Source organism: Carcharodon carcharias, chromosome 4 (genome assembly GCF_017639515.1).
Source record: "Carcharodon carcharias isolate sCarCar2 chromosome 4, sCarCar2.pri, whole genome shotgun sequence".
In the NCBI taxonomy this organism is placed as follows: domain Eukaryota; kingdom Metazoa; phylum Chordata; class Chondrichthyes; order Lamniformes; family Lamnidae; genus Carcharodon; species Carcharodon carcharias.
Window position 1 is genome coordinate 10,089,392 of NC_054470.1, and position 288,358 is coordinate 10,377,749.

The 288,358-nt window shown below is 43.4% G+C and overlaps 2 protein-coding genes and 1 pseudogene across 2 annotated transcripts; all 3 read left to right on the forward strand.

Annotated features, from left to right (window-relative positions):
- The first annotated feature begins 40,724 nt into the window (after positions 1-40,724).
- On the forward strand, positions 40,725-200,243 carry hsd17b4 (hydroxysteroid (17-beta) dehydrogenase 4). The gene is made up of 24 exons (XM_041186366.1): positions 40,725-40,840; positions 44,674-44,727; positions 46,610-46,717; positions 54,904-54,963; positions 56,107-56,128; positions 57,121-57,167; positions 57,813-57,897; positions 58,033-58,220; positions 60,398-60,489; positions 60,603-60,627; positions 85,052-85,180; positions 113,944-114,053; positions 116,413-116,646; positions 125,661-125,712; positions 137,452-137,523; positions 138,134-138,237; positions 141,612-141,677; positions 146,811-146,880; positions 163,897-164,003; positions 164,679-164,765; positions 175,430-175,519; positions 183,657-183,795; positions 194,551-194,678; positions 199,408-200,243. The coding sequence occupies exons 1-24, from the start codon at positions 40,768-40,770 to the stop codon at positions 199,495-199,497; spliced, it is 2,232 nt and encodes a 743-aa protein (XP_041042300.1). The 5' UTR covers positions 40,725-40,767; the 3' UTR covers positions 199,498-200,243.
- Positions 104,847-104,947, forward strand: LOC121277524 (annotated as a pseudogene).
- A 14,327-nt stretch (positions 200,244-214,570) lies between the features above and the next one.
- On the forward strand, positions 214,571-215,332 carry LOC121276713 (putative nuclease HARBI1). Its single transcript, XM_041185262.1, has one exon. It carries the CDS (start codon positions 214,571-214,573, stop codon positions 215,330-215,332), a length of 762 nt encoding a protein of 253 aa, XP_041041196.1.
- Positions 215,333-288,358: the final 73,026 nt, after the last annotated feature.

A 288,358-nucleotide genomic window follows, 5' to 3' on the forward strand; every position in this document is an offset into this window, starting at 1 on the left:
TATACAGATGCTGCGTGACCTGAAACACTCTCCGATTCTCTCTACACATATGCTGCCTGACCTGAAACACTCTCTGATTGTCTCTATATAGCTGCTGCCTGACCTGAAACATTCTCCGATGCTCTCTACACAAATGCTGTCTGACCTGAAACACTGTCTGGTTCCCCCTACACAGATGCTGCCTGACCTGAAACACTCTGTGATTCTCTCTATTCAGATGCTGCCTGACCTGAAACACTCCCTGATTCTGTCTACACAGATGCTGACCTGACCTGAAACACTCTCTGATTCTCTCTACAAAGATGCTGTCTGTTCTGAAACACTCTCTGATTCCCTCTATACAGATGCCGCCTAACCTGAAACATTCTCTGATTCTCTCTACACAGATGCTGTCTGACCTGAAACACTCTGATTCTCTCTACACAGATGCTCTCTGACCTGAAACACTCTCTGATTCTCTCTACACAGATACAGCCTGACTTGAAACACACTCTGATTCTCTCTATACAGATGCTGCCTGACCTGAAACACTCTGATTCTCTCTACACAGATGCTGCCTGACCTGAAACACACTCTGATTCTCTCTATACAGATGCTGCCTGACCTGAAGCACTCTCTGATTCTCTCTACACAGATGCTGCCTGACCTGAAACACTAACTGATTCTCTCTATACAGATGGTGCCTGACCTGAAACACTCTCTGATTTTCTCTACACAGATGCTGTCTGACCTGAAACACTCTCTGATTCTCTCTACACAGATGCTGAACTGACCTGAAACACTCCCTGATTCTCTCTATACAGATGCTGCCTAACCTGAAACACTCTCTGATTCTCTCTACACAGATGAAGCCTGACCTGAAACATTCTCTGATTCTCTCTACACAGCTGCTGCCTGACCTGAAACACTCTCTGATTCTCTCTATACAGATGCAGCCTGAGCTGAAACACTCTCTGATTCTCTCTATACAGATGCTGCCTGAACTGAAACACTCTCTGATTCTCTCTACACAGATGCTCTCTGAATTGAAACACTCTCTGATTCCCTCTATACAGATGCTGCGTGACCTGAAACACTCTCCGATTCTCTCTACACATATGCTGCCAGACCTGAAACACTCTCTGATTCTCTCTATATAGCTGCTGCCTGACCTGAAACATTCTCCGATGCTCTCTACACAAATGCTGTCTGACCTGAAACACTGTCTGGTTCCCCCTACACAGATGCTGCCTGACCTGAAACACTCTGTGATTCTCTCTATACAGATGCTGCCTGACCTGAAACACTCCCTGATTCTGTCTACACAGATGCTGACCTGACCTGAAACACTCTCTGATTCTCTCTACAAAGATGCTGTCTGTTCTGAAACACTCTCTGATTCCCTCTATACAGATGCCGCCTAACCTGAAACATTCTCTGATTCTCTCTACACAGATGCTGTCTGACCTGAAACACTCTGATTCTCTCTACACAGATGCTCTCTGACCTGAAACACTCTCTGATTCTCTCTACACAGATACAGCCTGACTTGAAACACACTCTGATTCTCTCTATACAGATGCTGCCTGACCTGAAACACTCTGATTCTCTCTACACAGATGCTGCCTGACCTGAAACACACTCTGATTCTCTCTATACAGATGCTGCCTGACCTGAAGCACTCTCTGATTCTCTCTACACAGATGCTGCCTGACCTGAAACACTCACTGATTCTCTCTATACAGATGGTGCCTGACCTGAAACACTCTCTGATTTTCTCTACACAGATGCTGTCTGACCTGAAACACTCTCTGATTCTCTCTACACAGATGCTGAACTGACCTGAAACACTCCCTGATTCTCTCTATACAGATGCTGCCTAACCTGAAACACTCTCTGATTCTCTCTACACAGATGAAGCCTGACCTGAAACATTCTCTGATTCTCTCTACACAGCTGCTGCCTGACCTGAAACACTCTCTGATTCTCTCTATACAGATGCAGCCTGAGCTGAAACACTCTCTGATTCTCTCTATACAGATGCTGCCTGACCTGAAACACTCTCTGATTCTCTCTACACAGATGCTCTCTGAATTGAAACACTCTCTGATTCCCTCTATACAGATGCTGCGTGACCTGAAACACTCTCCGATTCTCTCTACACATATGCTGCCAGACCTGAAACACTCTCTGATTCTCTCTATATAGCTGCTGCCTGACCTGAAACATTCTCCGATGCTCTCTACACAAATGCTGTCTGACCTGAAACACTGTCTGGTTCCCCCTACACAGATGCTGCCTGACCTGAAACACTCTGTGATTCTCTCTATACAGATGCTGCCTGACCTGAAACACTCCCTGATTCTGTCTACACAGATGCTGACCTGACCTGAAACACTCTCTGATTCTCTCTACAAAGATGCTGTCTGTTCTGAAACACTCTCTGATTCTCTCTATACAGATGCTGTCTGACGTGAAACACTCTCTGATTCTCTCTACACAGATGCTGTCTGACCTGAAACACTCTGATTCTCTCTACACAGATGTTGCCTGACCTGAAACACACTCTGAATCTCTCTATACAGATGGTGCCTGACCTGAAACACTCTCTGATTCTCTCTGTACAGATGAAGCCTGACCTGAAACATTCTCTGATTCTCTCTACACAGCTGCTGCCTGACCTGAAACACTCTCTGATTCTCTCTATACAGATGCTGCCTGAGCTGAAACGCTCTCTGATTCTCTCTATACATATGCTGCCTGACCTGAAACACTCTCTGATTCTCTCTACACAGATGCTCTCTGACCTGAAACACTCACTGATTCCCTCTATACAGATGCTGCGTGACCTGAAACACTCTCCGATTCTCTCTACACATATGCTGCCTGACCTGAAACACTCTCTGATTGTCTCTATATAGCTGCTGCCTGACCTGAAACATTCTCCGATGCTCTCTACACAAATGCTGTCTGACCTGAAACACTGTCTGGTTCCCCCTACACAGATGCTGCCTGACCTGAAACACTCTGTGATTCTCTCTATTCAGATGCTGCCTGACCTGAAACACTCCCTGATTCTGTCTACACAGATGCTGACCTGACCTGAAACACTCTCTGATTCTCTCTACAAAGATGCTGTCTGTTCTGAAACACTCTCTGATTCCCTCTATACAGATGCCGCCTAACCTGAAACATTCTCTGATTCTCTCTACACAGATGCTGTCTGACCTGAAACACTCTGATTCTCTCTACACAGATGCTCTCTGACCTGAAACACTCTCTGATTCTCTCTACACAGATACAGCCTGACTTGAAACACACTCTGATTCTCTCTATACAGATGCTGCCTGACCTGAAACACTCTGATTCTCTCTACACAGATGCTGCCTGACCTGAAACACACTCTGATTCTCTCTATACAGATGCTGCCTGACCTGAAGCACTCTCTGATTCTCTCTACACAGATGCTGCCTGACCTGAAACACTAACTGATTCTCTCTATACAGATGGTGCCTGACCTGAAACACTCTCTGATTTTCTCTACACAGATGCTGTCTGACCTGAAACACTCTCTGATTCTCTCTACACAGATGCTGAACTGACCTGAAACACTCCCTGATTCTCTCTATACACATGCTGCCTAACCTGAAACACTCTCTGATTCTCTCTACACAGATGAAGCCTGACCTGAAACATTCTCTGATTCTCTCTACACAGCTGCTGCCTGACCTGAAACACTCTCTGATTCTCTCTATACAGATGCAGCCTGAGCTGAAACACTCTCTGATTCTCTCTATACAGATGCTGCCTGAACTGAAACACTCTCTGATTCTCTCTACACAGATGCTCTCTGAATTGAAACACTCTCTGATTCCCTCTATACAGATGCTGCGTGACCTGAAACACTCTCCGATTCTCTCTACACATATGCTGCCAGACCTGAAACACTCTCTGATTCTCTCTATATAGCTGCTGCCTGACCTGAAACATTCTCCGATGCTCTCTACACAAATGCTGTCTGACCTGAAACACTGTCTGGTTCCCCCTACACAGATGCTGCCTGACCTGAAACACTCTGTGATTCTCTCTATACAGATGCTGCCTGACCTGAAACACTCCCTGATTCTGTCTACACAGATGCTGACCTGACCTGAAACACTCTCTGATTCTCTCTACAAAGATGCTGTCTGTTCTGAAACACTCTCTGATTCTCTCTATACAGATGCTGTCTGACGTGAAACACTCTCTGATTCTCTCTACACAGATGCTGTCTGACCTGAAACACTCTGATTCTCTCTACACAGATGTTGCCTGACCTGAAACACACTCTGAATCTCTCTATACAGATGCTGCCTGACCTGAAACACTCTCTGATTCTCTCTATACAGATGCTGCCTGACCTGAAACACTCTCTGATTCTCTCTACACAGATGCTGCCTGACCTGAAACACTCTCTGATTCCCTCTATACAGATGCTGCGTGACCTGAAACACTCTCTGATTCTCTCTACACATATGCTGCCAGACCTGAAACACTCTCTGATTCTCTCTATATAGCTGCTGCCTGACCTGAAACATTCTCCGATGCTCTCTACACAAATGCTGTCTGACCTGAAACACTGTCTGGTTCCCCCTACACAGATGCTGCCTGACCTGAAACACTCTGTGATTCTCTCTATTCAGATGCTGCCTGACCTGAAACACTCCCTGATTCTGTCTTCACAGATGCTGACCTGACCTGAAACACTCTCTGATTCTCTCTACAAAGATGCTGTCTGTTCTGAAACACTCTCTGATTCCCTCTATACAGATGCCGCCTAACCTGAAACATTCTCTGATTCTCTCTACACAGATGCTGTCTGACCTGAAACACTCTGATTCTCTCTACACAGATGTTGCCTGACCTGAAACACTCTCTGATTCTCTCTACACAGATGCTACCTGACCTGAAACACTCTCTGATTCTCTCTATACAGATGCTGCCTGACCTGAAGCACTCTCTGATTCTCTCTACACAGATGCTGCCTGAACTGAAACACTAACTGATTCTCTCTATACAGATGGTGCCTGACCTGAAACACTCTCTGATTCTCTCTACACAGATGCTCTCTGAACTGAAACACTCTCTGATTCCCTCTATACAGATGCTGCATGACCTGAAACACTCTCCGATTCTCTCTACACTTATGCTGCCTGACCTGAAACACTCTCTGATTCTCACTATATAGCTGCTGCCTGACCTGAAACATTCTCCGATGCTCTCTACACAAATGCTGTCTGACCTGAAACACTGTCTGGTTCCCCCTACACAGATGCTGCCTGACCTGAAACACTCTCTGATTCTCTCTACACAGATGCTGTCTGATCTGAAACACTCTCTGATTCTCTCTACACAGATGCTGTCTGACCTGAAACACTCTGATTCTCTCTACACGGATGCTGCCTGACCTGAAACACACTCTGATTCTCTCAATACAGATGGTGCCTGACCTGAAACACTCTCTGATTCTCTCTATACAGATGCTGCCTGACCTAAAGCACTCCCTGATTCTCTCTATACAGATGCTGCCTGACCTGAAACACTCTCTGATTCTCTCTATACAGATGCTGCCTGACCTGAAACACTCTCTGATTCTCTCTACACAGATGCTGCCTGACCTGAAACACTCTCTGATTCTCTCTATACAGATGCTGCCTGACCTGAAACACTCTCTGATTCTCTCTATACAGATGCTGCCTGACCTGAAACACTCTCTGATTCTCTCTACACAGATGCTGCCTGACCTGAAACACTCTCTGATTCTCTCTACACAGATGCTGCCTGACCTGAAACACTCTCTGATTCTCTCTATACAGATGCTGCCTGACCTGAAACACTCTCTGATTCTCTCTATACAGATGCTGCCTGACCTGAAACACTCTCTGATTCTCTCTATACAGATGCTGCCTGACCTGAAACACTCTCTGATTCTCTCTACACAGATGCTGCCTGACCTGAAACACTCTCTGATTCTCTCTACACAGATGCTGCCTGACCTGAAACACTCTCTGATTCTCTCTACACAGATGGTGCCTGACCTGAAACACTCTCTGATTTTCTCCACACAGATGCTGTCTGACCTGAAACACTCTCTGATTCTCTCTATATAGATGCTGCCTAACCTGAAACACTCTCTGATTCTCTCTGTACAGATGCGGCCTGACCTGAAACATTCTCTGATTCTCTCTTCACAGCTGCTGCCTGAGCTGAAACACTCTCTGATTCTCTCTATACAGATGCTGCCTGACCTGAAACACTCTCTGATTATTTCTACAAAGATGCTGCCTGACCTGAAACACTCTCTGATTCTCTCTATACAGATGCTGTCTGACCTGAAACACTCTCTGATTCTGTCTAAACAGATGCTGTCTGACCTGAAACACTCTCTGATTCTCTCATTACAGATGCTGCTTGACCTGAAACACTCTCTGATTCTCTCTACACAGATGCTGTCTGACCTGAAACACTCTCTGATTCTCTCTATACAGATGCTGTCTGACCTGAAACACTCTCTGATTCTCTCTACACAGATGCTGCCTGACCTGAAACACTCTCTGATTCTCTCTACACAGATGCTGTCTGACCTGAAACACTCTCTGATTCACTCTACACAGATGCTGCCTGACCTGAAACACACTCTGATTCTCTCTATACAGATGCTGCCTGACCTGAAACACTCTGATTCTCTCTACACAGATGCTGCCTGACCTGAAACACACTCTGATTCTCTCTATACAGATGCTGCCTGACCTGAAACACTCTCTGATTCTCTCTATACAGATGCTGCCTGACCTGAAACACTCTCTGATTCTCTCTACACAGATGCTGCCTGACCTGAAACACTCTCTGATTCTCTCGACACAGATGATGCCTGACCTGAAACACTCTCTGATTCTCTCTACACAGATGCTGAACTGACCTGAAACACTCCCTGATTCTCTCTATACAGATGCTGCCTGAGCTGAAACGCTCTCTGATTCTCTCTATACAGATGCTGCCTGACCTGAAACACTCTCTGATTCTCTCTACACAGATGCTGCCTGAGCTGAAACACTCTCTGATTCTCTCTATACAGATGCTGCCTGACCTGAAACACTCTCTGATTCTCTCTACACAGATGCTGCCTGACCTGAAACACTCTCTGATTCTCTCTACACAGATGCTGCCTGACCTGAAACACTCTCTGATTCTCTCTACACAGATGCTGCCTGACCTGAAACACTCTCTGATTCTCTCTATACAGATGCTGCCTGACCTGAAACACTCTCTGATTCTCTCTACACAGCTGCTGCCTGACCTGAAACACTCTCTGATTCTCTCTATACAGATGCAGCCTGAGCTGAAACACTCTCTGATTCTCTCTATACAGATGCTGCCTGACCTGAAACACTCTCTGATTCTCTCTACACAGATGCTCTCTGACCTGAAACACTCTCTGATTCCCTCTATACAGATGCTGCGTGACCTGAAACACTCTCCGATTCTCTCTACACATATGCTGCCTGACCTGAAACACTCTCTGATTCTCTCTATATAGCTGCTGCCTGACCTGAAACATTCTCCGATGCTCTCTACACAAATGCTGTCTGACCTGAAACACTGTCTGGTTCCCCCTACACAGATGCTGCCTGACCTGAAACACTCTGTGATTCTCTCTATACAGATGCTGCCTGACCTGAAACACTCCCTGATTCTGTCTACACAGATGCTGACCTGACCTGAAACACTCTCTGATTCTCTCTACAAAGATGCTGTCTGTTCTGAAACACTCTCTGATTCTCTCTATACAGATGCTGTCTGACGTGAAACACTCTCTGATTCTCTCTACACAGATGCTGTCTGACCTGAAACACTCTGATTCTCTCTACACAGATGTTGCCTGACCTGAAACACACTCTGAATCTCTCTATACAGATGCTGCCTGACCTGAAACACTCTCTGATTCTCTCTGTACAGATGAAGCCTGACCTGAAACATTCTCTGATTCTCTCTACACAGCTGCTGCCTGACCTGAAACACTCTCTGATTCTCTCTATACAGATGCTGCCTGAGCTGAAACGCTCTCTGATTCTCTCTATACAGATGCTGCCTGACCTGAAACACTCTCTGATTCTCTCTACACAGATGCTCTCTGACCTGAAACACTCTCTGATTCCCTCTATACAGATGCTGCGTGACCTGAAACACTCTCCGATTCTCTCTACACATATGCTGCCTGACCTGAAACACTCTCTGATTGTCTCTATATAGCTGCTGCCTGACCTGAAACATTCTCCGATGCTCTCTACACAAATGCTGTCTGACCTGAAACACTGTCTGGTTCCCCCTACACAGATGCTGCCTGACCTGAAACACTCTGTGATTCTCTCTATTCAGATGCTGCCTGACCTGAAACACTCCCTGATTCTGTCTACACAGATGCTGACCTGACCTGAAACACTCTCTGATTCTCTCTACAAAGATGCTGTCTGTTCTGAAACACTCTCTGATTCCCTCTATACAGATGCCGCCTAACCTGAAACATTCTCTGATTCTCTCTACACAGATGCTGTCTGACCTGAAACACTCTGATTCTCTCTACACAGATGCTCTCTGACCTGAAACACTCTCTGATTCTCTCTACACAGATACAGCCTGACTTGAAACACACTCTGATTCTCTCTATACAGATGCTGCCTGACCTGAAACACTCTGATTCTCTCTACACAGATGCTGCCTGACCTGAAACACACTCTGATTCTCTCTATACAGATGCTGCCTGACCTGAAGCACTCTCTGATTCTCTCTACACAGATGCTGCCTGACCTGAAACACTAACTGATTCTCTCTATACAGATGGTGCCTGACCTGAAACACTCTCTGATTTTCTCTACACAGATGCTGTCTGACCTGAAACACTCTCTGATTCTCTCTACACAGATGCTGAACTGACCTGAAACACTCCCTGATTCTCTCTATACAGATGCTGCCTAACCTGAAACACTCTCTGATTCTCTCTACACAGATGAAGCCTGACCTGAAACATTCTCTGATTCTCTCTACACAGCTGCTGCCTGACCTGAAACACTCTCTGATTCTCTCTATACAGATGCAGCCTGAGCTGAAACACTCTCTGATTCTCTCTATACAGATGCTGCCTGAACTGAAACACTCTCTGATTCTCTCTACACAGATGCTGTCTGACCTGAAACACTCTCTGATTCCCTCTATACAGATGCTGCGTGACCTGAAACACTCTCCGATTCTCTCTACACATATGCTGCCAGACCTGAAACACTCTCTGATTCTCTCTATATAGCTGCTGCCTGACCTGAAACATTCTCCGATGCTCTCTACACAAATGCTGTCTGACCTGAAACACTGTCTGGTTCCCCCTACACAGATGCTGCCTGACCTGAAACACTCTGTGATTCTCTCTATACAGATGCTGCCTGACCTGAAACACTCCCTGATTCTGTCTACACAGATGCTGACCTGACCTGAAACACTCTCTGATTCTCTCTACAAAGATGCTGTCTGTTCTGAAACACTCTCTGATTCTCTCTATACAGATGCTGCCTGACCTGAAACACTCTCTGATTCTCTCTACACAGATGCTGTCTGACCTGAAACACTCTCTGATTCTCTCTACACAGATGCTGACTGACCTGAAACACTCCCTGATTCTCTCTATACAGATGCTGCCTAACCTGAAACACTCTCTGATTCTCTCTACACAGATGAAGCCTGACCTGAAACATTCTCTGATTCTCTCTACACAGCTGCTGCCTGACCTGAAACACTCTCTGATTCTCTCTATACAGATGCTGCCTGAGCTGAAACACTCTCTGATTCTCTCTATACAGATGCTGCCTGACCTGAAACACTCTCTGATTCTCTCTACACAGATGCTCTCTGACCTGAAACACTCTCTGATTCCCTCTATACAGATGCTGCGTGACCTGAAACACTCTCCGATTCTCTCTACACATATGCTGCCTGACCTGAAACACTCTCTGATTCTCTCTATATAGCTGCTGCCTGACCTGAAACATTCTCCGATGCTCTCTACACAAATGCTGTCTGACCTGAAACACTGTCTGGTTCCCCCTACACAGATGCTGCCTGACCTGAAACACTCTGTGATCCTCTCTATACAGATGCTGCCTGACCTGAAACACTCCCTGATTCTGTCTACACAGATGCTGACCTGACCTGAAACACTCTCTGATTCTCTCTACAAAGATGCTGTCTGTTCTGAAACACTCTCTGATTCTCTCTATACAGATGCCTGCCTGACCTGAAACACTCTCTGATTCTCTCTACACAGATGCTGTCTGACCTGAAACACTCTGATTCTCTCTACACAGATGTTGCCTGACCTGAAACACTCTCTGATTCTCTCTACACAGATGCTGCCTGACCTGAAACACTCTCTGATTCTCTCTATACAGATGCTGCCTGACCTGAAACACTCTCTGATTCTCTCTACACAGATGCTGCCTGACCTGAAACACTCTCTGATTCTCTCTATACAGATGCTGCCTGACCTGAAACACTCTCTGATTCTCTCTACACAGATGCTCTCTGAACTGAAACACTCTCTGATTCCCTCTATACAGATGCTGCATGACCTGAAACACTCTCCGATTCTCTCTACACATATGCTGCCTGACCTGAAACACTCTCTGATTCTCACTATATAGCTGCTGCCTGACCTGAAACATTCTCCGATGCTCTCTACACAAATGCTGTCTGACCTGAAACACTGTCTGGTTCCCCCTACACAGATGCTGCCTGACCTGAAACACTCTCTGATTCTCTCTACACAGATGCTGTCTGATCTGAAACACTCTCTGATTCTCTCTACACAGATGCTGTCTGACCTGAAACACTCTGATTCTCTCTACACGGATGCTGCCTGACCTGAAACACTCTCTGATTCTCTCTACACAGATGCTGCCTGACCTGAAACACTCTCTGATTCTCTCTATACAGATGCTGCCTAACCTGAAACACTCTCTGATTCTCTCTACACAGATGAAGCCTGACCTGAAACATTCTCTGATTCTCTCTACACAGCTGCTGCCTGACCTGAAACACTCTCTGATTCTCTCTATACAGATGCTGCCTGAGCTGAAACACTCTCTGATTCTCTCTATACAGATGCTGCCTGACCTGAAACACTCTCTGATTCTCTCTACACAGATGCTCTCTGACCTGAAACACTCTCTGATTCCCTCTATACAGATGCTGCGTGACCTGAAACACTCTCCGATTCTCTCTACACATATGCTGCCTGACCTGAAACACTCTCTGATTCTCTCTATATAGCTGCTGCCTGACCTGAAACATTCTCCGATGCTCTCTACACAAATGCTGTCTGACCTGAAACACTGTCTGGTTCCCCCTACACAGATGCTGCCTGACCTGAAACACTCTGTGATTCTCTCTATACAGATGCTGCCTGACCTGAAACACTCCCTGATTCTGTCTACACAGATGCTGACCTGACCTGAAACACTCTCTGATTCTCTCTACAAAGATGCTGTCTGTTCTGAAACACTCTCTGATTCTCTCTATACAGATGCTGCCTGACCTGAAACACTCTCTGATTCTCTCTACACAGATGCTGTCTGACCTGAAACACTCTGATTCTCTCTACACAGATGCTGCCTGACCTGAAACACTCTCTGATTCTCTCTACACAGATGCTGCCTGACCTGAAACACTCTCTGATTCTCTCTATACAGATGCTGCCTGACCTGAAACACTCTCTGATTCTCTCTACACAGATGCTGCCTGACCTGAAACACTCTCTGATTCTCTCTATACAGATGCTGCCTGACCTGAAACACTCTCTGATTCTCTCTATACAGATGCAGCCTGAGCTGAAACACTCTCTGATTCTCTCTATACAGATGCTGCCTGACCTGAAACACTCTCTGATTCTCTCTACACAGATGCTGCCTGACCTGAAACACTCTCTGATTCTCTCTATACAGATGCTGCCTGACCTGAAACACTCTCTGATTCTCTCTATACAGATGCTGCCTGACCTGAAACACTGTCTGGTTCCCCCTACACAGATGCTGCCTGACCTGAAACACTCTCTGATTCTCTCTACACAGATGCTGTCTGATCTGAAACACTCTCTGATTCTCTCTACACAGATGCTGTCTGACCTGAAACACTCTGATTCTCTCTACACGGATGCTGCCTGACCTGAAACACACTCTGATTCTCTCAATACAGATGGTGCCTGACCTGAAACACTCTCTGATTCTCTCTATACAGATGCTGCCTGACCTAAAGCACTCCCTGATTCTCTCTATACAGATGCTGCCTGACCGGAAACACTCTTTGATTCTGTCTAAACAGATGCTGTCTGACCTGAAACACTCTCTGGTTCTCTCTTTACAGATGCTGCTTGACCTGAAACACTCACCAATTCTCTCTACACAGATGCTGTCTGACCTGAAACATTCTCTGATACTCTCTATATAGACGCTGTCTGACCTGAACCAATGTCTGATTCACTCAACACAGATGCTGCCTGATCTGAAACACTCTCTGATTCTCTCTACACAGATGCTCTCTGACCTGAAACACTCTCTGATTCACTCTACACAGATACTGCCTGACTTGAAACACACTCTGATTCTCTCTATACAGATGCTGCCTGACCTGAAACACTCTGATTCTCTCTACACAGATGCTGCCTGACCTGAAACACACTCTGATTCTCTCTATACAGATGCTGCCTGACCTGAAACACTAACTGATTCTCTCTATACAGATGGTGCCTGACCTGAAACAGTCTCTGATTCTCTCAACACAGGTCCTGCATGAAATGAAAAACTCTCAGATTCTCTATACGCAGATGATGCCTGACCTGAAATACTCTCTGATTCTCTCTACACAGATGCTGAACTGACCTGAAACACTCCCTGATTCTCTCTATATAGATGCTGCCTAACCTGAAACACTCTCTGATTCTCTCTGTACAGATGCGGCCTGACCTGAAACATTCTCTGATTCTCTCTTCACAGCTGCTGCCTGACCTGAAGCACTCTCTGATTCTCTCTATACAGATGCTGCCTGAGCTGAAACACTCTCTGATTCTCTCTATACAGATGCTGCCTGACCTGAAACACTCTCTGATTCTCTCTACACAGATGCTCTCTGACCTGAAACACTCTCTGATTCTCTCTACACAGATGCTGTCTGACCTGAAACACTCTCTGATTCTCTCTATACAGATGCTGCCTGACCTGAAACACTCTCTGATTCTCTCTACACAGCTGCTGCCTGACCTGAAACACTCTCTGATTCTCTCTATACAGATGCAGCCTGAGCTGAAACACTCTCTGATTCTCTCTATACAGATGCTGCCTGAACTGAAACACTCTCTGATTCTCTCTACACAGATGCTCTCTGAATTGAAACACTCTCTGATTCCCTCTATACAGATGCTGCGTGACCTGAAACACTCTCCGATTCTCTCTACACATATGCTGCCAGACCTGAAACACTCTCTGATTCTCTCTATATAGCTGCTGCCTGACCTGAAACATTCTCCGATGCTCTCTACACAAATGCTGTCTGACCTGAAACACTGTCTGGTTACCCCTACACAGATGCTGCCTGACCTGAAACACTCTGTGATTCTCTCTATACAGATGCTGCCTGACCTGAAACACTCCCTGATTCTGTCTACACAGATGCTGACCTGACCTGAAACACTCTCTGATTCTCTCTACAAAGATGCTGTCTGTTCTGAAACACTCTCTGATTCTCTCTATACAGATGCTGTCTGACGTGAAACACTCTCTGATTCTCTCTACACAGATGCTGTCTGACCTGAAACACTCTGATTCTCTCTACACAGATGTTGCCTGACCTGAAACACACTCTGAATCTCTCTATACAGATGCTGCCTGACCTGAAACACTCTCTGATTCTCTCTGTACAGATGAAGCCTGACCTGAAACATTCTCTGATTCTCTCTACACAGCTGCTGCCTGACCTGAAACACTCTCTGATTCTCTCTATACAGATGCTGCCTGAGCTGAAACGCTCTCTGATTCTCTCTATACATATGATGCCTGACCTGAAACACTCTCTGATTCTCTCTACACAGATGCTCTCTGACCTGAAACACTCTCTGATTCCCTCTATACAGATGCTGCGTGACCTGAAACACTCTCCGATTCTCTCTACACATATGCTGCCTGACCTGAAACACTCTCTGATTGTCTCTATATAGCTGCTGCCTGACCTGAAACATTCTCCGATGCTCTCTACACAAATGCTGTCTGACCTGAAACACTGTCTGGTTCCCCCTACACAGATGCTGCCTGACCTGAAACACTCTGTGATTCTCTCTATTCAGATGCTGCCTGACCTGAAACACTCCCTGATTCTGTCTACACAGATGCTGACCTGACCTGAAACACTCTCTGATTCTCTCTACAAAGATGCTGTCTGTTCTGAAACACTCTCTGATTCCCTCTATACAGATGCCGCCTAACCTGAAACATTCTCTGATTCTCTCTACACAGATGCTGTCTGACCTGAAACACTCTGATTCTCTCTACACAGATGCTCTCTGACCTGAAACACTCTCTGATTCTCTCTACACAGATACAGCCTGACTTGAAACACACTCTGATTCTCTCTATACAGATGCTGCCTGACCTGAAACACTCTGATTCTCTCTACACAGATGCTGCCTGACCTGAAACACACTCTGATTCTCTCTATACAGATGCTGCCTGACCTGAAGCACTCTCTGATTCTCTCTACACAGATGCTGCCTGACCTGAAACACTAACTGATTCTCTCTATACAGATGGTGCCTGACCTGAAACACTCTCTGATTTTCTCTACACAGATGCTGTCTGACCTGAAACACTCTCTGATTCTCTCTACACAGATGCTGAACTGACCTGAAACACTCCCTGATTCTCTCTATACACATGCTGCCTAACCTGAAACACTCTCTGATTCTCTCTACACAGATGAAGCCTGACCTGAAACATTCTCTGATTCTCTCTACACAGCTGCTGCCTGACCTGAAACACTCTCTGATTCTCTCTATACAGATGCAGCCTGAGCTGAAACACTCTCTGATTCTCTCTATACAGATGCTGCCTGAACTGAAACACTCTCTGATTCTCTCTACACAGATGCTCTCTGAATTGAAACACTCTCTGATTCCCTCTATACAGATGCTGCGTGACCTGAAACACTCTCCGATTCTCTCTACACATATGCTGCCAGACCTGAAACACTCTCTGATTCTCTCTATATAGCTGCTGCCTGACCTGAAACATTCTCCGATGCTCTCTACACAAATGCTGTCTGACCTGAAACACTGTCTGGTTCCCCCTACACAGATGCTGCCTGACCTGAAACACTCTGTGATTCTCTCTATACAGATGCTGCCTGACCTGAAACACTCCCTGATTCTGTCTACACAGATGCTGACCTGACCTGAAACACTCTCTGATTCTCTCTACAAAGATGCTGTCTGTTCTGAAACAATCTCTGATTCTCTCTATACAGATGCTGTCTGACGTGAAACACTCTCTGATTCTCTCTACACAGATGCTGTCAGACCTGAAACACTCTGATTCTCTCTACACAGATGTTGCCTGACCTGAAACACACTCTGAATCTCTCTATACAGATGGTGCCTGACCTGAAACACTCTCTGATTCTCTCTGTACAGATGAAGCCTGACCTGAAACATTCTCTGATTCTCTCTACACAGCTGCTGCCTGACCTGAAACACTCTCTGATTCTCTCTATACAGATGCTGCCTGAGCTGAAACGCTATCTGATTCTCTCTATACATATGCTGCCTGACCTGAAACACTCTCTGATTCTCTCTACACAGATGCTCTCTGACCTGAAACACTCTCTGATTCCCTCTATACAGATGCTGCGTGAATTGAAACACTCTCCGATTCTCTCTACACATATGCTGCCTGACCTGAAACACTCTCTGATTGTCTCTATATAGCTGCTGCCTGACCTGAAACATTCTCCGATGCTCTCTACACAAATGCTGTCTGACCTGAAACACTGTCTGGTTCCCCCTACACAGATGCTGCCTGACCTGAAACACTCTGTGATTCTCTCTATTCAGATGCTGCCTGACCTGAAACACTCCCTGATTCTGTCTACACAGATGCTGACCTGACCTGAAACACTCTCTGATTCTCTCTACAAAGATGCTGTCTGTTCTGAAACACTCTCTGATTCCCTCTATACAGATGCCGCCTAACCTGAAACATTCTCTGATTCTCTCTACACAGATGCTGTCTGACCTGAAACACTCTGATTCTCTCTACACAGATGTTGCCTGACCTGAAACACTCTCTGATTCTCTCTACACAGATGCTACCTGACCTGAAACACTCTCTGATTCTCTCTATACAGATGCTGCCTGACCTGAAGCACTCTCTGATTCTCTCTACACAGATGCTGCCTGAACTGAAACACTAACTGATTCTCTCTATACAGATGGTGCCTGACCTGAAACACTCTCTGATTCTCTCTACACAGATGCTCTCTGAACTGAAACACTCTCTGATTCCCTCTATACAGATGCTGCATGACCTGAAACACTCTCCGATTCTCTCTACACTTATGCTGCCAGACCTGAAACACTCTCTGATTCTCACTATATAGCTGCTGCCTGACCTGAAACATTCTCCGATGCTCTCTACACAAATGCTGTCTGACCTGAAACACTGTCTGGTTCCCCCTACACAGATGCTGCCTGACCTGAAACACTCTCTGATTCTCTCTACACAGATGCTGTCTGATCTGAAACACTCTCTGATTCTCTCTACACAGATGCTGTCTGACCTGAAACACTCTGATTCTCTCTACACGGATGCTGCCTGACCTGAAACATTCTCTGATTCTCTCTACACAGCTGCTGCCTGACCTGAAACACTCTCTGATTCTCTCTATACAGATGCTACCTAACCTGAAACACTCTCTGATTCTCTCTACACAGATGAAGCCTGACCTGAAACATTCTCTGATTCTCTCTACACAGCTGCTGCCTGACCTGAAACACTCTCTGATTCTCTCTATACAGATGCTGCCTGAGCTGAAACGCTCTCTGATTCTCTCTATACAGATGCTGCCTGACCTGAAACACTCTCTGATTCTCTCTACACAGATGCTCTCTGACCTGAAACACTCTCTGATTCCCTCTATACAGATGCTGTGTGACCTGAAACACTCTCCGATTCTCTCTACACATATGCTGCCTGACCTGAAACACTCTCTGATTGTCTCTATATAGCTGCTGCCTGACCTGAAACATTCTCCGATGCTCTCTACACAAATGCTGTCTGACCTGACACACTGTCTGGTTCCCCCTACACAGATGCTGCCTGACCTGAAACACTCTGTGATTCTCTCTATTCAGATGCTGCCTGACCTGAAACACTCCCTGATTCTGTCTACACAGATGCTGACCTGACCTGAAACACTCTCTGATTCTCTCTACAAAGATGCTGTCTGTTCTGAAACACTCTCTGATTCCCTCTATACAGATGCCGCCTAACCTGAAACATTCTCTGATTCTCTCTACACAGATGCTGTCTGACCTGAAACACTCTGATTCTCTCTACACAGATGTTGCCTGACATGAAACACTCTCTGATTCTCTCTACACATGCTACCTGACCTGAAACATTCTCTGATTCTCTCTATACAGATGCTGCCTGACCTGAAGCACTCTCTGATTCTCTCTACACAGATGCTGCCTGAACTGAAACACTAACTGATTCTCTCTATACAGATGGTGCCTGACCTGAAACACTCTCTGATTCTCTCTACACAGATGCTCTCTGAACTGAAACACTCTCTGATTCCCTCTATACAGATGCTGCATGACCTGAAACACTCTCCGATTCTCTCTACACTTATGCTGCCTGACCTGAAACACTCTCTGATTCTCACTATATAGCTGCTGCCTGACCTGAAACATTCTCCGATGCTCTCTACACAAATGCTGTCTGACCTGAAACACTGTCTGGTTCCCCCTACACAGATGCTGCCTGACCTGAAACACTCTCTGATTCTCTCTACACAGATGCTGTCTGATCTGAAACACTCTCTGATTCTCTCTACACAGATGCTGTCTGACCTGAAACACTCTGATTCTCTCTACACGGATGCTGCCTGACCTGAAACACACTCTGATTCTCTCAATACAGATGGTGCCTGACCTGAAACACTCTCTGATTCTCTCTATACAGATGCTGCCTGACCTAAAGCACTCTCTGATTCTCTCTATACAGATGCTGCCTGACCGGAAACACTCTCTGATTCTCTCTACACAGATGCTGTCTGTTCTGAAACACTCTCTGATTCTCTCTATACAGATGCTGTCTGACCTGAAACACTCTCTGATTCTGTCTAAACAGATGCTGTCTGACCTGAAACACTCTCTGGTTCTCTCTTTACAGATGCTGCTTGACCTGAAACACTCACCAATTCTCTCTACACAGATGCTGTCTGACCTGAAACACTCTCTGATTCACTCTACACAGATACTGCCTGACTTGAAACACACTCTGATTCTCTCTATACAGATGCTGCCTGACCTGAAACACTCTGATTCTCTCTACACAGATGCTGCCTGACCTGAAACACACTCTGATACTCTCTATACAGATGCTGCCTGACCTGAAACACTAACTGATTCTCTCTATACAGATGGTGCCTGACCTGAAACAGTCTCTGATTCTCTCTACACAGGTCCTGCATGAAATGAAAAACTCTCAGATTCTCTCTACGCAGATGATGCCTGACCTGATATACTCTCTGATTCTCTCTACACAGATGCTGAACTGACCTGAAACACTCCCTGATTCTCTCTATATAGATGCTGCCTAACCTGAAACACTCTCTGATTCTCACTTCACAGCTTCTGCCTGACCTGAAGCACTCTCTGATTCTCTCTATACAGATGCTGCCTGAGCTGAAACACTCTCTGATTCTCTCTATACAGATGCTGCCTGACCTGAAACACTCTCTGATTATTTCTACAAAGATGCTGCCTGACCTGAAACACTCTCTGATTCTCTCTACACAGATGCTCTCTGACCTGAAACACTCTCTGATTCTCTCTACACAGATACAGCCTGACTTGAAACACACTCTGATTCTCTCTACACAGATGCTGCCTGACCTGAAACACACTCTGATTCTCTCTATACAGATGCTGCCTGACCTGAAGCACTCTCTGATTCTCTCTACACAGATGCTGCCTGACCTGAAACACTAACTGATTCTCTCTATACAGATGGTGCCTGACCTGAAACACTCTCTGATTTTCTCTACACAGATGCTGTCTGACCTGAAACAATCTGATTCTCTCTGCACAGATGCTGAACTGACCTGAAACACTCCCTGATTCTCTCTATACAGATGCTGCCTAACCTGAAACACTCTCTGATTCTCTCTACACAGATGAAGCCTGACCTGAAACATTCTCTGATTCTCTCTACACAGCTGCTGCCTGACCTGAAACACTCTCTGATTCTCTCTATACATATGCTGCCAGACCTGAAACACTCTCTGATTCTCTCTATATAGCTGCTGCCTGACCTGAAACATTCTCCGATGCTCTCTACACAAATGCTGTCTGACCTGAAACAATGTCTGGTTCCCCCTACACAGATGCTGCCTGACCTGAAACACTCTGTGATTCTCTCTATACAGATGCTGCCTGACCTGAAACACTCCCTGATTCTGTCTGCACAGATGCTGACCTGACCTGAAACACTCTCTGATTCTCTCTACAAAGATGCTGTCTGTTCTGAAACACTCTCTGATTCTCTCTATACAGATGCTGTCTGACCTGAAACACTCTCTGATTCTCTCTACACAGATGCTACCTGACCTGAAACACTCTCTGATTCTCTCTATACAGATGCTGCCTGACCTGAAGCACTCTCTGATTCTCTCTACACAGATGCTGCCTGAACTGAAACACTAACTGATTCTCTCTATACAGATGGTGCCTGACCTGAAACACTCTCTGATTCTCTCTACACAGATGCTCTCTGAACTGAAACACTCTCTGATTCCCTCTATACAGATGCTGCATGACCTGAAACACTCTCCGATTCTCTCTACACTTATGCTGCCAGACCTGAAACACTCTCTGATTCTCACTATATAGCTGCTGCCTGACCTGAAACATTCTCCGATGCTCTCTACACAAATGCTGTCTGACCTGAAACACTGTCTGGTTCCCCCTACACAGATGCTGCCTGACCTGAAACACTCTCTGATTCTCTCTACACAGATGCTGTCTGATCTGAAACACTCTCTGATTCTCTCTACACAGATGCTGTCTGACCTGAAACACTCTGATTCTCTCTACACGGATGCTGCCTGACCTGAAACATTCTCTGATTCTCTCTACACAGCTGCTGCCTGACCTGAAACACTCTCTGATTCTCTCTATACAGATGCTACCTAACCTGAAACACTCTCTGATTCTCTCTACACAGATGAAGCCTGACCTGAAACATTCTCTGATTCTCTCTACACAGCTGCTGCCTGACCTGAAACACTCTCTGATTCTCTCTATACAGATGCTGCCTGAGCTGAAACGCTCTCTGATTCTCTCTATACAGATGCTGCCTGACCTGAAACACTCTCTGATTCTCTCTACACAGATGCTCTCTGACCTGAAACACTCTCTGATTCCCTCTATACAGATGCTGTGTGACCTGAAACACTCTCCGATTCTCTCTACACATATGCTGCCTGACCTGAAACACTCTCTGATTGTCTCTATATAGCTGCTGCCTGACCTGAAACATTCTCCGATGCTCTCTACACAAATGCTGTCTGACCTGACACACTGTCTGGTTCCCCCTACACAGATGCTGCCTGACCTGAAACACTCTGTGATTCTCTCTATTCAGATGCTGCCTGACCTGAAACACTCCCTGATTCTGTCTACACAGATGCTGACCTGACCTGAAACACTCTCTGATTCTCTCTACAAAGATGCTGTCTGTTCTGAAACACTCTCTGATTCCCTCTATACAGATGCCGCCTAACCTGAAACATTCTCTGATTCTCTCTACACAGATGCTGTCTGACCTGAAACACTCTGATTCTCTCTACACAGATGTTGCCTGACATGAAACACTCTCTGATTCTCTCTACACATGCTACCTGACCTGAAACATTCTCTGATTCTCTCTATACAGATGCTGCCTGACCTGAAGCACTCTCTGATTCTCTCTACACAGATGCTGCCTGAACTGAAACACTAACTGATTCTCTCTATACAGATGGTGCCTGACCTGAAACACTCTCTGATTCTCTCTACACAGATGCTCTCTGAACTGAAACACTCTCTGATTCACTCTATACAGATGCTGCATGACCTGAAACACTCTCCGATTCTCTCTACACTTATGCTGCCTGACCTGAAACACTCTCTGATTCTCACTATATAGCTGCTGCCTGACCTGAAACATTCTCCGATGCTCTCTACACAAATGCTGTCTGACCTGAAACACTGTCTGGTTCCCCCTACACAGATGCTGCCTGACCTGAAACACTCTCTGATTCTCTCTACACAGATGCTGTCTGATCTGAAACACTCTCTGATTCTCTCTACACAGATGCTGTCTGACCTGAAACACTCTGATTCTCTCTAAACGGATGCTGCCTGACCTGAAAAACACTCTGATTCTCTCAATACAGATGGTGCCTGACCTGAAACACTCTCTGATTCTCTCTATACAGATGCTGCCTGACCTAAAGCACTCTCTGATTCTCTCTATACAGATGCTGCCTGACCGGAAACACTCTCTGATTCTCTCTACACAGATGCTGTCTGTTCTGAAACACTCTCTGATTCTCTCTATACAGATGCTGTCTGACCTGAAACACTCTCTGATTCTGTCTAAACAGATGCTGTCTGACCTGAAACACTCTCTGGTTCTCTCTTTACAGATGCTGCTTGACCTGAAACACTCACCAATTCTCTCTACACAGATGCTGTCTGACCTGAAACACTCTCTGATTCACTCTACACAGATACTGCCTGACTTGAAACACACTCTGATTCTCTCTATACAGATGCTGCCTGACCTGAAACACTCTGATTCTCTCTACACAGATGCTGCCTGACCTGAAACACACTCTGATTCTCTCTATACAGATGCTGCCTGACCTGAAACACTAACTGATTCTCTCTATACAGATGGTGCCTGACCTGAAACAGTCTCTGATTCTCTCTACACAGGTCCTGCATGAAATGAAAAACTCTCAGATTCTCTCTACGCAGATGATGCCTGACCTGAAATACTCTCTGATTCTCTCTACACAGATGCTGAACTGACCTGAAACACTCCCTGATTCTCTCTATATAGATGCTGCCTAACCTGAAACACTCTCTGATTCTCTCTTCACAGCTTCTGCCTGACCTGAAGCACTCTCTGATTCTCTCTATACAGATGCTGCCTGAGCTGAAACACTCTCTGATTCTCTCTATACAGATGCTGCCTGACCTGAAACACTCTCTGATTATTTCTACAAAGATGCTGCCTGACCTGAAACACTCTCTGATTCTCTCTACACAGATGCTCTCTGACCTGAAACACTCTCTGATTCTCTCTACACAGATACAGCCTGACTTGAAACACACTCTGATTCTCTCTACACAGATGCTGCCTGACCTGAAACACACTCTGATTCTCTCTATACAGATGCTGCCTGACCTGAAGCACTCTCTGATTCTCTCTACACAGATGCTGCCTGACCTGAAACACTAACTGATTCTCTCTATACAGATGGTGCCTGACCTGAAACACTCTCTGATTTTCTCTACACAGATGCTGTCTGACCTGAAACAATCTGATTCTCTCTGCACAGATGCTGAACTGACCTGAAACACTCCCTGATTCTCTCTATACAGATGCTGCCTAACCTGAAACACTCTCTGATTCTCTCTACACAGATGAAGCCTGACCTGAAACAGTCTCTGATTCTCTCTACACAGCTGCTGCCTGACCTGAAACACTCTCTGATTCTCTCTATACATATGCTGCCAGACCTGAAACACTCTCTGATTCTCTCTATATAGCTGCTGCCTGACCTGAAACATTCTCCGATGCTCTCTACACAAATGCTGTCTGACCTGAAACAATGTCTGGTTCCCCCTACACAGATGCTGCCTGACCTGAAACACTCTGTGATTCTCTCTATACAGATGCTGCCTGACCTGAAACACTCCCTGATTCTGTCTGCACAGATGCTGACCTGACCTGAAACACTCTCTGATTCTCTCTACAAAGATGCTGTCTGTTCTGAAACACTCTCTGATTCTCTCTATACAGATGCTGTCTGACGTGAAACACTCCCTGATTCTCTCTACACAGATGCTGTCTGACCTGAAACACTCTGATTCTCTCTACACAGATGTTGCCTGACCTGAAACACACTCTGAATCTCTCTATACAGATGGTGCCTGACCTGAAACACTCTCTGATTCTCTCTACACAGATGCTGCCTGACCTGAAACATTCTCTGATTCTCTCGACACAGATGATGCCTGACCTGAAACACTCTCTGATTCTCTCTACACAGGTGCTGAACTGACCTGAAACACTCCCTGATTCTCTCTATACAGATGCTGCCTAACCTGAAACACTCTCTGATTCTCTCTACACAGATGAAGCCTGACCTGAAACATTCTCTGATTCTCTCTACACAGCTGCTGCCTGACCTGAAACACTCTCTGATTCTCTCTATACAGATGCTGCCTGAGCTGAAACGCTATCTGATTCTCTCTATACAGATGCTGCCTGACCTGAAACACTCTCTGATTCTATCTACACAGATGCTCTCTGACCTGAAACACTCTCTGATTCCCTCTATACAGATGCTGCGTGACCTGAAACACTCTCTGATTCTCTCTACACATATGCTGCCTGACCTGAAACACTCTCTGATTGTCTCTATATAGCTGCTGCCTGACCTGAAACATTCTCCGATGCTCTCTACACAAATGCTGTCTGACCTGAAACACTGTCTGGTTCCCCCTACACAGATGCTGCCTGACCTGAAACACTCTGTGATTCTCTCTATACAGATGCTGCCTGACCTGAAACACTCCCTGATTCTGTCTACACAGATGCTGACCTGACCTGAAACACTCTCTGATTCTCTCTACAAAGATGCTGTCTGTTCTGAAACACTCTCTGATTCTCTCTATACAGATGCTGTCTGACGTGAAACACTCCCTGATTCTCTCTACACAGATGCTGTCTGACCTGAAATACTCTGATTCTCTCTACACAGATGTTGCCTGACCTGAAACACACTCTGAATCTCTCTATACAGATGGTGCCTGACCTGAAACACTCTCTGATTCTCTCTACACAGATGCTGAACTGACCTGAAACACTCCCTGATTCTCTCTATACAGATGCTGCCTAACCTGAAACACTCTCTGATTCTCTCTGTACAGATGAAGCCTGACCTGAAACATTCTCTGATTCTCTCTACACAGCTGCTGCCTGACCTGAAACACTCTCTGATTCTCTCTACACAGATGTTGCCTGACCTGAAACACACTCTGAATCTCTCTATACAGATGGTGCCTGACCTGAAACACTCTCTGATTTTCTCTACACAGATGCTGCCTGACCTGAAACACTCTCTGATTCTCTCTACACAGATGCTGTCTGATCTGAAACACTATCTGATTCCCTCTAGACAGATGCCGCCTGACCTGAAACATTCTCTGATTCTCTCTATACAGCTGCTGCCTGACCTGAAACACTCTCTGATTCTCTCTATACAGATGCTGCCTGACCTAAAGCACTCTCTGATTCTCTCTATACAGATGCTGCCTGACCGGAAACACTCCCTAATTTTCTCTACACTGATGCTGCCTGACATGAAACGCACTCTGATTCTCTCTACACAGATGCTACCTGACCTGAAACACTCTCTGATTCTCTCTATACAGATGCTGCCTGACCTGAAGCACTCTCTGATTCTCTCTACACAGATGCTGCCTGACCTGAAACACTAACTGATTCTCTCTATACAGATGGTGCCTGACCTGAAACACTCTCTGATTCTCTCTACAAGATGCTCTCTGAACTGAAACACTCTCTGATTCTCACTATATAGCTGCTGCCTGACCTGAAACATTCTCCGATGCTCTCTACACAAATGCTGTCTGAACTGAAACACTGTCTGGTTCCCCCTACACAGATGCTGCCTGACCTGAAACACTCTCTGATTCTCTCTACACAGATGCTGTCTGATCTGAAACACTCTCTGATTCTCTCTACACAGATGCTGTCTGACCTGAAACACTCTGATTCTCTCTACACGGATGTTGCCTGACCTGAAACACACTCTGATTCTCTCAATACAGATGGTGCCTGACCTGAAACACTCTCTGATTCTCTCTATACAGATGCTGCCTGACCTAAAGCACTCTCTGATTCTCTCTATACAGATGCTGCCTGACCGGAAACACTCTCTGATTCTCTCTACACAGATGCTGTCTGTTCTGAAACACTCTCTGATTCTCTCTATACAGATGCTGTCTGACCTGAAACACTCTCTGATTCTGTCTAAACAGATGCTGTCTGACCTGAAACACTCTCTGGTTCTCTCTTTACAGATGCTGCTTGACCTGAAACACTCACCAATTCTCTCTACACAGATGCTGTCTGACCTGAAACATTCTCGGATACTCTCTATATAGACGCTGTCTGACCTGAAACAATCTCTGATTCACTCAACACAGATGCTGCCTGACCTGAAACACTCTCTGATTCTCTCTACACAGATGCTGTCTGACCTGAAACAATCTCTGATTCACTCTACACAGATACTGCCTGACTTGAAACACACTCTGATTCTCTCTATACAGATGCTGCCTGACCTGAAACACTCTGATTCTCTCTACACAGATGCTGCCTGACCTGAAACACACTCTGATTCTCTCTATACAGATGCTGCCTGACCTGAAACACTAACTGATTCTCTCTATACAGATGGTGCCTGACCTGAAACAGTCTCTGATTCTCTCTACACAGGTCCTGCATGAAATGAAAAACTCTCAGATTCTCTCTACGCAGATGATGCCTGACCTGATATACTCTCTGATTCTCTCTACACAGATGCTGAACTGACCTGAAACACTCCCTGATTCTCTCTATATAGATGCTGCCTAACCTGAAACACTCTCTGATTCTCTCTGTACAGATGCGGCCTGACCTGAAACATTCTCTGATTCTCTCTTCACAGCTTCTGCCTGACCTGAAGCACTCTCTGATTCTCTCTATACAGATGCTGCCTGAGCTGAAACACTCTCTGATTCTCTCTATACAGATGCTGCCTGACCTGAAACACTCTCTGATTATTTCTACAAAGATGCTGCCTGACCTGAAACACTCTCTGATTCTCTCTACACAGATACAGCCTGACTTGAAACACACTCTGATTCTCACTACACAGATGCTGCCTGACCTGAAACACACTCTGATTCTCTCTATACAGATGCTGCCTGACCTGAAGCACTCTCTGATTCTCTCTACACAGATGCTGACTGACCTGAAACACTAACTGATTCTCTCTATACAGATGCTGCCTGACCTGAAACATTCTCTGATTCTCTCTACACAGCTGCTGCCTGACCTGAAACACTCTCTGATTCTCTCTATACTTATGCTGCCAGACCTGAAACACTCTCTGATTCTCTCTATATAGCTGCTGCCTGACCTGAAACATTCTCCGATGCTCTCTACACAAATGCTGTCTGACCTGAAACACTGTCTGGTTCCCCCTACACAGATGCTGCCTGACCTGAAACACTCTGTGATCCTCTCTATACAGATGCTGCCTGACCTGAAACACTCCCTGATTTTCTCTACACTGATGCTGCCTGACATGAAACGCACTCTGATTCTCTCTACACAGATGCTACCTGACCTGAAACACTCTCTGATTCTCTCTATACAGATGCTGCCTGACCTGAAGCACTCTCTGATTCTCTCTACACAGATGCTGCCTGACCTGAAACACTAACTGATTCTCTCTATACAGATGGTGCCTGACCTGAAACACTCTCTGATTCTCTCTACACAGATGCTCTCTGAACTGAAACACTCTCTGATTCCCTCTATACAGATGCTGCATGACCTGAAACACTCTCTGATTCTCTCTACACTTATGCTGCCTGACCTGAAACACTCTCTGATTCTCACTATATAGCTGCTGCCTGACCTGAAACATTCTCAGATGCTCTCTACACAAATGCTGTCTGACCTGAAACACTGTCTGGTTCCCCCTACACAGATGCTGCCTGACCTGAAACACTCTCTGATTCTCTCTACACAGATGCTGTCTGATCTGAAACACTCTCTGATTCTCTCTACACGGATGCTGCCTGACCTGAAACACACTCTGATTCTCTCAATACAGATGGTGCCTGACCTGAAACACTCTCTGATTCTCTCTATACAGATGCTGCCTGACCTAAAGCACTCTCTGATTCTCTCTATACAGATGCTGCCTGACCGGAAACACTCTCTGATTCTCTCTACACAGATGCTGTCTGTTCTGAAACACTCTCTGATTCTCTCTATACAGATGTTGTCTGACCTGAAACACTCTCTGATTCTGTCTAAACAGATGCTGTCTGACCTGAAACACTCTCTGGTTCTCTCTTTACAGATGCTGATTGACCTGAAACACTCACCAATTCTCTCTACACAGATGCTGTCTGACCTGAAACATTCTCTGATACTCTCTATATAGACGCTGTCTGACCTGAAACAATCTCTGATTCACTCAACACAGATGCTGCCTGACCTGAAACACTCTCTGATTCTCTCTACACAGATGCTGTCTGACCTGAAACACTCTCTGATTCACTCTACACAGACACTGCCTGACTTGAAACACACTCTGATTCTCTCTATACAGATGCTGCCTGACCTGAAACACTCTGATTCTCTCTACACAGATGCTGCCTGACCTGAAACACACTCTGATTCTCTCTATACAGATGCTGCCTGACCTGAAACACTAACTGATTCTCTCTGTACAGATGGAGCCTGACCTGATATACTCTCTGATTCTCTCTACACAGATGCTGAACTGACCTGAAACACTCCCTGATTCTCTCTATATAGATGCTGCCTAACCTGAAACACTCTCTGATTCTCTCTGTACAGATGCGGCCTGACCTGAAACATTCTCTGATTCTCTCTTCACAGCTGCTGCCTGACCTGAAGCACTCTCTGATTCTCTCTATACAGATGCTGCCTGAGCTGAAACACTCTCTGATTCTCTCTATACAGATGCTGCCTGACCTGAAACACTCTCTGATTATTTCTACAAAGATGCTGCCTGACCTGAAACATTCTCTGATTCTCTCTACACAGATACAGCCTGACTTGAAACACACTCTGATTCTCACTACACAGATGCTGCCTGACCTGAAACACACTCTGATTCTCTCTATACAGATGCTGCCTGACCTGAAGCACTCTCTGATTCTCTCTACACAGATGCTGCCTGACCTGAAACACTAACTGATTCTCTCTATACAGATGGTGCCTGACCTGAAACATTCTCTGATTCTCTCTACACAGCTGCTGCCTGACCTGAAACACTCTCTGATTCTCTCTATACATATGCTGCCAGACCTGAAACACTCTCTGATTCTCTCTATATAGCTGCTGCCTGACCTGAAACATTCTCCGATGCTCTCTACACAAATGCTGTCTGACCTGAAACACTGTCTGGTTCCCCCTACACAGATGCTGCCTGACCTGAAACACTCTGTGATTCTCTCTATACAGATGCTGCCTGACCTGAAACACTCCCTGATTCTGTCTACACAGATGCTGACCTGACCTGAAACACTCTCTGATTCTCTCTACAAAGATGCTGTCTGTTCTGAAACACTCTCTGATTCTCTCTATACAGATGCTGTCTGACGTGAAACACTCCCTGATTCTCTCTACACAGATGCTGTCTGACCTGAAACACTCTGATTCTCTCTACACAGATGTTGCCTGACCTGAAACACACTCTGAATCTCTCTATACAGATGGTGCCTGACCTGAAACACTCTCTGATTCTCTCTACACAGATGCTGCCTGACCTGAAACATTCTCTGATTCTCTCGACACAGATGATGCCTGACCTGAAACACTCTCTGATTCTCTCTACACAGATGCTGAACTGACCTGAAACACTCCCTGATTCTCTCTATACAGATGCTGCCTAACCTGAAACACTCTCTTATTCTCTCTGTACAGATGAAGCCTGACCTGAAACATTCTCTGATTCTCTCTACACAGCTGCTGCCTGACCTGAAACACTCTCTGATTCTCTCTATACAGATGCTGCCTGAGCTGAAACGCTATCTGATTCTCTCTATACAGATGCTGCCTGACCTGAAACACTCTCTGATTCTATCTACACAGATGCTCTCTGACCTGAAACACTCTCTGATTCCCTCTATACAGATGCTGCGTGACCTGAAACACTCTCCGATTCTCTCTACACATATGCTGCCTGACCTGAAACACTCTCTGATTGTCTCTATATAGCTGCTGTCTGACCTGAAACATTCTCCGATGCTCTCTACACAAATGCTGTCTGACCTGAAACACTGTCTGGTTCCCCCTACACAGATGCTGCCTGACCTGAAACACTCTGTGATTCTCTCTATACAGATGCTGCCTGACCTGAAACACTCCCTGATTCTGTCTACACAGATGCTGACCTGACCTGAAACACTCTCTGATTCTCTCTACAAAGATGCTGTCTGTTCTGAAACACTCTCTGATTCTCTCTATACAGATGCTGTCTGACGTGAAACACTCCCTGATTCTCTCTACACAGATGCTGTCTGACCTGAAACACTCTGATTCTCTCTACACAGATGTTGCCTGACCTGAAACACACTCTGAATCTCTCTATACAGATGGTGCCTGACCTGAAACACTCTCTGATTCTCTCTACACAGAAGCTGCCTGACCTGAAACATTCTCTGATTCTCTCTATACAGATGCTGCCTGAGCTGAAACGCTATCTGATTCTCTCTATACAGATGCTGCCTGACCTGAAACACTCTCTGATTCTATCTACACAGATGCTCTCTGACCTGAAACACTCTCTGATTCCCTCTATACAGATGCTGCGTGACCTGAAACACTCTCCGATTCTCTCTACACATATGCTGCCTGACCTGAAACACTCTCTGATTGTCTCTATATAGCTGCTGCCTGACCTGAAACATTCTCCGATGCTCTCTACACAAATGCTGTCTGACCTGAAACACTCTGATTCTCTCTACACAGATGTTGCCTGACCTGAAACACACTCTGAATCTCTCTATACAGATGGTGCCTGACCTGAAACACTCTCTGATTTTCTCTACACAGATGCTGCCTGACCTGAAACACTCTCTGATTCTCTCTACACAGATGCTGTCTGATCTGAAACACTATCTGATTCCCTCTATACAGATGCCGCCTGACCTGAAACATTCTCTGATTCTCACTATACAGCTGCTGCCTGACCTGAAACACTCTCTGATTCTCTCTATACAGATGCTGCCTGACCTAAAGCACTCTCTGATTCTCTCTATACAGATGCTGCCTGACCGGAAACACTCCCTAATTTTCTCTACACTGATGCTGCCTGACATGAAACGCACTCTGATTCTCTCTATACAGATGGCGCCTGACCTGAAACATTCTCTGATTCTCTCTATACAGCTGCTGCCTGACCTGAAACACTCTCTGATTCTCTCTATACAGATGCTGCCTGATCTGAAACACTCTTTGATTGTCTCTATACAGATGCTGCCTGACCTGAAACACTCTCTGATTCTCTCTACACAGATGCTACCTGACCTGAAACGCTCTCTGATTCTCTCTATACAGATGCTGCCTGACCTGAAGCACTCTCTGATTCTCTCTACACAGATGCTGCCTGACCTGAAACACTAACTGATTCTCTCTATACAGATGGTGCCTGACCTGAAACACTCTCTGATTCTCTCTACACAGATGCTCTCTGAACTGAAACACTCTCTGATTCCCTCTATACAGATGCTGCATGACCTGAAACACTCTCCGATTCTCTCTACACTTATGCTGACTGACCTGAAACACTCTCTGATTCTCACTATATAGCTGCTGCCTGACCTGAAACATTCTCCGATGCTCTCTACACAAATGCTGTCTGACCTGAAACACTGTCTGGTTCCCCCTGCACAGATGCTGCCTGACCTGAAACACTCTCTGATTCTCTCTACACAGATGCTGTCTGATCTGAAACACTCTCTGATTCTCTCTACACAGATGCTGTCTGACCTGAAACACTCTGATTCTCTCTACACGGATGCTGCCTGACCTGAAACACACTCTGATTCTCTCAATACAGATGGTGCCTGACCTGAAACACTCTCTGATTCTCTCTATACAGATGCTGCCTGACCGGAAACACTCTCTGATTCTCTCTACACAGATGCTGTCTGTTCTGAAACACTCTCTGATTCTCTCTATACAGATGCTGTCTGACCTGAAACACTCTCTGATTCTGTCTAAACAGATGCTGTCTGACCTGAAACACTCTCTGGTTCTCTCTTTACAGATGCTGCTTGACCTGAAACACTCACCAATTCTCTCTACACAGATGCTGTCTGACCTGAAACATTCTCTGATACTCTCTATATAGACGCTGTCTGACCTGAAACAATCTCTGATTCACTCAACACAGATGCTGCCTGACCTGAAACACTCTCTTATTCTCTCTACACAGATGCTGTCTGACCTGAAACACTCTCTGATTCACTCTACACAGATACTGCCTGACTTGAAACACACTCTGATTCTCTCTATACAGATGCTGCCTGACCTGAAACACTCTGATTCTCTCTACACAGATGCTGCCTGACCTGAAACACACTCTGATTCTCTCTATACAGATGCTGCCTGACCTGAAACACTAACTGATTCTCTCTATACAGATGGTGCCTGACCTGAAACACTCTCTGATTCTCTCTACACAGGTCCTGCATGAAATGAAAAACTCTCAGATTCTCTCTACGCAGATGATGCCTGACCTGATATACTCTCTGATTCTCTCTACACAGATGCTGAACTGACCTGAAACACTCCCTGATTCTCTCTATATAGATGCTGACTAACCTGAAACACTCTCTGATTCTCTCTGTACAGATGCGGCCTGACCTGAAACATTCTCTGATTCTCTCTTCACAGCTTCTGCCTGACCTGAAGCACTCTCTGATTCTCTCTATACAGATGCTGCCTGAGCTGAAACACTCTCTGATTCTCTCTATACAGATGCTGCCTGACCTGAAACACTCTCTGATTATTTCTACAAAGATGCTGCCTGACCTGAAACACTCTCTGATTCTCTCTACACAGATGCTCTCTGACCTGAAACACTCTCTGATTCTCTCTACACAGATCCAGCCTGACTTGACACACACTCTGATTCTCTCTACACAGATGCTGCCTGACCTGAAACACACTCTGATTCTCTCTATACAGATGCTGCCTGACCTGAAGCACTCTCTGATTCTCTCTACACAGATGCTGCCTGACCTGAAACACTAACTGATTCTCTCTATACAGATGGTGCCTGACCTGAAACATTCTCTGATTCTCTCTACACAGCTGCTGCCTGACCTGAAACACTCTCTGATTCTCTCTATACATATGCTGCCAGACCTGAAACACTCTCTGATTCTCTCTATATAGCTGCTGCCTGACCTGAAACATTCTCCGATGCTCTCTACACAAATGCTTTCTGACCTGAAACACTGTCTGGTTCCCCCTACACAGATGCTGCCTGACCTGAAACACTCTGTGATTCTCTCTATACAGATGCTGCCTGACGTGAAACACTCCCTGATTCTGTCTACACAGATGCTGACCTGACCTGAAACACTCTCTGATTCTCTCTACAAAGATGCTGTCTGTTCTGAAACACTCTCTGATTCTCTCTATACAGATGCTGTCTGACGTGAAACACTCCCTGATTCTCTCTACACAGATGCTGTCTGACCTGAAACACTCTGATTCTCTCTACACAGATGTTGCCTGACCTGAAACACACTCTGAATCTCTCTATACAGATGGTGCCTGACCTGAAACACTCTCTGATTCTCTCTACACAGATGCTGCCTGACCTGAAACATTCTCTGATTCTCTCGACACAGATGATGCCTGACCTGAAACACTCTCTGATTCTCTCTACACAGATGCTGAACTGACCTGAAACACTCCCTGATTCTCTCTATACAGATGCTGCCTAACCTGAAACACTCTCTGATTCTCTCTGTACAGATGAAGCCTGACCTGAAACATTCTCTGATTCTCTCTACACAGCTGCTGCCTGACCTGAAACACTCTCTGATTCTCTCTATACAGATGCTGCCTGAGCTGAAACGCTATCTGATTCTCTCTATACAGATGCTGCCTGACCTGAAACACTCTCTGATTCTATCTACACAGATGCTCTCTGACCTGAAACACTCTCTGATTCCCTCTATACAGATGCTGCGTGACCTGAAACACTCTCTGATTCTCTCTACACATATGCTGCCTGACCTGAAACACTCTCTGATTGTCTCTATATAGCTGCTGCCTGACCTGAAACATTCTCCGATGCTCTCTACACAAATGCTGTCTGACCTGAAACACTGTCTAGTTCCCCCTACACAGATGCTGCCTGACCTGAAACACTCTGTGATTCTCTCTATACAGATGCTGCCTGACCTGAAACACTCCCTGATTCTGTCTACACAGATGCTGACCTGACCTGAAACACTCTCTGATTCTCTCTACAAAGATGCTGTCTGTTCTGAAACACTCTCTGATTCTCTCTACACAGATGCTGCCTGACCTGAAACATTCTCTGATTCTCTCGACACAGATGATGCCTGACCTGAAACACTCTGATTCTCTCTACACAGATGCTGAACTGACCTGAAACACTCCCTGATTCTCTCTATACTGATGCTGCCTAACCTGAAACACTCTCTGATTCTCTCTACACAGATGAAGCCTGACCTGAAACATTCTCTGATTCTCTCTACACAGCTGCTGCCTGACCTGAAACACTCTCTGATTCTCTCTATACAGATGCTGCCTGAGCTGAAACGCTATCTGATTCTCTCTATACAGATGCTGCCTGACCTGAAACACTCTCTGATTCTATCTACACAGATGCTCTCTGACCTGAAACACTCTCTGATTCCCTCCATACAGATGCTGCGTGACCTGAAACACTCTCCGATTCTCTCTACACATATGCTGCCTGACCTGAAACACTCTCTGATTGTCTCTATATAGCTGCTGCCTGACCTGAAACATTCCCCGATGCTCTCTACACAAATGCTGTTTGACCTGAAACACTGTCTGGTTCCCCCTACACAGATGCTGCCTGACCTGAAACACTGTGATTCTCTCTATACAGATGCTGCCTGACCTGAAACACTCCCTGATTCTGTCTACACAGATGCTGACCTGACCTGAAACACTCTCTGATTCTCTCTACAAAGATGCTGTCTGTTCTGAAACACTCTCTGATTCTCTCTATACAGATGCTGTCTGACGTGAAACACTCTCTGATTCTCTCTACACAGATGCTGTCTGACCTGAAACACTCTGATTCTCTCTACACAGATGTTGCCTGACCTGAAACACACTCTGAATCTCTCTATACAGATGGTGCCTGACCTGAAACACTCTCTGATTTTCTCTACACAGATGCTGCCTGACCTGAAACACTCTCTGATTCTCTCTACACAGATGCTGTCTGATCTGAAACACTATCTGATTCCCTCTATACAGATGCCGCCTGACCTGAAACATTCTCTGATTCTCTCTATACAGCTGCTGCCTGACCTGAAACACTCTCTGATTCTCTCTATACAGATGCTGCCTGACCTAAAGCACTCTCTGATTCTCTCTACACAGATGCTGCCTGACCGGAAACACTCCCTGATTTTCTCTACACTGATGCTGCCTGACATGAAACGCACTCTGATTCTCTCTATACAGATGGCGCCTGACCTGAAACATTCTCTGATTCTCTCTATACAGCTGCTGCCTGACCTGAAACACTCTCTGATTCTCTCTATACAGATGCTGCCTGATCTGAAACACTCTTTGATTGTCTCTATACAGATGCTGCCTGACCTGAAACACTCTCTGATTCTCTCTACACAGATGCTGAACTGACCTGAAACACTCTCTGATTCTCTCTATACAGATGCTGCCTGACCTGAAACACTCTCTGATTCTCTCTGCACAGATGCTCTCTGAACTGAAACACTCTCTGATTCCCTCTATACAGATGCTGCATGACCTGAAACACCCTCCGATTCTCTCTACACATATGCTGCCTGACCTGAAACACTCTCTGATTCTCACTATATAGCTGCTGCCTGACCTGAAACATTCTCCGATGCTCTCTACACAAATGCTGTCTGACCTGAAACACTGTCTGGTTCCCCCTACACAGATGCTGCCTGACCTGAAACACTCTCTGATTCTGTCTAAACAGATGCTGTCTGACCTGAAACACTCTCTGATTCTATCTTTACAGATGCTGCTTGACCTGAAACACTCACCAATTCTTTCTACACAGATGCTACCTGACCTGAAACACTCTCTGATTCTCTCTACACAGATGCTGTCTGATCTGAAACACTCTCTGATTCTCTCTACACAGATGCTGTCTGACCTGAAACACTCTGATTCTCTCTATACGGATGCTGCCTGACCTGAAACACACTCTGATTCTCTCAATACAGATGGTGCCTGACCTGAAACACTCTCTGATTCTCTCTATACAGATGCTGCCTGACCTAAAGCACTCTCTGATTCTCTCTATACAGATGCTGCCTGACCGGAAACACTCTCTGATTCTCTCTACACAGATGCTGTCTGTTCTGAAACACTCTCTGATTCTCTCTATACAGATGCTGTCTGACCTGAAACACTCTCTGATTCTGTCTAAACAGATGCTGTCTGACCTGAAACACTCTCTGATTCACTCTGCACAGATACTGCCTGACTTGAAACACACTCTGATTCTCTCTATACAGATGCTGCCTGACTTGAAACACTCTGATTCTCTCTACACAGTTGCTGCCTGACCTGAAACACACTCTGATTCTCTCTATACAGATGCTGCCTGACCTGAAACACTAACTGATTCTCTCTATACAGATGGTGCCTGACCTGAAACACTCTCTGATTCTCTCTACACAGGTCCTGCATGAAATGAAAAACTCTCAGATTCTCTCTATGCAGATGATGCCTGACCTGAAATACTCTCTGATTCTCTCTACACAGATGCTGATCTGACCTGAAACACTCCCTGATTCTCTCTATATAGATGCTGCCTAACCTGAAACACTCTCTGATTCTCTCTGTACAGATGCTGTCTGACCTGAAACACTCCCTCATTCTCTCTATACAGATGCTGCTTGACCTGAAACACTCACCGATTCTCTCTACACAAATGCTGTCTAACCTGAAACACTCTCTGAATCTCTCTATACAGATGCTGCATGACCTGAAACATTCTCTGATTCTCTCGATATAGCTGCTGCCTGACCTGAAATACTCTGATTCTCTCTACGCAAATGCTGCCTGACCTGAAACACTTTCTAATTCTTTCTACACTGATGCTTCCTGACCTGAAACACTCATCGATTCTCTCTATATAGACGCTGCCTGATCTGAAACACTCTGTGATTCTCTCTATACAGATGCTGCATGACCTGAAACACTCTCTGATTCTCTCTATACGGATGCTGTCTGACGTGAAACACTCTCTGATTCTATCTTTACAGATGCTGCTTGACCTGAAACACTCACCAATTCTCTCTACACAGATGCTACCTGACCTGAAACACTCTCTGATTCTCTCTACACAGATGCTGTCTGATCTGAAACACTCTCTGATTCTCTCTACACAGATGCTGTCTGACCTGAAACACTCTGATTCTCTCCACACAGATGATGGCTGACCTGAAACACACTCTGATTATCTCTATACAGATGCTGCGTGACCTGAAACACTCTCTTATTCTCTCTACACAAGTGCTGACCTGACCTGAAACACTCTCTGATTCTCTCTATACAGATGCTGTCTGACTTGAAACACTCTCTGATTCTCTCTACACAGATGCTGTCTGACCTGAAACACTCTCTGATTCTCTGCATACAGATGCTGCTTGACCTGAATTACTCACCGATTCTCTCTACACAAATGCTGTCTGACCTGAAACACTCTCTGAATCTCTCTATACAGATGCTGCGTGACCTGAAACACTCACCGATTCTCTCTACACAAATGCTGTCTGACCTGAAACACTCTCTGAATTTCTTTATACAGATGCTGCGTGACCTGAAACACTCTCTGATTCTCTCTATACAGATGCTGCCTGACCTGAAACACTCTCTGATTCTCTCTACACAGATGCTGTCTGACCTGAAACACTCCCTGATTCTCTCTATACAGATGCTGCTTGACCTGAAACACTCTCTGATTCTCTCTATACAGATGCTGCCTGACCTGAAACACTCTCTGATTCTCTCTACACAGATGCTCTCTGAACTGAAACACTCTCTGCTTCCCTCTATACAGATGCTGCATGACCTGAAACACTCTCCGATTCTCTCTACACTTATGCTGCCTGACCTGAAACACTCTCTGATTCTCACGATATAGCTGCTGCCTGACCTGAAACACTCTCTGATTCTCTCTACACAGATGCTCTCTGAACTGAAACACTCTCTGATTCCCTCTATACAGATGCTGCATGACCTGAAACACTCTCCGATTCTCTCTACACATATGCTGCCTGACCTGAAACACTCTCTGATTCTCACTATATAGCTGCTGCCTGACCTGAAACATTCTCCGATGCTCTCTACACAAATGCTGTCTGACCTGAAACACTGTCTGGTTCCCCCTACACAGATGCTGCCTGACCTGAAACACTCTCTGATTCTGTCTAAACAGATGCTGTCTGACCTGAAACACTCTCTGATTCTATCTTTACAGATGCTGCTTGACCTGAAACACTCACCAATTCTCTCTACACAGATGCTACCTGACCTGAAACACTCTCTGATTCTCTCTACACAGATGCTGTCTGATCTGAAACACTCTCTGATTCTCTCTACACAGATGCTGTCTGACCTGAAACACTCTGATTCTCTCTACACGGATGCTGCCTGACCTGAAACACACTCTGATTCTCTCAATACAGATGGTGCCTGACCTGAAACACTCTCTGATTCTCTCTATACAGATGCTGCCTGACCTAAAGCACTCTCTGATTCTCTCTATACAGATGCTGCCTGACCGGAAACACTCTCTGATTCTCTCTACACAGATGCTGTCTGTTCTGAAACACTCTCTGATTCTCTCTATACAGATGCTGTCTGACCTGAAACACTCTCTGATTCTGTCTAAACAGATGCTGTCTGACCTGAAACACTCTCTGATTCACTCTGCACAGATACTGCCTGACTTGAAACACACTCTGATTCTCTCTATACAGATGCTGCCTGACCTGAAACACTCTGATTCTCTCTACACAGTTGCTGCCTGACCTGAAACACACTCTGATTCTCTCTATACAGATGCTGCCTGACCTGAAACACTAACTGATTCTCTCTACACAGATGCTGTCTGACCTGAAACACTCATCGATTCTCTCTATATAGATGTTGCCTGACCTGAAACACACTCTGATTATCTCTATACAGATGGTGCCTGACCTGAAACACTTTCTGATTCTCTCTACACAGATGCTGCCTGACCTGAAACACTCTCTGATTCTCTCTGGACAGATGCTGTCTGACCTGAAACGCTCTCTGATTGCCTCTATACAGATGCTGCTTGACCTGAAACACTCACCGATACTCTCTACACAAATGCTGCCTGATCTGAAACACTCTGTGATTCTCTCTATACAGATGCTGCGTGACCTGAAACACTCTCTTATTCTCTCTACACAAGTGCTGACCTGACCTGAAACACTCTCTGATTCTCTCTACACAGATGCTGTCTGTTCTGAAACTCTCTCTGATTCTCTCTATACAGATGCTGTCTGACTTGAAACACTCTCTGATTCTCTCTACACAGATGCTGTCTGACCTGAAACACTCTCTGATTCTCTCCATACAGATGCTGCTTGACCTGAAACACTCACCGATTCTCTCTACACAAATGCTGTCTGACCTGAAACACTCTCTGAATCTCTCTATACAGATGCTGCGTGACCTGAAACACTCACCGATTCTCTCTACACAAATGCTGTCTGACCTGAAACACTCTCTGAATTTCTTTATACAGATGCTGCGTGACCTGAAACGCTCTCTGATTCTCTCTATACAGATGCTGCCTGACCTGAAACACTCTCTGATTCTCTCTACACAGATGCTGTCTGACCTGAAACACTCCCTGATTCTCTCTATACAGATGCTGCTTGACCTGAAACACTCACCGATACTCTCTACACAAATTCTGCCTGATCTGAAACACTCTGTGATTCTCTCTATACAGATGCTGCGTGACCTGTAACACTCTCTTATTCTCGCTACACAAGTGCTGACCTGACCTGAAACACTCTCTGATTCTCTCTACACAGATGCTGTCTGTTCTGAAACTCTCTCTGATTCTCTCTTTACAGATGCTGTCTGACCTGAAACACTCTCTGATTCTCTCTACACAGATGCTGTCTGACCTGAAACACTCTCTGATTCTCTCTATACAGATTCTTCTTGACCTGAAATACTCACCGATTCTCTCTACACAAATGATGTCTGACCTGAAACACTCTCTGAATCTCTCTATACAGATGCTGCGTGACCTGAAGCACTCACCGATTCTCTCTACACAAATGCTGTCTGACCTGAAACACTCTCTGAATCTCTCTATACAGATGCTGCGTGACCTGAAACACTCTCTGATTCTCTCTACACAGATGCTGTCGGACCTGAAACACTCTCTGATTCTCTCTACACAGATGCTGTCTGACCTGAAACACTCCCTGATTTTCTCTATACAGATGATGCTTGACCTGAAACACTCACCGATTCTCTCTACACAAATGCTGCCTGATCTGAAACACTCTGTGATTCTCTCTATTCTGATGCTGCCTGACCTGAAACACTCTCTTATTCTCTCTACACAAGTGCTGACCTGACCTGAAACACTCTCTGATTCTCTCTATACAGATGCTGTCTGACCTGAAACACACTCTGATTCTCTCTATACAGATGCTGCCTGACCTGAAACACTCACTGATTCTCTCTACACAAATGCTGTTTGACCTGAAACACTCTCTGAATCTCTCTATACAGATGCTGCCTGACCTGAAACACACTCTGATTCTCTCTATACAGATGCTGCCTGACGTGAAACACTCTCTGATTCTCTCTACACAGATGCTGCCTGACCTGAAACACTCTCTGATTCCCTCTGTACAGATGCTGCCTGACCTTGTTGAACCTTCCCTCATTCTCAGCGGGTCTCGCCGGACTACATTTCCCAGGGCGCCTTGCGAGCCGGCAACGCCGCCCCCCCCCCCCCCCCCCCCCCCCCCCAGCTTCCACGCCTGCGCACTCGGTTTTTCCCTGTCGGACGGCCGGAGACATGTCGGCCTCGGGAGCTGCTCTTCCTCTGCGCTTCGATGGCAAAGTGGCCCTGGTGACCGGGGCCGGGGGAGGTCGGTGACTGGCGCTGTGTTTTTGCCTGCGGTCCCTGTGTGTTCATTGGGCCTGAGTTGAGCGCGCCTGGACCGACTGGCGGGTTTTAATGGAATCCCGCCTCAGGCCGCGGATGGGGCTGGTGGCTGCGGCTTTCGGCCTTTGCCTCATTTTGGCCGCCTCTCAGTGGGTTCGTCTTTAGCCTTCGGAAGATGACGTTACAGGGATAATACTTTTTTTAACATCAACACAACGTTGCCGGGATAATAATTTTTATTCCTGTTTCATCCCCGCCCTTGCTGTGGTTCGAAATGTGACTCTTATTTCCTTCGAAACCCCCATGTCGACCGCTGACCCCCGCGTCAGCCAGGAAACTTGAGCTTTTGATATTTGCCCTGGATGCACGCGCCACCCCGAAAGCTTTTCATGCGTCGGAATCAGCCTCGAGCGTTTGTTTCCCTTAAATTCCCACCGCCTTTGCGCCCGTTTGTCATTTGGGTTTCAGGAGTCCCCGGCGAGGGAGGGGAAGGTGTCAAAGAGACTCAGCTCACCGACTTTATATCGCTTACTTTATATCTCAGATCTGAAACATAGTCCGCTGGCAGTGCAATCTTCCCCCCCCCCCCCCCCCCCCCCCATTGAATTTTGTTTTAAGCACCTTTGGATGAACAGGTTTCTCCTCTTTCTCCACCCCATCCCACCCCAACCCCAACCCCAAATGTATAAATTGCACAACACCCGAGACTAGTGAGGAAATTTCGAGGAATGCAGACACACAAGAACAACTTTTGCAAATGGTCAACAGACAGCCACAATTATTTGGGCACATGCTTAAAGAAAGGGTAGCACAGCAAGAGGGAGAGAAAGGAGGAAATACACACTTTAAGAAGCAGAAGGGTTGTAAAGATTTGAGAACAGCGCAAGGATGTTGACAGCTGTTTAGGACCATGAAAGTTGGAGAGCCATGATCGCCGATGTTGTAAAACATGGCAAGAAGATTCCGTGTATTTGTGCTTTGCAGATCATGCAGGTTTTGTTTTACAGGGGAAAAAAGGAACAGGATTAGGCCATTTACCCCTCAAGCCTATTCTGTCATCCAGTTAGATGTTGATCTGTACTTTAACTCCCTTTGCATGCCTAGGTTCTATACCCCTTAATACCCTTAACTATCAAAAATCTTTTGATCTCTATTTTGAAATTTTCAGTTAACCTAGTCATAACAGCTGAGAGAGAGAATTCCAGGTTTGCACCACCTGTGCTTGAGGAAGTGTGACCTGACATCACCTCAGAAATTGCCTGGGCTCTAATTTTATGCCTCCTTGTTTCAGACTCCCTCACCAGAGAAAAAACTTTTGATCTTTTGTATCAAGTTCTTTAATCATCTTAAATATCTCAATTGTATTGCCTGTTAACCTTCTATACCAGAGTGAATACATGCCTAATCTATGCAATTTGCCTTATAATTATTCCATTATTCCAGTGAATCTGTGCATTACGCCCTCTAAGGCCAACATATGTCCTTCATAAGCTCTGGTGCTCAGAACTGAACTCCAGTACTGCAGCTGCAGATGAACCAAAACTTCATTGATCTGTACCAAAACTGCCACCCTTAATTCCTACTCCCTTGAGCTAAAGGCTAACACTCCAATTGTCCTTTGCATGTTTTTTTCTGCCTGTCCACTAGTTTTCAGTGATTTCTATAAATGGACAGAAATCCTCCACAGTTTCTGTATTTTGATCTATCTTTCTTAGATCCAGAATGGATGACTAGACTTTTATGCCTGTGGGTGGCCTGGCAGGTGGTAGTGGGGATGTAAAACTGAGTGGCATGGCAGCAGGCACATGCATGTCACTTACCTGCATCCACTGGTATTTTACTAATGGTGGGGAAGTGTTGGACGGTTTGCCCTTGGGTCAATTGAGGCTCTAAATGGCCAATTAATGGCTCCTTCCCCTGCTGCTGGCAGTTTACTAGTGATGGTGAATGTCCATTTCATGTGGCAAGGTCACGAGATGAGCTCTGGCAGCCTGACAATGGGCTGTGGGGATCCCTCCCTGTGCTCAATGGAGGCCCCTCTACCAGTGGCTGCCAGTGTCCCACCATCGCTTGTTCCTTTGCTCTCCCAATGGCATCCCCTTACTCCTCTCGCCAGGGTCTGTCAGACTGGCATTCACCTTGTTATCTGGATCCAGTGATGTTCTTTCTTGGGTATTGCCTGCAGTGGTCAGCGCACTTGATGGTGCTGCTTGGAGTGCAGAACTGTTGGCTTTTTTTGGCCAGCAGCTCTTGGAGTGTGGGACTTCCTTCCAGATGGTAGTGGAAGTCTCCCTCTGAGCCAGTTAATGGCTGTAAAATCAGCTCTGCTTTTCCCAGCCATGCAGTTGAGGGCTTCTCCCCTACTTTTCAGCCGGGAGCAGGGCCACTGCCTCCATGTCAAATTCCTGCTAATGACCCGACATTGATTTCCATCTGCTACTTTTGCCCACTCGGTTAATCTGTTAATATTTCTTTGTGACTTTGTGCTTCCACCTGCACTATTTACTGTGCCAGCGAACAGTACCATTAGCAAAGGTTGATATTTGGCTCTCTATTCCTTTATTTAAGCCATTGACTGCTCAGATATAATGCCAGGTTTTTGTTAATGGGTATTTAGTTTTTCTTCTTTTAATTTTTGCTTAAAATTGACAGTATTTTGATGTAAAATGCAATCATGTTGTACAAGAAATGCTGTCCTTAGTTTTGGTGTAAGTTATATAATATGACAAATAATTTGTCGAAGAAAAGGCAAATACATTTCCCTTTTAGTATTGATTATTCGCTGGAGCTATTTTCTACATCAGAATAAATTATTACAGTGTATATCTGTGTTGCTTACTTTTTTTTCCTTTTACCATCAATTTTGTTTCCCCACTGCTCTTCTCAAATCATTGACAGTTCGATAGGTGGTGGAGCAGTCCTCTTGCTCCTTTCCCAAGGTGTTGATAGATGTTAGATGGACATGATAAAAGCTGATCCCGCCTTGCCCAACATGCACTCAGGCTCTTACAGCAGACCGTATAATAACGATCATCATTGGGAACCTGTCTTATTCCCCCCGTCAGTTGTGCAGTTCCACTGTTGTCCTGGCTGAAATCAGCACAGTCAGTTTATATTTAGATTGATTAGGGGTCCATTCTGGTTTGAGCCATTAGAAGGATTTTGCTGCTTGCTTTCAACAAATTCTCTTAATATTTTCTTAACTTGAGAATTTCCAAAATATATGACTGTTCATCAGCATTCTACACAGTACAGTGCTTCCCAAACTAATATATTTTTACTAAACAGTTTATGTAAACTGGCCCACGATTAAATTTTGTACACATCAAGTATATTTTGGCACTTTGATATTGATGAATCGTATTGCAGACTAGCAGTGACGTGAATGACAAATTAATCTATTTTGCTCATTGTTGCCTGAGATTGTCATGTTGGGGAACACTGCTCATTTTTAAATAATATCAAGAGATCTTTCAGTTAGCTGAAATTACTGGATCAGGCATACTTCAGTTTTAACATTTCATCTGAAGGACTGTACTCCATTGGACTGCTTCATTATGCTTGTGTAACTGCTCATTAGCCAGTTACTTTTTTTATTCTAAAAATATTAAATTACATATTGTGAAAATACTACAATAGAGCCAAAATTTGGAAAAATACTGCCCAGAAACATACAACATGCTGTTTGTACTGCATCATATTTATATTCAATTTTGCTCAAGTGTATAATGGAGGACAATAAGTGCATGTTTTTAAGTTATAAAGCTGTGCATTTTTTACTTCTGGATTTATCAAAGTACTTTTTTTTTTAAACAGGTTTGGGAAGAACATATGCCTTGTTGTTTGCAGAAAGAGGAGCTGCTGTGGTTGGTAAGTGCTGTTTGAATGCCAAACCCTTATTAAGCCACTACGTATGTTTTCTTAAGTATAGTTTTTGAATTTTTCCCCTAATTTCACCCTATGTCTTTTGAAAGTCAGACTTGCTATACTGTGTTCAATGGGCACTGGCAGCCACTGGTATCTTAAGCGACCATTCTTCATGTGTAATCCTCGATAGCAAGTGATGGTTGACCATTTGACGATGGAGGACATCAAAACTGCCTAATCCTGTTGGTGATTCCTACATCCACCCACATGTACTTGTCATAGCCATTGGATTGTGATCTGGAATGGAAAGCGTGGCTGACTTTCTCCCCTGGGGCCTAAGGCACTGAAGCCAACTGTAAAGCCCAAGCCAATTGCTTGGCTGAGATCTTTTAACTTGGCCCATACCAAGAATTGAACCTTGGACCTCTTGGTCTCAATGCCTTAAGCCATACTCTCGAGGATGTACAGTTCAGATTTCTGTTTAACTGTACCATTTTTGCAGGTAAGTAGAGTACTGGTGAATTGGATGAATACTTTGCATTGAGTTTAGGGAATTCTACTAAGGGTTGTATTTACTTCCATTTATTACTTTTAGTACAGACGTGTGAAATAGGAGCAACTTTAGCATTACATTAAATATTAGCAGATAATGTGGTAATGTAACTTTAATTTTATAAGTAATAGATGAATTATTTATGACACCCCATCTGAAATGCATTTGTTTGCTGCATGTCCATCATCTTTCCTAGATGAAAGGTTGCTGGAACCATTTTTGCAATGTTGACTATCTAACAAAAGGGACTTGCACAGCAATAGATGGTATGTTTGCAGTTATACCACAAATTTCGCATTGCAGTTTCCAATTTTTAACCATTTTGAGGTGTTGTTTAATACAAATACAATTTAATACAATCAGATACAATAATATCCTTTATCTCAAGGGGTTGGAAGGAAGGAAGTGATGCTTAGTTTTAAAGAACCTGGGTCAGGCTGCATTCAATTTTGGACTACATCCTCAGGAAGGGTAAATTGAGTGGGGGAACATTGCAGATTTACCCGACTGATGTCAAAGCATAACAGGTTAAATTATAAGAGCAGCTTACATAAACTTGATATGCATTCCCTTGATTTTAGAAGATTGAGTGATGATCAAATCAATGTGCTTAAAATGTTAAAGGGATTTGACAGCATAGGTACAGGGGCTATTTAAAAGTGGGCGGTGGGTGGCCCAACTTTTGCAACAAAAACTGTGGCATGCCTTCCGAACTAACCTCTCTGAGCTCTGATGGAATGAAGTGCCTAATTGGCAGCGGGAACTCTGCCACTGCAGCACCCGGTTCCGCTGGGGACATTAAATCATGGAATCTTCTAGTGCGGAGAGGATATCCTGCCTCTAAAAGCTGCTGGCCAGTCAGAGGCTGGTAGCTTTCTGGTACCAGCAGTGGCCACTTTTGGCAGTGCCACCAGGAGTGGTGGCCATTGCTGGTATTGAAACGGGTCCTATGCAGAGGATCTCTGATGGATCTCCACCCCGCACGCTCCTGCCTGAATGCATGGCTATTTAAGGTGGAAATTGGAAAAAGTTTCTTCATGGCAAAGGTAGTAGAAATCTGGAATTAAATCATCCAGAAGGTGACAGTGCTAGGTAAATTTAAACTTTCAATGCTGAGTTAGAATTTTTTTTTGGTTGAGGGTATCATGGGATATGGAGCAAAGATGGGTGAATGGAGTTGAGTTAGAAATCAGCCATGACAACATTGAACTGCGGAGGGTCAAAAGGCTGTGTTGGCTACTTCTGTTTCAATGTCCTAACCCAGAATTACATGTGTCATGGAAATAAAATATTGCTTGACTACAACATTACATCTCTAATTTCTTGTCACAGTAAATGACCTTGGAGGTAGCATCAAAGGAGAAGGCAAAAGCTCGTCTGCTGCAGATAGAGTGGTGGAAGAGATAAGGGCAAGAGGAGGCAAAGCTGTGCCTAACTATGGTATTGTACTTAACTTTATATTCACCTCTTTCCTCTACCCATCTCAATTTAGAAATGTGTCATGTCATCTGTTGTGTTTCCAGGCTTAGTTGTCCTCCCTTTTTGGTTTCCTTTTAAAAGTCTCATGACCTTCTAGTTTCTAAAAGACCTTAATAGTAGCTTCTCTAGTTTAATTGAGCAGTTTTTTTGGCTCACCAAAATGTTTTATCACCACACGATAAATTATAGAACTTGTAAATGCTCTGCAGTAGTCACAGCATTTATGAAACTAGACTTGGAACCTTGACTGAAAGATCATTTCATGCTCTTTTTAACAATAGATTATTGAGAGCTGCACTGTCACAGCTATAATTTTATGGTGATTACTCTTTATTCTTTATCTTCTGGCAGATTTAAAAAAAAAAGCTCCATTCTATTTGTTGCAGTTTGCTGCAAGCGAAAAGTCAATCTCAGTTTTAGCAATTAATAAGTAAATTCAGGTAACCTCGAATACAAAAATAGTGAAGCTGTCATATATAGTTCAGTTGTACTTATTTGCATAAGAGGATGAAGGACAGTTTTTGCCTTTTTTAAAAAAAAAAAGAAAAAAGTTCAACTTTTAAAAAAAACTCTAAACAATTTCTTTCTACCACAATCCTTCTGTCAAGTATTGTAAAACTGTATCTTATGACATTGCTTTTGGATGGGGGAGCTGTGGTCTCGCAAAGGGCAGGGTAAATGCCAGTTGCTGGGATGACACCTGATCCTTCTGTCAGGGCTAATTACCATTGAAGAATCGTGCACTGGCTAAGTGACAGTGCACACACTATTGGAGAAGGGAAGAGGAAGTTTGGCTACTGCTTGGGCTTTAAAGGCTGTGGCAACATTGATAGGCAGGTAAAATGGAGGACCTGTGGAAGAATCAGGCTCCTGTCATGTTAGCTTCTGTTGAATAGTGGCAAGTTTTTACATTAAGCCTGCCAGATACCATTTTGCACGTTCAGAGTCATAGAGTTATACAGTGCAGAAACAGGCCCTTGGGGTCCATACCAGCCGTCAAGCACCTATCTGTTCTAATCCCATTTTCCAGCACTTAGCCCATAGCCCTGTGTGCTATGGCGTTTTAAATGCTCATTTAAATACTTAAATGCTGTGAGGGTTCCTGTTTCTACCAGTGCCTCAGGCAGTGTTCCAGATTCCAACCACCTTCTGGGTGAAAAAAGTTTTCCTCAAATCTCCTCTAAGCCTCCTACCCCTTACCTTAAATCTATGCCCCCTGGTTATTGACACCTCCGCTAAGGGGAAAAGTTTCTTCCTATCTACCCTATCTATGCCCCTCATAATTTTATATACCTCTATCAGGTCCCCCCCACCCCCCTCAGCCTTCTCTGCTCTAAGGAAAACAACCCTTGCCCATCCAGTCTCTCTTCATTGCTGAAACACTCCAGCCCAGGCAACATCATGGCGAATTTCCCTTGCACCCTCTCCAGTGCAATCACATCCTTCCTATAGTGTGGCGACCAGAACTGCACACAGTACTCCAGCTGTGGCCTGGCTAGCGTTTTATACAGCTCCAGCATAACCTCCCTGCTCTTATATTCTATGCCTCGGCTAATAAAGGCAAGTATCCCATATGCCACCTTAACCACCTTATCTATCTGTGCTGCTGCCTTCAGGGATCTATGGACATGTACACCAAGCTCCCTCTAATCCTCTGTACTCCCTAGGGTCCTACCATTCATTTTGTATTCCCTTGCTTTGTTAGTCCTCCCAAAATGCCTCACATTTCTCAGGATTAAATTCCATTTGCCACTGCTCTGCCCAACTTACCAGCCAATCTATATCGTCCTATATCTCTCCATCAATTTTATTTGAAGTTCCTGTCCCCTGTTTTTGCCCTCCCTATCATGGTTCAGATGGCAAATGCACCTAAGCAATCTGCCAAGGAGGGAGTAGGTGTCAGTTGGTCCCAGTGGTGCCATCAAGCAGGAGGAAGCTCAGGAGAGAAACTGCTTGCGATTGGAGGAGCAGTGAGCTGAGAGAAGGTAAGTGGCAGCGTAACAGCCTGAGCACTGGAGCGGTGATGATGAGAGAGGCTGCTGAGTATGGGGGAGAGAGGCTGCAAGGGTGGGGAAAGGATGTGGGGACTGGAGAGAATGTGCAAGCTGGAGAGGCCATGAGGCAGCAGAGGTTCCGAAGGTGAGACGGGCTGCAAAGGTGGGGGGGGAAGGCGGGCCTGCAGAGGGTGGGAACAGAGGCGCCATGATGTGGGGGCAGCTCAGGGACCCCAAAAAGGGGTGGGGGCGTCACAGGGGCCCTCTGGAGGGGTGGTGGAGGGTGTGAGGAACAGGGGCCCCATGAATAGAGGTGCGGGGAAGAGACAGGGGCCCTGTGATGGGGGCGGGGGTATTGGGGCCCAGCGAAGGGAGGGGTGGGGGGAAAAGTCAGGGCCCCTGCGAAGGGGGTGGGGGGACTGGAGCCCTGAGAAGGAGGGTGCAGAGTGGGGGAGTGCAACTGCAAGGGACAGGGATGGGAAGAGGGCCTGCGAGGGTGAAGGAACAGTTATAACAATGCCAACAAAGGAATACCCAGCTAACTGGGAGTCAGGAGTTTTGAAGTTATTGAGGTAATAAATTCCTTGCATATGAATGTGTGGACTCTCCAGCTTAAGGCAGCGTGAGTACAAGAGCTACAGTATGGGGGAAAAATGTCAGAGATGCTATTGTAATAAGCACTGTTAATTGGATAATTTATTACTGAACAGTAGTAGAAAGATATGCATTCATGTATAATTACATCTCAAAGCGTTTCATATTGTGAATTGCTTGAGCTGCAGTGACTGTGTTAGAGTCTAATATGCAGCCATTTTGCATATATTAAGATCCCAAACAGTAATGAATGACTTGCATTTTTTTAGTGCTTTTCATGACCTTAGGACATCCAAAAATGCTTTACAGTCAATGAAATACTTCAGAAGTGTCGTCACTGCCTGTAATGAGGTAAATGATCAATTAGTTTAGGGGAACCGAGGGAGCATAATCTAAAAGTTAGAATCAGGTCTTTCATGAGTGACATTAGGAAAATCCTCTGCACACACAGGTTGGTGAACGTTTGGAACTCTCCTGCAAACAGAAAATGATGCTAAAAGCAAAATACCGAGGATGCTGGAAATCTGAAACAAAAACAAAAAATGCTGGAAAATGATGCTAGATCAATATCAACTTTTTTTTTATTTTTTCATGGGATTTGGGTTTCACTGGCTGGGCATTTATTGCTCATCCCTAGTTGCCCTTGAGAAGGTGGTGGTGAGCTGCTCTCTTGAACTGCTGCAGTCCATGTGGTGTAGGTACAACCACAGCACTGTTAGGAAGGGAATTCCAGGATTTTGACCAAGCTACAGTGAAGGAACAGCGATATATTTCCAAGTCAGGATGGTGAGTGACTTAGAGGGAAACTTCCAGGTGGTGGTGTTCCCATGTATCTGCTGCCCTTGTCCTTCTAGATGGTACTAGTCTTGGGTTTGGAAGGTGCTGTTGAAGGAGCGAGCCTTGGTGAATTCCTGCAGTGCATCTTGTAGATGGTGCACGCTGCTGCTACTGTGTGTCGGTAGTGAAGGGAATGCGTGTTTGTGAATATGTTGCCAATCAAGCAGGCTGCTTTGTCCTGGATAGTGTCGAGCTTCTTGAGTGCTGTGGGAGCTGCACTCATCTAGGCAAGCGGGGAGTATTCCATCACACTCCTGACTTGTGCTTTGTTGATGGTGGACAGGCTTTGTGGAGTCAGGAGGTGGATTACTCGTTGCAAGATTCCTAGCCTCTGACCTGCTCTTGTAGCCATAGTATTTATATGGCTAATCCAGTTCAGTTTCTGGTCAATGGTAACCCCCAGGATGTTGATAGTGGGTGATTCAGTGATGCTAATGCCATTGAATGTGAAGGGACAATGGTTAGATTCTCTCTTGTTGGAAATGGTCATTGCCTGGCACTTGTGTGGTGCAAATGTTACTTACCACTTGTCAGCCCAAGCCTGAATATTGTCCAGGTCTTGCTGCATTTTGACATGAACTGCTTCAGTATCTGACGAGTCGTGAATGGTGCTGAACAATGTGCAATCATCAGCGAACATCCCCACTTCTAACCTTATGATGGAAGGAAGGTCATTGATGAAGCAGCTGAAGATGGTTGGGCTGAGGTTAATGCTAGATCAACTATTTAATTTAAGTCTGAGATTGAGATCTAAGATGCAGTAGAAAGGCTAGTAACTGCTTAGTTAAAATCTTTTAGCTTTGTGCTTATGCGATGAAAACACATTAGCTGTGACCTTACCAGTCCAGGGAAAGCGTGTTTCGGTTGATGGCTTTTTGTGTGTGTCAGTTATTTTAAAAAGAACTTGTTGCTAGTTTACCCCTGTTGTTTTCTTGTGCCAATTTAAATTCTGAGGTATCTAGAAAATTAATGCTTTCCTTGTGTGTTCTGGCTTTAAGTTTAATGGAGGGGTGATTGATTACTCAAGACACTGATGAATTCTTGTAAATTTGCTTCTGTGTGAGTCCAAGTACCCATATGTCAACACAAATACAGAAGATAACGTTGCGACATGATTACATCACCTAACAAAGGAGTTAATGAGAATGGAAAAGGAACCCTGAAAACCAAAAAAAAAATTCTCAAAAAGCAAAAAGTAGCCCTTGAAAAGATCTCAAGAGCTCTTGAAAATGTTATGATGCTCGACCTGACTTCCAAGTTTTTTGGTACAATTCCATTTGGCACCAGTAACTTTTTTTGTGTAAAATAGACAAAGTTTGAAATTCCAGGTACTTAGAGAACAAAGCTGCAAGATTCCACAGTTTTTGAACAAACAAAATAAACTTTACTATACAAGGTCAGAAAAATAGAACAATTTACAATATCTTTCTTATGCAGTTAGGTTCAGGATTCACACGAGGTAATTGGGAATTAACAGGCAAACTATGGTCTAACACCCGTGCTACACATTAAATAGCAGATGCGACCAAGACAGATCCCACAGACTTTTCAGCAACACACCCAGATGTCAATGTTCACTGAGTTACACAATCTCCTCAAAACTCTGCCTCCCTTGTGAGGGATTGCATGTTTTCACTCTTTTTTGAAGATCTAACTTTGGAGTTCTCTCCAAAGGTTGCTGCAACTCAGATTTCCTCAATGATTGCTCATTTCCTAGGATTTCAATCTCACTTCCTAAGACTATGTTCCACTAGATTGCTGAGTCTACACTCCAGCACCAACTCCGAGGCTCAACTTCAGCTCTTCAGGTACGCCGAGCAGAACTGCTCCAACAGCCTGCAGCACAGAGTCACCAAAATTCCACTACCTTCTCCAGGGCTTCTGAGCCGTCACTACTTGGAGCCTGTCAATCGCACACCGTTATTGCTTGGAACCTACTTTTTGCTCCTCTCCTCAGTGGTTTCTCTCCCCAGTGGTTCTTACCAGTGGTCTCCTTCCTGTGGCTCCTCCTCTGTCCCTGTGACCTCACCATATCCCCTGCCCCGGGACTCCTCTCGTAATGGCAGCCAAAATTTTGGGTTCTATGATCAGGTTTTTGTGCTGTTTTTTTCCCCCCATGCGGGCACATGTCCCTGACCCAAAGCTTCCTCAACTCTGAACGGTGTGTGCGCACAGTCTGCTCCCGATTCACACATGCAGAAAAGTGATACGGGTGACAGGCTCCAAGTAGTGGGGGTTCAGGAGAAGCCTTGGAGAGCTGAAAAGGCAGCAGAATTTTGGTGACTGTGCTGCAGGCCATTGGGGCAAAGATAACCCTTTAGAGCAGTTTTCTTCGGCGTAGTTGAAGAGCTCCCGATTCACAAATGCACAGAAATTCCAGGGGCATATGGGGACTTGGAAATCGGGTGAGTCTGGATTCTTAACAGAAAAAAAGTAAAATTTTGACCGCTGCCCTAAACGGAGCATATACCCAGTGATGTTACGGAAAACCTGTGCACTGAGATTTCTGAAATTCATTTACATCTGAACTAGCACTGCTGTATCCCTTTGAAGTGCAGTCACCATACAGAACGTTCAGGAGCAATATTATAGAGACTGATAGTGGGGCAACCCAAGTTAGAACACGGTACTCTAACCAAGATTGGCACTCAATTTTCTTTCTATTGCTTGCTTGCCACTTACTATTCAGGTGCTAAATCATTGCATTTTGCTCATCCTATAACCTAGGAACACCTCTCCCTTCCCAACTCAGCATCATTGCGAATCATCTATCCCTTCTGCATTTCAGACTTGGTCTGTCCTTTTACTGAGCAGCTTAATTGGACCACCTTTTAAATAATGTGAGATATGAATTTATAATAGACAGCTGGCAGGAATTTCAGCCTAAATACACAAGAAGTAAGTTTGGTAGATGGTAAAAACTAAAATAGTTTTATGGAAAATGCATTTTTTGTGGCTTAGTGTGAGGTAATATTTTTTGAGATGAAGCATACTTTTAATGGAAAGCTGCTGAAGGGTACAGATGAATTATCTAGAGGTTCAAAAATATAATTTCCTAAAAAGTAAGTTCAGATAGATAAAGCTAATAGAATTTTCAGTTTTTGGGTAGGGGGCGTAAGGTATAAGAACAAGGAGATAATGATGAATTTATGTAAGCAGTTAGGATAGTGGTTAGAGTACTGTGTACAGTTTTGAGTGCCCCATTATAGCAAGGGTATTAAAGCCATAGGCAATGTACAGGGTATATTCACCAAGATACCATGGATGGGAAAATATAGTTGAGAGATTTGGGATATTGGGACTTTCTCCACTCAACAGAGAAAACTGAGAGATTTAGGACATTTCATAAAATCATGAAAATTTTTTGATAGATGTATGGGAATGTTTCCTCTGGTTGGGCTGTCTGTAACAATGAGTAATTGATTTGAATCTATTACCAAGAGGGAGAGATATTTTTAGAAATTCCCAGTCCATGAGCTGTTGGTGAATGGGATGCTTTGCCACATGAAGTGCATCTTGTAAGGAAAAGTGGAATAATGTTTGAAACCAAGGCAGGTGCAGTGATGTGGGCTAAGAGCAGGTGGTGGGATTAGCTTAGGGTTGTTTTAGCAAAGAAACAACTCAGCCAGGGGAGGCGGTGGCATAGTGGTAAAACTCTGAAGAAGAGTTAAATGGACTCGAAACGTTAACTCTGTTTCTTTTTTCGCAGATGCTACCAGACCTACTGAGTTTTTCCTGCATTTTCTGTTTTTATTATTAATGCCCTGAGGACAGTGATTCAAATCCCACCACAGTGGAATTTAAATTCAGTTAATTAATAAAAATCTTGAGGTAAAAATTACTCTCCATAATGGTGCTATGAAACTACCATTGATTGTCGTAAAAACTGATCTGGTTCATTAATATCCTTTAGGGAAGGAAATACCATCCTTATATGGTCTGGCCTACGTGTGACTCTAGACCCACAGCATGATGGATGACTCCTAACTGCTCTTAAGTAGGGATTGGAAACAAATGCTGTCCTTGCCAGTGATGTCCATATCCCATGAACGAATTAACCAGACTTGCTGACTGTCCAATGGCTCCTTTTGAGTTGGAAACTGCTGCTGTAATGGATAAAACTTGTCCTGCAATTTTTACTGTGCTTCACTCACCACCAGATGTCAGTGCAGTACTGTAAATGCTGCTCCCTTTTGAGCTTTTGTGTATTAATAATTCAACATAAATAAGGTTTCAGTTCCTAATGTCTCTTGTGTGCTTACATGCATATAGGGATTCAGAAAGTGCACTGAATGGGACCTGTAGAAAGACCCTGGAATTGGTTAAAATGATTTTGTGTGGTTTATTGCAGAGGAGTTCATAAGTTAAAAATTCTACTGGTTCGATCAAATATTTCAGTTAGCAATTGGATAAGTTAAAACTCAAATCCGTTTCTGGCATTATGTAATTAACTACAATAAAATATTGAAATGGGAACTTGGAAATGAGGATTTTTTTAGTTAAGCAATTGACATTGGATGATGACGGTAATCTAAATGAACTGAGATTTATTCAGTGTTGCTTTAGCATGATTTTGATTAGGCTTTTAATCAATAATTGGTCAATAATGAAATCATTTGAGAGCTCTTGTTTGTTCAAGAGCTAATACTTTAGGAATTCTTTGTGTGTCTTATGTGTGTCTTATGTTGAGCAGCTCTTGATATTTAAAATTGTGATTTGCAGATTCTGTTGAACAAGGTGAAAAAATTGTTCAGACTGCTTTGGATGCCTATGGAAGGATAGGTAAGTGGTGATCCATTTGACAGATATGTTAAAAGACCTGTACAGGATGGACGGGCCATGTCTCAATAAGTCTGGCACAAACGCCCTTGCAGAGATGTTAACTAGTGTTGTGGGTCGGGTTTAAACTAATTTGGCAGGTAAGCTGCACCAGGGTGAAGCGCTCCAGAGGAGATAAAAAGATCCACAAGAATGGGAGAGAGAAATAGCAAATAAAATAAAGCAGTTCAGAAATGGGAGGGATCCAAAGGGGGAAATACAAGGCAGACTAAGACGGGGCATTAGAGCACAAGTACAAAAATGCCAGAGTGTATTAAATTAGGTTAGTGAGTTGCAGGCGCAGGTAGCCATGTGGGATTATGATAAAGTGCCAATAGCAGAGATTTGACTGAAATAAGAGGAGGAATGGCACTTAATATTCCTGAATACAATGTATGCAAAGATGCAGGAACTTTAGCGTAGTAATAATGGGGGAACTTCAGTTATTTTCCTAGTCTGAATTAGGATAACTTAAAAAGTGCAAAGAAGGAGTGTAATTTCTGAAATATGTGCAAGAGAACTTTCTTGTTCAGTACGTTTCCAGCCCAATGAGCAAGGAAGCAGTGCTGTATCCAGTTCAGGGGAATGCGTTGGGGCAAATGGAGTATGTTTCCACGGGAGAGCATTTGGAAAATGGTGATCGTAATATCGTAAGGCTTAAGAGTAGTTTTGGAAAAGGGTCAGAAGAAAATGAATGTGAAAATATTCAACTGGATGAGGGATATTAGCGAGTTGAAAAGCGATCTGGCCGAAGAGCAATTGTAATCAAAGTTTGGCAGATAAAATAGGAAATGAGCAATAGGAGACTATCAAAGTGGAGATAGTTTAGGTGGAGACTGAGGGAAATGAAGTGCATGTAAAGCTAGAGCTCCCTGGATGGTTGAAGTTTAAGAAATTAAAATGAAACAGGAAGCTTATGTTAAATGTCAGATTCATAACTCTGAGGAAAGCCTAGCTGATTACGCAAGTATGGAGGAGAATTGAAAAAGGGAATAAGTGAGGAAAGACAATGTATGTTGGTAGATTAGTAGATCGCCTCTCATTCTTCTAAACTCGAGGGAATATAAACCTTGGCTACTCAATTTTTACTCATTTTTTTTCTTTCAGATATTGTTATTAACAATGCTGGGTGAGTACAATATTTAATCTATTTTAAAAGATATTTAATATGTCCTCATTCTTTAAGAGACCAGAGGGGCTATTTTGGTGAAAGGGTGAAAATAGGAATTGAGTTTGATTCGCAACTCATCCACAAACATTCACTCCCTCCACCACCGATGCACAGTAGCAGCAGTGTGTACCATCTACAAGATGCACTGTAGGAACTCACCAAGGCTCCATTACAGCAGCTTCCAAACCCACGAGCATTACCACCTAGAAGTACAAGGGCAGCAGATAGATGGGAACACCATCGTTTAACTATGTTGTTTCCTCTACCCTTTCATCTATTGGCTGCCTCCTTGACTGAAAAGACCAACAATTCCAGTCTTAAACTTCTGATACAGGGAACCTGAAAGTTCCCCTCCAAGTCATTCACCATCCTGACTTGGAAATATATCGCCATTGCTTCACTGTTACTGGGTCAAAATCCTGGTACTCCCTTCCTAACAGCACTGTGGGTGTACCTACACCACATGGACTGCAGCGGTTCAAGAAGGCAGCTCAGCACCATCTTCTCAAGAACAACTAGGGATGGGCAATAAATGTTGGTCCAGCCAGTGAAGTCCACATCCCATGAAAAAAAAACTAGCCACAGAAATGCTGTGCAGTTGGCTTAATGAGCACTAGCTAAAGTTTAAGTGGCAATCTGTTAGTTAATGTTCTTCATATGACCATTTTGAGTGCAAGTTTGAACTCCTTTGCCAAGATTGCCTCTTGTGTTAAATCCAGGTGTATCTTGACCACCTTGGAGGTACTTTAGTGCCTAAAGTATTGTGGGGGTGGGGGTGGTGGGGTGCTGGGTTGGGCCTGGATTTGGTTTCCTTGTTCTATACTATTCTAGTAACTCTCATCAAGTTAATTACTTTCATAGATAGTTGGTAACCTCTTCACAATATTATACAGCCTCTATTTCCATATAATTGTGATTCACTGTTATTGTAAGTATCTTAATCTTTTCAGGATTTTAAGAGATCGTTCCTTTGCAAGAACAAGTGACTTGGATTGGGGTGAGCATCTGCACAGCTGAGAGCTTCATTTTGAGTTAAATGCGTAATTATATATGCTCTGCATCAGCAAAATGACCATTTAATTAGCCCAACTGAGAACTGAGTTTGTTACACAGTCATGCTATTGTCATATGGATCATTTGGGGTTATTGTGGGATCTGCATATAAAATATTCACTTCTCTCTAGATATTAAGTACATCGTACTTAATCAGATATTCTATGAACTTGAAGTTATTGTTGTAACTGGTTAAGCATATGTGACAAATTTATTGTCATGAACGTAAGGCTAGTTAACTGTATGGAATTGGTTAGAAATATTGTGTATTGTCTCAGAATTTTAGGTTCCATTTTTAATTTTGGCCAAGATGTACTCTTAATAAGACACAAATAGAGGCCATTTAACATATGCTAATTAATCTATCTAGGGAGGTCGTACAGCCGCTCCCCTACCCCTTCATTGCTTTAACTTCTTATTTCTTACATAGTTTGAGCTTTCACACCCAGTGATCTGTTTTAAAGTTCATTCGAAGGGTTAATCACTTACATAATTTGATTATGAATTAGCTCCACTATTTTGGCTATGTGTATCATTTATTCCATGTTTATTACTGAGCTGGCCATTTAAAAAAAATATTTTTCTTAAGATTTAATTCAGAGAGTTCATTTGAGGGGCTCATTCAAAGTCACAAGAGCTGCATGGAACCACATGAGGAATCAAAAGTATGGCAGGTAAAAACATAAAATCTTGGTCCTTCCTAGACTTGTTGGTTGCTCTTATTTTGTTGCACTATAGACATGGTTCATGCCTTGCTACAAAACCTCACCATTTGATGTGATAAAATAAATTTGTCATTTTTTTCTCAGAATTATTATGACTGCATCATCTTCTGGAATATATGGTAATTTTGGACAAGCAAATTATAGTGCTGCAAAACTTGGACTACTGGGTCTTTCGAATACACTAGCAATTGAAGGTCAAAAATATAACATCCAGTGTAACACTATTGCACCAACAGCTGATTCCAGATTGACCCAGACTGTTCTGCCCCAAGGTAGGTAACATAAGGATACAGTAATGCCCTTATAATTCATCCTTTGTAAGGACTATGTTTCATTAATAACTTCCTTTAGAATATTGTTCTAGTGGCTTGTAAAGCTTCCTTCTTTCACTAATCACTTTTACAGGAATGTTTTCTGGCATTGAGAAAAACATGCTATTTGAAAAGAATAAGGATTCCTTACTCTGCATCCAGCTTGCACTCTGCAACCTGGGAATGCTTGAAACTAAGAAAGATAAGCTAAAGTATTGAAGTTCTTCCATTCCTCAGCACTGCTGAACACAAAATTTCATCTAAGAAAGAAACAATAGAAGTTTTTTTTAGATTCTAATATATACATGTTTATGTAAATATATATATATATCTCCTCTATTACATCTCTATATTGATCTAAATATCTAAATCTTTTGTTTGTTTTGTTGTTTATATGCACCAGTCTGTGTCACCGTATCTGATATCCATATATCTATTTATAGTTCCATTTAAATACCTAAATTACTAAGAATTTAAACAAAATGCAAAACAAATGTAATAGGAGCAGGGGTCAGCCATTTGGCCTTTTGAGCCATTCAGTTTGATCATAACCGAACTACCTAAACTCCATCTTCCCGCACTTTCACCACAACCTTTGTTTCCATTAGTATCCAAAAATCTAATGACCTTTGTCTTGAATGTACTTAATGTCTATTCGTCCATGGCTTTCTTGGCTTGTGAATTCCAAAGATTCACATTCTTTGAGTGAAGAAATTGCTTTTCACTCGAGTCCTAAGTGACCCATTCCTTATTCCGAGATTGCAGTGGAGGTTGTCCCGTTGTCATCACACTTCATCCCACCAGTCCCTGCATTCAAAGGATCATCTTCCGCCATTTCCACCAACCCTAGCATGATGCCACCACCAAACACATCTTCCCCTCACTCTCCACCGCTGACACACTGCCCCCACCCCCCCCCCCCCCCCCCCCCCCACCTCCCTATGGTCAGCATTCCATAGGGACTGTTCCCTCCGTGACACCTTGGTCCATTCCTCCATCACCCCCAACTCCTCATCCCCCTTCCCACAGCACCTTGCAATGTAATCACAGAAGGTGCAATGCCTGCCCCTTTACCTCCTCCCTCCTCACTGTCCAAAGTCCCAAACACTCCTTTCAAGTGAGGCAACATTTCACGTGCATCTCCTTCAATTGGGTCTACTGTATTCACCACTCCCATTGCAGCCTCTACATTGGGGAGACTAAACGCAGACTGGGTGACTGCTTTGTGGAACACTTACTCTCTGTCCACAAGCATGACCCAGACTTCTCTGTTGCTTGCCATTTCAACTCACCATCTTGTTCTCATGCCCACATGTCTGCTCTTGGCCTGCTGCAATGTTCCAGTGAAGCCCAATGTAAACTGGAGGAACAGCACCTCATCTTCGGATTAGGCACTTGGCCTTCTGGACTTAACGTTGAGTTCAACAACTTCAGACCACGAGCTCTCTTCCACATCTTGACCCCCTTTTTATTCAATTTCTTTTCCCCCATCACCACCCCTCCCCTCGTAACTACAGGGCCATCTGTCACTTGTTCTTATGTTTTGCTTTCACCGAGCACTGACCCTTATTCTGCTATTAACATATTCTGTTATCTTACCTTTATGCCACTATAAGCACCTTCTTTAGTCTTTAGCACTACCATTAACACCCCTTTTACCTTGTGTCCATGACACCTTAGTCAAATCTCTCCTCAGCTCCCACCTATCCCTGACCTTCTGTTTTGCTCCATCTTCTCCACTCCCTCTTAAACAGTATAAAATCCATCACGTTTCTACCTCTCTTTAGCTCTGAAGAAGAGTCATACAGATTCAAAGCATTAACTCTGTTCCTCTCTCCACAGATGTTGCCAGACCTGAGTTTTTCCAGCATTTTCTGTTTTTATTTAAATGATAAAGTTCCTTTCATTTTGGTTTGGTCAACTGCAAGGAACAGTTGCGGCCAAAAGCCACATCCTATTTGTGCTCCTCGCCAGTGGAGTGGGGCTCTGGGAACCATGGGGCCATTGAATGACATTTTTTTATGTTGAAGATATTTCAAGTTATCGGTATTGTTCTGGTATCCTGATGTTTAACAAAACAGCTTTTGCGGTTGCATGTGTAAGTCGATTTGACGTGTAGTCTCTTTGCTTCAACCTAGAATTATTGGATGCTTTGAAACCTGAGTTTGTGGCTCCCTTGGTGGTTTGGTTATGTCACGAAAGTTGCCAAGAGAATGGCAGTTTATTTGACGTAAGATATTCACCTCAATTTACATATTTTGATTTATCTTTGTTTTCTTTTTTGCACTGGAATGCGCAGGGGGATTGCTGAATTTTGTATTTCTGTTTCTTCCTTTCATTTAGGTCGGGGCTGGCTGGATTGGCAAATGTAAGTGCTGATTTGTACTAAAAGGTTATATGTAATATCCTTCCTGCTGTAGCTAGGTTATATGCAGTTCATTTATGCATTGCGCAAAACTAGCTTCTAATATGAACTGAGAATGAAAGATGATTTACAAACTAAAGACCAAAGAACAAAAAAGGTATTCTTTAACTTGTGATATATTTCATGCTTTCAGTTTAAACTGCGCATTTCTTATAGCTATAGCAGCAGATTTTTAAAATATTTTTCAAATACGGAGTTCCCTTTTTAGCGAGTTTTAATTTAGAAAGATTACTTTTATGTTGTACCATTCTCTTGTTAGGCTATTTATGCACATATTGGAATTTTGCTTTATATTAAAGATTTATTATCCATTATTATTAACATTGTTTGGTAAGTGTTAAGTTGACTTGGTGACAAACTTTATTGCATGTTAATTCTTGCAGTGCCATATTCCACAGGAGTCCTTTACTCGATGTTTTGTGTGAAGCTTTTTAATAAACAAAGGTCAGCTGAGTATAGGTTGGAATGTCCCCTCCCACCATCGGCGGAATTTGTGGTGGGTGGGGGCAGACAATACAGCGGGAAGTGGAAAATTGGTTTTCCGATGGTGGGAAATGGCAGTGATAACTTGCGGCCCCAACTGTCATGGCGGGCCACCATTCCTGCCAAAGGTTGTTGGGAAGCCATTTTGCATTTCGTTGTTGTGATTCAAATTAACACCTGACCGAACTGATTTTACAGCCCCCCCACCCCCCCGTCACTCACTCCACCACTTTGTGCTTCTCCTCCCCTTTGCGTGCTCCATAGCACCACCCCCTCCAAACTCAGTTGCTGCTCACTGTCCGCCTGCTGCTCCATGCATCCAAGCCGCTCTAGCTGAACATCCTGGTAGGTCCCAGCGTGTGGAAGCCACGTTGGCCTGGTCACACCCTGGACCGGCATGAAATTCAGCACAAAGTGGTAGAGCGGGTGAGGAGGCCAGAAGTGGGGGTGGGGGGAGCAGAAGTATGAAGCCTTGTGAGGTTCTTGGGTGCGGTGGGGGAATGGACTGGGGAGAGTTGCAAGGGTTGTGGAGGCAGCAGGGAACTGAGAGTGGGGGTTGGGTGGGGAAGGAGACTGTGAGCCCAGTGGTGGGGCTGGGGCGGGGGGAGGTTCAGAGGGAGGGGTTGATGGTATTGATCGTGGAATCCTGGGGTCAAACTGAGGGTATTGGTGTTGGGAGGGAACAGTCACAGTTAAAAGGAGCAGTGGGATGCAGTAGGGTGGGAGGATGAGGATCCGTTGGTGGTGGGTGGAGGGCCGGTCAGGGTTGTTGGAGGAGACTTTGAAGTGGATGCGGATCTTAGGTGCAGGCAAGACAAGGGTGGGCATCTCGACCATGATTGGGGTGGGCCTGTCAGGGAGGGAGGACTTATCAGGGAGGGAGGGCATGTCCACGTTCATAGTGAGGGGCTGAAGGGTTATGTGGGGCCGGGGGGGGGGGGGGGGGGTTAGGGTTCAAGGGTTACAGACAGTAGGCAGGGTAATTGTGACACCGGGAATGGGGGAAGGGTGTGGGTCACGGGTGGAGGATAGAAGTGTTTGAGTAGGCCTGGAACGAAATGCGCACCGTTGCTATGTCCAGCTCACTAAATGCTGGATGGGAGGAGAATCATTGGATGGGTGGAGCTGTAGGTCAGCTGAACTGGATAACTGAATGGGAATCCCAAAATTTATCCCTGACAAGGGAATGGTGTTTAATTGGAATAAGCTGTGAAGGGCAAGGGAACAGTGTGCGTGGGTGGCTTCTTGCACATGCCTCGCAAGGGCCCTGGCAAAGATCAATGGCTCCGTGTGTAGCCATAAGTCAGGAGGACATAGCCGCTGCCAGGGTTGGCAACCTCGAACTTGGAGGTGCGCACAGGCATTAATACTTACAGAAGCAATAAAAACTGAGGAGACCTCCGTAAAGTGCAACTATACATATATTTGTAAGTGTGCAGCAACAATGAACAATAATTGTGCACCCATGCCACCAGAGTGAACTCAGAATTTCTTAATTTTCTGTTGCCTACCACTGCGTCTAAGTACTTCAGCAACATTTGCAGCAGGGGTGGAGGCAGTGTGCTGACCACTATGCCCTCTTGGCTCTGATGAATTTGGCGAGCATCCTCTAGAGGCTCAAGGATTGGAGGGCCCCGGCTTCCTTTGGGTTTCCCGCTGTGGGGCAGGCGCACTCTCAGCGGTCCCAGAGGCTGGAGCTGATGGGGTCATAGTCAGAGGAGATTTGGAATGCCTGGACAGCCTTGGACAGTCCTGAGTGGAGGTCCCAGGGGTGTTCACCTGATGCTCATCCTCCCTTTGGGTGCCCAAGGGCCCTTCCCTGATTCCTTGAGGGAAAGGGGCATCTGGAGGGAGGGGTAGGCACTGCAAAAGTTCACCTACGGCCACAGTGATGGAGTTCAAGTTTGTGCGCATTTGTCGTCGAAACTGGGCGTTTGCTGGACCAGGTTCTCCATGGCATCTGCTATCCTCCCCACGGAGACCTTAATGTGCACACTTGTCGGTGCCAGTCCATCAGAGAGCAGGCGGATGGACTCCTCTGGCTCTCATGCTCCACTGTTGAGGGCCTCCGACACCTCTGCCTGATGTTTCCCTGCCTCTCGCTGCATCTTCAGCATCTTGCCCAGGACCGCTCCCAGAGGCTCATCATCTGACTTAGACCTAGCAAGAGCCTCTTCCCCACCAGCCCTCTAAGTGCCGTTGACCTTGGCTTTCCCTGCTCCCTTCTGCTGCGGACACGCGTCCATTCGGTAACCACCAGGGGGAGGCTCAGCCTTAGCTAGATCTAATACCCACCGAGGCGTGTCTCTTAGCTGGTGGAGGGTGCAGGTGAGTGTTGTGATGGTTCTTCCGGTGAGAATTGGTCATCATCCTCCTCACTCCTCTGCAGGCTGGAGCTGCTGCTGGGCTCGGTTTTGGGGTCTGGCCTCACTCTCTTCCTACTGGCACCAGTAATGGAAAGAGGAGAGAATGAGGGACTGGATGTGCTGCCTCCTACGTTGTACTGAGCATCAACCTTGGGTTTCTATGTGCATATATTAAGAATGCTTTCTCATTGGCTGGCTGGGGGAGGCCGGCCTTGCCGTCACCACAGGAACGGTCACTGTTGTCCCCTGCCAGCTCGGCAGCCCGCACTTCATACCCCTGAGGGTGAGATTGGGCATGCCTCCAACCCCTTCTCTCGCGCCTGTTGTGCGCTAACTTGTCCTGCATAAGGAAAAAAGATGTTTTGTGAGCGCTTGTAATGCGGGTGACGTTCGCATGCTGCCAGTCTTCACCAGCTCATTGACAACTTTGTGCCATATGAAAAAATGCACTGTTACTAATCCCCAAGGGCACCTCAAAAGCACTCTCCAGAGCCATGAGCTCCACCAGCTAGAAGAATAAAGACAACAGAGGCATGGTAGTAGCAGATTCTGCATTGCCTTCTATGTCAATGCCTCCCCCATACCAAGTAATTGAGTCTTCGATGTGGCTTGGTCAGCCACCCACAGTCGCCTCCCTACCTGCAGACTACATTGACTGCAGTGGAGCTATGAGGCAGCACCACAGCACCTTGTCAGAGGCTTTTATGCACAAATGGTGGCCTTGCCACTGTGGCCCTGTCATGGTTTTCATTCGGTGAGGTGAGTATGGGCAGTAGAGCGTTCGTTTACCTTGGCAGTACGGATGACATAATTTAGCCTTTCCCTGCACTGAAGGGTGGTCCTCCTGCGTGTGGAGTTGGCACTCGCCACCCTGGGTACTGCTTCCCAAGCAGGCGTAGTGAGATGGATGGGTCCCCCTCCTCCCATCCCCCGAATAAAGGATGTTTCTCCTATCCTCCACTGGATTCAAAAGTATGTCCAGCGATGCATCGCTGAACTTTGGGGCCGTCGCTGGTTGACTCCTGTCTGCCATGTCCTGCTCCGAAGACCAGCAAGCAAGGTCACCAATCCAACATGGGAGGTGGTGGCACCAGTGGTCAGCGCCAATGCCTGGCAAAAAAGGACAGCTATCCAGCGCTGAAAGAGGTTGAATGATCTCCTTCATTCTGCCAGGGTAAGTCACTCATCTCATCACTCTCAACTCTCAAGCCCATCACACATCCACAGAGTTTGCATTCACTGTCAGTTCAAGGGACATCACCATTCACTCTCTAGCATAAACCTTCACCTGCCCAGTGGATCATGTCTTCATCCCGTCCATGGCACCACTCACCACCCACAGATGCCAGGCATCCTTCTCATTTGACCTGGCTGGTGCCCTGCTTACACTCTCCATCTGTCTTCATGCAGGGTAAGCTGGCAGACAACAAAAGAGAGAGGTTGCAGACTGGTAGAGGAATGCCCGACAGTAATGTCCTCACTGACTTTGAAACAGAGTCATCCAGCTGACTGGTGAAAATCTGGACCGTTCCTATGCTGGCGGTGCTTAACCAAATGAGGAACCAGCAGTGCAACATCCATCAAATAACTATGCTGTGAGTGAGTTCTCCTGTTCCGCAGTCACCTGCTATGTACTAATTATCTCTGTTTGCTTTCACAAGCATGTCTGGGAGACAGCCAAGGGGGCCCACGAACCAAGTCCCTGATTCAAGCCCAAAGACAGCTTGAAAGAAGAACCTAATTGAAGAGCTGTCACAGTGCTCACCCATACCCTCCACCAGTGCAGAAACACACACCTCGGTGGGACTTATCTCGAGTAGCCTCGGGGTCACGATCTGGTGAGCATATCACACTGTCTGATCCACAGCAGGTGGAGGCAAGGACTTCCCAGGTTTCCAGCACTTGGAGGACTGCTGGAAGCCAGAAATCTCCTAGTCAGATGAGGAGCCTCTGGACTCGGTCATACCTTAGTTGCTGGAGCTGCAAAGGCAAGCACGGGAATATCAGGAAAGGATGTTCGCTGCATGCCTCAGGTTGTAAGGCATGATGTAGGAGTCCATCTGCCTTCAGTCTAAGGTGATAGCACTGGCATGCCAATGAACCGAGGTCAACAGTGGTAAGGTGGTGGCCCACATGGAGACCTTGGTCCAAGACATCGGTCCTCCACTGCTTCCAACAGTGTCAATGTGAGAGGTGTGCCGGGCAACTCGATTTTACTCTTCTCCTCAAGGAGTCAGCCAGGGGCCATCGGGCAGTCATAGGGAGGAGAGCCAGCAGTTCGACCCCCCTGGAGTCATCCACCTTGGTGACTCCAAGAATGTCTGGCCGATCCAAATCTCCTTTCTGTGACCCCAGAAGCTCTAGCTCAACAGGCCGAGGAGGATGCAGCTGGCCCATAGGACACCCAAAGCAGGCCCAGCCTTCAGTTCTCGGCCCTCCAAAGGATGCCTGCCAGGGTCATCACAGATCGGGTGTAGCAGTCAGCAGGCTGCCTCCTCCTCCACTGTGAATGTCAGGGAAGCACCAAGACCTAGCGGCAGGGTTAGGAAGGTTAAGATGATGTAATTGTGCAGCCTGAGCACTGGTGTTAATCATTGCACATAATGTTCAATATTGTAAATAAACTCTCAAGAATGTGTCCTTTCCTATGGTTTTTATTATGATGAGCAGTGTTCGTGGCATACAAATGTGAAACCTTGGTTCCTACACAAGATATAGACAGGTGTCTCACTCCAGGGCACCTCTCCTGTGCAGTGTGTAACCTTCAGACCAATGTGATGGTCTATCTTCACACTCACTGGACACATTACTGATGCCTGCACCTCGTTGGTGCTTGTCATTGCTGCCAGAATGTCATGGGCAGACGTCACAGAGATCCGTCCTTCTCTCTGTGTGCTCTTAGCACCTTTAAAGTGGGGCTGGCCCCCATTTCTTCAACACTTGTGACCGATGGCACTGTTCGAAAGGATACAGGTGCTGAAGGCTGACAAAGGATCAGGTGCATTTAAAGTTTCACGGCTGCCTCTCCATGATATGACCCTGATCACAGAGCACAAACAACCTGCTTTTGGCCAGACAAGAGCCAGATATTCACAGAGGCTATGTGAAGATCTATGGAGTGTCTACACTGCATGTCATAATCATCCTCCAGGGATCTGGCGACTGTTATGGCCTCTGCTACACCTCCATGACATGAGCCAGAGCACCAAGTGTATGTGCGTTGGCATCAGCACACAGGAGTCAAATGTTCACAAATGCAAGGTGAGGATGTCAGGACTGTCCTCTCTGCATCTTGTCATTATCCTCCACGAATCTTGCGGTGATGAGGGCCTCCCGAGCGCGCCTGCCTCATTTGGCCAGTATGATAGCCTCGTTGCCGGCATCCTCGCCTTCGAGGACCTCGTCATTATCATTGCCTTCGATGTCCTCCTTATGGAGGGGATGTACAGCTTTCACATCTCCTCGTCAGCCAGATCCTCTCTCATTGCAGTGCCAGGTTGTGGAGTGTGCAGCAAGCTACGATGTTGCGCGACACCCTCATTGGACACCCTCCTCTGGACCTGTCGAGGCACTGGAACCTCATTTTCAAATGCCTATCGTTTGTTCCATCAAAGACCAGGTCGTGCGGCATGAGCGTCATTATACTGTTATTCTGCTGCAGTCTGAGGCCACCACACGGGCATCATCGGCCATGTCCTCTGTGGATAGCCCTTGTACCCGAGGAACTAACCCTGCAATTTCTTTGGACCCTGGGAGATGTCAGGGATCTGAGAACTGCTAACGGTGTAGTAGTCATGGACGCTCCCTGGGAGTCATGCACAGACTGTAGAATGTGTTTGTGGTGGTCACACACCAGCTGAACATTCAGCGAGTGGAAGCCCTTGCAGTTGATGTAGTTGACTGCTTGTTGCCATAGTGATCTAAGTGCCAGGTGAGTGCAGATGATGGCACCCTGAACCTGTGGAAAACCAGGGATCGGTGCAAATCCAGCGTTCTTGCTTCCTGGCTTTCATGATCCTGGGCGAAATGCACGAAGTTCTGTGCTTTTGCGCACATGGTATTCGTGATCTCTTGTGCATGGAGGCTTGAGAGATCCCACACAGGGCATCTGTGGAGACCTGGAAGGAACCACAAGCATAAAAATTGAACACAGTGATCACTTTCACGGCCACTGGCAGTGGATACCCTCCATGTCCCTGTGGCGCCAAATTCTGCAGCAGGTGGCATATGTGACCAACCAGTTCCTTAGATACGAGCTGTTTTCGGTGACACTGGTTCTCAGTCATCTGCAGGAAAGACAAACGCCATCTATAGACCCTGGGTCTAGTGAGGCGCCAATGAGCAATGGCCCTCTGTGGATCTTCAGCTGTGTGCGCAGCAGGCCCTGCCGCACCATCATCTTGAGGGGGGTGCTCCCCGTTTTGCTGCACCAGATGCCTCTGCTGTCCTCCTCCTCCTCCTCCTCCTCCTCTTCCTCCTATAAGCCATGAAGCATACCACTAAATTACCAGGCTCCATGATCCCGATGTTCTCCTCCTGCAGGATCAAAGATGGAGACGTGTGGATTTGCATAGGTGACCTAAAAACCCCTTGGTTCAGCCTGAAGCTTCTTGTATGCAGGAGTGCTGGCCACCACTTGGGTGGCCAGTGTGTAGTGCACCTCATGGTTGTCCAAAACTCCACCCACCTCCATCCCACTCCACTTGACTGGTTGACAGCAGTTTCTGCCATTGGACTGCATGCTGTGCTCTCAGCTCAGGCGTGGGCATTCTCCTAACCCGTACTGCAAGCCTGTGCTGTTAGCTTGAACAATGACGGGTACTGGTCCACACCTTAATAAAGACATTGCAAGGGGCTATGAGCACTTCCACCAGTGACCACGCCATGGCCACCTTTCGCAAGGGTGTTCTTCAACTTGCGCAGTCAGCCAATTGCTCTGCTGTCCTCCTAAAATATTGATTTGCGGTCTTCATATGAGGGGTGAAAAGTTCTGGGGCATTTGGTGGCATTTTTATGCTTTTGTGTTGCTTAAATAGGCAGAAAAGCTTCAGAGGCCCAATTCCAAACATGTCAATTGAGCTACAGCTGAACAGACTCAGCTGCGGAAAAATGCTCACTTTTCACAAGCTTTTCCAAGTGCATGGCTACATCCTTCACCCCCCTCCCCCCAACACCCCAGCCTGTATTTGACTACTTCCTTTAGTCTGTGCTGCCTCAAATTTCCCACTCTCCCACTGTTCCCACTCACTTGCCCATCCCACTCTCTCTCTCCTTTCTCTCCTTTCCCACTCGCATTCTCTCTCTCCTTCCCCACACTCTCTCTTCCACCTTTCCCACTCGCTCCCTCCGTTCCCGCGCTCCCTCCGTTCCCTCGCTCCCTCCGTTCCCGCGCTCCGTCCGTTCCCGCGCTCCGTCCGTTCCCTCGCTCCCTCCGTTCCCGCGCTCCCTCCGTTCCCGCGCTCCCTCCGTTCCCGCGCTCCCTCCGTTCCCGCGCTCCGTCCGTTCCCGCGCTCCCGCCGTTCCCGCGCTCCGTCCGTTCCCGCGCTCCGTCCGTTCCCGCGCTCCGTCCGTTCCCGCGCTCCCGCCGTTCCCGCGCTCCCTCCGTTCCCGCGCTCCCTCCGTTCCCGCGCTCCCTCCGTTCCCGCGCTCCGTCCGTTCCCGCGCTCCCTCCGTTCCCGCGCTCCCTCCGTTCCCGCGCTCCGTCCGTTCCCGCGCTCCCTCCGTTCCCGCGCTCCCTCCGTTCCCGCGCTCCGTCCGTTCCCGCGCTCCCGCCGTTCCCGCGCTCCCTCCGTTCCCGCGCTCCGTCCGTTCCCGCGCTCCATCCGTTCCCGCGCTCCGTCCGTTCCCGCGCTCCCTCCGTTCCCGCGCTCCCTCCGTTCCCGCGCTCCGTCCGTTCCCGCGCTCCCTCCGTTCCCGCGCTCCCTCCGTTCCCGCGCTCCGTCCGTTCCCGCGCTCCCTCCGTTCCCGCGCTCCCTCCGTTCCCGCGCTCCGTCCGTTCCCGCGCTCCCTCCGTTCCCGCGCTCCCTCCGTTCCCGCGCTCCCTCTCTCACTCTCTCTCTCTCTCTCTCTCTCTCTCTCTCTCCTCCCACCGTTCCCGCTCTCCCTCGCTCTCTCTCTCTCTCTCTCTCCTCCCACCGTTCCCGCTCTCCCTCTCTCTCTCTCTCTCTCTCTCTCCTCCCACCGTTCCCGCTCTCCCCCCCTCTCTCTCTCTCCTCCCACCGTTCCCGCTCTCCCTCTCTCACTCTCTCTCTCTCTCTCTCTCTCTCTCTCTCCTCCCACCGTTCCCGCTCTCCCTCGCTCTCTCTCTCTCTCTCTCTCCTCCCACCGTTCCCGCTCTCCCTCTCTCTCTCTCTCTCTCTCTCTCCTCCCACCGTTCCCGCTCTCCCCCCTCTCTCTCTCTCCTCCCACCGTTCCCGCTCTCCCTCTCTCACTCTCTCTCTCTCTCTCTCTCTCTCTCTCTCTCCTCCCACCGTTCCCGCTCTCCCTCGCTCTCTCTCTCTCTCTCTCTCCTCCCACCGTTCCCGCTCTCTCTATCCTCCCACCGTTCCCGCTCTCTCTATCCTCCCACCGCTCCCACTCTCTCCCTCCCTCGCTCTCTCCCTCCCTCCGCCTGCTCTCTCCCTCCCTCCCCCCCGCTCGCACTCTCCCTCCCTCACCCCCCGCTCGTTCTCTCCCTCACCCCCTGCTCGCTGTCTCCCTCCCTCACCCCCTGTTCGCTCTCTCCCTACTTACCCCCTGCTCACTCTCTCCCTCCCTCCCCCCGCTCGCTCACTCCCTCCCTCCCCCTGCTCGCTCTCTCCCTCCCTCCCTCCCCCCTGCTCGCTCTCTTCCTCCCTGCCTCCCCCCTGCTTGCTCTCTCCCTCCCTCCGCTCGCTCTATCTTTCCCCTTCCCCCACTCTCCTGCCCCTCTCCCCTCTCTCTCTCTCTCCCCCTCTCCTGCCCTTCCGCTCTTTTTCCCCTGTCCCCCCTCTCTTTCTTTCTCTCTCTCTCTCTCTCTCCTGCCCCCCTCTCTCTCTCCTCTGCGCCCAGTCTCTCTCTCGACTTTTCCCTTTCTCTTGCTCCCCTTTTCCTCCTTCCTCCCTCTCCTTTCCCTCCATCCCCCCTGCCAACCCCTCTCTCTCTCTCTCTCTCTCCTTTCCCACCCTATGTTCCCCATCCTCCTCATCCTCATCCCACCCCTGCACAGGTCAGTGGCTCAGTTACCTGAGGCTCTGGCCAACTCTAAGTCTGAGGCTGCACCTGCGCCCGGAACCTGGACTGCTTTCTGACGGTCTGCAGGGGGCTTAGCCCTTCATCTGGGCCATGGATGGAGGCAGGGTGGGGGTGTGCGTGAACACGGATGGAGCTGGGGTTGATGTGGATGGAGCTTGTTGGCTCTGCTCCCTCCATGCAACCCCCACTCCTCCATCCTGGGTCACTTACTTCTCCACCTGATTAGTGGCCAGCAACTCCCTGTCCCTGCCCTGCACTCTTCTGGATATCGGACCTCGCTGTCTCCCCGCAGCCTCAGCTTCTAGTAGTGGCTCCGGCATCAGAATATGATGGTGGCTGGCTCAGAGTTAATCATGCGGTGGGGCAGCAGAATGCAGTTCACGTAAAACCAAAAATGACGACGCAGATCGGAAAAAATGAACAGTTTTAAAACGACTTAAAGTGAGGACTTAACTGTATACTCCTTATTTCTATCCTGGGGTGAGGAGAGCATAGAGGTCGAGCAAGCCAGGACTTTGGTGTATGGTTATGCTTGAGAAGGAAAGGAAATTGGGTCCAGGAGAGCAAATGTCTTAGTCATAATTAATTTCACATAAAGTTTCCAATTACTCACGTTGTTGAAAATAGAAACATATTTGAGGTTTTTCCTTTCTTCTCATTTTGGAGAGATTTTTATTAAGAAAGGTAGTGGTGCATGACCTAGCTGCACAGGTGAATTAAAAAAATTGTAGAAACAAAATTAAATGTTCACCGTTATGAAGTATTTAAGTTCAAGTGGAGGGTTTAAAAATTTTGAACTAAGAATGATTATGTTCTACCCAACAAATTGCTAGTATATCTGCATATTTGAAGACAGTGCAAGTAAAAGTAACTAATGACTTGAATTTATTTAATGCTCTAAATGACAAAATTTTACAAGGCGGACTTTGAGACACTTTAAAGTTGTTTTTTAAGGGGGAGAAGATTGCAGGGAATGGAAGCTAGCTGGGGTTGATCAGGAAATAGGCTTGTTTTGACCCTAATGGCATTCTATTGTTCCTGTGCTTACCTTTAAGCTTAAATTTTATTATATATAATTAAACTGCCATTTAGTTTTTGTTGTTCGATTGTGTTATTTAAGCTGTAGGCCTTTTGTTTTGGGGGACTTAATTAACCGAATATAGACTAGTGTAAAGGGCAGTGAGCGGCAAGAGTTCCTCAAATGTGTTCAGATGAATTTTCTATGGTATGTTTTAGGAGGTCCAGGAGGTACTGCTAGACATGCTTCTTGGGAATGAGGTGGGCCAAATGGGTCAAGATTTTTTAAATATTTATTTATTCATGCGATGTGGGCATTACTGGCTAGACCAGCATTTATTGCCCATCCCTATTTGCCCCTGAGGTGGTGATGAGCTACCTTCTTGAACTGCTGCAGTCCATCTTTGTAGGAACACCCACTGTGCTGTTAGGAAGGGAGTTCCAGGATTTTGATCCAGCCACAGTGTCAGTAGGGGAACATTTAGGGGATAGTGATCATTGTGTCATAACGTTTAGGTTGACTATGGAAAAAGGACAAGACAATCCAGAGTAAGAATAATTAACTGGGGCAAAGCCAAGTTCAGTGTGGTAAGAATGTATCTGACCCAGGTGAAGGTGGACAGGCAAAACTGTAACAATAATGGATTGCCTTTAAGAAGAGAGAGTTCGGACACAGTCAAGGTGTATTCCCAAGAGGGGGAAAGGTAGAACAAACAAATCCTGAGCTCCCCAGATGAAAAAAGAGTTAGAAATTAAGATGAAGAAGAAAAAGTGTGCTCATGAAAGATGTTAAGTATATAATACAACTGAGAACCAGGCTGAATATACAAGGTTTAGAGAGGAAATGTAAAATCAAATAAGAGAAGCAACGAGAGAGTAGGAGAAGAAGCTGGCAGCTAACATAAAAGGGAATCCAAAATCTTCTGTAGGCAAATAAATAGTAAAGGGAGGGGGGGAGACTGGGTTAAAAGGAGGAGTGAAGCCGATTAGGGACCAAAAAGGGGATTTACGGATGGAAGCAGGGCATGGCTGAGGTATTAAATGAATACTTTGCACCTATCTTTACCAAGGAAGAGGCTATGCAGCTCATAGTGACAGAGGAGGTAGTTCAGACACTTGAATGGCTTAAGATTGACGAGGAGGTATTGGATAGGCTGTCTATACTTAAAGTTGGTAAGGCACAGGGACCAGATGAGATGCATCTAAGGATACTGAGGGAAGTGAGTGAAAATTGCAGAGCCACTGGCAATAATTTGCCAATCTTCCTTAGATTCAGGGATCGTGCCAGAGGACTGGAGAATTGTAAATGTTACACAATTGTTCAAAAAGGATGCACATATAAGCCCTGCATCTACAGGCCAGTCAGTTTCACTTTAACGGTTGGGAATTTCTACATTCAAATTTCATGCAGAGAAGTGTGAAGTGATTCAATTTGGCAAGAAGAATGTGGAAGGACCATATACAATGAAGGGTAGAATCCTAAAGGGGGTGCAGGAGTGGAGGGGCCCTGGGTGTCAATGCATATAAATCACTGAAAGTGACAAGTTGAGAGAGTGGTTACTTACATCATCCTAGGCTTTACCAATAGGAGTATAGAGTCCAAATGCAAGGAAGTTCTGTTGAACTTGTATAAAATATTGGTTTGGCCTCAATGGGGTATTGCGTCTAGTTCTGGACACCGCATTTTAGGAAGGATATGAAGGCATTAGAAGGGGTGCAGAAAAGATTCACAAGAATAGTTCCAGGGACGAAGAACTTGAGTTACATAGAAACATACATAGAAAATAGGAGCAGGAGTAGGCCATTCAGCCCTTTGAGCCTGCTCCACCATTCATTATGATCATGGCTGATCATCCAACTCAATAGCCTCTGTTCCCACTTTCCCCCCATATCCTTTGATCCCTTTCACCCCAAAGAGCGATATCCAACTCCTTCTTGAAAGCAGACAATGTTTTAGCCTCAACTACTTTCTGTGGTAGCGAATTCCACAGGCTCACCACTCTCTGAGTGAAGAAATTTCTCCGCTTCTCAGTCCTAAATGGTCTACCCCGTATCCTCAGACTGTGACCCCTGGTTCTGGACTCCCCCACCATCAGGAACATCCTTCCTGCATCGACCCTGTCTACTCCTGTTAGAATTTTATAGGTTTCTATGAGATCCCCCCTCATTCTTTTGAACTCCAGTGAATATAATCCTAACTGACTCAATCTCTCCTCATACATCAGTCCTGCCGTCCCAGGAATCAGTCTGGTAAACCTTTGCTACACTCCCTTTATAGCAAGAACATCCTTCCTCAGATAAGGAGACCAAAACTGCACACAATATTCCAGGTGTGGTCTCACTAAGGCCCTGTACAATTGCATCAAGACGTCCCTGTTCCTGTAGTCGGATCCTCTGGCTATGAATGCCAACATACTATTTGCCTTCTTTACTGCCTGCTGCACCTGCATGCTTACCTTCAGCGACTAGTGTACGAGGACACCCAGGTCTCGTTGCACATTCCCCTCTCTCAATTTATAGCCATTCAGATAATAATCTGCCTTCCTATTTTTGCTAGCAAAGTGGATAACTCACATTTCACAGAATCACAGAATCACACGGTGCAGAAGAGTCCCTTCGGCCCATCGGGTCTGCACCGACACGTGAGAAACACCTGACCTACCTACCTAATCCCATTCACCAGTGCTTGGCCCATAGCCTTGAATGTTAAGACGTGTCAAGTGCTCATCCAGGTACTTTTTAAAGGATGTGAGGTAACCCGCCTCCATCACCCTCCTAGGCAGCGCATTCCAGACCGTCACCACCCTCTGAGTAAAAATGTTTTTCCTCACATCTCCCCTAAGCCTCCTGCCCCTCACCTTGAACTTATGCCCTCTCGTTACTGACCCTTCAACTAAGGGGAACAGCTGCTCCCTATCCACCCTCTCCATGCCCCTCATAATCTTGTACACCTTGATCGGGTCGCTCCTCAGTCTTCTCTGCTCTAACGAAAACAACCCAAGTCTATCCAACCTCTCTTCATAACTTAAATGTTTCATCCCAGGCAACATTCTGGTGAATCTCCTCTGCACTCCCTCCAGTGCAATCACATCCATCCTATAATGTGGTGACCAGCACTGCACACACTACTCCAGCTGTGGCCTCACCAAGGTTCTATACAACTCCAACATGACCTCCCTACCTTTGTAATCTATAACTCGATTGATAAAGGCAAGTGTCCCATATGCCTTTTTCACCACCCCACTAACATGCCCCTCTGCCTTCAGAGATCACCACCCCACTAACATGCCCCTCTGCCTTCAGGGATCTATGGACACACACGCCAAGGTCCCTTTGTTCCTCAGAACTTCCTAGTGTCATGCCGTTCATTGAATACTTCTTTGTCAAATGACTCCTTCCAAAGTGTATCACCTCACACTTTTCTGGGTTAAATTCCATCTGCCACTCATCTGCCCATTTGACCATCCCGTCTATATCATCCTGTAGCCCAAGACATTCAACCTCACTGTCAACCACCCGGCCAATCTTTGTGTCATCCGCAAACTTACTAATCCTACCCCCCACATAGTCATCTATGTCGTTTATATAAATGACGATTAATAGGGGACCCAATACAGATCCCTGAAAGCATCCTTCTGGATTCACCCTCTGTCTCCTACAACTAAGCCAATTTTGAATCCACCTTATCAAATTACCCTGTATCCCATGTGCATTTGCCTTCTTTATAAGTCTCCCATGTGGGAGCCTGTCAAAGGCTTTGCTGAAATCCATATAAACTACATCAACTGCACTACCCTCATCTACACACCTGGTCACCTCCTCAAAAAATTCAATCAAATTTGTTTGGCATGACCTCCCTCTGACAAAGCCATGCTGACTCTAGAATCTTCCCCACTACCGATGTCAGGCTGACTGGTCGGTAATTCCGTTTTCTCTCTACCTCGCTTTTTAAATAGTGGAGTTACATTAGCTACCCTCCAATCTGTAGGAACTGTTCCAGAGTCTATAGAATCCCGGAAGATGACCACCAATGCATTCACTATTTCTAGGGCCACTTCCTTAAGTACTCTGGGATGTAGATTATCAGGCCCTGGAGATTTATTGGCCTTCAATCCCATCAGTTTCCCCAACACCATTTCCCTACTAATACTGATTTCTTTCAGTTCCTCCCTCTCACTAAACCCTGTGTTCCCCAACATTTCTGGCATGTTATTTGTGTCCTCCTTTGTGAAGACAGAACCAAAGTATGTATTTAGCTGGTCAGCCATTTCTTTGTTCCCCATCATAAATTCCCCTGTTTCTGACTGTAAGGGACCTACATTTGCCTTCACCAATCTTTTTCTCTTCACATACCTATAGAAACTTATACAGTCGGCTTTTATGTTCCCCACAAGCTTACTCTCATATTCTATTTTCCCTTTCTTAATCAATCCCATGGTCCTCCTTTGCTGAATTCTAAATTGCTCCCAATCCTCAGGTCTGTTGTTTTTTCTGGCCAATATGTATGCTTCTTCCTTGGATCTAATACTATCTCTAATTTCCCTGTAAGCCATGGTTTGGCCACCTTTCCTGTTTTACTTTTGTGCCAGACAGGAATAAACAATTGTTGCTGTGCACCCATGCACTCTTTGAATGTTTGCCATTGCTTATCCACCGTCATCCCTTTAAGTAACGTTTCCCAATCCATCATAGCCAACTCGCGCCTCTTACCATCGTATTTTCCTTTATTAAGATTCAGGACCCTAGTATCAGAATCAAATATGTGACTCCCCATCTTGATGAAGAATTCTTCCATATTATGGTCGCTCATCCCCAAGGGGCCTTGCACAACTAGATTGCCAATTATTCCTTTCTCATTACACAATACCCAGTCTAGGATAGTCTGTTCTCCAGTTGGTTCCTCAATGTATTGCTTCAGAAAACCATCCCATATACACTCCAGGAATTCCTCCTCTACAGTATTGTTACTAATTTGATTTGCTCAATCTATATGCAGATTAAAGTCACCCATTATTACAGATGTTCCTTTATTGCATGCATCTCTAATTTTCTGTTTAATGCCATTCCCAATATTACCACTACAGTTTGGGGGTCTATATACAACCCCCACTAACATTTTTTGCCCCTTAGTGTTTCTCAGCTCTTCCCATACAGATTCCATATCGTCGGAGCTAATATCTTTCCTCATTTTTGTGTTAATTTCCTCTTTAAGCAGCAATACAGCTCTCGCCTTTTCCTTTTTGTCTGTTCTTCCTAAATACTGAATACCCCTGGATATTCAGTTCCCATCCCTGGTCACCTTGCAGTCACGTCTCCATAATCCCGACTGTATCATGCCTGCTTAAATCTATTTGCACGGTTAATTCATCCACATTATTGCGAACGCTCCTCGCATTAAGGCACAAAGACTTAAGGTTTGCCTTTTTAACATTACTTGTCCCGTTCCCACTATTTTTCACTGAGGCCCTGTTTGATTCTTGCCCCTGATTTCTCTGCCTATCACTTTTCTTATTCCCCTTTTTGTCTTTTGTTCTTGTCCTTGGTTCCTCTTCCTCTGACTCCTTGCATAGGTTCCCATCCCCCTGCCATTTTAGTTTAAACCCTCCCCAACCACTCTAGCAAATATTCCCACTAGGACATCAGTCCCGGTCCTGCCCAGGTATAGCCTGTCCAGTTTGTACAGGCCCCACCTCCCCCAGAACTGGTCCCAATGTCCCAGGAATCTGAAACCCTCCCCCTCACACCATCTCTTCAGCCACGTATTCATCCGATGTATCCTGCTATTTCTACTCTGACTAGCACGTGGCACTGGTAGCAATCCTGAGATCCCTACTTTTGAAGCTCTACTTTTCAACTTACTTCCTAGCTCCCTATAGTCTGCTTTTAGGACCTCATCCTTTTTTTTAACCTATGTCTTTTGTACCAATGCGTACCACGACCATTGGCTGTTCACTCTCCTTCTTTAGAATGTCCTGTAGCCGCCCTGAGACATCCTTGACCTTAGCACCAGAGAGGCAACATACCATCCTGGAGTCTCGTTTGCAGCTGCAGAAATGCCTACCTATTCCCCTTACAGTTGAATCCCCTATAACTATTGCATTCCCACACTTTTTATCCTCCCCTGTGCGGCAAAGCCAACCATGGCGCAACGAATTTGGCTGTTGCTGCTTTCCCCTGAGAGACCATTCCCCCCAACAGTATTCAGAGCGGTATATCTGTTTTGTAGGGGAATAGCCACAGGAGATTCCTGCACTGCCTGCCTAGTCCTCTTGCTCTGCTTAGTGGTCACCCATTCCCTTCCTGCCTGTGGACTCTTAGCCTGCGGTGTGACCACCTCTCGCTACGTGCTATCCATGATACTCTCCGCCTCGCGAATGCTCCACAGTGTCCCCAACTGCTGCTGCAGCTCTGAATCCCAGGTTCCCAGGAGCTGCAGCTGGAGACACTTCCGCACACATGCTGGTTCTGGGCACTGGAAATGTTCCCGGCTTCCCACATAGAGCAGGAGAAGCACACCATGGCTTTGAGCTCTCCTGCCATGACTCACCCCTTTAAATTAAATTAAACCTTTTGGAAGATACTTAATATCAAATAATATCAATTACTCTAGGGCCCTTCTTCCCTGCTCCTCGTTGTTACAGAATATAGCCCTTACAAACGATGAACCACAAAATAAGACCGTAAAATCTATAAGCGATAAAAGGAGTAAATACTTACCCGACCGTACTTACGGTACTCAAAGGGTCACCTTGTTCCCTCCTCACTGTACTCCCTTAGTCACCTCTGCTCTCCCAGCTCATTTTCAACTCCTGACTCCTCTTGTGCTCCTTTTCAACTCCTGACTCCTCTCATGCATCTCTTCCATAGATTGGAGAAGTTGGGACTGTTTTTCTTGGTGAATGTTGATAGGATGTTTGATAGAAGTATTCAAAATCATTGAGGGGTCTGGACAGAGTAGATAGGAAGAAACTGTTCCCATTGGTGGAAGGATCGTGAATCAGAGGGCACCGATTTAAGGTAATTGCAATATTGCAATTGCAATGACGACATGAGGAATAACTTTATAAAGCAACAAGTGGTGAGGATCTGGAGTGCAATGCCTGAGAGTTTTGTGAAGGCAGGTTTAATTGACTGATTCAAGATGAAATTGGAGCACTATCTGAAAAGGAAGAATCTGCTGGTCTGCAGGGTGAAGGTGGGATAGTGACATTAGATATGTTGCCCCTTCAGAGAGTCAGCACAGACCACAAGTGACCAATAGCCGCCTTTCATGTTGTAACCTTTCTATGATTCTATGACACATCTATATGTACTATTTTCATGACACAGAACAAACAACTGAACAGCTGTTGCCATAGTAAAAGATTGCAAAGAAAAGCTTAAAAGTGCAATTTTTAAAATGATGCTGGAAAACCTGCATTTCAGCATGAGGAAATTTCCAAACGCAACATTTTTATTGTGTTAGTTGAATTTTGAGGGAGCTAACATGATCTTTTCACCATGTTCTTTAAGGTGTGACGCTTCCCTTTTGTTTCTCCATTTATTAAATCTGTACTATAATGTCATCCTTTTCCTCTTTCTCAAAAAGACTTTGGCATTTTCTCCAATGTAATTATGTTTGCTACTAAGATTGACAGTCCTGCTCAGGTGGGACTCACTTTCCATGTTGCTTTACATAGTTTAAATTCATTGTAGTCACCATCTGTTCATCAGTTTTTATTTGTTTGCACATCTGAACCATCACATATGGAAATACTGCCACTAGGAAATGAGAATACATAAAAATAAAACCTTGAACATGTCTCTTAGCAGTGATCTTTGAATAATTGCAACCTCTTGGTGTTTCCTGAAAGTATTAAACATTAAGACATCAGCATCCATGTTTAAGGCCTGTAAAGGTTTCTTTTCTTTAAAGGTTCTGATACTGATCTAATGAGGGCATACTATTCTTCAACAAAGGATATATCGTTTTATTCTATTTTTTCTTTGTAAGCGCTCCCCTGGAGTGTCTGTACAGCTGGTAGGGTAGATGGACATCTGGCTAACAATAATGATGTACTTCATTGGCCTTTAGAAAGTGTGTGGCATTTGTCCAATGAAACAATGACAAAATTATATATATGCAATGTGTGTATACAATATATATCTGAATTTTTTATATATGAACTACACATACTAAATATAGCCATATGCATTCCTACATAGGTTACTTATGTGTGTGTGTATGTATTGTGTGTGTCTCAAGTTTACAGTTGTCTTGAAGCTACCTCTTGGTACGGTAGGTCAAGATTTTTGCAATACCTTGTAGCATCCATTTTATATGCTAGATGGCATTCACCACGATTTATCTAGTGCAGTAGGTGAGGAATGACAATAGGTGCAACTGTATTTTCAGACTATTAAGTCAAATCAGCATTAAAAGCTGGAGTGTTCTAACATTTAATGTATTTTCTGATGAAGTGCCTTGACAGGTGAACATCTTAACAGCATGGGTAAGAAGAGCTAACTTGTTCTTGATAGTAAATTACTATTCTCTTAGGATTTGGCATGCTATTAATCAGTCGCTGAAAGGTGTGAATGCTAAACAGACATTTACAAAAGACCAGAATAGCATCTGCTTCACACACATTTTTAGTTGCTGAGCATATTTTGGGTTTAGAAGCTGAAGGCAGAAAATATATGTACATTTATTTTTCGATGAATGTTTGATATTTTATCATTTTTTTTAAATAAAAGAAACAGCATAACCTAAACCTCTTAATACAGTTTTTTTTGATAACTGATATCTATTAGCAGATTAGGGTTGATATGTTACCTTGTTTTCCCCCTCCCCCGCCATGTAGTATGTTTGCAGTATGTATGAACATTTTGACCATGATTGAGGCAATCCAAATCAATCGGAACGATAATTTTAAGTTACACCCTAAGAAATAAAGTATCAAGATCATGAAAGATCAGCTAAAGTTCACATTCGGATTCTGTCTGAACAATCTGCTGATTTTAAACTTGCAGGCATTGCTTTAACAAAAGTGCTGGTTTATGTGCCTCATCTTTTTCTGATAGCAGGATTTCTGCCTTAAAATAAGAATTTTAAAATGAACTATTTGAATCCAGCTTTTTATGGAACTGCAGGAGCCTGAATATTTATTTGAAAGAAATATATCAATTTGGGAAGAAATCTTGCCTGAAAAGTAAGTTGAGAATTTTTTGAATAGACAAGGCCGTGTCACACAAGATCTGTGGCTTTCAAGATCTCTCATTCAGAATTGATAGGGTTAATATTATGTCTCCCCTCATGTTACCCCCCGCCCCCCACCGTCAAGGATTACAGTGCTACTGAATGGTGATGGCCTTTTTCTCCCCCACAGCACATTTTCTGACAACAATAACGTATTGTACAATTTTTGAAATTTTTCAGTTTTCTTGACTGTTCATGGAATAGAAAATTATATATTTTAGGGGTTCAAAATGACTTGATCACAAGATTTGAGTAATTAAATGTTGGATAAATAATGACACTGAATTCAAAATAGCATATTCAAACCACTCCCTGCACAGTGTACTGCCTTATTTGCCTTTTCTATTCAAATAGTGATTGGACCTAGGTACTGGTGTTTACTCAGATGGTCACTGTAAGGTCCAAAAATTATGAAATGTATTATGTGATAATGTTTAATAACTCCAGATACTTAGCTATCATTAGGACAATCCTAATTTTGATTATTTCCTTTGAAATTATACTGAATTTCTTTTGAGATTTAAGTAGAATGCTGTGTCTCTTTGTTCATTCAGTGTGCACTTTCATAAAAGGATGTCAATGAGACTAGCCTTATGATCCTGGGTGCATTTCAGCCTCAAATATTCTTGGAACCTACTCATCTGTACTGTTTCGAAGCAACTGTGGTCCTGCTGAGATGTAATCATTGTCAGAACTGCAAAACCTGTTACCATTGCCTGACACAGGCAGGCTGCCAACCATGCCACCTTATCACAAGCAGTTTGCAATCCAGCAGGCATCTTGTCAGCTTTTTGCATACCTGTTCCCCATAAGCAGTCAGGGATCTTGGCAGCCATAAGCAAGTTGTCTTTCAGTATGATGCAGGTGTTTTGATAACTTATTTTCTTGGAAATGATGCTTAATGTTAATTTATTCTTAAAAGCTTCACCAGAAATGTTCACTGTCAAAATTGGTCAATGATGTTGAGTTTTCTTGGTGAACAAGTTTGTGATACATTGACAATTGTGGCAATAGCCTCAAAAAATGGATGAATAAATACTAGAATATCAGCGGAGTGATGCTTAACCATGCAAGATACATTAATGCATTTGGCTGCAGATGAGCATATGCCTAATATTTAGCACAGGCTTGAGGGGCTACTCCTGTTCCCTATTCACCTATGGCAACCTTGGAGATTTGAGGTTTTATTTGTTTTGGATTTTGGTGCTCACTATCAGCCCTCTTAGTCCTAATTCTATCTTTTTCAACTGTGATTTCATACCGCTATAATATCTATCAGTTAAAAACCCCACCTTCATTATTTATAGTAGAATCTAGGGGTGGAATTTTATGGCCCTTCCCACCGATAGGATTTTCTGATCCCACCAAAATCAGTGGACTTTTGAACGACTCGTCCCATGCTGCAGTGGGGCCCTAAAATTCAGCCCTAGGTTTTTTACAGTTGTATTAGTCCCATGGGTAATTAAATTTCACTTCAATTTTTTTGGTCTGCGTTTTTTAAGGTGCACAAATGTTGTCTTTAACTCTTAAAGAGGCATTAATTGTTCTTTTTAACAGTAGTTTACATTTGGCTGATCGTTGTGTTTTTGAAAAAAGGAAAGTAAACATATGTAGTTTTCTGTCTTAGTGCACAAGTGTGTCTCAAATACTGAAAGATTCTCCAAATAAGGTTGAGAGGAGAGGGGACAATGAGGAGTGTGGAAGCTCCAGATTGGGTGCTCAGTCTTCATGTACCAGTTTCACTGGTCTGGGAAACTGCAGTTTTTTTTTTGAAAGAAGTGTACAGTTGAGTAAGAAAGAAAGCAAGAACTTGCATTTATAACACATCCTTCGTATGTCCCAAAGCGTCTTGAGTTCAGTGAATTACTTCTGAAGTCATTGTTTTATCAGCAAATGAGATATCCAATTTTTATTTAGCATGAACTCACAAACAGCAAATGAGATGACTGATCACCTTAATGCTGTTGGGATAAAATGTTGGCAAGCATACCCAGACATCCTGCTTATTTTTTGAATACTGTTATGAGTTCCTTTGCGCCCGTCCCAGCAGACAGATGGGACCTTGGTTTAACATCAACCCTAACAATGCAACATTCCTTCAATACAAAATTGAAATGCCGGCCCAGATTAAGTGCTGAAATCTTGGTGTAGGGTTTGATGCTACAGCCTGCTGATTCTAAGGCAAGGATGCTACCAACTGAGCCAAGTTAGCCCTTTAATTGGAGTGGAGACAGTGATTCTTTTTGTGAGAAGTGATGTGGGATAATTTACAAGTCCATATGACTTCTTCAGAGTCTTGAAATGTTAACCCTGTTTCTGTCTCTACAGATGCTGCCAGACCTGCTGAGTTGTAGCATTTTTTGGTTTTATATCAGATTTCCAGCATCTGCAATATTTTGCTTTTATCTTGGGAATAATTTATGTAGAATTATCATGACCCAGATCCCTTTAACTCTGAGCAATTATGTTTTCAGTGGAATTTATTTATTTATTCACAAAACTTAATAAAATACATTGATGTATTCAATATAAAACAAGTGGCATAGTTCAATCCTCAGATCAGCATTAACCTGAAGGCTCAGATTATTTAGAATTTCAATTTAACAATTTTATATATTCTTTTTAAGTAGTGCAAATGTTTGTTCAAATACTGCTGCTGAGAAATGTCCAGAAATGGAAACCTCTCTGAGTAAATGATCTTAATTTTCAAAAGCTGAACAGAAGCTTAAATAATTTTTTATTTGTGTAAATGTGAGCCATAGAAAAAATTAGCATTGTAACTGCTGTGAGTCAACCATAAGATGTAGGAGCAGAAGTAGGCCATTCAGCCCATCGAGTTTGCTCTGCTGTTCAATGAGATCATGGCTGATCTGATAATCCTCAACTTAATTTTCCTGCCTTTTCCCCATAACCCTTGATTCCCTTACTGATTAAAAATCTGTCTATCTCAGCCTTGAATACACTTAATGACCCAGCTTCTACAGCCCTCTGCAATAAAGAATTCCACAGGTTAAGTACCCTCTGAGAGAAAAAATCCCTCTTCATCTCTGTTTTAAATGGGTGACCCCTTACTCTGAGATTTTGCCCTCTGGTCCTAGACTCTCCCACAAGGGGAAGCAACTTCTCAGCATCTACCCTGTCAAGCCCCCTAAGAATTTTGTATGTTTCAGTAAGGTCGCTCCTCATTCTTCTAAACTCCAATGAGTACAGGCTCAACCTCTCCTCATAAGAAGATCCCTCTATACCCGGAATCAACCTAGCGAACCTCCTCTGGACTGCCTCCATTGTCAATATATTTTTCCTTGGATAAGGGGACCAAAATTGTTCACAGTATTGTAGGTGTGGTGTAACCAGTGCCTTGTATAGCTTTAGCAAGACTTCCCTACCTTTATACTCCATTCCCTTTGAAATAAGGGCCAACATTCCATTTGCCTTCCCATTACCTGTTGAACTTGTATGTTAGATTTATGGGATTCATGCACGAAGACTCCCAAGTCCCTCTGTGCTGTAGCTTTTTGCAGTCTTTCTCCATGTAAATAATATTCAGCTCCTCCATTCTTCCTGCCAAAATGCATCACCTCACATTTTCCCACACTATATTCCATCTGCCATTTTTCTACTCACTCACTTAACTTGCCTATATCCCTGTGTAGACTCCTTGTGTCACCCTCACCACTTGCCTTCCCACCTATTTTTCTTTCATCCGCAAATTTGGCGACAGTACATTCACTTCCCTCATCTAAGTCAGGTATGATTTCCCCTTCATGAAGCCATGCTGATTCTACTTGAATGGATTATGTAAGTCACTCGCCAACCTGACTTGGAAATATATCGATGTTCCTTCATTGTCGCTGAGCCAAAATCATGGAACTCCCTTTCTAACAGCACTGTGGGTGCACCTACACCACATGGACTACAGTGGTGCAAGAAGGCAGCTCACCACCACATTTTCAAGGGCAACTAGGGATGGGCAATAAATTCTGGCCACATCCCGTGAATGAATAATAAAAAAATCCACAACTGTGTAACTTATTTTTTTCTCTCTCATTAGTGCGTTGGGAACGAACATTGGGTGCTACTGTAAGGCAAAAGGATCAGCAAATGACGCCTGAGGCGGTGCGTGATAATTGGGAACGAATTTGTAATTTTGAGAACGCTACTAAACCCAAAAGCAGTAAAGGTAATTTTTGTTGGGAATTTTTGCAGTGGTTCATGTAAGCTTGAGTCAGCCATTATTTAACATTTTGTCCAGTGTTTTAGCACTTATTGAAAATGAGTGTATCGAGACAGAAAAAGAAATGTTGTTATAATTAACACAAAAATCTTAGACTAAGATATGACAGAGTGGGTTGTGCGTCTGGACTGCAGGCTGCAGGGATTTGTGGACAGCGAAACTGTCCAGAAGGAGCATATCGGCAGTAGATGACTCTGCGACAGAGAGATTTGCGATAGTGGCATTGAGCTGGAGTGAAAGTTAGAGACATTCTGACACATAAGGGAGGGTGAGAAGTATCAGGACAGATTGCTCCAGACATTGACCACTTCTCATAGAGAGGTGCAGGATAACAATGAGGTTGATGTGACTAAATAATGTACACAGAAAGGGGAATCAAAGTAAAATGGAGAATGATGATCAACAGAAATTGACCCTATCCAACAGGTACAGTGTACTTGCTATGTGTGTGTGTTAGAATAAGGAATGTTGGGAGGGCAGATGAAAAGCATTAGGCTGTCCAAAGTGGGGAGGAAGAGGAGGGGAAAGGTAATGTTGGCAGTTGTATGGAAATTCAGTAATTAGGGGGATGGATAGCATCCTTTGTTAGCAGTATTGAGAGTCCCACATGATATGTTGCCGACCTGGTGCCAGAGTGAGAGAAATCTCCAGCTATCTTGCAACGGTATTGGGGAGGGATGGAATGGATCAAGTCATTGCGATCCATGTTGGAAGCAACGATATAAGGAAGAATAGGCAAGATGCCCTGTTGGAGAATACCAGGAACTTGGAGTTCAATTAAACAATGTTCCTTCTAAACCACGTGATCACACAGCTACCCAAGTCAGCTCCTTTTGTGCATGGTGGTGCAAATAAATTTGAAAGGGCTGTGCACTTAAACAAATCACCTGCACAGGCTAAAAACAATTACAGGCTAAAAACAATTACACTTGAATATCCTTTATCCCAACATCCAAAAACTAAACTTTTCTTTTTGAATGGACCCTAATGTGAGCCAACATGAACCTCACCAAACTTTTGCGCGGGAAGTTTGTGACCTGAACTGATATGAACCTCGTTGACTGGGCCTGACCTTCAGCTTAGGAAGTCTAGTTGTTTGGCTGCCCTGTTTACAGTCACGTGCCTCTTGCCTTACCTTGTGATTTTTGTGGTTATTTAATGTTTTTGTGCTTTTAATCCACCGTGAACATGTCAAAAAGACCATCAGATACCCTTTTGGAAAACAGTGAGAAAAGGAAAAGGAAGCAAAGGGAAACTGTTTATGATGTGCAAGTGTGTAATATATCATTATCATTGCCATAAAACATACAGTAGCAGCCCATGGTTGTCTGGCTGGCCGTGTGGTTTTGGTGGCGTGCTGATTGGTCCTGCCAAGATGTGTTCGTTTACATCAGGTGTTCAAATGGTGTGTGGAGTGAATTTCCTCCTAACGACTTTGCAGTTAGTTTATACATTAATAACGCAATGTAATGTTATATTACAGGTATAATAAGCCTTAATAGGGTGTCTGAGAGTTGGCAAATGGAGGAACAACCTTATATTTGTAGACTATCGCTAGCCTAGGCTTAAGCTATTCTAATGTAAGTAGGCCTAGGCCTATTGTGTATATACGGTAGCTATATCATATCTGAAAACCGAACGTTTCTGAATCTGGAAGTGCAGTCGGCCTCAAGGGTTTCAGATAAAGGATACCGACCTGTAAAGGGTACTTTGATTGTAACCTACAATAACCAAGCCACATAAGACCGTAAGACATAGGAGCAGAAATAGGCCATTTTGCCCATCGAGTCTGTTCTGCCATTCAATGAGGTCATGGCTGATCTGATGATCCTCAACTCCACTTTCCTGCCTTTTCCCCATAACCCTTGATTCCCTTACTGATTAAAAATCTGTCTGTCTCAGCCTTGAATATACTTAACAATCCAGCCTCTACAGCCCTCTGTGCTAAAGAATTCCACAGATTGACTACCCTCTGAGAGAAGAAATTCCTCCTCATCTCTGTCTTAAATGGGTGACCCCTTACCCTGAGATTATGGTCTCTGGTTCTATACTCTCCCACAAGGGGAAACAGACTTTCAGCGTCTACCCTGTCAAGCCTCCTAAGAATCATATATGTTTCAATAGGGTATTTTTATTCATTCACGGGACATGGGCTTTGCTGGCTGGACCAGCATTTATTGTCTATCCCTTGTTGCCCTTGAGAAGGTGGTGGTGAGCTCCCTTCTTGAACCACCGCAGTCCGCAAGGTGTAGGTACACCCTCAGTGCTGTTAAGAAGGTAGTTCCATGATTTTGACCCAGTGACAGTGAAGGAACAGTGATATATTTCCAAGTCAGGATAGTGAGTGTCTTGGAGGAGAACTTCCAGGTGGTGGTGTTCCCATTTGTCTGCTGCCCTTGTCCTTCTAGATGGTAGTGATTGTGGGTTTGGAAGGTGTTGTAGACGGAGCCTTGGTGAATTCCTTTCATTCTTCTAAACTCTAACAAGTACAGTCCTCATAAGAAAATCCTTCTCTATTCTTCCTGCCAAAATGCACAACCTCACATTTTCCAAGATTATATTCCACCTGCTACATTTTTACTCACTCACTTAACCTGCCTATATCCCTCTGTAGACTTTGTGTCATCCTCATCACTTGCCTTCCCACCTATTTTTGTGTAATCTGCAAATTTGGCGATAGTACATTCACTTCGCTCATCTAAGTCATTAATATATATTGTAAATAATTGAGGCCCCAGTACTGATCCCTGTGGCACCCCTCTAATTACAGGTTGCCACCCTGAAAATGTCTCCCTTATCCTGACTCTCTGTCTCCTATTAGTTAGCCAACTCTCCATCCATGCTAATATACTACCCCCAACACCATGGGCTCTTATCTTATTAAGTAGCCTTATGTGTGGTACCTCATTGAATGCCTTTTGGAAATCCAAATATATTACATCTACTGGTTACTCTTTATCTATCCTGCTTGTTACCATCTCAAAGAATTCTAATAAATTTGTCAGGCATGATTTCCCCTTCATGAAGCCATGCTGTCTCTGCTTGATTATATTATGCATTTCTAAATGCTCTGCTATTACAGCCTTTATAATAGACTCCAACATTTTCCCAATGACGGATGTTAAGCTAACTGGCCTAAGGTTACCTGTTTTTTGCTTCCCTCCCTTTTTGAATAAGGACGTTACATTGGCAGTTTTCCAATCTTTTGAGACTGTTCCAGCGTCTAAGGATTCTTGGCGATTACTACAGGTGTAGCTACTTCCTTTAATATCCTAGAATGCAGCCCATCAGGCCCTGGGGACTTATCAGCCTTTAGCCCCCTTAGTTTCCTTGGTACTTTTTCTCTAGTGATAGTTATTGTATTTATTTCCTCCCCCTCTTTTGTCCCTTGATTATTTAGTATTTTTGGAGTGCTATTATTGTCTTCTACCGCGAAGACTGATGCACAGTATTTATTCAACTCCTCTGCCATTTCCTGGTTCCCCATTATCATTTCCGCAGCTTCATTCTCTAAGGAGCCTATGTTCACTTTGGCCTCTCTCTTCCTTTTTATATATTTAAAGAAGCTTTTACTGTCCATTTTTATATTACTTGCTATTTTACTCTCAAAGCTTATTTTCTCCCTCTTTATTATTTTTGGTCATCTTTTGTTGTTTTTTAAAACTTTCCCAATTCTCTGGGTTACCACTAATCTTTGCCACATTATATGTTTTTTTCTTTCAATTTGATACTATCCTTAACTTCCTTGGTTAATCATGGTTGGTTTACCCCTAGCTAGAATCCTTCTTCCTCACTGGGATTTATATGCAAATTAATATAGGGATATGCAGATTAGGGAAGTGAATACATGGTTAAAGGAATGTTGTGGCAAAGAGGAGTTCCATATCATTGACACAGGCACTAATACTGGAACGAAAAGAACTACATTGTTGGACTGGATGCCGCATTAACCAGGATGGAACCAAGGTCCTAGTGAAAAGAATAAATAGGGCAGTCACAATGACTTTAAACTAGCAAATGTGGTAGGGATGATAGAGGGTTCGGGGAGAAGGCAGTTTAAATAATAGTTTGAAAACAGAAAGAGAATAGAGTAACAATCACAAATTGCTTTAAGAACTACAGGTAGAGGAAACACTGATGTAAAATAATTAAACCAAGAAAGAGAAATAAGAAACATGTAAGTAAAACCTTAGAGCAGAATGACATGTTAGAGTCTGTGGTGTAAATAAGCATTCTTTAAATAATTGCAGAATATAAGAAACAAATTGAATGAACTGCAGGTGCACGTTCAACTTGGAGGGTATGACATGGTAGCCATTACTGAGAGATGGCTGCAAGATGGTCAGGACTGGGAACTAAATATACCAGGTTGTAATGTCTATTGGAAAGATGAGGAAAATGGTAGCAGGGGCGGACAGCCAGAGTGATTAAGCATGAATTCAGTATATGAGGACAGAATGAGAGGTATGCAGTGGAAACTTTTTATGGGTAGAATTAAGAAATAGGAAAAGATTTAAGACTAGTAGGAGTCATGTAAAGGTCACTTGGTGACATTTGCGAAGTGGTAATTTGTATAAATGCAGAGATTAAACACATATATAGCAAAGGCAGAGTGATTTCATAGAGATTTGGCGAGCAGACCGATGCATGTCAGAATGGTAGTTAATTTCCTGAGTGTATTTAAGATAGCTTTCTGCAATAATATGTCCTGAAAGCAACAAGGGGGCAGACCATATTAGACTTACTAATGAATAATGAGCTAGATTTAATTACCAGCCTAACAGCACAAGTATTTATCTAATAGTGATCACAATATGATTGAATTCAACACAGTATTTGAAAGAAAAAATGCAAAATAGCTACTAAAATTCTAGATTTAGATAACGTTGATTTCAATACAATAAGTCAGACGTTGTCCATAGTAAGTTGAACAGATCTGTCTGTGTTAATAAGAAAAGATTGGTAGAGGTGTTCAATAAAGACTTTAATGTGACACAGAACTAGTTTATGCTGCAAGGGGCGAAAAATTCTAATTGCCAAAATATACACCCATGGACTACAGCAAAAAATTGAGGGACAACTTAAAATTAAAAGATACAACATACAAAATGGGAAAAAAAACATAACCTGACAAATGGAAGAGAAGTAAAAAATGAGAAGGGTAACAAAAAAGGGTATAAAAAGGGAGTATGAGCAGAAACTTGTAAGGACTATCAAAATCAACGCAAGTTTTTTACAGTTGCATTAGGAAAAAGAGGATGGCCCAGGAGCAATGTGGCCTCCTTGAATATTGTTAACGATGATGTTGTAAATTAAGGAAATATCAATATTTGCAGGTAGAGGTAGAGGTTACTGTGCTGAACATCCCAAGGAAAATAATATAAAATAAACACAAAATGCTCAAAAATCTGAGGTTTGGCAGCATCTGTTGAGAGAGAAACAGAGTTAATGTTTTGAGTCTAATATGACTTTCCTTCAGAACTAGAGAGAGGCAGACATGTGATGGGTTTTATGCTATTAAAAAAGGTGGGAGGGGCAGGTGGAGCAAAATAGCAAGTCATGGATAGATTAGAGGGTGGGGGAGATTAAATAACAAATATGTTATGGAACAGAAGACAAAGGGTGTGGTAATGATGATATTAAAATCTAAAGCTTTGGTCCGGAGTAGGTATCAATAGCAGAGTATTCTCAGAGTAATAACTTAGCTGATGGGATAGATATCCAAGTTTGTTGATAACCCAGAGACTGTGACATTGTAAGCGGTGTACATGGAAGCTTTAAAATTACAAAATTATTAATGGATTAAGTGAATGGAGAAAACTGTGGCAAATTAATTCCACTGTAGCCAAATGTGAGGTAATCAATTATGGACCTAAAATGGATTAATCAGAGAATTTTTGAAGTTAAGACCATAAGACGTAGGAGCAGAAATAGGTCATTCGGCCCATTGAGTCTGCTCTGCCATTCAATGAGATCATGGCTGATCTGATAATGCTCAACTCCACTTTCCTGCCTTTTCCCCATAACCCTTGATCCCCTTACTGATTAAAAATCTGTCTATCTCAGCCTTGAATATACTTAACGACCCAGCCTCTACAGTAAAGGTAAAGAATTCCACAGATTAACTACTCCCTGAGAAAAGAAATTCCTCCTCATCTCTGTTTTAAATGGGTGACCCCTTACTCTGAGGTTATGCCCTCTGGTCCTAGACTCTCTCACAGGGGAAAGAACCTCTCAGTATCTACTCCATCAAGCCCCCCTAAGAATCTTATACGTTTCAATAAGGTCGCCTCTCATTCTTCTAAACTCCAATGAGTGCAGGCCCAACCTACTCAACCTCTCCTCAAAAGAAAACCCTGCCATACCCGGGATCAACCTAGTGAACCTTCTCTGGAATGCCTCCATTGCCATTATATCTTTGCTTGGATAAGGGGACCAAAACTGTTCACAGTATTGTAGGTGTGGTCTAACTAGTGCCTTGTACAGCTTTAGCAAGACTTCCCTATTTTTATACTCCATTCCCTTTGAAATAAAGGCCAACATTCCATTTGCCTTACATATTGCTAAACTTGTGTGAAAAACTAGAAACATTGGCGGTCCAACGAGACTTGTGGGTCCCGACATAAAGGTCATTAAAATGTCATGAACAGATATAGAATATAATCAAAAAGGCTACTATGCATCACTAGAATATAAGGTCTAGGGTGTGGTGGGGGGAGGCGGTAGAAGTTTTGCAAGAGACTATACAAAGCCCAGATTAAGCTGTACCTGGAGTACTGTGAGCAGTTCTGGTCATCATTCCTTAGGAAGAATATATTGACCTGGAGGGAGTATAGCATAAATGTACCAGTTTAAGTTATGAGAAGAGATTACACAAACTAGGAATATGTTCTCTGGAGTTTAGAAGATTAAAGAAAGTGACATGATAAAAATTTTCAAGATATTAGGAGGAACAGATAGAGAGGAACTATTTCTGCTGGGCTGGGACTGGGGGCAGAGAATAAAAATTAGAGCCAAACCTTGTGCAGTGAAATTAGGGAAACTTCAAAACATGAAGGGTGGTAGAAATTTGGGACTCTCTTCTGCAAAAGGTAATTGATGTTAGGTCACTTATGAATTTTAAATCTAAAATTGATGGATTAGGTCACAGATCAGGCATGGCCTCATTAAACAGCAGAACGGGCTCGATGGGCTAAATGGCGCCCTCCTGCATCTGTGTGTCTAGGGAACTTGTTGACCCATACTTTTTGGAAGTTACTGTAGGAAACATTTGTACAACACAGAAGAAGGCCATTTTGTCCATTGTGCATGTGTCAACCTTTGAAAGGCTCCAGAACAGGTGAGGGGATCATCATGCATGACTAACCTGTGCCCTTTTGTTCTGATGCAGGCAGTATGCAAACTTGGTGGTGCCTGCTAATTTATGCGATAGTCACATTAAGCTCAGCATTGTATGTGCTGCTGAGTGGCTAGTGCCTCAGTAGAGGACCTAAGTCCATGTGAGGCCAGCACCACTTAAAAGTCATTTGGAATCTCTTAAAAGAGGAGGTGCATTTTGGTTGCATAGGTATGGGAAGTGGCTGGATAAGACATTCTGAGTGGGGAAAAGAGTAAAAATGGCTCAGTAGGGCAGAAGTTATGTTCCAAGATGCTGATGCAGCAGTGGAGTCCTTGGTGTATGAGGTGGACAGGAGGAGAGAGGTTCTCTGCCCACTGTGCGCCTTCCAGACAAACACTAAGATGGCAGTGAAAGCTAATAGTCAGGAATTGGGGCACCCCAATTCCTGATTCTGGGTCCCTTGATTGGGCAGTAAGTGCTTTTGCAGTACGCATCCCCCCACCTCTGGAAAATTTGTTGGCAAACCAAATAGGATTGCTGGGAAGCACGGGAGACCTATGAGAGTTTGGGGGCATCACTAAGCCACCAGCAAGTGCTGATGGATTCAGGGATAATCACCTTTAAGTGGCTCAATAATGAACCTAATTAGCCAATGGACGGGTTCCTTGCGTTGACCCATTCCCGTGGCCTCCTCGCGATTATGTGGGCCTGCTCCTAACCTAGCCTACTCTGGTGGATTCCAATAAATACAGGCAACTCCCTCTTTCAGAACGAGGTGGCACATAAGCGCAGACAGCAACACCTAACTGGAAGGGCAGTCATGGTTCCATGTCCTTCCCATGGAGGAGACTGTGTTTGCAGTGATTGGTATGACCACAACTGAGGCAATTTCCAGTGGCAAGGCTAAAACTATTTAAGATTTTTTTTATTCTTTCACAGGATGTGGGTGTCACTAGCTAGGCCAGCATTAATTGCCCATCTCTAATTACCCTTGAGAAGTTGGTAGAGAGCCACCTTCATGAACTGCTGCAGTTCATGTGGTGTAGGTGCACACAGAGTGCTTTTAGGAAGGTGTTCCAGGATTTTGACGCAGCAACAGTGAAGGAAGTTCCGATCAGGATGGTGTGTGGCTTGGAGGGGAATTGGAGGTAGCGGTGTTCCCATGCGTCTGCTGCCCTTGTCCTTCTAGGTGGGAGAGGTCGCAGGTTTGGAAGGTGACTTGGCCTTGGTGAGTTGCTGCACTGAGTCTTGTAGATGGAGCACACTGTTGCCACTGTGCATCGATGATGGAGGGAGTGAATGTTGAAGGTGATGGATGGGGTGCCAATCAAGCGGGCTGTTTTGTCCTGGATGGTGTCGAGCTTGAGTGTTGTCGGAGCTTCAAACATCCAGACCTGTGGAGAGTATGCCATCATACTCCTGACTTGTGCCTTATCGGCGGTAGATAGGTTTATGGGAGTTAGGAGGTAGATTACCCACTGCAGAATTCCAAGCCTCTGACCTGCTTTGTAGCCACAGTACTTATATGGCTGGTCCAGTTCAGTTTCTTGTCAATGTTAACCACCCCAGGATGTTGATAGAGGGGTATTTAGCGATGGTAATGCCATTGAATGTCAAAGAGAGATGGTTAAATTCTCTTTCATTGGAGATGGTTGTTGCCTGGCATGTATGTGGAGTAAATAATACTTGCCACTTATCAGCCCAAGTCTGAATGTTGTCCTGCTGCATATGGATGCGGACTGCTTCAGTAACCGGGACGTGTGTGGAGATCCAGTTAGCAACCAATATCACGAATGGTGCTGAACGTTATGCAATCATCAGCGAACATTCCCACTTCTGACCTTATGGTCAAAAGGTCATTGATGAAGCAGCTGAAGAATGTTGGGCCTAGGACACTGCCCTCATGAGCACCTGAAGCAATGTACTGTGACTGAACCATCTTCCTTTGTGCTAGTTATGATTCCAATCAGTTAAGAGTTTTACCCCCAGTTCCATTTACTTCAGTTTTGCTAGGAATCCTTGATGCCACACTGGGTGAAATGCTGCCTTGATGTCAAGGGCAGTCACTTTCCCCTCACCTCTGGAGTTCAGCTTTTTTGTCAATGTTTGAACCAAGGCTGTAATGAGGTCAGGAGCTGAGTGACCCTGGTGGAACCCAAACTGAGCGAGTTATTGCTGAGTAAGTGTCGCTTGATAGCACAATCAACATCACAATCAACATCACCTTGTTGATGACCGCCAGTGGACTGATGGGATGGGAATTGGCCAGGTTGGATTTGTCCTGCTTTTTGTGGACAGCACCTACCAGGGCAATTTTCTACATTGCTGGGTAGATGCCAGTGTTGTTGCTGTACTGGACCAGCTTGGCTAGGGATGTGGCTAGTTCTGAATCTCCAGTCTTCAGTATTATTGCTGAATGTTTACAGTGCCCGTAGCCTTTGCATCATCCACTTCAGTTTCTTAATATCATGCGGAGTGAATCCAATTGGTTGAAGACTGACATCTGTGATGTTGGGGACCTCATAATGAGGCTGAGATGGCTCATCCAGTCAGCACTTTTGACTGAAGATAGTTGTAGATGCTTCAGCTATGTCTTTTGTACTGATGTATTGGGCTCCCCATCATTGAGGATGGGGATATTTGTAGAGCCATTTGTGGAATGGTGTATTCCTACCTAATCCACCTCCTCATCCAACTTCCCCCTTGTCCCACAGTCTCTTCTGATTTATAAGCCTGCAGCTGGTGTAAGGATGCACTTCTGGTTCTTCCTCACTCCCCTCACTACCACCATATCCTTGTGCTTTTCTCCTTTCAGATTCCAAAGAACTGCCAGCTGGCTGGTGTTATGATCCTTGACCAGACCCCAGGAGACCCAATTAGGGGCCAATAACATTTTGTTTAAAGTAGATAAAGTTTGAGATTCAAGATGCCTACGAAGGGAATAAAGTCCTAAGATTCTATGAGTTTTAAGCAAACAAGAATGAACTTTACTGTACAAGTTCAGAAGGATAAAGCAATTTACAAATATTTTACTTATGCATTAAAATTCAGGGTAAGTATCAGGTACATGTGAATTAACAAATGAACTGCGGTCGAACATACCACATTACACAGTAAATGACCATACATCAGGTGGTTTACACAAAATAAGCAACTAAATCTGCTTCCATGAATTTCTCAACAACCCACCCAGACACTTGTCACACTGTGAGCCAACCAATCTCACTGAAACTTTGTCTTTTTCATGAGGGTTTGCAGTCTCCACGTTTGAAGATCCTGCCTTGGAACTCTATCCAAACGTTGCTCCTACTCAGACAGCTTTAACAATGGCCCACTTCACAGGGTTTCTATCTTGCCTCCTGAGATTCCTGAGTAAACTGAAACACTAGCTTACAAGCACACTTCCTGATCTATAGCCATACCAGGCAGAATTCCACTGCTCCAGATGGGTAACTTTGCCCCAGTGGCCCTGTTTACTTAAAGCCTGCTCTCCACATCCCTTTCTCTACTTTTTTACCTCAACTTACCTGGGTCCTCTGCTTGTCCCTCTCTATGGCACTTGTTGACTGGCAGGCTCCCTGAAACTGTCTCAAGAAGAGCTGTTCACTCACCCTTGAACTGACCTGGTGACCTACCAAACTCCCAGAAGGCCCCACCCTTGTTACTTGGCAGGAACCAATGTAACAAGCTTTGGGGCATCTTCTACCTTAAATGTTGCAATACCCACTGACTGCTAATTTAGCACCCAGGGACGGTCAGTGGGAGCATGAAGCCCAAAAGGAGAAAGAAACTGACATACTATCATTGATCTTGAACATGCAGCCACCAGCTCATATACTGGGCCTGCACGTAACTTAGAGGATAGCATAAAGGTGGGATCAGCATCTGAATCATTGGGCTTGAGTAACCTGCAGATGCCAGCTCCCCAGAGGGTGAAGCCACACTTGAGTTCCGCTGCAGAGAACTCCGATGAGGCCTTCGATCAGGTGGTGTACACAAAATAAGCAATTGGTATGCTTGGTGCATTGGCAAGCCTGCCAGGAAGCCTTCAGTCATTGTCAAGAAGCATGGAGAACCTAGCCACTTGACGTCTGAGTGCTATGGTTGAAGCTCAGACAGAGGTCATGCACAGCTTGTTGCCATGCAAGCTCAGCTTCCTGCTGCGCAGGCTCTGGATACCAATGTTAAAAGGGACTTTCAAGATGTCACAGCAGTCCATCCTCCCAGCAGGTTGTTGAGGCGCAGCCCCAGGGGACATGGTCGTGGTTCTGTGGAGCAGAAACTTGATCTCCTCTCCTACCACTGCCACCCTGCCAGTGCTTTTGCTGTTACTTGTCAAACAGTCAGCCCTGACTGCTACCCCCTGTGCTGCAGTCTGAAGCCAGGCGTTGTAGTGCCAGAGCTGCTCAAGGACATCTTAAAAAGATGCCGTCTCCCTCCCTGAAAGGCTACTACCACGGGGGTAGCACTATGTAGGAACATAAGGCCAGGTAGAGGCAGCTGCAAGATAGCACGAAGAAAATACCCAAAGTTGATTATTTGATTTTTACATGGAATATTGGATGGTCTGTTTGATGAAGTTGGTTTGGAATGATTGTTATCTGGCTTTAATTTCAGCATTGTGACGAAGAAGAAGCTGTGTTGGTCAGTGACGGAGAAAAGGAAAGCGGTGCGGCTTTTGTAGCATAGAGAATTGTGTTCACTGTACTGTATCTGAATGAGGTGATCATGGGCAGCCAGGCTGGAAAGGGGATGTATTGGATTCCTCATATTTGTCCTTGTGATGTAAAACTAAAGCGTATGGCTGGAATTTTCCCTGTCATCAGCAGCAGGGTTCATGATGGGCAGGGGTGAAGAATATGACAGGAGGGAAAAAATCGGTCCCAACAGTTGTGGCGGGATAATGGCACGTCGCCATTCTCACAGAAGGTCATCGGGAACTGGATTTGCATATGAATAATATTGTTTAAATCAGCAACTGACCGGAATGTTCCCTACCTGCGAGAATTTGCGCCGGTCCATTTCAAGACTGGACCAACATGGCAAGAGTGCAATTACATGAGAAGCTGCAGCCTGGAGCACCAGAGGATCACACAACCCCAGTTATGGACTGCACCGAGGAGGCAACTGGGGTGGGGGGAGCCAGGAAGCTTTGAATGGGTGGGGAGGCGGGGTGGTGTTGGAATGTTCAGAGAGGGGTCAATGCTGTCATTGCTGGAATCTTGGGTGGGGGCGGGGGGGCATGTGGTGGTGAGGCAAACTGAGGGTACTAGCGTTGAGAGGGCACTATGACTGAGAGGGGGTGGTGGGATGCAGTAGGATGGCTGGAGTCTGGGCAGTCATTGGAGAGGATATGAAATTTAACAGATTTTGGGATTGAGCAGGAGCAGGGTGGGCTGTTGGGACTGTTGACAGGTGTGGGCTTATTGGGGATGGAAGGCATTTGAAGGGTGATGGTGGTGGGCTCTAGAGTGTTGGAGGGAGATTTAAGGATGTCTGATGGGAGGGTGAAGGTAACACTGGGGATTGGGGCGGGGGGGAGGGGGGTGCGATGGTGATGGGGTGGGTTACAGGAGGAGGGTAGAAGATGTTGGAAATGGTTTGGAAGGTGACGCAGACCATCCTGAGGCAAAGGCAGATCAGGGTGTCGATGCCCTCCAAATCCAACAGGAAAACTTCTAGGTGGGAGGAGGGTCATTGGTTGGCTGGAGCTGAAGGTCAGCTCAACTGGACAGTAATCTATCCTGACAAGGCAAAGGTCTCTCTATAGGGTCAAGAGGGCCTTGGAGGGAAGAGTTATAGAGGGAGGCTTCTCTCACATGGTTCGCATGAGCCTTGACAAAGAGTGATGTCTCCATGTGCAGGCATTATTCAGGGGGACATAAACCCAATCTTGGTAACACCCCCCCCCCCGACACACACAGCAGAATGGGGTGGGGGTGAGGTGAGAGTGCGCACAGCCAATAACACAAGCAGCAGCAAGAAAAACCCAGGAAACCTCAATGAAGTGCAATGATTCAAAACTTTACAAAGGTGTGTAAACTATATAAAATGATTACACACCATGCCATTTGTATGAATTTAATACTGCATAATTTTTCTTACCCTACCACGACATCTGGGTGCTTCTTGAACACCTGCAGTAGAGGTGGAGGCTGCCTGCTGACCTCTATGCCCTATTGTCTTTGATGACTTTGGTGGGCATCTTCCGGAAGGCCCCAGCCTTCTTTGGGTCTCCTGCTCTCTCAGCGGCCTCCGAGGCTGGAGCTGGTGTGGTCACAGGCAGCAGGAACTCAGAACACATAAAGACCCTTGGAGAGCCCTGGGTTGAAGACTCAGGGGTCTCTGCCTGACGCTCCTTCTCTCTTTGGGTGCCCGAAGGTCACGCCTTGACTCATTGAGGAGAAGGGGCACCTGGAGAGAAGTCGAGGTGCCCTGTCCCACTCTCGCATAGCCACTGCAAAAGCTCACCCATGGCTACAGCAATGGAGTCCAGGCCTGAGTGCATCTCTGGCAGAAACTGGACTTTCTGTTAGGCTAGGTTCTCCATGGTGCCTGCAATCCTCCCCATGGAGACTTTGATGTGCTTACATGTTGGTGCCACTATATCAGAGAAAAATGCAGGCAGACTCCTCTGCCTCGCGTGCCTCTCCTTTAATGGCCTCTGACACCTCTGCCTGACGCTCCCCTGTGTCTCGATGACACTCAAGTAACTTCTCCACGACCACTCCTAGAGGCTCATCGTTTGATTCAGACTTAGCAGGGGCCTCTTCTCCAGCAGTGCTCCGAATGCTGGAGACCTTGGATGTCTCTGCCTCCTCCTGCTGTGGACACATGTTTGCGAGGTGACTACCAGAGTGAGAGCCCAAGCCTAAACTAGATATGAGCCACCAAGGTATGTGTCTCTGGGCTGCTGGAGGGTGCGGGTGAATGCTATGACAGCTGTACAGGGGAGAAGTTGTCCTCTTTCGAAGTCTGCTGCAAGCTGAGGCTGAGTTCAGATGCGGGGGCTGGCCTCCTCCTCTTCCTGCTGTCACCTGGAATGGAGAGAGGAGAGAATGAGTGATTGCCTAGGCTGCCTCCTACGTTGCACAGAGCTTCCCTCTCAGGTTCTGATTTGCAGCGATTAAGCATGCTTCCTCATTGGATTCTTGGGGGAGGCTGAGCTCGCCCTCAACACAGGCATGGTCATGGTCCTCCCCTGTCAGCTCGCAGCCTGCTGCTCAAATTGTGTGAGGGGCTGGATCTCAGGTACACCCCCTCCCGTCTTCTCCCCCTCTCACCTGTTATGCGCTGTCTTCTCCTGTGTAAAGAAAGATAGATTGTGAGCACTTCTGTGATGCAGGAACGGGTCATGTGCTGCTAATTCTGTGGCGAATAAGTGACCTTCTGACTTCACAAAGCCTGTCCACCATCTACAAGTTGCCCTCTACTCCAACCACACCACCCCCCACTCCCTGACCATCCCACCAATACTCTACAATGGCTGTGCCTTCAGTGTGGCTGGGTCAGCAACCCCCAGTTGCCTCCCTACCAGCAGACCACATGGACTGCAGTGGGGTGACGTGGCAGCACCCCAGCAACTCCTGAAGGGCTTCTGGCGATGGCCAGCACAGATGCTGGCCTTGCCATTGACAAATGACAGATGTCCCATGACAGATTCATAAAATGGTGAGTATAGAGAGTAGAGGGTTCGCTTACCCTGATGGCATGGATTAAATTATTCACGTGCTTCCTGCGCTGCAGGGTGCTCCTCCTTTGCACCCCTCTGGCACTGACCACCATGATGACCTCCTCCTAGGCCAGTGTGGTGAGTCATGTGGACCTCCTGCTCCTAACCCTTGGAAAGAGGATGACCCTCCTGTCCTCCATGGCCTGGAGGAGAGTCTCCAGGGACGCATCACTGAACCATGGGGCCATGCTGCTTTCTGGAAGCCAACATGGTGCCCTGAAATAAAAACAAAAAACTGCGGATGCTGGAAATCCAAAACAAGAACAAAATTACCTGGAAAAACTCAGCAGGTCTGGCAGCATCGGCGGAGAAGAAAAGAGTTGATGTTTCATTCGAGTCCTCATGACCCTTCAACAGAACTCAAAGTCCTGGTGAGCTGAATCACTGGTTGTCAGGCTGCCTTTTAAATATGGTGCCCAGACACCATGGTGGGGCGTGTGACCTCCTGTCCGCCCCACCATATGATATAATGTAATCCTACTGGCTGCATTATTAATCTGGCGAGCAGCGTACGATTTGATGTGCTCACCCACCCTGCTCTCCAGTGGAAGTTCTTCTGACTTCCCACTCCCACCAATGGACTTAGGCTCGGAGAGGAAAACTCCACTCTACGAATTTGAATAATCCATATTATCATTTTTGTTAGGTGTTGTGTGTACCTTATTTTAAGCAGCAGTCTTCGCACTTAAGCTCAGAAAATTTAGAGGAGGGAGGGATGAGAATCCTCTCTAGGTTAAAAGAGCGCTGAGAATAGTGATCCTTTGGCCTGGTGTCCATTTATTTCTGATTGCACCTGTGAAACGACTTGTTACTTTCATCTACATTATAAATGCTATTTAAATGCAAGTTGTGATTTTTACCTCTTGTATTTTGTGTTCGTTGATGTACTTGGTGATTAAACCAAAGCCAGGGCTCCTTGGACTTTGAGGAAGATAGAGAATATGATGTAACAAAAAAAAGGTGCATGAGGCATTTCAGGTGAATTTTTCAAGCAAGAACCAAGTCAAATGCAATAAGTTGAGAGGGAAAGTGAAGAGGACTCTATATTTCTTGCACATCTCTTTGATTTTCCTGCAGATTTGCTCTTCTCTCTCACTATTTGGAGGCCAGTAGAAAAGCCCTTGTAGCATTTGCTTTTCAACTCTAACCAAGTGGATTCTGTCTTTGCTCCCTCAAGAACATTCTCTCTTTCCAACACTAGTGTCTTCTGCAATTAGTACTTCCATCTCACCTCCCTTTTCTTTCTTCCCTATGCTTAAATATTAAGCACCAAGTCCTCACCATATTTAAGCCACATCCGTTGTTATTGTCACTACGTAATGTTCCCGCACGGCAGTTTGTGTTTCTATCTCACCAACCTTATTCACCATATGCACGAATGTAAACCTGCTTCTGTATTCCTGGTAGTCCTTAGTCTGCTTCTATATAATACATTACCTTCCTCACTAGTACTATCCAACACACTCGTTCCTTTGTGCACCTTACTTCTTTTTTCTACTTCTATATTCTGGTACCCAGACCCCTGCCTATTTACATTAAACCCTCCCCTACTACGCTCATGAACCTCCCTGCAGCGACACAGGTCCTAGTCCAGTCCTGTTGCGGTGTAACCTGTCGCTATTGAATAGGTGTCTCCTGCCCTAGAACTGGTTCCAGTGCCCCAAGAATCTGAAATCCTCCCTCCTGCACTTTGCCTCAAGTCACACATTGATCCTGCCGATCTTCCTATTTCTACTCTCGCTGGTGAGTGGCACTGAGTAATCCAGAGATGACTACCTTTGAGGTCTTGCTTTTATTAACTTTCTCCCTAGCTCCTGAAAGTCTGTCCATAGGACCTCAATACCTGCTCTATCTTGTTGGTTCTGATGTGTACCACAACTTTTGCCTCTTTCATTTCCCCCTGCAGAATATTTTGTACCCTCTCTGTAATGTCCTTTACCCTGACACCACGGAGGCAGCACACGCTGCGGGACTCATGGTGATGATTACAGAAATCTATATATATCTCCTTAATTATGGGTACTCCTATAATAATTTTATTTCTACGCTTTGCTGTTCCCCCTCCAGTGCTGACCCTTGCCCACTCGTGCCATGGCCTTGCCTGCACTCCTTCAAGATGTTGTCACTCCCAGAAGTGTCCATTGTTGAGTAATGGTTTGAGAGTGGCACACACCCCAAAGACTCCGGCCCCTCATGCCTCTTCCTGTTCCAGGTGGCCACCCATATACTATCCTGAAAACACACTGCCCATCTCCCGGAACAATCTAGGAGACTCTCAGCTTCCTTCTTGCTCCGCAGTGACACCAACTGATCTTCAAAGCTCGGAAATCATGAGATTGAGCTTGAGCTCAAGCAGTCGGAGACACTTCCTACGCACGTGGCCTCACAAGATTCATAAAATATAGTATCCTGAAGTTCCCAGGTGGCATGGGAATTGCAAGAAACAGGTCTCAGCTACCTATCCATAAGCTTAAAATAAACCCTATTTTTTAGAATCTAGCTGGTACCTTGTTTAAACTATTAATTTTAATTAATGCCCTTAGCCCTCAACTTTCAGGTCTCCTGCTCCCTCTCTTGGACCATTTTTTTTTTAAAGTGCCAGAACAGCACCTGTTCCCGCACTGTGCAGAATTCCCTCACTTGCCAAATTCTTCCATTTAGCACTCTGTAGAAGAGGCACTGCATAGAACTGGACTCAACTAAATTTTACAGCTTGGATTGGCCCCTGCAGCAAGTATCACTCACTCACCTGCTAACCTTGCCCCTCCTTCCAACTTTCCATTGCTCTAAATCCTAGCTTTTTGTACATTCCCCTGACACCCCACCTCCATCCAACCCCAGTTGTGGAGCTCTGAAATGGTACTAGCCTCTAGCATTGCAGTGGCAATGTATGGTGAGATACTGATTAGTTGCATTAACCATATTAACTGCTGTAGCTGCAGAGTATGGAGAGAGATTGGGAAGTGTTGATTTCCAAAGGGACCTGGGTGCCCTTGTTCATAAGTCACTGAAAGCTAACGTGCAGGTGCAGCAATTAGGAAGGCAAATGGTAAGTTGGCATTTATTGCAAGAGGATTTGAATACAGGAGTAAAGATATCTTGTTTCAGTTGTATAGAACCTTGATTAGACCACTTCTGGAGTATTGTGTATAGTTTTGGTCCCCTTACCTAAGGAAGGATATACTTACCATAGAGAGAGTGCAGCAGAGGTTCACCAAACCAATTTCTGGGATGGTGGGACTGTCCTATGAGGGGACTGGGTCTTTCTAGAATTTGGAAGAATGAGAGGTGATCTCACTGAAACTTTAGAAATTCTTACAGGGCTAGATAAAAAAAAGGATGTTCCTCCTGGCTGGAGGGGGTTGGGGGGTGGTGGGGAGGTGGTCTAGACCAAGGGACAGCCTCAGAATAAGGGGAAAGCCATTTAGGACTGAGATGATGAGGAACTTCTTCACTCAGGGTAGTGGATCTTTAGAATTCTCTACCCCAGAGTGCTGTGGAAGCTAAGTCATTGAGTATGTTCAAGACAGAGGGAATAGATTTCTAGACACGAAAGACATCAAAGGATATGGGGATAGCACGGGAAAATGGCATTGAGGTAAGTGATCAGCCATGATTCAGTAGAATGGTGGAATGGTGGGACTGAATGGCCTATTCCTGCTCCTATATTTCTCCACCTGATTGACTTCCCGCAGAGGGTGGCTCTATTACCAGGATTATGCCATAAACATTTAAGAGGACGATTTCTGGGTAATATGCTACTGTAACTTTGGTGCCATGTCTGGTGAAATGGCGTAAATAACCGTTTTCAGTTGCTTATGCTTCTCCTTTGTGGCTGCCTCTGAAGTTTTAGCAGAAGGTCAGGAGAAACCCATGGGAATTCTTCCCACCCCAGCCATAAAGGTATATTGAGGAAAATTGGACTGATTCTGGAAAGGTTTATACTGATAAATAGAAGTACAGTTCGGGTTGTACTAAATCTACCAGAGAAGCCAATACTTCTGAACCTAAATTCCAAAGTTATGCTTGAATTTTATCATTAATTTTCTTGTATAATTAATATCTCTCCAACTTCACCCACTCTTGACTTTCCCTTTATGTTTATGTTTTATGATTGTTAAGACCATACCAGCTACATGTAAGGCATCTGCTTTTAGTAGGATAATTGATTTTTTTGTATTATATTTCAATGGGCTGCCATGATTTAGCAGAATAATAATGAGTCCTTTAGTAATGTGTGATCAATAAAATTCCATGGGACTGATTTGTTCTCTTGTGTTGTTCAGCAAATGCCGAATCAATCCTCTTTCAAGTAGAGGTGTGTAAGACATTAATGGGCTTAAATAGTGGCTAAACTTTTTAAATCCTTTCTGTTCAGTGCACGTAGTAGTTTGATTTCTGCTAACATAAGTGTGAAATATGTCAGGTAGAATTGGTTAATCAGTTGTTGAAAGTCATCAACTTGAAGATAAAAGACAGTGGAGAGAAAGCAATGCAGTGAGATTAATTCTAGATTGCTCTAGTATAGAGTAGCATAGCACAATGGTTTGTATTTTGTAATGCAAGTCGAATGATACAGAGAAAATTAGCATGGCCCTTGCACAAGGATGACATGCAAATTCGTGAAGCATTCAAAAAAAAACAAACAATGGTACACTTCACAAAGTACTTAATTAGCTGTAATATGCTTTGGGACATCCTGAGTTGTGAATAACTCATAACTGATTAGTGATATCATTATGTTGTTTGGTTTGGCATCCTTCCATTTGTGAGAAATTATGGGAATCTTCTTGGAACTTTGATGAGGTCAGGTGAGATTATCTGCACTTGTTTTGAAGGCTGAACAAGCTGATTCTGGAAAGGTAAAGTCTGCCACAAGTGCCACACATGAAGTTGTTCCTTGCCGGTGGTGCGGGATGATCTCTGCTGATGCCTTGTTTTCAGGCTGGTGTCTGCATTGGAGCTTCTGAAATGATATGTCATGCTGCTGGCAAACTCCTGTCTATAGCTGGCAGCACCATTTGCATCAGTCATCAGCTGAAGATTCCCACTTGTTGTGATTGATGTTGACGGACTTCCATGTCTCTCTTGAGTCATCCTTGAATCGGAGCTTTGGGCGCCCAGCTGACCTCTTGATATGGGCTACCTTCCCATGCAGAATAACCTTGGTGATGCGGTCATCTTCCACCCTGTGCATGTGCCTAAGCCAGCATGGCTGCCCTTGCATGATTAGTGCTCACATTCTTGGCATGTTTACCCCAGAGAGGACTGATTCACTGGTGCCTTTATTTTTCCATGTGATGCCAAGGATGTGTTGTAAATACTAAGTTTATGAGCTTTGTTCTTGGTAGATGTAAGTTGTCCAGCCTTCGCTCCTGTATAAGAGTGTGCTAAGGATGCAAGTGTTATAGATAAGTAGTTTGGTACTTTGAGTCAGTTTGCTGTTTTTCTATACCCGTTTTGTTAATTGGCTGACATTGGTGGCTGCCTTTCCAATGGGTGTGCTGAGCTCTTCATCAAAAGACAGGTTATCTGGCACGAGAGATGTAAGGAAGCAGAATTTGCTGACTGCTTTCAGTAGTGTCTTGATGACTTTAATATCAATGGTGGGGGAGACCAGCATACCGGTGCGAAAGTCAAGGCTGAAGCACTTGCAACCATATTTAGCCAGAAGTGCTGAGTGGATGATACATCACAGTGTCCTCCTGAGGTCCCCAGCATGACAGATGCTAGTCTTCAGCCAATTTGATTCACTCCATGTGATATTAAGAAATGGCTGAAGGCACTGGATATTGCAAAGGCCATGGGCCTTGACAACATACCAGCAATAGTACTGAAGACTTGTGCTCTTGAACTAGCCTTGCCCCTAGCCAAGCTGTTCCAGTACACCTATAACATTGGCACCTACCCAGCAATATGGAAACTTGCCCAAGTATGTCCTGTCCACAATAAGCTGGTTAAATCCAACCCAACCAATTATTGCCCCATCACTGTGCTCTCAATCATCAGCAAAGTGTTGGAAGGGGTCGTTGATGGTGCTATCAAGTAGCATTTACTCAGCAATAACCTGCTTGCTGACACTCAGTTTGGGTTCTGCCAGGTCCACTCAACTCCTGACCTCATTACAGCCTTGGTCCAAACATGAGCCAAAGAGCCGAACTCAAGGTGAGGTGAGTGTGACTGCCTTTGACATCAAGGCAGCATTTGACTGAGTGTGGCATCAAGGAGCCCGAGCAAAATTGGAGTCAGTGGGAATTGAGGGAAAACCCTCCACTGGTTGGAGTCATACCTAGCACAAAGGAAGATGGTTGTGATTGTTGGATGTCAATCATCTCAGTCCCAGGACATCACTGTAGGAGTTCCTCAGGCTAATGTCCTAGCCCCAACCATCTTCAGCTGTTTCATCAATTACCTTCTCTCCATCATAATGTCAGAAGTGGGGATGTTCACTGATGATTGCACAATGTTCAGCACTATTACGTGTCCTCAGATACTGAAACAATCAGTGTCCACATGCAGCAAGAACTGGCCAACATTCAGGCTTGGGCTGATGTGTGCCACAAATTGGCACCTGAGTACCATGGCCATTTCTAACAAGAGAGAATCTAATCATCTCCCCTTGACATTCAGTGGCATTACTACGATTGAGTCCCCCACTTTCAACATTCTGGGAGTCACCATTGAACAGAAACTGAACTGGACCACTCACATATATACTGTGGCTACAGCAGCAGGGCAGAGGCTGGAAATTCTTAGACGAGTAATTCGCCTCCTGACTTTCCAAAGCCTGTGCCCAAGGTGCAAGTCAGAAATGTGATGGAATACTCTCCACTCGCTTGGATGGGTGCTGCTCTAATAACACCGAGAAAGCTCGACACCATCCAGGGATTGACTGGCACTCCCTCCACCACTGATGCATAGTAACATCTACAAGATGCAGTGCAACAACTCATGAAGGCTCCTTTGATAGCACCTTCCAAACCTGTGAACTCTATCACCTCAAAAGGCAAGGGCAGCAGATGCTTGCGAACCACCTACAGGTTCCCCTCCAAGCTACTCACCATCCTGACTTGGAATTATGGACCGTTCCTTCAGTGTCGCTGGGTTAAAATCATGGAATTCCCTCCCTAACAGCACTGTGGGTGTACCTCCACTACATGGACTGCAGTGGTTCAAGAAACTGGCTCACTACCGCCCTCTCAAGGGCAATTAGGAGTAGGCAATAGTTGCTGGCCTAGTCAGTGACACCCACACCTCGTGAAGAAATTTAAAAAAGTCAAGTCTCAAAGTAACAAAAACATGGAAGATGCGACTTCAGTGTTACATCAGAGGTGGACTTAAGAGGAAGAATGACCGGATAGGCAAGGGAAGGGAGGGAAACAGACAAGGCGGCTGATTGAATGGTCTAAATCTTAAGTGACATAGAAGCCCATAAGCTCCTCTCACTTGTTGGAGGTGAGGTTAAAGGAGATTGGGGGTGACAAGTTTATGAAGATGGTTTGCAGTACACAAGACAGCTACCTTTGCATTCCAGGATGATCCTGGAAGTGAGCAGTTTTGACAGAAGGGAGAAACACCCAATCACACTTCTCCAGTTTAATTTGGTGATGAAAGGAAATGACAGACAATTAACCATTCAAGGCTGCATCCTTTGGACTCAAGGGAGCTGAGCTGAGGGCTGTATCAGGAGGAATAGCCAGAGTGAGCAGTGGTTTTATCAGGGGCTAAGATGTCATTACCAGAGGTGAGGTGTTGTTGAGAAATTGATAGCTGCAGAAATATTGTGGATGGAGTTTCAGAAGCTAGGCAAGTGGAATTTTGGAAGTGCTGTTCCAAGTGAATTTGAAGGGAATATTTTCCAGGAGAGGGCATGGAACAAAGCTGGGTTGGGGTTGGGATAGGGCAGGGAGATGTGGGTAGAGAGCAATACAAGCAATTGATCAGAGCTGGCTTTATCTGTGGTTGGCACATTGGTGGTAAAAAGGCCCCATGATTGCAAGATTGATGGAGTGGCATGAAGAGATTTTGGTGGCTTGAATTAAAGGAGAGATTAAAGGTGGATGGGAGGACAGTGAACTCAAAGAGCTTGTTAATTGAGAAGGAAGTTGAAATCATTGAGGATGAGAAGTTATTTGGTGCAGAGGCTGAGCGAGAAAAGCAGTTCAGACATCTGTGAGAAAATGTTTATGGTACATGGGAGGGTGGTAGTGAGTGAGAATTTTAAATGAAAGTGGAGAAGGGTAAAAAATAAAAGCAAAAAATGCTGGAATCTCCGGCACCTCTGGAGATAGGAACAGAGTTAACATTTCAAGTTGTCACCTTAAACCAAAACTAGGGAAAATTAGGTAGATGAAATAACGGAAATTCTGTGATAGGGCAGACAATGTGGTAGGTTGACAATAGGAGACATGAATGACTAAAGAGTTGGTGGGACAGAGCCAAAGGGAGTAGTAAAGGAACAAGTAAAGAAATAAAAGATGGGTCTAGGGGAGGTGTGAATGACAGAAAAATGAACATTTACTGTCCGAAAGCAAAAACAAGATCAAGACCAACACATGCAAAGAAAAGAAAACAAAATGGGGAGGCAGTGATTAGGGTTTGAAATTGTTAATTGAACTCAATGTCCAGAAGGCCACCTAATCGAAAACTGAGGTGCTGTTCCTTGAAATTGCATTGATCTTGATTGGAACTGCTTTGGCCAAGGACAGAGATGTCAGTGTGAGAGCAAGGTGGAAAATTAAAATGCCCCCCCCCCCCCCCCCCCCCCCATAACCCTTGACTCCATTGCAGATTAAAAACCTGTCTAACTCAGCCTTGAATACATTCAATGTCCCGGACCTCACTGCTCTCTGGGGAAGAAATTCCAAAGGCCATTGACCCTCTGAGAGAATAAATTCCCCCTTATCTCCATCTTAAAAGGGAGACCCCTTATTTTGAAACTGTGTCTGAGCAACGGAGTCACCAGGGGCTTCGTAGAGCAGACCATCGGCGTGATGAAGCAATGCAGTGATGTCTGAACTGCTTGGAAGAAGCCCAGTAAATGCTGGAGCAGGTGTCCAAGTTTTTGGTGTTCTGCTACAGCCTTGGATGGTGAGGCGGTAAGAGGACAGGTGTTACATCTCTTGCACTTGTATGAAAAGGTGCCGTGGGAAGGATATGTGGCATTGGGGATGATTCAGGAGTAGACCAAGGTGTCATGGAGGAAATGTTCAAAGGAGGGGAAAAAGTGGTTGGTGGTGGCATCACGCTGGGTGTGGTAGAAATAGCAGAAGGTGATGTGTTGAATATGGAGGCTGATGGGGGTGGAAGGTGAGGACAAGGGTAATCCTATAATTATTCTGGGAGGGAGGGGAAGGGGTGAGAGCAGAAATGAGGGAAATGGGTCGGACCCAGTCAAGAGCCCTCTCAATAACATTGGGAGGAAACCTTCAGTTGAGGAAAGAGAAAGACATATCAGAAGTGCTTTTGGAGAAGGGTAGAACAGGGTGAGATGCTCAATGGAGGAGAAAGTGCCATTTGAGTGGGGAGATGGGCCATGGTGCGATTTGCTGCTAAAAGCCACATTTCCACCGTGATGGTTTGGATGGGGCAAGTAGTGGCAGATATAGCCTACAGGGAGAGACTTCAGTTTGGGTGGAGGCATCATCACCTCTCAGCCAGGTTTCTGTCAAGGCCATGATGTTGATGCAGCCGTTCATGATTAGTTCTTGGATGGCAAGGACCTTACCAAAAATGAATGGGATTCTGGAATGAAATATGGAGAGGGACAGTATGGGTGAGTTGGATGGGATGTGCTTGATGGGAAGGTTGATTGGAGAGTCAAATGGGGAACTTGGGGTTTCTGCTTGCAAGGAGGTAGCGATGGGCCCTTTGGAGTATTCTGAAAGAAACACAGGTAAGCTTTTGTCTTGTTTAAGAGGGAATCGAGCCTGGGACAATGGCAGAAAAGGAGGAGGGTTGAAGGGTGCTGTTATTACTTGGAGCACTGGTTTGGGAGGGCAGACTACCAGAGAGGGGAGAAATGACGGGAGGTGTGATGACAGAAGAGGGTTCCAAAAGGGATGAAGAGAAAAGGAGTTAAAAAAAAATGTGGAACTAAAAGCATTGGGTTTTGGTCTGGAGTGACGGCCAAACCCTGAACCTGAATGAGCACAGAAAACTGAAAATATGTCGTCCCGATTACATAGCAGTTAACACTTTCAATAACTTGGCAGCCACCTATCTTAAAAGGCCACCATTGATGAGGAAATCCAACACTAGATCAGCTGCCCCAGCTCAGCCCTCTACAAACTACGGCAGTAGGTATTTGATAACAAAGACATTTGCAAGTAACATAAGTCCAAATGTACAGAGCTGTTGTCGTCACCACATCCCTATACTGCAGTGAGACCTGGACTGTGTATCAGCAACACATAAGAATGATAGAGAAATTCCATCAACAATGCCTCTGCTGCATCCTCCTGAATCAGTGGGAGGACTGTTAGGCAAAACTCCTGCAAAATGAACTTCAGTGGACTAGATGCTATGTCTGGATGGATGAAAGGCATCTCCCCTGCCAGGTCCTGTTTTCTTAACTTTCAAATGGCCAATGTTCCAGGGGAGGTCAAAGAAAGCGCTTCAAAGATACTGAAGCTCTCCTTGAAGCATGACAACATTGACATTCATGACTGAGGAGCTTGAAATCAGTCATTCAAAATGGTGACAACTTGTGCATCACACTTAAGTTTAAAGGGTAAAGTCACACTGATGAGAGTATTTCAGTGGGAATGAAGATCAGTTTAACACTTCAACTAAAATTGAGTTTTATTCTCAACCTCTGAATTGACATTCAGTCTGTGGATTAGCTGAGGGACTTGTTTACAATAAACTGGAACAGATCAACTAAATTCATCTCTCTCCCTTTCTCAGGTAAGGTATATCCAAAAGTAGTGCAAATCATCAGATTCATATTTGTTTGATTGGAGTGTTAGTTTCTGCTATTCATTGGAATTATTATCATGGGTATAGAACAATTGATGTAAATCTAATGATGAGATAATTCATAATTGGTATTAATACAAATTAATATCTTGACCTTTTCCTGAGTTGTGAGTTGAACATTGTGAAGGAAAGAAATGTGTTTGCTGTTAAATTTCAATATGGCCTTTATCGATTAGTCTGAGCACTGATGGGAATCCAGAAGATGTATCATTTTGAAACCTATGCTGACCTTGTGGAATAAATATAATAATGCTTCTTTAGTAACAGTTCCTTATGATCTTGTCAATGCAGTTAATATTGTGGATCTAAGAAATGCCACACATTCTTATCGAGTGCCTGGAAGGGACCAGTGGTAGCAGTTGCTATGTTGACTGCTACGAATAGTGCTGTAGTAATGGGTGGTGTATCTCGAGTTTGTGTCATCGTGTGACAACTATTTGATTTAGGGGTTGCCAACTCTGGCTGGTCATATTCAGGAGATGTCAGTGAAATGATGTCACTAAAGGATTTCTGAGTGAAATTGGGATTACTTTAAAGCAAAAGTTTTTTTGAAAGCAATTTAGCAGATCATTGTGGGCTTGAGATTTTGCCTTATTTATTTTAATTGCCTAATGATTCAGTGCCACCTTCTGAGCTGGAGCGGGAGGGTTCCAGACTCTCTTCCCCAGGTTCATCAGCTGCAGCTCCGCAGTGGTGGGCGATGACGCCCGGCCATGGAACGGGGCTCACTCTTGGCCACTGCCCAGGAAGGGAAGAGCTGGCGCTGTTGACACCCGGTATCTTGGATCTGGCTTTCTCCCTGTTCTACAGCAACCTGTTGGTTGGTGCTTCTGGGATGGTTCCCTCCCAGCATCTCCACTCCTGTGTGGGACTCCAGCTCAGCATCCATGCCGGTCAAGATCCTGATGAAAGCCATCATGGCCCTGATGTGTCAGGTAGCAATAAGGGTGATTACATGTCTGCAGTCAGTAACTTCTCCACTTATTCCTTCTGCGTGTGTGCATATGGCAATAAGTAGGTACAAACTACATTCTACTCACTCTCCCTTTCTCTTGCTGCTGCGCTCAGCCAAGTTCACTCATTAATATCTTGGAAGTTCAAGAGCACTGCTTGGACTTCTCTCTGCACTTGTCCATCACTGTTAACAGATACTGAAGTTAATCAGACTGATAGTCTACTTCTGGATTTAAACATTTTATTGCCCATTAAAAGGTGCAACCCATCCCTTTTTGAGGGGCTGTTATTACCTTTTTTGATTTAAGAGCATGGTGGCATCAAGTGTGACCCAGCAGACTGAAGCTCAAAGTAGGTCATCATACTTCAGTGAAATTCAAACCCCAACCAATCCCATCACAGCCCATCAAAGGTCCCAGCCAATTGGGGTCCTCCTGGCTTTTTACCATTTTAAGATTTTAATATGATTGGGTGGAGCTGCGCCGGATCCAGCTGTGGATCAAAAGTACAAATGATGAGACTGATTTCCTTAAGACAGCTTTTTAAAATCTCCCAGAATGCTTTCTTTGGCCACTGGGAGATTGATGCTGATTCCAGGAGACCCCTGGCCATTCCAGGAGGTTTGGCAACCCTAATTGGGATACAATATCTGGTGAGGGAGAATTGCTGTTCAGGAAAAGGTACCTTGTTTGTTCTTGCCCAGTACATCTTGCTCTAATCTAAATGTTTCCTTAGTTCAAATGTTTGTGTGATGCACAGAAGCAGATTGCAGTGATCATTTTGCTCATAAATCATCTTTGAACTTTTGTTTATATTTCTTTGGATGCAGGAAGTTTATAGGGAAGTTGAATTTGTTGCTCATCTCTAGCTAACTTTGCAAAAAAATGCACATCACAACATTATATTTCACTTAATTTATATTTTTAAGATGAATGAAATGTATCCAGTCTACTTTTGCCAATAATAATTCTCTGAAGGCACATCAAGCAACCTGGAGCTCCTATTTGATTGCAAGTTGATTTGGATCCTGTTTTTTCATCCACCCAATGGAACTCTTTTTAAACAAAATTATAGACTTTCTTTATCTGAAGACTCCCCATAACTTATGGATTTTGCTTGTCTCTTGACCGACTCGAAGTTAAAATAACTGTTAAAGTAAAGGTGTGTCAACACGCATTGTTCTGCTAGAAGGTGTGCATTTGCAGCCAAGAGCAGAAAAGTGTTACTTTGTCTCTGGTAACGATGCATTCAATGATAAATGAACTGAGAAGCTACCCTACAAAAGATAAGACAAGAAAAAGACATACTGGTGTCAGTAATAGCCTAACTCTAACTGCACTGTCTTATCAAAATATTACATAGAATTTACAGCACAGAATCTTATGTTTCCACCAAACTGACCTGTGCTGGCAATTGTGGTCTATACTAGCTTCCACCCACCCATTTTCACCTAACTCTATCACTGTATCCTTGTATTACTTTTCTGTTATGCCTTTGGGTAAAGAGGTTTCTCCTGAATTCCATATTGGATTTATTGGTGACTATATTTATGTACCTTAGTTTTAGTCTCCCCACTAATGGAAATGCATATAGTTCCAAGAGGTTTCAGAGCTTATAAGTATGCTATATATTGTAAATGGTGAATTTCAATTGGCTAATTATTGTGAGTTCAAGACTGACTGCACTCTTATGTTTTTATTACAGAAGCAATTAGCACTCTTTATGAAGTACTGAACAAATTAGATGAGAAACAAGGAGTGTCGATGAACCCTACTAGTGGCTCAATACAAACCAGCACTTCAAGCATCGATCCAGTAAGTGTCATGTTGTGATACAATGCACCAATGTAACTTGTGCCACATAAAGTAACTTTTTTAGTTATTTGTTATTTTGGTAGTATAAAGTAACTTTGCAAATTGAATACTTATTCTCAAATATGATCTTCTCATTATTTTTGAAAGTTTATCCTTAAGGGCTTTTCTGCAGTTTGATGGTTAGCCTAGATGGTTTATCCAGTTGGATCTTTTGACAATCTACTGCTAAGGGAGCATATTTTTTCCATTAATACTGATTCCAGTACCAATATCTAATTTTAGGTGTTGCTTCAGACTTGAGCTCAACACTTCTATTTCCATCCCCCCCACCTTCCTTTCAGGCCTTTCTTTCGCCTCTAACCCAACATCTCAAAATTTGAAGCTTTTATCCTTGTGTTTAATACCTCCCTAGTATTCAGCCATAGCAGCATTCACTCTACAATTGTCGCTTTCGGTTCACCATTCTTAACTGTATCCTCTAGTGCGTATCCATCCCTTTGGCCATACATGCCCTATGTTCTGGAATTCCTCCATCTTAAGGTCAGAAATGGGGTTGATAATTGCACAGTGTTCAGTTCTATTCGCAATTTCTCAGATATGAAGCATGCTATTCTAACATGCAACAAGACTGAACACCATCCAGGCTTGGGGATAAATGCCAAGTAAAATTTGTGCCATACAAATGCCGGACAATGACTATCTCTAACAAGATGGTGTCTAACCACCTGCCCATGATATTCATTGGCATTATCATTGTTCAATACCCACCGTCAATATTATGGAGTTTCATTTATCAAAAACTTAACCAGACCAACCACATAAATACTACAAGAGCAGGCTGGGTATTCTGCAGCGAGTGACTCACCTGAATCCCCAAAGCCTTGCCACCATATAAAACGGATAGATCAGCAATGTGATGGAATGCTCTCCATATGCCTAGATGAGTGCAATTCCGACATTCAAGACAAAGCAGTCTGCTTGATTGACAACCCATTCACCACCTTAAACGTTCACTCACTCGACCAAAGGCACAACATGGTGGCAGTGTGCAACCTGTTGTCAATCTGCCAACAGCAGCTTCTTCCAAACTTGTGATCTTTACCACCTGGAAGGACAGTGGCAGTAGGTGCATGTGAAAACTGCCATCTCCAAGTTCCTCTACCACTCTCAGTCTCCTGGCTTGGAAATATATTGCCGTTCCTTTATTGCTGTTAGGTCAAAATCCTAGAATTCCCTATTTAATAGCAATGTGGGAGTATCTGCACTACATGAACTGCAGTGGTTCAAGAAAGTGGCTCCCCACCATCCTTGTGAGGGTGGCAAGGGATGGAAGATAAATAATGTCTGCGTCAATGATTCTTGCCTCCTGTGAGTGAATAAGTTTTTAAAAAAAAATTCCCCTCTGAGCACCCCCCACTCTGATCTTCTTTCAAGGATTCGTGACCAAGCATTTGGTCACCCTTGCAAATATCTCTTCCTTTTGTTTGGCATCCATTTTATTCCCTTGTATCTCTGAAGTGTCTTGGAACATTTCCTGTGTTAAAGGCACTCCATGAATAGTTTTGTAGTACTACATCAGTAGATGATATTCAGATCTAGCAACCCCTAAATGGACTTAATGGCTGGAATTTTTCATGGAAGCTGTGGTCCCTCCACTGGCTGAAAAGTCTGAGGTGAGAACACCACCTCTGCTCTGGGAAACCACGATTGGATTTTACAGTCATCAGGCAATTAATGAGGTTGCAGCTTTCACCCCCGTGTAGGAGGATGTCCCGCTTCCAAGAGATGCGGACCATATGACCATATATGGTCAGAAGCTCTTGAGTCCCAGCAGCGACACCCTTAGTGCAGACAAGTGGGAACTGCCGTTTGCATTGGGGGTGGAGCTGGGGGTGCCATGAGAGTGCCACATTTGAGTGCTGCCCTGGTTTACCGTGCAGCCTCACCATGTGGCATGAGCTCTCCCTACAGCTGATAAAGTACTAATGGCAGCAGGAGGAGGCCCATAAATGGCCATTAATTGCCCCACTTGGCCCACTGGCAGACTGCATGACACTTACCCGGCCACTGAAGTTCCAGTGGAGGTGGGTAAGTGACAGGCATGGTGTTCCCCGCCATGCCAATGCAATTTACACCCCTCTCCCCTAATCCTCCTGGGATTGTGGGGAGCCCCAGGTAGGGGTTGTGTAAAATTTTGACCAATGAGCTGCCCGGTATAGCTACAGGTTTTTCCTTTAAGTTTTGTAAGGGACTACTTTGAGTCTACAGTCTTCCCCACTTCTAGAATGACTTAAAATTCACCTTTTAGGTTTGTGATACTCAAGTGATATTTTTGGTTTCATTTGTTTTTTGATTACAGGCTGAAGCTATAGGTAAAAAAATTCCCTTGACTGAATACACCTACACCAATCTGCAGCCTATTCTCTATGCACTGGGAGTTGGCATGACAACAAAGGATCCAGATCACTTGAAATTTCTTTTTGAAGGAAATGAAGAGTTCTCCTGTTTGCCTACTTTTGGGGTAATTCCTGCCCAAGATGCGATGAATGGTGCCCTTGCATCGATTCCTGGACTCAACATTGACTTCACAAAGGCAAGTTCTCAAAAGAATGAGATATATGAATTTGTACAAATTCTACCACTAACATCCTCAGTGTCTGATACCTTCTCATAAACCTCAATTTAGAAATCTTAATTGTGAACTAATCTTTTTGACACTTGATTCTCCTTTAACCTTGAAATCATGGAATTCCTGCAGGTGTGCAATTCCATGCTGGTAATTTAATGGGGCTGCAGTGTATAAAGATTCCCTACTAACCCAGCACCTAGTTGAAAAAGAGAATATAGTGTCTGTTATGAGCAGGGGCACAGTTGTTTAATTAATAGTTCTTCTACCAGCAAATGCTGCATCTAACATCATCAAGATGGGTTCAATCACATGCATTTTTTTTTGGCTTAGATCACAGATGAAAAGTTATTTTTTGTTCGTGGGACTGTTTTATATGAATTTGATGCCCAATGTCTGATATTGTGAATCCATTTTTCTTGACCATTTCCTAGATTTTGGGAGGACCGAAAGTTTTATTGTCACTTATAGTGGACAGCATTTAGCAGGATGTCATGGACCCTGGACACCCCCCCCCCCACCCCCCCCGCTACAAAAAACTGCGGGGAGCTTTGCCCACGATCCTGGTTTTTGCCCTGTTAATTACTTTAAGATAAGAAGATACTCACTCCTACCATGGGGGAAAGTCCCACCTCAGAAAGCTGCTGGCGGAAAGCAACTTTCCACAGGTTGGCAGCTGTGTAGCCCCAGTAGCACCAGGCAGGGAGAGGTGGCCACTGCTGGGATTACAGCCAGTCCTGATGAAGAGTCGGCCAGGCTTAGAGGTAAGTCTGGCATATCTCTGAGGCCTGGCTGGCAGGCCCTGATAAGGTGTGTTGGGGGGCCAGCTTAAACAAGCTGGCAGGGGAGAGCTATGATCTTGGGCGGTTTGGAGGGGGGTGGTGGGTGGGATGGAAAAGGGAAGGTACCTCTGATGTGCTCAGGAGACCCTCAAAGGAAGGCCCCTCCCTTGTCTGACACTTGCCCGTGCATCTAAAGCTGCTGGGCTTCCTGCATGGCTTGGGCCTCTACCCACTGTGGGTGAAATACCAGTGGGCACGGGATGAGGCCCTTAAATCGCCATTAATTGGCCACTTAAGGGCCTCAATAGGTCCAAGGGTAGGTGGGCTGCCTGACACCTTCCCTGTGCCTCATTAAATTTCAGTCAGATCGGGGCGGGTGGGTAGGTGACGGGAAAGCCACCAAATGGATCTTACGAGCCTGTAAGCCTTCAAATCCACTGGTGAGGGAGGGTAAAATCCAGTCCCATATATATTTTCCAGATGGTAGGGTGCAGGAGTAAGATTTCCGATCTCAGACTAAGCCTAACCTATGGCACCCAGTGTTGAGGTATACCTGAAAGATTTGATATTAAATAGCTGGGGTTCAGGAACAAAGTTGCCGGATGACTTTAGGAAGTGCACGTGCGCTACATATAGGCTATGTAATAGTAAATGAAAATTCAGTCTATGGTGCAAGACTTCAGTAACTTTTATTTTTGTTGTTGGTTAACACCACTGCACCAACTACTGACAAAAGCATTATAAATTGATTCTGCGATTCAGAATCACTGCGCCTCTTCTGTGAGATCTTATAGCCCTTACAATTAGGAGTTTACCTTTATCGTCCAATACTTAGTCATTGCATGTGTGACTAAAAAAACCATAATAAAATAACCTGTTATATGAACTGGATGCTGTAATCTTGCAAGCACCTTGATGTGTGATTCCCCAGTGTTTTGAAAGGAAGGCTGATGAACATTTTAATGAGACAAGGTCAAAAACAGCTCATTGAACTGATTTATTTTGCAAATAATAAGCGAATCACAATAACGATTATAGCAAGTTATAATTTAGAAACATGAAAAAAAAAACAAGAATAAAACCATCTGATGCATCAACCTTATCCCATCTGACATGGTGCAACCTAAATTCCAAGGAATACAGCCCTAGTTTGCATAACCTCTTATGATTCACCTCTTGGCATCCAGGTATAATTATAAATGTAAGCTGCATTCCCACCAAGACCAATGTATTTTTCCTAAGGTATACTTCTGCCACCTTGTATTCTAGGCCTCTAAATATGAAGGTCAGCATTTGATTAATGATTGATGTAGATGGACCCTAAGTAACGTTCCCTTTGAAATTTAGTTATTGTGTGCGCCATTCTTTTTTCAGTGCATGGTTCCTTTAAATGTATTTGCGCGCTCATGCACATACTATTCCTCAGAACAGTTCCTATGCAATACCTTTCAGGCTGCTGCACAGCTTAGCAGGAGCATTGCCCCTCAGTCTCTCTGGACCACCACTGCTTTTAGCTTTTCACTCTTTAGAAAATACTCTGACCTGTCATCTTTGGTCCATTGTGGATGATCTCATACTTATCTACATTGAATTCCATTTGCCACAGTTTTCCCCATTTGCTTAATTTATTAATACGCCTTTCTTTATGGGTTCATGTGATTTGAGCGCCACTGACAAGGCCAGCATTTGTTGCCGTTCCTACTATTAATTGTAGTTTAATGCATCTATTTACACTATTTATAATGTTGCCTATCTTTGTGTCATCGGCAATTTTGGATTGTATCCGTTCATCTAATTTGTCAATAAATACGGTAAACAGTTGCAACACTGTGCCATAAGAGTGATTGCATTTTGGTCTTCAGATATTTTTGGTTTTCGGATCTACCATATATAGGGTAGGCCTAGGCCTACTTCCAAAGCCTAAGCCTAGGTGGGCTATAGTCTACAAATACTAGGTTGTTCCTCCGTTTGTCGTTCCTCACACACCCTACTTCTTACCTGTTAACACTTATTACACCTGTAATGTAACATTACATTACTGTATTAACGTACAAATGAACTGCATAGCCGTTCAAAAAAATGCTTGGTTTTTGGGCATGTTCGGTTTTCGGATGTACAGATAAAGGATATTTGACTGTAACTGTTTCAGCTTCCTCCCTCCCATACACAGCTTTGAACTAGTTGTATTATGGTCACTATTAGGTAAGTTTCCATGCACCATTAAGTTATTAACTAAAGAACAGTTAATCCAAACTCAGCTGCCTTTCTGTTATGTGCTCTGCTGGCATACAGCTATGCTCGACTCACCACGGTATGGGTAGAATTTCTCTTGCCTCTCACGTGTGGCAGAGCATGCAACCAGAATAACCATGCATTATGGAGGAAATGTACTTGCAAGAGTTGTTCCAGCTGGAACAGGAAGAAAGGTTTAAATGTGGGCAAGGTTCACATTTACATCTTCTGCTTGGGGATTAACCAAGGCCTGGACTCTGAGATCAAATAGTTAGAGGAGGAGGTGTTTGAACTGAAATAAAGTGATGGGAAGGGGACATGCTTTTAAATTGTGCAAAAGTAGGAATAAGTTAAATGTTAGCAGATTCTTCATCCCAGAGGGAAGTGAACCTCTAGAAATGTGTTGCTGGTTCATTTCTTGGACTGGTTTCAATCATTTGAAGGGGATGAAGAGGAATTTTCTGGAGCTTTTTCACCTCTTGGTCCTTTATTTATTACCCTCTCCAAGGAGATTATATGGCTTTGCCAGAGGTTGAGGGAAGGGCATACAAACATGTGAATTAAGAGCAGGAGTGTGATGACTGTCAGTTTAAGATCAGTTTGACTGAGTAGGGGTCATGTGATTAATTCAACCAATGTGTAGCTAGCGCTGGGGAATAAATTCTAGGGGAGAAGTTTCTTAGAAAGTGTATGAGGGGCTGGCTAGAAACAAGTAGCCACAGAAGCTCTCGTGTAAATAAAATTTGTTTTGTTTAACTAAGAAGCCTCCCTGAGCGTGTTTCTATATTTGGCGACAAGGAAAAACTATCCTGGCGCTGTCTCCTGCCTGCATTTGTGAGCATTGTGTTTAATCGACGACTGTGAATAGGAAATTATATTACTCACTGAGATGCCTCTTTTCAGCCGGATAGACCCGTTCAACGACTCTGCAGAGGAATGGGGCCAATTGGATTCTACTGTCAGGCAAATGAAATAAGGGGCAAGGGGAAGCGTAAGGCGATCCTCCTGAGCATTTGTGGAATTCAGACTTACAGTCTGATCTACAGCCTTACCGCTCCAAGCGCACGTGATTCCAGATCAGTCAGAGAGTTAGTGGATCTACTTAAGGGTAATTTTCAACCGAGTCATAATGTATCATTTTAAGTTTAATTCAGTTGTGAGAGCCCGGGGGAATCGACTGTGATGTATATTGCAAAACTCAAACAATTAACAGAGCATTGTAATTTTGGTACAACCCTAAGTAAAATGCTGCGGGATTGATTATTCTGTGGTATATGTAACGATACAACATCGACTGTTAGTAGAAGTTGATATCGAATTAAAACAGGGGATGGAGATTGCGCTCACAGTGGAAAGCACTGAAGCAGATGGATTGGAACTGCAGGGCGTGCAAAGTGGCGCCCTATACCAATTAGGGTGGGAACTAGCAGTCAGCCTTGGGGCCAAATTGGCCGAAGCTAGCGGCAAAAGGGAAGCAGTTCCAGTAAGCTAAGGAATTAAAAGATACAGTGGAGGCGGTAAGGCAATGATTCCTAAGGTCCAGTGTTATCGATGTGGGAGGCTGATTGCCATTATTATGGAAAAGAAGGAGGCAATGCAGGGCTAGGTCCAGGCTGCCAATCCAATAAGATGTTACAAGCACACAGTATAGAAGACCCTGGTACCAGTAAGTCTGATATTTACTCTTTTCAACCTCAAGAATGTTAAGCCAGACCCAATCATCGTAACACTCCGTGTAAATGGGAAACCTCTAAATATTGAAGTAGATACAGGTGCATCAGTCACTGTGATGGGTGAGCACACATTCCAGTATTTGAGAGGGGGTGCCCAGCCTTTAAATTGAGAGAGCACTTCAGCCAAGCTGAAAACATACACCAGAGAAGATGTAAAGGTGAGGGGTACCACCATTGTACCTGTAAGCTATGGACAGCAGTCTGCCCAGCTACCTAACATAGTAGCTTTGGATGAAGGACCAAGCCTTCTGGGCCATGACTGGTTCAAGAAATAAAGCTAAATTAGGCTGACATTTTCCAGGTGAGGACATGGGGGATTGTCAGAATCATTAAGAAAACATGACAGTGTCTCCGGGACGAGTTAGGCAAGATTAGGAGCTTACAAGCCAAAACCTATGTGGATCTGGAAACCACTTTACAGAGCTAGACTGGTACCATGTGCCCTGCTTGAGAAAGTGGATGCTGAACTAGAAGAGCTAGGTATAATCCAGCCCATTCAGTTTTTGGACTGGACTGCACCCATTGTCCCCGTCTTGAAGCCCGACAAGACTCTCTGCATTTGCAGTGATTACAAACAAACCGTCAATCAGGCCACAAAGCTGGCTGGGAACCAATCATATACCAAGCTGGACATGAGTCACGCGACCAACAAAGTTCCCAAGGATATGTCATCGTAAACACCCACAAAGGGCTTTTTCAGTACATATGCCTGCCTTTTGGTGCCTTGTCGGCATGTGCAATATTCCAAAGCACAATGGAGAGCCTACGACAGGGATTGCCACAAGTTGTGGTAAACCTTAACGATATACTCATCACTGGGGCCATGGAGGCTGAACATCTGGCACATTTAGAAGAGGTGCTAAAAAGATTTCAGGAGACTGGAGTCCACTTCCAGAAAGCAAAGTGCACTTTTCAAGCCAAAAATGTGACTTACCTGGGACACAGGATCAATGCTTAAGAGTTACACCCTGTCGAGGAGAAACGTAGGTCCATAAAAGAAGCGCCTTCCCCCACGAGCGTGTCTGAACTTAAATCGTTTCTAGGAATAGTCAACTATTATGGGTGGTTTTTGCCAAATTTATCTACTGTGCTGACCCCCTTACAAACCCTACCAAAGGAGCACCACCGCTGGTTTTGGGGAACTCCTCGGAAACGGCTTTCAACAATTGCTGCAGTTTTCAAGCCTACTTTCAAGCTGACCTATCAAAGGAACTAATACTGACATGTGCCGCCTTTCCATATGGCATTGGGGCAGTGTTGTCCCATGAGATGGCTGACGGCTTGGAAAGACCGATAGTATAGGTGTCAAGAACACAATCAGTAGCTGAAGGAGGCTATTCACAAATTGAAAAAGAGGGCCTAGCAATAGTTTTTGGCATCACCAGGTTCCATCAATATCTACATGAGAGACTTTTCACAATTGTTTCAAACCACAAGCTGCTGTTGGGCCTTTTTAAGGAGGCTATTCCACCAATAGCCTTTGTGAGGATTCAGAGGTGGTCATTGATCCTGGCCGCATATGAATACATCTTCAAACACCGACCAGGGATACATATTGCAAATGCAGATGCCCTGAGACGCCTGCCCTTAAGGGAAAGTATTACTTGTACACCTGTTCCTCAAGAAATTGTCTTGGCCTTAAACTTTTTGGATATGCTACGAGTCTTTACGAAACAAATCAAAACCTAGACCAGTCGGGATCTACTGTTACCCAAAGTGCTAGATAATATCTTTACGGGATGGGGAAATGGGGCAGTTTCAGAGGACATGAAACCCTACTCCATCTGTAAGCATGAACTTAGTTATCAAGATGGTATTGTGCTATGGGGAGTTGTCATTCCTGTGCTGGACAGGGAGTGACTCCTGATGGAACTACACGGTGGTCACCCTGGTATCTCGAAAATGAAAATGCTAGCCAGATGTTATGTATGGTGGCCTGGAATCGACACTGATATTGAAAACCTGGTAAGGCACTGCCAACAGTGCCAGTTGCAGCAAAATCTGCCAGCCACAGCTCACTACACACTTGGGAATGGCCTGGCCGGCCATGGGTCCGCACCCATGCCGATTATGTAGGACCATTTATGGGTATGATGTTTCTTCTTGTGATTGATGTGCACTCTTGAGTGGATAGAAATTTTTGAGGTGAAGACACCAACATCGATGGCGGCCATCAAAAAGCTGCGGCACTGTTTCGCAAGTCATGGTTTGCCTGAAGTAAATGTGTCCGATAATGGGGCAGTGTTCACGATTACGGAGTTTCAAACCTTCGCCACTCTCAATGGTATAAAGCACCACCCTACCATTCAGCTTCGAACGGCTTAGCTGAGAGAGCCGCCCAAAATTTAAAATCTGGCATGAAAACATCTGTCAGTTGGACCTTTAGCAACAAGAGTCTCTCATTTTCTGCTGAGTTACCATACCACCTCACATGCAACGACAGGTGTTCCTCCTGCTGAACTGTTAGTGAAATATCGCCTCAGGACAAAGTTATGTTTTGTGTTTCCAAATTTGCAAAGGAGGGTAGAGCCAAGTCAGTGCAACCAGAGGACAAGTCATGATATTCACAGGAGAGCTAGGAAGTTCTCGACTAATGAAAATGTGTACGTGAAAAGCTTCGGTAACAGTCCTAGGTGGATTCCTGGAAGGGTACTCTCTGAGACCAGACCTCTTTCATATCAAGTAAGGATCTGAAAAGAATCGACACCAGGGGCCCACGCCTTTTTATGTGCCCCTTTGCCCACAATTTAACCAGTGAGAATAGAGAATTGCATGATGATTCAAGATTCTACTAATTCTTGGGTAGCTAGCAGGCACCCTTCAGATGTCCAAAGTTAAGCTTTGTGACTAGACAGATTACTTGTCTGTAGAGTTCCAAAGGCCATTTCTGGAAAATCCTGGGGGCTACTCTGCCCAAATCCTGGGAAAATCACTTGTAACTGTTCCTCTTCTGGAACAATGCAGTCAGTGCCCAGTGAAGGAGCGGTCTGTAACTTGGGAAAAAACTTTCTCTGATATCCCTAAGCATGAACTACAAAACCCTCCATATGGTGTTGCTTGTCCGCTTTAGTTCAATGCTGGACGTGCCTAGTCTGCAACCACTGCTACTGTGGCAACGTCCATCAGGTCCAGGGCCTGATTCAGTGTTCCCAGACAGCTGCTCTTTTGAGTTCCTTCCTTTCGGAGGATGAATCAACAAGTCTTCTGTGGGCTTTCATGTTCAGCACACACTTCAATCACACCTCTGTACACTACTGCAAAGTATCTTCAATGCCATAGTGGCCTTTAGATAATTTTTAAATGTAACAATAGATGGGGCAGTCCAAATGGGAGATCAAGTCAGAAGGAGGGCAGTGGTCAGCAGTAGCCTATTTGGTTTTAATGAGAGGTCAAGAGGAAAACCCTCGCTTCCCCCTGCTCCACGTTCAGGTAAGTATGTTTCTAAACATTTGTTAAGGTCTTCATGGGGTCCTTTAAGGACTGTCTGTGTATCTGCACATGGACCTGAAATTTCTGAATATCGCATGCAATAGCTGCCTTGGTAAATTAGTATTGCAGAGGCGATATCATCCAGGTGTTATACCTCTTCATTGCTTATGCAAAGAAGGTAATGCCTGTTTCAGAAGTGAATCATGGACAGTGATTTTTATTTTTTGACCAAACTAACATGGTGGATGGTGTACTTATGGTTTATAATTAATGTTTGCTTCATCCCTGCCATGCTGGAGGCATAGACTGTTTAGCACTCACTAAAGAGGTACTGGAGCTTTGAATTTCTTGGAGAACTGTAGTTTTTACTACTATACATGTTGCGGCCATGTGGAACAGTCAGTCTGTGGCCAAAGGTAAAGGGAATTTCAGGACAAAATTGGCTAGTTTTATGGTAGAGGAATTAATTTGATACTTGTTCAAAGTGTACAGTATATCTTTAAACTTTAGAGCTGATAACTTAATCTTTTCTAGTCCTGTATATTCCTGTGTCCCTACATTTGTTTTTAAACACAGTATGTGATTAAGTTTTGTTTCTTATCCTAATTATTTTAGTGAGTTATTTGTGTTTAAAATAAATCTTGCTTTTCTAATTTTTAATATTTTGCTGAGTTTTAAAATACTGTGTAAACAGGACAATGACAAACTTTCATTTTTGCAATCATGTGAGAAAATAAAGGTTGTTCTTTTCTGGCTTCACCAAAGGATTCACAATTATGTGCTGAGCTTTCTGTACATCTTGCAGGTGCTACATGGTGAACAATATTTGAAGATGCACAAACCACTTCCAACTTCAGGTAACAATTTCAGAAAATTACCTCTTCTAAATTGCTGCACTTCATTGTTTATTCTTGTGCTTTTACCCTCAGAACTGTTCATTTCAGTGAAGGAAGAGAAGTAGTACAAGGGTTTTGATGAGAGCAGATAGAGAAAAACTGTTTCCATTGGCAGAAAGGTCAGCAACTAGAAGAAACAGATATAAGATAATTAGCAAAAGAACCAGAGGGGCAATGAGATTTCCTTTTTACACAGGTTATTAAAGATCTGGAATGATGATGGAAGCAGATTCAGTGGAAACTTTCGAAATGAAATTGGGTGTACTTGAAAATGAAAAATTTGCAGGGCTAATGGAAAAGAGCAGGAGAGTGAGACTAATTTGATAGCTCCTTCAAAGAGCTGGAACAACCAAAACGGGCTGAAAGGCTTCCTTGTGCTGTATCATTCTATGAAGTCAGTTTTTCCTACACTGATTTCCGTGAGTTCACAGTGTGTAAATCCTAATCAAGAATTCCTGCGGATTACACTCAAAAAACCTTATAGAGGTTAGTTTTGCCTTGAGGAAACTATTGAAGTCAAATGTTACTGGTAAGAATTTGATTACAGTAAATGGTAATGTAGCCCAGCAGTTGTGGTATATGACTTGAAACCTAAAGGTTGTAAATTTGAAACCATGGCAAATCGTGAAATGGATTTAATAAATCATTTATTTTGTTGCCCAGTAGCAGGAAAAATAGCCATGAAAGCTCCTGGATTGTTGTAAAACCTCAACTGTGCTTCAGGTTAGAGAGGCTACCAACTAGCCTGACCTAATAATGGCAGCCTTACTACAATAGCAACTACAACAACAACTTTTATAGTGCATTTAATGTAATGTAACGTCCAAGGCACTTCACAGGAGCACTATAAGACAAAGTAGGGCACTGAGCCACATGAGATATTAGGTCAGGTGACCAAAAGCTTGAACAAAGAGATAAAAACAAAAAAACTGCGGATGCTGGAAATTCAAAACAAAAGCAGAATTACCTGGAAAAACTCAGCAGGTCTGGCAGCATCGGCGGAGAAGAAAAGAGTTGACGTTTCGAATCCTCATGACCCTTCGACAGAACTTGAGTTCGAGTCCAAGAAAGAGTTGAAATATAAGCTGGTTTAAGGTGTTTGTCCCTACAACCACACCAACCCCCTCCACTTCTCTCTCTCTCTCTGTCTCTCTCCCCCCACCCCCCCCCCCCACACACACACCTTAAACCAGCTTATATTTCAACTCTTTCTTGGACTCGAACTCAAGTTTTGTCGAAGGGTCATGAGGACTCGAAACGTCAACTCTTTTCTTCTCCGCCGATGCTGCCAGACCTGCTTGAACAAAGAGGTAGGTTTTAAGAAGTGTCTTAAAGGAGGAAAGCGAGGTGGAGAAGCGGAGAGGTGTACAGTGGGAATTCCAGAGCTTGGGGCCTAGGCAGCTGAAGGCACAGGCACCAATAATGCAACAGTTATTTTTAGGAATGCACAAGAGGCCAGAATTAGAGAAGCGCAGATATTTTAGAGGTAAATAGGGCTGGAGGAGATTACGGAGAAAGGGAGCAGCAAAGCCATGGAGGGATTTGAAAACAAGGATACGAATTTTAAAATCAAGACATTGCTTGGCAAGGAGTCAATGCAGGTTAGCAAGCACAGGGTTAATAGGGGAACAGTATTTGCTGCAAGTTTGGATGACCCCAGGTTTACAGAGGGTAGAATGTGGAAGACCAGCCAGGGCTGCGGTGGAATAATGAAGTCTAGAGCTAACAAAGCATGGATAAGGGTTTCAGTAGCTGATAAGCTGAGACAGGGGCGGAGTCGAGAGATGTTATTGGGGTGGAAAAAGATGGTGTTAGAGGTGGAATGAATAAGAGATCGGAAGTGCATCTCAGGATCAAATGTGATAGCGAATTTGCGAACAGACTAGCTTAATTTGACTGTTGTCAGGGAGAAGGATGGAGCCAGTAGTCATGGACCGAAGTTTGGAACAGGGACCAAAACAACAGCCTCATTCTTCCCAGTACACTGTGTGGTTGATTCTTAATCAAGAACTAAGGATTGGCAGTAAATATTAGGAGTAATTGGGATATATTGTGCTCATTTTCTAGCTCTGCATTAAAATTGTGAATCACTTGCCAACTCCTGATTTGCTCCTCCAGCCACCCCACAAACTTAAACTCTTGGTTATGGCATCCTAGCCATCCAATTTTCCTCATCCCCTAGCGACTAACGAGCTGCCTTGGGACTGTGCATCTATAGCGTGCCAGAACTAGACCAAAGAGACTGTCGGACCACTTTACCATCAATCACTATGTGGCACCTGCTATAACAGCTTGCATCACAACTCGTGCACTCCTTAGTTTCTTGGCCATTGTCTTTCTGTATCCCAAGAAAAATTAAAAGAATTTTTTGAGTGAAATGGCAAATGTTATTCAAATGAAAGATTATTTTAAAGCATTGAAGCACCTTATATGATTGTAATTCTTTAGCAGATTTTAGTGAAAACAAAAACACACACTTTTGATAATTTGTAACTTGCCCTTTACCTTCAGTTCTCCTGTTCTTGACTGCTTTGATGCCAAGAAGGTAGATGCCTCCCAAGGCCTCGGAGTGCAGTCTGCTTTCTATAATGGTGACCAGGAAGTGTTGGGCACTGCTGATGTGTAACTTTCCTGATTTTTTTTTTTGTACATTTGCAGGGCGCAGTTTCTAACCATTTACCTACTTTCCAAGTTTAGATTAACAATTAAGTAAAGTGGATATTGAACCTACATCTATGCCCACCCTGTGGCACTGAGTTGTGGATCAGTGTCATTGCAGTATATAGAGACGAGAGTTTATTGACAATATGCATCCTGCAGTAGATGTGGTTGTGAGATTTAAGTTAATGTTCATCATTAATTAAGATGAAGGAAATAACTAGCATTTGTATAACACCTTGCATGACCTCAGGGCCTAGTACTTTAAAGCTAGTGAAATACTGCTGAAGTGTAGCCAGTGTTGTGATGGCGGAAATGTGACAGCCAGTTTACACACAGCAGGTTCCCACAAACAACAATGTGATAACCTGTTTTAGTGGGATATTCATGCAATACCTTGGGTTTTTTATCACCCACCTGAGCAGGGCTTGTTTTAATGTCTCCTCTGAAGGGCAGCATATCAGACAATGCAGAACCCCCTCAGTTCTGTAGTGTCAGCTTGGATTATATCCTCAAGCCTCAAAATGGGTTTGAATCCACAACTCTCTCACCTCAGTGGTGAAAGTGTTACCGCAGAGCGATAGCTGACTGTCTGTTAATGATCACTAATAGCAATGTTTGTTTGTAAATTGATGAGATTTAAATATATAACATATTATTGTTATTCCCCTCTGCAAAAATCACAAAATGAAAAACTGAAATATGAAATGCCCAAGGATCTAAATGTTTTGATTTATCCTGGAGAAAGCTTAAGTAAAAAAATATCTGCATTGAATGCTCTGAAGACTAATAGGCATGTAAATGGTTTAATGTAAAAATGTGGCTGAAAAGATGTATCCAGATGAAATGAAAAGGCACAGATCTCTTCATTCAGGAGAGCTGAAAGTTAGATTGTTTGGTAGATAGAGAGATGTAACTAAGGATTCATACCAATACCTTACCAGGAGCGCAATCTTGTATTATGTTTTTATGTATTGTTTCTTCTGGCTGGATTTTATGCTCCTTCACCAGTGTGTTTGAAGGCAGGGGGTGTTCATAAAATGCTGTGCATGGCCTTCCCACAGCCTCCTTGCCTGCCCTGATCTGCTTCCCATTTTATGGAGGGGCGGAGAAGGTGTCAAGCAGCCTGCCTGTCCTTGGACCTATTAAGGCCCTTAAGTGACCAATTAATGGCGACTTAAGTACCTTATCCCACCCTACTGCTATTTTACCCGCGGCAGGGGGAGGCCGATGTCATGTGGGAAACCTGGCAGCTTTTACTAGATGAGTTGGTGTTCGGCAAAGGGGGTGGACCTCATTTGGGGTTCCCCTATGCCCATCAGAGGCACCCACCCCGAGCACATACCCCTGCCCTCCCCAATCCCCTGGCCTCGCAAACCCAGACCCTCATGCTCCTCCCTGGGGCCTGCGCTGAAGTTGCCTGAAGTCCAGTGTTCATAACCACCTATTTCTGGGGGACTGACTGTGGTCCCAGTTGTAACCACTGCTCGAGGATGGCGCTACTGGGGCTACAGAACTGTTGGCTCATCGGATTGGCTGGCAACACTACAAGGCTGCTCCCATTGTTAAATGTCTGTGGGGTAACCGGCCTTTTGGTGGGCGGGTTCCTGACCAACTCTTTAGTCAGGTGTGGTGTGGATTATGGCACTCTGTAACATCCAGCTCTTTGTTTATATTCAGATCTTTTACCTGCTTAAAATAGAAATATCTAGTGCAGATGTTTCTGCTCAAGGGCACTTTGTTTACATTGTCAAAAGTGCTTTCTTATGATCTTCTGTTGCTGAATCAGCCTTACTAATGGTGCCCTCAATGCTTAATTGCCACTTAACAGATATACATGTATGAGTCGTTGCAAATATGACTGTAGAGCAACTGTGAGGGGGCGATATGCACCTTCACTGCCTGGGCTGTAGTCTGGCAGAATTGATCACTTGCCCATTGTAGAACCTATTCAGTTTTCTCTCGTTGACTCATGTTTCTGACTCTGATTTTCTCCGATGTCAGTAGAAGGTCTGTACAGGTCAAAAATGATGAAATCAGGGTCACTCAGCTCCTGACCTCATTACATCCTTGGTCCAAACATGGACAAAAGACCTGAACTCGAGGTGAGGTGAGGGTGACTGCCCTTGACATCAAAGCAGTATCTAACCGAGTGTGGCATCAAGGAGCCCCCGCAGAATTGGAGTCAATGGGAATCAGGGAGAAAGCTTTCTACTGGTTGCAGTCATACCTAGCACATAGGAAGATGGAACAAAAACAAAAAATGCTGGAAAAACTCAGCAGGTCTGACAGCATCTGCGGAGAGAAAGACAGAGTTTAACCCTGTCTTTCTCTCCACAAATGCTGTCAGACCTGCTGAGTTTTCCAGCATTTTTTGTTTTTGTTTCAGATTTCCAGCATCTGCAGTATTTTGCCTTTAACATAGGAAGATGGAGCCATCTTCAGCTATTTCATCAATTACCTTCCCTCCATCATAAGGTCAGAAGACGGGATGTTCACTGATGATTGCACAATGTTCAGCAACATTCACGATTCCTCAGATACTGAAGCAGTCTCCATTCATATGCACTAAGACGTGGGCAACATATAGGTTTGGGCTGATGAATGGCAAGTAACATTTGCACCACACAAGTGCCAGACAATGACTATCCCCAGCAAGAAAAAATCCAACCATCTCCCCTCGACATTCAATGGCATTGGCATTGCTGAATCCCCTACTATTAACTTCCTGGGGATCACCATTGACAAGAAACTAAACTGGACCAGCCATTTTAAATACAGAGATAAAAACAAAAAAACTGCGGATGCTGGAAATCCAAAAAAAAAACAGAATTACCTGGAAAAACTCAGCAGGTCTGGCAGCATCGGCGGAGAAGAAAAGAGTTGACGTTTCGAGTCCCCCATCCCCACCCCCTTTCTGTTTCCCCCTTCCTTTTTTTTTTCCAATAAATTAAAGATTTTCCTTTTCCCACCTATTTCCATTATTTAAAAAAAAATAAAAAAAAAACCCACTAGAGCTATACCTTGAGTGCCCTACCATCCATTCTTAATTAGCACATTCATTTAGATAATATCACCAACTTTAACTTTAACACCTATGTGTTCTATTGTACTATTGTCGTTGACATCTTTTGATGATCCGCTTCTATCGCTGCTTGTTTGTCCCTACAACCACACCCCCCCTCCACCTCTCTCTCTCTCTCTATCTCTCCGCCCCCCACACACACACCTTAAACCAGCTTATATTTCAACTCTTTCTTGGACTCGAACTCAAGTTCTGTCGAAGGGTCATGAGGACTCGAAACGTCAACTCTTCTTCTCCGCCGATGCTGCCAGACCTGCTGAGTTTTTCCAGGTAATTCTGTTTTTGTTTCAGCCATTTTAAATACTGTGGCTACAAGAAAAGGTCAGAGGCTGGGAATTCTGCAGAGAGTAACTCACCTTCTAACTCCCCAGAGCCTGTCCATCATCTACCATGCACAAATCAGGAGTGTGATGAAATACTCTCTACTTGTCTGGATGAGTGCAGCTCCAACAATACTCGAGAAGCTCAAAACCATCCAGGACAAAACAACCCATCTGGCACCCCATTCACCACCCTCAACATTCACTCCGTCCACCACTGACGCAAGAGCAGAGCGTACCATCTACAAGATGCACTGCAACAACTCACCAATTCTCCTTTGATAGCACCATCCAAACCTATGACCTCTACCACCTAAAAGGAAATGGGAAATCCACCGCCTGCAAATTCCCCTCCGAGCCTTATAGCATCCCGACTTGGAGCTATATTGCCGTTCCTTCGCTGTTGCTGGGTCAAAATCCTGGAACTCCTTTCCTAATAGCATTCTGGGTGTACTTACACCACACGGACTGCAATGGCTCATGAAGGCAGCTCACCACCACCTTCTCAAGGACAATTAGGAATGGGCAATAAATGCTGGCCCAGCCAGTGACACCCACATCCCATGAATGAATTTTTAAAAATCGCAGATGCAAAATGCAAGACCTGAGACAAATGGCTTTTTAAAAATGTGTTGTGGAGCTGGCTGTCAATTGTCAGTGGTACCACCAAAACCCTTCCAGGAGGGCATTACAAGCTCAGTTGGCAATGACATTACTTGCTTCACAAGATTTTTTTGTAATGGAGGAAACCCTGTTAAGTCATTTGAGTTTCTTCTGGTTCAGTCTGTGAATGAATTTAAGGTGATATGTTTTGGAAAAGGCAGATTTTTTATACCACCTTATTTGTGATGTATCTCACAAACAGATGTCTGAATCAACAACCTTCCCTTGTATTTTAAATAAAATTTAAAACATAGCAAACAACTGCTGTTTGAAAATAATTGGCTCAAAACGGATGTGTTTCGATAACCAGCAGCTCAGTTCAGATCACGCTGCAGTCTGGCTTCAAGCTTTGTGCTCGCAAGCAATTGTTATTTTAAACTGCAACATTTACCTCTTTTATCTACACTGCTACTTGAATGTTATTGTTGCTGCTGGTGGTAATGGATGAGGGAGCTGGAGGAAAAATTTGTACAATTAAAAGTAATGATAAAAATGAAACAAGTTATCCACCTTTTAGAAATTAAACTTTTAAAAGTTTGGTACAAATGAAGGCTTGCTTCACTACGCCCTCAGCTTATTGTCAGCAAAGCATTAAGCTTTGATAGGACTTGTAGGTAGGACTTTAAACTAAATTGTGGGGGTGAGGGTTCAATTGAAGGGAAGTTTAAAAAATCAAAAAGAAACGATGGAGCAGAGGTGCAGGGTAGTGAAGAGGCAAATGATAATCAAAGTGTGACAGGAAGGGGCAGAAGAGTGCAGCAGAAATCAGAACCAGAATGCGCAATAATGGTAAAAATTCAAAGCTCTTTACCGGAATGCATTTATCTGCAGCATTTGTAACACGATAGATGAGTTGACGGCATGTACAGAAATCAATGAATAACACTTGATGGCTATTACCGGGACGTGGTTGCATAGTGACCAAGACTGGGAACTCAACATTCAACGGTATTCAACGTTCTGGAAAAATAGGCAAAAAGGAAAAGGAGGTGGGGTGGCTTTGTTAATAAAGGAAAGTATCAGTGCCCTGGTGAGTAGTGATATAGGTGCAACAGATTGTGATGTGGAATCAGTTTGGGTGGAAATGATAAATAGCAAGGGGAAGAAGTCACTGATGGGAGTCATCTATAGGCCTCCAAGAGTTGCCTTACTATAGGACAAAGTATAAATCGGGAAATAATGGAAGCATATAAGAAGGGCGCTACAATTGTCATGAGTGATTTCAATCTGCATATTGACTGGACAAGTCAGATTAACAGGGGTAACATGGAAGATGAATTTGTAGAATGCATCAGGAATTGTTCTTAGAGAAACACATTGCAGAACCTACCTGAGAACAGGCCATTTTAGATCTAGTAATGTGTAATGAGATGGGATTAATTACAGATATCAGAGTTAAGGATCCTCTGGGGGGTAGCGATCACAACATGGTAGAATTTCATATTCAGTTTGAAGATGAGCAACCTGGATCTCAAATCAGTGTCCTCAACTTAAATAAGGGCAATTACAGAGGTATTAAGAAAGATTTGTCTAAAGCGGGCTGAGAAGATCAGTGGATGAGCAGTGGCAGACATTTAAGCAGATATTTCATAATGCTCGGCAAAAAATTATCCCGGTCAAAAAGAAGGACTCGATGAGAAGAATGAACCATCTAAGGTTAACAAAGGTGGTCAAGGAGAGCATCCAATCAAAAACTAAGGCATACAAAGCGGTGAAAACTAGTGGTGGGCCAGAGGATTGGGAATTTTTTTGGAACCAGCAGGGGTGACTTAAAAGCTAATAAAGGGGGGGGGGGGAAATGACAAAGTAAATTGGCAAGAAATATAAAAACATACAGCTAGAGCTTCTATGGGTATATGTAAAGAGAGTGGCTAAAGTGAGCGTGAGACCCTTGGAGGATGTGTCTGGAGAATTGATAATGGGGAACAGGGAAATGGCAGATAATTTAAACCAATATTTTGCATTGGTCTTCACGGTGGAGAACTTTATAAACACCCCAAAGATATCAGATAAGCTAGGAGCTAATGGGAGGAAAGATCTTGTAACAGTCTCTATCATGAGGGTCAAGAGGGCAAAGTATTTGGCCAACTAATGGAACTAAAGGCAGAAAAGTCACCAGGACCTGATGGCCTGCATCCAAGGGCTTTGAAGATAGTGGCTGCAGAGATAGTGGAGGCATTGGTTGAAATATTCCAGAACTCACTGGATTCTGGGAGGGTCCCAGCGGATTGGAAAACCTCCAATACGCCCCTGTTCAAGATGGGAGGGAGACAAAAAGCAGGAATGTCAACATAGTTTTGTGAAAAGGAAATCATGTTTGACAAACTTGCTATAGTTCTTTGAGGATATAACAGCAGAGTTGATAAAGGGGAACCGGTAGATGTAGTGTATTTGGATTTCCAGAAGGCGTTCAGTAAGGTGCCACATAAAAGGTTATTGCAAAAGGTATTGGGGGTAATGTATTAGCAGGGATTGAGAATTGGTTAACACACACAAGACAGAGTCGAGATTAAGGGTCTTTTTCAGGTTGGGAAGATGTAACTAGTGGAGTACCACAAGGATCAATCCTTGGGCCTCAATTATGTACTATCTATATTAATGACTTGGAGGAGGGGGCAGGTTGTAATGTATCCACATTTGCTGACGATACAAAAATAGGTGGGAGGGCATGTTGTGATGGGGACGTAAGGAATCTGCAAGGGGATATAGGCAGGTTGAGTGAATGGGCAAAAACTTGGCAGATGGAGTTTAATATAGGAAAGTGGGAGGTCATGCACCTTGGTCAGAAGAATCAAAAGGCAGACTATTATTTAAACAGAGAGAGACTCCAAAACAAGTGCAGTACAGAGGGATCTGGGTGTTCATGTGCATGAAACATAAAAAGTTAGCATGCAAATGCAGCAAGTAATTAAGAAGGCAAATGGAATTTTGGCCTGTGTTGCTAGGGGGTTGGAGTTTAAAAATAGGGAAGTCTTGTTACAACTGTACAGGGCACTGGTGAGGCCACACCTGGGGTACTGTATACAGTTTTGCTCCCTGTATTTAAGGAAGGATATACTGGCATTGGGTGCAGTTCAAAAGAGATTCACCAGGCTGATTCCTGGGTGAAGGGGTTGAATTATCAAAAACGGCTAAACAAGTTAGCTCTTTATTCATTAGAGTTTGGAAGAATGAGGGGTGATCTTATTAAAATGTACAAAATTCTGAGGGTGCTTGACAGGGTAGATATTAAGATGTTTCCATTAGTGGGGGGAATCTTGAACTAGGGGACGTAGTTACAGAATAAGGGGACACTCATTTAAAACTGAGTTGCGAAGGAATTTCTTCTCTCTGAGGGTAGCGAATGTTTGGAATTCTCTATTCCAGAGAGTTGTGGAGGCTAGATCACTGAAGTATTTAAAGAGAAGGTAGATAGATTTTTTAAATATCGGGGAGTTGAGGGCTATGAGGAATTGACATGAAAGAGGAGTTGAGACCTGGGGCAAATCAGCCATGATCTTATTGAATGGCAGGACAGGCTTGAGGGGCTAAATGGCCTACTCCTCCTATTTCTTATGTTCTTTTATTCTTATAAGACCAAGGTATCTCCAAGCAGCTATATGTCTCCTTCTCCGCCACAGAAGAGTGGAATCCTAGTGTACTCCTGAGTGTAGCCTTCTCACCTCAACTTATTGGAGATGGTGGCATAGTGGTAATGTCACTGGACTAGTAATCCAGAGGCCAGGCTAATGGTCTGGGGACATGGGTTCATAATCCCACCAAAGTAGCTGATGGAATTTAAATTCAATTAATTGACAAAATTCTGGAATTGATATTACTGATTATATCACCATCAGGATTATATCATTAACGTTGACCATGAATGAGCCCATCTAGTTCACTAATGTCCTTTAGGGAAGGAAACTACCATCTTTATCTGGGCTGGCCTACGTGTGATTCCAGACCCACAACAGTGTGGTTGACTCTTAACTGCTCTTGGCAATTAGGGATTGACAACAAATGCTAGTGACACCCACACCCCATGAACGAGTTGAAAAGAAATAACCCATCATCAAGACTACTTTCTTTCACGTTTACAACATTGCTTGCCTCTACCCATCTCCACAGATGAAAAGCTAATCCATGCTGTTACCAGCTAATGGCTGGTCTTCCCCAAGCTTATCAGTCCTTTTACTTACACCATCCATGAACTACGTACCTCACCTCATGTCTTCACTGACACCAAGTTCTGCATACTTACACTGTTGTTCTTATCAGACTTTCCTGATTTGCTGTGTACTCTAAAACTAAATGCATTAGTCTCACCCTTGCCTTCAGCTTCCTCTATTGCCCCTCCCCCAACCTGACCCTGCATTCACACCCTTCATTATCTCTTTAAGTCTTAATTCTCTGTGCATCCTCTTCCCCTCCAGCATTAGTGTACTTACTTGCCAGTCATTCTGTTTCATTATTGGTGTCATTCTTTCAGCCATCTTACCCCCCTCCCCTGGAATTCCCTACTTCCGAATCTTTGCCTTGTTGCTTCCCTTCCTGTTTTTCAGAAACCTTTCTGGTGTATTCATTTCTGACTGTGCTTTTGCCCCCTCCTGACCTTCCATTTCCCCGTTTCGTGTCCATTTCGCTACCTACACCTCACCTGACCCTGTAAATCACTGAAATGTAAATTTGTAAGAGTGCCGTAGCAATCAAAGTTGTTGCTGTTGTTTTATGTCAAATTTGATTAATGGTTTCAAAATATTACCACTTACAGGTGATTAAAACCAAAAGACATTTTTTTAATATGTTGCTTCGTTTAAACTAGGTAACACAAGAAAATGTATTGTTAATCTTGGTTAAGAAACATAATTATGAAAATATGTTAAATATTGGTTAGAAGTGTTTAGATTGCTAAGTTACATAAATTCTCATGTAAGGTGACACAAGAAACAAAAAAAGCTAATAATTTAAGAGTAATCATGTTCCTATATTTGTTAGGGACACTGAAGTCCAAGGGTACTATTGCTGATATTCTTGATAAAGGATCCGGTGCGGTTATACTTCTAGATGGTAAGTTTTAATGTCAAGTAAACTTCACTTTAGGTTTCACAGTGAATTTTTGATGGAATTATCTATTTGGAATAGCCTTATGCTCTTTCTCAGTCTTTGCCTCCTGGTTTCTTTCCTTCTCGTTTGCCTGCCATTACTCTGTTGAATCTGAGCAAAGCAACTTTTGCCCTATTGAGAAGGGCTGAATTTAAACGATTGACAGATCATTTGTTTGATTGCTTTCTGGTTTTCAAACCGTCCAAATGTAAAGTCCACTTAAAGTAAGGAGGATATTGGATGGAAATGGTAATGCTATTAAATGTTTCCTATTTAAACTCTATCAGTTTGCTCAGAAAGCATGCATATTAAAAACCTGCTCAGCCCTTCAACTTGAAAGTATAATCAAGTCATTGCAAGACAGAGGATTTTAGCCTCATACTCTCGAGACTTGGAGGCACATTGGGGGGGATGGTGACCATCGAGGAATATCCAACCAACTGACCAAATGGTAATTTTCTGAGTGCCTGAGTCATACAGTCATCCATCAAAGTTGAATTCTTATAAGATTTGTACAGATAAACTTTAGCTACACTGACTATATCTGTAACTAACTAGGTATGCTCCCTTCTAGTTCATACCTACAATGAAAAAGACTTGGTCTGCTATAACCAATTCTCTATATTTGTTGTGGGAGCTGGAGGCTTTGGTGGAAAAAGGACATCTGATAAAGTTAAGGTAAATGTCAACATACACATTCCTGAGGCATTTTTTCAGATTACTCATGTCATGTTCAATTTGGACCACTCAAGTCACAATATTGTAAATGATAGAAGGACACAATTATTTCATCTCCGAGCAAGATTAGAATGTTGTTTGGTTCAGAACTGGCTATTCCCTCAGAACATTGAATATTTATACCACAATTAATAAACTGAAAGGTTTTAAAATTTGTAATGGCTATTAAACTGCAATGTGTTACATTTTACTCACTGGATTTCTGGTAATATTCTACAGTATTGAGGTGTAATCAGTGCCCTTTTCTTCCCTTTACAGCATATTAGTCTAAAATAACATTTCTGTCCCACTTTCTGTGATTGTTGTTTATTACACATTCTCATGATCTAATGTCAAACTTCTGTGCACCGACAACATACAGCTCTACTCAGCAGTATGCCTCTCGACCCCTCTGCTGTCAGACTGCTTGTCCCAAGTCTGGATGTCACAATTTCCTCCAATTAAACATATTAGGAAGATCAAAGCCATTGCTTTTGGCCCCCACCACTCCTCCATTCCCTAGTTATCAATTTCATCCTCTTCTTGCCCTGTCTCATGCTGAACCAGAGTGTTTGCAACTTCAATGTCCTCTTTGTCCCTGAGCTGAGTTTCTGACCCCATATCTTGTTGAAATATCTCTGCCTCTGCCTTATCTGCTAAAGACCTTTTTTGTGCTTTTGTTACCTCCAGACTTGACTATTTCAGTATTCTGCTGGCTGACCTCCCTCCCGTTTTCCAATCTCCAAAAATTTAATATCATCCAGAACTCTGCTGTCCATATACTAGCTAACATCTATTCATCCATCACCTCTGTACCCTCAATCCATGATGCCTCAAATTCCTCTGTAGCCTTGATCCTCCCTATTTCTGTAAATTATTCCATCCCTACAATAACACAAATAACATCCCAGAAATTATTGTGAATCAAGAGTTGAAAGGGAGGGAGGAACTTAAAACAATTACAATCATCAGGGAAAGAATACTGAGTAAAAGGATCAAGAACGAGAGGGCACAGATTTAAAGTGATTTGCAAAAGAAGCAAATGTGACGTGAGAATAAACTTTTTCACATAACAAGTGGCTTGGGTCTGGAATGCACTGCCTGGAAGTGTGGTGGAGGCAGGTTCAATCGAGGCATTGAAGACGGCATTAGATGATTATTTGAATAGAAGCAATGTGCGAGGGTACGGGGCAAAAGCAAAGCAATGGCACTAGGTCATAATGCTCATTTGGAGAGCCGGTGCAGACACGATGGGCTGAAAGGCATCCTCCTATGCAATTAAAATTCTGTGATTCTGTGAGACATTTATTAGAACTAAAAGTTGACAAGTCCCTGGGTCCTGATGGACTTCATTCTAGAGTCCTTAAAAAAAAAAGTGGCTGCTGAGATAGTAGATGCATTGGCTTTAATTTTCCAAAATTCCCTAGATTCTGGAAAGCTCCCATCTGTTTGGAAAATATTGAATGTGACTCATCAGTTCAGGAAAGGAGGGAGACAGAAAGCAGGAAACAACGGGCCAGTTAGCTTAACAGTTGTCATAGGGAAATTGCTGGAACCTATTATTATGGAGGTTATAGCGGGGCCTTTAGAAAATCTTAATGCAATCAGGCAGAGTCAACATGGTTTTATGAATGGGAAGTAATGTCTGACTAATTTATTGAAGTTCTTTGAGGAAGTAACAATCAACATGGATAAAGGGGAACCTATGGATGTGCTGTACTTAGATTTCCAGAAGGCATTTGACAAGGTGCCACATCAAAGGTTACTATGCAAAATAAGAGCTCATGGCAGAGGGTTACACATTAGAATGGATAGAGGATTGGTTAGCCAACAGGAAACAGAGAGTAGGGAGAAATGGTTAATTTTTGGATTGGCATGATGTGACGAGTGGAGTGGAGTGCCACAGGGATCTGTGCCAGGCCACTTGGCCACAGTGACTTGGATGAAGGGAGTGAATGTATGGTTGCTAAATTTGTTGATGGCATAAATATAGATAGGAAAGTAAGTTGTGAAGAGGACATAAGGAAGCTGCAAAAGGACATAGGTTAATGAATGGACAAAAATTTGGCAGATGGAGTATAGTATGGGAAAATGTGAACTTGTCCACTTTGACAGGAGGAACAGAAAAGCAGCACATTATTTAAATGGAGAGAGGTTGCAGAACTCTGAGGTACAGAGGCATCTGAATCTCCTGGTGCATGAATCACAAAAAAGTTTGTATGCAGGTACAGCACGTGATTAGGAAGGCAAAAGGAATGTATTTGTTTATTGCAGGGCAATGGAATATAAAAGGCGGGACGTTTTGCTACAGTTGTACAGGGCATTCGTGAGACCACATCTGGAGTGCTCTGGACAGTATAAATGTATTAGAAACAGTTCAGAGAAGGTTCACTCGACTGATATATGGGATGGGGGTTATCTTATGAGGAAAGGTTGGACAAGCTGGGCCCGTATCATTTGGAGTTTAGAAGAATAAGGAGTGGTTTTAATGAAGCATATAAGATCCTGAGGGGGCTTGACAGGATGGATGCTGAAAGGATGTCTTCCCTTGTCGGAAAGACTACAACTAGGGGACACAGGTTAAAAATAAAGTGCCTCCCATTTAAGAGGGAGATGAGAAGAAATTTTTTTCTGAGCGTCATGAGTCTTTGGAACTAGAGTGATGGAGGCGGGGTCATTGAATATTTTTAAAGCTGGGTTAGATCCCTGACTAACAAGGGAATCAAAGGTTATTGAGGGTGGGTGGAATGTGGAAATGAGGCCACAATCAGGTCAGTCATGATCTTATTGAAAGGCGGAGTAGGCTTGAGGGGCCAGATGGCCTACTCCTAGTTCGTATGTCTGCATGTATGTGCAACAGCTTGAAAAGAGTTTGTATTTCTCCAGCTCTGACCTTTTGTCCATCCCCCACTTACTTTGCCATATCATTGAGGCCATGTCTTCAGCTGTCTAGGCTCCAAGCTTTAGAATTCCTTCCCTAAACCTTTCAACCTTTTGTGCTCCTCTTTTAGGATGTTCATAAAATCTTCTTTGAGCAAACCTTTGACCCTATGTCAATTTTTGTCTGATTTCATTCCTCTCCAACACATTGAAATGTTTTACTATGTTAAAGGCAAGAAACATGCATCATGTTATTATAAATAGAATATTCAGTGAAAACTTAGTGAATGTAGAATTTAATCCATCCGTGAGTAAAATCTATACATTGCATTCCTTGCACATACTTGTGAATTAATCATTCTTTCTTAGTGTGATAATTATGTATTTATTGGTTTGCTCTTGTGCATCCTCTGTGTATATATTGAGAGCATTAAGATAATTTTTGTTTTATCCAGGTTACTATGAATCCTCCCAACAGACCACCAGATGCCATTATGAGTGATATAACAAGTGTAGATCAGGTATACAGAGACTTGTAATGTGCTTGATTATTAAGTGCTTAATAATGTATGAGCTTGTGTGAGCTTTCACCAGAAAATTAACTTCGTGTGAACTTTAATAAAATTAATTAAAAATAGTAATTTATTTTTATGATGAACGCTGGAATGCATTCTGGTTCAAATATAAATTAAGTTTTTGAAATGCGGGTAAGGATTACCAGCCTATCATATTGTAGGGCACGAGATCTCTTGTTGGGAATTGTTTACAAATTTGGTGCAACAAATGCAGTATACACTATTTTCATTTCTAATAATATCATGCTGCAAAATGTTGACCAAGTATTTGCAGTTGTTGAGAGTTAAAATAAGTTTCTGAAAAATAGACCAAGAAATTATAAACTGGTTCTGTAATCTGGATATCATTAGACTTCCTTGGTTGGGAAAAAGAGGAATTAAGCAAAAAGCCTCAAGATAATTAACTGGCCTGAAGGAAATTCTCCCTGGTTTGCAATATGTGTACACTCTAATAACTCATTGTCTTTCCTCCACTTTTGTATATTGTGCTTGGAAAATGGGTTCGGATCGATGGAAAATTGATAAACGATTGATAAACCTAAAGTATTCCTGTGGTATGGTACTGATCATAGAATGAAAAGAGGAATTACAGGATTCATTGCTGAAACCAGAGGCATGCTGTCAAAGCTTTTCGTCCTGCACTCATCAGGATAGCTTGCTAGAATTTACCAACAGTAAAGTAGAGCAAACAGTTTATACTGCATGAGAAGAGGGTGCTGATTGGTTGGCAAGTGGACTCTGAATGGTGGAACCATTGTCATGGAGAATGCAGCTTGGAACAGTTAACTGCCCAGCAAGTTCAAATTCAAATCGGGCAGATCAACTCTGATTGGCCAAAGCATTGCTTTGGGGAATGAACCAGGGAATGACTGTTTAGTTGAAAAAGGCGCAAAGTGTGGACATGTTCTTTCTGTCTTCAAAGGACAGGGTCCTGTGTGCGAATATGGCTTCTAGCACACATAAGTGAGCTACAGGGTGAGTCCAACTGACATTTTTAAATTGGCTTTCAGTGTAATTGGCCTACACTAGCTAAACAATCCTGATTGTGCTAAGAATTAAACTGAAAACCAATTTAAGATTATCAGGCATGACTGTTTCGATCCAGCACACCTTGACCTTGTATTCATTAGTGACGCAAAATGTAAAGGAAGTAGAAGTTGGAGCATTCCTGGGGGACAGTATACATAGAAGGAAGCAATGTAAAATGATCTGGGAGTTAGAAAACCTCAAGTCTATGAACCAGGGTAAATCATTTTAAAAGGGCTAAATTTAGTGAAGTAAGTGAGCAACTAAAACAGTTGAATTGGAGGGATATTGTTCAACATTTCAGCAGAAGATATGTGAAACGTTTTAAAAGATTTTTAAAGATTTGTGTGCATTTCCTCAAAAGCTCACCTGATTGGCCCCATGGCTTTGATAAAAGATAAGTGAAAACCCCAGATAGTGGTGGAAAGCTACTGGTTTTTGTTAGTTTTCCACCTGCCTGCAGCATTATGGGGCACCACATCACTAAGTGCTAGACTTTACACAGCTTCCTGGCAGATAAATAACTCAAAGAATTTTAATTGCCTACTGGGAGTGCAGTGAAGGTTTACCAGACTGATTCCTGGGATGGCAGGACTGACATATGAGGAGAGATTGAGTGGGTTAGGATTATATTCACTGGAGTTCAGAAGAATGAGGGGGGATCTCATAGAAACCTATAAAATTCTAACAGGACTAGACAGGGTAGATACAGGAAGGATGTTCCCGATGGTGGAGGAGTCCAGAACCAGGGGTCACAGTCTGAGGAAACGGGGTAGACCATTTAGGACTGAGATGAGGAGAAATTTCTTCATCCAGAAAATAGTGAGCCTGTGGAATTCACTACCACAGAAAGTAGTTGAGGCTAAAACATTGTATGTTTTCAAGAAGGAGTTAGATCTATCTCTTGGGGTGAAAGGGATCAAAGGATAAGGGGAGAAAGCGGGAGCAGCTTATTGAATTGGATGATCAACCATGATAATGAATGGCAGAGCAGGCTCAAAGGGCCGAATAGCCTATTCCTGCTCCTGTTTTCTATTTTTCTATTTTCTATTTTCTCACGCGATCTTCCCCGAGAGGATATGGTTAAAATTGTTCCAGAGATTTCAGTTTATGCTCTAACCCTAGTAGAGAACCCCAGAAGAATCTCCTGACTGATGTTGAGTATATGGAATAAAAACCAGCAAGCTCAGGCTAAACAGATTAACACACACATGGAAAGTGATATTAAAAGGGAGCCAGAAGAAAGGGAAAACTGTAAAAAAAAAACATGCATTAAGAGACTTGAAACTGAGGATGAACATAAAATACTAAACATTCTGCATAAGTATTTGCTTCAAGTATTCACAAGGGAAGGCTTGAGCAATTTGCACTTTTCATGCAAAGATTTCCTAAATTAAATCAACAGATTGTGCCTGTTTTTTTGTACAACTATTTACATATTTATTTTAGAAACATCCTTCACACTTCTAGTGAGACGCAATCATACATAAAAATGTTGTCATTCCATTTTTGAACGAAAGAGGGAGTAAAAAGGCAGTTTTAACCTTTAAAAGTTTCCCACAACTGTTATATATAAAAACTGCTTTTGGATCTTTTATCAGTGAGAGGGTCTGCCTGAAAGCAATTAGCTTTTAAATAACTTGAGTAAGGCACAACCCTTGCACTTTGTGATTCCAAAAATACATGCCAATTCACATAGTTTCACATAAGCTGCAGATTCATACTTATGTATTGTATGCTATAATGACATGGTGTATTCTTTGTTTTACTGTAGACAGCACCACAGTAAACCTACTACTAATATCAGTAACGCCTTAGTTGTACAGCAGCCAATTCTGTAGATTGTCCATTCTAACTTGTTACGATCTGGTTAGGGACCAATAACTTTTTGTTTAAAGTAGATGAAGTTTGAAACCCCAGATACTTACTAAGAGAATAAAGCCACAAGATACCAGTTTTAAACAAATAAAATAAAGTTTACTATATAAAGTCAAAAAAGTAAAACAATTGACAATATCTATCTTATTCTCTAACCTTCAGAAATGACATGAGGTAAATATGAATTAACAGGCAAGCTGTGGTTGAACATCCCACGCTGCACATTAAATGGCAGATCCCAATGACCAAGACAGATCCCACTGATTTCTCAGCAGCCAACCAAGATGTCAGTGACCACTGAGAGTCACAATATCTCATTAAAGTTCTGTCTCCTTCACGAGGGATATCCACTCTTCACTTTCAAAGATCTAGCCTCTGAATTCCCTTAAAAGCCACTCTGACCCAGACTGCCTCAATGACTGCTCACCTCCCATTGGTTCAGTATGTTCTGAGACTGCGTTCCATGGGATTCACAAAGCCGGCAGCCTTCTGACTCTTTTGCAGACCACTAGCTTCAATAAGCTGGTACTGCCTAGACTCCTTGCTGCACCGAACGGCACCCAAGTCTTCTATGAGCTCTAATTGTTTGGCAAGGAACCAGTAACCTTCTGCCACCTCCTCAGCTCTCCAGGACTCCTCTGAGCCCTAACTGCCTGGAGCCTGCTAACAGCTCCCAGATTTCTCTTGTGAGCTGCCAAACTGCATTTCCATGTACATCAAACTTTGAATTTCATGTACATCAAACCTTAAATAATCTAATACAAAAGCAAAATACTGTGGATAATGGAAATCTGAAATAAAAATAGAAAATGCTAGAAATACTGAGCAGGTCTGGCACCATCTGTGGAGAGAGAAATGGTTGGTATCTCAGGTTAATCACCTTTCATTAGAAAAGGTTGAATAAAGTTTTTATTTTGATTCAACAATCCTCCTAAAATTCACTGAAGGTTGCTACACCAGAGGGCTGATTCTGCATGTACAGGTAAAAACACTCGCAGGAAATAATTTGCAGGAAATTGAGGGCGCACATCAAAAGATTTTCTTCCAATGAGAACTAACAGCTGGAAAATGATGGATTGTGAGCCTATGGGTTCCCAGGAAATATTTACTGCCTGCAGTCACATCTGCATTGGGTATGTGGAATCAGCCCAGAACTTTTCAGATTTCCTCCTTCAAAATCCTTAGTGGTAATGATCAATATGTGAATGACCTCTGTGCTACTTTTAATAATCTCAGTTTTGTAAATTGGACTAGTAGGAGGATTATTTTAAATAGTAGCAATTTGTAACATTTCATTGTTAAATTTGATAGTTAATTAAAATACATTTATTTCATAAACAGGTATGTGAACTTCACCGTTTATGATCAGTAAATTGTATTTATAAGGTAGAAAAATGTCAAAAGTTCTGAAAAAGAATTGATGAGAAATAAGGGAAAAACGTGATTTTAACTTGCTTTCACATTTTAACATAACTTTCATAGTAAAGTTTGAGAAGTTAATGGACATTTCAGGCACTTCAAACTGCTAGTAGATTTATCTAATTTTAGTGTTGAATTTAAAGAAAGTACTTGGATTGAAAATAAAGTGCTGACCATTGCCAGAATTCTAATTTTTGGGCTTCATGCGTGTAATGTAAAACATAAATATTATATAAATGTTACCAGGTTAAGCAGAGTTGCAAATGTAGTTGATTATAAAAAGTTTATTGAAAAGCTACATATATTAATACACAGGATAGAAAGAACATGTACATATATTGTTCCTGTTTCAGCTAAACAAAATAAGTGACAATCATTCGCTGATTCATTCTTCAGGGCAATGCCTTGACTAATCAAGGTCAAGCTGCCTGGTTTAAATTTCAAACAATGCTTGGCAGCTAACTTTCAGTCACCGTTAGTGGTGCATTCTCCATGGCGACGCCACTTGCCAAACAATCAGCTCTCTCTTCACATACAGTATAAATGTTGTCTTCTCCTTATATTGGTATTCTTGCGAGTGTCCTAATGAGCGCAAGATGAAAAGCTTGGACATGTCTCTTTTTTCAGCACTGTTCAATTCCTGTATCACCAAATGACTATTTGAAATGTTTTTATTGTGTACCTATATATGATCTACATTTATCAAAATGCACACTGTATTCTGTTAAAGTAAGTACATGATTCCCCATGTTACAGGCTGCTCTGTACCGACTGAATGGAGACTGGAACCCCTTGCATATTGATCCAAATTTTGCAGCTTTTGGAGGTAATTGGTATATTAAAATGGGGACTATTTTATTATTCGTGTATTGGGAGGTGGAGAATTATGATAAAAGTAAAATCATTAATAGGGTTCCTCAAATTGCTGTTCTTATTTGGTTGGCCTTATCTATCCCATCATTCTTTACCTACCAAGTAGTAGTCAAAAAACCTGCAATAGCTTGTGTTCCTGTTCTTGATATCCTCCAAGGAACAATCCTCAGCCCTTTCTGGTTTCTCATCTTTTTGCACCTGGGCGACATCATCTGGAAAGCAACAATGATTTCCATTGTACACAGATGTCACTCAGCTCTGCCTCAACACCACCTCTCCTGACTCTGCATTGTCTCTAAATTGTTTGGCTTCTTGCTAGACATCCAGTAATAGAGAGTTTAAGTAAGTTATATATATATTTGGGTGTGTTAAGAATAAGGTATAGCTTTAATGTTTAAGTTTGATTTGTATAACAGTATTTGTGTGTTAAGAAAATAAGTTGAATTTTAGTTTCACTTTACATGGGGCCTGCATTCTAATGAGATTTTTATGACTCTTGAAGGGAGTAAAGCAAACAACATAACGAAAAACTGCTGTTGCCTAGCAATGGGGATCCCACGAGGTATATCCCCCCCCCCCCCCCTCCCCCCCCGCACCCAATACATATACACACACACACACAGGAAAAAAGCAGTTTGAGTTCAGTTGAAAGCAGCTGCCAGAGAGAGACTGGAGCAGAGGGACAGGTAGCAAGTCCCAAACTGAAGTTGAAGTCAAGACTCCAGAGAAGCAGTCTACTGGGAGAGGGAACTGCAGAGAGTAGATTTCCTAAAAAGAACTGAAAGCTCCCAAATCCAAGGAGTGAGACAGAAACAGGAGAAAGTCCCAAGAAGACCTTCTGGTCAAAGGAAGGACAGGAACCTGGAAAAGGCCCTGTTAAGTGAAGTTAAGAATGAGGAGCCTGAAGATCCAAAGAGACAATTGAAGGTCTGTAACTCTTTGCTATGGGCATGTGAAGCTGTGGTGTACAGTTGATGGCTGAGTCAGTGAGAGAGAATGCATGGAAGAAAGCTTGAATGCATATGGTGATCCAGGGGGGAGGAACATCGGAAGGAGAGTTTGAAACTCTGGAGGTGAACCCTTGCAGAAGGCGTCTGAGGGAAAGCGTTGGTTTGGGAGAAGATTCCAAAGCGAGTTTTTTGAGTGGAGATTGGAAACCCTCGTGTGAAAGATGGAGTTCAGTGAGACCGGTTGACTCACGGTGTGACAGGTGTCTGGGGAGAGTTGATGAGAGATCTGTAGCATCTGTTTGGGGTGCATCTGTCACTTGGTTCCAGAGCGTGGTGTGCCTGACCATAAGTTGCCTACTGGTTTACATGGACTATGTATTTACTGTGAACATTAGAGTATGAGATGGGTTTTGTAACTTGTGTTATCCTTACAAATCTGTATATATTTGTAAAGGTAAAGTTGTAGGTGAAGGAGTATTGTAATAAAGCTCATCTTGTTCAACAAATGTTTTATTCTTTCATCAGCTGACTTCTGTGACTGTGCAGTAGCCACACTCCATGTTTCTAGCAAAATAAACGTTAGGATCTATCAAGCCAGGTTCCACCCTGGGTTCAGGCTTGTCCAGTAGTAATATCAGATGGGATTATAACATGAATGAGCAGAAATTTCCAATTAAATATTGGGAAGACCGAAGCCGCTGTCTTCAGTCTCTGCTACAAAACTCTGCCTTCTAGTCACCAACTCCATCCCTATTCTTGGCAACTGTCTGAGACTGAACCAGACTGTTCACAACCTTCAAGCCATATTTGAACCTGAGATGAGTTTCCAACCACACGTCCGCAGCATTGCTAAAAACACTTATTTCCACTTCTGTAAGATTGCACAACTCTGTCCCTACTTCAGCTCATCTACTGCTGAAACCCTCATCTATACTTTTGTTATCTCTACACTTGACTATTCCAGCGCACCCTTGGCTGGCCTCCCAAGTTTCTGCCTTGTGTAAATTTGAAGTAATTCAAAACTCTGTTGCTCTTGTCCTTAATTGCACCAATCATCTATCACCTCCGTGTTCACAGACTTATAGTGGCTCCCAGTTAAGTAGCGGCTCGACTTTAAAGTTCTCATCCTTGATTTCTTATCCCTCCTGGCTGGACCCCTGCTTATCTCTCTAATCCTTTCCAGCCCCACAGCCCTCCCAGTTAGCTGTGCTTTTCTAATTTTATCCTCTTGAGTATATCTGATTTTAATTGTTGCTCTATTGATGGTCATGCTTTCAGCTGCCAATGCCTTCTCTGATACTCCCAGCTTGAACCTCTTTGCCTGTCTACCTCTTTTTCTTCCTTTAAGGTGCTCCTTCAAATGTACACCTTTGATCCAAATCTTTGGTCATTTACTCTAATATCTCTTTATGTGGTTCAATGTTAAAATTTTCTCCTGTGAAGTGTCTTAGTATGTTTTGTTATGGAAAGGCACCATATAAATTAAAGGTGATAATCATCTCTGCATACGGGTGATGCTAGTAAGGATGTGTTTATTGCCCATCTCATTTGCAAAGAGAAGATGATGGTGGGCCTTCTTGAAACTCCTGCAGTCTCTTTCTTTATGGTAGTCCCACAATGTTAAGTAGGGAATTCTAAGATTCTAACCCTGTGTTATTGAAGGAATGGCGATGTATGTCCAAGTTAGGATGCTGTGTGACTTGGAAGGGAACTAGGGAATGATGTTTTGCTACTACTTCCTGCTGCAGGTTAATGTGGACTGCTTCATTAGTGGGGGAGTTTGTTAATAGAGTTGAACACTGGAATCATCCGTAAATAGCTGTTTTCCTGACCTTATGGTGAAGTGAAAGTTATTGATTTCAGTTTTGTGAGGGCTCCTTGGTGCTATGCTGAGATGAATGCTGCCATGATGTTAAGGGCAACCATTCTCACCTCTTCTCTTGAATTCAACTCCCACATCTTCCTGTGACTTAGCAAAACAAAAATCGAGATGAAATTGGAAGAATAAAAATGAACGTTATATGTTCTGGTAAAAATTAGATGCAAATTCAGTTTTTTACTTCTCTACCTTTCTTGCTGTCAAATAGCTAATGTTTAATGTGTTTTATTGAAAGCGGGTATTAAGAGAAAAGTGCGAAAAAAAACACTGAGCTAAATGTTTTATTTATATTATCTATTCATTTTATTTTTATAGTGAACAATTTTGTTAACAAAATAGGGAAGACATTCAGATGAGCAGGCATTTCCATTACACAAGAGAGGAATATGGTGGCTGATCATTCTACAGGCAGCCAACGATGTAAATAACAATTATTGTAATTAGCACTTGAGTAATTTTTTTGGTATGCTGGAGATGAGATAAAATAAAAAGTAAAGACCCCACTAGGTAGTTACCTCAAGTGTAGAAACAGGTGTACAGAATTAAATCCCATAATGCTTACAAAAAATGAAATTTCAGATTGAGGGTCCCAACATAATTGTCCTGTGGCAAGCTGTATACTTATTGTTAAAAGTTGGGATTCCTTTGTTGAGTAGGAGAAAATATAACTTTTTTTATTTAATGTGTTTATAGGGGCAATAGTTAGTATTGAAATTACTTTCTCTTCAACTTTGTAAGAACTATGGGGTAAAGTTCAAGTCTCCCACCTGTTTGAAGGCCATGTTGTGAGAAAATTGACTTCTGCATGTGCTTACTAACAGTGATTCTGTATCAGAAATAATCCAGTTTTTTTTTTGAGGATGTGTTGAGTGAATTTCAGAGCTGAAGGAAAATGTGCCAATGATAAGGCAAAGTGAGTGAGGATGTACTGGAGAATCGCTGTTCCTTCATTGTCACTGGACCAAAATCCTGGAGCTCCCTTCCTAACAGCACTGTGGGTGTACCTACACCACGTGGACTGCAGCGGTTCAAGAAGGCAGCTCACCACCATCTTCTCGAGGGCATCTAGGGATGGGCAATAAATGCTGGCGCCGCCATTGAAGCCCACACCCCATGAATGAATTAAAAAAAGGGAGTTAGAGTAATTTGAGTTCTAAGGATTGTAGAGCTGGAGAAGGTTACAGAGATAGAAGTAAGGCCCTGAACAGATTTGAGCATGAGGATGAGAATTTTGGATTTGAGACATCGAATACTGGGAGCAGATATTGGTCAGCAAGCATAGGTTGATGGTTAAGTGGGACTTGGTGTAAGCTAGGGGAGGCAGAGCTGAAGCTCATGGAGGGTGGAGAATGGCAGGTCAGCCAGAAGAGCATCCAAATAGCTGTGCATGGAGAAGACAAACACATTGATGAGAGTTTCTGTAGATTGTGGGAGAGATAGGCAATGTTACTTTGGAAGTTGACCATCTCTGTGATGCTGAATATATGGAAACACTGAAGTAATTTATAGCATCTTTAGTGAACAATGTGCAGAATTATTTCATTCAAATTCAGTTGATTCAGTTTCATATATCGAAAAGATGTTGGCTTTGTGATGGGGTTTAGGAGGCATGTAAATTCAGCATGTGCAATATGAGATTAGTTAGGGAGCTGAGGGCGGAATTTTCCGTGCCTGCTGGTAGGTGGCGGGCGCAGACAATATGGTGCAATCTGATTGTCTGCTTAGCCCACCAACGGCAGGCTGCATTTCCTGCCAATGGTTGGCAGGGAGCTCATTGTAATACACCAGCATCTTATTAAAAGACCATCCCGCCAGGCTCTGGACTCCCGCCAGATCGTCCGCCCGCATCAGTGGGAAAGCAAGTCAACATGTTTCACAACAGCACACAGGTGACGTTCACTTGGTGGCCTTCATTTTGGGGGAACTGAGGTGAGTGAACAGCATCGTTTTCCACAGCTCACCAGAGTTGCCTGTTGCTTTGCAGGCTTCAGGTGCACCAGTGGGCCTGGGTGAAGTGATGCCCTGCCTCTGAGGCAACTGTTTTTTGGCGGGGGGGGCGGTGGGTGCTGTCCAGGGGCAACTGTTGCCCTGCCATGGGGCCGACTGTTGCCGGGGTGGAGGGGATGTCCGGGGACAACTGCTGCCCTGCCACGGAGGTGACTGTTGGTGTTGTGGGGGCATGGGGAGGCAACTGCTGCCCTGGTGTTGGATCCCGTGCGTATGAAATTGATGTTGTGGGGCAGAGTAAGCGAGGGAAATGGCCATGCAGTAGGGACACCTGTATAAACTGACCATTCCTCTGCAACTGAGACAACTCAGGCGCAGCCATAGTGATATGATTGGGGTCGGGCTCCTGGCCTGTCTGCCCACGCAAGCAATGCAGAGGCACCAATGTGCCACCAAGCTCTCCAGACCTTACCCTCCACCACCCCAGTACAGACTGAGAGTCTGCATCCACTTTATTGGACTGCACAGCAATTGGACTGCACAAGTTGTACAATCTCCTCACCAACGTTAGCCATGTGGCAATAATTGCTGGAGGGGTTCAGAACCCTTTGCAATCTCAGCATCCCAGTTTGGACCAGTGTCCCCACGTCACAGGTTAATAGGGCAGCCATGCAGCACGCACATCTGTGGCCGTCTGAGGGGTGGCACGCACTCTCCGGGAAGGGTTGAAGGCAGTCTCACAGAGCCAGGAAAGGATGCTAAGTACACCCATGCTAACTACGTCTCTCTTTCAGGCTGCAGGAGGACTATGTCAGGATCGTGGATCCTGGTGACCTAGCTGTATGCCTGATGGCCTACAGAGAGCAAAGAAGACAGAGGAGAGAACGACTGAGGCTCCTGGTTGCGCAAAGGTAGGAGCAACAACCTCAGGAAGAAAGGGCTGCTGGGGATCCTCACACTGCCCAGAAGCGACAGCGAGCTGTGGCTGGTCAGCGCCTAGCGACACCGCCTGTCATTTCTGCAGATGACAGAGAACCAGTGTCACTGACGACTCCGCGTGTCTAGGGACCTGATCGCTCACGTTTGCCACTTATTGCAGGACTTGGCACCAAGAGTACATGGAGGGCATCCACTTCCACTGGCTGTGAAAGTGACCACAGCGCTCAATTTCTATCACAGTGGCCCCTTTCAGGGCTCCACAGGTGACCTCTGTGGGATCTCACAAGCTGTTACCCACAAATGCATCCATGAGGTCACGGATGCCATCTTCTCGAGGGCACACGACTTTCTGCATTTTGCCCAGGACTGGGACAACCAGGATGCAAGAGCCATTGGATTTGCCCAGATCTCGGGATTCCCACAGGTGCAGGGTGTGATCATCCGCACACATGTGGCACTCAGGTTTCTGTCACTACATACGATGGACTACATCAACCGCAAGGGTTTCCACTCACTAAACATGCAGCTGTTATGCGACTACCTGCAGGTGCGCGCACGGTTTCCATGGAGTGTGTACGGCACCTACAAACTCAGTTGCTCCCCGAATCCCTGCAGTCTTCCAGGATCCTCAGAGGCTGCAGGGTTGGCTCCTCGGGAACAAGGGATGCCTGCGGAGGCCGTGGCTGATGACACCTGTGTGCTGGCCTCAGACTACAGCAGAGCAAAGGTATAATAAAGCTCATGCTGCAGCTCACAACTTGGTGGAGCAGATGTGGTTCTGGTGCCTGGACCAGTCTGGTAATGCCCTGCAATGTAGCCCACAGAGGACGCCACACATCATCATTGTTCTGCTGCGCCCTTTACAGCCTGGTATTGCAACAGGGAGACGAGCTGGCTGAGGAGAAGATGGAGAAGCTGAAGGTCTCCTCCGATGAGGCGGACGTTGTTGGGGATGAGGGTGAAGAGGGCCTCGATGGTGACGATGATGGGGATGAGGCTCATGCACTGGCTAGATGAGGTAGGCACGCTTGGGAGGCCCTCACAGCTGCCAAATTTGTGGAGGGTGATGACGACATGCAGTGAGGTGTCCCCGTAGATCCTCACATCAGAGTTGTGAATGTTTCATTCCAGTCAGGCTTATGACAGCGCAAAAGCCTCTGTGAGAATGCTCCTGTCATGGAGATGCAGTGGAGACCCTAACAGCCTCTCGATCGCAGGAGGATGATGACAACATGCAGTGAGGACACTCCATGAATCTTCACATAACCTCTGTGAATGTCTGACTTCAGTCTGGCCAAGGGCAGCTCGCTTGTGCTTCATGACCAGGACCATCTCATAGAGTTGCAGCCATGAAACTTTTTAGTTGCATCCGATGCTATGTCCGCTTTTACCGCCTGAGCCCTTCAGGAGCTGGTGCACAGCAATGGTCGCAGACGCTGGTGCGATGGGGGCCAACCCCACCTTAAATTTCCTGAGGGCACAGATAGGGAATATGGAAACTCTATGGCACCTGCCCAGTACATTCTAGCAGCAATGACCAGCATCATCGAGGTGCAGGCATCAGTAATGTTTCCAGGGAGTGTGAGATCGGACCATCACTGTGGTCTGAAGGCTACACAGAGCACAGGGAAGAGGCCCTGGACTGAGACACCTGCTTTTTACCTTGTGCAGGGAGGCTTTACATCTGAGTGACAAGAAGACTGTTCTTCAGAACAAGGAGCCACAGGCAGGGATAAATTCTTAGGAATTTATTGACAATAGTGAACAGTATGTACAAGTGACCAATATCCATGCCCACGCTGTGCAACTACTTTTCCTTAACTGCTCTAACCCTGCCGCTACATCTTAGTGCTCCCCGAACATTAACAGCAGAGGTGGAGGCAGCCAGCTGACTGCGACACCCTGTCTGTGATGACTTTGGCGGGTATCCTTTGGAGGGCCGAGACTTGGAGGGTCCCGTCCTGCTTTTGGGGTCCTGTTGTGTGGCTGTGGCACCCTCTTCGGCCTGTGAAGCTGGAGCTGTGGAGATCAGGGGAAGAGGGGATTCGGATGGACCGGACACCCCTGGAGTCATCTGGGTGAATAATCCTGGGGTGTGCACCTGCTGATCCTCCTCCCTGTGGGTGCCTAAGGGCCCTTGGCTGACTCCATAAGAGGAAGGGATAGCTGGAGTGAGATCAAGCTGCTCGCCACCCCTCTCGCGTACACACTGTTAGAGGCCAACTATGGCATCATCGATGGAGTTAAGCCAGCGCAGCAGTGCTGGTGCGACGTCCTAGACCAAGGTTTCCACGGCAGTGGCCATCCCGCCAGTGTTGACCTTGGTGCATTGCAATGCCAGCACTATCACCTCAGCCTGAAGATGGACAGACTCCTCCATTGTGCCTTGCAGCAGTTATCCCTCCCTGATGTTCTCTAGCTTGCCTTTGCAGCTGCAGCAAATGTGACATGACCGAGTCCAGAGGCTCATCATCTGACTCAGAATCAACAGGGTCCTGGCTTCTAGCAGCTCTCTGAATGCAGGGCACCTGTGAAGTCCTTGCTGCCGCTTGCTACAGATCAGACTGTGCACTGTGCTTACCAGATCTGATCCCGTGCCTGTTCTAGAACTAGGTCCCACTGAGGTGTATGTCTCTGTGTTGGTGGAGGGTGTGGCTAAGCGCTGTGATGGAATTTGTAAGGGGGTGCGTTCCAATTCCCCTTCAGATGTCCCTTCCAAATTGGCTCGGAAGCCCTGGTTATGGAGTCCATCAGCTCTTGCTGTATGGACCTGCAGAAGCAAGGGGGGATAATTAGTGCATGGCAGCGGCCTGTGGCACGGAACACATTACTCACGGCATGGTTGTCTGATGGATGTTCCACTGCTGGATCCTCACTTGGTAGAGCAGGGCCAACCTCACCATCAGCACAGGACTGGTCCTGATCATCGCTGGCCAGCTGGATGGCTCTGTTCTCAAATTCTGGAAGGACCTTGAACCCCAGCATTCCTTCACTGGCTTGCAACCTTTCCCTCCTGCTGTGAGCCAGTTTGTCCTGCATGGATAGAGATGGGGAAAGTATATCAGGACGCATGCCAGGCCAAATGATACATGTGCCTGGCCTGTGTGGGTGGTGAGTGGTCCCATAGATGGGCTGAGGATAATGATAGTGTGTGTGAAAGAGTGAATGGTGATGTCCCTTGAACTGGCAGTGAGTGAGGGCCTCGTGGATGTATGATGGGTTTGTGAGTCTGTGAGTTGAGAGTGACGAGAAGCGTGACTTAGCCTGGTGGGACGAAGGAGATCATTCATCCTCCTGCGGCACTGGCTGGCTGTCCTCTTCTGAAGGGCATTTGAATCTGCAAGTTGTGTAGACTAGAGCGAGGACTGCATGGAGAATGAGCGAATTGACCACGGCACCGTGATACAGGGAGCCATTCAAGTGGGGGGAGGAAATAAGAGCATAGTAGTGGCAAGGGACAGTATAATAAGGGGGATAGATACTGTTCTCTGCAGCCATGTGTGTGAGCCCCAAAGGCTGTGTTGCCTGCCTGGTGCCAGGGTTAAGGACATATCCACAGGACTAGAGAGTAACTTGGAGTGGAAGAGGAGGGATCCAGTTGTTGTCGTCCATGTTGGTACCAATGACATTGACAGGACTAGAAAGGAAATTCTGAAAAAATTTGAACGTTTAGGAGCTAATTTAAAAAGCAGAACCTCCAAGATAATCTCGGGATTACTACCTGAGCCATGGGCAAATTGGCATAGGGTAAATAAAGTCAAGGAGTGAAATACGTGGCTCAAAGATTGCTGTGGGAGGAATGGATTTCAGTTCATGGGGCACTGGCATCAGTACTGGGATAGAAGTGAGCTGTTCTGGTGGGACAGGCTTCACTTGAATGGTGCGGGATCCAGTGTCCTGATGAATTGAATAACTAGGGCTGGAGGGCTTTAAACTAAATAGGGGATGGGGGGGAGCAGTCTGGAGAGAGAATACGTAGGATAACAAAGCATAAGGATATGGCAGCATTGCAGTGCAGCTATTTAGGTATTGATACCAGACTGTGACAGGAAGGGATAGAGTGTATAGACATTAAAAAAACAGCAGCAAATAGGGTCAAAGATGGAAAAAATGGCAAAATTTAATGGCTCTTTACTTAAATGCACATAGTAGTTGGAACAAAATAAATGAATTAATGGCACAAATAGAGGTTAGTAGGCATGATCTTATAGCCATTACAAGGAGATAAAAGCTGGAAGCTAAATATTCAGGGGTATGTGATTTTTCAAAAGGACATGCAAGAAGGAAATGGTGGTGGGGTAGCTTCGTTAGTGCGAGATGGAATAAGTGCAATAGCAAGAAATGATCTTGGACCAGAAGATGTAGAATCCACGTAGGTGAAGGTAAGAAGTAACAAGGGGAAGACAACACTGATGGGATAGCCAATAGGCCCCCTAACAGTAACTATGCTGTAGGACAGAGAATAAATCAGGAGATACTGAGTGCATGTGAAAAAAGCAGTACATTAATCATGGGTGAATTTAACCTTCATATAGATTGAGAAAATCAAATTGGCAGAGGTAGCCACAAGAAAGAATTCATAATGTATTCGGGACAGTTAGAACAATATGTTGTAGATCCAACCAGGGATCAGATCTCAGAGTAAAAGATCCCCTAGGAAACAGCAACCATAACATGATAGAATTTAACATTCAGTTTGAGAATGAGAAACTTGGGTCAGAAACAACTGTGCTAAACTTAGACAAGGGTAAGTACAAAGGAATGAGGGCAGAGTTTGCTGGAGAGGATTGGGAAAGGGGTTTAGCAGAAAAGACGGTTGATGAACAATGTCAGACGTTTAAGAAAATAGTTCATGACTCAACAAAGACATACCCCAATGAGAAAAAAGGATTCTAGGAAGGGGATAAGTCAACTGTGGGGTTAACCAAGGAAGTTAAGCATAGTGTCAAATTGAAAGAAAAAACATACAATGTGGCAAAGATTAGTGGTAACCCAGATGATTGGGAAAGTTTTACTAACCAACAAAAGTTAACCAAAAAAATAATAAAGAGGGAGAAAATAAACTTTGAGGGTACAATAGCAAATGATCTAAAAACAGATAGTAAGAGCTTTAAATATAAAAAAAGGAGAGAGGCCAAAGCAAACATAGGCTCCTTATAGAATGAGGCTGAGGATATAATAATGGGGAACCAGGATGTGGCAGAGGAGTTGAATAAATACTTTGCATCAGTCTTCATGGTAGAAGACACTAATAGCATTCCAAAAGTAATAATTAATCAAGGGGTGAAAAGAGTAGAGGAAATAAATACAATAACTATCACTAAAGAAAAAGTACTAGGGAAATTAATGAACTAAAGGCTGATAAGTCCCCTGGACCTGATAGGTTGCAACTTAGGATATTAAAGGAAGTAGCTTCACAAATAGTGGATGCACTGGCAGTAATCTTCCAAGAATCCTTAGATCCTGGGAAATGTCCCAGAAGATTGGAAAACGGCCAATGTAATGCCCTTATTCAAAAAGGGAGGGAGACAATAAACAGGCAACTACAGGCCAGTTAGCTTAACATCCGTCATTGGAAAAATGCTGGAGTCTATTATAAAGGATGTGATAGAGCATTTAGAAATGCATAATATAATCAAGCAGAGTCAGTATGGCTTCATGAAGGCGAAATCATGCCTAACAAATTTATTAGAATTCTTTGAGGAGGTAACAAGCAGGCTAGATAAAGGGGAACCAGTAGATGTAATATATTTAAATTTCCAAAAGGCATTCGATAAAGCACCACACATAAGGCTACTTAATAAGATAAGAGCCCATTATGTTGCGGGGTAGTGTATTAGCATGGATGGAGGATTGGCTAACTAATAGAAGAAAGAAAGTTGGGGTAAGGGGGGCATTTTCAGGATGGCAATTTGTAACTAGTGGAGTGCCACAGGGATCAGTGCTGGGGCCACAATTATTTAGAATATATATTAATGACTTAGATGAGGGAAGTGAATGTTCTGTCTTCAAGTTTGTGGATGACACAAAAATAGGTGGGAAGGATGATACAAGGAACCTATGGAGGGATATAGACAGGTTAAATGAGTGGGCAAAAACTTGGCAGATGGAATATAATGTGGGAAAAAGTGAGGTTATGCATTTTGGCAGGAAAAATAGAGGAGCTGAATACTATTTAAATGGAGAAAGGCTGCAGAAAGCTACAGCACAGATGGATTTGGGAGTCCTTGTGCATGAATCCCAAAAATGCTAGCATACAAGTTCAGTAGATAATAGGGAAGGCAAATGGAATGCTGGCCTTTATTTCAAAGGGAATAGAGTATAAAAGTAGGGAAGTCTTGCTGAAACTATACAAGGCGCAAGTTAGACCACACCTAGAATATTGTGAACAGTTTTGGTCCCTTTATCTAAGGAAAGATAATACTAGAATTGGCGCAGTCCAGAGAAGGTTCACTAGGTTGATCCCGGGTATGGAAGGATTGTCTCATGAGGAGAGGTTGAGTAGGTTGGGCCTGTACTCATTGATGTTTAGAAGAAATGAGAGGTGACTTTATTGAAACATAAGATTCTTAGGGAGCTTGACAGGCTAGATGCTGAGAGGTTGTTTCCTCTTGTTGGAGAGTTTAAGGCCAGAGGGCATAATCTCAGGGTAAGGGGTCGCCCATTTAAGACAAATGAGGCATTTCTTCTCTGAGGGTAGCGAATCTGTGGAATTCTTTACCGCAGAGGGCTGTAGAGGCTGGGTTATTAAGTATATTCAAGGCTGAGATAGACAGATTTTTAATCACTCAGGGAATCAAGGGTTTTGGGGAAAAGGCAGGAACGTGAAGTTGAGGATTATCAGATCAGCCATGATCTCATTGAATGGCGGAGTAGACTCGATGGGCTGAATGGCCTACCTCTGCTCCTATGTGGAAAGTGGATTCCCATTTACTTTGAAATTGTGTCCCCTGGTTTAAGACCCCGTAACCAGTGGAAACATCTTACTTGCGTCTATCCCTTTAAGTATCTTGTACGTTTCAATGAGATCACCTCTCATTCCTCGAAACTCCAACGTACACAGGCCCAGTTTCCCCAATCTCTCTTCATAGGACAGCCCTGCCATCCAGGAACAAGTCTGATGAACCTTTGTTGCACTTCCCCTATGGCAATAATATCCTCCCTAAGGTAAGGGGACCAAAATTGCATACAGTACTCCAAGGTTCTATAAAATTGAAGCAAAACTTCGATAATACTCTTGCAATAAAGGCTAACACACCATCCCAGTTGCTTGCTGCATCAATTCCCCCTACCAAAGTGGGTAACCTCACATTTTTCCACATTATATTCCATCTGCCACGTTCTTGCCCACTCACTATGTCTGTTCAAATCATCTTGAACTCGCTTGGCATCTTCCTTACAACATACATTCCACCTAGCTTTGTGTCATCTGTCAACTTGGATATATTGCATTTGGTCCCCACATCCAAATCATTGATATATATTGTGAACAGCTGGGGCCCAAGTACTGATCCTTGCATTACCCAACTAGTCACAACCTGCCAAAGGGAGAATGACCTGTTTTATTCCTACTTTGTGTGCCAATCCTTAATCCATGCCAGTATATTACCTCCTATCCCATCGCTTTAAGTTTGTTAACCAACCTCCTGTGGAGAACTTTATCAAAAGCCTTCTGAAAATCCAAATATACTACACCCGCCTTTATCAATTCTGTTAGTTACATCCTCAAAAAACTCCCAACAAGTCTGTCAAATGTGATTTCCCATTCATGTTGATGATGCCCAATCAGATCAGTATTATCCTAGTGTCCATTATCATATCCTTTTTCATAGATTCTAGCATCTTCCCTACTACTGATGTAAGGCTAACAGGTCTGAAATTCCCTGTTTTATCTCTCCCTCCCTTAAATAGTGGGGTGACATTTGCTACCTTCCAATCTTCAGGAACTGTTCCAGAATCTATAGAATTTTGGAAGATGATCACCAATGCATCTACTATCTCTACAGCTACTTCTTTCAACACTCTGGGATGTAGAATATCGGTCCTGGGGACTTAGTAACCTTCAGTCCCATTAATTTCTCCAACACAACCTTCTTACTAATACAAATTTCTTCCAATTCCTCATTCTCCCTAGTCCTTTGGATCTCTAATTCTGGGAGATTTCTTGTATCTTCCTTAAGACAGATGCAAAGTAATTACCTTCTTTGCCATTTCTCTTCTCCATTATAAATTCTCCAGACTGTGCCTGTAATGGGCCTACATTTGTCTTAGCTAAACGTTTGCTTTTTAAGTACCTAGAGAAGCTTTTAAGTCCATTTTCATTTTTTTGCTTGTTTATATTCATATTCTATTCTCACTTTCTTTATCAGTTTATTGGACCTACTTTGCTATATTCTAAAATACTCCCAATCCTCAGGTTTACCCCTAGTTCTGACAATTTTATAGGCCTTTTCTATTAATTTTATACAATCCTTACTTTCCTTTTTAGTCACGATTGACTGACTTTTTTTGGGTTTTTGTGCCTTGAAGGAATGCATAGTTGCTTTAAACTATGTAATAAGTTTTTAAAGACTATATATTGCCTATGTAGCATCATACCTTTTACTGTATTTTCCCAAACCACCTCTGCCAATTTGCCCCTCATGCCTTCATAATTTCCTTTGTTCAAATTTAACAATTTGGCTTCAGATTGAACTACATCACTTTCAAACATAATGTAAAATTCTATCATTTTATGGCCACTGATCCCTAAAGGTGTTTTACAACAAGATTATTAATTAGCCCTTTCTTGTTATGTAATACAAGATCAAAAATAGCCTGACCTCTTGTCGGTTCCACAACACACTCCTGTAGAAAACCAGCCCAACACACTCCAGAAACTCGTCCTCCACAGCATCCGTGCTCCTTAGGTTTATCCAGTCTATAAGCGGATTGAAGTCACCCATGATTATCGTATTGCCCATGCTACATACTCCTCTAAGCATGTAACCCCACACTATCACTACTGTTTGGTGGCTTATAAGCAACTCCTGCCAACGTTTGCTGCCTCTTGCTTTTTCTTAGCTCCATTCAAACAGATTCCACATTTTGTCTTCCGATCTGAGATCCTCCCTTACTAATGTTCTGATTCCATCCCTTATAATTAGTGCAATACCACCTCCTTTTCCTTTTTGCCTGTCCTTCCTATATTTTGAATATCCTTAATATTCAATTCCCAGTCTTGGTGATCCTGCAGCCATCGTTGCTTAATGGCAATTAGATCATATCCATTGACCTCTATTTGTGCCTTTATATCATCTACCTTGTTGCGAGTGCAGCGTGCATTCAGGTATAGTGCCTTTAACTTTATCTTTTTGACATTATTCTGCATTCTATGCTTAGTTGATGCTAGTCTTTGTTTCGCCTGCCTTCTAATTTCGCATGCTACTTTTCTACTTCCCGTTATCAGCTTTACTTCCTTCCAATTTGAGCTACCCCTCAGGTTGCCAACCCCCTGACAAGCTAGTTTAAACCCTCCCCAACAGCACCAGCAAATGTACACCAACACATAGCTGTAATAAATAAGCATTTCAAAATGCTTGATGTTTCACATTGCTAGCATTTTCTTAAATGTACCACACATTTCACTAAGTATACTTCGGTACTTTAAATATGTTTGATGTGCTTCACATTCAAGATATTGACACAGAAAGGATGGTAATATGCAACAGTTACAAAATTGATCAACAACAATCACAATTTGCATTTATATGGTGCTTTAAACATGGTAAAACATCACTAGGCACTTCACAGGAGTGTAATTGGACAAAAATAAATTGATGTTGAGCTAAAGAAGGAAACAAAAGGACAGGTGATGTAAAAAATTGATCAACGAGGTATGTTTTAAGGAGAGTTTAAGGAAGGAGAGAGTGGCAGAGAGGTTTTGGGAGAGAATTCTAGAGGTTGAGACTTAGACAGCTAAAGGCATGGCAATCAATGGTGGGTCTCAGGAAGCAGATGTACAAGAATCCTAATTGGAGCGATGCAAAGTACTTGGAGATGTAGGGTTGAAGGAAGAGGCTGGGGAGACCTATGTTTATCGTCCTTTATTCAAAGCTGTTTTTCAGTTACATGTTTTTTCTAAACTGTTATATTTTCTAAGACCTCTAGGGTAGTCCTATATATGCTAGGAGTAATCTTTTACTCCAGACTTTATTTTAAGTTGCTAAATAAAAACACAAAAATTCTGGAAATGCTCAGCAGGTCAGGTAGCGTCTTTATCAAAGAAGGACGAAAAGTTCAAGTTTTAGATGGGAACAGCACCATCTGGAAGTTCCCCTTCAAGTCACTCACCATCCTGACTTGGAAATATATTGCCGTTCCTTCACTGTCGCTGGGTCAAAATCCTGGAACCTTGTTCCTAATGGCACTGTGGATGTACCTACACCACGTGGACTGCAGCGATTCAAGAAGGCAGCTTACCACCAACAAGGGTAATTAGGGATGGGCAATAAATGCTGGCCCAGCCAGCAAAGCCCACATCCCATGAATGAATAAAAAAAAATCACATAACCCCTTAATCAAAATATCTTTAAATGTGTTTCATCCAATATTTATATCCTGAGAGTCACATTGTATTCCTTAATGATCGCTAAGCACTTTTCTGCAGTTGATCTTCTACAAATTAGAATTATATAAATGTTGATTTTAAATTATGACAAAAGATGTGGAATCTGATAAATGACTTATCTTAATGATATACTGTTGTAACATTAATCATTAAGATACACTGTTTTAACACATTTTATTGTATTAATTGTTTTTGGCATTCCTGTTTATGTCATGCTAAGAATGAGATGCTGTCATATTTTGTCGAATTCTTAACCTTAGTTTCTGCCCAAGCCGAAAGAAATAATTTGAAAAATATTTACATACATGTAAAACTTGGGACAGTTTAAAAATAAATCTCAATCTAATACATAAGGTCTCATTTAATGGTGGAAATCACATACCTATGTAACTCCTGGAAAACCAAGAATAACCTGGCAAAGCACTGTAGAGCAAGACCTCCATGAAGCTAACATTTACCAGAACGAAAAATAGTTACTGGCCAAAAATTTGAATGAAGAACCTAAAGCTGGTTCTGCACTTGGGGCAGAACTAGCTAACATTAAGATAATACATAATTCTCCATTAGATTAGCTTTATGAAACGTGAAATGCTTATGGAATAATTTTTTTAAAGAATGAAAAAAACTTATTTCTCTTTGTTAAAGGGTTTAAAAAGCCTATTCTGCATGGGTTGTGTTCCATGGGGTTTGCTGCACGGCACGTCTTGAAACAGTATGCAAATAACGATGTGACAAATTTCAAAGCCATCAAGGTACAAGAAGTATATATAATTTATAATCCATTATCCACCGAGCATTGGATTGATTGTGCCTTTAGCTCTTAAATGTAATTTTTATTTGTTATCTAGAGGGACTATATGATTAGACCACTTTTCATTTTTGGATTAAAATTCAAGCAGACGTGATGGGATCTAAAAAGGCACCCTGTGCCGCTGAGGGTGAAACATTTTGCCATCTGCCTTGACCATCAGTTGCATGACTGCTACCTTGACTTAAAAACGGAGCTTATGTTTAATATGTTTGTGGTCAATAATGCAGAATAATTTGCATTTATATTTCATGATTACAAGAAAAGCATTGCTTGTTTAAAATTGTGCTTAATTTCTGAAAATGTTGGGTATGCTGAAGAAGTTGTGCATCATCATTGTGTATAAGGATCATAGAAAAAGCAGCTGGTCCTCGTACATAAACTTGATAGCACATCAGCATATTTTTCTGCATCATCGATGGGTTTGTACTAAATCTTTGTAGATCCTTTTGAACTTTTTGGCCTGAGTTATACATATCCATGGAAGTTAATGGTTATTACAGGTTTTTTGCACTTAATTGAATAATTTGGTCATAATTTTTTTTGATAGTGTCTGGGACATGTGGTAGTGACAATGATGAAACAGTTGGAGTTATAAAGTAATATTCTTTTAATACAGGTTCGGTTCGCAAAGCCAGTTATTCCTGGACAAACACTAGAAACTGAAATGTGGCGAGATGGAAACTTCATCCATCTTCAGACAAAGGTCAGGACTTTATTCTGCATTAATGAAATTGCTATTACAATACATTCATATTATAAACATCATTAACAATAGTCAAGTTTTCTACTTGGAATTTTCCTGGAGTTGGTTATGGTAGTTTACTGGTTGTGGTTCTGGACTAGAAGACTACATATTCAAAAAGCAAGCTAGGACTTGCTCTTTTTGTATGCTCTTTTTGGATTAAAAAGCACGAAGAGAGCAAGGAGAGTGGAGACACAGGATAAGAGAGCAGTAGAGACACAGGATAAAAGAGCACAAGGAGAGTGGCGGAGACACAGGATAAAAGAGCGTGAGGAGAGCAGTGGAGACACAGGATAATAGAGCGCAAGGAGAGTGGCGGAAACAAGATAAAAGCACGAGGAGTGTGGTGGAGACAGGATAAAAGAGCATGAGGAGAGCGAATGAGACACAGGATGAAAGGGCGCGAGGAGAGCAGTGGAAACACAGGATAACAGAGCACGACGAGAGTGGAGACACAGGAAAAAAGAGCATGAGGAGAGTAGCGGAAACACAGGATAAGAGAGCGCGAGGAGAGCCGAGACACAGGATAAAAGAGCAACAAGAGAGTGACGGAGACACAGGATAAAAGAGCACGAAGGCATACCTTGTAGTTAAGAAGCATATAACCTTAGTTGTCAGTGGTACTAGCATTCAGTTAACACAGTAGATTGTAGCATACATACGAAGAAAGTAAGTAAAGTAAATTAAATAACGGGCTGAAATTTCCCCCTGTCGGAGAGGAAGTTGATGGGCGGGCGGGTGCCAGCGCGCTTCTGATCGGCACCCCCGATCGGAGGCACGGTGCCATTTTACGTGGGCGGACCAATTAAGGCCCGCCCAGTGTGACATCCACAGGGAAGCCCTGTGCACCCCCTGTGCGAGCAAGGGGGGATTCCTAAAATCGAGAGTGCGCTCTTTCGCGTATGCGTGTGAAAAAGCGCACTCATCTCCCTGAGGCTAAGTGCAGCCTCAGGGAGATCAGCTCTATGTGCAAAAATATTAAAAATAGAAAAAAAAAATGTCACATGAGTTGGGACATGTTCATAATTTCCAACAAAACTTTATTAAAATTTTTAAAACCCTACATGAAACCTCATCCCACCTGTGGATGAGGTTTCATGTTTTTTCTACTTCCCGCCGGGGCTTAAGGTTCAACGGGCAGGTCCACTAATTACTTTAATTGATCTGTCAATGTCCTCAATTGGCCATAGATAGGTCGGCAGGCCCACAGCTGATTTTGATGTGCCCCCACCTTCCTGAAAATTTAAATGGGGCGGGGTGACGTCGGGAGTCCTGCCTGACGTCATCCCGCGTCATTTTACGCGTCGGCGAGCAGGGCCCACCCCCGTTCGCCGACAGTAAAATCCTGCCCAACAAGTTAGAATGGCAGGACAGGTGTTATGTTGTAGCTGTGGAACATGGGGACTTTTGGAAGCCAAGGCAATCTATGACAAACACATCTGCAGGAAGTGTAAGCAGCTTGAGGAATTCTGCAGCAGGATTATTGATCTGGAAGGTGAAATGCAGACACTGTGCAACATAAGGGAGGGGGAGAAATACCTGGATACTTTGTTCCAGAAGACACCCACCCTTCCTAGAATAGGGTCATCTGTTTTGGTCAGCAGTGAGGCACAGGAGGATGTAACTGTCAGTGAGGCAGGTAATGGGACCGATTAGACAGTAGTGGAGGAGCAAGAACAAAAATTGCTGGAGAAACTCAGCAGGTCTGACAGCATCTGTGGAGAGAAAGACAGAGTTAACGTTTTGAGTCCGTATGACTTCTTCAGAACAGTAGTGGATGAGCCTCAGACTTTGCATTTGTCAAACAGGCTTGAGGTGCTCGCAACTTATGTGGATGAAAGCAAAATCTGCAAGGTGGATGAGCTGACTAGCCATGGCACTGTCGTACAGGAAGCCTTTCAAGCGGGGGGAGCAAAAAGGAATGTAGTGTTAGTAGGGGACAGTATATTGAGGGGGATTGACATTGTTCTCTTCATCAAAGAGCGAGAGTCCAGACGGCTAAATTGCCTGCCCAGTGCCAGAGTTCAGGACATCTGCCCAGGGCTCGAGAGGAGCTTGCAATGGGAGGGGGAGACTCCAGTTGTCGTGGTCCATATAGGTACCAATGACATAGGTAGAACTAGGAAAGAGGTTCTGCAAAGTCAGTTTGAGGAGCTACGTACCAAATTAAGAAGCAGAACCTCAAAGCTAATAATCTCTGGATTATTACCTGAGCCATGTGCAAATGGCTTTGGGCAAATAAGATTAGAGAGGTGAATGGCTCAAAGATTGACGTGGGAGAAGTGGGTTCTGATTTGTGGAGCGCTGGCACCAGTATTGAGAAAAGTGAGGTCTGTACCGTTGGGACGGTTTACACCTGAACTGTGCTGGGACAAGTGTCCTCACAAATCGCATAACTCGGGAAGTAGAGAGGGCTTTAAACTAAACAAGAGGGGTGAGGGATCAAGTTTGGGTAGAGGTAGCTATTCAAGGTGGAGAGTCAAGACAGGAGAACAAAATAGTAATATGAGAAATGAGGGTCAGAGAATGATAGGGAGGGACAGAGAGAAAAAAACCTAAGAATACCTCAGTCAAGACTAGATGTTACAAAGGTGACAAAAAGACAAAACTGAAGGCTCTCTATCTGAATGCCTGTAGCATTCATAACAAAGTAAATGAATTGATGGCCCACATTGAAGTGAATAAATCTGATCTGATAGCAATTACTGAGGCCTGGCTGCAGGAAGACAAAGATTAGATCCTTAACATTGAGGGGCACTTGACATTCAAGAAGAATAGGAAGCCAGGTAAAGGTGGAGGGGTCGCAGTGTTAATCAAAGAGGGCATTGGTGCAATAGTTAGAGATAACCTTGGTTCAGGAGATCAGGATGTAGAAATGGCTTGGGTGGAGATGAGGAATAGTAGGGGGAAAATGTCATGAGTGGGAGTGGTCTACAGGCCCCTAAGAGTAGCCACTGTGTAGGACAAAGTATTCAAGAGAAAATATTGTGTGCTTGTGATAAAGGGATGGCAATAATCATGGGTGATTTTAATCTACACATAAAACTGGAAAAATCAGATTGGCAGTAGTAGCCTGGATGAGGAGTTCTTAGAATGCTTTTGAGATAACTGCTCTAAGAAACAAGTTCTGGAACCAACCAGAGTGCAGGTTATATTAGACTTGGCATTGTGTAATGTGACAAGATTAATTAATGACACAGTGTAAAGGCACTCCTAGACAGTAGCAATCACAATATGGTTGAATTTTACATCCAGTTTGTAAGAGAGAAGAGTAAGTCTAAGACTAGTATCTTAAACTTAAATAAGGGCTACTATGTGGGGATGAAAGCTGAGCTAGTTGAAGTGAACTGGGAAACTAGGCTGGAGCACAGATCAAAAGAGAAGCAATGGCAGACATTTAAGGGGATGTTTCAGAGTATTCAGAATAAGTGAATTACTACTATAAAGAAAAATTCTAAGGGGAGGACCCAACATCTGTGGTTAACTAAAGATATTAAGGAAAGTAAAAATTTAAGGAAAAAGCATACAACTCCGCAAAGATGATTGGACCGAATGTAAAGAACAGAAGAGAATGACTAAAAGGTTAATTGGAAGAAAAGAATGAGAGTATGAGAGGAAGCTAGCTAGAAACGTAAAAATAGATAGCAAGAGTTTCTACAAGTATTTAAAAAGGAAAAGAGTAAGTAAAGTGAATGTTGGTCCTCTAGAGAGTGACACTGGGGAGTTAATAGCTGATAATATGGAAATTGCAGAAGAAATGAACAAATATTTTGCTTCTGTGTTCACTATAGAGGATACAAAAAAACATTCCAGTAATTCAGCGGATATGGGTATTGCTGCCTAGGCAAGCATTTGTTGCCCATTCCTAATTGCCCTTGTTTTGAGGGAATTTAAGAGTCAACCACATTGCTGTGAGCTTGGAGTCACATATAGGCCAGACCGGGTAAAGGTGGCACATTTCCTTCCCTGAAGAGCATTAGTAAACCAGATGGGTTTTTACGATATTCGGCAATGGTTTCATAGGCATCGTTATACTTATAATTCCAGACTTTTATTGAATTCAAATTATACCATCTGCCATGGTGGGATTACCCTGGATCTCTGGAACACTAGATCAGTGACAATACCACTCTGCCACCACCTCCCTTAATCAGGAGGTGAACAGGAGAAAGGAACTTGGTGAAATTGAAATCACTAACAAATTGACAGAGCTGCAGGCTGGCAAAACTCCGGGTCCTGATGGATTAGTTTGTAGGGTCTTAAAAGAGGTCACTATTGAGCTAGTTGATGTGGTGGTAATTTTCCAAAATTCGCTAGATTCTGGAAAGGTTCCATCAAATTGGAAAGTAGCAAATATAACCCCTCTTTTCAAGAAGGAAGGGAGGCAGAAAACAAGAAACTATAGGCCAATTAGCTTGATGTCTGTCGTGGGGAAGTTATTAAAATCGATCATTAAGGAGATTATAGCTAGGCACTTAGAAGAGCTCAAGGCATAGGGAAGAGTTAGCATGGTTTTGTGAAAGGAAAATCATGTTTAACCAATTTATTGGAGATTTTTGAAGGAGTAATATGTGCAGTGGATAAAGGGGAGCCTGTACACTGCACTTGGAATTCCAGAAGATGTTTGATAAGGTGTCACATCAAAGATTATTACAGAAAATAAAACTGTACGGTGTAGTGGGTAACATGTTAGCTTGGATAGAAGATTGGCTGGCTGGCAGGAAGCAGAGAATATGCATAAATGGGTCTTTTTCCGATTTGCAGGTAATGAGTGAAGAACCACGGGGGTCTGTACTGGGGCCTCAACTTTTTATGATTTGCATCAATGACTTAGATGAGAGGAGCGAAGACATGGTGGCTAAATTTGCAAATGACACAAAGATATGTAAGAAAGTATGTTGTGAAGAGGACATGAGGTTGCAGGTGAATATAGATAGGTTGAGTGGACAAAGATCTGGCAAATGGGGTTTAATGTCAGAAAATATGAAGTTGTTCATTATGGCAGGAAGAACAAAAAAGCAGAGTATTACCTCAATGGAGAACGGCTGCATAATTCTGAGGTGCAGAGGGATCTAGGTGTTCTAGTACGTGAGTCACAAAAAAGTTAGTATGCAGGAACAGCAAATAATTAAGAAGGCTAATGGCATGCTATCCTTTATTACGACAGGAATTGAACATAAAAGTAAGGATGTTATGCTTCAGTTATACAGGGCATTGGTGATACTGCACCTCAAATATTGTGTGCAGTTTTGGTCTCCTTATTTAAGGAAGGATGTAAGTACATTGGAGGCGGTTCAAAGGAGGTTTACTAGATTGATACCTAGAATGAGTGGGTTGTCTTATGAGGATAGGTTGGGCTTGTTTCCACTGGAGTTTAGAAGAGTGAGGAGTGATTTGATTGAAGTATACAGGATCCTGAACAGCCTTGACAAGGTGGACGTTGAAAGGCTGTTACCTCTTGTGGGTGAGTCCAGAACTAGGGGGCACTGTTTAAAATTAGAGGTCGCCTTTTAGGACTGAGATGAGAAATTTTTTCCCTCAGAGGGTTGTGTGACTTTGGAATTCCCTGCCTTAGAAGGTAGTGGAGCAGGGTGATTGGATATTTTTTAATGCAGATGTAGATAGATACTTGGTAGGCAAGGGAATCAAAGGCTATTGTTATCGGGGTTAGATGGAAATGTGGAATTCGAAACACAAGATCAGCCATGATCTTTTTGAATGGTGGAGCAGGCTCGAGGGGCCAAATAGTCTACTCCTCTTCCTATTTCTTATGTACCTATGATCTTTGTTAAGCACTCTGCCCACAGCTGTAGTCATGGAAGATACCTGAGCCTCAACAGCAGTAAAATTTCAATTACAAGTAACTTCTTTCTATATATAATATGAATGTAAAGCATGACCTTAACTTAATACGTTGAAATCATTGCAAGTGGTTCTCAAACTTTTTTGATTGAAGGGTCCCTTTTCACACTGATTAGTAATCATGGACCCACCCAATTATAATGCAAGAAGCATAAATGTTCGTTGTCAGATCAATGAAAATATTGATAGATGAAGTAACTGGTAAATTGAATTACCTACTTATACTATGCTCACTGGCACTTTAACTAATTCAGTGAGTTCTGTTCCAGTAGTCAGTACAAAGTCAGGAGACAACCAGGTGGTTATTTAAATTATAAATCTTCATGGCTCTCTCAGCACTCCTCCATGCATGGTTACCTCCTGACAAATGACAGCCGCATTCGGTTTGCACCTTGCCCCAAGCACACCTCCAGCCACTGCTCATTTGATTACACTTCTTATGGTCTTTCATTAAAGGTCTATAGATAAAAGCATCAATACAGTCAGCTCGAAAGAGTGTGCTGCTGAGATAACTGCATTTATCCACTGTCGGCAGGTGCTGGTTATGGACTGAAACAGTGGGCTCATGATAAGGCTTTCCTGGAACAGAATAAAACCTTATGCTGATTCTAAGGCTGAAGTTTTTGCATGTATTGGAGAACGAGTCCATGCTATATTGCATGTCCAGCTCTGAACCAGGAGCTAGTGCACAGTCATCAGCCAGCATGAAAATCATGCTATATGTCCTTGGAGACTTTGGTCTTCACCTGGAGTTGTCTCAGATTGACCAGCTTTCCGTTCATCCGATATCTGATTTTGATTCCAGGATCACCATCGTGGAAGGCATCGGAGAGCATGGTGGGCAAAAACATGCTGAAAAGGGTTGGTGGGTAGCACGCAACCCTGTTTAACCCATTAATGATTGAGAATGGGTCAAAAGACTAATTAACATCCAGGTCACAGGCGAGCATGCCTTCATGGAACTATCAAACTATTGTGATGAGTTTCTCAGGGCAGCCAGATTTCACCATTACCTTCCAAAGGTGCTCACGGCTGACTGTGTCAAATGCCTTCGTCATGTTGTGGTGTAGAGGCCCATATTCTGTTTTTGGCATTTCTCCTGAAGCAGTCTAACTACAAACACCATATTAATGGTTCCTCGACCTTTTCTGAAACTGCACTGACTTTCTGGTAGCAGACCCTGACCAAGATGTTGCACTAACTGGTTCAGAAAGATTCTGGCAAAGGTTTGGTGGAGATGGAGGGGAGTGAGATTCTTTTATGTTTATCACACAATCGGTAAGTTCCTTTCCACTTGTACAGGTTCAGATCGTGTAATGGACCAATCAACCATCTCAGAACCTGTCAAACCGGATTGGAAGCAAGTCATCCTCGATCCCAAGGGCCTGCCTAAGAAGAACACTGCCCTATATCTCCTTGTGCAATATTATAATCAGGGAATGTAACAGTGACCTGAACTGGATAGTTGTACCTTTCACACATGTACTGTTTCAGTCTCCCTGAAGTCAGATTGAACATATACTTAGTGAAATAAAACCTGATATGAATCAATAAGCTGCTTTATTTCCCAGTGAATACTCATAAAACAATGATTGTGATCAGATTCACTTGGTTCAATCAGTGCAATTTGCCTTTGGCACTAACAATAAAAATAATGCACACACTTCACATCAGTGGTTTATATTCCCTGACTTAAAACAGTTTCATAACTATCCCCTTCACATCTGATGAAAGGTTATTGATCTGACACATTAACTCTTTCTCTTTCCACAGATACTGAGTATTTCACACATTTTCTGCTTTTATTAAAAGTTACCCTTTTCGAAATCTCTTGGGTGGAATTTTATGCTGGCGGGATTTTAAGGTCCCGCTGAACTGAATGGACTTTTGAGCAGCTCACCATATTTTATGGTCCCATACCTGCCGCAACGGGGCTGTAAAATTCCGCCCAGTGTTTTTACAAAAATGTCAAAAGTAACACTTCCATTTATCCATATTAAATTATATTTTGCTTCCTTTTTGCCAATTCCACTAACCTCTGCTTTCCTGCAATCATTTTTGTTGTTTGCTAAATTCTCTACTTTCATGTCATTACATTTTGAGCTCTTCCTCAATCTACTCGGTGCCCTTTTACAATCCTGTTAGGGACTGTTAACATTTACAGAGAAATCTGAACACCCTGTGACTTTCAGAGTGATGCCACAAGTTTTTATGACTTTAAACAAAAACAAACTTTATTTCAAAAATTAACAAAGCAAGCACCATTAACCTAACACTATAGTTTATAAAGATTTATGCTATAAACTCAGTTCCATTTATTATTACTCTCACAAGAATTCCCTTTTGCATTACAACAGTATTGAAGGTTCAGTCACTTTTTTAGGGACCAACCCACAAGATATGCCACAGCCCTCTGGAATCCACCTCCGTGTTCCAGCTGTTCTCCGAAGAAAAATTTTTGGGGATCCTTCATTCACTTTTTGGCTATGTGACCCTCCAACTTCTGTTTAACGCCTCAGAACTTTGGATACTCCTGCTTCCTGTTCTGGTTACCGGCAGATATCCAACTGCCTTCTCACCGTTTCCAAGCAAACTCTGTTGACTGCTTTCTGCCTCAAGGAAGACCACTGTAAAGTTCTTCCTCTAGCTGTAAACTAGGAAATCTTCCAGCTGCTTTTTCCCTCATGAAAACCAAACTGATCTTGAGCACCACCTGAATTCCATGTGGTGAATTGTAAGTCAGTTGTTTTTTGCTTAAAGTGTAGGCCTGACTAACAATTATCCCCTGGTGGTGTGCTCAATCCAGTGAGCTGCAGCCTACACCTACACCAAAGCAAAACTGCAACTGCCTGCTTTCTGAGCAAACACCCAGATAACTTAAACAAAAGAGCCTTCTACCCCTACAACCCTTCGCTATGACAATATGGCATGCGTTGGGATGGCCTCAAACCGAAATCTAAGTTAATTATTTGATTTGTAACCCATATGGATAGTTTATATTTCTAATGGATATAATTGCCCTCTCTCCAGACTCCCTGATTTCGTTAAGAGATCTAGAGATGGGTCAACCATTGTTTAAGTTCTTTTTTGCTTCATCAACTCTGGCCATGTAAGTTAAACATGGGTTAATTAAACCTAGGCTTGTTTGGTTTGCCTTTGTAGTAGGGTTCTTCATCAGCTTAATTAACCATGCTTTTCCATTTTTTTTTTACATTGAACCCTTTTAATTCCTAAAATTAAAAGTTATATTCTAAAGCATATGAATTATGAACTAGATATTTGCAGCAACCCATTTATTTGTTTTGTGTTCTTCAACCAACTCTCATCCGTGTTGTTATATTTACTTATGCCTGAATGTTTCTAACATGTTACTTGTGAGACCTTATTGATTACAACCTTAAAATCTATATGGACTATACCGACTGCATTTCCTTTACCTATTTCAATGAGTCACTTCTTTAATAAACTATTAAACCTGTCTAAATACACCACTCTGCTTTCGAAACTGAACAAATTTATGTTGTCTATTTTTGATTAACTTGTATTTTTAAATGCTCAGTACTTCTAACTCAAATTAAAAATTCTGAGAATTTGCCCACAGATGACGTTAAATTAACCAAGCTACATCTTTACTACTATGCCCTAACTACTCCTAGTATCGAATACCATTTGCATGACAAATTCTTCTGACATCTGTCCTAAATTTTCCTTTCACCAGCTTTAGCATGTTCACGTTGATCTATTATCCACAGATACTTTGAAGTATGGATTAATCTTAAACCTTAACTGTGCCATTTGGTATATTTCTATTTATGCTACCTCCTTTCATGGGACATTACACAGGCAAGACTAGAGTCACACATAGGCCAGGTACGCATGGCAGGTTCCCTTTGTGCTGTGTTTTTAATTGCAATCAGTAGTTTTCCCCTGGTGCCAGCTCAAGTTTTTTTTTATATTTACTGAATTCAGTGGCTTTCCAATTTTAGTGAAATTTGAATTTAACTCCTGGGCTCTTAATCCATCACACTATCGTACTAGTGACACTGACCATGATTTGTAATTTTATAGTTTGTCTTTTATCTGTCCTGATTTACTTCTGGAATTCAGCTGTTCGTCCATTACCCACACTTTATGAATTCCTTGCTGGAAATACATGAAGGAATTTAAAAACTTTGGGAAGGATTTTCCACACCCGCCTGCCGCTGCGATCTTCCGGTACTGCCGCAAGTCAATGGACTTCTGGCTGAGTTGTCACCTCGGCCACAGCTGGTCCCACCCGCGACAAGGCCGGAAAATCCCAACCTTTGACTTTATTTGACTATATATAATGGGCACTTATATGGGCACATTTACGAGCTATGTGGAGACAGGTGAATTTCAGCGAGAGTTCTCTCTCACATCCACTGTAACATTGCTTATGCCTCTTTGGGATGGAGACGGCTCTCATTGAAGTTATGTTGAGTGACCAGAATTAACTCCTGTGAAAATTCACTCCCCCCCACCCACCAGTCTTTCATTATGTTTAATATTCAGATTAGTTTATTGTACACTATGAAATAATTAAACTAATGATCAAATTATTGTTATTAAACTGCTTTTAGGTTATGTGGGGTTGTATATTGTTTTCTTAGACTGTAGTGTTACATAATGTTTATGCGCTCTAGGTACACTATTTAATACTCTGTTATTTTTAAAATAAGCTGTGCCCTTTTGAAATGTTTTGTCTTTAATACTGTTCTTTCTGCTTTCCCCCTACCCCTTAGGTGAAAGAAACTAATGAGATTGTCCTTGCAGGGGCATATGTCGTCCTGGGGGAGACTGTATATAAACCCAAAACTAATGGCATTGGCATGGTAAGCTAGACTACTTGGGCAAAAAGGTCACCCTCTTTCAAATGGTTCAGAAAATTATTTTTGTTTAATTATACTTTTAGGATGCCATTAACTTGTGAATTATAGACACAAATGTATTGCATAGTGTTACACGAGATGTCTAAATGATCAAAGTAAAAGGACATGTATAGCATCTTAGATATTTATCTGGAAAGATTAGATTTGAAAAATTGCTTTACCTTGGTTTGAGTCAATTATTGGCATAGTGTGAGAGTTATTTCAGGGCAGGAGAAGCAAAAGTTAAATAATTGATGTCATTCTTTTTTCGAAAGACAGCTCTCAAATAGTAAATGAAATATATGCAAATGAAATTCAATTTCATATCCTGCATTAAGGATGCAACAAATGGGAAAGGAAAAGTACAAAAAAATACTGTACCTTTAATTGCCTTTAATTCTTTGTTTGTTGCAGGCAACTTGATTTCAGATTTATACAGGCACTGTTACTCCCCATATCGTTTCCATGTTTGCCAGGGTTGCTAGCACTAGTTCTTGCTCCTGCTCACGAACCATTGGTGATACATGTCAGGATATGGCCAATCCCAATAATATTTAAATGGATCCTCAGCTGCTCGTAGATAAAACATTTTTTGTTACTTAGATTTCAAATACTTCTAGCTTACGTTAAACATTCTGAACCGGGGGCTTCTGGAATTGTGCTTTAAAGGTTCTTCTGGGCACGTCATTGTGGCCAGAGGAGAAGGAAGGTGCAAAAAGGTTCAGATGGAAGGCATACAAACTAGTGGAGATATGCTCACAGTATTCTGTCTTGCAAATGTAGTTATTAGGCCCAGGACATCATAACTGCAAAAGGAGATTGAACTCCCCCAAGGAGCCTGTAGCAGTTTTGTGTTACCTTCTGAAACAACCTGTGAGATCATATACTGCAGCATTGCCTCTTGCAGTCAAGGTCACTTGCAGGCCTGAACCTCTCTGTCTAGTCATCCTTCCAGGCTTCAGTAACCCAGCATGTCAGTTATTTGAATCTGTCTGTCACCCATGCCTGCATTAAACGACTGCTGTGCTTGCTTGAGCCCAAGACCCATCTGATGCAATTTTCAGGTCAGCTTAGAAATGAAAATCCAATATATGTGCCTGAAACAGGCTGGAGACTAATTATTTATGCAAATTGGGTCCCTAAAGCAGTTGTTTTTGCAGTTCCTAGGTTCAAGTGTTGAAGTGTACATTGCATGCTGCCCATCCATTTATATCAGACTGAGAAGTCCAGTTAGAGAAGGGAAGTATCAGAAATGAACTAAATATTTCATGGAACAGGTGAGGGTAGGCTTGGGACATAGCATTCCATGTACCCTTCAAAAAGACAAGAACATTTGGGGGCTATGTGGGTTTTCTTAGCGATACTTTTTATCCAGAGGAAGTGAAAAGTTAGAAGAGGAGTAGACCATTGGTTGTGGCATTGAGAAACTATAGCCTGCTACTATTTTGTGTTTAGCATGCAGGTAGTTCCGTATGGTAACTTCATGTGATCAGTACCTTGTTCTAAAACATGCCTGATGCTGCTGCTTGTGTGCCTTTCTACATTTCACATTGAACTAGAGTTGATCCCCCAGCTTGATGATAATGGAGGATTGAGGGATGTGCTGGACCATAAGATTACAGACTATGGTGGCATACAATTCTGCCTATGATAATTTCCCTTGTGCCTTATTTTGGGATTCTAGGTCTCTTTAGTCTGCCCAATTAGCAAGATGGTAGTACTGTCGTGGATGCGTCGTCACAAGGACTGCTACCATTGCTCTCGTGGACAAAAATGTCTGTGATAGAAAGCTTGACCAGGTTGAGTTGGTTACCCTACCAACTTGGCTACCATCTGATGGAGACCAGTATGGCAGCTGTATTCAAAATTATTGGACATAGAAGTGCCTCCCACCCAAAATACATTTGTTGCTTTGTTTTTCTCAGTGCTCCCTCCAAGTGAAGTTCAGTAGGGAGGATTGCTGACTTTTCAGTTGATGGCAAGGTTGGAGGGTGTAGCAGGTGGTGATCTGCACAAGACTTCCATGACTTTGTATTACTTGAAGCCAAATTAATACCAGTGACTGGAGAAAAGTTGTGAAGCAATAAATAATTCCCAGGATCTCACTTCCCCGTCACAAGTTACTGGTCAATTTGTAAATTAACTAGAACATGTGCCGTTCACATGCCATGGTTTTTCCATCAAGTTTTAAGCCAATGTTTGATGGAATATAAGTTATTAAATTTGGGGAATAAATCACCACATATAATTGGAGAGAAGTGTGAAACTATTCAACCACCAAATATATTTTGCGCTTTTGCATAAAAAAGCATTTGAAATCCACATGAGGTGCTGATCTGGTACTGTAAAACAACAAGACTGCTTTTATTTCTTGGTTTGAATTTTAAGTTCCAAGGTCGGGCGTGCGCCCAATCCAAACGCACACAAAATTGAATAGGATGACGTTGGGCGTGCGCCCCAGCACCACTGCGCACGCAAGCAATATTGAGGTTGGCGGGTGCACGTGGGAGTCAGAGCCCCGCCTACCGACAATTAAAGGGCCAATTTGGGCCATTAAAAAACCAATTGTACTCAATTCTATGCTGCTCGCGTGATTTTGCTTCGCATGGGAAGGCTGGTAGCCCATTTTTAACGAATTGGCATCCAAGGATGGGATAAAAAGGACCCGGAGCATTGTCATTGTGATTAGTGAGGAGTTTAGGAGATGGTTTGCTGCTGGTTGCTTAGTAAAACTTGACAGCTTCAGTCTTTGCGTTGCTAGCCATCATTTCAGGACTCATTGATGTCTCCAAGGCCCTTGGAGGATTTATACAGTGTGGACACTTCCAGTTGCCAGGCAGCTTTCTGGTTCTCTGGTAATGGGGATTATGTACTCCACTGGTGGCACCTCCTCTGAGGAGGAAGAGATGGGCAGAAGGGAGAGGAGACCAGGTGTCTGTTGGCTGCGTCCAAGGGATTGACCTGCAGGAGGAGAGGCACAGGGCCAGCACGGAGTCCAAGGCGGAAGGGGCCACAGAAGATGCCAGTATCCTGCTCCCAGAGTGTACAGGCAGTGATGCAGCTGCCTCAACATGTCAGAGGTGCAGTGCCGAAGGAAGCTCCGCCTCTCCAGGGAGACTGTGACCTCCATATGTCAAAAGATTGGGCCGGGGATCTTGTCCAACTGTGTGGGTGGCCACCCCATGTCAGTGGTTCTGAAGGTCACAGTGGCCCTCAACTTCTATGTCTCTGGCTTTTTCCAGGGGTCAGTGGGGGATCTTTGTCGAGTGGCCCAATTGGCTGTCCACAGTTGCGTGAAGCTGGTGACTGATGCTCTGTTCAGGTGGGCCATGACATTTATTCATTTCTGGATGGACGAGGCCAGCTAGGCTGAGTGAGCCAGAGGGTTTGCAGCAATCGCTGGTTTCCACCCCCTCATCCTGGATGCCATCGACTGCACATGTGGCCATTAAGGTGCCAGTGGATGAGCCGGATGCCTTCGTGAACAGGAAGGGCTTCCACTCCAGATAGTTTATAACCACAACATGCAGACTCTGCAAGTCTGTGCCAGGTACTCCGGCAGCTCCCATGACACACATCCTCCGATTCACAGCTGCCAAGGCTGTTCATGGCTCCAGCTCAACTGGGTGGATGGCTGCTGGGTGACGAGGGCTATCCATTGAAAAGGTGGCTTATGACGCCTCTCTGGCACTCAAGAACCAGAGCAGAGGTATAGTAGGAGTCGTGCCTCCACAAGGGTGGTGATTGAGAGGAACATAAATCTGCTGAAGATGAGATTCAGGTGCCTGGACTATTCAGGGGGAGCACTACAATACCCTCCAGAGCATGTCTCTCTGATAGTCATTGCATGCTGCACTTTTCACAATTCGGCTCTGGCAAAAGGGAACCCACTGGAGGAAGAGGATCTTGAGGCACCTCCACAGGCTACAGATGATAACTCAGAAGAGGAGCCTGGTGAAGCACACGGGATGTGGAGGCAGACCTTTTGATGTCATTGCCTGTGTGAGAGTTTGCAGCTGTGAGCGCAACCCCAGGAACCTCTGGTTCTGTTTCTGGAGCTGTCTCTCCATGAGAGTCACCACTGTCTTAATGGAGGAGGCAGTGCGCTCAGTGCTGAGGGTCAATGCAGTACTCATGCTTCGCATCAACTCCTCCATGGCATAGACCATGGCATGCAAATGCTCAGGAATCTCTGCCAGATTCTCTTACAAATCCTGCTGGACAACTATCACCTGCCGCCAAATGGATGACTCCGGAGGCTCATTACCTGCTCCTGGTCTCCAGCAGTCCTCCAACTGCCGGTGCCCTGGGCACTCTCTGCCTTTGTCTGCTCCTCATACGAGTGTGCCGTGCCCTCACCACTGTGCATCGATATTGTAGCTGATGATCTAATGCCCACCAAAGTGCTGGTATCTGCCCTGGTGCCTGGTGCAGAGTTAGGATAGGATATTAAACCAGCTTATATTTCACCCCTCTTCTAATATTCATTCAGTTCTGTTGAAGGGTCATGAGGACTCGAAACGTCAACTCTTTTCTTCTCCGCCGATGCTGCCAGACCTGCTGAGTTTTTCCAGGTAATTCTGTTTTTGTTTTGGATTTCCAGCATCCGGGGTTTTTTTATTTTTATCTGTGTCATTAGTATTAGTCATCACACTGTCACTGTATATGCTAGGCAGGCTGGCCAGACAATGGAAATCTGCATCATGGTGCCATTGTCTTTCAATGAATAATGGGGACTCCAGGTTTGAGGTTTCCGTTACAAATGAGACAACACAACAACATTTACTTCCTCCAAATAAAAGGTGTGGCTATGGGTACCCGCATGGCCCCCAGCTATGCCTGTCTCTTTATGGGGTATGTGGAACATTCCTTGTTGCAGTCCTACTCCGGCCCCCTTCCACAACTCTTTCTCCGGTACATCGATGATTACTTGGGTGCCGCTTCATGCTCTCGTCGGGACTTGGAAAAATTTATTAATTTTGCTTCCAATCTCCACCCCTCCATCATTTTCACGTGGTCCATCTCTGACATTTCCCTTCCCTTCCTTGACCTCTCTGTCTCAATCTCTGGTGATAGACTGTCCACCAATATCCATTACAAACCCACCGACTCCCACAGCTATCTCGCCTACAGCTCCTCACACCCCGCTTCCTGTAAGGACTCCATCCCATTCTCTCAGTTCCTTCGCCTCCGTCGCATCTGTTCCGATGATGCTACATTCAAAAACAGTTCCTCTGACATGTCCTCCTTCTTCCTTAACCGAGGTTTTCCACCCACGGTCGTTGACAGGGCCCTCAACCGTGTCCGGCCTATCTCCCGCGCATCTGCCCTCACGCCTTCTCCTCCCTCCCAGAAACATGATAGGGTCCCCCTTGTCCTCACTTATCACCCCACCAGCCTCCGCATTCAAAGGATCATCCTCCGCCATTTCCGCCAACTCCAGCATGATGCCACCACCAAACACATTTTCCCTTCACCCCCCTTATCGGCATTCCGTAGGGATCGCTCCCTCCGGGACACCCTGGTCCACTCCTCCATCACCCCCTACTCCTCAACCCCCTCCTATGGCACCACCCCATGCCCACGCAAAAGATGCAACACCTGCCCCTTCACTTCCTCTCTCCTCACCGTCCAAGGACCCAAACACTCCTTTCAAGTGAAGCAGCATTTCACTTGCATTTCCCCCAACTTAGTCTATTGCATTCGTTGCTCCCAATGTGGTCTCCTCTACATTGGAGAGACCAAACGTAAACTGGGCGACCGCTTTGCAGAACACCTGCGGTCTGTCCGCAAGAATGACCCAAACCTCCCTGTCGCTTGCCATTTTAACACTCCACCCTGCTCTCTTGCCCACATGTCTGTCCTTGGCTTGCTGCATTGTTCCAGTGAAGCCCAACGTAAACTGGAGGAACAACACCTCATCTTCCGACTAGGGACTTTACAGCCTTCCGGACTGAATATTGAATTCAACAACTTTAGGTCGTGAGCTCCCTCCCCCATCCCCACCCCCTTTCTGTTTCCCCCTTCCTTTTTTTTCCAATAAATTATTAAGATTTTTCTTTTCCCACCTATTTCCATTATATAAAAAAAAACCCCACTAGAGCTATACCTTGAATGCCCTACCATCAATTCTTAATTAACACATTCGTTTAGATAATATCACCAACTTTAACTTTAACACCTATGTGTTCTATTGTACTATTGTCGTTGACATCTTTTGATGATCTGCTTCTATCACTGCTTGTTTGTCCCTACAACCACACCCCCCCCCACCTCTCTCTCTCTCTATCTCTCCGCCCCCCACACACACACCTTAAACCAGCTTATATTTCAACTCTTTCTTGGACTCGAACTCAAGTTCTGTCGAAGGGTCATGAGGACTCGAAACGTCAACTCTTTTCTTCTCCGCCGATGCTGCCAGACCTGCTGAGTTTTTCCAGGTAATTCTGTTTTTGTTTTGGATTTCCAGCATCCGCAGTTTTTTTGTTTTTAACATTTACACACACTGACACACTCGCATCTATGCACTGCACTCTTACCTTTATCAAAGGTCCCTGCCTCTCCACGACCGGTGGACTGAGCTGGGTGCCAACACTCCATCTCTAAGGCATCCATCTCGTATTTCGTCAACATGAGCAGGTTTGGGGGGGCCTCAGCCTGTCCTTGACATCTCGATGTTGTTATGGCCTCTCCTCCTGAAAGGACAGAGGATAATTGATTAGTCCACTCTCTACCTGCAGCGTCAGTGCAACCTGGCCAACTCCACCTGAGGAGCACCTTGCAGATCACATCCGGGTCATGGCCCTCAACCCACAAAGCAATCAGCCAGAGCTCACCACCTTGGCTGGCGCTGCTACCATTGACATTTGGCACTCAGACTCTTAACACCCCTGAGCACCATGGGGCAATGGCTAGCCGTTAACACTTGCCCACACAGATGCATGCCAACTCTGCACTCTCCCTTGTTGAGTGCAGCAGATCGTTGTGGCACTGCATCTATGTGCGACGCACAACATCATGGCTGCTGACCTGGGCTGCCACCTCTGCCCATGCTTTCTTGGTCAGGTGTGGTGGCATCCTCTTGCCATTCCTGCGGATGAGGATATCTTACCTGGAACTGACCTCCTCCATGAGGATTCCCAGCCACTCACCTGAGAACCAGGGAGTCGAGTACCCACAGGACTTGCCCTCCAGCCTGGCATGCCCAGCAGATGCCATTGCAGCTCAAAAAATGGTTTTGTCAAACAGCTCCAAAACTACCAAGTGTCTCCTGGCAGCCTGTGGGGAGCTGCCTCTGCTGCTTTCAAATCCCCCAGCGGGTTGCCATTGGACCCGTTGCCCGACAGGCTTCCATGGCACCCCCTCCTGCCGGCCTTCCCATCGTTGAGCAGAAGTGTTTCATGCTCTTAATTGGCCATCCAGCGTGATGTTGCGTTGGAAATGCTATCTCACCCAGGAGTGTATTATATGTCCGCTTCCGGGCCTGCCCACTTGGCACACATGCCAGCGTGACATTCAGGCCCTTGTTTCAGCTATTACTTATACTTTGTGAAAAGATGTAACACAGAAATCTTCTCTAAATGCAAGAATGTTAGTTGAATAATCACTAAAGCTCTGCTGCCAAGTCTGAGACTGGTAGTTCTGGCAATGCTATTAGAAGGGAAACGTTAGCCATTTTCATGGTGAATTAACCTGGAAAAGAAGCTTAAAATAATTTGTGGTTTTTTTTTTCTCATTAAATAAATTTGAAACAAGACTGTTCTGCACTTTTATTAGTTCAATATTGCTAATAGTATAGCATTTTTAATTCAAGGTTGAACAGCCTTTGTCTGTCTGCAGACTGTGACCGTATTTCCCTGTCCCCTAAATTCACAATATTCAGCGTTAGGTAAAAGTTTTTGTTTTGCAAATGGCATATGATGGAATGTTTGAAAATTGTGAAAGGTGAATAATAGCATTGCACAGTATATTAAAAAATTCCTTTACGGATGCCTTTTCTTGGTCGATTTAGTGGAATAGTACTTACAGTAAAAAGTTATTCTTTTTGTGACATCACCAATCTTGAATGTAGAATTACTGTCATTAATGTTGTTTTCTTCAGAGAGAAGAGCTCCAAAGTGACCTTGTGTTTGCAGAAGTCAGTCGCCGCATTAAAAATGTTGGCAAGGAGCTGGTGAAAAAGGTGAATGCAATCTTCCAGTGGGATATCACTAAAGATGGGAACACTGCTGCACAGTGGAGTAAGTTGTTTTGCAAAATGATTTGTATTTTCCTTGTGACAGAAGTCTCCCAATCTGACATTCCTTGCTATGGGGATTGCATGTGGTATAACCAAGAATCTAACAGAATGTGTCGACAAAGATAAGGCAGTAGATGTACTACAACCTGGATTTCTAAAAGGCCGTCAATATGGTACCTTGTAGACCTTGTGGAGTCAGGGGACAAAATAGCTAGCTTGCTGGCTGCAAGAGAGAAAACACAAAGTAGGGGTAAAAGGTAGTTTTCAGAGTGGCAGAGGTGGGAAGTGGTGTCCAACCAAGGATCAGTGAGACGGTTACATATGATTTGGAAAATAAGAATCTAGAGTAGAGAATCTAAAGGTCTGGCAGTACAAATACACAAATCACTAAGAATTAATGACACAGGTTAATAAGGCCATTAAAAAAAAAAACAAAGCAAGTACTATAGTTTCTAAAGGAATAGAATTGAATAGTTGAGAAGTTTTGCTAAACTTCTGTTGAACCTTGATTTGACCACACTTCGAGTACTGTGTGCAGTTCTGGCTGCCATATCATACAAAGGATATAGAAATACTGGAAAGGGTGCAAAAAAGATTTACAGAAATGTTAGAAGAACTGTGAGATTATACCAATTTGGGAAGGATGTATAGGCTGGGCCTCTTTTATTTTCCCCCCGCCTTGAAAAGACTAGGCTGAGGATGTCTTAAAATTTTGAAAGGTTTTGATAAAGAAGGAAAAGTGTGTTTCCACTTGTGGGGAAGAGAAAAACGAGAGACCATCAATATAAGTTGGTCACCCAAGAATTAAATAGGAAATTCAGAAGAAACTGCTTCACCCATAGAGTGGTGAAAATGTGGAGCTAGAGACCAGCTAGGTGAATAGTATAGATGAATTTAGGGGAGGGTAGATAAGCCTTGGTGGGAGAAGGGAATAGTGGGTTACACTGTTGATTAGATGAAGAAGGATGGGAGAAATCTCAACTGAAGCATTAATGCCAACACAGATGGCCAGAATAACCTGTGCTGTGTGTTCTACTTAATTCTCTGCTGTACCATGCAGTTAAATCATGACTTAGAAACTAGAGTATGAGCAACAAACAACAAGTAATCCCTTTGTCAGAATATTTTTTAATACAGGAACTTCAAAGTTCTTAAATTTGCAGAAGCCTCATTATTTTAGCGGTATCTCCCAGTACAATAACGTAAGAGCACTCACAGTGCTTGAATTCTGACTGTAGATTCGGTTTGAAATGGCTGCATAATCCCAAACTAGATGATCCCTGAAGAGCTTTTCTGATTTCAGGTGTCCAACTAAAGGCATTAATTCTCATTTACTATTTTAGATAAATCAATGTTTAAGGACGCAAGTTGTTGTGAATCAGCTTAAGGGGTGAAATTCTACTTCAGTGTGGTTGCAAAATGAAAGTTAACAAATTGGCTGCCCCTTGTACAACCTGAACAATTTTCCTTTCCATTGACTGGAATGAGTGAGTTTCCAAATTACAGTAGCTCATTCAGCACCCCGCCAAAGTTGAATTTCACCCACTGTAACTCAAGAGTAATGCTGATGGCCGCTTGGTGGTGTAAAATGCCTGTTTATTGAAATTAGTAAGAATATGTGCTTTGATTAAAAGCAGTGAATGAGAATTGGTGCCTTTTTTAATGGTTGCTTCTGTTTTCCCCATCCATGTAAGCAGCCTGACCTATACTGATAATCCAACATTAACATTTGACATATAAATATTTGTGAATAGATTGATACTACACCTGATTTCTTAACCAAAGATTTGTGGAAAAGTTGATGCCAGTCGAGACCTCCAAGCAGCATCTTTTTTAAATGGCAAATCACAGAAGAATTTATCTGTGACAGACTAAGTAAGATTTATAAAGTATTATAGTGGGTTTTTTTTTTTGCTTGAAAATTGGAAGTAACTGAAACAAAGAATGGATTTCTAAATATTTACCATAATGCTCAGTATGACAACACGAGTGGTTTTTTTTTGTGTTGGTGAGAGGGTTGCAGTCTATTTTATTCTGTAGAATGAAAGATGACAAAGTTGCTTTGAAAATGACCCTCAGCTATGTTGTAAAATTTCTGGTGTATATACTGTTGAGATCACTAATTTTATTGGATATTTAAACCACAGAGGTAATGACTAGAATATTATTTTCCCAATTGAAGAATTCCCAACGTGTTGCTTATAACAGAATCATAACAATACCAGAGATTTAATTAAACTTGGCAATATTAAACTCCTTGAATATATCCATATTAAAGAAAAATCTCATAGTCAGACTTGTAGCATGTGGAAAGCCAATTTAAGCCTTATCCCTTGACTCAGTAATCCACTTTTGTTTTAATAGCTGCTTTATATATTATCATAATGCCACTATTTTATTAATTCCCAGGACTGGCAAAGTATTGCTTATTCTCTTCATTACTTCCTGGCAGTGCTCTGTCTGATTCTAAATGTGCTGTTCAGCTGCAGTCATACTTACAATGCAAGATTTGTTGCCTTTTTCCTGCAATGTGGCACCAGTGAGCTGTAGAAATTGTCAGCAATTGAGATCATTTGAGCCCTGTTAGCTTGTTTCTGTCTTATATGACAAGTGTAGCCCAAGCATCTTCAGTTAATGTCCTTCAACCTGGGGAAAATGAAAATAGCAGGTTCAGGATTTTAAGTTTTCAATTCATCAGAGCAGTAAAAATGCATCATAAATTCAAGCTTATCTAATCTGCTTTGGTGTCTAGCCATGGTTCAAGAGTTTGGAACACTGAAATATCCTTTTAGGCTCAAAAATTGTGCCTTTTCATTTAACAGATAAAATATTTTCTTCAAAGTTAAAAACTTTGACTAGTGTGGAATTTTCTGGAGTTGTAGAATTTTTCTAAATGTAAGATTGGCTAAACCAAAAAGAAATTCTGATCAGATTCCCTTTCTTCTGCTCTGTATCATCTCCCCTCTCCCTGACCAGCAAACATAAGTTTTAATCTTATATAGCTGATTCCATTAGGCATATGTTCCTTAAAAAACCCACTATTTTGCTGATATTTTGGGCAACTTAAGGAAGCAGAATGATAGAGGTCTATTGGCAGTGGTCACCAATGTGGTTTATGTTCTTATGGGTCCATCCAATGACTTCAATATCTATTCTTTTCTATATGAAAAGAAGTGATGGAGCATCTAGACACCAAAAATATATTAGAAAATATTCAGCATGGATTCCAAAAAGCTAAGTCTTGCTTCACTAACTATAAAAGAAGTCCTTGAAGAGGTAAAAAGAGTAGGCGAGAATCATGCAGTAGACGTCATATACATGGATTGTCAAAAGGCTTTAGTAAGCCTACCATACAGTAAGCTCATGACAAAGGTTAAGGCATGTCTAGATAGGATAAATAGTTGAATGGATAACATTTTTTTTAAAAAGATGGCTAACTGGAAGGGTAAATTGTAGTCACTCAGCTTGGAGGAAGATAGTAAGTAATATTTTACAAGGATCAGTGCTGGGACAAGTTATTTATAAATTGCATTAATGATTTGGACTTAAGAGGACGTAACTCAAAATCAACATTTGCAGGTGATACCAAACCATAACTAAAAATAAGGAAAAATTCAATGTAATATGAGAAGATATTAGAAAACTTTCAAACTGTGATAATAAGTGACAAATTAATTTTAACATAGATCAATGTAAGATGGTGCAGTTTGGGTGGGAAAAATAGAAACATCATCTGCACCTTAGAAAACAAGAAACTGAATGGGTTAGAAGAGCAAAGGGATTGAAGAGTACAGATGAACAAATCATTAAATGCAGCATCGTATGTCTGCAAAACAGTTAAAATATTAACAAAACATTGGCATTTAATTTTTAAAGATATAGAATTCATAAGTATTATGGCCTCCATGTTAAGGACGTAGAAACCTGAGAGAACGTACAAAAAAAAAATTATGAGGATGACGCCAGAACTGAGAGATTACAACTGTCTGAATGGTTGAACAGGGTGAGGCCTTTTTCTTTAGAAAAGAGAAGACTTAGAGGTGACCTGATAGATATCTGTAAATTTTTGAACAGGTTTGACAGGCTAGATGTGGAAAGAATGTTTCCACTTGTAAGAATATAAAATTAGTTACCATAAGCACAAGATGCTTACTAATAAATCCGATAAGGAGAAATTTCGTTAGTATGTGGAACTTGCTACCGTTGGAAGTTGTTGTAAAATAACATGGATGGTTTCAAAATGAGACTTGAGTACATGAGAGAAGAGGTAATAGGAAGTTATGCTGAAAGGCTGAGATGAAGCAGATAAAATGGGAGGAGACTAGTGTAGAGTATAAATATCAGCATCTACTAGTTGGGCAGAAGGGCCTGTTTCTATGTTGTAATTATATGCAATTGCATTCTCAATAAAATTCCATTTAAAAATGTTCACTGGATGCTTTTCATCTTTACCAGCCAAAACAGGTGCCAACATCAGCAGCACTCTGACAATGCAGTAGCACTGTGCAGTGCTCCTGGATCTTAAATCTTCGACTAAGCCAGCATTGTTTATACCAATGCCAGCAGTAAAAACAGAAAACCCAAAATGTACAGTTGCTCAACCTGCATCTGAAAACAGAAAAGGTAAACTAATATTTTGGGCTAACACACAAACCCAGCAGTAGCATTTTGAATATAAAGGCAAAATACTGCGGATGCTGGAAATCTGAAACAAAAATAAAAATTGCTGGAAAAACTCAGCACGTCTGACAGCATCTGTGGAGCGAAACGCAGAGTTGACGTTTTGAGTCCGTATGACTTCTTCAGAGCTAAAGGGAAGTAGAAATGTGGTGAAATATATACTGTTTGAGGGGAGTGGAACAGGTGAAGCTGGATAGAAGGCCAGTGATAGATGGAGGCAAAGGAGAGGTTGCAAAAGACGTCATAAATGAAAGGTCAAAAGGGTGTTTATGGTGGTGATACTGGCTAAAAGAGGTGCTAATGGTGACGTTAAGAGTAGAAAACAGAATGTGATCATGGCCAGACCAGGTTAAGTGCTTTAGAAAGAACAACATGAGCAAGTGACAGATGGCCCTAGTGGGGGTGGGGTGGGGGGAGGGGGAGGGGACGGTGGTGGGAAAAAAGATCGAAAATAGGCTAAAACAATTAATAAAAATGGAAATGAATTTTAAAAATAAGTGGGAAAAATCATAAATAAAAACTTTAAAATAAAAATGAATATTTAAAAAAAGGGATCAAAAAAGGGTGAGGATGGAGGAGTGAGGTCATGGTCTGAAGTTGTTGAACTCAATGTTAAGTCCAGAAGGCTGTAAAGTGCCTAATCAGAAGATGAGGTGCTGTTCCTCCAGTTTGCGTTGAGCTTCACTGGGACATTGCAGCAGGCCAAGGACGGACATGTGGGCATGAGAGCAGGACGGTGTGTTAAAATGGCAAGCGACAGGAACGTCTGGGTCATGCTTGCGGACAGACCAAAGGTGTTCCATAAAGCATTCACCCAGTCTGCTTCACTTGAAAGGACTGTTTCGGCCCTTTGACAGTAAAGGGGCAGGTGTTACACCTTCTGCGATTGCATGGGAAGGTACCGTGGGAGAGGGTTGAGGGTGGTGGAGGAATGGACCAGGGTGTCCCGGAGGGAACAGTCCCTACGGAATGTCAACAGGGGGTGGTGAAAGGAAGATTATTTGGTGGTGGCATCATGCTGGAGGTGACAGAAATGGCGGAGGATGATCGTTTGAACACGGAGGCTGGTGGGGTGAAAAGTGAGGACAAGGGGGACCCTATCATGGTTCTGGAAAGAAGATGAAGGTGTGAGGGCAGAGACGCAGGAGATGGGTTAGACACGGTGGAGGGCCCTGTCAACCACCATGGCTGGGAAACCTTGGTTAAGGAAGAAGGAAGACATGTTAGAAGCACTGTTTTGGAAAGTTGCATCATCAAAATAGATGCAACCGAGGCGAAGGAACTGAGAGAATGGGATGGAGTCCTTACTGTTAAGCTTTTAGCCTATTTTTGATCTTTTTTCCCACCATTGTCCCCTCCCCCCACACCATCCCCACTCAGGCCATCTGTCACTTGCTCAAGTGGTTCTTCCCAGAGTGCTTACCCTGGTCCAGCCATTATCACATTCTGCTTTCTACTCTTAATGTCACCATTAGCATCTCCTTTAGCCAGTACCACCACCATTAACACCCCTTTGACCTTTTGTTCTTGTCATCTTTTAAAATCTCTCCTTTGCCTCCACCTATTGCTGGCCTTCTATCCAGCTTCACCTGTTCCAGCCCCTTCAAACAGTATATATTTCACCATACTTCTACTTCCCTTTAGCTCTGAAGAAGTCATACGGACTTGAATCGTTAACTCTGTCTTTCTCTGCACAGATGCTGTCAGACCTGCTGAGTTTCTCCACTTTTTGTTCTTGTTTTGCATTTTGAATATAGTCGGGTGTAACTTAACTGCCTCATTCCCTCTGGTGAGGTTGACATTGCATTCCTAAGGGCTTTCTGCTGTGTGGCCAGAGCACTTGCCTGGATAGGCGAAAGGTCCTTTTAAAATGCAAATTGGGGCACACTAATGTACATGGAACCCCAATTGCTATTTTAACCTTCAACTGGCAGAGCAGGCACACAATTTCCTCGAAACAAGGCAAGAAGAGGACAGAGGAAGTTGAGTGGGCAACCGCCTGAAAGACCCCTCTAAAACCTTCACATCCTTCATTAAGTGTGGTGCCCAGAATTGGATACAATTAAGGCCTCCAGTTGAGGCCGAACAATTGTTCCTGCTCCAAACTCTAGCTGCTTTGACTGCTTTGTCAGGCTGCTCTGCTACTTTCAACGATTTGTGCACACATACCTTCAGGTTGCTCTGAGCCTACAGCCCCTTTCGAATTGCACTCTTTATTTTATGTTGCCTTTCCTCATTCTTGCTACCGAAATGTATCGCTTCACACTTCTCTGCATTAAATTTCATCTGTCACATGACTGCCCATTCAACCTGCCTGCTTACGTATCATAGTATCTTTACAGTGCAGAAGGAGGCCATTCAGCTCATCGAGTCTGCACTGGCTCTTTGAAAGAGCGTTCCACTTAGTCCCTCTCCCCTGCCTTATACCCGTAACCTTGCACATTCTCTCTTTTCAGGTAGCAATCCAAATCCCTTTTGAATACCTCAATCGAACCTGCCACCACCACCCTTTCAGGAAGTTTGTTCCAGACTCCAACTACCCTCTGGGTGAGAGAATTTTTTCTCAAATCACATTTACTCCTTTTGCCAATTATTTTGAATCTGTGCCCTCGAGTTCTTGATGTCCTCTTGAGTGGCAGCAGTTTTCACTATTTACCCTCTTCATACCCCTCAGAACCTTGAATACCTCTGTCAAGTCTCCTCTCAGCTGTCCTTTTGAACTCTACCACTATGCTCCTCATGGTTCACAATACTTTAACGTTTGGTGGCAACTCAGCAGGATACTGATAATTATCCACTGATAATTTCATGAAGGGCAAAATTCTTTTAAGACTTGCTGGAACCACAGCTTACGATAATTAAAATTTGTTAGGTCCATTTTACCCAGCAGTGGTACAATGGGGTTTTGGGCATGAACCTATACTTAATCTGTTCCATGGAACAAATATGTGAAGTGTCTGAATTTATTCACTCGTAAAGAAAAAAAATAGAAAATCCTGGAAACTCATGGCAGATTTGATAGAATTCGGAAAAAAAAGTTAACATTTCCTGTGCATTTCCAACATTTTGTGTTTTTATTCCTGCTTTAAGCATTTGCAGCTCTTTTTCTTTATTGGAGGATGAAACTCTCCAATCTGAATAAAGCCGCGGCTTTACCATAATGCCTACTACAGGTAGAGTATCGCAAATCCCACTACCCAAAAATTGTCTGTGTCTGAAAACCAGACATTTTTCCTGCGCTCCAGCAAACCTTGACACCACCGCCAGGTTTTCCTGCATCCCCTATTTACTGAATTAAGGTGTCCTGACTTGAATTAAGGTGTTCTGATTTTTTTTCCTGAAAATCGGCAAGTTCCAAAATCCAGTGTGGACTCGATCCCCAGGTTGCCAGATTTGAGATACTCTACTTGTGCAGTGTATAAGATGCCATCCTCTGCCAAGTGCAGGGCTATTTGTTTGCAGTGTTCTGTTTCATAGAAGACCAATGAGATCATGAATGTGTTTCAGGCTTCAGCCATCTACTTGGATTTTAAATGTTGTCTCTTTGGGTCAAAGTGTGAATGTTATGCCTTATTTCTCTTTCCCCCCCCATTCCTATTCCTATTCCATATAAGTAAGATATCCCATTTCCCGTTGGGATGTTTGGGATTCCTTGGCAGCAGTACAGAGAAGAAAATCATAGAGAGGATCACATGGTGATCTGCCTGATTGATTGTTGGACAGAAAATTGGACAAGCTCCATTATAGGCAGTCATTCTGACTGATTTTCCTCTTTGCATTCCATTTAGAAATAGGATAAGTTCCTATTTAGCAGTTTCTAATCTTTAAATAAACCCAATTTTAACTGTGAAATATCTTTATCTGCATTTATAATTAAAGTTACAAAATCTCATCCTTAGATATGCATAGAATTGCTTATTTGCCCTGCCGTTTCGCCACATCCAGTTGTGGATGGTGGTGGGCAATTAAACGACTAACAGGAGGAAAACACTCCATAAGGAGGAGGCTCCACAAATATCCCCATTCTCAATGCTAGGAGAGACCAACACATCTGTGCAAAAGACAAGGCTGAAGTATTGCAGCCATCTTCAGCCCGACGTGCCGAATGGATGATCCATCTCAGCTTCCTTCTCAGGTCCCCAGCATCACATGCCAATCTTCAACCAATTCGATTCACTCTACATGATATCAAGAAACGGCTGAAGGCACTGGCTAGTGCAAAGGCTCTTGGCCCTGACAACAACATCATGTCAATGGTACTGAAGATTTGTTTTCCAAAACAAGCCGCACCGTTAGTCAAGCTGTTCCAGTACAGCTACAGCACTGACATTTACCCGGCAATATTGAAAATTATCCAGGTATGTCCTATTGACAAAAAGGAGGACAAATCCAATCCAACCAGTTACTGTCCCAATAGCCTCCTCTAGATCATCAGCAAGGTGGTTGTTGGCAGTGCTACCAAGTGACACTTAGACAGCAATTACCTGCTCGCCAATGCTAAGTTTGGATTCCATCAGGGTCATTCAGCTCCTGACCTCATTACAGCCTTGGTCCAAACAGGGACAAACATGCTAAATTCAAGAGGAGAGATAAGGGTGATTGCCCTTGACATCAAGATAGCATTTGATCGAGTGTGTCATCAAGGAACCCTGATTGAAGTCAATGGGAATTAGGGGAAAAGTACTCCACTGGTTGGAGTCATACCAAGCACAAAGGAAGATGGGCGTATTTGTTGGAGGCCAATCAGCTGCAGGACATCACTGCATGAGTTCCTCAAGGTCATATCCTGGACCCAACCATCTTCAGCTGCTTCATCAATGACCTTCCATCATAAGGTCAACAGTGGAGATGTCCACAGATGATTGCACAATGTTCAGCACCATTTGAGACTCCACAGATGTTAAAGCAGTCGGCATCCATATTCAACAAGATCTGGACAGCATTCAGGCTTAGGATGCTAAGTGGCAAGTAACATTCACAGCACACAAGTGCTAACAAGAGAATCTAGCCAATTCCCCATGACGTTTAATGGCATTACCATTGCTGAATCCCCCACTATCAACATCTTGGAGCTTACCATTAAACTGAAACTAACTGGAATAACTATGTTAATACTCTGGCTACAAGAGCAGCTCAGAGACTAGGAATCCAGAGGTGAGTAAGTCACCTCCTGACTGACCAAAGCCTGGCCACCATCAACAAATCAGTCGCGTGAGGGAATGCTATCTACTTGCCCAGATGAGTGAGGCTCCAATAACATTCAAGGAACTTGACACCATCCAAGACAAAGCAGTCTGTTTGATTGGCACCGCATCCACCACCTTCAACATTCACTCCCTCTACCAGCAATGCACACTGGCAACAGTGTGTACTATATAGAAGAGCAGTGCAGGAGCTCACCAAGGCTCGTTAAACAACACCTCTCAAATCCAGGACCTCTACCACCTAGAAGGACAAAGGCACTAAATTCTCCTCCATACCACACACCACCCTGACTTGGAATTATATTGCTGTTCCTTCATTGTCGCTGGATCAAAATCCTGGAATTTCTTCCTAACAGCACTGTGGATGTACCTACACCAGATGCACTGCAGCGGTTCAAGAAGGCAGTTCACCACCATCTTCTCAATGGCAATTATGGATGGGCAACAAATGCAGGTCTAGCCTGCGAAGCCCACAACCCATGAAAGAATTTTTAAAAATTGCATTGATCAAGTTAAAACCCTCCATTAGCTGATGACCATATCCTCATTGTACGAGGGGCTTGAAATGGTTCTTCCCTCAGAAAATAGAGATCATATCGGCAACAGATAATATAACATTTTATAAAAAGAACTGAAGTATATTGTCCCCTATTTTAAGAAACGTGAAAACAGGCAACAGGGTGTGATTTAAACACCTTTTATAAAATCTCTCACTGGCATAACAGTATTGTTTCAGTTTAACAATTTACTTAGGTAATTGCATAGATTTAATTTGCACATGCTTTTCCCTAACAAAATCAGCAATTAAGCATGAATGCAGATTTTTCAGTGTTAAGCAGAGTTTATTCTAATAGTTTTTACTTGTCCTTTAGCTATTGACTTGAAGAATGGTTCTGGAGAACTGTACAAGGGAGCAGCACGGCATAGGGCTGACACTATTTTTACACTGTCTGATGATGATTTCGTACAAGTGGTATCAGGAAAACTTGATCCTCAAAAGGTAAATAAATCTCGTAAATATAAATTCTAATAAAAAGTCAGAAATCTTTTGAGATTTAAGATAAAATGAAACTGACTTTTTTCCTTTTACGGCAGCATATCTAACAACACATTTTATAACTGTCCAGCATAATCATGTTATGGTGCTCACTCCAGATTGGTGGAGAGAAGCTGTACTGCCACAAGTTTTAAAGGCCTGTTGCAGTTTAAATTCCCAGCATTTTTTAAATCTACTGGCTGCTGTTAGAAACAGCAACTAGGTAGCCTGCAGCACTCCTACACCAAAGGGCTGAATCTTCGGCTCGGCGAGCAGGGGTGGGGCCCCCTCGCCGAGGCATAAAATGACACGCAGTGATGTATATTTTACAACATATCAGGTTAAAGAATATTAGGATTTTTACCATACAATGCCATTTAAAAAGCCAATAAAGCAATTAGCTGAGCTGCCCGTCCAACCTTAAGGTGGCCTTTGCATTTTTCATGTAACCTCATCCACAGGATGAGGTTTCGTGAACGTTTTTAAAGTGTTTGAAAAATTTTAATAAAATGAATATACATGTTCAGCTCATGTGATAGTTTCACATTAGGGGATATGTCCTTAAATTTTTTTTTTACTTTTCTCCAATGTTTTATAAGTGAAAGTAATCTCCCTGAGGCACCTCTGTACCTCAGGGAGATTTCTGCACTCTTTTGCACGCATGCGCAAAACGGCGCACTCCCCGACTCAGGCAACCCCCACCCACACAGGGAGTGCTGAGCGCTTCCGGCCACACATCGTGCTGGGCGGGCCTTAATTGGCCCACCCATGTAAAATGGCGGTGCCCAGCCGATCACGGACGCTGATCAGCTGCGTGCCTGCCTCCGCACAAACCACCCCCACCCCCAACACGGGGAGAAAATTCTCCCCAAAGAATGAAAAGCTTTTCTTTCTGGAGCTGAATGAAAGCTGTTGATTAAGCCCCTTAAAGCGCTCCAATCTGAAGGGGACAGCCCCTGCAGTATCTAATCTTCCATCTGCTACAGTAGAAGAACCCTTGAAAATTGTCATTGGAAGCTTTATGACGTGATTTATTTCTGTCATTTACATTCTATCTGAATGCTTCTATTGAGATCCTAGCAAGGTTCAGGCTGACTATATGTACTTTGTAGTACAAGAAAATCTAAAATATTGCAGTATATTTTACAACACATCAGGTTAAAGAATATTAGGATTTTTACCATACAATGCCAAGTTTTAATTTTATTCAACAATTGCTTTGTTGTCGCTTTAATAAGACATTTTTGAAAGATGTCAAAATATTTCTGAACTTGAAATGTTCATTTTGCTCTTCGCCATTTTCTAGTCTGCACTCAAACATCTAAAATTAACTTAACTTGAAAAACCTGCTTCTGTATTTTTAAAATGAAAGCAGAGCAATGCAAGTTGTTGAGTATTATTAAGATAATTTAAAAAAATAATGACAAAGCGAATTGCAGGTATGATAATGTTATTGCTCAAATATTTACAATAAATTGTATCACTGTCACTAATTTAAAACATTGTATTTAAGATCTCGGACGCCTTCCAGTCAAGCTAAAAAATTTCCAGTGGATTTTTAGATTTCTTAAGTTTCCCAAGGTATTAGTCAATCTTTATAAATGCAGCTTTTTTAGTACCACTGGGTTGAGAGTTGTTTCACAAAGTGTCAGTGAAACTATTAAAGCAAACTTCTCAAAACTTAAAGGATATAGAGTACATTTCAAATGCATGTTTCAGTACTTATTCTTTGCATAAGCAGTCTGGAACAAGGTGTTGCTAAATTTACTCGAGCAAATTCTGTGTATTCATGCTATCTTCATATGTGAAATAAATTTAGTATTAATATTTTAACATTATAACTTGCAGGTACTCAAAGTCCTATTTCAAAACCTTTTGGACACGAATTAATGGATAGTATTCATAAAATCATTAAAGATCCATTAAATATCTCAGAATAATCAAATAAAAACCAACTTCAAAAAAATAGCTTTGTAAGGATGGTGGAAATATGCTGATAATTCTTTATTTGCTATTTTCTCCCTCTTCAGCATTCTTAATAATTGAATCCTACCGGGGCACATTTCCATGGGTGCTGATTGTTGTCTGATATCTGGCTCTAAAGATCATTTTTAATATGCTAGGCTAATTAGTGAGTGGGGAGAACATGAAACTCTGAACCCAAACCTGTCTTTGCCCAATATCATTTTCCAACAAATAATCATAAATAGGAATTAGGAGCAGGAACTTTGGCTGAGTTTATTTTCCTCTATGCCAGGAACATTCCATCCAATTATAGTTCCCCTATTGTCATCTCAACTGAGAGAAATGTATTTTGTTCACTTTTATTCAGTTATAGATCTTGCTTGTGATACTTCTTTAGAAAAAGATGGTTCATTTTATTTAATTCATGGCTCACAAGTAAGTGTCTCACACTTGGATGGTAAGAAAGCATGTAATACAGTGAAACATTGAAAGATTAATTTTCCTACAAATAATTGAAATTGATAGGAAATTAGTTAATTTGATGGGGTTATTAGAATCTTTACTTGGAACAACAAGCAACAGTTGGAGTTGAACAAGGGTCATTGGAGAAATAATACAAGGATGGGTATTGCTGCTCAATCTTGTCAACCCATATTCGAATTCATCTTAGAATTTAGGTTCAGGATCAACACAAAGCTGATAACCACCCAAATTATATTGATTTCGTACCAGTTGCTGATATACAAAAAATTTCAAGATACTTGAGAAGGTAATAAATAAAAGCAAAATACTGTGGATGCTGGAAATCTGAAATAAAAATAGAAAATGCTGGAAAACTTGAGAAGGTAAATCAGGCAAGTTTAGATAGTATTAAGTAGATTCTACAGAGATGGCTGACTGATCTCAAGAGTGAACAAGATGGAAATAGAATATGCATATCAATTTTTTTTCTTGGGTAACCTAGAAAAAATCTCTCAGCAATGAGAAAGGACTTGAATAACCATGAGGACTGTCTAATCTTCGAACAATGTTGGCTTTTTTCTGAATCACCATTATATGTGGATTGGCGCTTAGTTTTCCATCTCATCTGAAGGAGGGCAACCCTACAATGTGGGACCCCCTCAGTGTTGCACTGGAGTGTCAGTCTAGATTATATGGCCAAGTCATAGTGTGCATGCTGAACCACATCCTTCTGACTCAAGTGTAAATGCCACAGAGTCAAGCTGATGCTCATGCCAATATCATCACAATTAATTAACTATTTTAGAATTGAGGGAAACCGTCAAATGTTTTTGCAAATATTAATAAGGGAATACTAACATCCCCACAGCGTAAAAATATTCAAATTTTAAATTGCATCATTAGTTTTGTTTTACAAGTAGGAAAACTATCATAGCATTGTAATTAACTTGACCCTGTAAAGCTTACTTTGTAGTCCATGTGATATTAACACATTGATGCACCTTTGTAGTATTGTCCTATTTTGGAAAAAGGGTGTATCTTCAATTTGTAATTCACTTCCTCTGTTAGCTTCATGCTATCTGGCCTATAATCACATCACAGTATCAGATTACTAGATTAAATGAATTGGTATTTTCTTCTAAAACATTAAAATTTCATACTAATACCAGTTGAAGTTATTAATTAAACCTAAAACTGTCCCAAGGTGATCACCTACATCTCTCATTAAAATATTCCATTTAATTCATTAGTGATTGTGCAGAGGTGTGATTTTTCCAATTATAATGAAATGTTTGGGAAATCAGCCATAGGGTCTTGTTTTCTCAGTGAAATTGGTAACAGTTGGCAAGTGATCCAGTTGAAAATTATGGTTCTGAGGAATTTTCTAATTGAATGGTACAGTTATGAATGCTGGAGACTGAAGATTTAGTGTTCAGCCTATAAATCATTTGTAAAGGACAAAGGCATCGCTCATTTAATTTTATAACTAATTGGAGTCATTTGTGTGTTTAATAAACTGATTATAATATAAGTTAATTAGCCTGAAACTGAAGGAATTGGCATGCATTCTTATAACTGGTTTCAGTCAGTTTTGTGAGCTGATTCACCTCCTCATGCCCCCCCCCCCCCCCCCCCCCCCACCCATCAAGCAAAGCGTGCCTGAAGGGATCTGAATTTATCCCAGCTGTGGCTTCAGGTCATTACTGTAGCCTGGCTTAGCCCTTTATTAAGAAACTTTCACCCAAAGAAATGTATCAATGCATGGCGGCCTAGGGCATCAGTAATTGTTTCTGGCTTTGTGGCATAGTTACTGCTGTCTAAATACAACAGCCAGGAGATCTCAAGCTGGATCTAGGGGAAAGTGCTTGTCAGTTTGGAAGCTTGACAAATCCATCTCGGCTCTTCCAATCTGTTGTAGGTGACGCAACCCTCCGTAGATAACGTTGCAGAGATCTCAGGGAATAAAATGGAAGGCATATTGATGTCCCTTCTGTAATTCTGTCAAATGTTTTTGCCTGTTCCAGGCAACAATGTTCCTTTCCCCTCAACAGGAAAATACTAGAAGTGCAAGTGAAGCACAGAAGGGGCATAGCTCTAGCATTATGGATCCCCATTCTTTTTTACATATGAGAAATAGGCAAAATTGGAGTGCAAAACAGAAAAATCAGCCTATGTATTACTTGCTAATATTAGAACATAAATGTTCATTTTCTGTTGTCCGGCATGATTTGAATTATACTTGAATTATCTGTTTTTTTTTTAACAGGCTTTCTTTGCAGGCCAGCTGAAAGTTAAAGGGAACATCATGCTCAGCCAGAAACTTGAAATGATCCTCAAAGATTATGCAAAGTTATGAGAGAATAACATAATCATGACTTCTGAGCACATGAATCATACTGTTGAATCACCCAAAAAGCTTTGAATAAACATAAAATTTACAGCTTTTTAGAAATAGCAATACTATATAATTTCCTAAATTTTGTTCAATGTGTGCCTAACTGTAAAATAATCTTAACGGCAAACTACCTTTTTGTTTTTAATATGCAAGTTATTCACTATAAATCTCCATCTTCATCTCAGTAGCTCGTGATTTGTCTTGGAAAAATTCAGTTTATAATGTTTAGACCACAAGGATATGGGCTGTCTGCTTTTTCTTAAATGTTTATGACTGTAATTGCCATTTCCTTGTCTTACATTGGTTGCGTTGTCCACAATGTCCAGAACAAAGACTGGTCAGTTCTCTGTATTGCAACCATTTGGATCTACATTCTCTTAAGAACACTGCTACTTTTGAGAAATGGAAAAAAATGCTGCTGTCAGCATGCCTGTTTTCCATCCTTCCAATTAACAGATTTAATTCTTATCAACTTTCTCTTTGAAATTCACATTGAAATTCATGGAAAAATTTGTAGATGCTGTATAAAATGCATTTTAAAAATGGGCCAAATCTTTGCCCTGCTGGTCTTAACATGTTAGAAACAGCAGATTTAAGGTAAGAGCAATGGGAGGTTGGATATTTGCTGACATGAATGTACTAATTGAAATCTGCTTATACTAAATTCCTTTGGAGATAAAAAGTTTAAATAAAGAATATCAAGAATGGATTGTAGTTGTTTAATGGAAAGACCCAATGTGGAAATATCCTCCTGATTTCATGACTGCATTGATGACTTAATGAATAGCATCATTGTTCATGTATTGTGAAAATATTATCTAATCAATGTCAGCATGACTTCTCTTTGTACCATGTGGATAAATATAGCATTGGTATTTACTTTCATCATAGAATAGGCCACAACATAAAGAAAAAGCTAGATGATATTATGACAGTTCATAACCGTAGGCTATCATTTAACGTTGAGCCTTTCCTTCAAAGAATTTAAGAGGAACTATTGACAGGGGTGGGTTCTGTGAGCAGAGAAGTGGAGAGAATAACCCAGCATTAACTCAGCAGCTTGCATCTTCCTTCCCAGTAGCTTCCCAACCTGGAAGCCAGACTTTCAGGTGGGAGGTGCTCCAGACGAGGCTGCACCTTAGGAGCAGGAAGGAAGCCTAAAACTGTGATAGTTGGGTGGGAGGGTGGAAGGGGATTGTGTTTGTTTGTTCCTCAATCTCAGGGTTGGGGGGAGGGGAGGGTGGCGGTGGAGGTGTTTGATTCCCAGTCCTTTTGATTCTTGGAATTTGAAGGTTGCTGGCAAAGCCTTTATTTATTACCCCATCCCTAATTGCCCTCGAGAAGATGGTGGTGAGCATCAGCCTTGAACTACTGCAGCCCATTTAGTCTAGGTACACCCCCTGTGCTGTAGGGAGGCACAAACAGGATTTTGACCCAGGGACAGTGAAGGAACAGCAATAGATTTCCAAATCAGGATGGTGTGTCACTGGAAGGTGAACTTGGAGGTGATACAATTCTCATGTATGTGCTGCCCTTGTTATTCTAGATGGGAAGGTCATGTGTTTGGAAGGTGCTGTTGAAGGAGACTCTGCTGGCATGGTGTGCTGTTGGTGGAGAGACCAAATGTTTACGCTGATGGATTGGGTGTCAATCAAATGAACTCCAATGTCCTGGATGATGTTGGACCTTCTTGAGTGTTGTAGAGCTGCAGTCATAGGCGAGGCGGGAGTATTCCATTGCACTTATGACATATGCCTTGTAGATGGTGTACAGGCTTTGCAGGGGGAAGTGGGGATGGAGTGGCTGTCAGGAAGTAAATTACTTGCTGCAGAATTTCCAACCTGTGATCTGCTCTGGTGGCCATAGTATTTATATGGCTGGTCTAGTTAAGTTTCTGGACAGTGGTGATTCCCCATTTTGGCCTCTAATCATCCGCCTACCGTGCTTCATGCATAAATTCCCTTTTGGGTCTCTAATCGATCAGAGTCCTCCTTTTACCTCACATATTGTTTATATGCCCATCGAACACTTTTGGATTTCCATTTATGCTAACTGCCAGTCTCTTCTCATACTCTCTCTTTGTTTCACTAATCTGTTTTTTCACCTCTTCTCTGAACCTTCTATATTCAGCCTGGTTCTCAATTATGTTATCCATCTGACATCCGCCAAATACACCTTTTTTCTGCTTCATCTTACACTCTCATCATCCAGGAAGTTCTGAATTTGTTTGCCCAACCTTTCCCCTTCGTGGGAATTTTTCTCGACTGAACAACCCTTGTTCTGTTACAGTCTTGTTTCGCAGACTTTGATTCCAGTTTATCAGGGCCAGATCTGTTCTCACCCCATTGTAGTTGGACACTTTTACTTTTACTTTGAATTGCTCCTTGCCCTTTCCTATAGCTAACCTAAACCTTATAATATATTCACTGATCCCTCATGTTCTCTAACTGATATTTAATCCACTTGATCCATACAATTCCCCAGAATCATCTCCAGCAATGTCTCCTTTCTTATTTGACTGGAAAAATACAGATGTAGAAAATTCTCCTGAGTACAGTCCTCTCTGCCCTTTTTACTGTTACCACCTATATCGGGATAATTAAAGCCTCCCCATTATAACTATTCAATAACCCTTGCATATCTTGGCATATTACTTGTTTGTTCCTCCCCACTATTGTAATTGGGACCTATAGAATGCACTCATCAATCTAATGGTGCCTCTGTCATTTCTTGGCTGTAACCAAATAGATCCTGTCCTTGACCTCTAGGACATCCTTTCTCTCCAGCACTGCAATATTGTCCCCAGTCAATTCTGCCACCTTCTTCCGTTCCTTCCTTCCCTCAGCACCTTGTATCCAGGAATATTTAGTACCCAGTCCTGCCCTTTTTTGAGCTAGGTCTTCAATATCGTCATCACATAATGTGGTTATCTGTATCTGCAGCTCACCGACTTCTTTTGCGAAACTTTTGTTACAGAGCTAAGATCTCACTATATTTCTCAACATGACTACTTCCTAAAATTATAAAAGCTGGACGAAGACTTTGAAAAGGCTGAAGATATGTCTGCCTGTAACCCTGAGCAAAAGGAACTTTCTGGCAGTATCAGAGAAGCTGACACCTCTGAAGAGATACCAATGACCCCTGTGACTGCAGAGCTCAAATTGAAAGGGAATCATACAAAGGCTATCTACATTTCCAAAGCCAGGCCTGGCCAGTGGAGACTACCAGCCTGCTAGGACAAAGGATCCTGCAACCTCCCTTGAAATAGTTAATGATGGGAAAGTTAACAATCTCAAGAATCCAGACAAAGGAATATACATCTTGCATCAAAGTCACAGTGGACAAGTGGGAGTCATGTGACATGATCCCTAGCTGGATGAACCTGTGGCACTGTCTTGCTGTAAGTCCAGTCTGCCATTTTCCATCTAGTAAGCAGTAGCTCAGAAAAAGGGCTCTGTCCAGATTTGAACACCTGCCCCTTCACCACCACCCCCCCCCCCCCCACCCCCCCAATCTACACTGTTTCTCTGGAAGTTCTGAACTTCTGTGCCAGCGCCTACAAAACTAATTCATCTCTGTGTGCCTGTTTCACCATGGAACTCATCTCTAGTGGAGAAGTGAATTATCCAGCATCAGCCTTCAACCTGCTGACCTCTGTGAAGGAATACATCATTGGACTTTGATTCTGAACTCTGGACTCAGGTGAAACAATAATTCTCTCCCGTGGCATTTCTCCTGTAAATTATTTTTTTCTCTATCCTCCCTCTTTTACTGAATGAGCGACAAAGGAGGCTACGTTGTAACCCTCCTCATGTTTATGTGCACGAATAAACTACCCCTCTGAGTTTACCCTATCTTGAGTTTGCCATGGGGTTATTAATAGAAATTGGATCACACTAAAACTGAGGGGTTGGGAAATACATCACCTATGAAGGGGAATATCAAAGTCAAAACACCTTCCTGCTTACAGATGGGTAGTGAGAGAAGAAATCAGGGCTGTTTAAATTAAACCCCCTCCTATCCAAAACAGGCTCCATTCACACATATGCACTGTAACCCTAATTTAGACATCATTTCATTTCCTCTTACATTGACCCCACCTAATACCATGCTGTTTCCTATTCTAGTGCTATCTCTCTCCCAATTCTCTGCACCTTGCTTTTCCTCTCCAATGTTACCGCCTCGTTCCCACACCCCTGCAAAATTAGTTTCATCCCTCCCCAGTGACACTTGCAAATTGCCCTGTGAGGATATTAGTTCCACCTCTTACCAAGTATAACTGCCAGCCTGCACAGCTCTCATTTCTCCCAGAACTGGTCCAATGTTCCAGGAATTTAAAGCGTTCTTCCCTGCACCATTTCTCCAGCCACGCAACCTTCTCTAGTCTCCTATTTCTATATTCACTTGCACGTGTTAATGTGAGTAAGGCCTTGCTAGCTAGTTTCCTGCCTAACTCTCTAAATTATGTCTGCTGGACCTCATTCCTTTTTCTATCTATGTCATTGGTACCAGTTTGAACTCTGACTGGCTGTTTACCATCCCCCTGCAGAGTGCTCTGCAGCCACTCAGTGACACCCATGATCCTGGCACTAGGGCGACAACATACCATCTTGGATTCATATCTGCGGCTGCAGAATTTACTATCACTATTTATTTTCCAAACCTCTCCCTCTCACCTGTAAAGCTGAAGCATTCATGGTGTCGTGGATTGGACTCTGGCTGCACTCCCAAGATGAATCATTACTTTCACCAGTATTCAGAACTGAATGTTTGATCAGGATTTCCTATGGTTTATGGAAATAAACTAAACAGTTACTGGAGTTAAAGAAAGAAGACTTGTATTTATATAGCACCTTTCATAACTTTCAAGACATTGCAAAACATATTTTAAGCAAATGAACTTTTGAACTGTAGTCACTTGGATGGTGGGTGGGGGGTATGATGTTGATTGAGGGCTAAATATTAGCTGGGACATTAGGGGTCTTGTTCTTGTCTTCCTACTCTAGTTCAAAACAGTTCCATGGAATATTCTCCTTCCACCTTAGAGAGCTGACAGGGCCTCAATTTAAGGTCTTATCCACAATTTAGCACTTCCAACAGGGTAGCAGCCCTCTCAGTAGGGTACTGGAGAGCTTAGATTCTCGGGCTCAAATTCCTAGAGTGGAAGTTGATCCTACAACCTTATGACGTAGTAGTGAGAATGCTACCAACAGATCCACAGCTGACACCTTTAAACATTCAGCTTGTTCAGTAGAGTTTCAACTTTCTCCCAATTGTTTTTTTGTGTGAATGGTCTGATAAGTTTCCGTAAGCAGACTGGCTGCAAAATTGCACCATTGATGTCAGTGCTACGGAAAGCAGGTGATGAAAAAATGGTGACACAATTTGCATTGGTTGCCAGGTTTTTAAAGGGTGATAGCATGCATGTCACATATGTGTGCTAGGCCTCAGTCAGTATCTCGTGCTGATTTGGCACCCGACCTGCTGTTTTGGACCTTGCAAAACTTGCGAATATTGTTGCTTAAACATGCACAGTTGAACTTGCACCTGCTGCATGAGGGATTCCCCCTTCCTGACCCGTCACCACAGCTACTTAAAAGCATCATCATTCAATTTTCAGATGTCTTTGGGAACAAACTCCTGGTATTGACCTCCGTGGCTATCTACTCCCATTAACTTTGCAGTATATGTTTAGGGGGTCTTCCCTGTGGGAGGATGACTTTCCACCTCCTGAACTAAGGCCTCCAGCGCTGCATCTGCTAGTTCAGAGGCTCTTTCTCAACCAATTACATTATCTGCTGCAGCTAGATATAACCCTCCTTTGGAGAAGTGCCGGTTTTAATTGGTATTTGACTCACATGGCTCCTTGCTGACTGGTGAAGCCACTCAATATCACAGTTAACACTGGGCTGCACTCCACAAGCGTGGAGTTGGTGGAGCCGGTATTTTGCTTTTTTTTTAAATCTGTGTTGAATTCACTGCCACTTCTCTTCCAGGAATGCCTACCTTGAAGAAGTACTGCTCTTCTCTCTGTCAGGATTTCTGTTTGTCTCTTTCACCCTGTTCACCTTCATTACTTTTCATTTCCCTCCTGGTGTTTACCAAAACTTGCTCACAGCCATATGTCCTTCCTCAGCAACTGTCTCCATCTCTGACTTACCCTACATGGATTCCAACTGAAGTTCCATCCCTCATGTTTTGAATCCACCCAGGATTACTGGTACCACTGGGACATACAACATTCCTCAGACTGCTGGTCTCACCACATCCTGAGGTCCAGACTCAGTGCCATGTGCTGTGATTTGTATACGCTCAACCTCTCGCTCTAGCAGCAATAATTCACCCTATCTCAAAGCTGTCCTTATCCCTAGTTTCATTTTATTCTACATGTCATCCAGTGCCTTAACAAGAAGCTTTTTTTCTCTTCCTTTCAGGTGTTAAGGAACACAAGCTGCAATAATGTATTGATACCAATGCCCATCCCTCCACCCCTTCCTATCCCTCTGACCCCATCCCTTCTTCTAATCCCAGCCCTTGCCATGTATTTGCTATATTCTCTGACCTTCCCCTCTCTGATGCTGAATGTTCAGTACTCAGTAAAGGACTCAGTTTCCTCTCCTTATTCCCTCACCTCAATGAATTTCGGGCTTGGCACGATGCCGAACTCTTCTCCTGTTGCCTTCGACTCCATGCTCACTTCTTTGGACAGGAGTCCCCCTGTTCAATGGATCCTTTCACCTGCCTCCAGCATTCTCCCTCCACCTGAACCCCCACTGTCCTCTTACCTGTTCTTGATCTTTTCATTGAGAACTGTTGGTGTGACATTGGCCATCTTAATTTCTCTACTCCTCTCATCCACTCCAACCTGTCGTCTTCTGAACTTGCTGCACTCCATTCTCTCAGGACCATCCCTGAATTTGTTATCAAACCTGCTGACAAGGGTGGTGCTGTTGTTGTCTGGATTACTGACCTCTACCTTGCAGAGGCTGAGTGCCAACACTCAAACACTTCTCCCTTTCTCCCCCTGGACCATGACCCCACCACCGAACATCAATGCATTGTTTCCGGGATTGTCACTGACCACATCTACTCTGGAGATATTCCCTCCACAGCTTCCAACCTCATAGTCTCCAAACCCCCCCACCCCCACAGCCTGCTTCTACCTCCTCCCCAAAATCAACAAACTGGATTATCCCGTTTGATGGCCATTAAGATAGACCCATCATGTCAGCCTTCCTGCCCCACAGAACCCATTTCTTCCTATCTTGACTCCATTCTGTCTCCCTTGTCCAGTCTCTTTCAACCTACATTCACAATTCCTCTGATGCTCTACATCATATCAACAATTTCCAGTTTCCTGGCCCTAACCACCTCTTCTTCCCCATGGACATCCAATCCCCCTACACCTCCATCCCCCACCAGAATGGTCTGAGGCGTCTCCGCTTCTTCCTTGAACAGAGGCCCGAACAATCCCTATCCACCACCACCACTCTCCTCCATCTGGCTGAACTTGTTCTCTCGCTGAACAATTTTCTTCTTAAACTTGTCTCACTTCCTCCAAATAAAAGGTGTGGCTATGGATACCTGCATGGGCCTCAGTTATACCTGTGTTTTTGAGAGGTATATGGAACATACCTTTCCAATCCTACTCAGGCACCCTCCCATAACTCTTTCTTCAGTACATCAAAGACTGCATTGATGCCGTCATGCTCTCGTCTGGACCTGGAGAAATTTATTGGTTTTGCTTCCAATTTCCACCCATCCATCACCTCACATGGTCCATCTCCGACACTTCCCTTCCCTTCCTTGATTTCTCCATTTCTGGTGATAGACTGTCTACCAATATTCTTTACAAGCCCACTGACCCCCACAGCTCGATGACAGCTCCTCACACCATGCTTCCTGTAAGGACTCCATCCCATTCTCTCAGTTCCTTACCCTCCATCGCATCTGTTCAGATGATGCCACTTTCCAAAACAACGATTTTGACATGCCTTCCTTTTCCCTTAACCAAGTGTTCCCCACGCTGTGTTGACAGGGCCCTCAACCGTATCTGTCCCATTTCCTGCACCTCGGTCCTCACCCCTTCCACTCCCTCCCAGAACCATGGTAGGGTCTTTTCGTTTTAATTTTTACTTATTTTTTAAAATCCTTTTTCCCCCCTCCAGAGCCATCTGTCACAGGTTTCTATGCTGTGCTTTCACAGATCACTGACCCTCGATCTGCTATTAACACATTCTGCTCTTGCCTGTGTGCCACTATTGGCACTGTCTTTAGTCTTTACCACTACCATTAACACTCCCTTTGTTTTATGTCTATGACATAAGAGCATAAGAAATAGGAACAGGAGTAGACGATTCGGCCCCTCAAGTCTACTCCGCCATTCAATAAGATCATGGTTGGTCTTCTTGTGTTTTGATTTCCACATTCCCATCTAACCCCAATAACCTTTGATTCCTTTGCCTAGCAAGAATCTAGCTACCTCTGCCTTAAAAATATTAAATGATCCCACCTCCACCACCTTCTGAGGCAGAGTTCCAAAGTCGCACAACCCTCTGAGAGAAAAGAATTCGCCTCATCTCTATCCTAAAAGGGCGACCCCTAATTTTAAAACAGTGCCCCTTATTTCTGGACTCACCCACAAGAGGAAACATTCTTTCAACGTCCACCTTGTCAAGGCAACTCAGGATCTTGTATACTTAAATCTAATCACCTCTCACTCTTCTAAACTCCAGTGGAAACAAGCCCAGTCTGACCAACCTTTCCTGACATCTTTGTCAATCTCTCCTTCGCTCCCACCCTCCCTGACCTTCTATCTTGCTCCACCTGCTCCACCCCCTCTTAAACAGTATAAAATCCATCACATTTCTACTTTAGCTCTGAAGAAGGGTCATAAGGACTTGAGATGTTAACTCTGTTTCTCTCTGCACAGATGCTGCCAGACCTGCTGAGTTTGTCCAGCAGTTTTTGTTTTTATTTCAGATTTCCAGCATCCGTAGTATTTTGCTTATATGCACTGTAGCATTGACAGTGGGATTCAAGCCAGATTACAAAAACAAAGGAGAAATATTTTATTTCATTTAATGGGGGACTTTAAATTAGCAAGAATTAATTTACAGTGGCGAGCCATCTGTTGTTGCAGCTGTGTAACTGAAAGATTTGCAGAAATAACACATCTGAAAGATGGCACCTTTGACACTGCAGCAATCTGTAACCTTGTGGCCAGGCACATCCCTCGCTCTACTACTATCATCAAACTGGGGGACTAACTTTGCTGAATGAGGAGTAGGAGAACACGTTAGGAGGAGCACCAGACAAGATTCTAACCTGTTGAAGCTACAACACGGGCATGCTAGATTGTGGAAACAGTCGCTAGATTATGGAAACAGTCACTATAGACAGAGCAAAATGATCCCAAAACCAACGGATCAAATCAAAGTTCTTGAGTCCTGCCATATCTAATTGTGAATGGTGGTGGACATTTAAACAACTACCGAGGTGATGAAACCCAGTGGTCAGTGCAAATGACAAAGCTAAAGTATTTGCAACCACCCTCAGCCAGAAATGCTGAATGGATGGTTCAACTTTCGCCTCCTGAGGACCACTGCAATGCAGATACCAGTCTTAAGCCAAATCAATTTACTCCACTTGATATCAAGAAATGACTTACAGCATTAGTTAAAGCAATGGCTGCAAACCCTGACAACATCCTGAAGGTGTGCTTCAGAACAAGCTGCACTCCTAGCCAAACTGTTCCAGTGCAGCTACAACACGCATCTACCCAACAATGTGGAAAATTGCCCAGGTAGATCTGTAACACAAAAAGCAGGAAAAATCCAATTCGGTATCAAGCAATACTAACACAGCAATAACCTGCTTACTGATGCTCAGTTTGAATTCTGCCAGGGCCACTCAGCTCCAGACCTCATTACAGCCTTGGTCCAAACATGGAGAAAAGAGCTGAATTCCAGCAATGGGATAAGAGTGGCTGCCCTCCAGACAGCATTTGAACCTGTGTGGCATCAAGGAACCTTAGCAAAATTGAAGTCAATGGGAATTAAGGGAAACTCTAATGTTTTGAATCATGGCTTCCACAAAGAAAAATTGTTGTGGTTGTTAGAGGCCAATTATCTCAGCCCCAGGACATTATGGCTGGACTTCCTCAAGGTAGTGTCCAAGGCACAACCATCTTCTGCTTTATCAATGACCTTTCCTCCATGATATGGTCAGAAGTGAAGGTGCTTGCCAATGATTGCACAGTATTAAATACCACCCACAACTTGTCAGATGCTGAAATAGTTTGTCTCCACATGCAACGAGGGCCCAGATCTTTGCAGCTTCCATTTTTGTCGGTATGGGAAAGTGGGCGGGTGTGACTCACATATGAACGAAACCCGAACTCGGAGGAGCCATTTGAACTTAATGCTGTGTTAAACAGGGCCCACATTCTCTGTAGCAAGAGACTTAACCCTCAGTGTGGGATTATGAATTTTCAAAGTAGTCATAATTGCTCTTGGAGGCAGATAAAATCTATGGAACTGTCATATTGTGAAGTTATTTAAATCCCCAGCACTTTAAAAATTCAAAAAAAGCTGCCTGCGTTACTGGGAGTTGACAAGAATCCAATCTAGCAGTTACAACAGCTGTTTGTTGACATTTCCCCAAAGTCTATCATTATGGCATTATTAATTCTTGACTACATTCCACAGCCTACAATTATTTCAGCAGGTGGCCCTAAGTTCAGAGTTTGATTGACAGCTCAAAGAGTTTATTCAAGGGTTAATTATCTTTGACTTGGGGTTATGAATAGGAGTTTGTTTGTTTTAATAAGGGATTAAGTACTTGTGAGACTTTAAAAAATTTGAATGGATTTTCATGAATGGGAGTGTTTTTTTAATATAGTGAGGGCTGTAATAGATATCTAAAACTTTATTTATTCTCAACATGACTCTTGGGGTCTGCCCATGGTGCATATTGGGTGTAAGGAAAACAGGTGGTGGCTAGGTTGGCATGAGTTGGCATTAACTTGGCATGAGGCATGGAGGTGGAAAAATGAGTGGGGGTAATGGGGTGTGAGGGATGAGCGCTTGATGGCCTAATATTTAACAAAACAATTGGACAAAATCCCAGGGAAATGAGGTAGGCCTTTTAAACAGCCCACCTTGGCACTCGGCAGCCGCTGTGGCTGCATCTACAGCAACAGGTCCAATTATATCCTGCAGCCGACATGTAAGAGCAAACAACCTGCCATTCGGGGGAGTTTCAGTGCCAGGAAATTTCCTGACTTGCACTGCCTGCCTCGGGAGTGAAAATCCAGGCCAAAGGCTAGATGACTTTCAAGCTTGGGCTGATAAATAGCAGGTAACATTTGTGCCACGCAGAAGCTGGGTAATGATCATCTCCAATGAGAGAGGATCTAACCATCTCCCCTTAACATTCAATGGCTATTACTATTGCTGAATTCTCCACTATCAACATCCTGGGAGTTGCCATTGACCAGAAACTTAACAGGGCCAGTCATATAAATATTTTGACTCAAAGAGCAAGTCATATGCTTGGGATTCTGCAGTGAATAACTCATCACCTGGTTCCCCAAAGCCTGTCCACCACCTGCAAGACACAAGTCAGGAGTGTGAATGCTTACCACTTGCCTGAGTGATTGCAACACTAACATCTCCTTAAATGCCTGCTACTGCTTCTCCACCATCTTATCTTGTAACCTATTTTACCACTTCAGCCAATTCTGTCTTCATACACTTGTCATTGTCTTTATTTAAAATTTAAAACACTAGTTATGGATCCACATTTCTCACCCTCAAATTGATTGTGAAATTCTATCATATTATGATTCCTCTCATCTGGAGGATCCTTTACTATGAGATCATTAGTTAACCTTGTCTTATTACACATTGCCAGATCTGAGATAGTTGGTCCCTGGTTGGTTCCAGAACAAATTGTTCTAGGAAACTGTCCTGAAAACACTCCATGAACTCATCCCCCAGGCTACCTTTGCTCATTTGTTTAATCCATTCTATATGAAGATTAAAATTGTTCATGATTATTGTAGTACTGTTTTTTAATAAGCCCCCATTATTTCATAATTTATGCTCATAGCTGCTGTTATCAGACCCAAAAACTACTCCCACCACTGACTTCCTTCCTTTGCTATTTCTTATCTTCATCTAAACTGATTCTACATCTTTATCATCCAAACCAAGATCATTTCTCATGGCTGTACTGATCATATGGTGATAACAGCCAATTTGAAAATGAGTGTGATGATTCCTGAGAAAATGGGAGGGGATGGATGTGGAGCAGTAGTTTTCAACAGCAGAATTATCTTCATAGTACCCACAGTAGTAAAGAAAAGAAATAATGGAAACCTTTAAGGCCAGAATCACACTGGAAACAAAACAGCAAAGTGCTAGATGTAATACCAGCTTTACAAAAGCAAAGCACAGCAGAAGCTGTTAATCTGAAATAAAAATAGAAAATGCTGGAAATACTCAGCAGATCTGACAGCATCTGTGGAGAGAGAAACAGAGTTAACGGGCTGAACTCTCATTCAACAATGGAGGTGGGATTGGAGCAGGTCGGTAATCAATTTCCCACCATTGGCTAGTGTCCGTTTGCTGGAATTTTCCCTCCTCCATGCCATTTTGGAACAGGCTGCTTTGGGGTGTGACAGCTACCTGCCCACAAGAGGTGAGCAGCTATTTAAGTCAATTAAAGGTCCTATTAAAGCCACACTCCCTATGGCACTAAAGTTAAGCCGCACGCAATCATAATAACCATAGGGCTACAGGTTGCCATGTGGAAGGGTTTTAATATTTTCAAGCTTCTTCAGAGGGTGACAGCTTCTTGCTCTCTCTCTTTCCCTACCCACATTGGCAGCTCCCACCTCTGACAGTGGAGAGATGCTGTTCATTCAGTGTGGGAGAGCCTCCTATTGGAGCCCAACCACTGCCCTTAGTTGGACAGGGCTGCTGTGGGGAACCACGTAATTAAAATCACCGTCTGGTCCTGGTGTTGACACTTGTGGGTTCCTGACTTGCATTCCCCCCACCTCCCCCCCCACCGCCCCCCTCCCATCCCCAGAATGAAAATTCTGTTCAGCATTTCAGGCTGATGACCTTTCATCAGAACCCTATTGGCATCAACATGAAACATTGGGCTGGTTTTCAGCTCAACGTGTGGGCGCGTACCCAACACGCACCAGCATGAAATAGCGCACAACGATTTTGGGCGAGCGTCCCGATGTCATCGCGCACCTGCACGATATTTTGGCCGGGGGGGAGGTGGGCGTGCACGGGAGTCGGCTACACACCTGCCGACCGTTAAGAGGGCTGTTAAGCCCATTCATAAATGAATTAAAGTGAACTCTTCCCTCCCCGTTCAACCTTGCGGTCGGCGGGCGGACAAAAATGCCAAGTGGCCTTTGGATTTTTGAGGAAAGCTCATCCTGGCAGGTTGGGGTTTCCGACGTGAATTAAAAATAAAATAAACATTTTTGAATCTCATTTTTGACATGTTCCCGCTCGTGTGACGGAGTTACACGAGGGGACATGTTTACCTTAATTTTAACATTTTTCTCTTCAACGTTAGAAATCTTCAGCTCCCTGAGGCAGCTCTGGGCCTTCAAGGGAGCGCCCCCCCCCACCACTCCCACCCACCCCCCCACCACCCCACCCCACGCATGCGCTGACTTCCACCCTCGCTCTTCCCCCTCCCCCTCACCCAGGCAGCGCCGAACGTCTCAGTGTGCGCCTCGTGCTTGCTAACCGCTAACTGACGGCCAGCGTGAAACCGCAATTGGGGCCCGGCCACTGGTGGCTGCTCCCAACCCCCAACCCCCCCACCCCCAGCCGTGCCCGCCCAACAAGGGGAAATCCTCCCCATTAACTATGTTTCTCTCTTCACAGATGCTGCTAGATCTGGCAAGGATTTCCTTCCAGCTTTACCTGACTGCAACCAAGGATCCCTTTAAATGCTCTGGAAAAGGCTGCCTCCTGTGTGGGCTGTGGAATTAGTTTGTCAGCGGCAAGCGAGTCGAGTTGATGTTATAGACGTAAGGGTCGATTTTACAGTCGGAAATCAGGTGACACCCACAACCCGACCCCTCACTTACATAAGATCCAAAGTGATGACATTGGCTCACCTGAAGTCGGGGGTGGGGTGGGGGGGCTGGGGGGTAGTGGGGGCTGGGGGTGGTGGTGGGGGAGGCAGGGGTAGCAGTGGTGGGGGGGTGGGGAGGAAGTGGGGGTTGGGGGGTGGGGGGTGGAGGTGGTGGTGGGGGTGGGGGTGGGGGGGAGTGGGGGCTAGGGTTGGTGGTGGGGGGTGGGGTGGGTGGGGAAGTGGGGGTGGGGGGGTGGGGGCTGGAGGTGGTGGTGGGAGGGGCGTCATCCTGCCAGTCTTTGATAACACAGAAGCCATCCACCATTTTTCAAAAGTAATTAACAACCAGCAGACTGCTATTTTATGTTGCCCTTGCCATTTTTCAGAGAGGTGCCCATAATAGATGATCAGAGAGTTTTTACACCAGGTATGAGGAACGTTGCAAATGTGGATAGAAAGGCTGCAAGCGGGACCTTGGCTGCATTCAGCAGAAGGCTCTGCTGAAGAAGGTGGGAGAGTTTCCTGGTGAAATCAGTTCCTTTAATAATCATTTTCAGCTTGCAGTAGGAGATATTGTCAAGGGAGGGGCCTGACAGGCAGGGCTAAACTGAAGTTTGTAGACTCCAGTATTGGACCCAGAGATTACCGCCCCAATGGGCATTGTCCATTCAGGAGGGGGCTCCAGTGAGGAGGAAAGAAGAAGGAGGAGGGCTGCTGGCCAGGGACAGGGGTGCCTTCTGGTCGAGCAAGGTGAGGAACCTTGCAGAGGAGAGACATCAGCAGCAGCAGGCAGAGGTAGGGGAAGGCACTACTCTGGCAACAGAATCTACAGGGTGAGGATGACCTACCTCCAAATGTCAGAGCATCAGTGCCTTAGAAGACAGCCCCTCCCAGGGAGATAGTCACATCACTGCGTGGCATGTGGGCTGGAATCATTGCTTCAAATTGTGTTGGTGGCCATACTATGCCTGTGGAATTGAAGGTTTCAGTCGCCTTGAACTTTTTCGCCTCTGGGTCCTTTCAGGCATCAGCAGGAGACCTTTGTGGGATGTCACAGGCAGCAGCAAATCATTGTTTCAAGGTTTTCATAGATGCAATATTCAGGAGTGTCCATGAATTCATATCATTCAGTGTAGACAACACCAGTGAAGCAAACAGAGCCAGAGGCTATGCTGCCATTGCTGGATTCCCCAAAGTGCAAGGGATCATTGCTTGTACCCATGTGGCAATCAAAGCACCAATGGGGCAGCCAGGGGCCTATGTGAATGGAAAAAACTTCCATTTGACCAATGTGCAGCTTGTCTGTAACTATAGGCAAAGAATGATACAGGTGTGTGCACGGTACCATGGGAGCTGTCATGATTCGTACTTACTTAGGCATTCCCAGGTGTCAGGGATGTTCTGCACACCGGAATCTTTGGATGACTGGCTTCTGGGAGACAAGAAGAGATGGCTCATGACTCTAGTCAGAAATCTGTGCACAGAGTTTGAGAAGTGGTACAACGAGAGCCACACTTCCACCAGAGCTATCACTGAGCGGACCATTGGGATTGGGATGTCTGGAATGTTTAGGCGGCACACAGCACATTCACCCACTTGTGTGTCACTAATGATTGTGGTCTGCTGTACATTACACAATGTGGCAATTCAGAGAGGGAAGCCCTACCAGAGGAGGATGTAACAGAGGAAGCTGCATCCTGTAGATGATCACAGCGCTCATGGCCTGGATGGGCTCTTTACTGTCCATGTCAGTGCATGCAACCCCTCTAGAAGGTCTGCCACATCTTCACGTACCTCATGCTGTATATTCAGCATTTTCTACCTGATGGATGAGTCCAGAGGCTCGTAATCAGACTGGGGCTCAGGATCTACATCGCCTCCAGCAATCCTCTGAGTATCAGAGGCCTGCTCCATCTCAGCCTCCAACAGCTGGTCTGGTGGTTGTGATGTGCTCAGACCAATGTGTGGTACAATTACAGGCGAGTCGTGTATACCCAGTGAGGTGCCTGTGCCTGCATTGGTACCAGGAGCTGTGCAAGGATGTGATAGTGCACCCTCTGAGACTTCCTCCTCCTCAGAGGTTAATGGTCTGCCTCAGGCTGGCTGCTTTAGCTGCAGAGTTTCACCTGCAGGAGAAACAAGCAAGGATCAAGAATTATGATGTCAGTCCCTTCAAAGTTGAGAAACACATCCCCCCCCCCCACCCCCCCGCAACTGCTAGAAGGATCCAAAGTCAAACCCATCATTACTCCCTCCCCATTCCCTTCCCCAATGACCCCCAGCCCTGCTTCAGTACTATCTTTGCAGGAGGGAACCATGTGATCTAGGAATCTCACCACCCCGGGGCCATCTTCCAGCCTCTCCACTGCCAAAGGTTCACTGGTTTGCTGCCAGCTCCAGCATCTCCTCGTCCAAAGGAGTGAAAATGGCCAGGTTTGCAGGACACCTTTGCCCTCTCTCGGGCATTATGTACCCTCTTCTCCAGCAAAGATAAAGGTATATTGTAATAAATCTTCTGTGGAAAAATCAAGCTTTCATTTGTGTGCCCGACGCAACGTGCCTTTTGTCAGCAGCCAGCACTTCTCAACAATCCTTGCTAACTAACCTGATTTGCATTTCAGGAGCCCTCAACCCAGGAGCCCCCCGGTGCCATATGGACGGGCATGTCTGCTTCATGCCAACTTGTGCACTTGGCCATCCCACACTTGACAGACATCACACCTTCACACCTTTACATATTGTTGGGAATCTGCAGGTTGCTATGGTCTCAGAACGATACTCATGGGTTAATATAGCACAATCTGTCTAATGCTTGCAAGCACCAGATGAACATGACTAACACAGGAAAGAATATAGCAAACAAGATAAGTCCTTTGTTTATACCATACTATAAAGGCGGGGACCTCCTGTTGAATTCGGACTTCACCTATGGTTAAAAACAAAAAACTGCGGATGCTGGAAATCCAAAACAAAAACAGAATTACCTGGAAAAACTCAGCAGGTCTGGCAGCATCGGCGGAGAAGAAAAGAGTTGACGTTTCGAGTCCTCATGACCCTTCAACAGAACTAGGTGAATCCAAGGAGAGGGGTGAAATATAAGCTGGTTTAAGGTGGGGGTGGGGGGTTGGGTTTGGGTGGGGGCAGAAAAGTGGGGGGGGGTGGTGGTGTGGTTGTAGGGACAAGCAAGCAGTGATAGGAGCAGATAATCAAAAGATGTCACAGACAAAAGAACAAAAGAACACAGGTGTTGAAGTTGGTGATATTATCTAAACGAATGTGCTAATTAAGAATGGATGGTAGGGCACTCAAGGTATAGCTGTAGTGGGGGTGGGGGCGCATAAAAGATTTAAAAATAATGGAAATAGGTGGGAAAAGAAAAGTCTATATAAATTATTGGAAAAAACAAAAGGAAGGGGGAAGAAACAGAAAGGGGGTGGGGATGGAAGAGGGAGTTCAAGACCTAAAGTTGTTGAATTCAATATTCAGTCTGGGAGGCTGGACTTGGTTCACGACCGGTGCCCAGGAATGTGAGGATATCTCTTAACCAGCCGTCACCGTGGGGTCCCCGATGAGCGAAGGATGTGAAATTATTGCTTGTAGTTGTGTAAATATAATAAAGTAACAATTAGTAGTCAGTGGTCTCCTTTGATTCCACTAATATCGGTCAGATCTGAACAAAGTGTTATACTGTATAACACTGTATAAATATTATACCGTAACATTTGGCATAGTCGGCAGGATCTGAGCGATACGTGGAAGAAAAAGGCAAATTCTGGTGCTCCTGAGGTTGATAGAATATGTCGGGTGCCAGGATGGACCGCCTCACATCATTTTGGCGAATATGTTAGCTAAAGTGGGACCACCCGAAAGTTGGGACAAGGAGATAAGGGAATAGTGCATAGAAGTTACCTTACATTTATTAAGCTCCGTTTGGAGGAAGCGGGCTTCCCCAAGCGGATAGGTTCTAGTCAAATGGGGTGGATTCTGCTTACTTACTGCAGGGCGATACCTTTACACGGGAAAATGAAAGACAGGCGAAAGAGTTGCAGGAAGAGTAAGGAAAATGTAACCCGATTTGCAGGAGCAGAATGTTGCTCTCACTGGAGTAACGCAGGTTGCTTTAGGAGCGAGCGGCCAAGGCTAAGGATCAGCAAACTCAAGCGGCTGTACCACTGGTCACCGTATAGCAAAGGAGGAAGAGCAATGCCAAGAAACTGGAAGATAGATCCAGTTAAAGTACAAGCGTTGCTAACGTCCAGTTGGGACCCTGGCCACTGGGGCGGGGATATTTAGTACTCTTCTGATGAGGAGTACAAGAGTGGACGGATGGAGAGGGGGATAGAGGGGGATAGAAATCCGTCCCATTATCACATCAGAAATGAAAATGCAGGAGGGAGTGAATGAGAATCAACCACAGCAAACGCGGGTGGTTGGAGATTACACCTTAAATGAACTAGGCAAACCATCTACTCGGTTTAAACAGAAACCGGGCGAATCTGTCGGGGGCTTGGTTTACACGGGCATGGGACAGTGGTGCCAGCGTGATCAAGAATTGCTTAACTTGGGAGCAGTATCAAATAATCCCATAATTAACCATGTAACTCTTTCAAGTACAAACCCGTTTCCATCTGTTCCTATTCAGATGAAGTTACAGTGCTTCATAGTTTGCCATTGTGAGATTTGAACTCTTGATTTTGGGGTTACAAACCCAGTACCATAACCACTTGGCTATTTAGACCAAGCCCATAATTAACCGTGTATTGCTTGGAACGCAGCTGGGGGATGATTGACTTGTTGAAGGCATGGTTGGTCATTGCAGTTAGAACCTATAACCCAGGTACTATGGCCTGGGATGACAGGCAGGCACCTGGACTAGTGTGACCGAGGCGGATAACTATTTGCGAGGGATGGCGACCCAAATAGGAATTTGTACCGCAAACTCTCAGGGACCAGATCATGAGCCATTTACGGCTGGTGTGCGAAATTGGTTAATGCGACACGGTCCCCCACACTTAAAGGGCGCTTTGCTAGCTCTGTTAGGTCCAGCACTAGGAGGATAACCAGTGGGAACTGTGGTAATGTTGTTAGGGACAATTAGGGGATGTCGAAGATGGGCGAGCGAGAGCCAGAGTCACAAATAGTGGAGAAGGGAAACCGAGGGGAGGTAAAAATGGGAATCTCTTGAAGTCCGCTGGTATCTAGAGAAGAAATAGATGGTATCCCGGCTGGGACTACGTATGTATTATGGAATAAACAGTGCGGGGGGTAAAAAGGGAGCTGAGTGTGCCTCTGGTGCTGGAAGCGGTGTCTGACCTAGAGAGACCAGGTAAGTCAAACCATAAAGGCCATCAGAGAGAGCGCCAAAGCAGCTGGAACCATGATGGTACCCTGATTTAGAGGAGTTGGGAAACTGGAAACGTAGGGGCATGGCACAGGGACCAAGGTAGGACTAATAAAGAGAGTCGAGCCTGGGGACCTGAGGCCACATGTGCCACTTACAATATATTGGAATAACGGGAGTAGACAATATGTAATGGCTCTTATGGATACGGGAGCTTAGATGACATTAATTTACGGAAATCCTAGAAAATATGCGGGCGTATGGATGGTAGTAAATGGGTTCGGGGGTGCCAAGAGCCCGGAAGTTAGAGCTAATATACGGTTAGCTATTGCTAAAAGACCACCAAAGATGGTCCTGGTATTGATCACTGAAATCCCAGAATATATTGTTGGAATGGACCTTTTGCAAGGACTGAACGTCCAACCACCCATGGGACGTTTTGCATTTGGGATCCGTAAGGTAACAGTTTTGGCTGAGGCTGCAAAATTGGAACCTTTGCACATAAGCCCCGCCTGCAAAAAATAGTAAATATAAGGCAATATAGACTGCCGGCAGGGGTGGTGGAGGGGTGGGGGGGGGTGGGGGGGGGGGTGGGGCGGGAGGGGGGGTCACAGGGAAATCTCTGAGACAATTGGGGGCTTAACGGAAACAAAAATATTGAGAGCAGCAGTGTCACCTCACAATAGTCTGGTTTGGCCAGTAAAGAAACCAAATGGGAGTTGGCGAATGACGGTGGACTACAGACAATTGAACAAATGTGCCCCACCCTTAACAGCCGCTGTCCCCGATATTGTAACCTTGGTAGAAAGACTGTCACAAGGCACAGATGAATGGTATGCTGTGATTGATTTGGCCAACGCATTCTTCTCCATCTGCTTGGATCAAGAATCCCAGAATCAGTTTGTTTTCACATGGGATGGTAGACAATATACTTTTCAGAGACTGCCCCAGGGTTATCTACATAGTCCAACTCTGTGTCATGGGTTAATAGCACGTGATTTGGAAAGTTATAACCTCTCCCCAGGAATTAGCATCACCCACTATATTGATGATATTCTAATTTGAGAACCAACTGAAGAGATAGTGGGGGAAGCTTTAGCTACATTGGTGCAACAAATGAGAAACAGAGGATGGGAATTCAATCCCAAGAAAGTCCAGGGACCTAACAAAACAGTCGTGATCCTGGGTATACAGTGGACAAGATGAGAGCGAATTATACCAGATAAAGTGAAAGATAAGATCCAAGATATGCAAGCCCCTACAACAAAAGAGTTGGCCCAACGGTTTATTGGGCTATTAGCGTATTGGAGCCAACATATTCCCCATCTAACAAGTTCTCTACAGCCAATTTATAAGGTAATGAGAAGGAAAATTGCTTTTGAATGGGGACCAAAGCAACAACGGGCCTTTGAGACAGCAAAAGAAGCTGTGTTGAGCGCCATGCCTCTAGCCCCAAAGGTTGCGGGACACCCCTTAGAATTGCAAGTATCAGTTGAGCAGAATGTGGTGACTTTGAGCCTATGGCAGAATTTGCCAGGGAGACAAGCTCCATTGGGATTCTGGTTACGGAAAATGCCAGAAGCTCCGACAAATTACTCTCCATTCGAAAAACAACAGTTGGCGTGCTGTTGTGCTCTGATAGAAACTGAAGGATTGACTGGTCCAGACAAAATTATTCTTAGGCCAGTTATCCCTATCATGACCTGCCTACTGTCTGATAGTACCAACAGTAAAATCGGACAAGCACAGCAAAGATCGATCGTGAAATGGAAATGGTACATTCCTTGGCTAAGGAAGGGATGGAGTTAGTCAAATACATGAGTAAGTGGCTGACTGCCCCACTGACCCTAAGACTACTACCCAGCCTCTGCCTCCACCTGAATCTCCTGTTAAATGGGGTCAAATGTACGGAAGTTTGAAAAATAAGGACTTCACCTATGGACTGAATTTGCGACCGGTGCCAAGGAACTTGAGGATATCTTTTCACCATCTGTCACTGCAGGGTCCCCGATGTGCAGAAGGACATGAGATTATTGCTTGTAGTTGTGTAAATACAGTAAAGTAACATTTAGTAGTCAGTTGTCTCCTTTAATTTCACTAATATCGGTTAGATCCGAACAAAGCTTTATACTGTATAACGTAACACATATTAGGTCCATCTGTGAAGTGGTTACATTCTCATCCTGGTGGATTGTAAAGGTCATTGAGCCTCTTACAACAATGAGGTCCTTTGGAGAACCCCTGCAGCTGCTAACCACTCCTCCGTCTGGCAAGGAGGTTCCCTCTTCCCATCATCTGGCATGAGCACTACCTGCCAATCACACAGCCTGGAGGAGAGCTTGCAGGGAGACAGCGCCAAATTCTGGGGCTGTCCTTGGTCTGGGTCACTCCATCTTTCCTTTCTCTATTATGCCTTGCAGGTGTTTCATCCTGTGTTCAGAGAAAAATAGAGTTAAAGGGTAGAATATGAATCGTTTGCTAAACACTTTTTATTCAGAAGGGGAATAGGACAGGATTACTTAGATGCTCTTTCATCCCTGGCAAGGGTCCTGAATGAGACACTGCTGGCACAACAGTATGTTCTTACCTCTTGCTTCTCCAATACTTCAGTGGCTTCTGAAACAGTCTTCTGACAATGCGCTTATTCCTGAACATCTCAATTTCTCCTGAAACTGCCATCAACCCATGCCTTTAAATGAATGGCCGTGACCAACTTCCGCTTCATGGCCTGACTCCTCCCCTGCTGGATGTCCCTCTCTAGAGGCCCAGTTGGGGGCACTGGCCACCATTCCCTCACCTAGTTGACCGGCTTCCCACTGAGCTGTCAATAAATGGCTGCAACATGCTGTATTCAACGTGTACAGGAGCCAGACTGGGAGTCGGCAGACTGTGCACTTCCAGGTGGCCCTAGTGCACCTCCCCACTGAAAAGTGTAAAAGTCACTCCATAGACTGTTCCCAGAAAGACAGTTCTGGGAAGGGAAAGAAAGAAGTCTGCCCCCAGGATGTTGTTTTTCCATCCTTTCGATACCGGTGTTCCTACTGTACATTTCCAACATCTTTATTTCCAAACTCCTGCACCTTTAGTTTTTTTGTTATCCTTGTATTCAATTCCCCTCATTTTCCTTTTAATAGATGTGAGGCTTTTCACTGTCTCAGCCATTTGTGTTTTATGCTCTGTTGATGCACTTTCATTTCCTTAATTGAAATTATCTTTTGAATGATATATGACAAGATTCCTGCTTTCCTACTAAGCAGTTTTCAGGCGGTTCTGCTTCAAGGTTCTCTTCATGAAATGTCTATTGTCTGTCCCGCTTTTCCAATGCTATGAGCATGCTTAACTTTGAGTTTTCTGTACACCTGGATAATTGATCTATCTTTCTTATTTACAGGTGCCCACAGAGATGTATATCCAGCATTTTGGGAATTCTTTCACATTTTCAGTGTTTTGAGTTTTTTTTCTTTTTATTTGTACTTCGTAAGCCATTTGGTTTCATAATTTTTTGCCTAAAAACTACTGTTCTCAAATTTTGTAAATTTAAACCTAAAATCCAGGTCTTGTGCAGTATAAATATGGTGAATGACTCCATTGTAGTCAATCACCAATCAGATTACATAACTCACTCCACATTTTGACCTTGAAGACTATATGATGAAACACTATTTAGAAATTCTAAATCAGTGATTTTATTCTATGTGTGGGCACAAGTCGCCTGCTTAGATACTCAAATCTACTCCTCTAACTCAATGATAAAAGGATTAATTGAAATATGATATCTTTCGTTCTTCTTTGTGTGGCTCTAGACATATTAATGATTATGGCTTAGCAAGTGTGTAGGTTCAGTGTTAAGAAGTTATTATCGAGCATATTAAGATAAAATTGCAAATATGGAAATTTATACACTGGGTTGAACCAGTGAAACTTTGGTATTTAAAAACTGGCCTTCTGCACTTTTAATTATGGCACCATTTGTCAAAGTATAATAATTCTTCACAAGAATTGTTTTGCAGGTTGAAAGAAAATAAATGTACTGCTTTCTTATTGCTTTTCATTCAGTCTATCTTGAAGATTAAAGTTTTAAAATTCAACCTCTTAACATTAGGCTTGCACTATTGAAAATTATACACTAAATTGTAGTGAATGGAGCACTCAGATTGTAATTATATTAACCTGACAAGGAATCCCCTAAGCGTCGTAAAAAGATATTAATATTTCTTTTTCAACATTTGTTGTGCAGTAACAGAACAATGTTAGATATGATAAGAAGAATACCAGTATACTCAACATTTATATTGAACATGCAAATAATTTAAAGGTTCAGTTAATTCATGATTAGAACAGATTAATTTGAAAATGGATTATTTTTGCAGTAACACATTAGGCAATTATCATCTTCACAGAATAATCTTATTTAAATATCGAACTGCAAAAATCAAATTTGAAACTATGGGAATTCAGGTACTACTGCTATTATTAACACTATAAAAAATAATGGCTTCAGCTTTTACAAATGCTACATAATAATGAGTTTTTAATTATCATCTACCAATACCTTGATTTAATTTCATAAATGGATATCCCAGTGAATATTCAGTCTGATTACAAGGTTTAAAATGATCATGAGCAATTAGTGCATCATTGTGTACATGTTAAAAATCCCAATTTAAGCACTGAAAGTCCTAAGGAATTAAAAGATTAATGAAAAAAGTAAGTTCCCTTCTGGTAACACATTTTTTTTGATTCTTTCATAGGATGTGAACATTGTTGCCAAGGCCAGAATCTGTTGCTCATCCCTAATTGCTATTGAAAGATTCTGGTGAGCTGTTTCTTTGAACTGCTGTATCTGGGACACACGGCTGCCACTGTGCACCAGTGATGGAGGGAGCAAAAATATAAGGTGGTGGATGGGGTACTGAAAGAGCGGGTTTCTTTGTCCTGGATGGTGTTGAACTTCTTGAATGTTGTACAACTGCTCTCTCCGGGCAAGTGGAGCGTATTCCATCGCAGTTCTGAGTTGTGCCTTGTAGATAGTGCACAGGATTTGGAGAGTCAGGAGCTGAGTTACTTTCCACAGAATTCCCAGCATCTGACCTACTCTTGTAGCCAGAGTATTTATGTGGCTGGTCCAGTTCAGTTTCCTGCCAATTATAACCCCCAGGATATTGGTAGCGGGGTATTCAGCAATTGTAATGCCATTGAATGTCAAGGGGAGCTGGTTAGGTTCTCTCTTGTTGGAGATAGTCATTCTCTGGCACTTGTGTGGTGTAAATGTTATTTGTTGCTTATTAGTCCAAGTCTGAATGTTGTCAAAGTCTTTCTGCATTTGGACACAGACTGCTTCATTATTTGAGGAGTTGCGAATGGTCCTAGACTTTGTGCAATCATCAGCAAACATCCCTACTTCTGAGCTTATGATGGAGGGAAGCTAATTGATGAGGCAACTGAAGATGGTGGGGACTAGGACAATACCCTGAGGAACTCCTGAAATGATGTTCTGGAACTGTGATGATTGACTTCTAACACCCCCAACCATCTTCATTTGTGCTAGGTTTGAAATTAGTCTGTTAGCAGTATAAAACTTGGTTCAAATGTGATACTTAGTGGACATGGTATGAAAAAAAGGCTCGCACCAACTATGCCTTTTATGGCCACCAGACATCTCTTTAGAGCCAGTGAAATACTTTTGAAGTGTAAGCACAGTCATAATATAGGAAACAAGACAGCCAGTTTGCACACCACAAGCTCCCACATACAACAATTTGACAATGACCAAATAATTTGTTTTTATGATGTTGATTGATGAATAAATATTGGCCAGGACACCTTCTACTGAAACGCACAGCCTTGTCTTTGTCACCTCTTGACTCAACTATTCCGATGCTCTCCTGGTCATCCTCCCAACTTGCACCCGCTGTAAATTTTAATTCATCCTAAACTCTGCTACCCATGACCTAACTCACAGCAAATCCTGTTCACTTATCCCCCTAAGTTCACTAACCTACCTTGACTCTTGATCGAGTGACATCTTAGTTTTAGCACTTTCATCTTTGTGCTCAAATTCCTCTAGGGTTTGCCTTGCCTATCCCTGTAATTTCCTGTAACACTACAACCTTCCTAGATCTCAGGCTTCTTCTAATTCTGGCCTCTGTGCACCTCTGATTTTCACTGCTCCACCATTGGTGGCTGTGCCTTCAGCTGTCTAGTCCCTAAGCTCTGGAATACTACCCCTTAACCTCTCTGCCTCTCTACCTCCCTTCATTTAAGATACTCCTCAAAGTCTTACCTCTTTGACCAAGCTTTTGATCATCTTGTCCTAACATCACCTGATGTGGCTGGTCATATTTTACTTGATTACTTTCCTGTAATTTGCCTTGAGATTTTTCACTACGTTAAACACACTATTTGAGCGCAGTTTTTAAAAAATTCATTTATAGGATGTGGGAATCACTGGCCAGGTCAGCATTTTGTTGCTCATCCCTAATTGCCGTTGAGAAGGTGGTGAGCAACCTTCTTGAGTCGCTGCAGTCATGTGTTGAAGGTACTGCCACAGTGCTGTTAGATTGGGAGTCCCAAGATTTTGACTAAGAAACGATGAAGGAGCAGTGATACATTTCCAAGTCAGGATGGTGTTGGACTTGGAGGGGAACTTGCAAATGATAGTGTTCCCATGCACCTGCTGCCCTTGTCCTTTTATGTGGTACAGATCACAGGTTTGGGAGGTCCTATTAAAGAAACATTGATGAGTTGCTGCAGTGCATCTTGTAAATGGCACTACAGTCATGGTGCCCCAGGGCTGGAAAGAGTGAATGTTTATATTGATGCATGTGGTGCCAATCAAATGGGCTGCCTTGTCTAGGTTGGTGTCAAACTTCATGAATGTTGTTATATGCATTGAGACAAATGAGGAGTATTCCATCACACTCCTAACTTGTGCCTTGTAGATGGTGGAAAGGCTGATCATGGTGTACTCAGGAATGGCAATGCCATTAAATGTTAAGGGGAGGTGGTTAAACTTTCTTTAGATCAAGATGTTCATTGCCTGGCACTTGTGTGGTGTGGATATTACTTGCAATTTAGCAACCCAAGCCTGAATGCTGTACGAGTCTTTTTGCATCTGGGTATGCACTGTTTCATTATCTGAACAGTTGCAAATGAAACTGAATATTGGGCAATCAGTGAAAAATGTGTTTTCCTGTCCTTATAATATAGGGAAGTTCATGAATGAAACAGCTGAAGATGGTTGGGCCTAGGACATTAACCTGAGGAACTCCTGCAATGGTGGTCCTGGATCTAACATGATTGGCCACTAGCAACCAAAATCATCTTCCTTTATGCTAGGTATGACTCCAGTCCATGGAGGGTTTCATCCCTGATTGCCTTCAGAGAATCTGGCTTCAATTCTGCTAGGGCTTCTTGATACCTTACTCAGCTAGATGCTGCCTTGATGCCAAGACCAATACCTCTCACCTCACACCTGGAATTCAGCTCCTTTGACCATGTTTGGACCAAGGCTACAATGAGGTCAAATCTCCAGACAGTGGTGAACATTAGAGGAATGTCTAAATATAGAGATCTGGAAAACATGTGGCAGAATTGATTACCTGGATTTTGTGGTCAGTGGTGAGCACTGTCACTTCACTGTTGACCTCAAAGATAGCCGCCCACTTGATTGAGCATTCTTTGTGATGTGGGTTTACCTTTTCCCAATGTTAGTTTGAACTTGACACCAAGTCAACTAGTTCTCCAGGCATCAAGGAACAGTAATGTAATCAAGCTGCCAATCACATTCAAGTATTCACACAGACAGCAAACCAGAAAGTAAAATGCCTTGATCATTCTTTACTTATTAATATTTTTGAGATAATGAAATAGATGATTGGTATATACATGTGGGATTAAGGTAGAAGCTGAAATATCATAAATAAACTTTTTTAAAAATTAAGTAAATGTAGATGTTTTCATAATAGAGAAATATTACTTTCCATGAAAATAAGATTGGTTTTCGAGAGCTAGGGAGGTTGTTCATTTATAATTATGAACTTAATGCACCTTCAAAAACCCAGTTACACCTCATTCAACAAGGTTTAATTTTGTCAAGAATGTTTAGCATAAAAGGTCAGGTTTTTGTCAGTTCAATGATTTTTAATTGATTCAATCTATGGGGAGCATTTAGAAGTACATAATCTAATCAAGCAGAGTCAGCATGGCTTCATGAAGGGGAAATCATACCTAACAAATGTATTAGAATTCTTTGAGGAGGTAACAAGCAGGATAGATAAAGGGGAACCAGTAGGTGTAATATATTTGGATTTCCAAAAGGCGTTCGATAAGGTACCATACAAAAGTTTACTTAATAAGATAAGAGCCCATGGTGTTGGGGGTCCTATATTAACATGGATAGAGGCTTGGGTAACTAATAGAAGACAGAGAGCTGTGATAAGGGAAGCACTTTTGGGATGGCAACCTGTAACTAGTGGAGTGCCACAGGCATCAGAGCTGGGGCCACAATTAGTTATAATATATATTAATGACTTAGATGAGGGAAGTGAGTGTACTATCGCCAAGTTTGCGGAGGACATAAAAATACAGGGAGAGCAAGTGTTGAGGATGATACAAGGAGCCTACAGAGGGATATAGGCAGGTTAAGTGAGTGGGCAAAAACTTGGCAGATGGAATATAATGTGGGAAAATGTGAGGTTATGCACTTTGGCAGGAAGAATAGAGGAGCTGAATATTATTTAAATGGAGAAAGACTGTAGAAGGCTGCAGCACAGAGGTATTTGGGAGTCTTTTTGCATGAATCCCAAAAAGCTAACATACAAGTTCAACAGGTAATAGGGAAGGTAAATGGAATGTTGGCCTTTATTTCAAAGGGAATGGAGCATAAAAATAGGAAAGTGTTGCCAGAACTATACAAGGCACTAGTCAGACCACACATAGAATACTGTGAACAATTTTGGTCCTCTTATCTAAGGACAGATATATTAGCATTGAAGTCAGTCCAGAGAAGGTTCACGAGGTTGATCCTGGGTATGGAGGCATTTTCTTATGAGGAGAGGTTGAGTAACTTGGGCATAAATTGGAGTTTAGAAGAATGCGAGGCGACCTTATTGAAACATATAAGATTCTTAGGGGGCTTTACAGGGTAGATGCTGAAAGGTTTTTTCCCCTTGTGGGAGAATCTAGGACCAGAGGGCATAATCTCAGAGTAAGGGGATGCCCATTTATAACAGAGATGAGGAGGATTTTCTTCTCTCAGAGGGTAGTGAATCTGTGGAATTCTTTACCACACAGGGCTATAGAGACTGGGTTGTTAAGTATATTCAAGGTGGAGATAGACAGATTTTTAATCAGTAAGAGAATCAAGGGTTATGGGGAAAAGGCAGGAAAGTGAAGTTGAGGATTACCAGGTCAGCTATGATCTCATTGAATGGCGGAGCAGACTCGATGAGTCGAATGGCCTACTTCTGCTCCTATGGCTTATAGTCTTATGGTCTTATGGATTTCAACATCACACCCCTGGAGAAGCATTGAATCACTTAGAGGAACTTTTGGATTTCTACATTTAAGTATGCATGTGCTGACATCAGAAGTGGCTGTCAATTTCAGTAGGTAATGGCGGCAAACGCAAACAGTTTTACCTTCATTACTACTGCAATATCTGAACCATTGTTAGAATAAGAAATATTAAGTTTTACATAAACTGAGAGAAAAGATATAGCTTAAGTAGTAAAGGCCATGCATTTCTGGAATATATTTGGAGCAGTTTTCTGTAACTCAGGAGGGATTTGTGCGTAAAGCTGAAAGTTTCTTCTATTGGAGTTTTCTCACATAAATAAAGACATTTTTTCTATTCGCTTAGTGTCTACCTTTTGTGGCACTGCATAGATTTAACTCGATTAACCAAGACAGGCAGTGTCAGAGGCCATTCATTACCTGTGTGGCTGGCATGGCTTTTTTAAATGACATCAGTGCAGAGAGTTGTCAATTGGCCGGAGTCTTGCTTTCCACCAGGGAATCAATGTGAGGCTACGGCTGGAATTTCCTGGCCCAAGCATGGCAGGTCCCAACACGGCGGATGCAGTGGGCCAGTCACACTTCCATTTCCTTCTGTGGGACCAGCAGATCCCGCCAGCTGGAGGGGCCAGAAAATCTTGGTGTACGTAACGCCATTAGGAGTGCACTATGCAAATGAATTTCTCCCCACCCACCCTGAGTTTGTTAACCTAACAAGGGTTAAGACCATTCTAGATTTAATTGTTCACAACAAACCAGAATTGGTTAAAAATATGACTGTAAATAGAGACAATAATGTGATTAGAGTGGATATTCGGCTTGCCAGAGGGAAACAAGAGCCATAATAAAAGGTTTTAAGGTTAAGAAAGACAAAATTTGAAGTTGTCCATGGTTAACTTGGCTGAGCTTAGAGGTAAACCTATGAACAAATAGTGGAAATGATTCAAAGAAATATTTGATACAATACAAAACCAGTGCATTCCCATAAAAGGTGAAAGTCCCACTTGGCATTTAAGTAACTATGGTTAATAAAAGAGGAAAGAGATAGTGACAAATGAAAAAGAAAAAGCTGAAATAAATGCAAATTTTGTGGAAACCCAGCAGACAGAGATAACCACATAGCAACGACAGAAAGAAAATAATGAGGTACAATAAGGCAGCATGCAAAAACAGCAGGAGATATGATAACTAAGAATAACAGCTTTATAAACATATTAAGAGAAAGATAGTGGTATGTGGGCATGTTGGTCCATTAAAAATAGATGCAGGTGTATTAATGCGTAATAGCAGATGTGTTAAATGACAGATTTCACAGTAGAGGGAGAAGACAATGTAAGTGAACCTCAAAATAAGGCAAGGGAAGGAACTTAGTGTATTTAAAATAAATGAAAATAAGTTAGCAGAGAACATAATGGGATTTGAAAAAAAGAAAGACTTGCATTCCTTGCCACTGGACATCTTAAAGCACTTTGTAGCCAAAGAAATACTTTGAAGTGTAGTAACATCATTATGCTGTAAGATAGAAAGTGTGACAACAAACTGCCACGAACAGCAATGTGATAATAACCAGATAATCTGTTTTGCGATATTGATTAGGAGTGGACAATTTTGCAGGACCTGGTGGATTGCACCTCAGGGTATTAAAAGAAATAGATGTGGAAACTGCAGATTTATTTGAAATAATTTTCCAAACTTCTCCAAATTTAGGAATTGTGCTTTGGGATGGAAAATAAAGATAATGGTGTCATTGGTTTAAATGGTTCAGGAGGATAGTAACTGACTATAGAAGGATATATATAGACTGGGGGAATGGGCAGACACATAGCAGATGAAATTTAACGGAAAGAAGTATGAAATAATACATTTTGATAGGACAAATGAGAAGAGGTAATAGAAAGCAAAGGTACAATTTGAAAGGAACTGCAGCAGCGGAGAGACCTGGAAAAATCCTTCCACAAACCTTTAAAGGTGGAGTACAAGTTAAGAAGGCTAATAAAAAGGCACATGATACCTTGGCTTTATGAATAGAGGCATCGAGTACAAAAGCAAGGAAGTTATGCTAAACTTCTTAAAACACTGGCTAGACCCCAGCTGCCCAGAGGAGTGCAGAGGAATTTTCTGGAATGATGCCAAGGATGCAGGACTCCAGTTGGCTGCTGAAATTAAAGCTGGAATCATTCTCCTTAGAGCAGAGAAGGTTAAAGGGAAATTAGATAGAGGTGTTCAGAATTATGAAGGGTTTGATAGGGTAAATAAACTGTTTTTAGTGACAGAAGGACCAGTAATCAGAGAATGCAGATTTAAGGTAATTAACAAAATAACTTGACCCACCATGAGGAAAAAGATATTGACATAGAGAAAATTATTATGGTCTAGGGTTCTGTAAGCAAATTCAATCCTAACTTTGAAAAGGGGATTAGATACAAATTTCAAAGGGAAAATTTTACAGGGCAATAAGAAAGAGTTGGGGAATTTTTAGAAATTCATTCATGGGGTGGGCAATAAATGCTGGCCCAGCCTGCGAAGCCCACATTCCATTAATGAATAAAAAAAAAAGTTTTCCAAAAAGACAGGGTAAGCCAAATGTGCATTATCCATCTACGATTTCCACAAATAAATTTGTATTTGTAAAATGTCAGCTAACATTTAACTGTAAATTTCTGGTGAAAACATAACTAAATATGATGGAAATGAAAATGGGGAACTATACTGGCAAAATTGTCTGAAGTGCCTTAATGACTAAGCAGCACTTTAACCCAGACTTGTGATATTTGCATCCCTGCACAATTCTATCTCAAGTATTTTTTTTCAGTAAGGGAAAAGATTATCTTGACAAAACATGCACTTAAGAAATCCTAGCGAACATTGTAACTAATTTTCATTCAGGTATTTCAAATCATTTAGTTACATTACTTTTTTATTGCTCAATTGCAGTGCATTGTGTGTTAGCACCAAAATTACTTCAGTTATGTTGCAGTCCCATTGGAGTGTTCGAAGCAGTCAGCGAAATGGACATGTACTCTAAAAGCTTTATGTATTTTGTTGAGCACATATTATAAAGTTCAAGCAAATTTATCTGTCATCTGCAAGGTTATTTGAGCTAACGCCTTGTGACATTGCAGCTTCCAGAAAACTAATTTGGATTTGAAATAGTTTCAGTAGCACAAGGATGAAAGGAAATGTTAGACATGTTGTCAGTTGATCCCTAGTCCTTGTTTGACAAGAAATTATAATGAACAACTTAATATTTAGAATATACCCAAAGTATATTAACATTTTGACATCTCAAAATCTACATCTAATTTCAATTATACTTATTTCCTGTTAGTCTGCAAGAATTACTTATAAATTATTTTGCTAACAATGGTGCTTCTGAAGTAAAAATAGAGCTTACAATATCAAGTATAAGTCTGATAAATTTTTCAATATTTATTGGTAAGATTTGACTGCAGCAGTAAATTGCTTGACAGTTTTTTAATCCTCTGAGGAAAGTTGTGCATAAATTTATAGGTAAATTTTGTTAAGGCATCTAATCATTATTTAACATGAAGTACGATGCAACAATTTTAAGAGGTTGTTAACTGCACTCAGAAGGAATTCTAATTGAATGCTCAAAAGGACTTAAAAGAAAATTTAAAAAACTTAACATGAAAGTCTTAGGAAGTCAATACGTTAGGAGCTAATTAATGGGTGATTTAACCATTAATAACATGTTGTGTACTTTTTTTGCTGCATTTAGTTCAGAAAATAAACCACTGACTCACAATGGCAAGATGTCTAATGTCTTTTATTTAGATGTGTGCCACAGACGCTTGAATACCACTTCCTGCCAATGTGGCAGCTGTTCCACTTCTGAGGTGAATTGAGCATGTGTGATTATGACCAAAAATGGTCTCCAACTCTTATTTTTTGATGAGAAAGTGGGCGTGATGGGGAACAATCCCCATATAAACTGGCAAATTTAAAAAAAAAACTCTTTAAAATATCGTATCCTTGGATCATACAGTTTAATTCCAAAGGAGATTGGCACAGTTTTTGGAACAACAGTGCTGGTCTTGCATGTCACATGAAAAAAGAGATTGGTTTTCAATATGTGCTATAATCTATAGAGCGGACTGAAAGTAAGAGAGAATATATGTGATGTTGATGTCCTATCTACAATAATGCATTGAACTGAAATATTAGTGGTAAAAATGCATCACTGTCATACTACTTCAATATTTTTGTGATACACTAAACAAGAGAAGCAGAGCGAACCCTTCAAATAGCACAACAAATGTAGGGTTTTCCATCAGTCTGTTTTGTTTTTGGTGTGTTTCATGTTTGTTTTGAATTGAATATAATTTAAAACATAGCAAACATTAGATAATTTATTTTCTTAGGTTGTGTTTATAGGCAATCAATTGGTTAATAGAGTTTGAATCATTACTGTACTGTTGCAACGGGTAGTCAGAGTGTGTGGACAGGCTTTCTTCAACACAAGTTTCACAACGCGCGTTCTTCAATATGAAAAAGCTTCAGCTCTGTAGAAGTGTGGAAATATTGGATGAATTTTCCTTCTATCTACAACCTACAATTATGTAACCTAAAACATACATTGTTATATATGATGTTGCCTCCATTTTCTCCCCCGTCTGCTCCCTCCTGGATTGGTGCTCTGTCACAATTTCATAAATGCAGGCCTCCCACTCGAATCTCTTTTCTCATATGAGCTGTGACGGTGAAAGTCATCAGGATATTTCACCATGGGAAGCAACGTGTTAGAGCTCAAAACTTATCTATGTCCAAGCATGCACTTTCCAGAGAAGATCATTGAAAGGTGATCATGAGCAAAGCCCAGGAAAATGTTTCCCTGAGGGGCTACTGCTGTCCCACCTGAGATCAGATAAACCAGGACAGAGAACTGGACATTGTTGATCTGTGTGGCTTCTGCTTCTGCTTTAATTGTGTCAGCATCAGAGATGAATATCCATATTCTGCCAACATTTAGCTAAACCAGGCATGACCTGCTGAAATGATATTCTTGATCATGAAAACTTTTAAATCCATCTAAAGATAGGACTGTGATTATTTCCTTTGGAGATCTTGTTCCATTGTGGGATTGTCCATGGGAAGAAAGCTTATTGATACACTGTCTTGGAAACAGTGCAGTTTGTGTGAATGGCTACCTTGCATTTTGTCATTGCTGGAGGGCACCAGTTACTTGTTTCTGTCAATTCCCACCTGTCCATCCCATACTTTATGGAATATGGCCAGTCTATTTTTCTCCCTCCTTTGCTGTAGTGATTCCCATTCCAAATCTTCCATCAAGGATGTGACATTGGTGTATTTCCCATACTGATTTGTGCAGAATTATTCAGCACATATTTGGACTGCTTCAATCCTATTTATATCTCTTGCCATATAAGAATTCCAAACACAACTTGCATATTCTAGGATTGGACTAACAAATGTTTGGTAAGCTGTAACTCTGATATTTTTGTTGCAATATCAAAGACTCCTCCTCAGGAATCCAAAAACACTGTTTGCTTTGGATGTTATCTGCTGAATGTAAAATCCCCATTGAAGATTGTTTTTAAGATGAACCCCCAGATGTGGTTGTGTATCTCTACCTGTTGAAGAGTTTGATTGCAGAACTTGAAATTATCTACTGATGGATCCTTTTTGTTAGTGATGGACATAGCACTTTTTGGCATTGAATACCATCCCCCATTGGTCCTGACATTTTTTACAATTCCAGAAGATCATCTTGCACTGAATTGATATGATCTTGAGTTTGCCATGATGCATAAATCACACAGTCATCTGCAAATGGTCTCATCCTGTTTTTTTTTAACTTATTGGGAATGTTGTTTATGTATGCCAAGCAGAATATAGGTCCCAAAACAAAATTCCTTGGGGTACTCCAGTGAAGATATCTTTGGAGTGGATGATTCCCCATCACATACCACTTTTTGACATCTGTTGGTAAGGAAGTACCGGATCCAATTTAATAATATCCCCCTGATTCAATAGTAGTAGGGTTTGGACAAGAGCTTTTCATGATGAGCCTTGTCAAAAGCTTTTGAGAAATCTAGTATTGCCATGTGAGAAGTTTCATCCTTTCGAGACTTGAAGGTAGGTCATTGACAATCTGTAAGAGCTGTGTTTCAGTCGATTTTTTCACCCCAAAACCATGCTGTTTATCTATCAGGATATTTTGAGCTACAAAGTGCTTCATGACACGTGAATGAACAAAATGTTCAAGCAATTTGCAAATGATGCTGGTTAGGGTATACTGACATGTAGATTTCTGGCTGACTTTTATCCCCTTTTTTACTGTCACACTGGACAGTTATTGATTTCAGGAAACTTATGCATCACATTTTAAGATCCTTTACCACAAAATATCCTGTCCTATGGAGTTTAGAACAATTTTCAGCAACTTATTTCAAATTTTACTAAATCCATTTATTCATAAGTTTTATTTTTCAAAACATGCACTTTATTTCTATCATTCACTAATTGCAAAAGAATATGAATGCCTCATAAGAACCACATTGAAGGGATGCAAATCTTAGTTAAACCATAATGCATCTCTTGGTTTGGAGTACTGAAAACCTAGGGCATATAATCTTGAATGTTCTGGCTATGGTGCAGAACTGTTACTGTATTCGTCAAAAGGTCAGTAACAATGGCTGTGTTTACGTTGGAAAAGAACAGTTGATCCTAGACACCAACTAATCTGCACAGTACAAAATTATGAATATATTCTTGAATATCATTGTATACTATCTAGTCTTGGATAGCTCTATATTCTGTATAAACTTGGATAGTTCTGTGTTTCTATATTGTTCCTATATAGGACCATAATTAAAATTTTTCATTAGAAAGGATCGATTTTTTGCCCTTTCTCCCTGTTCAAATCTGTCCCTCTGCACCTGCCATAAATGCTGCAGAATGAAAGTTTGCTTTTTTTGAATGAGGTAAAAGCTCCTTCGGTGTAAAATGGTCCAGTTCAGGTCTGATTGTCAGCCTACAGAGACAAGCTCAAAACTATAAATGAGTATCCAAACAATTGCCCTTTTACACTTGCCTCAGGAGAAAATGTAGCAGTAAGACAGTAGTATGGGAAATGTGGTCTCTTTCATTTGTTTTTAAATTAGATTTGTGTATTTTCTGGTTAACAGATGACTGCTCCTCATCTTCATTTGCATAAATGCTGCTTTTAATCATTAACCTACATGATCTCACAACCCTGTGTCAAAACAGCCAGAACAATTTTTTTGATATTCTTGAACAAGTGAGACATCAGGGTACATTTTGTGAATTTTCACTTTTAGTACTTTTTAGTACTTCACCTAATAGGAGTGCACATCATTTTTTTTTATTCATTCATAGGATGTGGGTGTCGCTGGTGAGGTCAGCATTTATTGCCCATCCCTAATTTCCCTCAAGAGGATAGTGGTGAGCTGCCTGCATCAACTGCAGCGGTTCAGGAAGGCAGCTCACCACCCTTCTCAAGGGGAATTAGGGATGGGCAATAAATGTTGGCCTAGACAGCATTGCCAATGAATAAAAAAAAAGGAGCTCATGTGTACATGTCCACAGGTCCTGAAGGATTTTCTGTCCTTTGGTTTTAATGGGCAAAAAATCTTATTGCTTGTGCCCTGATCCATGATATATGTTCCTAACGGGCATAGTTTTGTTCAAGGAATATGAATTGGTAAAAATTTATCCTATTGTGCAATGTGCTTATATTTAGAAATGTCAATCAACATGAATTCTCGTAAACTTTAACCAAAAGTAGATGTAGCATTTTATACTCCTCTCTCTTTCTGTCAGGATGAACAAAGATAAGAATTTCAACTCTTTCGTAGCTAATCCACTTTTAAGAGTTTCATACTTAGGAAATAATGGAGACATTTTCCCAGGCTGGTGAACACAGGTTTGGAGTTTAAGGGTCGTTAAAATTGCAAAAATTGCTTTGTGGCTGGTATTCCAATGTTCTCTTGCCTCCTTCCGTCTTTCCCAGGGATGGGGAGTGAGGTTGGGAACAATGCGGCTGAGCTATGAAGGCAATTAAAGTCATTAAGCAGGCAATTGAGGAGGACTTTGTGCATAAATTTCCTCTTTCCTAACAAGGAATCTGTCTCATGCTGTGGCTGCAACTTGGCAGATTGGAGAATGTATAGTGGGAGGGACTTACTCACTGTAACTGACCAGCAGTGAAGGCATTGGTCAGTTACACCTAGAAGTTGAAGCCAAGGCCAGGTGAGAGGCTGCATTGCAAAGTACTCCTCCAGTCGGAGAGTGCTATCGCTTTGTGACAGGTGAGTCCCAACTGCTTGGAAGGCACTTAACCTGATCAACATCTCACCCACCAGCCTTCAGCATAGCATGGAAGAGTTTATGCAGCTCCATTGTCCACCTCTACTAAGGGTCTAGGATGTAACATTGCAACATGCTTCTGCAGCAGCAGCAACACCAGCAGCAGTATCAGCTTTCTGCTCCTCCATAATAAAGAGTGGATGTCACTGAAACACAATGTTGTGACACAGCAGTTGGTAAAGCTGAGTTATTTAAAATCCCAGAGGGAAACTTGAAACAACTGTCATAGCCTATATTTTCAACTGGTATCTTTGAGGTGCAGCTCTGAATTCAGGAAGTAAACCCATCAAGCCTTGAGGTTTTTTTTTTATCAATTATATTAAATATTTATTAATTTAACAACAAATTTAAACACATACACATGTCTACAAACTACTAGCATAATAACTTTTAAACAAACCCCAAATTAATCACTTCCCAGGTTCTCTTCCCTAGGGCAACAATAGCCCATAGACTTAAACAGACACCAGGCAAAGCACATTTTATCTTACGAATTCAAAATGAGGTTCCTTTCAATTTGGTTCCTTCGCACAGTTCTAGGCTTACAGGCGGCATGCCACTCACCCACACACAAAACTCTTTTCTCTATACACCTAGACTTCCCTTTGGATGCAAATTCTCATTGTATCACCAGGCCCTTTGAACTCCCTTTCACAGTACCAATTTTATTAGTAATATAAACATATTGCTTGGTGTCTCCTAGATAGGTCAAGATTTCACCCCCAGTCTTTGAAAGGTTTATTCAACAAAATGCAAACGTACCCTCTACTGTTTAACATCTCAAAACTACTATACATCAAAGCACCCAGACTAGCTGGCTTTAATTCAATTAAGATGCACACACTCGCACCCACAGACACAGACCCCACTACAAGTCCAATTTAAAATAATTTCCAATGACGTTATATACATTAATGTCTTCATGACAACAGCTGGAAAGAGGGGAAACCTCGAACGGGCAAAATACCAACAATCCCGATATGGGTGAGCATCAGTACCTCAGGGGTGGCTCAGGTTCTCCTGACAGGTCAATGTCGACATTCCCTATGGATCACTTTCCCCGTGGACCAGGTGGGCACACATCACCAGCGGCTGACAAGGTGACTGTCGCTAGAGGACAACCCCCCCCTCCACACCGCCCCCCCCCCGCCCCCACCCCATCCTTCCTGCAACCCACAATAGTGTGTCTCTGCCTCTTGCCAAGTTATGTGCTCTCCTCCTACAAGCAGAGAAAGCAGCGACATGCAAGGGGTCTGTAATGAATGTGTGCAGAGGAGCGAAGGCAATCATTTGTGGTGAGTGACTGTGAGGCATGGTTGTGAGAGAGCTATAGACTGAGGATGAGTGTGAGTGTTAGCTGCTCAGCTGGGGATGTGAAGTGCTGCAGGAAAAGGAATGAGTGAAGCTACGAGGTGTGTTGTTCTGACGACAGGAGAATACTGCCAGGTCAGAGTGTGACGCATGGCACCTGAAAATGTTCTATTCCTCACCTCTGACATGCCTTCCTGAGGATCTCGACCCTCTTGGTACAGGATCTCCAGATTGAGAAGGATACACTTGCTTCTCACTTCCTCAGCTACTTGCATCCATACCTGCCTGATTGGAGAGGTTGTCCTCTTCTCCCCATCACTGGGAGAGCTCACCTCACTGTAGCCCTTTAACTGGACCTTCAGGAGTGGGAGACCTGGGGAGACAACTTCCCTCTCCTCCCCTTTCCTGTGGGTGCTGCAGCCTAAAAAATCCAACGCTGATGAGCCTCTCTGCAATATGCTCCCTTAAGCAACAATAATCCCTCTGATGAAATGGCCACTTTATTCCGCCAGCCTCCCTAATTGATCAGGGAGTCCCAAAGGCAGGCTCTTAATAGGTCACCTTTGCAAAGAGCAACCAGAATGCCTGCTATTCTTTCATTCGAGTTCCCATCCTGAAATTGCTCCTGATGCTCTGCCAAGAACTAAGATTATAAGATTCTGCACAATGTTTTCGTTAATCTTGTTAATGTAGTTTGAGACTGGAAGTCTTTTCCATATAATAAGCGTCAAGTCTGAATACATTTAATTGTAGATTAATTAAATGTAGAAATTCCTGCAGGACTAGGAGTGCTCCTGACTCCACAATCCTCATGCTGGCTCCTTCGGTTAGTGCTGCAACCATCCTTCTGAGTCTTAGCTTTGGACCATGTGATAAGTGGTCTGATATTCATCATAGAAAAATGCACAAGCTGCCTGTCTATGGAGGAATGACAGGTGTATTTAGCTCATACATAAAATGTTAATGAGGCCCAAGGACTAGGTTCTGGCTGGCCATGGGGCTTTCAGTTGTGATGTGCAGTGTCAGCACACCACTGATTATGAATTGAAAATGGAGCATAACTAACTCCATGGGGCTTTCTCCAGTCTGTTTGGATGCCAGTTCCTCAAAGAAAGTTGGTCAGGCAGGATCCTACCCTTCTGAATCGACGTTGACTGGTGTTTATTATTGCACAGATAATCTTCAATTTTTTCCTTATTATCAGTTCAGTTATTCTACATGGGATTGAAATAACAGACCAATGGTTGTCTGATACCTTTTTTCATCCTTTGTGAATATGGGCACCACATTAGCCTATTTCCAATGTACTGGTACCTCCTCAGTTCCAGTGATTCCCTCATAATTATTGTTTGAGCTTCATAAATGCCCTGTAGTTTCTCTCTGCTCTCTGGGGGAAGAACCAACTACCCTTAGGCATTTGTTTCCTTTTGCCTTTTTTAATCAGCCTAGAACTTCTGTGGATGCCATTCACTTGGTTAGTTATGTTCATTTTAGGGAAGGTATGTTGCTCATGGCTTTCCCTGTGATTATTCGGAGGAAATAATCATTTACAATATTACTATCTAATGCTCTTCTCTATTTCAAGATTGCTTGCATCTTTTATAATCTTATAATCTCATTTGTCCCCTCACTAACTTTTTACTATTGCAGCACCAAAGTAAATTTCTAACTGTTGTGTTTTGCTGCTGCTGTCATGTTATTTTTTTAAGACTTGGTCAACCTTTTAGATGAGATAATAAAGCAAGACAAGATGTCCTCTCTGCCAGGTGGAGTTCAAAGATAACATAGCAAGAGCAATATTCAAAGTGGACCCACTGAAAACTGATTATCTGATCATTATTTCATTGTTTGGGGGTCCTGCTGTGTATTGATTCACTGTAGTGATTCTCTACATTATAATAGTGACTACACTTCAAAAGTAGTCAGTTAACCATGAATTGCTTTGGAACACCCTGAAGAGAAGAAAGTTGGTCTATAAGTGCAAACTCATTCCTTCTGTTCTTTCTTTTAATGTTTTATCTGCATGTTCCTATCTTAATCCACAAACTTCCCTCCTCTTTTTCCTTGCAGGATTTGTAGATTTATTGTTCCTTTTTATTTCACATTTATTCATTTCTCAGTCCATTAAGGGTTACATTTATTTATTCCAAGCTTTCTGATTCCAGGTATGTATTTATCCTATAAGTTGAGCATTAGCCCAGATCTGCTGGTCTCTGGATCATCGGAGCTTGGATGTACACCCCCCCCACCATCTCCCCCCACCCCCCTCAACCCCCCCCCCCCCCGCACCCCCCATCCACCCTCCTCTGCCCCCCTTCCCACCCCCGGACCTGCATTGTCCAACATGCAGTACGGGACCCTTCAGAAGTCAACATATTGACTGTTGAAATTTCCCAAGGAAGCTTGAAGTTCCAATGGGCAATTCCCCTGCTCCCTGGGACCCTCTGAAAAGGGTCTGAATCTTCGGACAGTTCCGACTTACTTACCTGGATAGTTATCCAGGAAATGTTAGACAGAACAATCCTAGTCTAACTCCTGGCAAACGATATATCTGACACCCCCAATCACTCACATCGACGCCCCCAGACTCCCCACTCGACCCCCCTGACCATCTCACTGATCATTGACTACACTCCCTGATCCCTGACTCTCCACTCGACCCCTCCGACTACCTCAACTCCTGAAACAGCCCCTTATCTGACCTGACCAGCCCCCTGATTCCCCCCAACTCTCCCCCAGTTACCTGAATACCCCTCAGCCCATGTCTGGCCCCCCATTATGCAACTCCCCTCTGACCCCTGACTTTCCCTGACCCCCTTACATTCCCCAACTTAGCCTGAACTCACCACCTTACCCAGCTGTCACCTCAACCACTTGCTATCCAACTCATGTACCCACTTATCTCATCCACCCTATCTCCTTACACACTTACTTCACCCAGCTTACACCATTACCTCACCCTCCCTACATACTTAACTCACCCACCATACCCAGCTGCTACCCTACACCCCTCACCCACTTACCTTACTCATCCCACCCTCTTACCCACCTACCTTACCCACTTCTCTACTTGCCTCACTTAACCTATTCCCTTACCCATCCTACCCCCTTACCAACTTACCTTTTCTCCATAGCTTTAAAAAAAACTATGGAGCACTTAAACTCTTTACTTAGTGGAATATGGCAGCTAGTGCCATAAAAAGGGGGCATGGTTTCTGCATGGATTCCCCCTGCTGTCCCCTCTGTGGCTTCCCATACTGACTCAGTTCTGCAGGATCCCGCATCGGTAGATCGCCCAGAAAAATTGAAGGAAGGTATGTGTGTATTTTTCTGTCAGATCAAAGTCAGAAGTTTTGGGTCATTGTTCCTTCAAAAATTTTCCATTTGCCCTTTGCTGAAGTAATGTTGCACATGATCTCCATTTCCTTTAATTGTTCACGCCTTTTTAAAGTTGCAATTCTTTTAAGGTTATATGACCCACTCCTACATCACAACAATGACTACAATTCAAAAGTACTTAATTGTTTTTAAAAGACTTTAAAGTGCGAAAGGACCACCAAGGGCACAATTTAAATTTTTCTTTTATTCATTCATAGGATGTAGGTGTTGCTGGCAAGGTAAGCATTTATTGCCCATCTTTAATTGCCCTAGAGCAGGTGGTGGTGAGCTGCCTTTTTGAACTGCTGCAGTCCATGTGGTGTAGGTACACCCACAGTGCTGTTAGGGAGGGAATTCTAGGATTTTCACCCAGAAGGAGTGAAGGAACGGTGATATATTTCCAAGCCAGGATGGTGAGAGGCTTGCAGGGGAACTTCCAGGTGGTGGTGTTCCCATCTATCTCCTGCTCTTGTCCCTCTAGATGGTAGTGGTCATGACTTTGGAAAGCGCTGTCTAAGGAGCCTTTGTGAGTTCCTGCAGTGCATCTTGTAGATGGTGCACACTGCTGCCACTGTGCATCGGTGGTGGAGGGAGTGAATGTTTGTGGATGTGGTGCCAATCAAGCGGGCTGCTTTGTCCTGGATGGTGTCAAGCTTTTTCAGTGTTGTTGGAGATGCACTTATCCAGGCAAATGGAGAGTATTCCATTATATTTCTGATCTGTACCTTGTATATGGTGGACAGGCTTTGGGGAGTCAGGAGATGGGTTACTCGCTGTGGGATTCCTAGCCTCTGACCTATCCCTGTAGTCACAGTATTTACATAGCTAGTCCCCAGCTCAGTTTCTGGTCAATGGCAACCCCCAGGATGTGATAGTGGGGGATTCAGTGATGGCAATGTCATTGAATGTCAAGGTGTGTATGCAGTTCTTTATTTTCTTTTTACTGGCTTGATATCTACCCCATCATGATAAATTTTGAAAAAAAACACCAATGTTGAATATATATCCACTCCATACGCATTAATTATGCCTATAAAGCTCATGCTTACATAGATGTTCAACTCAATGGAAACAGTAAGATTCTGAAAAGTAAGGCTTTGCCAGGGGTCCAATGGGCTACTGCCTTGGAGACATGATTGGTCAAAGCTTCTTAGTGGGTGTGGATGGGTCTGATTGGCATGGATGAGATTAGACAAAAATTCTTGATTGGAATGGAAAGGAAGTTCTTCAAATCACAGGTGTGGGGGGAAAAAGGGAGGCATGTTTGCATCCCACTCATGATATGTGCACTGTTAAGCAATCTACACGATGCATGCATAACATATTGTATCAGCTGGGACGTAGAAATCTCCAAAGGCATGATATTGCTGATGTCACCTGACATTTGAAACTTAGTCAAAGAGGGATATGCTTGCACTGGAGGCAGCTCAGGGAAAGAACACTTGATTGATACCTGGGATGAAGGAGTTGTCGTGTCAGGAAAGGTTGAGACGGTTGGGCCAATATTCATTGAAATTTAGAAGAATGAGAGGTGCTGTAATAGAAGCATATAGGATTCTGAGGGGATTTGATAAGTTAGATGCTGAGTCGATGTTTCACCTCACAGGGAAATATAGAACTAAGGGGCACTTTGGTAGGAAGAATTGAAAGCAGAATATTATGTGAGTGGACAGAGTCTACAGAATGCTGCAGCAAAGAGGGATCTGGGTATCCTTCTACATAAATCACAAAAACACCACATGCAGGTACAACAAATACTTAGGAAGGCAAATAGAGAGTTAGCCTTTATTGCAAGGTGGTGGAGTATATAAATAGGGAAGTACGGCGCTTAGACCACACCTGGAGTACTCTACGTAATTTTGGTCTTCTTATTTAAGGTTGGATATACTTGCACTGGAGGCAGTTCAGAGACAGTGCATTAGATTGATTCCTAGGATGAAGGGGTTGTGTTGTGGGGAAAGCTTGAGAAGGTTGGGCCTATGCGCATTGGAATTTAGATGAATGAGAGCTGATCTTATTGAAACATATAAGATTCTGAGGGGTCTTAACAAGGTAGATGCTAAGACGATGTGACAATGTTTCCTCTTGTGGGGGAATTTAGAACTAGGGGGCATAGTTTCAAAATAAGGGGTTTCCCTTTTCAGGCAGAGATAAGGTGGGATTTCCTCTTTCAGAGGGTTGTTAATCTTTGTAATTTTCTGCCCCTGAGGCTGGGTCATTGAATATATTCAAGGCTGAACTCGACAGATTTTTGACTCATAGGGGAATCAAGGGCTGTGGAGGGCAGGTAGAGGAATGGATTTGAGGCCATTATCAGACCAGCCATGATCTTATTGAATGGTGGAGTAGGCTGAGGGGCCGAATGGCATATGTTCTTGTGTTTATGAAAGGAGTGCCTTGCCAGAAGAGGAGTCCAAGATAATAACAATCCAGGCACTTCCAGTGGAGAACCTACTTCCATGTATCAAGGCCCAAATTGCTGCCACATTTTCATAAACTGTATTAAAATATCTTGCTAATGGAAGTCCAGCACAGGAATTCCCACTGATGAGGATGGAGCTAGTGATCCAGAAGGGTGTTCATTGTGTAAGGCACAAAATAACAATTAAAGTGCTGGACTGTGAGTGGAAGTGGTGGAGAGTGCCATTCTGTTATGGATAGTGGAGAGATGAGCACCCTTATGTGGAGCATGGAGAGTTTGATACACATCATAATATAGTGGTACAAAACACTTTCAATAGCACGCTCCACTACACTTCCTCATTTCCCATTCTTTCATGCACATTAAGCTGCATATTGAAAAACATATTATTCGTATAAAGTCCAAATCCAGTGCAACAGATTAATTTCTCTGCTGGTATGGTGTGTGAGGAAAGATGCCAACATATTTCCCCTTAGGCGGGGATGGATTTTGTGTCATGTTTAACACATCATCTATGTTATGATCCAGTTAGGGACCAGTAACTTTCTGTTTAAAGAAGACAGAGTTTGAAATCAGCTACACACTAGGAGAATAAAGCCAGACGATTCCATGGTTTTAAACAAACAAAATAAATGTTACTATACAAAGTCAGAAAAGCGAGACAATTTAAATTAATAAACTATACTCTGAAGAAGAGTCATACGGACTTGAAACATTAACTATTTCTCTCTCCACAGATGCTGCCAAGACCTGCTGAGTTTTTCCAGCATTTTCTGTTTTTATTTCAGATTTCCAGCATCCGCAGTGTTTTACTTTTATATTACAACAATACACTAATGTCCTTTAGGGAAGGGAATCTGCTGTCCTTACCTGGTCTGGCCAAAATGTGACTCCAGACCCACAGTAATGTGATTGACTCTTAACTGCACTCAGAAATGGCCTAGCAAGCTTTTCAGTTCAATGGCCATTAGGGATGGGCAACAAATGACGGCCTTGCCAGCTATGTCCACATCCCATGAAAGATAAAACCTTATACTCCAACACTCAGAATTAACATGAGGTTGTTAATTAACAGAATTATCAGGCAAACTGTGATTGAACACGTCACATTGCACATTGAATGACAGAAGTGACTAAGATGGACACTGTGGATTTCTCAGCAATGCACCCAGATGTCAGTGACAATTGTGAATCACAAAGTCTCACTAGAACTGTCTCCCTTTTGAGGGATTTCAATACATCTTTTTTGAAGATCTTGTCTCTGAATTCCCTCGAAAATTACACTGCCTTAATGACTGCTCACCTCCCAATGGTTCATTCTCCTCTCCCGAGACTGCCTGTTTGGGATTCACAAAGCTGCAATTCCACCTCTAATTAATGGCACAATTCCAACGCTTTCACAGAATGCTAGATTTACTAAGCTGACACTGCCCCTGGGCTTCTCTGAACTTCAGTCTCCCAGTTGCACTGAGCTATAAATAGGTCCCAGGACTTCTCTGAGCCCTAACCGCCTGGAGTTTGATAACAACTCCCAGGGTTTCTCTTGAGTTGCAAACCACACGAGGTTCAAATTTCAACTAACAACCCTCTCCCAGCAAACACACAGATAAATTGAAACCAGATAACCTCCTTATGCTCCACTCATCTCCATGATGATGTATCATTTTAAGGTTCATTGAATTCTTTTAAACTAATTTAACTCTAATACTGAAAACAGAACATCCCTCTGGACTACGCTTCTCTGCAAGAAGTGTAGACATTGCAAGCAGTGTTGACATCACATCCCTAGTTCTCCAGATAAGAAATCCCACCTGCTCTTCCAAGGCTCTTACTTTTCTAGCTGTCAACCCCTTAAGTCAACATGGCCCAAATCAATTAAATGTAATAGACTCCAAGCTGCTTTAGTTGCATTTATCCTATCTTCTACAGTTTAACAGAACTAAACATTACCTCTAAAATAGTAACATGAGCCATGAATTAGATATTCATCACACCTCCCAAACAAATTTACCACTTATGATATAACAACCTACAATTTTTATATATTTCATAACTATCCTAACCATGCAATACATACAGTAATCATCTCTCCATTCTCCAATGAAATTCACAGGTCCATCAACATTCTACTGAATTCCATGTTCAGTTTAAGATGAAAAATATTACTTTTTATGACATTTTCTGAAAGTTTTCTTCTGACAATAATTATAGTCCAAAGGTCCACCTGTGAAAGTAGATCCCTCATTGTTATCCACAGGTGAATTTTCAAGTTTAGTCTTTAAAACAACCAGTGTTGATTTCAGCTTTTAACCCTCATTGCCCTCCATGTCTGTAGCTTCCTCATCTTTAAACTCTACAAAGGATGTGTCAGTTAAGTCCATAGTTGAATTGTCACCTTCTTGGTTAGCTGTAGTTTTTCATTTTTAAGTTCCTTTTCCAGACTCAAGAAATTTAAATTCTCTTTTTGACATGGCAGGTTCAAAATGGCTTCTTATTATGCCAACAACTCATCCCTTTTTTGACCAAAATATTCCTTGGCCAATTTAAGAAGATAATTCAGATTTTTTTTATGCTCTGTCAGAAAGGTTTGAAATTCTTCTCTAGTCTCAACTTTAAACAACTTTCAGTTTCTCCTGATCAAATTCAGGTAAAATTGTATTTTTTTTTCTGAGCAATATCAGCAGCTTCCTCATTTTGGATCTTGTATTTTCTTTCTAGGACTTTGAGTCTTCCACACAATTCATAAATTACCCAAATCCAGTCATTTTGAGGCTGTAACTAGTCTTTTGAACTCAGTAAAATTGTCTGGAATTTTCCAGCTATAATCTGTATCTCAGCACTGACAGGCATGGTTAATTCTTGTGCTGTCTCAGCACTAACAGGACCACTTAATTCATCCTTTAGGGTCACTGGGATTTGGAAATTCTGCACACGCTTTTACTGTCTCTGTACTGTCTGTTATAAGAATTATTCCACAAGTATCTTTTTAAAAATTCATTCATGGGATGTTGGCATCGCTGGCTAGGCCAGCATTTATTGTCCATCCCTAATTGTCCTTGTTTAGAGGCAATGGTTATATGGTCATCATTAGACATTTTTAAAATTCCAGGTTTTTAATCTGTTATGGTGGGATTTGAACCCAGGGCATTATCCTGGATTGCTATAGTACCAATCTAGTGACTACACCACTACACTGCTGCCTCACTCATTTTCTTAACTGGATGACAGATGAATGAACTCACAGGAACTATTCCTGAATGGTGGCATACTGTTCCAGATTGTGGAAAAACAACATTGCTTGCTACATCATTTCCCAATATAAAATCTATATTTTAATAGACAATTTAGGAACAATTCCATTGACACAAGGCCCTTTATTGGAGCACAATTTAAATCTACTTTATTGAATGAGAAAGGCACACACTTCCTATAAATACCCTGTATTAATGCATTCTGATTAAGCAAACTTTCTGAACAAAGGTATAAATCCTTTGCTAACAATAAGCTCTAAGCTGCACCACTACCTCTCAGGATAACAATCTTTCTAGGCACTTTCTTGGACAAAAATGGAGTGACATCCCCTTCAAATATAAAGCCCTTCTAATTATTTGCATCCCTATCCATTCCCAAGGTAAAAAACATTTGATTAGGGTTTTTTTTTTAAACAATCTTAACTTTCTGGTCCAGCTTTCTCTGTGGAAATTCTTGCCATTTGCACCAGTGTCACCGATATAATGTGGATTTCCTTTTCTAGTCCAACCTTTTCTGAAGAATCCCTAAGCATCCCTATTACTGCCACAGGTTTACCATTCTGCTTCCAAAAATTTGCTTTTATATGCCTTGTCATATGGTAGTAAAACCTTACTGGTTTCTTTACGTCACTTTTATCTTCTATACTATAATTTTTATTGATTGGAACTGCTTCTACCTTCTCCGATAGGTCTCCTCTCTCTTCTATGCCTCTAGCTTCCCTGTGGATTTATAAATGGAGATCTATTGCTCCCTAGCTGCCTATGTGATATAATCATACCTATCTGCCAGAGCTGCCACTTCCCTTACCTTGCAGTCTTCGAGGTGTGATCTGATAGCTATTTTAATGCTGTTTTGAAATTCTTCATTATCATTATCTCTCTCACATTCTCAAAATTTTGTTCAAGTCTCAACACCCAAAACCACCAGCCCCACAACATTTCTTTCTCCCTAGCAACTTCTAAGAAGGTTTCATTCGGCCCCTTCTTTAAAGTCCGAAATTTCAACTGATATGATTTGGGGACAAATTTATAAGCATTAAGTACTGCAGTTATAACAGTCTCAGAATCTGAGGATTGTTCTGTCAAAGGATTAGAGTACACACCCATAGCTTTCCCGACCAAAACCCTCTGCAAAAGAGAGTCCATGTGTCCTTTGGCCAAACTAGCTTTGTAGCCAACTTTTCAAATTAGATTAAATATCTCTCAACTCAGTCCTCAGTGAATTTAGAAACTAGGTGAAGATTCTCCATTTTATCAAAACTTGGAGTTAGACTCAACTCATCATCCAAACTAATAAACTTGCTTTCATCCCATAACCTAAGCTTTCCTTTTGCCAATTCATGCTGTCTGATTACTTTCTCTCTTTGAAGTTCTCCATCTCTTTCCTTATCTTTTGTCTCCCTTGTGAACTTGTCTCTTTAGAGTTCAAGTTCTAGCTAACTCAAGCTATGTTATACCTGTGAAAGACTTTTCTTCTCAATCCAGATGCTGTGCTATTAACTCAACAATATCTGCTTTATTATCACCTGCTTTTAAATCTAACATCACCCACTAAAGCAATTAACCTAACTTTGGTTACTGTTGCAAATCGCTCAATGATAAATCTTCCCTTTCCAAAAAAGTTACAGCAACTGACAAAACTATTTGACTTTTCAATAAACATAGTAAAATTCAGTGAAAGTCTTAACAACCTGAACCTCCCCACAAATCCTAGCCCCACTGTTTGTCTGTGGATTTGAAATCCCACAAGAGCTGCAAATTTATACTACAATCCATTTAGGGCCCAATAACTTTTTGTTTGAAGTAGACAAAGTTTTAAATCCCAGGCACCCACTAGAAAAATAAAGCCACAAGGTTCCACAGTTTTAAATAAACCAAATAAACTTCAGTATTGCTGAAAAAGACATTTTGTCAAAGTTTTTCAGCCTGAACTCGTCTGGACGATCACAAGAACACCAATGTCAGGGGAAGCGACAACTTTATACTGTATGAGAAGAGAATGCTTATTGGTGGGCAAGTGGACTCTGATTTGTAGAGGCATTGCTATGGAGAATGCACCAGTTAATGATGGCTGATGGTAAACTGCCAAGCATTGTTTGAAATTTAAACCAGGCAGCTTGACTCTGATCGGTCAAGGCATTGCCCTGAGGAATAAACCAGCAAATGGCTATCACTTATTGTGTTTAGCTGAAACAGGCGCAATGTGTATACATGTTCTTTCTGTCTGCAAAAAACAGGGCTCTGTGTATTAATATATGTAGCTTCCAGTGTATGCAAATATGCCACACTGTGAGCATGACCCACAACCTTAAATTGGCTGTCAGCATAATTTTTTAGCACACTGAGGATTATTTGGCAAATGTTGTCCAACCGTGGAATCACATCTAATGTTGGACATTGTTTTGACTTTTGCAAGCATGGGCTGGTTGGGTACGGCCTGTACCTTGCCCATTGCGAACAGTCGAAAGGACATGCTGTTTGAAGTGATCTGCCAGTCTTTGGGACGTACGGCCTACATATCTAGCATCACGCTGGCACTGAAATTCATATATCACATTACTCATTTGTGAGATAGGCTTGACGGCAGCAACACATTTGTGGTGAATACCACTCGTATTGCTACATAGGCTCACTTAAGTGGTTGTGGTTTGGCAGCACAATTAACAACGCCACTGAACATATTACAAATCTCTCTGACCATGTACTCTCAGAAAGCGAGAAGTATGTTCTTGCGCATGATTTCAGTTTTCAGCCTTCATCCCAAATCAAATGGGAAGAAATATTTGCTGAATTCGAACTCCTCCACTCCCAACTATCCTGCCACAAACCAGCGTCCACTGAAGATGCTGAATCCTTGAAAGTGCACCTAGCTGACCTAGCACAGGCATATTGCAGGATCCTGAATGATCTGTCTGATTTTCATATGTAACGTCTTACAATATTGTGAGTTCTTGAGACAAACTCGAACATACACGTCAGTGTAAACCTGACAAAGGGATGGGACGAGTCATCCTTAACAAGTGTGACTATATCAACAAAATGCATGCCATTCTAAATGATGGATCCAAATTTGTATCCATGGGACCTGCCACTCAATGTGACCAGACAGCCTTGCTCGAAAGTAAGCTAAAAAAAATTGCTTGCTGGATTTGTGTAAGAGTGATGAGCTGCCGCATGATGCATATGACCGGGTTCATCCAGATGGCTTGCTGTATCTGCGTATGTATGGGCTGCTCAAGCCAAAAAGACATTCTGCCAATCTGTTAGGAAATAGAAACAGCCTAAGTAAATTATATTTGTATTTGTGAGCGTTAGGAATGAGTTTTAGCTTTAAAGTTTAGGTTTGATTTGTATTTCTGTAGCTCTGTGTTAAGAAAGGTCAAATGGAATTTAAGTTTCATTTTAAAAAGGTGTTTGCATTTCTAATGAGTTTCACGATTTAAGAAGTTAAGCAAACAGAATAGTAGAAGAATGGGGCTGTGGCCTAGCAACAGGGGGCCAGAGAGCAGGTCTCTCCCCACAGACACACACACAAAAACTAAAGAAACAGCAGTTTTAAGTTCAGTTTGAAGCCAAGTCCCCAGAGAAACTGAACAATGGGAGAGAGATCTGCAGATTTCCCAAAAGAACCAAAAGGTCCTAAGGCCAAAGGAGTTAAACGGAAACAGGGGAAAGTCCAAAGCAGACCTTCTAGTCAAAGGAAGGACACAAACCTGGAAAAGGTCCTGTTAAGTGAAAATATGAGTGTGGAGCAGAGAGAAAGGCTCCATGCTTTAGATTTAAAGAGACAAACCTGAAGAAAGCAGATTTAAAGTGAGAGCAGCTTGCAAGAGGCAAGAAGGTACAATGAGACAACTGAATGTCTGTAACTCTTTGCACTCCGCATGTGAAGCAGTGGTACTGTTGATGGCTGAGTTGGTGAGAGAGAGTGCATGGAAGACAGCGTGGTGACACAGGGGAGTGGAACATCAGAAGGAGAGTTTGAAACCCTGGAGGTGAACCCTTGCGGAAGGCATCTAAGAAAAAGCAAAATACTGCGGATGCTGGAAATCTGAAACAAAGAAACAAACCGAGAAAAAAAAGCAGAGTTAACATTTGAGTCCATATGTCTGTATGTCTGCTCTGAAGCAGAGTCATACGAGATCGAAATGTTAACTCTTTTTTTTCTCTTCACTGATGCTGTTAGACCTGCTGAGTTTTTCCAGCATTTTCTGCTTTTGTCTGAGAGAAAGTGTTGGTTTGGGAGAAGATTCCAAGGTGAGATCTTGGAGAGTGGAGATTGGAAACCCTAATTTGAAAGGCGGAGTTCATCTGCGTATGTATGGGCTGCCCAAGCCAAAAAGACATTCTGCCAACCTGTTAGAAAATAGAAGTAGTTTAAATAAGTTATATTTGTATTTGTGGGCGTTAGGAATTAGTTTTAGCTTTAAAGTTTAGGTTTGATTTGTATTTCTGTATCTGTGTGTTTAGAAAGGTCAAATGGAGTTGAACCATTGACTGGTTTGCTCATGATGCGACAAGAGGAAAGATTCATAGCATTTGTTTGAGGTGGCATCTATCACTTGGTTTCAGGGTGTGGTGTGTTTGACCACAGGGTGCCACAAGTTTACATGGACTGTGTACTTACTGTGAACATTAGAGTATAAGATAGCTTTTGTAACTTGTGTTATCCTTATAAATCTGTATTTATCTATAAAGTTATAGTTCTGAGTGAAGAAATATTGTAATATAGTTAATGTTTTGTTGTTTAATAAATGTTTTATTCTTTTGTTAAAAGTTCATCAGCTGACTCTTGTGACTCTGTTCAGGCTGGGTTCTATTCCGGGCTCAGGCTTGTCCAGAGGTAGCCTCTGCTGGGATCATAATGCTATCTCACAAATGAGTAATGTGGTATATGAATTTCAGTGTCAGTGTGATGGTAGGTATGTAGGCCATACGTTCCAAAGACTGGAGGATCGTATCAAACAGCATATCCCTTCCGCTGTTTGCAACAGGGAAGGTACAGACCGGACCCAACCAGTCCATGCCTGCAAAACTCAAAACACAGTGTCCAACATTAGAGTTAATTCCACAATTGGACAACATTTGCTAAATAATCCTCAATATGCTAAATATTATTTTGGCGCCCAACTTAAGATTGTCAGCCGAGCTCGCAGTGTGGTGCATTTGAGTATACTGGAAGCTACATATATTAATACACAGGGCCCTGTTCTTTGCAGACAGAAAAAACATGTTGTCACAACTCACTGGGGATAGTGTACTATCAAGCCCCACTGTTCCCCAAACCATGACAAATGTGAAAAGTTTGACCAAACCACCAGATTGCCCCAATTCTACCTAACTGTTTAATTTATGTTAACAGAACATGGGCACCAGGTTTGTATATGTAAAAAGTAAATAACTGTTTATTGAACAAACTGTCATTAACCAGTGGCAAAAGACAGAAATACGAATTGCTAATTTTTAACACTATAACTTAAACTCTACCCCCTTCTTTAAATCCCTATACACACACATAAGACACACAAAAACATGGATTTTAAGGGTGGGATAAAACAGTTCAATAGCACCGATTCAGGAGTACAGGATTCAATGGGTTGATTTTGATCGATGTCTTCCAAATTCCTTTCATTTCTTGTTGATGGCATGAGGTGGTCTTCTAATACTTTCAGAATTTAGTTAACTGGTTGAGCACTTGCCTTTCAATATATCTAACAGTGATTTTCCCCATTGCCTCTTGATAGGGGCTTTCAGAGAGAAAGCAGGTTATAGAGATATGAGAAGAAAAAGCCAGCTAGCTATTACTGTGGAATTACTGGAATCTTTCACACATAGGAGAAAGTGGTTTTAGTTCTTATTCTTTTCAGGCTATGAACTATTCTGCTGCACTGCTTCTCACACAAAACCTGGTCACCTGGTCAGAAGCCAATTAAAACATTGTTGCTAGGAAGCTCCCTTGGTCCAGTACTCCTTTCCGGCACCATCCTGTCTTTCATGGCACACTCTGTTCCAGGACTGTAACATTGTATATATCTCTCATCATGTTCCAGTGGACATGGCTTTTAATCTGCAGCCATTGTAATTCTAATCCCCAGTCCAACAGAAAATAAAAAGGTATGTTCTTTACAACAGTCCAACAGAAATAAAAAAGACATATTCCTTACAATGTGCACACATTGCATCTATTTCAGCTAAACAATATAAGTGATAGCCATTCACTGGTTCATTCCTCAGGGTAATGCCTTGACCAATCAGAGCCAAGCTGCCTGATTTAAATTTCAAACAATGCTTGGCAGTTAACTGTCAGTCAGCATTAACTGGCACATTCTCCATGACAACACCTCTATCAATCAGACTCCATTTGCTAGCCAATCAACACTGTCTTCTCATACAGTATAAAGTTGTTTCTTCCCCTGATATTGGTATTCTTGTGATTGTCCTGGTGAGTGTAAGACAAAAGGTTTTGACAAAATGCCTTTTTTCAGCAATACTCAAGTTCTGTGCTACCAAATTACTATAAAATAAACTTTGGTATACAAAGTCAGAAAAACAAAACAACCAACATATCTATCTTTTATCCCAACATTCAAAATTAATATGAGGTAAATATAAAATAACAGGCAAAATGTGGTCAAACACATCACACTGCACATTAAATGGCAGATGCAACCAAGACAAATTCCATGGATTTCTCAGCAACCCACCCAGACATCAGTAGCCAATGTGAGTGATAAAATCTCATCAAACTTTGTCCCCCTCAAGAAGGATTTCAACTTTTCACTTTCAAATTTCTAGCCTCTGAGTTCCCTTGAAAGGCATTCTGATTTGGACTGCCTCAAAACCTGCTCACCTCTGAATGGTTCAGTCTCTTCTCCTGAAACTGCATTCCATGGGATCCCAAAATCTTATCTTCTGCCTATAATTACTGGTACAATTCCAACTATTTCACTAAGCTGTCACCATCTCTGGATTTCTCCGAACTCCATCGTCTCAACTGCACTGAGCTATAAATGGCTGCGCAGGCTTCCCTGAGCCATAACTGCCTGATGTGGAACCAGTGATCTTCCACCACCTTCTCACCTCCCAGAACTTCTCTGAGACCTAGCTGCCTGGAGCCTTATAACAGCTCTCTGGGCTGCAAACCACATGAGGTCCAAACTGAAACCACCAATCCTCTTCCAGAAAACATTCAGATAAATTGAAACCAGAGAAACCTCCACCCATTTCGATGATGATATAGCCTTTCACAGTTCACTGAATGCTTTTAAACTAATTTAGCTCTAACTCCCAAAACAAAACACCTCTCTGGGCTGCACTTCTTTGCAAGCAGTTTAGACATCTCATCTCCACAATCCAGCTATGTAAGCCCACCTACTGTTTTATAGCTCTTACCTTTCTATCTGTTAACCCCCTAAGTGAACATGGCCTGAACCTTTTATGTGTAATAGACTCCAAGCTGCTTTAGTTGCAGTTATACCATTTTCTACAGTTAAACTTTAACCTTCCCAGAATGAACTAGATATTCATCGCACCTACTACTCAAAATGTTATAGGCTTAGAAAGGCATAAGTTAATCGTATACAGTCAGCATGAATTCAAAAAGGCCAGTGTTTTGTATTAATGTAAAGAAATTCATTCAGGGTTTGGCAACGGGTCTGACATTCCAAGATTTTCTGGAAGAATGAGCAAGACTAGTAAAACCTTGGGAGAAAGGGACTGGAATTTGAAATGTAAGTCAGATTCTTCAGAGTTATACTCTACTCTAAAATACACATTAAATCACACTGGACTGCCTGCTGGCACCATCTGTGGGCCAAAATGGCCCACCTCTAAAGTGGTACATGGAAGCAAAAGCAGAGTAATTGAGACAAAAGCTGCTTCCACAAAAATTCTGTCACTTGAAGAAGGATTGCACCTAAATAAAAAAGAAGCGAGTTACTCACAACTTTTGCCAAATAATAAATGACCGATTTCACAGGTTTTGACTGCAAGTGATCTGAAACTCTGATGGAAACAATTAGAATAATGGTTTCAACAGCGTGGCTAAGAAAAGATTCTGCAAATTGCCTTTACTTGTGGTGCCTTTGCCATGGGGTTCACTGTGCTATGGGTATTTCCATATAAATCCTTATCATTGAGTCAAAACAGAAGAAGAAAGGGAATTGGGCGAAGCCCTTGGGATAATGCTGCAACAAATTAAGGAATAGACCACTGGGGGATACCTTTTCACCAGGTTGTGCAAACCCCACTTGATGCTGCCGCAAGGGGTTTCTGCTTAAGGAGACAATGATTCAGTGAGGATGCTTAGATGGAACTCTATTTTTTATTGAAAATTGACATCAAACATCCCTTCAAGCAAAAGAAACAATCAGCAGACTAACTTCAGAACACTATATATTGCAAAATGATTTGATTGTACAAGAATGTGTTTACAGCATGTGCTTCTGCTCATACTGTTTCTTCCCAGTGCATCCCTTTGTCTGAGAATCATAAAATCATGGAATGGTTAGAGCATAGAAGGTGGCCATTCAGCCCATCATTTCCATTGAAGGAACAATTCACCTCGTGCCATTCCCTGCCTTTTCCCCATTACCCTGCAATTTTTTCATTTTCAGATAATAATCAATTCTCTTTTGAAAATTTCAATTGACCCTGACTTCAAAACACTTTCAGGCAGTGCATTCCAGATCCTAACCATTCACTCCATGAAAAATATTTTGTGCATGTTGTCATTGCTTCTTTTGCCAATTGTTTTAAATCTGTGCCCTCTGGTCCTTGATCCTTCCAACAATGGGAACAGTTTCTCCATATCTATTCTGCCCAGATCCTTTATGATTTTCAATATCTCCATCAAGCCTTTACTCAACCTTCTCTTCTACAAGGAAAACAATTCCAACTTCTCCAATCTTTCTAAGGAACTGAAGTTCCTCATCCTTGGAACCATTACCAAAATTCTTTTCAGAACTCTCAAAAAGGCCTTCACATCTTTTCTAAAGTGTGGTGTCCAGAACTGGCGCAATACACCAGCTGAGGCTGAATTAGAGTTTTATACAGGTTTAACATCACTTCCTTGCTTCTGTGTTTTACGCCCTATTGATAAATAGGATAAACTGGATACCATATCCTTTATTAACCGCACTCTCAACCTGTCCTACCACCTTTAATGATTTATGCACGTATATACGCTAGTCCCTCTGCTCCTGAAACCCCTTTAGAATTGTATCCTCTATTTTATATTGTCTCTCTGCATTCTTCCTACCTAAATGAATCAGTTCACACTCCCCTACATCAAATTTCATCTGCCACTTGTTCGACCTTTCCACCAACCTGTCTACATACTTCTGATTTTCTATACTATCCATCTCATGTCTCATGTCTCAATGCTTCCAAATTTTGTATCATCCGCAAATTTTGGAATTCTGCTCGGTGCACCAAGGTCTGGGTCATTAATATATATCAGGAAGAGCAGGGGTCCTAATGCTGATCAATAGGGAATTCCACTATAAATCTTCCTCCAGCCCGACAAACAAACATTCACCACTACAATTTGTTTCTTGTTCCAGGGCCAATTTTGCAAACATGTTGCGATTGTTTCTATTATCCCATGAACTCTCACTTTCCTCACAGGTTCTGTCTGTTGTCTGTTGTGCAGCACTCCAACTAATCTCTTTTGGAAGTCCATGTACACCACATTAACAGCAAGACCCTCAACAACCCTCACTGTTACCTCATCAGAAAACTCAAACAAGTTAGTTGAATGCAAATTTCCCTTGACAGACCCATGCTGGCTTTCCTTAATTAACTTGCATTTGCCCAAATGACTATAAATTTTGTTCCAAATTATGGTTAATAAAAGCTTCCCCATCACCGAGGTTAAACTGACTGGCTTGTGGTTGCTGAGCTTACCTTTACATGCTTTTTTGAACAAGAGTGTAGCATCTGCAATCCTCCAGCCCTCTGGCACACCTAAGTCTAAGGAAGTCTGGAAAATTATGGCCAGTGCCTCCATAATTTCCACTCACTTCCTTCAGTAACCTTTGCATCTCATCAAGCCCTGGCGCCTTATCAACTTTAAGTACAGATAGCCTATCCTCTCATTTTCAATGTCAAACACTTCAAGAGTCTGAACTACCTCCTCTTTCACCAGGACCTAGGCAGCATCTTCCTCCTGTGAATAAACAATTGTAAAGTATTCATTTAGCACCTCAGCCATGCCCCCTGCCTCCATGCATAAATCTCCTTTTTATTCTGTAATCAGTCCTATTCCTCTTACCACCCTTTTACTACTTAAAAGACTATAGAAGACGTGTGGATTTCCATTTATGTTAGCTGCCAGTTTCATCCCATATTCTCTCTTTGTTTCTCCTATTTACCTTTTCAATTCCCCTCTGTACCTTCTACATTCAGCTTGGTTTTCAATTGTATTGTCCACCTGACATCTGTCATAGGCACACATCTCCTGCTTCACCTAATCTCTATCTCCTTTTCATCCAAGGAGCTCTGGATTTGGTTGCCCTGCCTTTCCCCTTCGTGGAGATATACCTTAACTACAACTGAACTATCTCTTTAAAGGCGGCCTATTGTTCAGTTACAATTTTGCATGCTGTTACAAATTTTACGATTCATGTATTTTAGGAGCACAACTGTTAGTTTTGGAAGTTGAATTTTTAAATACAAGACAAATGAAGAAAACATGGGTTTAAGAAACTGGTAAACACCTCTAATTTAATTACAGTTCAAAGGATGGCCCATGTTTACTTTAAGTGGTTAAGAGTTCAAGGTGTGAAAGGTGTGTACTAAATACAAAAGAGTATTGGCTTTGAATTGTTATATTTTTATTTGATAGCGTACAAAACATGAAAGGGCTAATTAAACAAAAATTTTAAGACTGGGAAGTGAAGCCAGTTTAAATTCAGTTTCATAGAAGGACAAGCAGGATTGTTCATTTTATCATTAATGCCATAGGCAAAACTGAATCTCTCTGTGTACATCTTCCATCTGCACATCCTTGATTAGATTTCAATTCTCATTGTTCCTTTTCAACAATGAAATAGAGTTTACTCTTTCCTCTGGTGTATAATAAACCTGGAAACAATCTGGATTATTTTGATACCAGATATAATCAAAGTGGAGGGTTTTTAATGTTGTGGAAAATGTCAAAGGAAGCAGAGGTAGGAAGAGCCTCATAAATATCAACTTAAAAAATTGAGTTTGATATAGATACAAACTACATGAGTTAAGGATTTGAAGTTCAATCATTTATTTTAAAAAATCTGATGGAGAACGAAATAAAACTTTTCCTTGCCATAAACTATTTATAAAAAAACTGGCCCAGATCGTCCAATCTCTATAATAATAAAAACAAAAAAACTGCGGATGCTGGAAATCCAAAACAAAAACAGAATCACCTGGAAAAACTCAGCAGGTCTGGCAGCCTCGGCGGAGAAGAAAAGAGTTGACGTTTCGAGTCCTCATGACCCTTTGACAGAACTTGAGTTCGAGTCCAAGAGAGAGTTGAAATATAAGCTGGTTTAAGGTGGGGGGTGGGGGGGGGGTGGGGTGGGTGGGGACAGAGCTCTCTCTCTCTCTCTTCCCCACCCCCCCCACCCCTGACACCTTAAACCAGCTTATATTTCAACTCTTTCTTGGACTCGAACTCAAGTTCTGTCGAAGGGTCATGAGGACTCGAAACGTCAACTCTTTTCTTCTCCGCCGATGCTGCCAGACCTGCTGAGTTTTTCCAGGTAATTCTGTTTTCGTCCAATCTCTAGATGGTCGGAGACCAGACGTAGTTTGGGAGATGCCCCAAGGCACCCCATTGGAAGTCCCAACTCAGGACTCCGTGGGAATTGCCTGGGAGGTTTGAACTTTCAATGGGCAATTCCCCTGCTCCCCAGGACCCTTTAAATAACACTTGAGTCAGAGAATTTGGGCAGTTCTGACTTTCTTATCTGGCCAGTTACCCAGGAAATGTTAGGAAGAAAAATCCTACAACAGACTCCCCCCCACCAGCCACTCACATTGAATTCCCTCGACTCCCCCTTGACAACCCTGATTCGCCCCTGAGCTCCCAGCTAACCCCCCCAACCCGACTTGACTAGCTCTCCCCACCAGACTACCCCCCTGATCCAACCAAACCAGCCCCCACCACCTGACTCCAACTCCCACACCAACCTGGCCTGACTTAACCCCCGACCCAGTACCAACTCACCCACATGCCATCCTGTCACCTCACCCACCTGCCACCCTACTCACCTGCCACCCAACAACCTCACTGACTTGTCACCCTGGCCATTCTTCCCACACACTAGCCTGCCCATCTGCCTTCCTGCCGCATTAACTGCTTACCTTCCCCAACCTATCCCTTCATCCACCCTACCCCCTACCCACTTACCTTACCACCCCTATCCCCTCACCCAGGCAAAGGGCGTGCAGCCGACTACCTGTGTGGAGACTTGGGGCAGAATTTTGCCCTTGATGGACGGGTGGGCCTCGCCGGCTCGGCAGCGGGCGGGCAGCCGATCGCTGCCGCTGCAATGGGCCCTGCCGCCATTTTGAGCGGGCGGTCTGCCTGACGGGAGGCGCTATGCACTTCCTGTGTTGGGGGTGGGGGGGAGGGATTCCCCGACTGTCAGAGTGCGCAATTTTGTGCAGGCGTGCGACAGAGCGCACATCTCCCTGAGGCTAAGTGCTGTCTCAGGGAGATCACTAACTGTATTTTTAACGTCAAAAATAGAACAATAAAAAAAATTATTAACATGTCCCCCTTGTGTGACAATGTCAAAGGAAATGGGATATGTAAATAAATGTGACTGAAACCTAAATTAAACTCTTTAAAAACTGACATGAAGCCTCATTCCGCCGGTGGATGAGGTTTCATGTTTTTTTCAGAAGCCCGCTGGGGCTCCTGGCCTTCCCGCCAGCCTCAAGGTTGGACGGGCAGGGTCTTTAATTGGCTTAATGATCCTGTCAATGGCCCCCGACATCATCAAGTATCATTTTCGTGTTGACGAGCGGGTCCCGCCCCCAAATCGCCGACGGAAAAATTCTGGCCTTGGAGTTCGATGAGAGAAGAATTTTAAGTGTTAATTTTATTCTTAAATTTTGCTCTCAAAATCTGATCTAGTCTGTAATTAGCAGTAACTGGAAAGTACTGTCTAAGCAGGCTAAGTTCTTTCTTTCTTGCAGTTTAGACAGGCTAAGCTCACTCTCAGCTGTAGGGGCTGAGTAGTTAACTAGCTAACTGGTTGAGTCTGTTTACTGTAGGCCCAGTTGAGTTACCTGTAAATTCAGGGCTCTGTAGTGCGGCCCTGGCTAATGAAGAGCAGCCGACTAACTGAGTGAAGACTTGGGCCTGAATTTCACGCTTGGCGTGCCTCCCAATTCGACAGGAGCAGAAGCAGATGTGGAATCTGCTCCCGGCCGCTGTCGCCTTGCAAACACAATTTCACATGGGCTGGTCAACTAAGGTCCGCCCAGCGTGAAGCACGTCTTCTGAATGGTCATGAAGGGCCCGGCGGGGGTGGGAGCCTGCTAGGCACTGGGCCCCATGGCGACCCGGTGGGCTCTTTAAAACCACCAAAGGCAGGTCCCTGAAGGCTGCCAGGGGAGAATGTTTAGAGTTGGTCCGGAGACTGGAACAACGGCCTCGCCGGTGACAGGAAACGTCAGGTGGGAGGGCAAGTCGGGTGGGCACTCGGACCCGGCTTCTCCGATGAATGCCTCTCAGTCCTCGTGGAGGAGGTCGGTATCAGCCGGGACACACTTGTAGCCAGGGAAGGCAGGAGGAGGCCACGACACCAGACCAAAAAAGCCTGGAAGGAGGTGGCAGCCAAGGTCAGCAGGCTCAATGCTGTGCAGCGCGTATGGATAGCAGACACTGGATGTCCAGCAGAGATGTGCAGGAGGATCTGGCGGAGATCCATGAAGGCATACGTGCCATGGTCTCTGTTGTGGAGGAGTCCATGAGGAGCACGAGCACTGTGTTGACCCTCATGGTCGAGAGCAATACCTCCTCCATGGAGGCAGTGGCGACTCTCATGGAGAGGCAGCTTCAGAGACAGAATCAGGGGTTCCTGGGGTTGCGCTCGGACCTGCACACAGGTACTTGACCTTGGGTGGTCAGTCCCGGTGTGTGAGATGGATAAAGCACCCAGTATCCCAGCTAGGTGCCCGTCCATCTATGGTGAGCAGGGAGGTCTAGTTCGACTTCACGTTGGCGCATGAGCTGCTTATCATCTTTTCGGGCTCCTCTCAGGGCGCTCTGGATGATGGCAGCAGCTCCTCTGCCCCTCTGCCAGTGACCGTGACATCTGATGAAGCTGTCGCAATTAGGGAGATGCCAGCCTTGGCACTGGCCACTCCCTCCCAAGTGGGGACAGCACAGGCTCCACTGGCCAGAGGACGACCGCCAAGGTCATCAAGGCCAACAAGATACCACAGTCAGCAGGGTGTCTCCAATGCCATTGCCAGCGTGGGGGGAGCACCTAGTCATAGCACTCGCAAAAATAAGTTTGCACCATGAGCACAAGAGGGACTGTTCACAGGTGATCTTCTGTTCTGCCATGTCTTGTTAATGTGTTTACTGGTGTGACCATTAACACTATGTTTGGTTCTGTTCGTTTGATGCCAGTGTCAAAATGAAATAAATTTTCCTTTGTCTTAATGGCTTAGTATGCTTCACTTGTTTTGTAGGTGCAGGGCACACCAATATCTAATCTTTGACATGAATGGCACAGGCATTGAGTGGACTTAGGGTTCAAATTAAAGGGTCATTTCAGACATCCGGGATGGAGGCAGCAGCCCTGGCGTGAGGTGGAAGCAGATATTTGGCAGCCTAGCTGAAGGAGCATTGGATCAAGGCATCTCTGCCTCCCAGGAGGTTACAGAGGTCAGTCTCCATGCCTTCAGCATTCTCCTCACCATACTCCTCTTCTGACTCATCACTGGATTCATTCTCTGTGGCCTGTGGAACTGCCTCAAGGTCCTTTTTGTCCAGTGGGTCCCCCTTTGCCAGTGCCAGATTGTGGAGAGTGCAATATGAAACCACTATCAGTGACACCCGCTCTGGTGGGGTATTGTAGTGCTCCCCTTGAATGGTCCAGGCATCGGAGGTACATCTTCAGAAGACCTATGGTCCTCTTTATCACCACCCTTGCGGAGGCATGACTCTGATTATAACGCTGCCCTGCCGCTGTTCTTGGGCAGTGGAGACGCGTCATAAGTGACCTTTTCAATGGATAGTCCTTGTCACCCAGCAGCCATCCATCCAGTCGGGCTGGAGAACTGAAGAGCCTTGGTACCTGGGAGTGTCTCAGGATATAGGCAGTATGAGAGCTTCAAGGGTACCGTGCACAGACTTGCAGAATCTGCATCTTGTGATCACACACTATCTGGACATTCATTGAGTGGAATCCCTTCCTGTTGACAAAGGCACCCCGCTGACCTGCTGGCAGCTTGGTGGCTACATGCGTGCAGTCGATTGAACCCTAGATGCGGGAGAACCCATCAATTGCTGCAAACCCCCTGGATTGCTCTGCCTGGCTGACCTCGTCCATTCAGAAATGAATAAATGTCATTACCCAACTGAACAAAGCATCATTCACCAGCTTGATGCAACTATGGACAGCTAATTGCGACACTCGACAAAGATCCTCCACTGATCCCTGGAAAGAGCCGGAGGCATAGAAGTTGAGGGCCATTTTTACCTTCAGATCCACTGGTTTTCATTGTCATGAAGCTACTAATGTATATAATATTTTGGAAAATATTTTTCTTTTAAAATAGGGGTTTAGTCTGTGGGTGTGTCTTAATTGGATTGAAGCAGTTAGTCTGGGTGCTTTGATGTACTAGTTTGAGATGTAAACAGGAGATAGCGTGCATTTGCATTTTTTGAATAGAGCATTCAAGAAGCGGGTTGAAAAATTGATGCCTTTCTGACAGCTACCAAGCAATATGTTTATATTACTATTAAAATTGGTACAATGAAAGGGGTTTCATTGTTAAAAGATGAAGTTCAAAGAGGTTGTTGATACAATGAGAGTTAACATTCAGTGGGGCTGGTAGGTATAACTTCAGTAGTTTTCGGGTGTGCAGGCAGAGGCAATGTAAGATCAAAAGGTAGCTGCAAGCCTCCAACTGGCTCCACAGTGAAAAGAACCTCATTTTGAATTTGTAAGGAGAAAATGCTTTGCCTGGTATTTGGTTAAGTCTATGGGTTGTAGTTGCCTTAATGGAGATTAGTTTGGGAATTTGTTAAAAGTTATGACTGTAGTAATTTGTAGCCCTGTGTTCATATATGTTAACCAGTGTAAATTGATAAAAAGTTTCATTTAGTTTAATGTAAAACCTTAAGAACCAGTGGTCTTATTCCTGAGTTTCGAGTCGCACCTCAAACATAACACTTACAATTATTGATTATGACAGTTGTTTAAAGTTTCCCTCTGGGTTTTTTTTAAAAATAACTCTGCTTTACCAACTGCATCAGTCGTAACACCACCCACACAGTTGGAGATGAGCTCAGGCCCGATCGTCTGACAAATGGAGGTAAAAGGGTCCCTGGAGAGGCAAATACATTCTCCCTCTCTGTTTACATCTCAAAACTAGCACATATCAAAGCAGCCAGACCTGTTGACTTTAATCCAATTAGGACACACCCACAGACTAAACCTCTATTTTAAAAGAAAAATATTTTCCAATAATATTATATACATTAATAGCTTCATGACAGACGTAAATATTGAAGGGTACGTGACATTTAGGGAGGACAGGAAGTTAGGAAAAAGTGGATGGGTGGCCCTTTTAATTAAAGATGGCATTAGCACATTAGAAAGGGATGACCTTAGTTCAGGAAACCAGGATTTAGAAGTGGTTTGGGTTGAGATGAGGAATGATAAAGGCAAGAAGTCACTTGTGGGAGTGGTGTCCAGGCCTCCTAATTGTAACTACACAATAGGACAGAGCATAAAAGAAGAGATAATGTGAGCTTGCCAGAAAGGTACAGCAATAATCATGGGGGATTTTAATCTACATATAGACTGGAAAAATCAGATGGGCAAAGGTAGCATAGATGAAGAGTTCATAGAATGTTTCCAGGATAGTTTCTCAGAACAGCATATTCTAGAGCCAACCAGAGGGCAGGCTATACTAGACCTGGTATTGAGCATTGAGATAGGATTAATCTCCTAGTGAAGACACCCCTAGGTAGCAGTGATCATAATGTGATTGAATTTTACATTTGAGGGAGAAACAAGTGCATCCAAGACTAGTATTTTAAACTTAAATAAGGGCAATTATGAGGGCATGAAAGCAGAGCTAGCTAGAGTGAACTGGCAAATGAGGTAAAGGGATATGTCAATAGAGGTTCAGCGGCAGATATTTAAAGGGATATTTCAGAATACACAGAATATATACATTCCAATGAGAAAGAAAAATTCACTATCCATGGTTAACTAGAAAAAGTTAAAGACTGCATCAAAGTTAAAGAAAAAACATATAATTATGCAAAAATGGATGGCAGGTCAGAAGACTGGAAAGAATGTAAAGAAAACAAAGAATGACAAAAAGATTAATAAGGAGGGAAATAATGAGAGCAAGCTAGCTAGTAATATAAAGGTGGATAGTAAGAGTTTCTATAGATATTTAAATAAGAGAAGAGTTAACAAAGTGAGCATTGGTCCTATAGACAGTGTGTCTGGGGAATCGATGATGGAAGTAGGGAAATGGCGGATGAACTGAACAGATATTTTACTTCGGTCTTCACACAAGTAACATCCCGGAAATAGCTGTAAATCAGGAAATGAAAAGGATGGAGGAACTCAGGAATATTACAATCGCCAAGGAAGTGGTATTGAGCAAATTGTTGGGGTTGCGGGCTGACAAATCCCCAGGTTCAGATAGACCTTATCCTAAGTTCTTGAAAAAAGTGGCTAGTGAGAAAGTTGATGCACTAGCTTTAATGTTCCAAAATTCCCTAGTCTCGTGGAAGGTTCCATTAGATTGGAAAATAGCAAATATAACTCCTTTATTCAACAAGAGAGGGAGGCAGAAAGCAGTAAACTATGGACCAGTTAGCCTAACATCTGTCATAAGGAAAATATTAGAAGATATTATTAAAGATGTGACAGCAGGGCACTTAGAAAAGTTCAAGACAATCAGGCAGAGTCAACATGGTTCTGTAAAAGAGAAATCATGTTTAACCAATATATTGGAGTTCTTTGAAGGAGTCACCTGAACATAAGAACATAAGAAATAGGAGCAGGAGGAGGCCATTCGGCCCCTCAAGCCTGCCATGCCATTCAGTAAGATCATGTCTGATCTGCCCCAGGCCTCAACTCCTCTTTCATGCCAGCTCCTCATAACCCTCAACTCCCTGATATTTCAAAAATCTACCTACCTCCTCTTTAAATACTTTCAGTGATCTAGCCTCCACAACTCTCTGGAGTAGAGAATTCCAGACATTCACTACCCTCTGAGCGAAGAAATTCCTTTGCATCTCAGCTTTAAATGAGTGGCCCCTTATCCTGTAACTATGCCTCCTATTTCAAGATTCCCCACTAGTGGAAACATCTTCTCAATATCTGCCCTGTCAAGCCCCCTCAGAATCTTGTACATTTCAATAAGATCACCCCTCATTCTTCCAAGCTCTAGTGAATAAAGGCCTAACCTATTTAGCCATTCTTGATAAGTCAACACCATCAATTAACATCATCGCGACTTGGAAATATATAGCCGTTTCTTCACTGTTGTGAAATCAAAATCCTAGAACTTGTTTCTTAACAGCACTGTGAGTGGCCTTTCACCACATGGGCTGCAGCGGTTCTAGAAGGCAGCTCACCACCACCTTCTCAAGGGCAATTAGTGATGGGCAACAAATGCTGGCCTTGCCAGCGATGCCCACATTCCACAAAAGAATCAAAAAAATCCCTGACTGCAGTGCAGTAATGAATGATTTAGCACTCAAGATATGTACAGATGCATAAACATATCGGGCAGAATTTTATGGCCCCCATTGTGGCGGGTTTGGGGCTGTAAAATGTCCATTGACTTCAGCAGGACCAGAAAATCTCGCTGGCGTAAAATTCCATCCACAGTGCCTGATCATGTAAGGAAAAGATAACTATATAACAATAGTGATGTGCCCCAGTGATCTGTGCTGCGACCTCTTCCATAGTCCATTTACACAAATCATTTGGATGAGACACAAGATGAAAAGTTTGCTGGAGAAAGCAAGTTCAGGAGCATGGCATGGGTGAAATACAGGATATTTTAACAGGATGTGAGCAGGTATCCGAGTCATAAGATGGATGACAGTTGTAGTACAATGCAGAGGAATGTGAAACAGCACATCCTTCAGTACAAAATAATGTGAAGGTTATACAGGTGTGAATTTTATTGGCAACTTGGCTTTCCAATCCTGACTTTAGCCTTACTTTAGCTGACCTTTTGAGGTCATCCCATCTTCATCCTCTTGTCTTGGTTTTATTTTAGGCGTTCATTCTATCTGCTATTTGTTCCCAAGGCTTTTGTCACAGGGTTCTAGTGAGGGTGTTCAACCTTTACTTAACATATTGCCTTCATTCCTTATCTCCTGAGCCAGTGGGCTGGACTTTACTCCCCTGCCTGCCTTCCTGCCACCTATCCACCCTCCCCTGCCCTCTCTGAGGTTTTACCGGAAGGGCGGTTGTCAAATTCTGCTTGTTTGAACAGAGTTCATCTCACTGTAGCCCCTGCGGTGGGATGTCCAGATAAGAGTTGGAGACGGAGGGCATTCTCCCCAGGACTCCTCAACATTCCTGTGGGCGTTGCAGCCCAAAAGCTCCACAACCTGGTGAGCGTCTCGGAAACATGCTGTGGTCCCTTTAGGAAAAAATCTTTCCTCCAGAAAAAAATGGCAACATTATCCCACCCACACTCCCTAATTGGTCAAGGAGCCCAGAGGCTCTTAATTGTCTTGCTCTGGGAAAGGAACATTACTCCAGGAGGGTGGAGGGGGGGGGGGTACATTGCATTTAAGGGCCTCATTCCATGCTGGCGCAGAGATTTTGCCTGTGGTGGTGTAGGGCCCATGCCAGGTGAGGAGTCCGGCAGTTTCAGCTGCGCAGGCTGCTGTTGAGCAAAGGGGTGGGGGCAACCTCCTTTGCGGGGTCCCTGGGGCCATCGGAGGTAACAGCATCATTCCCCCCACCCCACCCCACCCGACCAAGGGTCATCTTCCCCTTTACCCTTCCCTGGCCTCTTGAGCCTGACCCTCCCATCCCCTTGCCACTCCCCGCACACACCGACCCCCCCTGCCCTCTCACTACCCTTCTTTCCCCCTGGCTGAGATCCCCTGGAGTAATGTTCCTTTCCCAGAGCAAAACAATTAAGAGCCTCTGGGCTCCTTGACCAATTGTGGGTGGGATAATGTGGCCATTTTTTTCGGAGGAAAGATTTTTTCTTAAAGGGACCACAGCACGTTTCCGAGACTCTCACCAGGTTGTGGAGTTTTTGGGCTGCAACGCCCACAGGAATGTTGAGGAGACCTGGGAAGAATGCCCTGGGTCTCCGACTCTTATCTGGACATCCCACTGCAGGGGCTGCAGTGAGATGAAATCTGTTCAAACAAGCAGACATTGACATAAGAGGCCGAGGGAGGGAGCAGCAGCAATGTGACCCCTTTAATCGGAGACAATGGACCAGGAGGATCCAGGACATCAAGAGGGTATTACAGGTGAGTAGCATGACACTGTCAGGTACCAAGGCCAACACTCTGACTAGCTGCATTCTCCCACATAGCACCCCTCAGGGCTTGCACACCTCGCAGCTCCACTCATTTCTCTTCTTGCAGATCCTCACATCACCTACTCAGCAGCGAACACTAATACTCATACCCACTGCAGTCTATCGCCCCCTCATATCCATGTCTCTCAGTCATCCTGCATAAATGGTCACCTTCAGTTGGCTGAACATATACCATTCCTAAAAACTTCCAGCTCCCTGCTTTCTCTCCTCGCAGGAGAAAAAAATGACACAACTTGTCAAGGGTAAGAGATGCAGGGTTGTGAGAGGCAGGGATGTGGGCCCCCAGTGACAGGCACCTTGTCAACCACTAGCAATGCATGACCACCAGGTCTATTGGGAAGATGTGCAGCTTTGGTCTTCATATTTATGGAAGGATATTCTTACATTGGAGGCAGCACAGCACAGGTTCACTGGATTGGTCCCTGGGATGAGGAGGTTGTCCTATGGCGAGAGACTGAGTAAATTGGGTCTATGTTCTCTGGAGTTTAGAAGAATGAGAGGTAATCTCATTGAAACCTACAAAAGTCTGAAGGTGTTTAACACGGTAGATATTGAAAGATTGTTTCCCTGACAGGGGTACCTGGAACATGGGGCACAGTCTTAGAATAAGGGGCCGAACATTTAGGACTAAGATGAGGAGAAATATTTTCCATTCTAAGGATTGTGAATCTTTGGAATTCTCTACCCAGCGGGTTGGGGGTATTCCATTGTTGAATATATTTAAAAGGCTGAGATTGATAGGTTTTTGGTTTTTCAGGGAATCAAGGGACATGGGGAGCAGACAGGAAAGTGGAGTTGAGGCAGATCAGCCATGATCATATTGAATGTTGTAGCAGGTTGTCAGGCCATATGGTCTACTCTGGCTCTAATTTCATATTTCATCAGTGAGCTACCATGTGAATCTGCATCACTGCGGCCATCCCCTCTGCCCTATGGGAGGTGCATGTGACTGCAGAGAAGGCAAATGGTGCTGTAGGCCTACCTGGAGCATGTTGCCGTTGGAAGCTTGTTGCCCCTTGACACTCAGTGGAGGGGGTTGGTGGAGCTGCATAAGCTTCATGTCACTCTGAAGGCTGCAGCTGGGCACTGCATCTGAGGGTGGGCAAAGTCCTGGTCGCCTGAAGTGAATTCCAGGGGCTGGCAATCATCTGTTCAGTAGTGATAGCACGCGCTGGCAGGGAGTGTAGGGCAGCCTCTTAGCCTGTCTGTCGATTCCTGTAGCTGTTCGGTGTAACTGATTAATGCCTTCACGACTGGTCAGTTTCACTGGGGCACCACCTCTTGCTGTGCTCTCGCCTTCTTCTCACTGCCAGATTGGGGATACAGTGTGAGACTGCTCCACTGTTGAGAAAATCTCTCTTAATTGGTCCCTTAATCACAGAATCACAGAATCACACAGTACAGAAGAGGCCCTTCGGCCCATCTAGTCTACACCGACACGTGAGAAACACCCTGACCTACCTACCTAATCCCATTTACCACCACTTGGCCCATAGCCTTGAATGTTATGATGTGCCAAGTGCTCATCCAGGTACTTTTTAAAGAATGTGAGGCAACCTGCCTCCACCTCCGTCCCAGACAGCGCATTCCAGACTGTCACCACCCTCTGGGTAAAAAAGTTTTTCCTCACATCCCCCCTAAACCTGCCCCTCATCTTGAACTTATGCCCCCTTGTGACTGACCCTTCAACCCACTCTGGCTGTGCCCCGCTCAGGATGTGCTCTCTCTCCTGTTCATGTGCAAACACAATTAACAAGTGCAAATGCTTTCTACTGCTACCAGGCAGCTGGTCACCACTGCATTCTCTGGGAAAAATGGGAATGTACAGGATCAGCTTAGGATACCTGGCAGCTGGCATTTCTCCCAATTTTCCCAAACCGCTCTGATTCCAAATTTGCCTCCACAGGGCTGGAGAAACACCCCCTGGCAAGGGATTCAGGTCAATAATCTTTCATCAGAATGGGCAAAGTTACGAATGTAACAGATTTTAAGCAAGTGAAAGAGGGCGGGGTGGGAAAAAAATAACGAGAGGGTAGGTCTGTAATTGGATAGAAGACAAAAGGGTTCATGGTTCAAGGCCAAAGAGAGCGGGACAAGGAAACCAATGAAAGATGGAGGAGGTGTGTACGGCAGAATCATGGACAGTGGTCACCCAAAAGCAAAAAGAGAAAAAAATGAGGCGCAGAATTTTAAGTCCCGTGTGTAGGCTTGTGCCCAACCCGATCGGGCATAAAATAGCGCCTGATGATGTCGGGCAAGCGCCCATGCGATACTTTGCTTGGCCGGAGTGAGCGTGTGCCGGAGCCATGCCTGCCATTAATTAACAGGCCACTTAAGGCCATTAACAGCCCCAAGTGACAGCGATTTTTTTTTGTGGTCCGTGCAATTCCGTGCTGGTCGCACGGGCAAAACGGGCAGACGGCCAGCCGACATTTTTAAAAACTTCATCCAAGAGAGGGATAAAAAGGGTCAGCAACTTTGCCAATGTGAGTAGCAAGGAGTTTGGTAGATAGTTTGCTGCGGGTGACTTATTGGCAGTTGGCAGTTTCATGTCTGTTCGAGGCTTCATTCTTAGCATTTCCAGGCTTCATTTCATGTCTCCTTGGTACCTGCAAGGCCCCCCGCCCCCCCTCGGAGGATTCAGACGGTGTGGACCCTTCGAGGTAACATACCGCTTTCCGTTACCCGGGTAATGGGGATTGTGGTCTCCGCTGGTGGCACCCCCTCCAAGGAGGCAGAGAGGGGCAGAAGGGAGAGGAGGCCAGGTGTTCCAGGCCAGGGGAGGGATCTGTTGGAGGAGAGGCACAAGGGGCGCAGGACCAGCAGGTAGTCCAAAATGGAAAAGGCTGCAGAAGCCGCCACTATCCTGCTGTCAGGGTATACAAGTAGTAATGCAGCTACCTCAATATGTCTGAGATGCAGTGCCGAAGGAGGCTCCACCTCTCATGGGAGACATTAACCTCCATTTGTCATACGTTTGGGCCTGAGATCAGCTCTGACCGTGTGGGTGGACGCGTGTGACTCTAAAGTTCACAGCGGCCCTCAATTCTATGCCCCCAGCTCTTTCCAGGGGTCAGTGGGGGATCTGTGTGGAGTCTCCCAATCAGCTGTCCACAGTTGCATTAAGCTGGTGACAAGCTCCGTTCAGGCTGACCTTTATTCTTTGCCGTATGGATGAAACCAGTCAGGCCGGAGGCTTTGCAGTGATTGCTGGGTTCCCACATGTCCAGGGTGCCATCGACTGCACACATGTGGCCATCAAGGCGCCAGTGGGTCAGCCGAGTGCCTTTGGCAATAGGAAGGGATTCCACTCCATGAAGGTGCAGATAGTGTGTGACCACAGGATGCAGATTCTGCAAGTCTGTGCAAGGTACCCTGGCAGCTCCCATGACACTTATATCCTGAGACACCCCCAGGTGCCGAGGACCTTCAGTGCTCCAGCCCGACTGGATGGATGGCTGCTGGGTGACAAGGGCTATCCCCTGAAAAGGTGACTTATGACGCCTCTCCACGACCTAAGAACAGGGGCCGAGCAGCAGTACAACAGAAGTCATGCCCCCACAAGGGTGCTGGTAGAGAAGACTAGGTCTTCTCAAAATGCACTTTGATGCCGGGACCATTCAGGGGGAGTACTACAATACCCTCCAGAGTGGGTGTCACTGATAGTGGTTGCATGCTGCTCTCTCCACAATCTGGCACTGGCAAAGGGGGACCCACTGGAGGAACAGGACCTTGACACAGCTCCACAGGCCACAGATAATGGTTCCAGTAGTGAATCAGAAGAGGAGCACAGTGAGGAGAATGCTGAGGGTGTGGAGGCTGTCCTCTGTAACCTTCAGGGAGGCAGGGAAGCCTTGATCCAACTCGCCTTCAGCTGGGCTACCGAAGATCTGCTACCACCTCATTCCAGGGCTGCTGCCTCCATCCCAGATGTCTGAAATGACCCTTTCATTTGAACACCAAGAACACTCAGCGCCTGAATAACATTCAGAGCCACTTCCGTCCTGCATTTCATACTGGATACCCGGCACCATTAAAATAAAAAGGTGAAGCATACTCAGGCCATGGCGACAAAAACAAAATTTATCTCATTTTGATCATTCCAAAGTATTTATATAAATTATCTGGGCTTCATTCCCAGACCTGAATAGATAAAGTAAACAGAAATGAACAGAAAATCACCTGCGACCTGTCCCTCTTGTGCTCATGGTGCCTTTAACTTATGTTTGTGAGTGTTACATCTTGGTGACCCCCCCTGCCCCCCTCGCTGGCGCCGGCATTGGAGAAATTCTGCTGTCCTGTTGGCCTTGATGACCTTGGCGGCCGTCCTCTGGCCAATGGAGCCTGTGCTGGCCCCGGCTGGGAGGGAGCGGCCAGTGCCACAGCTGGCATCTCCCCAGTCATTGCAGCCTCATCAGATGTGACGGTCACTGGCAGAGGGGCGGACGAGCTGCTGCTGTCACCCGGAGCGCCGTGAGAGGAGCCCACAGAGACAACAAACAGCTCGTGTGCCTACATGTGGTCACTCTGGGCCTCCCTGCTCACCATCCACTGCTTCCATTGCTGCCTTACACCTGTCCCTGGAGGCAGTGAGCCCAACTCCATTTCACCTCTACCTCCCGAAGCAAAGATATGGTGGGTGGGAGCCTCCTTAACAAAGATGGGTTTGAGGATTTGGGAACATTTTTGATTCATAACACCAGTTACGACAGGTAGTATTTGCCAGGCTGACCAAATCCACAAGGGAAACTTGGCCACGCTAACACAAGGGTTTTGCAATTTGTATTTATTGCAAGAAGATTATGTACTGATTCAGAAGAAATGAGCCCACTAACAACTTCAGAGGCTTTAAAAAATTAAATTAAAACAATTATTAACCAAAGAAAAGAATAAAACACATACACAAGATTACAATTACACAGTTACTCAATATTATAACAATTCCTAAAATTCCTAGTTACCAGACTCCAAACCACACACACCCATTAAGGCAACAGTCCAAAATGGATTTTAAATTTATAGACAATCCAGCAAGATTACCACAAGCACCCACTTGACAGTGATGTTTCAAAGACTTTTAACACAACTTTGTTTCCTGGAACAGCAGGACTTCTGCAAAGTGGTTAGAGGCTTTTGGTGTACCTGTAAGATATTACAAGGCCACCCCTCATATAGCCTTCCATCCTCCTTTAAATATATTTATTTCTCTTTAATCTGTAAATCTCTTTGTTCCCACATGTCTTTGGAATTTACTTTTCCCTTAATATAAAAATCTTGTATTTTTTTAAAATTCATTCATGGGGTGTGAGCTTCACTGGGTGCGTTGGCATTTATTGCCCATCCTTAGTTGCCCTTGAGAAGGTGGTGGTGAGCTGCCTTCTTGAACTGCTGCAGTCCATGTGGTGTAGGTACACCCACAGTGGGGTTAGGAAGAGAGTTCCAGGATTTTGACCCAGCGACAGTGAAGGAATGACAATATATTTCCAAGTCAGGATGCTGAGTGACTTGGAGGGGAACTTCCAGGTGGTGGTTTTCCCATCTATCAGCTGCCCTTGTCCTTCTAGATGGTAATGGTTGTGGGTTTGGAAGGTGCTGTCGAAGGAGCCTTAGTGAATTCCTGCAGTGCATCTTGTAGATGGTATACAACTACTGCTACTGTGCGTCGATGGCGGAGGGAGTGAATGTTTGTGGATGTGGTGCCAATCAATTAAGTTGTCATTATGGTCAGCCCTTTTGGGAAAAGTTAACATAATAACCTGCCTTATTTATCTTGTTAGTTGTAAACATCCTACCATGTCTCTTTGAAAACCAAACATCTCTCGACTTATTTTAAAATGCAAATTTTATTCACACTCTATCTGCTGAGACTTTACTCTACTTCACTCATTAGCATTTCACATGCCCTTTGACACCTAACTTTTTTTGATAATTTCAACCTTGCAGTCTATCTGTCTCTAATTAAATCAGTCACACAAACAAAACCATCCACATAGACACAAGCATAAGCCTGCTTTACTATACCCCACAATAATATTATGAAAAATACAATAGTTTTGTGGCACACTCGTCTCCTTCATGAAAATCCGGCCATTTACCTCTGTTTCTCTCTCATAGGTTCTGCCAGATCTGCTGAGTATTTCCAGCATTTCCTGTTTTTATTACAAATTTTAAAATACCTTTTAATATACTTAACAGCTCCACTGCTTTGTTGTTACCTTTGTCACTCCATTGGTCAGCCCAGTGTTTGGGAATTACAGGTGCAGATTACTTCCACTAAAATAAAACAGCCTTTCAGGGGTTAAAAAGTCACTTTTGATTCTCCACCATTTTAAAAAATAATCCACAAGTAGCTCCAATAGTAATTTCTGTGTAAATTTTAACTTCTGTTAGAAAAAAAATCAAATAGAAGATGTGTTTGAAATGTAAACAACTTGCCAATGCGCATCCCTGAGTTCAATGAGTTGAAACAGATATTCCTTCATCCTTAAGTTTATCTACTGGAAACACTGTCAACTCAATTCCCTTGTCCTGATCATATAACATAGCAATTGCATAAAACCAATTTGCATAATTAATAGAATGTGTTAAAGCATATCATTCAGTTCTGTTTCCTCAAACAGCATTATATTTGTTGATAAGTTAGACTCATTAGCATTTTGCAAAGTCCCTAATAAATAAATTTTCTATGTGACCAAACAAGACCTGATGCAAAGAGAGTAGGATTGTTTGTAACCTTGCCCACTTGGTGGATTCTGTGTGGGCAGGTTTTAAACAGGCTGCAGCACCTTATCCACTCCAAATAGTGAGCCATTCTTTAGATAGGTCGATTGGTCAGTAATGACTTGATCCAACCACAATTTTAACCCGAGACCTGAGTTGAAAAACCATTATGGACTCCCCACCAAGCTAACCTGGTGTAAAGAGATGCAAGGGACAGAATAGGCTCAGGACAAAATGTTAATTTAATTGATTTTTTTGCTTTCCTTGTAGTTGAGGAAAAGGCCTTTCCTGGCTTCAAAAGGAAACCTTGGATCTTTCCCGTCCTGGGCTTTGTTCCCCATTCACTAACCAAGATACCCTCTAGCTCTCTTTCAACAACTTAGCTGAGTGTCGGACCATCCTATGAGGGCTCTGGTATGCACGTTCCTGCCTCTTGAGATCTCTGTTCTACCTGGCTGCCAGCTAGGAGTTCAGGTGGGGGACTATCAGATAAGCAGACAGGGCCTGGAAGTTAAAACCCCCTTGTGGAGTGTCCACGTGGTTTGCCGTCCACTTAAACCTCCATCTGCTCAACACCCATGAGCAACAACAGGTGACAGTGGGATGTGGAATGGTAGCTCTATCTGTTATAGATTTGGCTATTCAACTGCTGGATATCTGAAGAAGCATCTGACAGGCCAAGTAGTGCAAAGTTGTCACTTAATAGCTGAGATACCTCATAGGATTAAACCCATCAACAAATGTCCCACAGGCAAGATGGACCCAGCTGAAGTGGTGGCACAGAGACATGCAGTCAGGAGGGAGTGGCTTGGGAAGTTAACATTGACTCCAGATACCATGAACTCATAGCATTGGGTGAAACAAGGGCAAAGTGACCATTTGATGAATACCACCTACTGACTTCCCTCTGATGATGAATCAATGCTCCTCCAAGTTGAACTCCATTTGAAAGAATCACTTCACAGACTGCAGCAGTTAAGAAGGCAGCTTACAACTACCTTCTCAGCAACAATTGGAGTTTGGCAATAAACATATACACCATGTGAATGAATAAAAAACCCTCAACTTTCAACTTGTGTTATTGATTTGATTGTAAATGTTATATTGTTGTAAAAAAAATTAAAGGATAAACATACAGGGCTATGAGGAAAGAACTGGGAGTAGGACTAATTGAACAGATCTTTCAAAGATCCAACATAAGCATCATTAATTGAATGGTTTCTTTTTGTGCTAAATGACTCAATGGCTACTTTTCTTTTATTCATTCACAGGATGTGGGGCTTTGCTGGCTGGACCAGCATTTATTGTCTATCCCTAGTTGCCCTTGAGAAGGTGGTGTTGAGCTGCCTTCTTGAACTGCTGCAGTCCATGTGGTGTAGGTACACCCATGGTACTGTTAGGAAGGGAGTTCAGGATTTTGACCCAGCAACAGTGAAGGTACGGCGATATGTTTCCAAGTAAGGATGTTGAGTGACTTGGAGGGGAACTTCCATGTCGTGGTGTTCCCATCTAGTTGCTGCCCTTGTCCTTCTAGATGGTAGTGGTCATCGATTTGGAAGGTGCTGTTAAAGGAGCCTTGGTGAATTCCTGCAGTGCATCTTGTAGATGGTATACACTGCTGCTACTGTGCGTCGGTGTTGGAGGGAGTGGATGTTTGTGGATGTGGTGCCAATCAAGTGGACTGCTTTGTTCTGGACGGTGTCAAGCTTCTTCAGTGTTGTGGGAGCTGCACTCATCCAGGGAAGTGGAGAGTATTCCATCACACTCCTGACTTGTGCTTTGTAGATGGTGGATAGGCTTTGGGGAGTCAGGAGGTGAGTAACTTGTCGCATGATTCCTAGCCTCTGACCTGTTCCTATAGCCACAGTACTTATATGGCTAATTCAGTTCAGTTTCTGGTCAATGGTAACCCCCAGGATGTTAATAGTGTGGGATTCATTGATGGTAATGCCATTGAACATCAAGGGGCGATGGTTTGGTTCTCTCTTGTTGGAGATGTTGGAACTCTTGCAGTGATGTCCTGGAACTGGGATGACTGATCTCCAACAACCACAACCATCTACCTTAGGGCTATGTATGACTCCAAACAGGGGAGAGTTTTCCCTCTGATTCCCATTGACTCCAGTTTTGTTGGGACTCCTTGATGCCACACTCGGTCAAATGTTGCCTTGAAGTCGAGGGCAGTAACTCTCACCTCACATTGCAATAGAAGTTTGAGATGATAATTTCCCAGTACCTTTACACAGTATTGATTTGGTTTCAGTGTTGACATGTTTGAAGATTAACCCATTGCAATACAGCCTGCCTCTGTGTTGAGGTTTGGCCTGTTTTGTTTTGCAGTGTTTATGTCCATGAAGCTAGGTCTTTGGGGTTTTTTTTTTAATAAAGTCCAGTTGGAGGGGATTCCAATCCTACAGTACCATCTACAAGATGCAATGCAGGAATTCACCAAGGCTCCTTAAGCAGCACCTTCCAAACCCACGACCACTACAATCTGGAAGGACAAGGGCAGCAGATAGATGGGAACACCACCACCTGGAAGTTCCCCTCCACTCAGCATCCTGTCTTGGGAATATATCGCCGTTCCTTCACTGTCACTAGGTCAAAATCCTGGAACTCCCTTCCTAATAGCATTGTGGCTGTACCTACACCACACAGAATGCAGCAGTTTAAGAAGGCAGCTCACCACCCCCTTCTCAGGGGCAACTAGAGATGGGCAATAAATGCTGGCCCAGCCAGAGAAACCCACATCCCATGAATGGATAAAAAAAACCATGACTCTCGTTTCACTTTCAATTTAGATGCATCGTGCTGATTCAGTTTTTCTTTCTCTCCCCTGTCCTTTTCCATACCCCAGTCACCCATTTCCTTTTTGCAGCACTGCTGACCCTCTGACATCACCTTCCACCTCCCCACCATGACCTATCAGTCACAACCCTTTTGCTTTGGGGATTTGCAGGTGAATGTGCACATTCTCTTCCTTCCTGAAAGTCCCACTCCCATCCACATTAACCTCCCCGACCTCCTCCTTCCCACACCCAGGGTCCGTGTCTGCCTCCGAGACCCCACCAATCACTCTCGCTGTTCCTTCTACTGCTACTATTGAATCCTCACCCTGCCTTCAGTTATTGTCATCATTCCCTCATACTATGTGCACCCTCAGTTTGGTCCTCAAGAGGCAGTCATGGACTCATCAGAGCCTTCCCTTGCATAGTCACCTAGACATCCCCCACCGGACTCCTTCCCCCTTTGGACTCCCTTCCTCCTTTGGAACCATTTCTCCCCGGATTCCCCCGCCCTCACTTAGACCTTCCCCCTTCCTGACTCGTTCAGACATCCTTTCTTCTTCCACCACCCTTAGTCCTTTCCCCCCATGACTCTTTCCTCCAGCCTTATTTCTTTCCCCTTCTTGGCTCCTTCCGCTATTCTTACTTCTTCCTCCATCCTTACCCCCTCTCCTCTCTGCACTCCTTCCTCCCTCCAAACTCTTTCCCTTACACATTACCTTCCCAACTGCCATCTTGTCCCTGTTACCCCCTCCTGCCCCATACTCCCTACCCCTCCCCAACCTTGACCCCGTCACCTCCCCCTCCCCCTTCCCCTCCCCCTCCCAACCTCACATGCTCCCCGACACCTCTTTTTCTCTCCCAGTCAATCCTAGACCTTCCCCTCCCACCCTCCCGGTGCATCCGTACATCTTCCTACACAAAAACACAGCTGGACCTTCCTTTCCACAACTTGACCATCGTCTGTTGTGAGCAGACCCTCGAGGATGACATTCCATCTTCCATGAGCTGCTTCACAGCAGAGCCATGTCCATGAGAATCCACACAGTATCCATGGACTTTCCTCCAGTGTGCTGTTGCTGTCAGGCTCCAGCATCTGCTGCTCCTCAGATGTCCGCAATGTGAGTGGTGCCCTGGTGGTAAGTCCCGACTTCTGCACGTCACACTTGTCAAGACATGTTCTGCACTGGCGTGCAATCAGAACAACGTGGTTGGATGCTCTAGTGGTGGTGGATGATTCTGGTGGGCTGCCTTACAATGAGATGCAGGTGTATTACAATGAGGCCCCTGCCATCTGACAACAGGAAATGCGGCCTGCCAGTGCTGAGCAGACAATCGCAAACTGGTTTCATGATGTCATGAAACCGATTGCTGGTCTTCTCGCCATATTGTCTGCTCATGCCGTCAAGTAAGCCCAATGCCAGTGGACATGGAAAATTCTACCCTTAGTTTCAAGGGTATGAGGGTGAAACCTTACAATCTGTAAACATCCTAAATTGTTGATTATGAACATACCCCATACAAGTGTCAATGCTACGTGCATAGTCTGGCAGTAGCATTGATCTGTAGAAGAGAGTGAAAAACTAGCACAGTTGAGGTCTTCAGTTGTACTAAGTCTGTCATTTTGCATTGGAATATGTGCTAAACTCACAGGGCTGCCATCAATATAAAGCTCCCATTGACTTATTAACATCTAAATAATCCATCGCTGTGTGATTGCCAGTAGATAATTAATGCTTTAAGTAGGGTTTAATTATTCTCATTCTTATTTTCCTCCTTGAAGATGCTACCTTTAGTTGTTAACCTTTCTAGTGCCCTGTAATTAGAGCCAAGTTGCTAATAAAACAGTAAGCAACCAATTTAATTGGAAGAAAAATCATTCGGTTCTGCTAAGGGCACATGATCCCTTTTGTCTGATGTGCCCAAACAATGCTTTACTCCCAGGCACTGTGGGTGGAAATTGAGTCACATGCATCAATATTTCACTGCATAGGCATATAATCATACTATTATTGGAATAATTTTCAACCAGTTGTTGATCATGTTGGTTACTCCTCTTAATAATTACGGAAATTCCATGTTTCTTTTTGGTTCAGCGAATGCCTGATGTACAGAATTCCTTCTCCAAATCAAGTTCTTGAAAATGTACACTCAGTTCTAGTGTATCTGCTGCTCGAATATGTATTCCATTCCCAAAGGGATACAGACACCAACCCAGGTCCAGAGAACGTAGCATTGCTTAATAATACCAAGACTTATGGTCTTTCAAGTGCATACAGAGGAATGGCTGGAACTTAACCAGGTAAAATGGGACAGTTTATCAGAGCTTCTTCTCGTTGTTTGTTTGGCTAGGCCAAGCCTACCTCTTGAGGCAATAGTTTGCAGGGTTATTTGGAACCAAATGAGAAGAATCCTAGCTCTTAGTGACAGGTCTAGCCCTGGACTCTATTCTTACTCCCCAACACTTTGTAACTGTGCAATTAGATATTGGGAGTGTGAGTAAACTCTTATTAAAGTAAGCTGCTGATTGACTGTCACCCAACCCAAAAAGATAAAGCAAGGGATTTCTTACTCCTTTCACTGCATTGCAGCCCTTGAAATTACAACATTGTGCCCTTAGCCCTCTTCCTGAATTTTCTGCCCCAAATACCATGCACGGAATATAATTAATGGGATGTAAATTTTAGCCATGCATTTGCATAACATATGTTCACCTGCTCTGTAGTTGCTGTTTCTGTTTCTTTGCGTAAGAAAGCGAGGGTGATGTGAGAGCTGTCTTTAAACTGAATGGTTCTTCTCCACTTTGTACTTTAATTATGAGTGTAGCTTTTGCCACATTGTTTACTATTTATTGTCTCCAAATATTTTATCACATCCTATTGCCTAAAAGGTTTGTATGTGTATTAACCCCTTTTACAGACTTAATCATTGTAGGTCTGAATTTTAAGTATCTGCACTTACACCTTTGCATGTTACCTAACAAAAGACACAATCCATGCAGTTTCTCTACAGATTCCTCCTCCATTATGTCTGAACAAACTGCTGTCAGACATGGCAATTTTCACTTTACTGTCTTACGATTCATACAATGATGGTCAGATTGTGTCCCTTATTGTCAGAAGCACAGATAATGCTTGGTTGGTGTAGAGCAATTACTTTAAGTATCAGAAAACAATTTAGAAAGTCAGATAAAGGGGAAATGTTCTGAAAATATTGAAAATCTGAAATAAAACTAGAAAATGATGAAAACATGCTGTTAGTCCATCAAAATCTGGGAAGAGAAAGACAAATTATCTTTTTCATCAGGAATGCTTCTTCAAAGCTGGAGGGTTCTTTACATAGAAACATAGAAAATAGGAGCAGGAGTAGGTAATTCGGCCCTTTGAGCCTGCTCCACCATTCATAAGAACATAAGAGCTAGGAGCAGGAGTAGGCAATTCGGTCCCTCGAGCCTGCCCTGCCATTCAATATTTCAGCCTCAACTCCGATTTCCCGCCCTCTCCCCATGACCTTTCAACCCATTACAAATTAAAAATCTGTCTATCTCCTCCTTAAATGTATTTAGCTTCCTGGCATTCACTGCACTCTGAGGTAGTGAATTCCACAGATTCACGACCCTTTGAGAAAAGTAATTCCTCCTCATCACTGATTTAAATCTACCACCCCTTAGCCCAAAACTATGGCCTCACAAGGGGCATGATCATTATGATCATGGCTGATCATCCAACTCAATAGCATGCTCCCACTTTCTCCCCATATCCTTTGATCCCTTTCGCCCCAAGAGCTATATCTAACTCCCTCTTGAAAACATGCAATGTTTTGGTCTCAACTACTTTCTGTGGTAACGAATTCCACAGGCTCACCACTCTCTGGGTGAAGAAATTTCTCTTCATCTCAGTCCTAAATGGTCTACTCCATATCCACAGACTGTGGCCCCTGGTTCTGGATTCCCCCACCATCGAGAACATCCTTTCTGTACCTACCCTGCCTAGTTCTGTTATAATTTTATAGGTTTCTATGAGATCCCCCCTCATTCTTCTGAACTCCAGCAAATATAATCCTAACCATCTCAATCTCTCCTCATGTGTCAGTCCTGCCATCTCAGGAAACAGTCTGGTAAAACTTTGCTGCACTCCCTCTATAGCAAGAACATCCTTCCTCAGATAAGGAGACAATATTCCAGGTGTGGTCTCACCAAGGCCCTGTATAATTGCAGCAAGACATCCCTGCTCCTGAACTTGAATCCTCTGGCTATGAAGGCCAATATACCATGTGCCTTCTTTATCGCCTGCTGCACCTTCAGTGACTGGTGTATGAGGACACCCAAGTCTCGATGCACATTCCTCTCTCACAATTTATAGCCAGTCAGTTAATAATCTGCCTTCCTGTTTTTGCTACCAATGTGGATAACTTCACATTTATCCACATTATACTGCATCTGCCATGCATTTGCCCACTCACTCAGCTTGTCCAAATCACACTGAAGCATCTCTGCATCCTCCTCACAGCTCACCCTCCCACCCAGCTTTGTGTCATTTGCAAATTGAAGGGTCTTCATCTGAAACATCATTCTTTTTCCTCTTCAGTTGCTCATAAACCTATTGTGCATTTCCAGAATTTTTGCTTTAATGTAAAACTATTTGTCTATATTATTGTTTAATATATTTAAGAAAACTCAATCAAAATCTTTCAGCTGGATTGGAGACAACAGAGTGAATAGTGTTATGAGGAATGTTGCAGGAAAATAAAGCTATTATTATAATGTTTTGCTAACAATCAAGTTGCTAACTGTTAGATGGTCCAATGCATATGCACCATTGTGACATGTTCTTGCACAGATTAAATACTGTTATTTTATTAATAAGTTCATTATATACGAACATGCGAACTAGGAGCAGGAGTAGGCTACTCAGCCCTTCGAGCCTGCTCCACCATTAAATAAGATCACGGCTGATATGACTGTAACCTCCTGCCTACTCCTGGAAACCTTTCATCCCCTTGTTTATCAAGAATCTATCTGCCTCTGCTTCGAAAACATTCAAGGACTCTTCTTCCACTGCGTTTTGAGGAAGGGAGTTCCAAAGATTTACTACCTTCTGAGGGAATCTTGGGGATAGGGGACTTTTCCAACTTGGCAGCTTTATCTACTGTTAGCTTATAGTCTCCACAGATCCGAATGGTTTGATCCAGTATTAAGACAGGGCCGATAGGTGCTGCCCACTGTATGACCCCCAGCCTCCCTAAACGGTTTAATTTGGTGTCAACCTTCTCCCTCAGAGCATATGGCATCGGCCTTGCTTTAAAGAAACAAGGAGTTGCTTCCAAGTCAACGTAGATCTTAGCCTGTAGGCCTTTGATTCTCCCCAGTTTGTCTCGAAAAATCTTGTCATATTTCTTTAGTAGCTCAGGCCGTCCTCCTACTCGTAGCTGGAAATTTTCAGACCAATTTAGTTTAATTTTTTTCAACCAATCATGACCTAGAAGGCTTGGCCCTTTGCCTTCTACTGCCATCATTGGGAGTTGTGTTGTTTGGTGTTTATAATTAACAGATACAGCAGTAATACCCTTCACTTGGATAGCTTCATCAGCATAAGTTCTCAATTTGGCTGAAGTCTGCTCCAGATTCAATTGTTGAGAACCCTTGTTTACAAATTTGAAGTTGTGATCTCCCACTTAAATTGGTTGAAGGACCAGTGTCCATTCCCATCATTAAAGGTTTTCCATTTTCCAGCAGTGTAACAGTGATTGGCTCTGTCTTCCCTACTTTTACATTAATTATGGGAGTAAATATCAGAATTTGTGGTCTCTGGTTCTTCCACATTATGTACTTTGATTAACTTAGTTTGCTGCCTGGGAACCTATTTCAATCTTGCTTTACCATTCTTCAGTGTGTGCCCTCCTTAAGGCAAAAATAGCACTCCACTTCTTTAAAACAGCAAGTTTCAGGAGTATGATTGCTTCCACATTGGTAACAATTCATTTTCAGATTTGCTGCTGAGCTGTTTCCTGTATTTATTTTAAATTTTTGGGTAGCAGGGACTGTCTCCCATTTTGCGGCAGAGCCCTGGCTTTTTGTGCCACACCCAGCTGTCCATTCCCACCCCAACTGGAAAACAATGCCATTTTGTGCACCTTGTATAGCCTGCACGTCCTGTTCAGTGATTTTCATCACAAACACTATTTCCAATGCTTTTTTAAAAATCAACCTTTACTTCAGCTAATAATCATTGTTGAACGGCATCATTTTGCACACCACAGCTCAAACGAGCTTTGTGCATGTCACTTAGGGTATCTCTGAAATCATAGTGTTCAGTCAGTTGTTTCAATTTCACCACTTGTGTAGCAATGGTCTCCCCTGAGGCTCTAACCCTTGAATTAAACCTTAACCTCTGTATGGTGACTGAGGATTTGGGTTGAAAGTGTCCCTTAATAAGGTCTGCCAATTCACTGGAGGTCTTCAAATCGGGGGGGGCCATCAAACCTTGGATTAAATTATAGGTTTTAGGAGAATTGCTCTCCTCTTTTCGTCCCCCGTTATTTCGTTTGCCTGGAAAAAGAACCAGAATATTCTACATATTGACACCAAACCCTTGTGGATGGTTTTAAGAGGTCAATCCTGCCAAAATGTGGCATATCTAGTGAGTTTATCTTCCTTTTCTTCTGTTTAAACAAGATACTCACAGTCACTGGGTGAGGGACAATGCCAGACCCAATTTAACCTTGGTGTCAGTTTATTATGGATTTGATTTTCCAGACAGATTTCTCATTAGGAACATCAAACTTAATTTATAGGCTTCAGCAGCAGTTACATGCTTCCATCAAGCTCCACAATGAGAAGAACTCCCACTCTAAGGTTCTTCGCACTTAGAGCTGATTTGTTCAGACTGTCACATGATACTATGCTTCACAATAAGTCTTAAAACTATGGTCACAACATTCCTTAAATCTATAATTACTACACAAGGATAGTGCATGAAAGTGGCGTTGATGCAGATTTTTAAAATTCATTCAAGGGATGTGGGCTTCCCTGGTTAAGCCAGCATTTATTGCCCATCCCTAATTGCCCTTGAAAAAGTGATGGTGGGCTGCCTACCTAATTGAATAGCTGAGTGGATTCAGAAGGCCGAATGGCCTACTCCTGCCAATATGATCCTATATTCAAATTGCCTGGCACTTGTGTGTCACTTGTAGTTTATCAGCCCAAGCTTGTATGTTGTCCAAGTCTTTCTGCATTTGGGCATGGACTGTTTCGTTATCTGAGGTGCTGCAAATGGTGCTGAACATTGTGCAATCATCAGTGAACATCCCCACTTCAGAACTTATGATGAGGGAACGTCATTTATGAAGCAGCTGATGATGGTTGGGCTTAGGACACTACCTTCATGAACCCCTGCAGCAATGTCCTAGGACAGAGATGATTGACCTCCTTTGTGCTAGGTATGACTCCAAACAGTTGAGAGTTTTGCCTTTGATTCCCAATGGCTTCAGTTTTGCTAGAACTCCTTGGTGCTATACTTGGTCAAATGCTGCCTTGATGCCAAGTGCAATCACTCTCACATCACCTCTTAAGCTCAGCGCATTTGTCCATGCTTGGACCAATACTGTAATGAGGCCATGAACTGAGTAGATCTGGTAGAACCCAAATTGAATGTCAGTGAACTCATTGCTTAATAAGTACTATTTGATAGCAGTGTCGACCAACCCTTCCATCAATTTGCTGTTGATTGTGGGTAGACTGATGGGGAGGCAATTGGCTGTGTTAGATTTGTCCTGCTTTTTGTGGACAGGACATGCCTAAGCCATTTTCAATATTGCTAGCAGATGCTAGTGTTATAGCTGTACTGGAACAGCTTGGCTAGAGGCTGCTGCTAGTTCTGGAGCTTAAGTCTTCAGTACAATTGCTGGAATTATGTCAAGGTTCATTATAGTATTTTGCTTTTGTGCCTTGTTTCTGTGCTGTCAATCCTGTGTAATACAATGTTATGACACTCTAAGGACTGTTCTCTGGCTGGCCCCTCATACGGCAGTTGACAATATCATGCTCTGTACAAGCATAAGGATATTGGATATTAAGGACTGTAAGATCATATTTTGTGAAAGTGGCCACAAATTCTGTTAAAATGGCTACAGCTTAATCTGTGATGGTGGACATTTAAACTGTGGAGAGTATTCAATTCTGTGGTCATTATTTAGTTAACCATGGGACTGAAAAAGCGTACTTTGCAGCTACCTGTGGAATTTAAACATTTAATTGTGTAAGGATGAACCAGTGTTTGAGGAATATGACCTCTAGGTTGTTGGCTTCCGAGTGCCAAATTAAACAAAAGATAAATAAAAGAATTTGAGCTCAAGTTGGGACACAGATAAGAGTGAGTGACCATTGTCAACTGCTATTGAATTGTGGTGGTCTGGACCCCGGCAGTGTTAACCCTCTAGTCAGGTAATGGGAGCTAAGTTTCAGGGACAGCAGTATAATGTAACCTGGGTAAATCTGTGTGTGTGTGTGTGTGTGTGTTTGTATGTGTGTGTGTGTGTGTGTGTGTGTGTGTGTGACATTTGAAACACCAGGAAACAGCTGAAAGAGCTGAACCATCATAGCTGAAAATCTTAAAGTAACAACAAGGAAATGTTGACATCACAGGATAAAAGCACCTTTTCGGACTTTCATCTCTATAATTTTGCACAAATATTGTGCACTCAGTAAATGGGTTACCAAATATGTTTTGTCTTCTTGGCAGTGCAGTTTCTTGCTAGCTGTTTTTCTGATGCTATTGGGTCACAATTACAGCAGCGTAGAGCAATAGACTGGAATTTTACCAAGCTGTGGCGATGTCTGGGAGGCAGACAGGTTGGCAGATTGGTACGGGAAGGCACTGGGATGTGTGCCCACAGTCTTCCCGCTGCCGTGCCATTTTGGTAGCAGCAGGAAAGCTGGCAGTCAGGCCACCCGTCAGGGGCCCCATTGAACCACTTAAAGGACCAACGTGGGCATTTTGCTGATGAAAAGGGGTTTGGCCTATCAAAGCATGGGGATATAGTGCAATGAACCCTGAAGGCCTCCCAGTGGGCTCTGGGTTGGGGTGGTTCTCCTTTCCTTCATTCCAAGGCCCAGGGAGGAACCCACCCAGGCAACAGTAGCTGCCCCCATGGCAATGGCACCACCTGCCTTTGGCGACCCCCTTACCAATCGCTGGACCTGGCTGCCTGCCTGGTCCTAGAATCATGAGACCCCCCCACCACTTACATGTCTTCGAGGATGCCTGGCCAATGATTGGCTCTCATCCTGCAGGTGCAGCTCCAGTGCTGGCCACCTCTTGGGCTAGCACTGCTGAGCTGCCAGTCTTCTGATTGGGCATGAGGCTCTTGGGAATGGGCTACCATCCTTAATAGGGATGGCAACTCTGGCAGTGGCCATTTAATTAGCCAACCTGTCAGCAGCTGAAGCAGCCTTGCCTCCCACATTCGACCTGAAGTGGGACTTCAGCTCGTATGATAAATCCATCCTATAGAATGATACAGGATGATGCAAGCGACAATTCATTTTGTTGTGTCTGTGCCAGCGCTTCATATCCAATTAGTCCCATTCCCCTACCCTATCTCCACCCCCTTGAAAATCTTTCCCCTTTAAAGGTTAAAATTTCTGCTTTGGGTGCAATTGGCAAAATGGCTGGAAAATGTGTCCAAAATTGTGGTCTGCTTTGAAAAGTGCTGCTAACTGATTTGCATACCACCGTACACAAAATCTGCCATGGTCCAGTGTATTTGGGCAGCCATAGAGTCATAGAGGTCTACAGCACAGAAAAAGACCCTTCAGCCCATCGAGTCTGTGCCGGTCAAAAAAGTACCTAACTATTCTAATCCCATTTTCCAGCACTAGGCCCATAGCCTTGGATGCCATGGCATCGCCAGTGCATATCCAAATACTTCTTAAATGTTATGAGGGTTTCTGCCTCTACCACCCTTTCAGGCAGTGAGTTCCAAATTCCCACCACCCTCTGGGTGAAAATGTTTTTCCTCACATCCCCTCTAAACCTCCTGCCCCTTACCTTAACTCTATGCCCCCTACTTATTGATCCCTCCACCAAAGGGGAAAGTCCCTTCCTGTCTACCCTATCTATGCCCCTCAGAATTTTATACACCTTAATCTTGTCCCCCCTCAAACTCCTCTGCTCCAGGGAAAATAGCCTCAGTCTATGCACTCTCTCCTCATAACTAAAACTCTCCAGCCCAGGCAACATCCTGGTAAATCCCTTCTGCACTCTCTCTAGTACAATTACATCCTTCCTATAATGCAGATTCCAGAGCTGCAAGCAATACTCTAGCTGTAGCCTAACCAGCGTTTCATACAGTTCCAGCATGGCCTCCCTGCTCTTATATTCTATGCCATGGCTAATAAAGGCAAGTATCCCATATGCCTACTTAACCACCTTAACCACCTGTCCAGCTACCTTAAGGGACTGGTGGACATGCACATGTCCCTCTGATCCTTGGTACTTTCCAGGGTCCTACCATTCATTGTGTAGTCCCGTGCTTTATTTGTTCTGCCCAAGTAGCTCACACTTATCCAGATTAAATTCCATTTGCCATTGATCAGCCCATCTGACCGGCCCATCCATATCCTCCTGTAATCTAAGGCTATCCTCCTCGCCATTTAAAACCTGATTATTGCAGCCAAAAATGGATTAATTAAAATAAATAAACATTGTAAATCACATTGTTAATTCGCCATCTGTAAGTAACACAATTTTAAATTACCAAGAGGGGCTTTCATGGAACGCACAAGACTATTTTCTACTCATATTGGAATACAGTAGTCAGTTTCTTAGTAAAT

Excerpts from the sequence above, each read along its gene's own strand:
- LOC121276713 (XM_041185262.1), top strand. The coding sequence starts at position 214,571 with ATGTGGGCTGGAATCATTGCTTCAAATTGTGTTGGTGGCCATACTATG.
- hsd17b4 (XM_041186366.1), top strand. The coding sequence starts at position 40,768 with ATGTCGGCCTCGGGAGCTGCTCTTCCTCTGCGCTTCGATGGCAAAGTG. Across the intron at positions 46,718-54,903 it reads CAAAGCTGTGCCTAACTATG|ATTCTGTTGAACAAGGTGAA; the intron begins GTATTGTACTTA and ends TGTGATTTGCAG. Across the intron at positions 57,898-58,032 it reads AGGAATCAAAAGTATGGCAG|AATTATTATGACTGCATCAT; the intron begins GTAAAAACATAA and ends TTTTTTTCTCAG.